At 40.9% G+C, this 208846-nt stretch overlaps 1 protein-coding gene and 1 long non-coding RNA gene across 4 annotated transcripts; one reads left to right on the top strand and one right to left on the bottom strand.

The window, feature by feature from the left end:
- Positions 1–49262: 49262 nt before the first annotated feature.
- TANK (TRAF family member associated NFKB activator) lies at positions 49263–85697 on the bottom strand. Of its 3 annotated transcripts, none has more exons than XM_005309427.5 (9): positions 85560–85697; positions 75253–75399; positions 71810–71918; positions 70479–70609; positions 62033–62212; positions 60844–60920; positions 58446–58564; positions 55504–56090; positions 49263–50870 (listed from the first exon to the last, which is right to left on the bottom strand). In XM_005309427.5, the coding sequence occupies exons 2-9, from the start codon at positions 75349–75351 to the stop codon at positions 50676–50678; spliced, it is 1497 nt and encodes a 498-aa protein (XP_005309484.1). In that variant the 5' UTR covers positions 75352–75399; positions 85560–85697; the 3' UTR covers positions 49263–50675. The 3 variants fall into 3 exon arrangements, with proteins under 3 accessions (XP_005309484.1, XP_023970509.1, XP_005309485.1); XM_024114741.3 differs by having other exon boundaries at positions 55558–56090; XM_005309428.5 differs by lacking the exon at positions 75253–75399 and having other exon boundaries at positions 85560–85684.
- Positions 85698–101077: 15380 nt separating this feature from the next.
- On the top strand, positions 101078–158857 carry LOC135974333 (uncharacterized). Its single transcript, XR_010591571.1, has 4 exons — positions 101078–102991; positions 134950–135101; positions 154771–154899; positions 157272–158857. It is a non-coding gene; the product is annotated as an uncharacterized LOC135974333 (long non-coding RNA).
- The last annotated feature ends 49989 nt before the right edge of the window (positions 158858–208846 follow it).

Here is a 208846-nt window from a genome sequence, read left to right as displayed (position 1 = left end):
CATTAAAAGTGAAATTCCATGTCAATCTATGAAAAGTGATGCATAGTGGAGGGAAAAATTTAAACTACTCAAACACTTTGTGGTGTTCTAAATAAATTTACTGTATCAGCACAAGAGAGGGGTGTGGGCATTACTGTATACAATTCAATGAAAACAGCTGCTTAATATGTAGCTGCAGGTAAAAAAACCTAACAAGATGTTCGGAAGCATAAGGGGATGGTAAATAATACAAAGAATATTTTAATGCTTTTATATAAATCAATGGTGCAGGTTCATCTGAAATACTGTGTACAGTACTGGTCATTTCATCTCAGAAAGAATATTGCAGAACTGGCAAGGGTTCAGAGAAGAGCATGGAAATGATAAAATGCTTGGGAAAACTCTCATATGAAGAGATAATGAAGAGATGAAGATTGTTTACCTTTAAAAGGAGACAAATAAGAGGGGACATGATAAATTATATAAAATAATGAATAGTCTAGAGAAGGTAAATTGGCAACTTCTGTTCTCCTTATCTCATAACACAAGAACAAGGGGACATTCATTGATATTAAAAGGTGGGAAATTCAGAACTGATAAAAGGATTTTTTTCACACAACATCTAATTAACCTGGAACTTGCTGCAACAGGAAGCTGTTGAGGCCAAGAACTTAACGAGATTCAAAAAGGCATTGGATATTTACAGAGATATCAAGAATATCTGGAGTTATAATTAATTACAACAAATTTTGAAAGAGATATTAAACCTTACACCTTCCTCTGAAGCATCTGGTACTGGCCAGTGACAGAGACTGGATACGGGACTAGACAGATTTTGAGCCTGATCCAGTATGGCAATTTCTATTTTCCTACAGGTGTCCCTGAGATCGCTGCAGTGGTTACATACAAGGCTAGTATTATGATTTGTGGAGTCCCAGGCTATCTTAGAGCCTGAAACAACAGTAGTTGAGGATGCTCAGCAACTCACAAGATGGAAAATTAAAGGGAAGCAGGAGAAGAGGAGTCATGCTATAAACTGTACTTAAGTAGCCTCAGCAACACACATTCTGATTCTCTCCTTTTAAGGCCTGTAACAACCTTATCTGAAATCTTATACTGCCATGTGGACACAGTAGGGTGACCAGATCACCCAAGACAAATATCGGGACGCGCGGGGGGGGGAGGGTGATGCGGGGGGGGGGGGACGTCTGGTCACCCTAGGACACAGTAGCTCTGATACTAAGTGCTCAAAGTATGGCGATGAGCATGGTATAAATGAACAGAGACATGAATTAGCTAGACACATGCTAATTAGTGAGATAATCATTATTTTAAAGCAATCTTATAGTTTTCCACTCCATGCTTGTCCAGATCTTTCCCACTCCAAAGGATTTCAGTGAGTTAAAATGTGTCCTTATTTCTTCCAAATGTCCTCATATATAGAGTTCAAATGTTGGTTCACATCCTGAAGTGATCATAGAATCATAGAAGATTAGGGTTGGAAGAGACCTCAGGAGGTCATCTAGTCCAACCCCCTGCTCAAAGCAGGACTGACCCCAACTAAATCATCCCATCCAGGGCTTTATCAAGTTGGGCCTTTAAAACCTCTAAGGATGGAGATTCCACCACCTCCCTAGGTAACTCATTCCAGTGCTTCACCACCATCTTAGTGAAATAGTTTATCCTAAAATCCAACATAGACCTTCCCCACTGCAACTTGAGACCATTACTCCATGTTCTGTCATCTGCCACCACTGAGGCCTGGTCCACACTAACCCCCCACTTCGGATTAAGGTACGCAAATTCAGCTACGTTAATAACGTAGCTGAATTCGAAGTACCTTAGTCCGAACTTACCGCGGGTCCAGACGCAGCAGGCAGGCTCCCCCGTCGATGCCGCGTACTCCTCTCGCTGAGCTGGAGTACCGGCGTTGACGGCAAGCACTTCCGGGATCGATCCCAGAAGATCGATCTCTTACAATCCGGACCAGGAAGTAAGTATAGACGTACCCTGAGAACAGCCTTGCTCCATCCTCTATGGAACCTCTCCCACACCCCCCTTCAGGTACTTGAAGGCTGCTATCAAATCCCCTCTCACTCTTCTCTTCTCCAGACTAAATAAGCCCAGTTCCCTCAGCCTCTCCTCATAAGTCATGTGCCCCAGCCCCCTAATCATATTCGTTGCCCTCTGCTGGACTCTCTCCAATTTGTCCACATCTTTTCTGTTGGAGGCGGGGAGGAAACTGGATGCAATACTCCAGATGTGGCCTCACCAGTGTGCTGAATAGAGGGGAATAATCACTTCCCTCGATCTGCTGGTAATGCTCCTACTAATGCAGCCCAATTTGCTGTTAGCCTTCTTGGCAACAAGGGCACAAGGTTGACTCATATCCAGCTTCTCATACACTGTAATTCCCAGGTCCTTTTCTGCAGAACTGTTGCTTAGCCAGTCAGTCCCCAGCCTGTAGCAGTGCATGGGATTCTTCCATCCCAAATGCATGACTCTGTACTTGTCCTTGTCAAACCTCATCAGATTTCTTTTGGCCCAATCCTCCAATTTGTCTAGGTCACTCTAGACCCTATGTGTATCCTCCAGCGTATCTGCCTCTCCCCCCCCCCCCCCCCCCCAGCTTAGTGTCATCTGTGAACTTGCTGAGGATGCAGTCCATCCCATCATCCAGATCATTAATGAAGATGTTGAACAAGATCGGCCCCAGGACCAACCCCTGGGGCACTCTACTTGATACTGGCTGCCAACTAGACATCGAGCCATTGATCACTACCCGTTGAGCCCAACGATCTAGCCTGCTGTCTGTCCACCTTGTAGTCCATTCATCCAATCCATACTTCTTTAACTTGCTGGCAAGAATACTGTGGGAGACCGTATCAAAAGCTTTGCTAAAGTCAAGGTATATCACGTCCACTGCTTTCCCCATATCCACAGAGCCAGTTATCTCATCATAGAAGGCAATCAGGTTGGTCAAGCATGACTTGCCCTTGGTGAATCCATGTTGACTGTTCCTGATCACCTTCCTCCCCTCCACTTGCTTCAAAATGGATTCCTTGAGGACCTGTTCCATGATTTTTCCGGGGACTGAGTGATTTTCACTTATTTTTCTTGTGTCTAAGGCCAGTTCTATTAATTTATCACTGTAAACAAGCACAATGAAGTTGGGGGGAGGGACAGTTTTAAAGCTGAAGTAGCTATTTTAACAAAAAGGAGGAAGTGTGCTTGTAATATTCTACTGAACTTCAAGCTAGAGCTATTCAAGTCTCACTGCACTTTAAGACTTCAAGGTTGCTTTTAGTTTTATCTCTCACAGTTCCTTATCTTCAGACAAACAGGAGAAGGAGCATCAAATAAACATCCTAAACCTCCGATGATTCTTTAAGAAACTGGACTGGTTTCATTTGGGTCAGAAATGTTGCAAAACTAGTTTTTCACATTTGCTTGGTATTTCCACTGCCAAACCCAGCCAAATTCAGGAAGCACAGAGATATGAAAAAAATACTTTAAAAAATGATTTTTGCCAAACTCTAGAAAGAGATTGATTTGAATTTTGAGCAAAAGTTGAAATAATTTGTTACTTAATCGGAACTAGTTCTCTCATGCTATTTTAGGTTTTCTCAAGTAGTTTCTAAATGACTACAGCATCCATACTTTCAATCTCCCAGGTGCTTTAAAATATAGAACTAGCCCCCAAAATAAGGGCACACCCAAAGTTAGAAGCATCACGAGGGAATTTAACATGCTATACAGATATATATGACCTTCCTCTATAACGTTCAGCATTTCTGATGTCAATTTGCACTAATAAACAGCCAGATAACAGCAGGTGCATGTGACAGAGGTAAATTTGTACCTAATATGAGTATCTTGTCTCTTCAGAAATCTCCATTAAAATGCATTGTCTCCACCCTGCAGGTTTTTACAGGACTTGCATGACATTTTAACACATTTTAGCTGTCTTCACTGTATCTCATAATGAGATATATTTCAGAGGTATGTCTAAGTATCACATTCAGACAATAAGAGAATTTGTACCATGTTTCAATTAGACTATTAAAATCTCACTCATTTAACCTGGCAAAGCTTGGTCACTATGCTCCTGCCATGAGAATCTTGAGAATCTTCCAAGTTTTGACATGGTCAAAAGCCCATTTAAATAAAAGATAAAAGGTTTATTTTTTGCCTATAAAATTACAAGAGTCAGGTATGCTTTGAATTAGAGAAACTGGAATCTTATATACTTTTTCTTGATTTTTATTGAGCTCTTGATATTAACTCTTATATCTCCATGAGTCTATTTAAATTCAAGCATCGTACATCCCTAACAAGCCATGAATGTCATATGTAAACTCTCACTTCTCTTCAACTCATATCTCAAAGGAATATCAAATTTTTGGAGAAAGACCTGTGAAACTCTGCATTTCATGAAAGGAAAGAGGCCATCAGAGTTAATGGGTATAGCTGTTTTTTTAAAGGGAAAAGTAACCTGCTGGGTTATATCCTTAGTTGATGTAAATCCATATAAATCCACTGATGCCCATGGAGCTGTGCCAATTTATGCCAGCTCAGGATTTGGCCCTTCATCTTTAAAATACAAAGTGAAAACAGACTTTCATTGTTATTCTTAATTACATTTCAAGACATAGTGTTGACTTTTTTAGATATACATTTATTGAAATTTTATAAATAAATATAGATACAGAACAAGAAAAAAGAGAAAATAGGAGAAATATTTACATTAGAAAGTACAGTGAATTAATTGGCTATATAAAGCCAATATCATAGTTGTTACTTATGACAGATGGTATTTTATATTTTGATATACAAAAGATATATTCTTAATCATATATGTCAAGGAGAAGAGACCATATGTTGTTAAACACTTCCAAATTGTCATTTAATATGAAGGGCACTCTCTGTAGTGCCACCAAATCCCTCACTGTTGTGGTCCAACTAGCTAAGTACATAGGAGAAGATTTCCATCATAATATACCTATTGTTTAGGCTTTCACTGCAGCTTGGAGTAAAAATGCTCAAAATAATGTTCCTAATATGAATTTTACCTCTGATGAAATGTTAATCAGCAGGTTGTACAATGTGGTTGATTATATAAACTTTTCTGGAGGGGCCTGCTAGATTCCCTAGTTTTCCTCCAGACTTAAACATCCCCAGCTCTTTCAGACCCTTCTTTGCAGTAATTCATCTTCTAACTGAAGAGAGGTGTGGCCTGTACTAAAGGAATGACAAACAAGTGCTGGTCGTTGTTTCCTGGAATCACTGAATACTGTCTCCTGCTAGGTCACTGGGTATAATTTTTTTTACTCCTTACCCATGTCATTTGACTGGGGCTAGGAAATAAAGACCTGACTGGATGGTTACCAGCATTTGATGTGTTATGAGGGTATTTTTACATAAGGTCTGAAAATGGCAAAAATTGAGCCATTGAAGCCAACTAAATGAATATGGAAAGGAACCTATCCAAAAACTGGAGAGGAATGTGGAATCGGAGAGGACAAAGTCCTCCACACTGCAGGACCAAAGGCACTGGTGATATACATACATTCCAAGAGAAGGACTGCAAACTGCTAGATGAAGCCATTCAAAACTTTTAAGACTATTTTGATCCACACAAGAATGTCACTTGTGGGAAAGGCACATTTTTACAATAAACCAGCTGCAAGAGGAGCCCATTGACCATTGTTACAGATCTTCAGAAATAAAGCCAAATCATGTGAATTTGACCAGTTAACAGATGGACAAATTATTTGAGATATAAGTGATAACCAAGTCAAAACAAGGTTATAATGAGAAAAGAACAGTGGATATTTGCAGAACTAATGAAAACTGCTTCCCAACTGAAAGTGTTAGACTTCAGTTCTTTCACTGCTTGCTATCTAATTAAAAATGCATACCAAGGCATAAAGATAAAATACAAGAGTAAACAAATGGCAGAGACTAGATTTGTTTTCAATAAGCATAGATGCAATCACCCATGGCAAAAAGGTCCAACACAAGGAGCACAATGTTATGTGCACAATAAAAGCAACCATTCCGCAGAAGTGTGTTGGCTCTGTTCTCAGCACAAATTGAAAAGATATACAAAAGCATAATATATTCATGAACATACTGAAAGACAAAGCAATGATGATGAAAATGACGAAATGATGCAGAGAAAGAGGTTCTTGCCGAGTCTCATAATAAATTTACAAAATAAGGTTCTACAACGGATTAGTTGTGACTTCAAAAATAAATGAATCAACATTCCATTTCAAAATAGAAACTGGAGCTAACCTGCAATAAAATTCAGTCAGCTTATACAAAAAAATTAATGACTGCCTAGTGTTAAAACCAAAAGCTAAGGTTCTTTCATGTAGTGAGCACAAAATGAAACTAATGGGCAAAGCCACAGTAGCATACCTGCGTAAGCACAGATATCACAGTAGAGTTGCATTACCCCATGAGAATAGTTAAGGAGCATATGTCTATACTCCAAAACTATTTTCAGTTTTGACAAGGGTTATGTCAATTCTGATTTGATTCAAATAATATGTTTAATCAACTTATCTTCAGTATGGCTTCAGTACCTGATGTATAACAATCAGATCATTTGAGGATCTTTGAGGGTCTAGATGGAATAGAAGTTGATGAACTGCTGATTTGGAGTAAAAATGATCAACAACACAATGAGAGACTGATTAATGTTCTGAAGTGTATCTGAAGCTCTGTCTACACTACCACTTATGTAGGTAAAACTTATGTCGCTCAGGGGTACAAAAAACCAACCACTTACACTGATATAAGTGCCAATATGGACAACACTATGTCAGCGGTAGAGCTTCTCCTGCCCACATAGCTACTGCCACTTGTTGGGGGTGGTTTAATTATGTCAATGGGAGAGCTCTTTCCCATCGGCAGTGCCGCGGTAAGCTCTCTAGTAGACACAAAACAACTCTAAATAGAACAGAAACAATTTTGCCAGATTTGGCTGAATGAGATTGCTTATGTAGTATATATAATCAGTGACAAAGGAGTTTTGGTGGACCCAAGAAAGGTAAAAAGCAATTGTACAAATCAAAAGACTGCAAAACAAGGTTTACAGAGATTCATGAGCATGTTAACATATCTAAACAAATGAATCCCTAAAATTTTTCACAATTAAATGCTCCACTCAGAATGATACTTGAGGATAGTACAGGAAGACACTGGCAAGAGAAAAGCTTTGGGGAATTTAAAGAATTTGTCACAGAAATGCCTATAATGAACTATTTTGAGATTAAGCAAGGGCTTAAGATCTGAATTGATTCAAGGTTGTGTGTCACAGTTCAATATGCAATGATTCAAATAGGTTCTGTTACAGGGTCCCTCACAGAACTTGTCAGCACCATTCAGAAAGCCAATTGCAGAGAGGTTGAATGTGATGCTACTGACCCTGTCCAACCTCTGCAATTCCATGAAGCTAGTGGGTGAGCTTGGCATCTGAAGTTTGATCCCTATGTGCTTCTGACATCTTTTGCTTCTATTAAATTGCTAGGCTAGATCAGAGAGGCAGTGCAGTTAGGGTGACCAGACAGCAAATGTGAAAAATCGGGACGGAGGGTGGGGGGTAATAAGAGCCTATATAAGAAAAAGACCCAAAAATCGGGACTGTCCCTATAAAATCGGGACATCTGGTCACCCTAAGTGCAGTCCAGTGGATAATGATCCTCTTCCTGGCTCTGCTCCTGACTGCTGTGTGACTTTGGACAAGTCAATTAATCTCTCCATCCCTCTGTTTCAGATCCTTAGTGGTTTATATATTTAAATTGTAAACTCTCTGAAGAAGGGAGAGTCTCTTAACTATGTATTTGTACAGTCCTCGCATGAGGGAACCTTGGTTGGGCTCTCTAGGTGCTAACATAGTACAAATAGTGAACAGTTTGCTAGATAAAGGTAGACATTTCTTTTCCTCAAGATCCCAACTAGGGAGGTCCACTGTCTTTGAAACTAGCTATTTAACATAGTAATATAAACAAATACTTTGTACTTTAATAAAGTCAGTTGTGAACTGAGACCCCTAGAAGAAATACGCAAGTAAAATGTGCCTGCCTGTAAATAAAAAAAAAAAATGTGTTTCTTAATGAGACACATTTTACTTACATATAGCTATACCAGTTTGTATAATTGTTGTCTGACATATTTGGTTTCATTTTTCTATGTTGATCACAATAAAAGCTGTAGTAAATGTTTAAAACACGATTATTTCATTTTCTTGATTACACCCACAAGATTTTTCTCATAAAAACTTTCTTAAAATATAATTTTGATGCTTCAGGAGTGGGTTCTCACTATACAAATAATTAACCTATTAATGTTAATGGGAAATATTGGGCGTGTAGGTAGAGAGCACTGGTCAAGTGAGGTTATTTTAATAATATTGGCTATCTGCCATAAATAAAGACAGCAGCAATTTATCCCATCTCACAAGTTAGCTTGATTTGCTTGATTAATTCTTGCAAACGGATTTTAATTATATGTAGTAACAGTTGGTATTTGGAGACCTAAATATTTGGGACCATGTGGTGACAGTTTGAAGCTCCATTGTATGAAAGATCTAAAGAAACCCTCTTAACATTAGCGAGATTTCTAATTTCAACCAATTTTATAAATTGATATGCCTCCAAATTTCTCTCTGCATTTAAGGAGCTCTCTTTTTGTGTGTGTGTGTTACTGTCTAAGTACATTAATTTATGGTCACACTTCCACGGGGTCCAAGGTGTGGCCCATGGACTAAGTGAAGTGGCTCAGGAAGGCCATTCTCTCTCTGTAACTGCAGGCTGTCAGAAATTTGATCAGCTACAGATTTTTATTGCTAGGATAATCAAATAACAAAACATGTTTATTAATCTTCCTGGAATGTAGATGCAAATATTATGTTTGTGTAAATTTATTTTTGATCAAAGATTTGCAAATTTAGTTTGCTCATGGGGAGCCTCATGATGTGATAATATAACCTTCGTTGTCATATAGTTTAAGTACCATTACTCTATTTCTTGCATAATTTGTGTTAAAAGTACATTTTATTTTATTATTGTGACATATTCAATTATACTAACCAATGGAGAAAGAATGGGCTCCCTTGTTTAGTCCTTTTGCATAAATGAAACATATTGAAGATTAGTGAGTGGTCACAGCATCTTCTAAACTATTATACAGAACCTGGTTCCATTTACAAAACTGAGGGCTAAATCCAGATGAGTTAAGTATCATTTACTTAATTGAAAGTAAATGTAAAAAGCTTTCTCAGCTTCAAAGGAAAATGCTGAAACCAAGTAATTTTAAATGTACATGATTAGGTTTATAGTCATATTACTGGTGCCTAATTTGTGTGTGTGATGAACCTAATAAACAAAACACCTTTACAATCTAGGCTACAACAAAACCAACTAACATGATTGTAAAGATGTTCAATTATGTCTACAGGGATGTGTGAGGGTTTTTTCCAATAATGTTAGCTCACATGATTACGCTAACCTGACTGAAGAAAGCACCTTTTATTTGCTATCTAGACAGGCCCTTGGAGAAATTTTGATTTGCAGACTCCCCGTGCCTTTTGTCAGAGGCCAGCCTGCAGCAAAGCCATCCCCTGGCAATCCAGTGAGCACAGCTTACCCTGACAGAAGCTCTCTGGTTGACTGTACCACCTGATTGGCTGCAGGAGTCTCCGGGCTGATGCTTAGGCTTAGCAGCAGCAGCAGTCCAGTAGTGGCTCAATGCATTCCTAGCCTTGATCCTATCCCTGCCTCCGCTGTCTCTAGCCCTGCCCCTACCTGTCCCTGCTTCAGCCCCCAGCTCCTTCCTGACCTCTGATTCCCTCCTCTGCTACGCCTTCTCACTACAACTCCAGCTAATCCGTTGGTTTAGGCTATGGTCTCTGACTCTTGGCTTCACTCCTTGACCTGCCCCATATGGATTCAGCGCTAACTAGTAGGCCAGACTCTTGCTTCAGCCACTAGGCCAGGCCACCCACCGTTTGGTTGCTGACAGTTAGAGCAGCTGAAAAGATTGAACAAGCATGGGTAAGTGGCTGGACAGCCCTTCAGATGATTCTTCAGAGGCAGCCATGCCCCTGCCAGACACTGTGGGCTCTATAAACCCAAATTATGGCCTTGCGAGCACAAACTGCAGTCCTATAGGCACAAGCCATCCCACGCATAGCTGCTAGCCCAGCTTCTAAGGAGCCGGAGAGTCAAATGCCTGACAAGTTTGATGGGGATGGTAACAAGTTCCATGGTTTCATGACCCAGTGCCAACTCCTGTTCATGCTTCAGCACCTACTTGTTCTCCACTGACCAGACTCAAGTAGGACTTATTATTAGTCTGCTAACTTGGGAGGACCTCACCTGGGAAACTCCCCATCTGGAGACTTCTAGCCCCTTGTTGGGGGCAAAGAGTTTGTACAAGCTATGGCCATTGTATTTGATCCGAATTGCACACAATCTGCTGAGAACGTGCTTCAGGAGCTGCAACAGGGAAACAGGTTGGTCGCCAAGTTTGCCACAGAGTTCTGACATCTGGCAGCAGACACTAAATAGAACAAGGTGGTGCAGCACTACCATATCCAGCATGCCCTAAGCGAGGAAATCAAGAACAAGCTGGCATTGGTGGAGCTGCTGCCTGACCATGGCATCTTGGTCAAGTTGTATATTAGTATTGATGATCATCCTGACTGAATGCTGCCTGGAGAGAGAGTTGAATTCCCAATCCCCTTCCACATTCTCATCACAAGGGCCTACACAGATCAGCCGAGTTCAGCCTTGCCTCTCTGATGCAGAGAAGGGCGGGTGTCATGTTTTGGGCCTATGCTGTATTGTGGGGAATTTGGATACTACGCTGTAGTGACTACAGTGTGGGATGCCCTGCTAAGAATCAAGCTGTGTCTTGACCAGAAAGATGCCTCATCTCAGCCCCAAAAAGGGCGTCTAGGCTGAGCCTGTGTCCCCCACTTCACTCCAGGACCTTGCACCCCTTCTTGTCAACCAGTACTTTAGCTATGAATGGACACTGTGCCAGCACTATCCAACTCGCCCTCTGTCTACAACATCCCCCCCATATCAGAGGTCAAGCTGAGGGCACTCATGGGCCTCTGACAATTTCATGGATTTAGTCTTTGCCTGGAGTCACAACATTCCAACTCAGCAAAGGAGCATTCCCGATTTGATGGAGTCTATTGATGGATCCCTCCTCTCCTCCAGCTCAGTTACTCATCAAACGGTACCCTGGATGCTTACCACTCTCCAGGGTCACTGGGAGGTTCAACAGTTTGGTATGATCCTTGCACCTCACTTCCCTGTCATCCTCAGCATTCCCTTTCTCATCACCCATGATCTGCTCATCTGCTGGGGGCCAGGCACAGTACACTTTACATCAAGACTCTGCCATCAATTTTGCCTCCCAAAAACATGTTCTTGTGTGATCTTTGCCACCTACTGAGAATTCAGAAACCTAAGGAGGTACACTGAAGTTGACTTCCCCCATCCCTGTGATCCCAGCTTCAGGAATCCCAGTGAAATATCAGGATTACCCTGATGTTTTCAATAAAAAGAGGGCAGCTACTTAGTCACCCATCACATTTATGATTGTCCAGTTCACCTGCAATCTGGAGCCGAGTTCCCCTTTGGCCACAATAGTCCCTCTTGGAACCTGAACTCCAAATGCTCCAGGAGTACCTCTGCGAGAACCTGGAGAAGGAGTTCATTTGTGCCATCTACTTCTCTGGCAGGGACTTCAATCTTCTTTGTGGCAAAGAAAGATGGCTCCTTCCGCCCTTGTGTTGACTGTCGAGTTCTGAACAAACTGATGGTCTGAAACCCATACTCCCTGCCACTTATTAATGAACTCTTTGAGAGACTCCACTCAGCCAAGATTTTTACTATGTTGGATCTTCATTGGGCCTATAATGTGGTCCAAATTAGGGGAGGCGATGAATGGAAGACTGTTTTGCACCCAATATGGACATTTTTAATATTTAGTTATGCCTTTTGAGTTATGTAACTCGCCAGTGGTGTTTTAGCATTTTGTCAATAATATCTTCCAGAACATATTGGACTAGTTTGTGAGTTTGTTTTTTTGATGTTCTTCTTGGTTTTTCTGAAAATCAGACACTGCACGAGGAATATGTGTGCCACATTCTCAACAGACTCTGCCAAAACCATCTTTACACCAAACTGAAGTAATGTGAGTTTATAAAAACACAATTGCGCTCCTCGCCAAAGAGCTAACAATGGACTCATGGAAGGTATCTGCCATCTCTGGGTGGAAGGCTCTGAAGGATATAAGAGTCATACAGCAGTTTCTCAGGTTTGCCAATTTCTACAGGCATTTTATTAAAGGATTCTCTCCCCTATTTGCTCCCATACCTGTGCTTCTTTGAAAGGGAGTCCATTTCATCTGGTCACCAGGGACATAGTTTGCATTTGATCAGCTCAAAAGATCCTTTACCTCAGGTCCCATTCTTGTGCTTCTAGATCCTGCCAAGCTCTTCATCATAGAGGCAGATGCTTTGAACTTTGCCATTAGAGCTGTTCTGTCACAACATACTGGCTCTCATAACCAACTCCAGCCCTGTGCCTTTTATTCATAAAAACTACCCCCTCGCTGAGAAGAATTATTATATCTGGGACAAATTGATACTTGTGATAAAGACAGCTTTTGAAGGATGGTGACACCTAGAAGGAGGTCAGGTCAGGGGCACCAGAACAGCAGGGATCAGGGGGTCATGTGGCCCCATCACTTTAAAAAGACCTCCCACTTTTTACCAGCTGTAAGGGTGAGTGACTTGGGGAGGGGGCAGAGAGGAACAACTGAGGGGCAGGGCCTTGGGGGAAGAGGAGGTGTGGAGGTGGGACCTTGGGGGAAGGAGCGGTGTGAGGAAAGGGACTTGGGGGGAATGGGCAGCACGGGGGTGGGGCCACAGTTTGGGTGCTGGTGGCCCCCCACTTTTAGGGACTTTTCATTGCCCTGACTCAGGTCCCAATCCAGGTCCATACTGATCATAAGAATCTGGAGTATCTTTGAACTGCTCATAACCTTAAATAGCAACAGATCCTCTGGTCACAAGTGAACCAGGTCCTTGAGCAATACAGTAACTCCTCACTTAATGTTGTAGTTATGTTCCTGAAAAATGCGACTTTAAGCAAAACAATATTAAGTGAATCCAATTTCCCCACAAGAATTAATGTAAATGTGGGGGTTAGGTTCCAGGGAATTTTTTTTCACCAGACAAAAAACTATATATTATATAGATATACACACAGTATACGTTTTAAACAAACAATGTAATACTGTTCACAGCTATGATGATGGTGAAGCTTGGTTGAGGTGGTGAAGTTAAAGGAAGAGGGAGGGATATCTCCCAGGGAATACCTTACTGCTAAATGATGAACTAGCACTCGGCTGAGCCCTCAAGGGTTAACACATTGTTGTTAATGTAGCCTCTCACACAAGGCAGCATAAACACGAGGGAGGGGAGACAGCATAGCAGACAGAGACAGACACACACCTTGTTTGTGGGAGAGAGAGAGAGAGATGCACACTGCCCCTTTAAGTAAGCTGACCCACTCTTTAGTGCATTGTCTTTTTAAGTGGATCAGGAAGTTGAGACAGCAGCTGCTGCCCCAAGCTCTCTCTAGCTCTCTCCGTCCATGTCCTCTGCCTGCGCTTTATGGAGAAGGGGTACACGGGGTGCAGGAGCAGGGGGGAGGGGGAAAACCTGACATTACCCTCTCCTTCCCCCCTGCATAGCAAGCAGGAGTCTCCCCCTATCATCTCCGTCCCAGAGGCTAGCACAGATAAGGAGGCAAAAAAAACCGCACTTGCGATGAAATGTTCTCTGAGCTGATGCAGTCCTCCCGCACTGAAAGAGCCCAGCAGAATGTGTAGAGGCAGACAATGTCAGAGTCCAAGAAAGCACAAAATGAATGCAAGGACAGGAGGGATGCGCGAAAGGATAGATGGCTGGAGCAAGAGGAGCAGTGGCAGCAGTGTGATGAGAGGAGGCAGGATGCAATGCTGAGACTACTGGAGGATCAAACTGATATGCTCCGGTGTATGGTTGAGGTGCAGGAAAGGCAACAGGAGCACAGAGCGCTGCTGCAGCCCCTGTGTAACCAATCGCCCTCCTCCCCAAGTTCCATAGCCTCCTCACCCAGACGCCCAAGAACTCCGGGCGCCCAACCACTCCACCCCAGAGGACTGCCCAAGCAACAGAAGGCTGGCAGTCAATAAGTTTTGAAGTGCAGTGTGGCCTTGTCCTTCCCTCCTCCACCACCCATCCTGGGCTACCTTGGCAGTTATCCCCCTATTTCTGTGACTAATTAATAAAGAATGCATGAATTTGAAACAACAATGACTTTATTGCCTCTGCAAGCAGTGATCGAAGTGGGGAGGGGAGGGCGGTTGGCTTACAGGGAAGTAGAGTGAACCAAGGGGGCGGGTTTTCATCAAGGAGAAACAAACAGAACTTTCACACTGTAGCCTGGCCAGTCATGAAACTGGTTTTCAAAGCTTCTCTGATGCAGTAATAACAATGGGAATACTGGTTTTGCTGAGGCATGGTTTCGCTGAGGTCTAACCGAGTCAGTAAACTGCGCCAGCGCGCTTTTAAATGTCCAAATGCACATTCTACTACCATTCTTCACTTGCTCAGCCTATAGTTGAACAGCTCCTGACTACTGTCCAGGGTGCCTGTGTATTGCTTAATGAGCCATGGCATTAAGGGGTAGGCTGTGTCCCTGAGGATAACTATGGGCATTTCAACATCCCCAATGGTTATTTTCTGGTCTGGAAAGTAAGTTCCTTGCTGCAGCCGTTCAGACAGACCAGAGTTCCTGAAGATGCGAGTGTCATGTACCTTTCCCGGCCATCCCACATTGATGTTGGTGAAACATCCCTTGTGAGCCGCGAGTGCTTGCAGCACCATTGAAAAGTACCCCTTTTGGTTTATGTAGTGGTGCCTTGGTGATCTGACCGGGCTCCATGTTTGCCATGGTATGGCGTCTGCAGGAGAGCAGGAGAGCAGAGTGGCAACGGAAGCGTGATGATGGTTTGCAGCCCTACTTTACCGTCTGCTGCCAGAGCAGGAGAGCAGAGTGGTAGTGGAAGCATGACGATGGTTTGCAGCCCTATTGCACCGTCTGCTGCCAGAGCAGGAGAGCAGAGTGACAGCGGAAGCGTGACGATAGTTTGCAGCCCTACTGCACCATCTGCTGCCAGCAGCACCCGGGACACAACAGTGGCGGCTGAGCTGAGCAGGCTGCACGCTTGCCGTGGTATGACATCTGCGTGGAAAAAAAGGCACGAAACGATTGTCTGCCGTTGCTCTCACGGAGGGAGGGGCGACTGACGACATGTACCGAAAACCACCTGCGACAATATTTTTGCCCCATCAGGCAGTGGGGGCTCAATCCAGAATTCCAATGGGTGGCAGAGACTGCGGGAACTGTGGGATAGCTACCCACAGTGCAACGCTCTGAAAGTCGACGCTAGCCTTGGTACTGTGGACGCACACAATCAACTGTATAAAATCGTTTCCTAAAAAATTGACTTCTATAAATTCGACCTAATTTTGTAGTGTAGACATACCCTTAATTGCTTATGGATTAACTTCTAAAAGATAAAGTATGATATGGGGTACTAGTTGGTGTATGCTATAGATTATAAAGTATATAGAGAACAGGATCACCAACTCCTCAAACACCTAACCATAATGTGTAGAGAAAAAAGCTGTGTTATCATGGAGAGTTTCAATCGTGTGACAAATACTGAAGATCTCATGCTGCCAGTAGTAAAATATCCTTGGAATTTCTAAAAATTATAAATGACAATTTTCTAACTATTACCGAAGAACCTCTGGATGCCAACTGGCAGAGGACACTGTGGAATATAGAAGTACAGGTGAGGTCTCTAATGAAAGCCTGTATCACATTGGTCATCATAACCATTGTGAGATGTATGTATGGAGAACGTGTGGGGAGTTAAATAAACATATACACACATACACATACATGAAAAATCAGGTTCTCTAGGTATGTAGCTAAAAATCGGTCACTCAAAGGTAGTATGTCTTAAGACAAACACCTCCAGACAAGGGGTTGGAGACACTTATCACCAGAGTTTTATAATTGAACTCAAGTGTTGTGCATATTACAGGACTGGAGGTCTAAGGTAAAACTAATAAATTGTGGTATACTGTTCCTTTGGGAACAGAGGAATTGGGATTTCCATGAATGAATACTTAACCACCTTTGAAATAATCTGTAGCATACATAATATCCTGATGACTGAAGAATGACTGTTTTGCTCTCCAGACACTCTGACAGATCTTTGCAAGTGTTTAATATGGATGTAAATAAAGCTATGAGGTATGATATTTTAAAGGATCTCCTCTCTGTTAACATGGTTTCAAATTACATCAGTCACATTGTCTCAAATTCAGAAACCTCAAGACAGTTGATAAATTAAATCATTGGTAATATATGCATAAAATGGTAGATTATTTGAGAAAAATGGATAAAGATTAAAGGGGCAGGCACCCATGACAAGTTGGTAGATCTGCTGTAACTCAACGTCTCACTATCATGGCAGTTAAGTACTAAAACAGGCTTCCAAGAGAGTTTGTGGAATCCCCATCACTGGAGGTTTTTACAAGCAGGTTGGACAACCCCCTGTCAGCGATGGTTTAGGTTTACCTATTCCTGCCTCAGTGCAAGGCACTGCACTTCCTGACTTCTCGAGGTCCCTTCCAGTCCTACATTTCTATGAGTCTATGAGCTCCTGGTGCAATTCTGTGGCCAAAAGGGCTAAACTGTAATCCTTGGATGTGCAAACAGGGGAATACTGAGTAGGAATAGAGAAATTCGATTACTTCTATATTCTAGTCACTGAATGTGTCTGCTACTGAAATACTGTGTCAGGTTCTGGTGTTCCCACTTCAAAAAGGCTGTTGACAAATTGGAGAGGGTTCACTGAAGAACCATAGGATTGATTAAAGAATTGGATAACATGCTTTATAGTGATAGATTTGAGGAACTCAATCTATTCAGCATAGCAAAGAGAAGGCTAAGGGATGATTTGATCACAGTCTATAAGTACCTGCTTGGGGAACAGAAATTTGATAGGCGGCAAAAAATTTACAAAAACCCAGGGCTGGAAGTTGAAGCTAGATAAATTCAGACTTGAAACAAGGTGCACATTTTTAAAAGTGAGGGTAATTAATCATTAGAACAAATTATCAAGGATTGTAGTGGATTCTCCATCACTGGAAATTTTAAAATCAATGTTTTGCTAAAAGATATGCTCTAGTTCTAGCACAGCTATTGGACTCGAATCAAGGATTTATTCAGGGTAGTCTTGTGGCCTGCGTTATGCAGGAGGTCAGAGTAGCTGGTCATAGTGGTCCCTTCTGGCCTTAAAAATCTATGAAAACCAAAGAGGCTGGGTAGTATAGAACCAGAACTACTTAGTTGTTCATTGCCAGGATCTCTTTCTTTCCATGAGTATACTCACTAGGGGCTGCCTTAGGCCATCAGAGCCTTGTAGCATCACTCTTCTCTTTTTCAGTGACCTTGTATTCATTTATGTTTATATCTTTAAAAACTTCCCTATACTCTTGCCCCATTTAAAGAAATTGTATAGTAAGTTTTAACAGGTTTACAAAATATTGCCATATGTATATCAGAGACAAAACAATAATCATGACAACAGTGAGCTTTTGTTTGGAGAAATTATGCAGTAATTTAATCATCAAATCTCTCTATTTAACAAGGTGCTGCCATATAAAAGAGTGTCTTTACACTATTCCATGACATGTAAATTCTCGTAATTATTAAATTGAGTGACATCTCAGATTACACATTTAACAAAGCAAACTATCAAATGTTAATATTCAAAAAAATTGGACAGGTAGCTTGTGTTTTTGCAGGTGAATGCACTTAGTCTGAATATTGAATAATGGTCCCCATAGAGTTAAGCTTCTATTTGTACTCTGTCGATTTTACTGGGTATGTAATTAGTATGTTAAATTTTCCATAACAATCTTCCTTTTCTTTTTCTTTCTTTTTTTTTTTTTTTAAACTTCAGCCTTTTTAAAAATATCCTTTTTATCATCACTTATCCTACTAAGCTAATATACTTCCTTGGCCATTTGCATTTTGTTATATATTTATTAATTGGAAAAAAAAATCTTGTGCAGCCTTCTTGTCCACGAGACTTGAATACAGTAGTAGATTATTTTCCATATTTACAATTTATTTGAAAATTATGTGTGACCAAGATTGCTAACCTTGCCTAACAATTATATTTTGTATTCAATATTTTCTAATTATTGTCTTGACCAATTGCAGGTAGTCCCTAACCAAATAAATCTCCAGTTCTGCAGTCCGTTGTTGCATGTTTCTTTGTTGCTACAGATGCTTATGATTCTTAATGCCTGGTTGTAAAGAACATTATTGTTAACTGTAAATGTGCTGACGTAGAACTACTTGCTCACCTTACCTCCTTACCTCATCTTTCCGGTAATTTAAGATGCTAATCCAGGTCAAATGTTCACTTTCTGAATTCATTATCTACTCAGCAAAATTGCTTCTATTATGGCTGTTTCTGTAAAAACATGAAAACTTTAGGAATCTTTTTAAAGGTCAAATTCTGTACTCAGCTGCACCCATTTAATTTATTTGCACTCAGTAATGGATCTATGTTTTTGCAGTGGTAGCAATATGAAAATAATATTATACAAATGAGTGTTCAGTAAACTAGCTATGTGGTTTCGTTTGGCTTTGTGAAATACAGTGAATTGTAGAATAAGTTTTACACAAGAAATAATCTAGACCACAATGCCTAAGAAATCAAGTTTTCTACTTTAGTAAAATTTTGTACTTTAGTAAAAGTTATTTAGTAAAAGTAACCAGGGTGCTACATCTGGAGAAAAATTCAAATGGTAGCCAACTTGCATCTATACTTCTTCCTTTTGCACTACATGACTCAAGAATTATTGCCTTATACACACAAAAACTGCCTTGAAAGATAGTAGGACCAATTTTAGAAGTAAGATTGAAGCCTCTTTGAAAATATAAAACTATATAATTTTTGTCTTGCAACACAGAACACATTGCTTACTATTTGATATAGACATAGTATTCTGATTACACCTCTACCCCAATATAATGCTGTTCCCGGGAGCCAAAAAATCTTACTGTGTTATAGGTGAAACCACGTTATATCGAACTTGCTTTAATCCGCCAGAGCACACAGCCCCACCCCCACCGGAGCGCTGCTTTACCGCGTTATATCTGAATTCATGTTATATCAGGTCGCGTTATATCGGGGTAGAGGTGTATTTTGAATGTTCCTTGGATAAAATTTAGATTTCTAATGTATCGGCTGTTTATCTACATAGTAAACTTGACACTATTTAGACCTTTTCATATATCATTTATTTCAATTCCTCCTTTATATTCATTTGAGGATCATTTGTTACATTTTATTCACACTTTTTTCTACTGAAGAGTTTACCTAGCTTTGATACTTCCATGGCTACTTTCAAATTAGTTAAGATAATACTTCAGATGTAATATTACTTTTGAAAATGAAGTAGAATAGGTTTTTACTTATTTATACTTTGTTAGAATAATAATGTATATGTATAATTTGTTCTTTGACTTTACCTTTGTGAATTGCTACACCATGAGAAGAAAATCTGAATAAGAAGTCGTCTTTTATTTGGCCAAGAGACCAGGCAATCTTTATGTATTTTGAATGAAGAAATAAGGGTAAAGAAGTTGCTCTATTTGATGTTAGGCATGCAGAAATTCTCATGTTTGGAAGTCTCTGGCATTTTAACCAGTGTAACAAGCAGTTCTTTGTATGAATGCTAAGGATCCCACTAGGTACAAGAGTATTCAAAAGGTTCATTGAAGAATGCTGTTTTTAATTTGTTTTTACATTGATTGATGCTAGAAAAAAAGGGAAGGCATTATCAGCACTGGTATTGCATACAAATGTATTTAATCTGTCCTTGTGTATACATTAATTATCTTCCTGTTTATGGCCAAGACAAGTCTTCAAGAGCAAATTAATGGCATAGGTGGTATTGTCCTTTCATTGTAAGGAAGAATGGGCATTATAGCTTCTTTTTATAAACTTGAAGCCATCCCATAATAAATTGTGATCTTGCCAAAATGCACAAAGGAGTTTGTGCAAACTGGTACTTTAAGTGAATAAGCCCAAGAGTTCCAGAGTGACACTGCTGCATCAGTAGATAGCCCTTTTTCTTTTGCACAGAACCAATTGCCCAATATGTTTGTCTTTAAGGTAAGACATTAAAACAGAGGTTCTGATTTGACATGGTCATCAAAGTTCCTACAACTCTCTAAAAGTAGGAGTGCTAGTCCCAGTATCTTGGCCAAATTCTGTCTACCTATGTTCCCCATCTAGGTCCAGATTTTGCACCATAGAAGTCAATGGGAGTTTTTTGCCACTAATTTCAATGGGAGAAGAATCAGGTCGGTAGTTTGAATGGAATACAATATACTTCTCCTTCTCTTGTGCTAAACTACTGTGTAGAGTGGCTGTTGAACAGTTAGTTGCACTTCAATGGTAGTCAAAATGATCCCATATAATCTGTATTATTAATAGAGTTTGCAAAGCATATAAAGCTCTGCTCTTTGGAATCCATCTGGATGAAAAGCTCTTTACAGTTAAAAGATCATTACCATTTATTGATATTAAATATCTGTGCAAGTTGCATGCATTTGTTCTGAAAATGGTGGTGGAAAATAAGGCCATGCATATTCCTACAACAAAGCTGTTCATTGTATAATTTAGTTTTCAGCTGAGTGAACTTACTGCAGGTGAAAATAAGATGATCCAGATCTGTCAGCACTGATATACATGTAGGTGGTTCCATTATTATAATTTGTGAAATGCTCACAAGCTGTCTTTGTGAGGATTCTTATATAGAATAATGTATTAAAAAGAAGCAAGATGTTCTACCTTATGATGGCAGTTGCAGTTGTGCAGTTTGTATAAAGTGATCAAACGTGTCTCAAATACATAAGGAAAGTTTTTGACCTGAAAGAGAGAATGTTGTTATTGTGTGATATATTTTTTGTGTAAGATATTCAATGTTTTAAGAAAAAAATGTCCTTCTATTTGTAGGATGGATTCCCTTCAATCAAAAGTGACTGATAATATTTGTAAACCACCTGCTCTTTTCATGATCAGGGGGTTATTACAATAATTATAGCACAACTGTTTTCTACTATTAACGACAATTCTTACCGTAGAGCTCTCCATATCTCTTGAATATGTCAAGTGGTTGTGTTAATACCTTTAGATTAGCTGGGGTTGTTACTGCTTTGAGAAGATCACTTTGTTTTTGTCAGATGTTTCTTTAGATTCTAAAGGCAACTATTGCCTAAATTAAGTTTTATGGGGAGACTGGAGCTTCAGTAGGTGGTAGAACCAAGTCGTAACTTCTGTTTAAAAAACAACAACTTGATTTGACAAATGATAATGCTCACTTTTACTTTGAAGACTGTTATTGGATTTCAGCAGTAGGCCTGCTTGTGAAAAAAAGTTTGTTTCCTATATGTAATATGACAACATAACCTGATGTGATCCTGCACATAGAACACTGTATTTCAATTTAATTCTTTTACTTTTTTTCTCCAACAGTGTTCAGAAAAGTGGAGCCATCTCCAGTAAAAAAATAGAGAGGAAAAACTTGGTCTAAAACATGCACCAGTTTAATTTCACAATCATTCAATTGTATCCCCATAGGCAGGCTCCTGCCACTTTGGACCTCTGCTCAGTGGGCAGGAGTTGATTCAAGAGAACATAAAAGAGAATCCAAAACAAGCAGAAGAGCCAGTTCCATGGAACAATAGGTTAGATATGTGTTATGAAGACAATTAATTCTCACTAGTGGTCTAATCCTGCAAACCCTTAAACACATGAACAATCGTATTCACACGAGTAAGGTCCCAATAGCCTTATTATTCTTCTGCTTAAGTGATTGCCGGATGTGGGCCTAGATGAGCATGGTGCTTGCAAACATGAAACAAAAAGCAAAATATTCATGTTCTATACTTGAAAACAAAACTTGCATTAAAGTGAACTAAGTAAAACTAAATGGTTGAAGGGCAGGTCTCAATTGGGTAGGGTGACTTTAGATCTACCTGAAGTATGTATGTGGGAATTACAGGACCCACTAAAGTTCCATGCTGACAGCAGCAGCACTGTTTTTTGCCTTTTGTTCTGGCCAGTGTGCCCATTTTTGAAGTATTCAAACAAAGAACCACAAACCGCTAGTCACACCATAATACCAGCTTGTGTTTATATTTTCAGCTCTCCAGATCATGAACCTTTTGAGTGCACGTAGAGCGAGTGCTCATGTGCACGCGCCCATACGCCATCAGGAGAAATGAAACTGTAAACACAAGCTGGTATTTTGGTGGGAGCACACTAATATGGCGGTTGGTGGGGTCAGAGGGTGGAAGGTGAATTATGGATTCAGAATTTCCTTGCTTTTTACAGTTTAAGTCAGGCTGCTTACACAGTAGCTGCTTTTCAAACTGAAAAATTAATCTGCTTTAAAGCAATAGGGCCTAGATTAGATTTTAGATTGGAGATCTAGACTTCCAAGAAAATTGATGGAAGCCTCACCACTTAAATTTTAAAGCTAGCCTTTCACAAAGTAATGTAGAATATACGATGGGGAACTATTCTGCACTGGGAGAGGGATGGACTGGATGACCTCACAGGGCTTTTCCATTTCTAGCTTCTATGATAGACCAACTGCCTGACAAATTTAATTGTTCAAAATTAAGGGAAATATAATAAAAGCATTAAAAATTATGATTTTGGAGAAAGGGATTGTCACAGTTAAAACTCTGAGAAAACTATTTAAATCTAGGCTAAGATTTGTACGCAAATGTAAACTATCAAGGTATAAACCTCTTGGTTGGTAAACTGAAGAGCTGAGAAATATTTAACTATAGTTGCATTACCCAGGCATGCGTAAGAAGCTTTCTAATTGTTTTTCCCCCTCCATTTAATTAATATTGTAATAGAATAGCATTATTCACTCAGAAGTGATCAGGCATACTTTAACCTACTAATGAGAAGAACAATTAAGGAGTAGCAAAATCATGAGTAATGGTAATGTTTCCTATCAGATGAGCTAAATATATGTCACTGCAGCATACATCTTATACATGGGTACATAAAAACAAAATGCTGTAATACAAAAACTGTAGGTTTAGATCTAAGGACCCATTGGGGCAATATTTTCGCAATGGTGCATGAAGAGTATGTATATAAATCTCATTGTCTCTCCTCTATCATATAATATAATATAAGGCCATGTCTACACTACCACTTATGTCGGCAAAACTTATGTCACTCAGAGGTGTGAAATGACACAGCCCTGAGCAACATAAATTTTGCCAGCATAAGTGGCAATGTGCACAGCGCTATGTCGGCAGGAGCGCTTCTTCCGCCGACATAGCTACCACCACTCGTTGGGGGTGGTTTAATTATGTCAACAGCAGAGCTATTTCCCATCAGCATAGAGCGGCTACATGAAAGATCTTACAGCGGCGCAGCTGCATCAGTACAGCTGTGCCACTATAAGCTCTCTAGTGTAGACATAGCCCAAGCCTTTGAAATGCTCTCAGAAGAGCTACTTATTTGTGATGGTATCTAAGGACTCCTTTCCATACCAGTGTTTTTCCAAATTCTGTAAGGAGTAATTTCTGCTAAATAAAAGTAGCAGTACGTGTCAACATTACTGAAACCCTGAATTCTGAAATGAAAGGAAAACAAAAAGTTATCTTATTCACACATGAAATATTGTTATTTTAAGTTTATATTAAATACATTTTAAAAAGAGATTAACAGAGGATGGTGCATGCACTGCACAGGGCTAAATTTTATCTAAAGAAAGCAAAAATTTGACAGCCTCTGTAAGAAACATCTCTTGCTACTGATTTGTATGCAAAACTGATCCTGCACAACAAAGCCCATTTTCCCGCCATTTCAAGATGACGGGATCTTATGCAGAGGCCATTGGTGGCCTATTTCCCTTTACTTCTCAAAAGCAAAATATTGCAGGTGACCTATTCCTCCTTTCAGAGAGAGCAGTGATGTGATGCAGAAATAGGCTCAGGGTCCTAAAAAACAAGAATAAAGATGTATGTCAAGAAGAGGAATGCCAGAATCCCCCAGAATCTATGTTATGAACTCTGTGTGGCCTAGAGCTAGTCATATAACATCCTGTAGCTCTGTATACTCATTTTTAGGAGTTTAATATTTGCCTGTCTCACAGGAGTTATGAAGCTTAATACATTAATGTTTCTTTGGGATCATTGGGTGAAAGATACTATGTGTTGAAAGCGCCACATACTATTGCTTATTCTTATTATCAGTTCTGGAATTGTAATAGAGTTCAAAAGAATCTGTTTCTGTAAGTAAACCTGAGACAGTATTGCCAAACCAAGCAATATAATATAATAGTATAATGAGTCAGGTCCCCAAAATCATGAAATTAATTTAAAAGTCATGGGATTTTAAAAATAATGAAATTTATGGGGCTCTTTGCTTTCTGGGTTTTGAGCCTTTAGATTCATGTTTTAAAGCTTTTCTCTGCAAATATGCGGCCAAAAACTTACTTTTGAAAAAAATGAAAGCTGAGTTACTCATGTAATCCCATCACTCCAGGAGCAGGGGCTTTAAGAACAAATCAGTGTTGTGAGATTCTCAATAAAATCATGAAAGTTGTAAACACTGCTAAAAGCTCGACGTACAAGAATACTAGTGGGGTGTGCTGGCATGAAAATCCCATTCCCAATTCTCATTCCAATCAGGAGTTGTGGTTGCCAGTCTTTGGTTTGTGTCCTGCCTCTTTCCCAGTCCTCTCTGTGCCTAAGCTCCCCTCTTCTCCCACTGTGGCAAGCAGCACAAGGTCCCTCAATGGGGGTAGGATGCGGAGACCTGCTCTTTCTAGGCCTGCTGCCTGGCTTTGTGGGCCTCTCCTCCTCATTCAGTACTCCCTGTTCATGTTCCAGGGTATAGAAAAAGAAACCCACAAAGGGGCAAAAAGAGTGGGAGAAACTGAGGGAATTCCCTAGCCCCAGAGATAAGACAACTTCTGAAGAGGGGGAGTGATAGGAGGGCAGCAGACAGCCACCCCAAAATCCCTCACTTCTAGTCAGGGAAGTGGCTGTGGGGAAGAGGAGGAACTGAGACCTACTCAACAATCCTCCCTGATCCAGTCAGAAAAGCAGCTAACAGGAGCTGGGAGAGAGTGGAGAACTACTCAACAGCCTCTAGCTTCACAACAGATGGTGAGTTCTGGTTATATTTCTCCCATTTTCATATTATTATTAGCAGTAGTGATGGTGCTGTGTTGTTTTATTATTTGATGTTTCCATGAGTTCTTCTATTATCCACTGGAACCCATAAACCTCTGTTTAGTGACATCACTGCGGTGGACATGATTGTGATATCAACAGAGGATTATGACTTCAGGCTAAGAATAAGCAGTAAAAATAAGATCAATCCATAAAAAGCACAGATCCCAGTTTTATGGGAATGTCCTTACTAATAAAAAGCCAAAAATCAGAAAATATTAGATAGTGTGGTGGAATCCTTTCTAAATAAACTATTATCCATTGTAGTGGTTTAGAGTAGTTCTGCCCTGTCAGCCTCAGAGGGAGGCCACTCCACCTTGCTATGCCACCTAGCAGCTGATAGCCAATTGATAGGGGATTAGCACAGTAAATGTCAGCAAAGAGTCTAGGACCCTGGCCCCTTAGGTCGGGGCAGGGCGACTGGCAGTCTATATCAGCTCTCTGGCTGGGGCAGACAGCAAACAGTCAGGCCATCCGGCCTAAGGTGGGTAGGCTGCCAACTCAGGGGTGGGATTGGCAGTAGGGGTTGTTTCTACAACGCAAAACTCTGATGTGGTGTTTGTAAGCGTTGAAGCAACAGATGAGCACCTTTTAAAATGCAAACCATTACATTTACAATTAGATTTTTAAACCTTTTTCCAATACAAGATTGTATGTTCCACATCTTATACTGATTTAGGACCCAATCTAACCCCCATTGAAGTCAATGAAAAGACCCACCATTACACATAGAGTATGTCAAGTGGCTACAGACATGTTTGGTGAAATACATTACTATTAGTGACACTGTAATGACTGTAATTGATTTGTTTGGTTCCTCTTGGTTTTGTGCCTATTTTTCCTTTAGAGATAGGTCTTATTTACAGTGAATCTTAGGCAGTGAACTTGAGTTATTTTGTGCTCTTCATTTGTTAGAACAAGTTTTTATAATTTAAAATTATGTCAGCTTGATACATGTGATTTGTAAAATAAAGTGATATCAATGTGTGTTTAAAAACAAATACTGTTGTAATGGGTTAAGTAACTAATCTGAATACTGTTGTAAAATGGGACACTAGAACAGTTTGTAATAAGTTAGACAATAGTAAGGAAAAAAAAGGTATTATTAATTATTAAATATTGTTATAATATAACACTTAGGGCCCTGCTCATGTTCCCACTGAAGTCCATGAAGAGAAGCAGGATTAGACACATTCTCTAATTTCTCAGGAGTCTCACATGCCAGCACCTTATCAGAGATTGATCACTCAACTCTCTATGCAGAATTTAAGTAAACTTTAGCAGATTTTAGAGATTTAGGTCTATAACAGGGGTAGGCAACCTATGGCACGTGTGCTGACGGCGGCACGCAAGCTGATTTTCAGTTGCATTCACACTGCCCGGGTCCTGGCCACTAGTCCGGGAGGCTCTGCATTTTAATTTAATTTTAAATGAAGCTTCTTAAACATTTTTAAAACCTTATTTACTTTACATACAACAATAATTTGGTTATATATTATAGACTTATAGAAAAAGACCTTCTACAAACGTTAAAATGTATTACTGGCACGCAAAACCTTAAATCAGAGTGAATAAATGAAGACTCGGCACACCACTTCTGAAAGGTTGCAGACCCCGGGTCTATAAAGTATATCAGGTTCTCGTCAATGCAAGTAGACCTTGCTAGGGCATTCATTGTTTCAAGATCTCTAACATTTCAGAAATAGCATACAATACATTGGGAATATAATAGCTAGTTTTACAAAATTATTTGCAAAAGCAAAACAATCTCAGCTTACATTAAATATATGCTAACAGTGTTCACATCATCTTAACATGCTCAAGGAAGGTTCAAAATGAAGAGCTGTTTCTCAGAATTATTAACTGAGGTCAGTGGGACTCTGCATAAGTGTAAGGGTCTTCCAAGAAGGATTCCTTGGTATGGTCAGGGACTTACCTGGTACCATGATACAAATGAGTCTGTCTATCTGTAAGAAGGTGGGTTTACAATCCCATTGCTAGAGCTGGTCAAATAATTGATCATGATTAATTCACCTCTTTCTTTCCAGGAACTGTTTGTGAACAGAATGTGATTTTCTCAAATGGATTCATTATTTATAATTATTCACCAAATAATTACTGTGAATAATTATTGGCCTCAGTTTGTTCATGAACAGTATACTGTGAATATCTGTTATTCAAAGGTGTTCTGTCTTAACCAGACACGGAAATACAATAACGATACACACAACACAGTAGTTCTCTCATCCGCAGAAGCTTCTTCCTTGATGATGACCAACTCCCCCTAAGTAGTTCCTTATAAGGACTATTTTCCCAGCATGCCATCCTGGGAACTGGCCCTTTAAATCTGGCAGAGACAGCCGGTCGTAATGCTAAAATGGTTCTTTTACAGCTGGCTGCTGCCTTTCCCTCTCTTTCAGCTGGTAAATACTGTGAACTCCTGTTATGTTTTCCCCTAATTTTCCTTTTGTTATTCCTGAGGAGATGGGACATTCCCACAGATAAAAAGACCATGTGTTATGTTTCTATTCCTTGATAGGATGGATCAGGTTGCCAGTGTGAATACTCAAGATTACACATTCAGAATTCTCTTTCAGTGAATATTCTGCAATATTTGCTTAAAATGTGCTGCATCAGTGAATATTCCTTCAAGCTAACCCAAAAGGAGTGTGAACAGAGCTAGAGCAAATTAATTTAAAATGCCAAATTAATATGCAAGGGAAGTTTTTGTAGCAGTATTTGGATAGCACTAACCAGTACATTTGGCCACATTGTTTCCTCCAAGATGCAGACATAGAAGGTTCCTCCACATGTGATCTCTCCACCTTTGGCATGGAAGTGGTGGCTAAACCACCTCTGTGAGACCATTAGTTCCCTCCACCCTACCCCAACAACACCCTCTCCATGCAGTCTGGTGTTCACAATGGACGAAGAGGAGGAAGATTGGGTGGGACAGAGGCAGAGGGGATGCACATTTGTACATCCTCTGGCCCTGCAGACCTTCCCTGAAAAAGTTAATTAATTCCCCTCTGGTTACCTTGTTTTGGCCCTCTGACCCTTACTCCTGTCCTAGTTTGTTCATTTGTTGTCCCCAATAATCAGTTGCTAATAAGCTTCAGTGGCTCCTCCCCCCTTAATTAAGGGGGTGAGTCTTTAGTTTTGGGTAGATTTAGCACCACTTATCCCAATATCTGCAATAGGGAACCTAAGAGGGCACAATCTGGACCACAGAATGGAGCATACTCAAATCTCCTGATATCTGAATGGTCTCATAATAGAATGGACAATATGATTTAAAACCCCAACCCATTCATGGCAGGTGGATAGGAACACCAATACTATACTCCTCATCCACAAAAATTATGAAATACCCTACAGACAATGAAAGGAGGGAGAGGAAAAGTCTGTTTTTGTTCTCTTTTCCTTTTCCTCAAAATGGAAGGGGATGGAAATAAGCTTTTCAGTTATGGTGTTCAGAGACCATGACTTTTCTCTAGTTACTATGCTATTTAACTGTGAGTTAGTATTCCTTGTCTTCCCCAATCTTACTGATTACAAATACACTTTCTTTCAAGCTAGGAGAATGGGGATAATGATTCTAACAGTGAATTCTACTTTCTAACTTGTCTGCCCCAAATGTATTGAGACAGAAATTGGGAGAATTCCTTGCTTGACGGCTAAAGACCATAATTTCCCTCTGACAACTTTAGTTCTTAGCTGTTGGCCAATTACAAGGAGGAGGGGGGAAATTGTTCTTCTTAACCTCTGAGGATAGGACACGAAGCAATGGGCTTAAATTGCAGCAAGAGAGATTTAGGGTGGACATTAAGAAAAAATTCCTAACTGTCAGGGTGGTTAAGCACTGGTATAAATTGTCTAGAGAGGTTGTGGAGTTTCCATCATTGGAGATTTTTAAGAGCAGGTTAGACAAACACCTGTCAGGAATGGTCTAGATAATACTTAGTCCTGCCTTGAGTGCAGGGGACCGGACTAGATGACCTCTTGAGGTCCCTTCCAGTCCTATGATTCTATGATACTTAGTCAAATATGTAAAATAAACAGTCTAGCATCAGGTGATCCAAAAGTAAAAAAAGATCAAAAAATTATTCCTGTTTCTTAGAAGCAAAATGTATTTTGCAAAGTTGATTTAAAATGTCTTTGGTTAGATTATGTCATCTAGCATTTTTTAAAATGGGATATTTATACCATTGGCAAAAGTACATTCAAACATATGTATGTCACAAAAGTTAACATCACTGTATATATCACAATTAGAAGAAAGCTACAGCTAAAGGTCACAAGCACATTCTGTCCTTGGTCCCTAGGTACTTCAGTACTCTCCAAACAATGAATGCAATGAGGCATGGAACCAAGGGTGAAAGTAACTTAAAGGACTTACCGGTATGCCAGAGTCCTGAGCAGGGGGCAGGGCCTCAACTGAAAGGGGGTGGGGCCTCAACTGGGAGAGGCAGGGCCTTTAAATCCCCAGGCCCTTTAAACCTTTAAAGCTCCGGCTGCGGTACTGGCGGCTGGGAGCCCCGGGCCCTTTAAATCACCGCCGGAGCCTCATGGTAGCAGTAGCTGCAGTGGTGGCCGGGAGCCCTGGTCTCCGCTACAGTAGCGGCAGCCAGAGTCCCAGGCCCTTTAAATCGCCGCCTGAGCCCCAGGGCTCCCGGCTGCCGCCGCTACACCCAGGCTCTGGCAGCAATTTAAAGGGCCCGGGCAGGGTCATCCCTAGCAATTGTGGGGCCCTACACAGCCCCCCCATGGGGGGGGCCAGGCCTCCGCGGGGGGGGGAGTGGGCTTGGGGGACAGGGGGGAACCAGGGGCGGCTCTATGTATTTTGCCGCCCCAAGCACAGCAGTCAGGCGGCTTTCGGCGGCGTGCCTGCGGGAGGTCCTCTGGTAACGCGGATTCGGTGGCATGCCTGAGGGAGGTCCGCTGGTCCTGCGGCTTCGGCGTACCCGCCACCGAATTGCCACGGGACCGGCGTACCTCCCCCAGGCATGCCGCCAAAGGCTGTCTGACTGCCGCCTTCACAGCGACCGGCAGGCTGCCCCCGCGGCTTGCCGCCCCAGGCACGCGCTTGCTGCGCTGGTGCTTGGAGCCGCCCCTGGGGGGAACCACCCCCCAGCACCGTCTGCACTTCCCGCCGCCGGGAGTGCAGGCCAGGCCATGCTGGCTCCTGCAGTGCTCAGGGGAGTGGGGGACGGGGCTGGGTAGGGGCAGGAAGAGGCAGGGCTGGGGCGGGAAAGGAGCAGGGCGGGGCAGAGCAAGGGTGGGGGCAGTGGGGAAGAGCCGCAGCAGGGGTTGGAGCAGCACACAGCTGCACTGGCCACCAAGAAATTTGGTGCCCCACGCAGCTGCATACTTTGCATATGGGTAAGGACGGCCCTGGGCCCGGGGCTCCGGCCGCTGCTGGGAGGCCCGGGCCCTTTAAATTGCCGGTATGGGTAAGCTGCCCCCGCTGGTACAGTTGGCTGTGTACCAGCTCTAGCCAGTACGCCGTACCACACCTTACCGGCTTACTTTCACCTCTGCATGTGACAGAGTGCAGGGAGTGAACATATGAGCCTGCACTCTGATCACACCAAGATCCATTAGTTCCCATTCCCTTCACTTCCTCCTCCTCCTACCCCAAGAGCTGATTGAGTCATCAGATAATCAGGCTGGCTGGTTGGGTGAGATAAATAGCCAATTAGCCCATCAGCCCAGAAGGATGAAGATACACAGGAAGGAAGTGCCAGTGGAGGAAGGGAGAGAGGGAAAAGACAAGAAAAGATGGGCAGCCCAGCCCAGCCAGCTAGCTGTCTGAGCCCAGTCTCACAGAGGCCTCAGAGACGGGAGACCTCAGGTCCTGAGGAGAAGGCCTAAAGTATAGGGGATATTTACTGTTCCGCATTTTCTGTTTTTACCCATTTTTCTGATAAATTACCAGGTTTTTTTATTAAAGGAGTTCCGTTTTTACTGATTTACACCTGCTTACCAATCCACTCAGTATTTTGTCTGTACTTATTTTTGTTAAACACTAAAGCTTTATGCAATTGTTGTGTCCTGCACCTTTGAGACTGAAGCAGTTCTACAGTGCAAAACACAGAACACACACACGGTGGAGGTCAGAAAATCAAAAACGTTAATATCTCGCTATGATTGGCTCACAAGGAGACGCTGCCTGCCTATTTCTTTGCATCCGTGTAGTGTGGCATTGAATTTAAGCAATCAGTCCTCCACAGCTAAATATATGTAATGCCACCTATCCACCTGGTTACCTCCTTTAGTGCCAGTCTTCTTACAGGTTTGAATGGACTGGCCTGGGTTCTTCTGGATCCCCACATAGCCAGTCCTGCCTTTTTTATGGCTAGCTCCATGCCACCCCCCAAAATGGCTTCTCCCTCTTCCAGGGCTCCTAGGGGAGGGCATCTCACTCCCTATTGATCAGGCTAGCTCTTCTTCCCAGGCTTTCCCTTGTAATCATTTTACTCTGCACCTCCCTTTGAGCAGGCACGCCTGCAATTCTTCCCAAAACCAGTGGGGCCCCTGTTGTTCTACATAGTGTCTCTCTCTCTCTCTCTCTCTCTCTCTCTCTCTCGCTCTCACTCTCTGGGTTACCTAGCAGACTGAGTCTGCCCTTGGCTCCCGCTTCCTACCAGGGACAGTGTGCTTCTCCCTGAACTACTAGCACACAGAGCCCCAGGAAGCTAGGTAAACTCCTTGGGGTTACATATAGATAAGGTAAAAAGTAAACATGGGGCAAAAATGCAAATGTGTGCCTGAATGCCAACAAGAAAATCAGTGCTTAGAAATTTTCAAGAAAAGTGAAGACAGGAGTTAAGAGGATACATTGCGCTGCAAGTACTGCAGCATTGAGGTCAGTGCTCACGCTGACAGAATAAAGGAGCATATTGAAAGCAAGTGACACAAAAAGCTTAAAAAAGACAGTGAGCTTTGGGATTAACAGTCAATATCAGAAGCTTTCACCAGGACTTTAATGAAAGAGAGGACACAGCACGATTGTGTCAATGAATTTGTGCATCATGCTCTTTTGTTTTCCCGGACAAACACTATTAATAGTAGAAGGGCCTACTGGTGACTGTGCGACAGTACTGTCCAGCAGCAAAAACCCCTTCCTAATGCAGACAACCTCACTCGTAAGTATCTGGAAGAAAATGACAATGCTTTAGTATCTAAACTGATGGAACAAATTGATGAAAATGTGATGTCTCATCTGATTTTTGATGAGTCTTCTGATGCATTGGACCATCTGATTCTTGGCCTTTTATTTTCGGGGTTATTTTTATTTCAAAGCAAATAAACCCACATTGTTTTGTGCTGATGTGACATTCATATCCTCTGCTGACAGCTGTTTTGTCGACGCATCAATAACTGACATGTTTGAGATGTACCAACTAACTTGGGAAAACATTGGTCACAACTAACAGATTCTATTTCCTACATGGCTACGTTTACACAGGAGATTAAACTCAATCAGAAACCGGAGCTGCTATGTATTATCTGTCCTGCTCATCTGATTAACGTTGCACTGTCAGAAGCTACTGCTATAGAAAAAATGAAAAATGAAATCTTGCATCACTGGATTCGGTGGCCATTTTCAAGCATGCAAACAAGTTGAAGGCTTTGTTTTACACAGTGCAAGACAAGTGCAGGGCCAACTGCTGATTACCTACCTCTGTTGTGCCACATTGGTAATGAGCTTGTATTTCGCTGTAAATAATGAGTGGACGGTGCTAATATGTCTCTTGATCATCCTCAGTTTGTTGGTTCTGAAGGAGAAACTCTGAAGAGACTGGCAAATAACCAAAATGACCACCAGATTCTGTGCAGTTAGGTAATGTTCATTGTTGGAAACTTGGAATCACTGTGTGACACACAGAAAATACTGGAGTTTTCTCCAACTACTGCCAACACATTTGCCAGTACAGATGTTTACCAGATCCTGACAACCAAAATCTCAGCTGAATTGAGCACAAAAGTCACAGGAGAAACATACAGCCAACCTCCCCTCCCCCCAGCTGTTTATGGAAATTCTTCTCACCCCGGAACACGAGAGAACCAAAAAACATTCAAAACCTTCAACACAATGCTCAGCGAGAAATGGGAGATGACCGTTGTCCATAATCTGAACCCCAAAGTGTTCTTTTTGAAATGTCATCCAAGTTATGCAGCCATTCCTCAAGGGGAATTTTGCAGCAGACTGTGACTGTTATGCCAGAGCGTTTCAACCATTTGCCACTAAAAATGAAATTTCAAATCTGAAAGGGGAATTTACTACTTACATGAACTTGCCTAACCCTGACAATGTGAAACTAGATGTCTTGGTTTTTTGGAACAGTCATCAAGACATATTTCCCAACTTCAGCAAAGTGGTACTGTGAGCTTTGAGTGTAGCCACTAGATCGATTGATTCGGATTGCATATTTTCAAAATTGGACTACCTCCAAGACAGCAAGAGGCTCAACATGAGTGAGGATACTTTGAAGAAAATTATGTGAGCATACACACACCAGAATTTCTGGAAAAACTACTGGTTCTGAAAGAGACAAAATATAACTTTGTACATTAAAAAAAGTTTCAATTATACTAAATTAAAATGGGTATATTACAAAAGGGTTTTTTTTGTTTTTTCTTTTTCCCTGATTTTTTTTAATTTTTAACCCAAATTCATCCCAGTTTTAATGTCTGAAAAATAAACACTGAAAAATTCCTGGATTTTTTTTACAAGTAAAAACTGAAAACATGGAACACTGGGGATATTATAAACAGACTGTTGAATGGGGACTGTAGTAGTATTGGTGGAGGGAACTTAAATAAATGGTACTGTGAATGCACCTCCTGTAGAGTCTGTGCTGTTTCTGTGGGGCAAGAAAACAGGACTAGATGTGGGGTATTGTCCAGGATCATGATTTTCCCCATCTGTGGTGACAGAAGACCAGAAGTGGGAAGCTGGTGCAAGGAGTTGGTGTTCGGGCAATGGAACAGACTCTACAATGGTTGGTAGAACAACAATAAAAGATGCACAAGACCATGCATTTGTTCCAGCAGTCCCACTGGATGGAATGCCAGTCCCTCCTTGCCTGGCAGACTGAGCAGCAAATGAGCCTGCAAGAGTTCATAAAGGAATTGGCACAGGTGCAACATCAACAGATACAGAGTGTAGTGAGTCCCACAGTGGGGAAAAGCAGTAAGACACAGGGTTATCCTGTGTAGAATGGGCTCAGCATTTGACCTTGATGCATTTTTACCAACTTTTGAGGGGGTAGCAATGGAAGCCATATAGGATAAGAGATCATGGGCTCTCAGAGTGGCACCCTATTTGTCAGAGGAAGCCCAGCTGGCTTATATGACCCTGAGTAAAGAACATGCCTGGGACTGGGACTACTATGGCGTAATGGAGGCCATTCTGAACAGGGTAGGCCTCTCCACTGAAAAATACAGACAGAAATTTCACACTGCTAGATGGACTGGAGGTGGACAGCCCAGGGCATTTGCATAAAAATTAACAGACTGGGCAACTCACTGGCTAAGGCCAGACACCCAAAGTGAAGGGGAAATAATAGACACAATAATATTGGAGCAATTTTTCCAGAGCCTCCCTGAAAGCACCTGCATCTGGGTCTGGAGGCAGCAGCCAACAGCCATAAAGGAAGCAGTGAAGCTTGCAAAAGAGTTTGTGGACATGGACTTTCCCAAGAAGGAATTATAGCTGTTTCAGGGACCAAATTCAGGGAAGAAGGGGGGCAATTTTTCTTCACCAATGACAATCAAGAAGAAAAAGGAGGTGATGAGGAGACCTCTTTCAGGAAACTGGGGCATGGTTTGCTACCAATATGGATGCCCAGGGCATATAAAGTGGTTATGGAATGTGGGCTCACAGAGTTTTGTGGGTGGACTGTGGCTAGCAGAGACAGGCAGAAAAGAAAAACTCATAGCATCCTTGTAAAGATGGGGAGGAGGTATCAGAGGGGACTGGTGGACACTGTTTCAGGATGTTCACTGTTCCAAAGAGATTTATTGAAGCCCCCTTGGATGCTGTCAGGTGAGAGCTTAAAACTAGAATGCATCCATTTTAGGTGAGAGGAGACTCTGTCTAATGTTAGAGATATCTCTAGAGGTCAAGAGGGCATTTAAGTGGAAGCAGGTAGGGGTGAGAGATAAACTGCTCATACAGTTGTTACAGGGAAAGACTGGATTCCCTTCCCTTATAAGAGAAAAATGGAAATCTGGAGTCCCCTGTGACAAGAAGCGGGGCTAATCAGAAACTGGGCAAAGGAGCTTGACATACTAAAATCAAAAAACCCTAGACCTAAAGACACAAGCCAGGAGGAAAATAGGACATCCCTGGCAGGCTGGGTAAGATAAAGAGCCAATTAGCCCATCAGCATGGAAGGATAAAGAGACACAGAAAGGAAGTGCTGGGGAGATCAGAGCTAGGGCTAGCTGAGCCCAGTCTCATAAGGTATGTCCACACTACAATTAAAAACCTGTGGCTGGCCTGCACCAGCTGACTTGGGCTTGTGGGACTTGGGCTTAAGGGCTGTTTAATTGCAGTGTAGACATTTGGGCTCCTGCTGAAACCCAAGTTCTAAGACCCTCTGAACATCTACATTGCACTTAAACAGCGGCTTAGCCTGAGCCCCGCCAGTCAAATTCAGGGCGTGGGCCAGCCATGGCTGTCTAATTGCTGTGTAGACATACTCATAAAGACTTCAGGGAAAGGTAACCTCTGCTCTTTTCAGTTCCTGAGGAGAGGACCAAAAGCACAAAGGGTATTGTAAATAGACTGTTGCATGGGGACTGTAGTGTTGGTGGAGGGAACTCAAACAAATGGTGCGATGAATACACAATGAGTAAGGCTATGTTTTAGTCACGGATATTTTTAGTAAAAGTTATGGACAGGTCATGGGTAATAAACAAAAATTCACAGCCCCATGACCTGTAGGCACTGCTGGTGCTGGGGGGACCACTGGGGCTGCTGGTGCGGACCTGGGGTCAGTCACACTTGCAGGCTGCAGAAGTCACGGAGGTCCTGGAAAGTCACAGAATCTATTACTTCCGTGACTTCCATGACAGACTTGCTGCCTTAACAATGAGTAATCTGTGCAATTTCTGCAGGGCAAGAAGAGAGGCGGGAAGGCATTCCCTGTTATAGAACGTGCAATATGTTCTGCAAAATCATCACATACTGGAGTGAATTAATGACAGAGGACCAAATTCTGCTCCCCTTAATCAGGCATTTGGTCCCATAACTTCACTCTTAATTTCTTTGGTTGGTTAAAGATGAATCCTAAACATTCTTCAAGCTTTTTTTTTTTTTTTGTAGAGTTAGGTTTTAGTTTTTTTTTTAAATAGTATTATTAACATGCTTTTCTGGAAGTGTGTTGACTAAAGAGACTGAAATGGCTCCTTTGCTCTTACTGTCTGGTATTAATATGAATTGAAATACATAAGGGTATATATTTATTAGGTAGATCCAGTCCTGCTCCATCCAACAGAAGTCAATGACAAAACCTTCAACTGGACAGTTATCAGGCCCTTTAATAGATGAATCCTTAAGAGCACTTAGCCTATAAAACTGTCAGGGTTTTAATATGGACAAAAACAGACTATTCTTCACACGTTAGTAATTTTAGCCTTTCTAATGTTTTTATGTAATGTCTCTCATATTCCACAACATTTCATTTTTTGGTATAGAGCGGGGGTTCTCAAACTTCACTGCACCGCAACCCCCTTCTGACAATAAAAATTACTACACAACCCCAGGAGAAGGGACCAAAGCCTGAGCCCGCTTGAGCCCCACTGACCCTGGCAAGAGGGGGGTGGCACAAAGCTGAAGCCCAAGGGCTTCAGCCCCAGGCAGGGTGTCCTGTAACCTGAGTCCCAACACACAGGGCTGAAGCTCTCAGGTTTTGGCCTCGGGTGGTGGGGCTCAGGTTTCAGCCCTGGGTCCCAGCAAGTCCAAGCCAGCCCTGGCAACCCCATTAAAATGGAATCACGACCCACAGTTTGGTATAGAGTACAAAAATGCAGCCTAAACTACTTCACTTATTTACAGTTTTATTTTTTCACTTCTTAATCAGACTCTTAAATAACTTTTACAAAAAATGTACAAAAATATTGAGATGGAGACTTTGTAATACAGGCTTAAAAAATTCTTTGGGCTAAGAGGTGGTGTACGCACACTTGGAAAATTAGGTTTGTAATGGAAATGCAGACAGAAGACTATTAACTGTAGTGGCACTAGCAAGCAGTGGTTTAATAATAGATTTTTCATGTAGGAGACAAAGCCATTAAATCCACCTTGTGTATGTGTGTGTATGTACATTGGATGGACACCCCAGTAAGACTCATAACTTTATGGAGAATTGGCAGCCATCGTCAATACACAGGCAGGCACAGAGGTGACAAACTCATCTGTGTGGAATTATTGTTTATTGAATTTTCGCTGTATGGATTTCTGTATGTGTCCCTGGTTAAATTAATATTTAAAGAAGTCAAACCAAGCTGGTATTTTCCGTTTAGATAAGAATTCCACAATTCACACTCTGGAAGCTCAAATGTGTCATTAATTGTTACAATTCCCCAAAGAACTTATTGTTTTAAGGAGCTGATTAGTGGAAGCCAAATGAGTGCATATTCCAAATGAAAATCAAAATGTATGACTCACGTTCTTTACATTAATATTTTCTTTACTTGGTGTAACGGGGCTTCCACCTATCCTTTGGGGGCTATTGGGAAAAGACTCTTTAAAAAAGTATGCAGCAATGGATAGTTATTCCTTCTAACTTTATTTTTCTTCTCTGAGTCTAGTTAGCTGTCTGGAAGTCTGAAGCTCTGAAGGGAAAGCCCTGTTTTGAAGACAAATGGGAAGTTACTTTGGGCGCTTGGGTGAGCGTTGGAGGGGGATTTGATGTTATTAGAAAGCGTGGATGGTTTGTAAAGCCTTCCCTCTATTGGGCATGAAGTTTCTCTTTACAGATCTGCTTGTACATTGGTGATAGATTAAATAGACTTCTTGATGGTGACATCTCATCTGCATCACGTTCCCAAATTGTCTCAGCTTGCAAGTCAGGTATCCTTGGGGTGTAAGAACAGGAAGGGTTTTCAACTAAAGACATAGTTAATTAGCAATGCAATGGCAATTAATAAGTGTGGGAGCGTAGATGCCACAGGGAAAAGAAAGCAGAAATGGCGATTTTCTGATCTGCATTCACGCTGCAGCATTTTATAATCTGCCTTTTCCTCCCAATTCCAGAGACGCTGAGCGCTTTAGACGTGAAAATATGACTATTACGAATTCACAGATTATGGAAAACATTAGCTAATCACCCCATCCCCGTGCTGGAAAAGAGAGGCGTTGGGAAAGCACTGGGGACAGTCTGGTGTGAAATGCAGTAGTCCTGCGAAGGGCTTTCCAGATTCATACCCCTAGCACAAGAAAAGGATCAAGTGAGAATGCTGAGAAATGCAACGCGCTGAATAAAACAATCAGGCTTCATCAATTGGGAGCCAATTCGCTTGGCTATGTGAATTTAGCCTGGATTGCTGAGGCAGGGTGGGTGACATTTGTAAACCATATCCTTGTCTATTGCTTTAGCATTGGAAAAGTCGCCCTAAGGAGCTGGTATGAAGGCTGTAACGGCACAATCCCAAACATTTCATCTGCTTTGTAGAAAGATGGTAAGCAGTTATTTCCGAAAAACAAAGGACAAGATCACCGGTAGCAGCGATTCCCCTACTCGCTGGAAGCGAGGCGCCTTGGGTATTTTTCCCGTGGGGTATCCTATTGTTATCTTTCATGATACAGGCAAACTCGGCAGGACAACAAAGATTTGATCTTTGTGTGAGAAAGGAAGGTAATAGAGTGAAAGTCCTCTCCAGAGAGTAATTAATTCCTGACCATTCAGAATAGAAGCCCCCGTTCACTGTTAAGGCTAATGTTCAGGTAGCTCCGCTCTATTTTTCTTTTTTCAAAAATCTTTTTTTTTTTAGCAGAATGTTATACTATTAATTGCCAATTTGCATATGTGTGCAGCTGCTGTTTTGGCTCCGATCTCCCATCCGATAAGCTTGCTGGAGGTATCACAGAGCACTTGGCAGCTTTCCTATTTGAAAAGAAAGCCTTCCTAACTACAGAACAGCTGATAGTCTATCAGTGATAGACCCTGATGGCGTGAATTACAATTACACTACTTTTCACACTAAATCTGGGTGATAGCTACTTGGAAAGAAGTTTCATCATTTTTTACCACAAACTGGAAAAAGAATTACATGGTCATGCTGTGCTTTTAAAGGCAGTTTGGTTCACTTTTGTCTATTTAACACCTAATTCGGAGGAGTCCATAGGCATCTGGAGATCTGAACGCCGCGTAATGAATTCACTGTTTAGATGGGAAATTTTTTAAAACTACCTCAAATTACATTTATTAACAAGGCGACCAGGAAGTGTTATAGTTGTTAGACGCTTCATTTATTAAATAATTTGTGGGTATTTTCAGTTGTCATATCCAGAGTCATGGGGGTTTACTTATTTTTAATTAGCAATTCCAAAACAATGCTACTGCAATTTAACAATTCATCGCATAATCTGGGGCTCTTCGGTTCAGCTGCTAATGTTAGATCATTCAGATTGTTATTTTGATCTATTTATAAATCATTTTGCTGTGGTAAGGGAACTGCTGCCTTGAAATTAATAGTCAGGATCCTCGTACTTTGCTAGAACCTACCAGCCAGCAGTGTCTACCTTTGGGTGACCATTTAAAAAAAAAAAGGGTTGGTATGTGTCAGAGGAATAGTAATTTTAAAAACTCACTTATTTTTTCTCTCACTTTATGATTGGTCCCTATTTCCTGTTGGGTTCCTTTGAAAATCAGCTGTGAGAAGGAGAGAGTGGGGGGGAATGGAAGTGTCAAAGCAAATTTAATTGTAAGACTAAGTCACCCGCATTGCTTCTGAGGTCACAGTCTAAACTTTCCTTTTTATGCAAGGAAGTGAATTCAGCAAGATGCCTTATATATATATATAAAGTATAATCTGAATTTAATATTGAAATGCCCTCTGGAAAGCACGAGGCCTGACGTAGCTAACCTAACAGAAAATAGACTGTTTTCCTTTTTTAGTTGCTTGCTTTATTAGATTTCTCACTCTCACAGATTATCCAAAAACGACCCATTGATTGATCGCCCGTAGAGCTGCATTTGGTGTAAAGAAAAACTTCACAGCTTTATTGGCTCCCAGGAGACAAAACAAACAGAACAAGATATTCTTATTAATACAAACAATGCAACAAATGAGAAAATCATCACATTTAAATAAGATAGTAAAGTCAGTCCACTGTACATCCCAGCCGCCAATATACCAGGGATGACAGCTAAGATAACGACCAGCTCTCTGAGGGACAAGTTCCCCTGAGAATTGCAATATTGCTCACAGCATCTCATCATAGGGAACACAGTTAAGCTAAGAAAATGCCACCGAAGTCAACTATAAGAAAGTAGACTAGCCTGCCTTTCCCACCCTCTTACAAGGGTGTTCCAATACGAAACTGCAACTCTGGATGTAAAAGGCAAAATGAGTTTATTCTTCCGAAAGCGTTTTGAAATCCTTCATGGCATGGGAGATTTATGTAGACTGTGATCTGAATGCAGCTGGTCAGAGTTTTGGGGCCCTGTACGAATAATCGCAACCACTATATTTACCTGTGTGAGAGATCAGATCCAAACATCCTGTCACGTCTTCCGCAAGAATAGAAAGATCGTTCCTTACTCTTTAATTAAGACTCCCACGTTACAAATCAGTCTCCACTCAACTTTCCACGTGATTATTTAAAGTGGGACAAATGTCCTCCACTTTTTAAAGGAAGCCAACAATCGATTAACTTCCTTTGGGGGAAAAGTCGGACTGATATTTGTTTGGAAAAATAAAACAAAGTGAACCATTTTCAAGCTCAACGACCCAGTAAGTCAACCACGTGCCCGCTTTATTTGCTGCTAACCCATTAGAGGAAGGGTGTACCCAGCCTCTTGGTTAGTAACATCTCCTCAACTTTACATGGGAAAGCCAGGGAGGCACAGTGAGGAATATGGACTTTTTTGAAATGTTGTGGAAGTCTTAACAGCCTTCTAGTCCCGTTACACTCGGGTAAAGAGTCGGGGGATTGCAGTTCTACCATTCCAGCAATCTCTTCTCTCCTAACAGACAGCCTAAAATCAAGTTAAAGAAACATTTGTCCGAAGTTTGTGTGCTTTTGCTAAACACAGAATGTCCCCCTGTCTGGGTGGCGGCCACCTGACTTCTATGAAGCCCATGGGAGTTTTGGAAAAACTGCACCTGTGCCGCGGCCTTTACTCTTCTAGATCTGCAAAGAAAAGCTGAAAGGATTGGCTCTTATTGTGTGTTTGCAGAGGGCCGGGCCCAGCGGAGTGCCATCGTGGTTGCTGCCTCTAGACCCTATTGGGATACAAATAACATAAATAATAACGAGAATAATTAATAAACGCCTACTCCACTCAAACCCGTTGACTTGCGTTTGGGCCTGTGCGCTTGAGAAAGGGCTGCCGGCTCTTTTTAAGTATCAGCTGAAGAACACCAGCGTTCTTTATGCACCGCCAGCTCCCAGGGATAATAAACAGGATCGAGGCCATTCATTCCAGTGGGTATGTTGGGTGCACAAGGGATGCAGAATGGGGCCAGGTGAGCATATATACACACGTGGCCCTGTGTGTGTAACGTGTATGCCCCCTTACACGCTTAGTGGCCAGCTGACTTCCATGACATCAACGAGAGTTTTGCCAAGGCTTCTCTAGAAACGGTATATACATATTTAAAGAGTAAAACAATTATGTTTTTACAGTCCAAATGGAATTGCTTTACCTTTAAAAGAAATGTCACCATTGATTGAATTTGGGCCACACTACTCTTGGTTGGGGCAGTGATTACATAAATGAGTTTCTATGATTAATAAATAAATTATTGCAATGAAATTATAATACCTGACATTTGTGATTTTTTTAAAGTTGTAATCAAACAAGTTCCATTAAAATGCTCGATCCTTAAAATCTTAATATATTATTGTAGGCTATTTCAGGCCAAAATAGAAGCAATTTTCATATTACTTTCCCATCACGTTTTCTTTTTACATTAATTTTGATTGAAAGAATATTAGTAAAACATTAATCGGAACCCCCTCGGAAAACATGTTGATATTAGTGTGTTGGGTAAGATTTGCACGAAGGAATGCAAAGCCACTTTGATTATTAAGAAAACTTGCTGTGCATATTCCTGGGGCTGTAAAATGACTAGACCTGGCAGACTAAGCTATCAAGAATGTTTGCCATTTCTTGGATGCCTATGGGCACTATCTTCCATGAGCAAGAAAGCCAGATTAAGTAAATTAGGGATGACATTCCTTTTGCCACAGTCTCTTTTGTTGTCACTTGAAACAATTGCGAATCTATAAGTAACAAGTGTGCTTGGTAGACTCTATACAAACTGAAGTTAAATGGACACATGGTTGAGAACTTTATTAGAAATTCATTTTCTGTGGTTTTGGCTGCTGAGTCTCCGTGGGCTTTCACATCTTGAATGGCATGGAGCCCGAGGTTTCTTTTCAGTGCTCCTATTGAGCTTGGACGTGGCTTTTTACGCCCCCACCCTTATGTCCACAGTTATGTACAGTATTTCCACATACTGAAAATGTTGTCTACACTGCTGAGACTGACAAGGCTAACAAAGGCTCTTGGGGCGCATACACACCAGATCTATTTGTGCTCTGGAACACAGCTCTCAAAAACAGCTAGTTCGACTGATCTAGTGCTGGACTGGTTGACAGTATGCATAAAACCGGGATTATATTTTTCTGCTCCTTTATCATTATATACCGCCTATGACTAGGGTAATTCCCAAAGGAAGACGTGGATATTGGCGTTTCCTTTAACCCACCACAAATAACCTGCTGTTCACAAGTTGATGGTTCGGATGCCCTTTCAACTGGTTGCCACCTCTGAAACAAGTGCTAATGCACTACATTTCTAGATTGGATTCCCATCCTACCTACGGTTCAGTTTATGCTATGGAGGCACTGTATTGTCACTCACAGACTCGACTTCTCACACGCAATCTGCATGTGCATTCCTGTTGAACGTGTATTGACCCTAGAAATAGCTTTAAATGGTTTTTAGGGCACCTGCTGTAAACACAACATATTTTACAGACAGCTTCTAAGTCCAGGATCTCAACGTCTTGTTTAATTCCACTCTCCAATTAGTAATTGTTTTAAATAGACGATGTACATGCGCCTAGTGGTGGCGACAAGGGCATTTGATCAGTTACAAAATAACTACAACATTATTTGTCGTACCAATGTTCACGCTCAAATATAAAAAAGATGCTTCTATTGATGCTGTCCGAAGGGTAGCAGTGCAGCAGCACAGGCTGCCCTGGTGCATCCATCTCTTCCAGTTTGTGGGCAGGTACCGAATCACGTCCCAGCTGGCAGGCAAACGGAGTTAGCAGGAGAAGAGGCTCTTTTTGCGTATCTTCTGTGAATCCTCAGGGAACACAATAGCGTTCCTGATCTCTAGTGCTTGTAATTAAGAGGATGGCATCTTGGGCTGGAGTGTACGGGAGAAAATCACTTTCACAGCACCTGGAGAGTTTGGTGTGGTGCTTGCTGACAAATAGGGAGCCTTTATGAAGGTTCCATAACCTTTTGCCCTAACAGACTGTACATTCGACACAGCAGAATGGCATAATATAGATGTTTGTGTATAGGTGATAGTGCGGGGATTTAAAAAAACCGAGAGGTTTATTAAAGTATTTTAATGAATAATGAAACCCTAACAAAGCGTCCGCGTCCCTGGTAATTTGCTAGCCACCTACTGTTTTGCTTAGGGAGATTTTTGTATTGCAATCAGATATAGAGAAAAAGCTAGCAGGTGAGATTCACATTCAACGTTTTCAGCTCTTGACCTCAGAAATGTCACGCCACTTTTCTTCTATACATTCCCCTTTACCTATGGAGCTTTATAAAGAAAGTGGTAAAACAAACAAAACAAACAAAAAGACTTCATTCGCATTCGGCGTCTGCCTTCTGTCTCACACATATTAAATTTCACAAAACAGAAAGAAACAATAGAGCTTATTAAGAAAAACTTGTTCGGAATGGCAAATTAAGCATAACGGAAACACACACGTTTTTACAAGTACGTGGTTCTTTTCACCAATTGAACATTTATAACAATTATGAAAGTATATACTTGTCTCTGCAAAATGTTTCCGTTTTAGTTCACTTTCACCATATCACCCTGTTACATACATCTGTAATTCGGTCAGTTTTCAGAATCCTTTCTAAATCAGAGCACTCTTCGCCTTTATTTTCTGGGCAGATATTAACCAAACAAGTGTAATCACTGCTCGTTGATTTTCTTTCCCAGTGAAATAGCGGGGGAGATGCAATGCACTTCTGTAGGTACAGGTTAGTCCCCACTGAACATTCTTATGGAAGAAGTGATTAATATGATAGCCAGGGTGGAACCCACAGTCTCAGCATTCCTCCTCACGGCCAATATGTGTATCATATGATGATATATATGTTAAACAATCTTGGAAAATTATGTCAAAGGAAGCAACAGCCCAATAAGCCATATGTTCAGGGAACTTAACCGGTTTCCACTAGGGATCAAATATCAGTTCATCTTTGTCTCCTTATGTGCAAATATTTAAAAAAAATCTCAGGTAGATAAAATATAAAGAGAGCCGAGATTGCATCCCCCATCGCTAGATTAAGAAGCAGAGATGAACAATCTCCTACTTAGCAAAGGGCACAAAGGTTAACATGAATGTCTCCCCCTATTTGTGTATCCAAGAGATCAGTATTATTTACATATACAAAATTGTGCACCTAGAGTTTTTAATATTTCTAAAAATGTAAAGAAATGTAATGCTGAGCATCGCGAGGTAATAGACTTCTCCGCACCCTGGGTATTGTAGCGATCTGGGGAATTGTTTTTTGCAGCCTGGGATGTCAGAAAGCCACAGACGCATGAAAATCTCACCATCTGTATGCTCATGGAAATTCTCATCAAATAGTCTGAAATACAGGCTTAGCATAATTTAAAAAAAAATAACTAGCGATATGCATATTTGAAAACAATTAAAAAGCTATCGAAAGTAGTGTTCAACCTGGATTAGCAGGGTCTTCATCGCAGGCCTAAAACTAGCACTTTTCTTTGTTTGCTTAACCTCCAAATCCACACCAAAATGATTTTAAATATCGCTTATAAACAAGGGGTTTAAACTAAACCGAGATGTGTGGCTAGTGGATTTCGGTAAACCACCCTAGGTTTAGGAAAGGGGTGGTGGGCTGACTTTGGGATTAACTAGTATTCTGAACAAAATCCTGCTGTACGTATTTCTCCTGTCTATTCCAGAGCACAAGGGGTGTGTATTATTAGGAACCACCTTCTCCCTCTTAATGCAGAAATTACATTGTTCATATAAACTCCTGCAAGTAATACAGCATCAATATGTTATTCCCTTAACATAAAAACACCCAGTTTGTGTAAATCTGTAATAAATAATATTTTAATGTTAAGGAGAAGTGTATAGTAATCAAAATCTTTAGGGGCAGGATGGAATAGAAACTGAGAAACATTTGACAGTAAACAATCCAACGCTCATTCTTCTGCCTCACACTAGGAATATGGCGCACTTAGCTGTATTAGTGCTGCAGATGCTATCGCACTAGGAGCTGCCTTAGTGAACTCCAGGGGTGTTGGAAGTGGGGGGCAGTGAGCAAGGGCCGAGCAGGGCCTGGGCAGACAGCGAGTCTTCCCTCCCCGCCTGGAGTAGGGTGGGCTGCTCTCCGCGCAGGGACGCGGTGCGCGCATGTAAAGCAATGTAGAAGCGAGCACCTTCTACAGCACCTTTTCTCCCACTCGAAGGCCAGCTCCCTTTGGGCCTCCTCGCAGCCAGCACGCTGGACTAGCATGTGCCGCGCTTCAGGCTTGCAAGGCCAAGCGGTCTGCAAGGCATGAGGCTGGGCTCAAGGAGAGCCGGGGCAGGCTGCTGATCTGCCAAAGCCTACCAGCGAGACAGCAGGGACCCCCCGGGTAGGGAGCTGCAGAGGCTGGAGCCCTAGTAACAGGGCGCAGCCCTGCGCTTCTCCCGCCTGGGCGCCCTCACGGTGGGTACCTCTTCTCTGATTCCTCGGCCCGCTACACTGCCAGGAACTAAGGAGTCCAGCCTATCCCGGGGCTGGGAGGGGAGCGGGCATTGCCGTGTGAGGAACCCCCAGGGTTTGTGCACGTTGCCCGGGGCCCCCGCCCGGGGACTGCCCGATGGAGGCCGGGCCAGCGGGAGCTGGGTGCCCCCCGGGGTCGGGCCGGGTTCCAGCCTATACACAGGGTGCGCTGTGTGGTTGCGGAGGGCCCTGGGCTTGCCATGCGGCGGGCGGGAAGGAGGGATCGCGGCAGGCGGGCGGAGGGAGGAAGGAGGCCGGGCTGATTAGCATGCAGAAGCGCTCGCAAGCCCGGCTCCATTGTTTTAACACCTCCCCTCTCCTCCGCGCCAATCTGTCACCGTTCAGCAGGCGAACGCTGCTGCCTCGAATGCTGCTCTTCTCAAATGAGACGGATAATTAGCTGCCCCGCACGAATGGCGCACTCTTCTCACCCCTGATTGCTATCACCTTCTTGCTCCTGGCAGTTTTGACACCTCGTAATCAGCCTGCTGCTTTTTCTCTTTTCTTTCCCTATTTCTGATTTTTTTCTCTCCCCCTTCTTTCAGTTTTTTTAATGCAATCCCAGTTGCCATTTGGATTGAAACTCCTCTGCTGAGTTAACCTTGTGCGGTTGCGGGGGAAAGGAGGATGTTCGGCAGGGAGGGAAAGAGACAGAGCTTCCTCTGAGCCCCAGCTGCTGAGCTCACCAGGGGTGGGAGAGAGGAATAGCTTCGTTTGAGCCTCCAGTGCCCTTTTCTACTGAGGGAAGAGCTTCCCCCAGCCTCCTCTCAATTCACCGTATTGTGTGTGTGTGTGGCGGGGGGTACTTGGAGTGCCACCGGCTCAATTAAGGGAGGGGGGAAATTGCATTGCTGCAGTTTTCTTACGCTTGGGGTATGGGAAGGGGAGTTTAAAAGTCCAATGGCCATTTGGAGACTCTCTTCTGCTGGGAGGGGGAAAGAGTTTAGCTTCATCTGAGACTCCTCGAATGAGGTGACATATATCCAGGGGGGGACAGCTCCCACTGGAGTATGGCAGAGGGGACTGATTCCAGAGAGGTAAGAGACCTCAATTAATATCCTGACTCTCTCTTAGCCATCACACAGAGGAGGACTCGTAGGATCTGTCACAGGAGTGTTTTCCTCTCCTCTAACGAGCACTGACATGACAGGCGAATTACTGGAGCTACACGCAGCTGTCGAGGTAGCAGCCAGACAGAGGAGCTACATGTGTGCTACCGGGCCGCCAGCACCAGGCATTAGGATGAGCCAGTGAAGATCTTAGTGGATCTGACCCCCAACCAGGCGGAGTGTTTCCTCTGCTGATGCCGAGAGGTCTCCCCTACACCAACGCTACCCCCAGGGGAGACCTCTCGGCATCAGCAGAGAAAACACTCTGCGTGGTTGGGGGTCAGATCCACTAAGATCTTCACTGGCTGCTGGCTCTGAGCATGTGTGTTCGTTGCCACCTACTGCCCTCACTGGGGACAGAGGACTGCAAGTGAGGCAGCAGTGGAGGCTTGTAAACCTCTGCAGCGCAGGGCTGGCGGGGACTCGGCTAACGCCACTAGCCCGAGAGAAGAAGGGGGAGGATGGGAGGGAGTAGATAGAGGGAGGAAAGCAGCCGAATACCTTGGCACGAACCTGCTGCTCCTGCCCTAATTCTGCTTCCTTCCTCCCACCCGTGATGGGTTCTTAATGCACTTCCCATGCGGACTCAGCCTCCGCTGCTGCGTTAAGCTTGTGTAGGGGAGGGGGGGAGGAGAAATCGCTGCAACTGAACCTGCTCTGGTGATGAGCGTAGTAAAGCAGATGTCCGTGAGCCGCAGCACAGCCGCCGCCTCCTCCTCCAGGAGAGCAGCAGGAGAGCGGCGCCCTCACCTCCCACTGCTCCAAGCAGCTCACAGCTGGCCAGGGGGTGCTTTGGGGGGTGGGGTTTTAAATAGATTCTTACACCCCTTGCTGGGGTCCGGGCACAGCTAACTGCCCTGGACGTGGCGCCCCCTCAGGCGCTCACCAGGCCGGAGTGTTTGCAATGCACAGACTTAACTCTCTTCGGCGTCATGTCCCTGGGGCTGATGGGCAAAGTGGATTTGGACTCCCCATCTTTGGCTTCTTCCTCTCCCCCCCCCGTGCTCCCGGGGAAGGGAGGGGGCGTTTCTAGGTCTGCCACCCCTGTTGTGCAAAGAGGAGAGCTCTGGCCCCTGGGCGGACACTCTTCGGCTCGGAGCAGGAGAGCCGGAGGGGGAAAAACGCAGGCACGCGCAAAAAAGGTGGCAGGGATAAAAAAGGTAAATCGCGGTTTGCTCAGCTCTTGCCAATGTGAGCTGCGGGTCTTGCTTTTTACGGGTTAGAGGACAAGGCAGTTGTGTGGCGGCTCTTTTGGAGTGCGATTCCCTATCCCCCTTCCCATTTCCCCCCCACACCAAGTACCACCCTCAGCAGTGCTCACCTCCCAGCGATAACTGGGAAGGGAACTTCACACACCCCATTGCGCCCAAAGACGTGCCTGCCTCAGACCTTTCCACCCACGGAGCGATGTAGGAAAAGGGGTTTTAACGCTATTATAGTAACAAACGCACTCTCCAGGTCACATTAACAGACAAGCACTGTACCCTGCACTTTATTACAGTACATTATCAGCCAACAGCTAGTCACATACACAGCAGGCACTTAAAACTACAGTAAACAGTTGTAGAAAAATGTTTAGTGTAGGAGTATTCTCCAGTTGACTTAAAATCCATTTCTGAAAATGATGCAAGATTTATATTTTCCTTTAGCTTTGTAAAATGGTTACCATCACCCAATAAATCTTTGAACAGAGAGAAGTTAGCGCCATGCTTACCTGTAGCTACAGAAAATATATTAATGCTAATTACGACTTAGGTCTGGACTGGAACTGTCCAAAGTGCAGAAGGCTCTCCTGGAGGAGATCATTGCACATCAACTGTTTAAAAACAAAATGCAAGCTAGCTGATCTAACATTCATAAAATACACACACAGCCATCAAAATTTAAATTGTAGTTTAAAAGTGATTTCTAGTTTAAAAGAGAGACCTGTATTTTGGTCTGAAGACTTGTGTTCATTAAAAAAAAAAAATCCCTAGAGTTTGAGTAACATCCAGTAGGGAACCACAAGAAATGCTAAATTATCTTTTGAACTTGTAGTTTTAGGGGGAAGTGTAACCTGGTTCATCTCATCTTCTCTGTATGTAAAAGCACGTATCCGCTCCCACAGAGGAATAAGTATTTTCCATGAATTATGAATGCTAACAATATACATTAACAATTTAATAGTGCACCTCTGCCAAAGATACATAGCGTTGCAATCTTCATTTTAGCCAGAGTGAGTATTGTTTTGTATCTGAGACAAATCTGTTTACTAAAACAGTTTTACAGTGGATTACACTGATCTCTGCCAATGATGTAAGAAACAAAAGACATAAATGTATCTTAAGTATGACGTACCTGTTACTTGGTTGCTCTAGTGATTTTACAAGAACCTTATCTACAATATAAATACAACACTGAACCTGTCTTAAGTAAAATTTGGAGATTCCTCCCTAGCCCTTCAAATGTTCTGAGGACCTATTCTTGCTCCTATTTACAATAATGAGTAAATAGGAGGAAAATTGATAGGACTGCTCACACTTTATCTCCTCAAATTAAAGGCCCAGTTCTGCAAACATTTACTCATGCAAGTAGTCCTTACTCACACAAGTAGTCATTAATTATTGTGGGACTACTCAGGTGAAGATAACTTGTGTAAGAAAAGGTTTGTAGGATCAGGCCTAAAGCTCATATTGCAACATGACATACTGAAGTGAAACTGAATTACAGTCTTCTACTGGGTAATTTAAATGTGTAAAATTTGAAATGAACTTAACTGAAAAACAGTTTCAGTAACATCATTATGAACATAGTCTTAATTCTGAAGTTAACATACACACTTGAATTAAAAATGAAATATACACAAAAGCGCAACCCAGTATCTCTACAAAGCCTTATTCAGCTTGCTTCCGGATACATTGATTGTTCTTTAAAGTGTGAATTAAGATGCCTGAGAAAATCCCCCCTGGATGTAGTAGATGGTGGGAAAACTTTTTGACAGAATTCACATATTCCAGACTGCTTCAGTTCTGAGTCTGTATAACCTTGTGCCAGTAAGTTATTATCTTGAGTTTGAGATGGCTTCCAGAAGGGCTGAAAAAGGCAAAAAAAAATTATTATGACTTGTGCTTAAAATGAATACAGTTCTAAATATAAAAGTTACCAGCATTTGTTTTGCACTAGTTAGAGTTTGTATATACTTGATATATCAACAACAAAAATGGCATTTCTGGTTCTCATTACATTAAAATCAAGAAAATACTTCACATTTTAGAAAAGTAAAAGAATCTGAAGGAAACTAAACATTTATATCTGCAAACACGTTGTCAAATACAAGAATATAAGTCAGATTTTAAAACACTCTTGATAATCAACTAAAGCTTCCTTTGTCAACAATGTCAGTGTAATAAATACTAAGGCTTTTTATGGACTCTTCAAATATTTCACTGTAGGAAAACTAAACCGTGGCATTTGTAGTCTCTGTTCTGAGATACTGTATAAACATTCCTGCACAGATAATATTGCCCTTTTTAGAAAATAAGCAATATACATTTTACATTCCCCCTATTGGTACATATCTAGTTTTCAATTTAATCAGAAAGCAATCTCCCTGGCAATATAGGGTAGCTTATAATTTTACCTCTATTATCTGTTGCTAATATTACAGTAATGAATTTAAATTAATCCTTAACCTTCCTTTGCAATCCTGATTTCTTCATTACAAAGACTGTGTGTGGCCTGGGGTGTCAGTCTCTGCTTCTTTTTCCTACTTGGCATCAAGTTATAAGCCAAAGTGCACTCAAACTGAATGGCAGCAAGTAAGTGACAGGAGGGGACACAGCACAGGAGAGATCTCTACAGTCTTTTTGCAGCAGACCTTTTCACTATAATCTCACGTATGCACAGAAGGGAAAGAGTATCTTGGCAGTAGAAAGGCAAGCAGTTTCTCTTGAAGTTAAGTCTCTTGCTGTCCATCCCCATAAAAGAGCTTCAATTCTCATGTTCCCAAACTTTGCCAGGCTAAAAAGCAGGTGCTTAATCCTCCAGTGGCAACAAACTGTGCTACCAACCTGGCTTTCACATGGTTAATTCTTATTTGTAAACCAGATGCAGTTTCTTTTAGGAGTTAATTCACTTCCTAAACAATGTTTAGCATTTCAGGGGGCTGTTGTTCATTAGTAATTAAGTGTAATTAAATCACTTCCTTCTGCAATACAATCTACTGCTTGTAGATAGTGGGCAGTTGATGTAAATTGCATATGAAATCTGTCTAGACACTAACATACTTTTAAATATTCCTACGAAGTGTGTTTGTGGTTACTGACTTGCAACCACCTTGAATAAACTGGCATTTTTAATAACCATATAAAGAGGCCTGATATTTAAAGAGACCAAAAAAGTTCTTGTAAAATTTGCTGAAATGTATTGGGGACAAAGTAAGGTTCTAATCTTACAAACTGTAACTACTAGACTTAGGTACCAATACCTCAAAACACTTAAATACCACAGACTTCTTGGGGACTTAAGTATGTGCTTAAGTGCTTCCCTGAATAGGGATAGAATTAAGCAGACACTTAAGCATTGTGCTGAATTGGAACCTTAAGCATCTATTTAACTATCTTCAAGCAATAGTAATCCCATTAGAGTCAATGGACTATTCATGTGCTTAAAGTTATACATTTTAAATGGTTTTCTGAATTGTGGCCTCGCTAGGGTTGGCAGTCCCACTAAATAAAGTACTGCATCAATAATTAATATTTTCAGAATCAGACCTTAAAGTTGTAAATATGCACACATATGTATAGTTAACTATAAATCAGTAAAGTCTTAGGTCCAGTAAGATGCATGTTTATTTTAATCTGCTACATGTTTCAATCACATTGTTTTCAAAGAGGTACTAGATCCTAACAGGGCCACCCAGATGGAGCAAGGAGAGGAGAGGAAAAGGGGCTGTTTGCAGTGAGCCCCTAAACTGAGTGGCATTGTGACCAGGTGCATGGGGTTGCAGTGCCATTCAGGTTTGGCACTGTGACCCTGTGTAGCAGCTCACAATGCCCAGAGTGGGTAGCGTGGCCCAGCCCCGCAGGACAGGAGCCACTTCTATGCAGTAAGTGTGGGGTAGGCTCACTCTCCACACCCAACCCTTGCAGCCTCCCCTCGGTGTTTTTGCACCCCTTTTTTTGGGTGGGGGGATTACTCTGTTTCAGATTTTGTCCCAGGCCTCCAAAAAATCTCTGTGCCACCCTGTATTCTAAGGAAACAGCACTGAGTTTTCCATTTAATAACCATAAAGCTGGAAAGAGCTACATTTACCACAAACTGAGAGCAGCAGCTCCAAAGGTTCATTGTTGCCAAATATGTTGTATTTTAAGGGGCTGTTCCATCTATAAGTTAACATATGTAGTAAATATGATAAAGTCCTAGTCTACACTAGGGAAAAAAAAATCCATCATGTAATTCATCACTGTTGGAGCTCCACCAGTAGCAGCTATAGATAGGGCGCGGGAATGGGCAACGACAGGGAATAAGTATCGATAGGTCTTGGATGTTTATTACTAGTCCCTATCTGACAAGGTGCTAAAAGAGCTCTGGGCACGGTCTAAACTAGAGCACAACTGCTGCAGCTGCACCCAGTGGAGAGAATTACATGTCCAAGTTTTGCCAATGTGCATACAGGGTAAAGGAGTTGTATTCATCTAACTGGATGATACTGCAGCACTTGAACTCAGCTAAGAGAAAATCTTTGACCCTATAATCAGTAAAAAGACAACCGATCAATTCAATTCACCCAAAACAGAATGCATGGAAACATTTTGGAAGCAGTTAAATAAAGGTGATGTATATTACGTAAATATATACAGATGTATATTTAATGGATCTTAAAGTAATATTGGCTTCTGTCAAAAACTTCTGGATAAGATGCAACATTTTAAATACTGTCCTTATGTTCTATTTTGCTACATAAATATAAATTATAAATATTGAAAATAGTTTCTATTGCCAGTTCTCTTTTGAAATGAGACATTCAATATTAAAATCTCCCCATAGAGCTGTAGTACTGGTCATTCACATTCTAAAATGATACCCTCAAACTAAAGTAATTTCCTTATTTTGCACAAATATCAATTATCTAACCCTATGCTCTTGTCCACCAACTCTCCTGTACTTTTTAAGCTGCATACTTCCCTATCAACTTGTAATCACATACCAGCTGTTTCACTTGCTGTAATATACAATGCAGGGTGCCATCTATTGAAAAATGAATTCACACACTGGCTAGTAAAAGAACAAGCAGGAGAGATAATGGAGAAAAAGGGGAAAAAAAAGTAACAAGTAATAGAATGGATGCTTCATAGATCCACAGGAATTCTACTTGTAATAAAATAAGTTGTTTAATTTCTTTTACTCAGTCACAACTATAACTGAGAATCTGGGAAAAATAAAGCACAATAAAAAGAGTACGTAATTAATAATTCAGGATAAAATTAAAATCTACCACAGCACAAACAATATCTAAAATATAACAATGAATCTATGGTAATTTAAAAAAATTAAATTATGTAAAGCAGACTACAAATCTCAGATTCTCTGCCAAAAATGGTCAGAAAATTAAATTTAAGACTAAGGTAGACAGTAGAACTAGGCTGGGTCAGTTTTAATAATAATACATTTATAGCTCTAGAGATCCTCAGATACAAAGGTAAATGTTATTTTAGCCCCATAGCTCCTCTTTTCCTTATTTAAAGGCAAAGCTGAGGCACAGAGCAGTTAAGGCAATTTGCCCAAAGTCTAAGAGAGTAACTGGAAGAGCGGAGAAGAAAATACAAAAATCCTAAATATCAATATCTGCTCTAGCCTTTGGATAATGCTCCCTCCAATTAGAAAGACAAAAAAGTGAAATCCTGGCCCTATCAAAGTCAATGGAAGTTTTGCCATTGACTTCAATGGGGCCAGGATATTACCCAAAGGCTCCGATTCAGCAGAGCACTCAATGGCACTTACGCACATAATTGTTCTGCTGAATTTGGCCAAAGGGCCTTATTTTCAGAGATACTGAGCATCTACAGCTCACGCTGACTTCAGCTCGAGTTCTGGATGTTCACACCTCTGAAAATCAAACCAAACGTCTACTTAAAAAGTAGATATACATTTACCTGTATTTCTTTAGGTTTCTATTTATGACTATTTGTGGAAATACGTATTTTCCTATTCTACAAGTACTTCTAAAATATTTTACCCCTTTTAAATTGTTCTGTGTTTGTCCCTTATTAGATCTAAAGATAGATTTTTTTTCCCCCCCAGAAGGAAGTACACGGAATTATATGGTATTTTTTAAAATAGCACATATGCCCACATGTTCAGTTGTACATTTTTAAAAAGTATAGTGATGCACACTATATTTGATTCTATGGAATAAATACTTGGGTAAAGATAATTTTGCAAATCACTTTTGCAATGGATACACAAACAGTTACTTAATATCTTCCTGAAGTGAAATTTGTGCAAGCATCTATATTCTTAAATCTAATTTAAATCCCTCCATTATTTCACTGAAAATGTTGTTAATGTACACAAATTCAGTGTCAGAAAGCAGATCTACATAAAATCAAATGTTCAGCATAAAAATGGTGTGATTCATATAGGTTTCGTTCCTGCCTGAAAGACATTTACATAGCACCTGTTTAAATGAAATATTAACCTTTAAAATATATGAATATAAAGATACCTGCTGAGGTCCTCTGACAGCCCTCCTAGTGGCCTCTGAAGAGGGAAAATTTACCTCAGTAGCATCTTGATTTGTATACGGATGTACAAGTTTGGTACCAATGTCTGCTGTTTTCAAATATGGTGTTTTGTCCTGAGTATTCTGTTTGAGCATGGCTGTATGGCTTGGGGGTTTTGTTTTGTCAAGTGTAGTTAGGTTTTGCATAGCTGAGCTTATGTGGTCAACTCCACGAGTTTCAAAGGTGTTACATTCCAATTTACTCAGGTTCATAGCATGGTCTTCATGATCCATGTTAAAATGATGATCTTGAAGCACATTTTCAGCTATTGCAGTACAAGGAACTGTTGGTTTATCTGGAGTGCTCTGTAAGAAAGTAGAGTCATTGTCTGTAGGTGGAAACTTGACACTAAATTTAGAAAGTGATTCTACAGAGTTGTCTTCCTCATCTTGGCCCACTCCTCTTGGTGTGATAGATGTTATGCATGATACACCTCTATTTATATCTGTTTTAACCCGAGGTTTTAAAAGTTCTTCTGCTTGTTCATCAGTTTTATCAGTACACTGAATAGGCATGGAAAATGGAATTTCTGTAAAGGGGGGAAAAAGGAAGTTGTCAGACGCCATCTATGGAAACAATAGTTCAAAGTAATTGTTAAAGCACAAATGTATGGATCAGTTATTTTTCTTGATTCTTTTTCTTAGAGTATTTTCCTGAAGTCAGTAATTTGAGGGATGCTCCCCCCATTCAAGAATGATAGCCCCAGTGCAAAAAACCAGAATGTGAAATAACAGAGCTTGATTAATTTATTCTAACAATTCTCTCTCTCTCAGGTTTTGTTAAAACGTATGTTGCCCCATATTAACACACACACACACACACACACACACACACACACACACACACACTTACTAAAGTGTTCTGGCACAAATAGAAGCTGCAACTCAAGATATTATTTTATGGCATGCCAACGGTGTGCTAGGCACTGTAGTCCCAAAGCATTTGAAGTGAATAGACCTTCACCACAGGGATTGTCTTCCTCTGTGTTTGAGAGCTCTCAATATTATTTGTAGTTCTCAAAATGCAATCTACATATTACTTCTAATTAAATTGGGGAATAGTTTTACTATATATTTCACGTATGCAAAGTCCTCCTGAAATCACTCCAATCTCATGGTGATAGACGCCATATAAATTCACAGGCAGAAAGTGGCGTGGTAAGTCTACTGCTTTCTATGCTACAGATATATATTTTTAAAATTATAGGGTGAATTTGCCCCTTCTAAGCTAGTTGTAGTCATGTTGGTCCCAGGATATGAGAGAGACAAGGTGGGGGAGGTAATATCTTTTTATTGAGCCAACTTCTGCTTTTCAGCTCCCCAGAGCTCTTCTTCAGGTCTGGGGAAGAGCTCGGTGTGGTCAAAAGCTTGTCTCTCTCACCAACAGAAGTTGGTCCAATAAAAGATATTACCTCACCCATCTTGTCTCTTCCTGAATGAGGCAGAAAATCTTTTCATGTGAAAAAAGGACATCATATTGTTTGTATAGAATAAACAATACACAATAATAATGTAGTGTAAAAAAAACCCCACAGAAATCAATTTTACAGGCACCTATTAATTAACTGGAAGCAGCTTGACAGATACCCAGAACTTTGGAATATCAGGTCCCTTATTTATGTCTTAAAATATGGACTTAGGAGCGTAACTTTAGACTCATTCAGTATTTTCTTTTCAGCATTTGATATCCAGGTTTAGCTGAACTAAGTAGATACTTGTACATATTGATTTCAGCTGAGTACAGCCATAAGTGGGTACCATTAAAATTTTATCTTTTCAATTGTTATTCATGGGAAATTATCACAAATATGGTTACCGTTTAACAGTTAGTGAATACAAGTTTTAAGGGAGCCCAGTGTACATCTTATTAGGACTACAAGTCATGTTATTAATAAATATATCACAGTCATGATCAGCAAGCACTTCATTGCACTTGCCTCCAGAAAAGACAAATCAACAATTTAGGAATAAACTTGCTGAGTGCCCCAAATCAGAGATAAGAGGGGCACATAATAAAAGATCAACTTTCATCTACCCTTTTTTCCCCTTTAATCACTTGAAGTCATGGACCACTAGCTCTTATTTCATGTAAAGTTGTAACATATAGTTTGCCAATATGTACTGGAGACATCTGCAGGGAGCTGGAAAGGTAAGGTAAATATTTTTTTTTTTTGTGAGGGTTTGAAAAGTGGTCTGTAAAGCCATATCAGGACCTGATCCTGCTGTCTTACTAGCATGTAAAAGCTAATGAAACTACTTCTAGTATTATGCACTATGTCCAGTATAAGTGTTAGCAGGATCAGGCTCGTAGGACTTAGTCCAGTTCTCGCTGAAGTCAGTTTTTCCATTGATTTTGGTGAGTTGGACCTTTAGTCTGTATAATAATAATAATAATAATAATAATAAAAAAAAGTGTTTTAAGTCTGCACAAGGCACTTTGTTTTAAAGTCCTCTACCTCTCCACATGCCAGCTCCACAATCCGGCAGCCTTCTGTGACAAATGTGAGGCTAGAAATATTCATAATGGGCATTTTTATAAACAGAGCTGAATTAAAAAAAACAAAAAGTGCTGTCACTTAGAGCATGCTGGGGCATCAGACTGAGTGAGAGCCAATGATCTACTTCAAGGGATAAAAAAGAACCCTGAAAGTCAGTTACATGGTGACTGCCTCTTACCCATGTAATTTGGAATGTTCCTCATACAATTCCAAAACTTGTGGTGCATTTTCTTAGTGAACTGCAGAGCACCATGCAAGCAGACTTGAAAGAAGCAGATGGTAAACAGTAGAAGTACTTTCAATGTATGTGTAATTTACAGTATTTTCAAATATAAAGCAAAGCTTTCAAACAGTTGAATCACAATAAGAGCTAAAGTAAGATGTTACCATTTACAGGTTCTCTCTTTATGTTAAGTTTACTGAGTTGGTCTGTTTGCTTTCTTGCTAATGTGCATATTCGATGACATTCTTCCTTCATCTCCTGGAAAACCATCTCTAGATCTTCCCTAAAAGTTCAATATTTTAAATCAAAGTGTCAGTGAGTTCAGCTCTTTCATGACCTCGAATTAAAAAATAATATTCCACAACTGTAAGCCAGAGATAGTGTTAACAGCTAAATTTTACTGGTAGCCTTCTACTTAAGGCGTGCACACATACATTCTCCTTTGCAAAAGCAAATGGAAGGGAAGAAAGTAGTCAAACATGATGAAATATGTAGCTGTTTGGTCATATAGCACATGCATAGGCCCCCTGCATGAAAATGATGGAATGGAGCAATAAACCTTTATAGGCCAGGGATTCAAAGGAAACCTGAACCACAGACCTTTCATGTTTCACTGAGTTCCCTCCAGCATTGGCAGTACAACATAACCTTGGCAATTATAGTGCTCCTGTGTTCATGTGATGGCCAGTCCAGAGAAATTAGCTAAGGCTGTTGTGAACATACATTATTTCCCATTTTTTGCTGTGGACTTTAGTCCATGCAGGAAAGGAAATATGCTATGCAAAAGCAGCTGTTCCCTTGAAAAAACAAAAGTTTAGCCGGCGACAAGCACCAGTTTGAACAACGTGTTGTCGGCAGGAGCACTCTCCTGCTGACAACTCAAACACTGCTTGTTGGAGACCCGACCAACAGCGGCTACACAGCGCAACTTTTAGCGGCATGGCTGTAGCGACGCAGCCATGCTGCTAAAAGCTGTGTAGCTTAGCCATATCCTGGTATTCTGTTCTGCACAACCCAAATCCTAGTTTTTTTTCCTCTTGCTTTGTTTCCCTACAGACCTTTCACAGGTTCCTAAATGGCTGTCAAATACTTAGTAAATCACACTAAGAATGGGAAACATAGCTCTTCATACAAGTGCAGATTTTGGCTTCTTGAAAAACATGTACACTACATTATTCTGCTTACTTATGCATCACAAATACTTTAATTGAGACACATTAGACCACACAGACTAATAAAGCATAAGTTCTTAGATCTTGCAAAAACGACTTTTAGTTAAAGGTGAACTGATGATTTGGGGTGGGGTAGGGGAGAGAGACACAGGGCTCATGCCTTATTTTGCTCCTTTATGCCACAGGGTTGTGTTGTTGCTTTTATAAAAATGTTTTTTTTCCCCTGTGTTTTTATTCACCCTGTAACAGTTTGGTCTATTAAGTGCTGCCTTCCTCCTTTTGCTGAAGGTGTCCTTTGGAGGACCCAGAGATGTGGATTAGGAACTCACTCAGAAGAATGAGGACAGCTGGTGAGAGTGGTTTTAGTATTTGTTCCAACTGTTTCTCAGGTGTTTCAGTTTGTTAGTAGTTAAAAACACCAAAACCCCACTCAAAAGCTTTAAATATTTTGCATTGATATTTTATTCAATTAGATTTCACTTGCTTCTCTCTAATGCCATGTCATAATCCTGCAAGTTCTCCAGTCACGCATAGCCTTGCAAGAAGAACTGGGCATACAAGAGCTGAATTTTAATGTAAAAAACATGCGGAGGGTAGGGAAGAGGGGGAATAATTTTTAAAAAGGCACTTCAAATAAGCTTTAGGAAAAAATAAAGTAGCAAAAAAAAAAAAAAAAAGCACAATCCCATTTTTTTTCACCCCATGTGACACCTTTAAGAATATCCCTCTAAATGATCATTCAGCAAAGATTAGTAAAAACCTGGCTTAAGTCTGCACTTTTCACAGGAGAATACTACTAAGGCTCTGGTCAAGCCCCTTCACCATAAAACATGCAGAAGGGCAATACTCGCTCATTAAATACAGCGAGGTTCAGTGTCATACACCTCTGTGATGCCCTTCTCTTGATTATACAGGGATCACAAGGCCTCCTCTGCATGGTGGGCAGAGGTGCCATAGCTAAACCTGGCCCTGAACACTCCGATTTGGAACCATAAAATTGAAGGATTAGTCCCTTGTGCAATCTGTTGAGCCCTCTCCTGGCAACACTGCCCTCCTGTACTGCCACTAGTTATTCCAGCATGACTGCACATTCCCCCAAAAGGAGTTAGTGCTGGTTATTGTATGAGCTTTAACATCCATAGCTATTTCCCATGGAGCTTAAACTCCTGCTGCATCAAGTGGCTGTTTTTTCTTCCTTCTGATAGATCCCTGAATACCCACAGAACACCAGCTATATGTCCACATGCCACACTGGCTCTGCTCCCCTCCCTACGCCGGCTTCTGGGCCCTTTTCTGTATTATGAAAAGGGAGGGAAGCAGCTGGCCTTATTACTTTTTAGTAAATGTGAACATTAAAAATTGTTTACAAAAATGCTGCAAAATTATTTACCTTTCATGCACAGTTAAAATACCAGGGATCCCTGGAGATAAATCCTGTCTAGCTGGAGCAATCTTCGTATGTTTAATCTTAAAGTAAAACATGGGATTAGGGAGCTTGTTTTGCTGTACTAATTTCAATTCTTACATTTACATGGATTTAACACAAAGGTAGATTAACAAATATCTCAACATTCTTCAACATCAGCAGAACCAACTAATCTTGCTTGTACTCCAAGAAGCCATTTAGAAAACAAATGTACAAGAAATCTCATTCTTCATTCTTTGATTTAAAATCCCTTCTAGTACAAATTTGGTAATTCCACTATTTTTCCCTTATACAAAGGTTTTCATTTGAGACTCTCACAGGACTTTAATATGTGGGTAAATGTTATCCTCCTCCTTATAGGTAGGGAAGCTAATGCACATAAGTTGTATTGTATTATAATTCAGTTTTAATCATGTATTAGATCATAGGCTCATTTCTAAGGAACTGACGTATTTTAGTTCCAAAAATCAATTGTCCCTAAAATTTTCAACAAGCAGATTAAAAGCTGATAAGCATTCTATCATGCTTTTAAACAAGTTGTTACCTTTGACTACCACCTTGTGGATTAGACTCGTATTACATGGACTGTAAATTGTTCACTAAATATAGGCTACCCAGTAGTTTTCAACCTTTTTTCAGTTGCGGACTCCTAAAATATTGCAAATGGAGGTGCAGACGCCTTTGGAAATCTTAGACATAGTCTGCCGTCCAGTAGGGATCCGTGGATCACAGGTTGAAAACCACTGCTCTACCCTGGATGTTTTTCCTGGTAAGTGAAATACCCAATCTGACCAAAAGAGTGGGATAAAAATGGAAGATTGAAGCTAGGGATAATATTCAATCTGAGTCTGAATTGTAAAGACCAGCTACAATACAGCTATGTCATTTTTCTCCATCAATATTATATTTAATTTTATAACAACTTAAAATAAAAATAAGATGAATAGTTAAATTGCACAAAATAAGATTCAAGTATTATGGCTTAACTGAAGGAACATTACAGTTAGTGTTACTGTACATATTTTAACAATTTTCTTAGCAACTTACATACAGTTGTAATCTAAAATCTGTTAAGCAGAATAATTTGTATAAACAAAATCTAAAATAAGCATAATTATTTGCAAAGGTGTGGTGTCTCATTTTATTTACTTACCTCCATTTCATACATTGGCATATGTATGCAATCCTGTGCTTCACTTTTTTCTTTTAATCTGTTTTTTAGAAACCTTATTTCTTCTTCTTTAACGGCAATAATAGATACAAGTTTATTTTCCTTTAGAATGTTTTCTTCCTCAGTTTCCTTCAATTTAATGCTCTCTGTTTCCAACTGGTCCTAAAAATAGCACAATTGGTTAATATTTCCAGAACAGGAAGATTATTATGATGCAACAGCCTGGGATAGACTAAATTAAGTCTTGGCAACCTAAATGAAATGAGTCTTATCTACTCAGTAACATCAGTTTGCATTGACATAATTAAAGACCATTTAGTACTATCTACAGATATGTCTGATCATGGACAATTACTCAAAACAAGTGTGTGCTGTTTTGAGTTTATAAAAGCGAACCCAGCAGATGTTCACCTTAGTGTTTTAAAAAAGTGGAAGACATTGTCTTACTTCATTTATATACACTGTGTGCAGTAACATTTAATTAGTTTCATAGCATGCTAAAATCAAGTTACAGCAATTTTAAAGAAGGTGACAAAGTCTTCAGAGTTAATTTCTGGAGCAGTTAGAAATGTAGCTCTTTATCACTTAGGTGATTTAGATTTCCAAAGACCCAAGGTGCATGCAATGCTGAAAAGATAAGGAATCAGACATTTTAAGTGTAAGCCCTACCCCAAATATTCAACCAGACTTTTGTAGAAATTATATAAGGAGAAAATCTAGCAGGTCACCAAAGGAAAACTTAGTTTTTTTTTTTTTTTTTTTTTTTTTATGTATAAGAGGGCAATCCTTGGATTATTTTTGAGTAAAAGAATATATGGCTAGAGGCATAGACAAGCAGTTACAACAGCTAACAAGTAGTCTTTCCTTGAAAGCTGTGGAAATGTCTATAGCCAAAGTTTCTATACTAATAGAAGCATAGGATTTCTAGAAAGTTTGCAGAGGACAGTAGAAGCAGTAGTGACAATTATCCAGTTACATATATAAACACATTTAAGAAGGGGGAAATAAGAGAGGGAATTTTGGCAGTTATTTTTGGAGGGATTCAGGAAGCACTGTGGCAGTCAAATAAGAAAAGGCAAATTATGGAAGAGAACTATTTGAATATGGATGACTGAATTGTATTTTTAAAATGCCACAATGCGAATAGGAGACATTCACTTGATTCAAATTAGTTTTATTATATTTGTCCAGAAGCAACCAAATACACCAGAAATATTCTGCTCTTATAATTTTGAAATTGGGTACAAAAGTCTCTCTCTGAAACATTTCTAATTGCTTTGCAAGTCATCCAAATAACAGAGTAATTCAGGTGTTTCATTCCCAAGACATTTTCCCACTAAAATTAAATGTTTGTTTATAAGTGTATTGATCTAACTGATCAAAATGGTTAAATAGAAACACTGTGACTTTGACCTAGGGCTGCAAAAGTCGCATGCAATGTCAAGATAAATAATGTGCCAAAATGCAAGTCACACCATCTGGAAAAATAATTAGTTTAAAAACAAGGTCAGTGGAAAGACAGATAAAGAATGCTCAAGGGATGAGCCACATTAAGTCAGGTACCCGGCTCCAACAGGATAAAACTTAAGTAACCGAATAGAGAATTAGGCCCAAGGTATATCCTGTTCAACACCCCCCTCCCAAATGTTTGTATTTGCATGTACAGGCTTCATAAATGTACTAGAAGTACAATGTGTACATGGGATGGGGGCAGATGGAGAAGGATCCAGCCCCAGGTGTGGTGATACAAGGAGGGGAGTGTATTCAGATAACCCATTAGCAGAGCCCCAAAGAGGCTGCTGTAAGAGTCAAAATATAGATGCATTCTGGGATGAAGTTTAGAGAAGACGTTTCTATATTTAAATTTCACAATTTAAGCCAGTTAACCAAGAGTCAGTGCTCCAGGTCAGCTCACCCTGCCCCCCAAATTACCTAGTCCATAGTAGGCCTTCCCTTTTCTCAAGGAGTAACAGTCAGCTTCCTCCACTCACTGAGTGGTCAAAACAGTCTTTAAAATGGGTTCTCTTCACCACAGGGAAACCCCATATCTCACTGGCTGGCTGAAGTCCTAGCAAACCCAGTTCCCCTGATGCTCTCAATTGGCAGGACAACCCATTTCTAAAGCCATCCCCCTACACCTAGATATGCTATTACCTTCCTGATTACTTCCTACAGCTGGAGGACCCTACTTTCAGGTTTGATGCTTCTGGCAGGTACTGTGGGACAGATTTCAGTACCTGTTTGCAGGACAGGCCATTAACCCTTTTCTGTCCTTGTCCAGGTTAGGATCTATACACCCCATTACGTGGAGTAGAAAGAAGTCTAGAGTCCAAGGAATGGGATGAAGAGAAAAGATGCAGCAAGAGAAGGATTAGTCTTGATGGGACACAAAGACTAGGCAGGAAGAGATGGTTGTATTCAGTTCTGAAATGGATTGGAAGTCTGTGAAGATTTTAGGCTAAAGGTCATGTGTTCCCAACTTCCAGAGGGGTCTGAGATTTTTCAAAATATGACATGTAAATTTGACTGAGGGACTTAGGGAAAGCAAAGGAAATCACAAAAGTGAGATGAGAAGAGGCATAAAAAGTTTCTGTAGTCAAGGTAATATTTTATGTGGATCAGGTTAGGAGGGGATAAACATTTACTGAGTTGGGAAGCAAGTAAGAACTTTGCTGAAGTTTAATACACAGGTTCATGACCATTTGGGTGAATGCAAGATGGAGGTGGTGGTGTTTTTGGATTAAGGTATTCTTACCAGTTTTGAATGTGCTGAAGTTGAAGGAAGTTATGGTGGAGCCAGGAGTTGGATAAGGTTGAAGTACTTAAAGAGTGAGGAAAGGGCTGTAAGAGTAAAGGTTATAAAGCATAAGGAGGTCTGAAAAACATTACACAGTAACGTTAAGAATAAAAATGTAACAATTGCAAAGCAGGGTTAAGCATGAAATGTATCAAGTACATACATTAGAAACAGGCAAATGTGCAACAACACTTAGCTCATGGCTCCTTCAGTCCCTGCACACAGCTCTTGCAGAGTCTAAATAGGATTGTGCTCTTTTTTCTTTGGCCAAAAGTCAGACAAAGCAAGAGGAGCACAGATTACAGGAGAGCCTCCTGAAACACAAGGCAAACACCAGAAGCAGTGTGGGAGTCGCTATGCCCTTCCTCTGGTAGGGGAATAAAGGCAATGGGGCACAACGAAGGCAGAGAGAAGAGAAATTCAGTGGGAGAGTCACTACATACCAGCACAACAGCCTGTCTGTGTACTAAAACGAGCATCATGTTGTTGTGAAGAAGCTATTTCATCACATACTGATGAAAGTCAGCATCACTTTGCGCTGTCATGACATCATTATATTGCCTTTCCCATATCTTACAGACACTAACAGTGACAATTCAACCTCTAAGAACCAGAGTCACCAAGACTGATTGGGTCTGAGTGGCTTCAACATCAATATGATAACTCTCCTAGATTAGTTTATGAACTCATGATATATTTTATATATCTTGTATCTCATGATCCCATGACAGCTATGAGACTGTCTAGTGGTATCTAGCTCAATTAACATATCTGGCCATGTTCTGAATCTTATGTATTGGAATTGGCAGCAGGGATAGAAATTACACCTGTGTCATGGAGCTCTCCATTATGACATATCTTTCCTGTCAGGGTGTGACAACCTATTTTAATGGTCTGTCCTAGGAAGCTAATGGAACAGGTAAAATTTCAGATGGCTCTACGGAAGAATGCTGTTCAGCTGACAAACTTCCACCAATGGCCTTATGGAACACTAACCATCTTTTGTGTGACTACTGATAAGTTTACCAATAAGTGTCCCATTCAGCTTCAGAGGTCACCTGGCTAATTCTGCTTTTATTCACTCCAGTGGTGCACAAAGAAAGCTTAAAACTGTTTCAGACAGGCAGGTGCAGGAGGGTCCACAGCTGGTATAAATCCAGCGTATCAGCTTTCCATTACCTGCTCCCTCATCTCAGAGGTAGGTGGTATGGAGGAGGCATACTGGGGTGGGAGGGGCTGGAACACACAGCACTCCAGAGGACTGCCCCAGCTAGCATTTCTTAGAGTAGCCTGTCTGACTGCTTTAAGTTATATGGGGGGGCATTTCAGCCCCAGGATCAGGGGCACAGGAAGGTGATTTATAGCACAATCCTCACCACTCTGCTTATGCTCTGAACAGCTCAGAACCTAGACCACTAAGTAACTTATTGCAGCATAAATCGTTTTTGAGATCTGATGCCCTGGCTGTGCCGGAGATGTAGAAGCATTTCTTTCCCTCTGCTATAGCATCTAAAGTCCTGGAATATTTCTGGGGAGGAGTGTGAACAGCATGGTAAATATGGGTGTTTTGTCTTGGGTGTGGAGTCAAGTATTCATGCTTCACAGATAAATTTACACTGATTCACATGGCACTGTTTGCCTTTGTGGGGAGAGCTGTGTTTAGGGGAGAGAAATGCAAGGTCTTCTTTGCTTGGGTTTCATGTAGTTTTGCCTGCAAAGGTCATGGCTATGGTGGGGACATTTGGGCTGTGACATGAAAACTGGACCCACGTCCTTCCTAGTTGGGAAGTATTCAAGACCATTCCTGGAACAGAATGGGATGTTGACCCCTTGGTCTCCTAAAGGGAAGCATTGACAAATAACTCTCTCTTAGTCCCTTTGGTCATTCTTTACTGTCTCTGGGTCCTCACAATTATGCCAGTTATCAACCTCTCTAATCTCCTTTTCTGAGGGAAGATTGTTGAGAAGGCTGTGGTGAGACAGTTCTGGATATAAAGGAGTCCACAGATTTCCATGATTTCATTCTGGTTTGAGCCTGGGTATGGTACAGAGACTGCACTAGTCTCTTTGATCAATTCCCTGTTGGGACGTATGAAGATCATATCCGTGATAGTTCTTTTAGACCTAGCAACTAAAAAATACAAGTACTTAATGGTAGAAGGCTGACTATGAGGTATAGCTCAGACACCTGCAGAGAAGACAAAGTTTCTCTTGAGAGGCTATGGTTTTTCCTCTGCAAGAGGATCCAGAGGGATATGTTGAGCAATGCTCATATGTCCCAAGGGCACTCATGTATGGCTGTATAGGAATTATTCTGTCACCCCTCTTGATCAATGTGTAAGAATACCAATCTGGGAAATGTGTTTGGGTTACAATGTCAACAGTATGCAGATGAAATAGAGCAGTGGTTCTCAACCAAGGGTACATGTACCCGTAGGGGTACACAGAGGTCTTCCAGGGGGTACATTAACTCATTCAGATATTGGACTAGTCTTACAACAGGCTACAGAAAAAGCACTAGCTAAGTCAGTACAAATTAAAATTTCATACGGATAATGACTTGTTTATACTACTCTAAATGCTATATACTGAAATGTAAGTACAATATTTATATGCCAATTGATTTATTTTATAATGATATAAAATATATATAATTATAAGACAGATCTGGCTTCAAGACTAAGCTTGATAAGTTTATGGAGGGGATGGTATGATGGGATAGCCTAATTTTGGAAATTAATTGATATTCGACTATTAGCGGTAAATATGCCCAATGGCCTGTGATGGGATGTTAGATGGGGTGGGATCTGAGTTACTACAGAGAATTCTTTCCTGGGTGTCTGGCTGGTGAGTCTTGCCCACGGTTTAGCTGATCACCATATTTGGGGTCGGGAAGGAATTTTCCTCCAGGGCAGATTGGCAGAGGCCCTATGGGGTTTTCGCCTTCCTCTGCAACGTGGGGCAAGGGTCACTTGCTGGAGTAGTCTCTGCACCTTGAAGTTTTTAAGCCATGATTTGAGGACTTCAATAGCTCAGACATAGGTTAGGGGTTTGTTACAGGAATGGGTGGGTGAGATTCTGTGGCCTGAGTTGTGCAGGAGGTCAGACTAGACAATCATAATGGTCCCTTCTGACCTTGAAGTCTATGAGTCTATATGGTAAAAGTGAGAAAGTAAGCAATTTTTCAATAACTGTGTGCTGTGACACTTTTGTATTTGTATGTCTGATTGTATAAGCAAATACACCTCATTTAAAAGCTAACTTGGAGCTACGTGAGACAAATCAGACTTCTGAAAGGGATACAGGCAATTATACAATTGGGGAATGTTCTAAACCAGAGGTTCTCAAACTTCATTGCACCGCGACCCTCTTCTGACAACAAAAATTATGACAGGACCGCAGGAGGGGGACCAAAGCCTGAGCCTGCCTAAGCCCCGTCACCCTGGGGAAAAGGGGGTGGCAAAGCCAAGCCCTCCCCCCCCCCAGGCCGGGGGGCCAAAGCCCTTGAGCTCAGCCCCAGGCATGGGGCCTGTAACCTGAGCCCTACCGCCCAGGGCTGAAGCTTTTGGGTTTGGGCTTTGGCCCTGGGCCCAAGCAAGTCTAAGTCAGCCCTGGTGACCCCATTAAAAACAGGATTGTGACCCACTTTGGGGTGCTGACCCACAATTTCAGAACCACTGTAAATCTAAACACTAACCAGAGACAAAATGAGGGGACACAAACTATTTTAATTTAAATCCCACCACCATGGATTTACACGTACTGAATTTATACAGCTAGTGAATGAGACAGTTTTGCTAGGGATGTAGCAGAAAGGAGTTCATGTGGTGGAGGACAATGGCTGTGGATATAGTTTACCTGGTTTAGGAAAAAAAATTTGATAGAGCATTTCCCTTCCCCGCCCCCCGCACAATAGTAAGCGAACTACCACATTTGGGTTGATAAAGAACCGACTCTTCTACTGAAGACAGCGTTTACAAGAGAAAGCTATTTAGATTGGACAGGGTGGCAAATGAAATACTAGGAGGATCAAGATATGTTCAATATATACCAAAGATCCATATTAAGTAAGTGATTAAATTTACAACTGATACATCTCTTACTCATGCACATCATTTTGTAAATCAGAGAGATACCTGAATAGTCTAGAAGCAGGTACCGATAGGTAGTTTGTGCCTCGAAAAGACAGTCTTGTGGTTAAGACACTGGACTAGAACTCAGAAGATCAAAGTTCATTTCCCAGCTCTGTCATAGACTTCCCATGACAATGTAAGCACATCATAATCTCTGTGTCTCAGGTCCTTATCTGTAAGATTGGGATAATTCAGCTTCCTTTCTCACACTCCTTTTCTGTCTTATTTAGATAGATTGTAAGCTCCTCAAGGTAGGGGCTGTCTCTTAATATTTGTTTGTACAATACAGATTACAATGAGACCCCCAATCATGGCTGGACCTCTAGGCTCTACTGGAATACACATAATAATAATAATAATAATGAAATTCAATACAGAGAAATGGAAAGACCTGCAAAGATGTTTTGACAAGGAATTAACTCTTCAACAAAATTCTACTCTCATTTTCTAATTAAACGCAAAAAACTACCATGGAAATTATATTGTGGGGTTACAAGTGCTAACCCAGAAGCGGAGACTATATGAGGATGAGATTCTTGTATCATCCTTTCATTCTAAAATGGCCTTAGTAACAATAAACTGAAAATGCTTATTTAAAAAAAAAAAGTTTCAAATTAGATTCCTACAAGATAATTAGCAACTGTCACTAATCCGATAAAATGATTTTCAAATTAACACCTCTGATTAAAATGTGCTTAGTTCACCGAAATGCAGGATCACTTTGTCCATGGCTCAGATTTAGCAAACAAATCCCCAAATTAACTTTTTTAGTCTGAGCTTTTGGTTTCACAAGGTTTATTAAGACAATACTGTGGGGTCATGCTCAGACTGACAATTCAGCCTTATGGGATGTGCAAGCCCCAGAAGACTCAGCAGGCCGAGCAATTCAGAGAAAGGATCAGCTTGGTGCACAAGGTCTGCTCTGGGTGTGGGAGCCTCATGTAAATCACTTCTTCCCTCCTGACCACTGCTGCTCTATTCTCATCCCTGCCAACCTCAGTAGGTCTATGATGAAAACACTGGTGTGACTTCAGCCAGCTGCGGATGGGGGAAAGGAATATATCCAGCCAGTTTAGGAAGTCACTTCTCACCCCAATCACTTGCCGCCGCGCAGACTTGCCAAGTCCCCATCCCCACCCCGACAACTGTATTGTGACAGATTCTCATTACAGAAAAGGGGAGCTCCTTCTTGACTGTCACATATGTGAGCAGACAGGGTCTCCCCCCCCTTCTTTTTCTGAGTCAATATTATTCCCATGATCCACGCTGCCAAACAGCAACAGAGCTGGGAAGAGTCAGAGCCTTATCCTCAACTGGTGGAAATCAGCACAGCTCAACCAACTTTGGTGCAGCTATGCTAATTGACATCAGCTGAGGATCAAGCCCATAAGACCCTGGAAAGGGAGCAGTTCAGGGCATCTCTGAAAGTTCATTTCTCCATTTAGAACCTAAAAGCATAAATATAATAATCATGTTAAAGACAATCAGGCTACTGTACCTTTAAAAGTTTCTCTCTTTGCATTGCTAGTTTCAGTTTTTCATGGAGCTGATCAAAAGTTAGATTAGGGGAGGTGTCATTTCTCCAGGTTTCACTATCTTCGGGCACCAGAACATGGCCATGTGCACTACCTGTAAAATAAAAACAGCTCTCTGAGCATCACTGCATGTCCCCCCCCGCCACGTTAAGATTAAAAAAAAAAAAATGCATCGTATGAATTTGGTATTTTCACTGGGCCAAGTATCACTGTAAATACATATTAAGTTTATTTTAGTTTCCTTTATTGGACCTAGTATTAATCCAACAGAGGCCCAATTCTGCCCTCTAATACTCAGACAGATGGGCAAATCCAGCAATAAACACATTGTTGAAAATAAAGTCATCAGCTTTGCTGGCATTTGTGAAAAGGAAAAGCATTAGACTAGTATGAATAAATAAATATTCACAAGAGTGCTTTTACTGAAAGAGTTTTAATGGCCATTTTGAAAAGTTCATTTCTATCCTGTGTAGAATTGATTCAGTTAATTAAGAATGTTCACTGACAATTTGAACAGAAAGAGAAACTCCTGTTTCTAAAGCTTAAGTAACCCAATAAGTTAACAAAAAAGAGTGCCATGTAACTTAGCTGACCACTCACACAACATAGTAAGTCACACCTATTTACTCAGTTCTCGACCAGACTATAGGCTAAAACTTGTTCACACTAATTAGTCAAACAATTGTGATCAATATTCATAAAAATAAGTCATATCATGGAGTCTGGTGGCACCTTAAAGACTAACAGATTTATTTGGGCATAAGCTTTCGTGAGTAAAAACCTCACTTCTTCGGATGCATCCGAAGAAGTGAGGTTTTTACTCACGAAAGCTTATGCCCAAATAAATCTGTTAGTCTTTAAGGTGCCACCAGACTCCTTGTTGTTTTTGTAGATACAGACTAACACGGCTACCCCCTGATACTTGAAGTCATATCATGTTCGCAGATAATTTGTTACTACAATTAACAACTCTACTCAACTGAAGTCCATTGACTTCAATGTGAGCAAGCTGTATATTTTTTTTAAAAATCCTCACTGTTTCTTCTCGAAGAAGATACAAAAAGGTTTCCAAGATTTTTCATTTTATAAACAAAATTTGAAAAATACAAAAGTATGTTAAATCTTTCTGTTCACAAATAGTCTTATTACCATTAAATATAGCATTACCTCAGAGTCCTTTTGGGGATACACATTGTAGAATCTGAAGCAATAAAGAAGTCAAAACTAAACTATTCTGCAGTATAATACATGATAAAAGGAAAGACATATAAAGCACACAAATTAGAATACATACCTCTGTTAGCATTCACAGGAGCCAACTGTGATTTAAGTTTTGTAATCATACTTTTTTGAAACTCTATCTGTTCCTGCTGTTCACATATTTGCTGCGTATAGCTTTCTGTCTGAAAATACAATAATTTAATTAGCATTAGTCTTATTTTGTTTTGATTAAGGGCTTCAGTTTTAGCAGATACAGTTTATCAGCTCTCTTTTTAGGATGCCTGCGGCTACAATTTGTGCACAGAAACTTGACAGTTGTCACCTGTGACAGGTCTAATTTTAAGTCTGTACTGATTGGAAAAAGGTAAACTACTAGATAAAACAAGATTGCTGTAAGTCTTGGTTAACAGTGATGGTAGTAAATGTCAGGATAACGTTTATACGAGAGGCAATTTTCAGTCGTAACCACAAATTAAATTATTTGTGTTTTAAAGTTAGGATTTGGGTATTTATTTATTTTTTCACAGAGTCGGTTAGTTACCCCAGTTATAGCTATATAAGGTCACTATCAATTTAACTTTTCAGGAAATAAATCTAAATGTCTAAGTAAAGATATTAATTAGTTTTTTCAAATTTAATTTGAAACAATATTATAGTTCCACTCCCCATACCTGTTTGTTGTTTAACTAAAAAATAGGAATAAATATACATGTCTATATTTAATACCATCACAAGGCTACCTTTACCTTCCAAGACTCCTGGAAGAGGATGGGGGGAGAGCCCAACTAGCAAAGAAAAGAATAGCTGATCAGTGTTACTCTTCATCTAACTTTGCCTGATCTCCTCCCCTAGGTTGACCTGCCCTGTTAGAACCTAGAAGAGCACTGAGCTACTCTAGGGTAGATGAATATTAGTCAGCCAGTTAACTGAACAACAATCAGGGACCATTCAGGTAGCTGAATAACAGGATTAAAAAAATATATATATACACATGATTCCACTAGCCCATTCCTGATGGTACAACACTAATAGTGCTGAAGTTATGGGAGAAAACTTGTGAAATTCTAACAAGAAAGTTTTAGGAGGATTATTTGAATTTTTTCTGAAATTACTGCACAGAAAGAGTGGGGGCAAGATTAGTGTGTTTAAATGAGTTACTTCACTGTTATTGTATCTGTATTGTAAGCCTCACTAAAGTTAAAAAGACTTTTTATTGAAAAGATGCACTTGTCCGTACAACATGCAAGAATAAACCTACAATCTGACTAAAGGTTACTCTGAAAGGCTGAGTAATTGTTGCACTATGAGAGCATTTAAAAAAAAAAAAAGTGATCATAGAGCAGTACACTCCAGCAGCTATAAAAGACCTCAGAAAGCAGAAAAATCACTGAAAACCAAATTGAAAATGTACAACAGCAATGTCTTGTCAACACTTCTGTACAGAGCACAGACATGACAGCTAAAACAGACAGAAGAGAAGATGCTTTTGACAGCCAGTGTGCACAAATTATTCTTTGAGTCAGATGGCAGCAACAAGTTACCAACTAGAAGATCTGCATGACAACCAACTATCCATCTGTATCAAACACCATCTGGCCAAGATGACTCTGGCTTCTGTGTGTTTGACATGGCTCCCAACTCTAGAGACTGGCAAAACAAGTGGCCTACCAGTAACTTTAGTAAACTGTTAACAACAGAATGCTGGACAAGCCAACAAAGTGCTAAGGCCATGGAGCGAACAGAGGAAAAGGAAGGAAACATTAGAGCAAGCAACATATGTAGGTCATCCAAAAAAAAAAATCTCATGTTTGGTAAAAACCTGCAGTTTCTAAAGGTTGACTTCCCTTAGGAAATACTTTTACCTTTAATGGTTCTTTTCTGCAGTCAGAGAATCTGATTGCTGAAGGTTGATTAGGGCAAAGACAAGCTATTATGAACACTTTATGGAAGATCTGTGTATTGCTTGTCTCTAAACAAAACAAACAAAAAAAATGCACAACAAAATCCCATAGAAATTTGTTTCCGTCACTGTAGAATACACACATTCTCACCCATTTGTTCCTTATGTTCTAATTTTCCACTGAGCTTTAGAAAGGCTGTTCCATAAGCATGTATTTATTTTCTTGTTTTGAGTGCAGCATATGTATCCAAAGAGGACAAAATTAAGTTTATAATTTGGCAATTAATTTCAAAGAACACAGAGTTAGAGTTTAGGAACTTCTCAGTGGTGTTGAGAGAGTGAGAGCCCCAAGCCAGAATAGCAAATAGCTTGCGGGTAAGGCACTCAGCTAGGATATGGGTGACCCAGGGTCAAGCGTCTGGCCTTTGACTCAGGCAGAGAGTGCATTTGAACTGAGGTCTCCCACATCCAAATAAGTGCCCTGAGCACCAGGCTATTCTGCAGTGGGTCTTTTTTGGGGGAGGCAGGGTTACTGGATTTCAGAATAAAGTGTGCTCTCTGGCAGACATTTCCTTACCCCCAACTCCATTACTTCCTCTCTCTGAACTGTAAGATAGTTTAGGGCCCATGTTCCTCCAGACAGACCCCACCATAGCCACATCCACTGAACTGTGTGTGAACTGATGAAGAATGAGAGATTCCATTGAAGAGCAGGATTTGAAATGCTCTAGAGACCACTGTGTGCTAGGCAGTATCACAAAACCACAAACTGCTGTTTTTGCAGAGTATTGGACTGTATGTGCGACTAGTAGCTTCAGACAACTCATGGAAATGTTGTTGTGTCCAACATGGTCGCAATCTATCCTTGTAAATGCTTGTTCGCATCAGTCCAAAAACCCAAAGGGCTCCAAATTGTTAAGAATCTTCCTTGAACCGCCCTCTTCACTGCTCATTGTTGGATAAAAGGATATAAGTATACCGTTTGACTCCTGTATTTTAAGAAGTGTTAATATTGAAACAGCTTGTAATTTAGGTAAGTTAATTAAAAATACTTATGACAGAAACTGTATCTTTCGATGTGCTTGTACAGCATCTAGCACAGTGCCTAAAGACCCCAATATAACTAATTATTAATAACTTATAAGGCACATTTTTGGGTCAGGTAAGTAACAATATAAATAACTGTCTGAAAGAGCTTCAGATTTCCCTATCAATTTGCTGTAAAATAAGAAAAAGATAATTAGATTTAATATTTTCCATGAAAGATGGATACTTTATAGACAGCAAAGATACATTTACATTTTTAAAGAGCTCCCTGATTATCCTCCATAGACAACACCTTTCCCCCACCTAAAACCACTTCAAAATTACAAATGAATAAAAGATTAAAGACTGCCAGATGATACACATGCATATTGGGTGTTCCCCCCCGCCCCCACGCACACACCATAATATGCTATTCTTTGATTGAGTAGTTTGCTTTTTAATTGCAATTTCTATCTTTAACAAGATGCACTGAAACTTCAGTTGCTGAAGTAAAGCAAAACTGAAGTCTCCACATTTACTATGATTCTCAACAGAAGGGATAGCTTTAAAAAACAAAAACCAACACATACTTTTTGCTGCAGTTCTTTCACAGCATGGTCTCTATCCATGCATGCCTGTCGAAAGGCTTCATAAGCTTTATTAAGCTGCTCTCCAATATTTTTATCCATACTTCCCAGCACTGTCTCATCACTGAAAAGATGGACAAATTAACAGACCTGAAAAGTGATCAGAAAGAAAAGGATAGTTAATTACCAAAGGTAAATTTGAGAGACAAGGTGGGTGAGGGTAATATCTTTTATTGGATCAACTTCTGTTGGTAAAAGAGACAAGCTGTCGAGCTACACAGAGCTGTTTTTCAGACCTAGAAAAGGTACTGTCACAGCTAAAGACAAGGTGGAACAGATTGTTTAACATAGGTAGTTAGCACATATTCCAAAAAGGGACCATGCAAGGTGGAGTGTCCCGTTAACACCTCTGCAGTGATACAACCTCTGCAGTGATTACACTAATTACAGATTAGTGTAATAAACCATAAATCCAGTGTCTCTGTTCAGTCCACAATTTTTAGTGCCTAGCAGAGTTATGAATTTAAACTCCCAGGCTCGTCTTTTGAAAGTGTTGTGCAGGTTTGAGGATGAGGACTGATAGATCACTTTATATCTGACTTCTTTGTGAAAAGTGTTCACCCACAGGTGATGGGGTGTTTGTCACACAGAAAAACGATAAAAGACACAATCACTACGCTCTCAAATGAACTCACACAGAAAAGTGAAAAAAAAGACATCACTTGTGGGTGAACACTTTTCACAAAGCCATCACTCTGTATCTGACCTATCAGTCCTCATCCCCAAACGAAACCTGCACAACATGTTCAAAAGACAAGCCTGGGAACTTAAATTCCTAACTCTGCTAGGTACTAACAAAGACACTGGATTTATGGTTTATTAGACTAATCTGTAACCAACTAACCCCCCCTTCCCCCATTTTGTCCCACACTGCACAGGTGTTAACAGCACATATTCAAGGTGGAGAGTGGTCCAACTACGGATGCTAATCAATCTGTTCCACCTTGTATTATTAAACTGTGACACTCATAGTACCTTTCCCAGACCTGAAGAAAAGCTCTGTGTAGCTTGAAAGCTTGTCTCTCTCATGCACAGAAGTTGGTGCAATAAAAGTTATTACCCCACTCACCTTATCCCTCTAATATCCTGGGACCAACACTGCATACAAAGGTAAATTTGTAGTTTTATCATGTCACGTAACAACGTGCATCAATATCAGACACTTAAAACAATCAAGTACATGGGACAAATTATCAAAATCACCCAGTGTTATGTACTATGGTCCTGCCCATGCAAACACTTAGGACCTGAAATGTGGGCCTGAATCAAGGCTTAATGAAGTCAGTTTGGCTTTGGTTCAAGCTATATATGCACATGCATAGTTCCACTGTGTTATGCATGTTTAAGTGTTTGCAAGACTGAGTCTGATTGTTGTATATCATCAGCTTTCTGATCTGAACACACAAGTGTTGAGCTTAATGATTATTCGACTGTCCGAAACACCAGAAAGTTTTCTATTATGGAACAGAAAATAAATAAATAAATAAACATCACCAAGTAAACAATGGACACATCCCTTTCCTGTCATATCTAAGAATGCCAATATAAGAAACACTACAATGAATTTCAGAACACCTTTTATCAACAGGTTAACAATACCAAGCAGTGAAAACTAGCAAAAACCTAGGACCTGCTGTATTAATTTAGATGGAATAAGTGGGTCAGAGGTGTTAACATTCAATGGTGTTAAACGAGGGCCGGGGTTGGGTGTACAGAGATCTGTCTGCTTAATACCATGACAAAAATATTGACTTTTTAAAACCATTTATTAAAGATACAGAAAAGTAAAAACAGTTAAAGCATTTGAAGTGTAAAATATTAAGTAAGGCTTTTATTTTAACAACATTCTTGTTCCCTTTAGCTGGAGAGAGCGTTAGAAGAAAAGAGTCCCTTGTTTGACAGTCTTTTAGAAGGTATTAAATATTGTACTAATTGTCTTTTTGGGTAAAAGGGAAGTTAGTTGGCATAAGCTGGAGCTGTTGCTGCTGCTGCTAAAATCCAATCCAGTTTCATTCCAGGTGATGTTTGGGATTCAGCTGGAGCTGGTCATGACATCCCTCAGGATTACGATAAAGAAGATCTGGGGTCCCAGGTAATGGGGGGTGGGGAGAAGGGAAGGGAGCAGCAGCTGACACAATGGGGAAACTTGTTCTAGTAGCCTCCACTTGTTCCTTGCCCCATTTTATTTAAGGGCTTAAAAAGGGTGTGATGGGTGGAATAGCCCATCTCCTCATTATATGTCAACCATTTAGGTCTAATATGACACAGCAGTTTTGACTTATTAAATTTCCAGACTTGTATTTCCTTGCTTACTAAATCTGACTTAACAGTCTGACTTTAGTATTAAGCTTTGTTGTTTGCACTAATCTAGTTTTTACTGTTGGTCTTCTTGCACCTGTTTTTAATCAACATTCTTTATTGAAAATAACCATCTACTTTCCATGGTAAATTCCTAAGCAGGCAAAAGATAGACCAATTGTCACAACAGACCTTTTTCCATATGTTGGGATGTGTAACAGGAAGGGCTGGAGGGCCAAGGGTTAGACAACTCTGATTACTTTAAAGAGGCACACCTGAGAGGAATCAAGTGATCTCCCCTACAAACAGTAGCTGGAGGCTGCAGTTTGTTCAGGGATGAGAGACTGCTAGGAGTGAGCAGGTGTAAACAGCAGATTGGGACTAAGACTCCAGGTAGGGCTTCATAGTGGCCTACCAAGCCAGGAAAGGCCTGGGAGGAGTAACAGAAACATATGTTTGGTAGAGTTTGAGTTTTATTTTGAGTTAATCTTCTAACCCAGACCCCCAGGAGGAGTATTTTGACCATAAAAGAAGTGTATGTAATGGACCCTGAAGAGGGGACAACAGAGGCAGGATACTACAGAGTGACCTCTGGCCGTAAGGGGGTACTCTGGAGGCACCCAATTCTGTTACAGGATTTATGTTTATGTATTGTATGTAATGAATATCTCCAATTCCAATTCTTAGAGCCGGAAATCAGTGACCCCTCCTCCCGCAAACACAACAGTCCCCAGGACACAACTATGACAGACTTCTATTTCAAACAGAATGAACAAAATGCCATAAATCTTTTGCTTGGACATCATCAAAGGAAAACATGTTCCTGAAGCTTATGGCGGAATCTGGATGTAGTCCTAGAGAGGGTGAGCCAGGAAAAGGGGAACAGGGATGTGCATCTTCCCACTGCTGGACAGTTGGTGGGAATCCACCAAAAACTGCAACTTGAAGTGGTGTTAGTGTTTTTTTGGGGTTCCTTTTGTGGTATGCCCTCCATGCAGTGGAACCTCAGTAAGGGGGTGGTGGTTTTGGAGGCAGTGGTGGAATCTTTGCCGTGAGACTCCATTTGAGCAGCACAGTAGGCCTCTACACGGATGCTCCTGGCTAGGGGAGATCCTCAAAACCATAGGATCTGATTGTTAGGCCAGTTGTGTCTGTCACTAAATTCATGTTTAATGAGGTGGCTGGAACGACAGCTATTGCTATGGGAATTATGACATGAAAATTAAAACTTAGCTTCAAATGAATTAGAAATCAGAAGATGCACCTGAGTCACTGTTTCTCTCTAAAGACAGTTTATAATCAGAATAGCCACATTCAGCACGACCACGATTTAACAGTGTTTCTGCCACTACAGCACTTTTCTAACATTCTTTTTAGGTGTTAAAGAGTGAGCTTAGGCAAACTTTAAATGAAACTTCAGTTCAGTAACGCAGAAGCGAAAATATTATTATAGATCACAATCCCTGCTACATCAAAGCAATTATGCTCCTGGTAAGCTTCAAAGCAAGAAGATTCATGGGGAGATAAGGCAGAATACACAAGGTAATTTTTCATACTAGAAATGTTTCAAACACAATTTATGCTTTTATATAAGGCTTTTATTAGGGAAAAATAATCAAGTTCCTGATCTTCCTAATAGAAGAATAGAAAACACTCTGCCTTTACAGATGTGAAACTAGTAAGATAAGAGGAAGGTGTCAGTATGGGAATTTTTAGTGACGTATGACTTCAGGTCCATATTTAAAGCTATGCTACCAGGGAAAGAAAACAGTATATTTAAATAAATGGAATGTGATACTAGTTTAAAACTGTACGAGTTAGCAGGCTGAAAAGGAGACATGCTTTGGCCATCTATATTCTTGTGTTATATATATTCTTGTGTATATAAAGACCTGAACAGGGAGGCAGAAAACGGAGGCTGCAACATGCATGCGACTGTGATTATTCGTTGGTAAGCTACTAGCAACAAAGTGGACAGTTTAATTAGTGCTGTAGTCCTTTATGGGGGAATGCTAGTAGACTTATCAGGAAAGGAATTAAGTACAAGGAGATGTACTTAACGGGACCAAATTTTCCAAAAGGGCTCAGCGCACACAAGTGGGTCAGATTTTCAAAGAAAAGCTCAGCTCCCAGTTAGACAACTAAGTAAAGTGGCCAAACTTTCAAAAGCAATCAGCCAGTCTCCTTGTTCTTAATAAGACGTGCTGGGTTTTGAATGCTTTAAGTCTGGCACAATGTGGGTGCTGAGCCCTTCTGAAAATTCTGGCCATATAAGCGAAGGCCTCAGTTGGTGTAAACTGGCATAGCTCCCTTAACTTAAGAAGAACCACAGTGATTTACACCAGCCAAAGAACTTGGCTCAGCATTTTTAAGACAGTTATATTTGTGAGAGTCACTCTAACAACGTATGTAAATAACATTTCATTATAAATATGCTAACAGGTACAAAACTGTGTGTGTGTGTGTGTTTGTATCAGAGAAAGGAAATACACATTACATAGCATTTATGATAGCTCTCTCTTCACATTACAATATGACCTATGGTTGTGGTTGCTTCAGCTACCATAAGGTCAAGGTAGGTCAGTACTTACATAGAAGATAGGAAACACCCAGGTGCTCCAGGAAATGGTGTTGGTGATTCAGAAGGTGACACTACTGCTTCTGAGTCAGTAAATTAACCATTCCCCCAGTATGGTAGTCGGATGTTACACAATTTTTGTATTGATACAATTACTTAATTCAGGGGTGTGATCTTTTGCTGAAATAGTTCTCAGTGCAATCCCTCCTGTCGACGTAGGTATGCAAGTATAAAGGTGCCTTATACTAGTATAGCTCTTTCCCCTTCCCATATGGGGAATAAAATACTTTTACACTGATATAGTTGTGTTCACACCAGGGGTGGGTGGGTGTCTAACTGGTACAGTTAAGCACAGTGTGTGTGTGTGTGTGTGTGTGTGTGTGTGTATAGACAAGCCCTCAAACTGCTTCAAGGGTATCTTTCAGCTAAATTGTAAACCAGAAGCCTTAACTGTTGGGTATGTGTCTTGTATCTGTTCTACGTTGTTTTATTTGAACTGTTCTTTTAAATGGAGAGAAGATCTCTTCTCTGCTGTAGAGGCTGTAGTTATTTTGTGATCAAATGCAGCATACCAAAGAGGAGAGACTCACTGGGTGCTCCCCTGCTGGGACCTCACTCTTATTTTCTAGATATAAAATATAGTTTATTGTGTCTGTAAAGGTATTCGAAGAAACAACACTCTGATCATTAAATCTCAAAGATATTTTTCACAAAAATGAAGGGTGACCGCACCAGTGACTGTGCCACATTGCGGTGTGTGTAATTACATTCTGCCTACCTAAACTTCCCACTGTACATGCAGTTGAATAATGTAACTCTTCACTCACTGTTGTGGAGTACTTCCGAGTGCTGTTGAACTGGATGAATTTCAGCCCACAAGTGACTGCACTTTTGTAGCAGGTGAAGCTATTTCTATATACTAGGTTCTGAAGTACTTGGGGATATTTAGGAATAAAAGGCACCACGTGGATGTAAGATTATTACAATATAAGTAGCTAGGTGTGATTGTGGGCTATGAGCGCATAATTTTCCTCCACCAATGCAATGTAAGGGCAATGCATACTGCCTCAAGGCATCTTGTATAATGTACACTATTTCTTCCTCTTCCCAAAGATTAGCAGTCTTCCTCTAAATGGAATATTCCTCACTGTAGTCTATAGATAGGCAGGAAATTAGCTGCCTAACTTATAGGAAGTAAAAAAGGAAAAGCATTGTTAAAAATCAGAATTACTTAAAGCGTGCTCTTATGTTCCTGAAATGCTGGCACAGGACAATGAAACTGATTTTATACCTTTTTGTAACTTCCCTCAAGTCACCCGACAGGTTATTAGGCAAACTGGTGTGAGTTATGTCTTATACAAACAAAAATGAAGTTTGCAAGATTTCTTCTGTTCACAATTCTAAGTACAGGAAGATATGGTTTTTAGCTTTAGATGACCCACATTCTGTACAAAAATGAAGACCCTTTAGCTTGTTTCCAAAATACCTTTCGGCTAGTCTCTTGCACTTGGACAGTGTAGTTCCTCTGATTCTCTATGAGGCAGTCACACAATGACTAGAGATGTTAAGTACTGAGACCTACCACTCAAGACAAAGTACTGAAGGTAGGGGGCCAGATCAGCCACTGATGTAAATCAATCTAACACCATTGAAGTCAAGAGAGCTACAGTGATTTACACCAGCTGAAATCAGGCTCCTTATGTACTGTTTAATATTTAACTAATCACTCAGGTCAGAGGACTAGACAGCATTTAATGAACCCTAGAAAAAACCTCATCACCTCAGAAATCCAGGCCTTTTGAGGCATCACTTTACCAACACAGATACCTGCTGCTGGGGGAGGACTGAGAAATCTCCCTTGAAGGCTCATTCTGGTCTCAAAGCAAGAAGGGAAAGGCTACCAAGTAGAGCTAGGCAGGACACAGTTTATGTCCCATCCATATTTTTGAGAGAAGATTTCTCATCCTGAATCCGGACAAAAAGTCATACTCAAATTTTCCTTTAAAAAAATTTTTTTAAGTCTAATTGACTTAGATTTCTAAATAAAAAGCTGTTTTGAACTGGAAAACTGGAAACTTTCATTCTGAAAATGTCAAAACAAAACATTGACAACATTTACACATTTCAAAAAGCTTGAGTCAGGAGACTGGTCAGTTTCAACAAATTGGCATTTTTTCAACAACAACAAAAATTGTAAAAAAAAATCCCAGACCAACTTTACTATCAACCCTTCCCCCAGATAGTGTTAACGGGAGGTGTCAGAGGAGATGACACAAGGAGAACAAGTCATGAACAGGGCCCTCAAAGATTTAGAACAAGCATGCACAGTTCTGGATACTTGTCTGACCCTCCAAACTTTGAGTTTGTGCCCCCTCCCTAATTACAATATAATCACAGCACAGAGGGAGCAATACAAAATGCTACATACACCATATACATCTACTGTTATATTGCATTTGCCAAACAGTATCATCAAACAGTGTTAAGTAGCACTTTTACATCCCCGTACAAAAGCTGTGATTATGTAATTAAATATTTATTGAAATGCGTACTCAGAAGAGGGGGGGGGGGAGTTACGGTCTACGTGACATCCATACGGCCCAATCTTTGCAAGTAAACTGCTGCACCTACATGGAGTCTCCGTTGGGCCTTAGTAAGTCTTTCTTGTTTAAATACACAGCCATGTTTATGTAGGTCTGATGACACTGCTCTGCTACAGGATGGTACAATATCATGCAAAATGTATTACAATAAGAAATGGCTACATGTATCAGGACTAGTTTTAACAAAACACTGGATGGTGCTCAGATACCATGGTGACAGGCACAAAACCAGACATTATACACAAGAGAGGAAACAAAAGATACAAGAGCCTATGGCCATCTGCACACATGAGACGCCGACTGATTTCAGTTGTTGAAAGCAGCATGTTCCTTAATGCTGTGCTATGCTGTTCCATTAATAGTACCACTACACAGACAACCATTCGGCATATTGTAAAGAAGTAGAACAACTTAGTTTGTCACTACAGGTCTGTCTCATCTTATGCTGGGGTTACGTTCCGCAGTCAGCACGTAAAGCGAAAACCGTGTATAGTCAAAATGACCCTTGAAAATCCCTTAAATCACCCATAAGCTTGTTCTGGAAGATAGCCCCTTTCCTCTAGGATTTTCTTTAATTGTTCAGGGTAGGCTTTTGCTGCCTCCTCATTGGCAGATGCAGCTTCACCAGTAGTCTGCATGTTTTTGAGGTTGAATTGGTTCCTAAAACTGTTAAGCCAACCTTGGCTGGCTTTGAATTCCTTCTTATCAGAAGGCTGTCCCTCTTCGGTGGGAGGTTTGAACAGCGCATAGATGCTAAGAGCCTTTTCTCGCAACATGTTGCCATTGATAGGCACACATTTATGGTTCATGTCTTCTAGCCATAAGTATAATGCCTTTTCAGTCTTCATGAAAGTCTTATCGCGCACTTGGCTTGTCACCTTAGCAGTTACTGGAGTACTTGATGCCACGGCTTGACGAATTTCTGTCTCTTGAATCTTGATGGCATAGATGCTAGATTCGTTGAGGCCGTATTTATGCGCCACGTTGGCAATGGACATACAGTCTCTCAATAAGTCCAACACAGCCAGTTTTTCCTCCAGCATTGGAACACATCGCTGTTTCTTCGGTTGACCACCAGATGAAGTAGGTGCCTTGCGTTTAGGGGCCATGTTATACAGTACGAAAAATATGTATTGTCTCTTTAAACAGTACAGGCACAGTAGAATCTCACTCAGCACGGCGAGATGCGCACAATATGAGAGGCACAGGGGGACTGAGTACTGTAGTGGGAACAGCAGATTCGCTCTCCCATCTCACACTCACTCCGGGGCAGACACACTATTTCAACTTTTTTTTTTTTTTTGCCAACCCTCCAGGGTTATTATAGGGGAGAACTTTATCACAGGCCTAAAGACATGCTGTTGCTGTCAAGTCCCCCCCAAAAATATTTTAGAGGAACAGCAGATTCACATCTCACGTTGGTGGAATCACCGTGTTCCCCCCCTCCCCAACCCCGCAAAGCTGAAATCGCGCATGTTAAATGCGCGTAAGATGCGACAGACCTGTTTTTTTTTAATTATATATATAAAAACTTAATACTCCACCATACTGATAATGAAGATGTACACCATGAGTGTCCTTGTCAGCAACTCCTCGAAAGCCTTCTTACGTGTTTAAAAACAATTGTATCAAATTGAGTGTGTGTGTATATATATACACCCCCCCTTAATGCTAAAAGGTTCACATGAGAATATTGGTGCCGTTCCAGCACTAAGCACTTCTCTACATTTCGTCTGCTTTTCTATGCAGTTTTCTTCCATGGGAATATTTTTTAAAAATTACTTTGCCACAGCCAGACCATCACTGAGAACTGGTGAAGCAGCTGAAGTCATTATTCATAAAAAGTTGAGGGGTTGTCACTATAGTTGCACTCTTTTCTCCAAAAGTACCCAACAATGCCTGATTTTACACCACTGCCAGTGAGAGCAGAATCATACCCAAAGCCTCTAGTGCCATGACTCTCCCTTGTTGTGAAACAAGGGTGAGGACCTCTGTTCTCAGGCTTTATAAACACAGATTGTTACTGTCGATTCACTTTATGGTAGGTTCTTTTAAGAGCTGAAAAATCTCCCATTCATTCATCCTGTCCCAGCCACCTGTGCTCAGCCCCTGCAGAATAAAACCTTCTTTGGAAGCCACCGGAGAGGGGGATCATTTTCTCGCATGACTGACCCACCCTGGCTCACAGAGCAGTGAACAAAAACCCTCTATGCCCTGGGACCGCTGCAGCTGCCTCTAAACGCAGCCCCCGCCTGTCAGCCCCCACAGAACAACTCCCTCTCCTGTCCCAAACAAGCCAAGCAGCCCGCACTTAGTTCTCCCTGCCCCTTGCAAACTCAAAACAGGGCCCTGGCGTGACTCACTAGCACCCCAAGTCCCCATCCCCCCTTTTCCTCCTCCCCAGGCAGGCGCTTCACTTCCGTCTTTCTGGCAGGATCTGCACGGTGACTGCGGAGCTCATCCTGTGCCGCCTGCGAGTCCCCTGCCCTGGTTACGTGTGTACGAGCTACTGAGCACGGGGCGGGGGGGCAGGAGTTGCCCCAAAACCTGAGGGGGGGAGGGCTGAAGGAGAAGCAAGCTGCCTGTAAATGCAAGACTAAAACTCAGAGGGGCGCCCGACCGAGGAGCAGCTCGCTGAGTGGTTCGAGGGGCATGTGGCTAGTCCGCTAAGATCTGAGCAATAACTTCAGCTGCGACATTAAGGCCGCTCAGGCCCCGGCCGCTCTGCCCAGCAGGGGAAAGACAACGGTTTAAAAGTGAGTTAAACTTACGAACTCTTCCGGGCTCAGACAGCACCTCTCCCTGGAGCTGATTGCTCTTCTCCAGCCTCACTCTCCTTAACCCAGGAACCAGCATTTACTTCCTGTTGTGTCCCACATCCGCCCCAGCCCATGTGACAGTGTACCGGAGAGCATCACAGCGCTGCCCTTTCCCCCAGGGTTAGAGGTTACCAGCTCCTGGATGGTTAAACGAAACATAACTTAAATGTTAATAACTGTAGGAAACACACACTTTGTATTGCAACATGGACGTTAAAAGATCTCCAGTAGCACTTTCCTTAAGAACAGGAGAAAGATTGTTTCAATGCCTTTGGCCATCTCTCCTCCATTCACTTTTGTGCGGTATTATGTGCTAATTTTCTGCCTGTTTGTTACTCCCCACCCCTCTCCCCACCAAAGTGGCTGCACTTTCATGCCCAATGGAGTGATTCCTCTGTCCATGCCATTTGTAACGTTGCATATGTGTGATAAATGTAGGAGATACATTGCAGTTCCAGAGAGCACCTTTCATCCAAGGATTTGAAAGTTTCGTTTGATCCTGTATATTGGTTTAGAGTGATACTAAACTTGTCCACACAATTAATTTGGGCAAATAATTCTGTTTCTCTAAGCTGCACTGCACTGTCTCTTTTTGAAAATAACATTAGAAAATAAGCTAATCAATCATTTCATATACATGTTTATTATGGGTGAACAGTAATCACTCCAGAGCCAAGGTTGCAACTAAGTTCTCATTATAACCTTGTATTGTCTCTGCCCCATACACTGCTTTCTCCAGCTCTAGTAGATCTCTTTTAGGACCTTGGGGGAGGGAGGCGGGAGGAGACTAGAGCTGGGAGAAGATCTGGGTCATCCCCCATTCTCCTTCCTCTGGCCCTCCTGATGTCAGCAGGAGGGGAGGATACCTGCTGGTATCCTGAGGGTAAGCCTCAGTAAGGTCATTGGGGCCCATACATATTCCTCCTGGGAAGCTAAGGCTTATCGTGGGGTAGCTACCCGGTGAGGTGTATCAAGGGCCACTCTGACTCACACCATCCCCTGCCCCTCTGAGCCTTGGGAGGCTCATTGAGGCCTACCATTAGTCTCCCACTTCGGACTAAGGTACGCAAATTCAGAATTCGAAGTACCTTAGTCCGAACTTACCGCGGGTCCAGACGCGGCAGGAAGGCTCCCCCGTTGATGCCGCGTACTCCTCTCGGTGAGCTGGAGTACCGGCGTCGACGGCGAGCACTTCCGGGATCGATCCGGGATCAATTTATCGCGTCTTAACCAGACGCGATAAATCGATCCCAGAACATCGATTGCCTGCTGCCGGACCCTCCGGTAAGTGAAGACGTACGTTAGTCCCTGATAAAACGATTTTTACTGATAAGAGGCTGACAACTCTGTTTTGGCCCATTTAGTGCTGAGTAGTCTACTATGGCTGTGAAGACAGCCACAAGGAACCTAATTAGTCTTTGAGTCTTCCCCAGGTGAGGCCCTCATGAGCCTCCTAAAGCTTGCTAAAGGTTCTCTCCTGTTATAGACCCCTGGACATCTACAAGAAAGGGGGAACTAGGCCCTCAATTTCCTCCATTGGGGCTTTAACCATCAGCAGACATAGAAGGCTCAAATTCTCAAGCAATTTAAAAAAAATTGTTTTGGCATATAAAGCTTTTTATGGTTTTTTTGTTTGTTTTTCTACTTTACAAGATTTTTTTTTGTACTGATCCAGTCTTGCCACCTACATCTGTACTTCAGCATTCTGTTCTTCAACTCCAATTTGTCTGCTCATGAAGATGACCCCCAATAAGTAGCTGAAATAACAAGAGAACTCCTGAGCTGCTCTATTCAATTCAAGCTATATTAAATTTAGTACAATTTAAGCCACATTAAAAACAGGCTAAGTGTATCATAAATCAAATAATGTTATGTGACAACAGTGAAGATAGTCTGGTATGTATTCAACTGGTGTAAATTGTCATAGCGCTATAGATGTCAGTGGAGCTATGACAATTTATACCAGATGAATAGCTTCCTCAGGGTATGTGCTGATGGTTTTACAAGAAACAGAAGTTCTCTGATCAAACTCTAATACACTCAGTACCAGTTCCATATTAACTTATTAAAGCTGCCAGACCAAAAAATGACAGCCATTTAGAATTTTTTTCAATTCATAAGAACATAAGAACAGCCATACTGGGACAGACCAAAGGTCCATCTAGCCCAGTATCCTGTCTTCCGACAGTAGTCAATGCCAGGTGCCCCAGAGGGAATGAACAGAACAGGTAATCATCAAGTGATCCATCCCTTGTTGCCCATTCCCAGTTTCTGGCAAACAGAGGCTTGGGACATGTACATTATTCTTCTGTTTAGCACCTTGTCAGTAATATAATTTGTTGATATGCTACAAGGAAAGCTAGTCTTTCCACCTTGATCAATATTTAGCATTATTTTTCTCTTTCCCCAGGTATGATTTGATATATAAGGTGGTACATGCTGTACAAAGGCCTATCCTAATTTTCCTCAGAATCTCCAACTTCTTACATAAAAATCTAGTTCTATAGCCTTTCTAAAAAGAAAAGTAACTCTCTAAAATCACAGTGTAAAATCTACACACTCTAACAGGATTACTGGAAACCAGGGGTGTGAAAATATTTTGGTGGAGAAGGCCAAGTTCTATTTTTCATTATGGTCCATAGGCTGGGATATAAAAGTAGAACCTGGCCTTTTGGGAATTAAGATTGAGGCTCCAGGCAGGAAGGGCTGGGAGGAAAAAGAGAAACATTTATGTGGACTTTTGGATGGGCTTGAAAACTTTAGTTTGAATGTTTGTTAATTTAATAAAGTTAAACAACCTGAGAAGGGATGGGAATGGATTGTTTGAGTTTCTTGAAAAGTCCAGGATGGGATACTGAGGCAGGCTGCCTGTACTGTGACCTAGAACATACATTTCCCCATCTCACATTCTCTTTTTCTCTTCTTCTTCACGGTATTTGTGTCTCCTCTCCTCTTCCCTCTGTACATCCTTCCCTGCAGCAACTCCCACTAACTGTGGGCTTCATTCCCACATCAGTTTTTGACACTACCATTAATGATATTCAAGCAGCATCATTTTAGCAGTAACATCACAATGAGATTAGTGGGTGGAGGAGTTCACATTTCTGAAGTGTTATTCCAGGCTGCCTGCAGACATATTGGTTATACTTGGTCTATGTTTGGAAGTTGTTCTTTGTGACTCACATTCTGCACAAACTGAATAGGTCAGACAGGCCACATAACTACTTCAAGTGGGCTGCAGCTGGCCTCAGCCTGGGTGTTTGACACCCCTGCCATAAGGACAGTTTAACAAAAGATACAAATACTTTACTCTGGGGTCAATATACAAAACATATTATTGTAGATAACATCAGTCAGACTACTGCCATTATAAATCAAGTAGCAATAATGTGTGGGGTAGAACTTACTACACATATGTTTGCAATGCAATATAGCTTCAGGAAGACTACATCTAACTTTTAGTTTAAGGATGATCCTTCATGATGTTTTATTGCTCATATATGAATTGGCCTCTACAAATCGGCCTCTACAAATCAACTTTCAGAAGCTGAAAGGTTAAAATGTTTCTCCAAGCTTCTTTATGTATCCACATTTTCAAACACTAGGTGGCCCACGTCAGATGTTTAATTTTTTTCCCCAGGACTATTAACTTTTACAGGGAAAGCATAGTACATTGTGAGGCACAGACACAGCTTTTAGCATTATATGAATTGAGAAGTTGGTGTTACTCGGGATACTCACAGAAAGGTAAATTATCAGACTAAGAGAGGAGACCGAATCTAAAGTTTGGTCACAGAATTAACATGTCAGAATTAGAGAGAGGATCTACACTATGTTGATGCAGATGGAAGGTATCACCTCTGGGTTGGAGAAGGAGAAAGAATTGTGGAGCAATGTAAATAAATCTGTAGTGGAGACTAACTTTTTTTTCTGAGAAAGTAGTAATCTGTAAACTTTAGCTGTATGTAACATAAATTTGGTTTGGTTTTTGCATGGAATATTTTCATAGTAGACAGAAATGCACAGAAAGCTTGAGTTCCAGAGACTAGCTAAACAATTATCTTTAAATGCGGTTTAAAAAAAATAACTTGGTGTAATCTATAATAATGTTAAGGCAAACATGACTACAATTACAGTATTTACATCTCCTCTTGCAACCTTACTATAGCAATACAGTAAGGTGATAAAGATAGGAGAAAATCATAATCTGACATTGTTTTAATTATTTCAGTTTGACTGCATGCAATCTTTTGCCTAGAAGCTATAGCAGCTAAAGTTTTTGATTACCTTGTAAGTAATCTCTTTAGAATATTTTTCTTCAGTCACTTTCTTCAGTAACAAGATAGGCAATTTTTATGTAGTCTGGAAGCTTTATCAACAGGATTTTGAAATGCAGCTCAGTCAGTCTCCTATATTGGTTATGACTGACAATAGCAGGGAACTTCCACTGAGAAATCCCCCACTTAAGAACTTCCTTGTATGCAGCTGCAAACAACCAATCATTATGAGATAATGTTGGCAACAGAGACTTTTAGCAGAAGACAATCTGTAAACCAGCTATGGGCCTGATCCTGCAGTCCTTAGTCTGAGTAGTTCCAATTATTTTAATGGTACCACTTGCATGAGTAAATGCTACTCTGTATGAGTAAGGGTTGCTGAATCAGGCCCTATTCATTTAAATGGCTGCTTCTTCAGAGCTCATGTAACTATTCCATTTGCAACTAGTTTTTTACGTCTCGATGGGGGGGGAAATCTAATATTTTGCTAAACCTTGGTCCCAAAATTCACATGAAGTCTGTGTCACTGACAATGCTGATAGTAAATAGCAACAACTTTGTATATACCTAGATAAAATATATAGAGATTAGATGTATATGGTACGTAAACACAGGGTGTAATTCATCACTCTGCAGAGAGCCTGAGCAAAACCTAGGCACCACTTAAGTCTCATTTAAGCTCTAAAGCAGTGGTTCTCAAACTGGGGTTCGTGAAATGTTACAGAGGGTTCTCGGGGAAAAGAATTCCCTAATGGCGACAGAGCTGTCCCTAGGAACTCCGGGCAGCACAGGGCCCTGGACTTCCAAGGGCTAAGCAGATCAAAACAAGCATATCTATCACAATGAAGAGATTTAAACTTCAAGACTCCTTATAAGAAATGGAAAAATGCTGTTTTTAAAATTAAATAGGCAACTAGTATTGTTTTTAAAATTATTATGAAGAACAAGTTTAAGCTTTGTTGTAACGTGCGTTGTTTGCCTGGACTGCTCAAGACCTGAATGCTTGTGTAGGAGGAACTCTTTGAGTTGGCGTCTTAAATACCTTCATGCTGTTTCACATCTGATACTCCTTGATGAAACATAGGAGCCTTGTCTTATAACAAGCTTATTCAAAGTGATACAAACTTATAACAGGCTTATTCAAAGTGATACAAGCTACGAAAGTGAGATTTTGGCAGAGTGTTGCCATTTTCATAATGTAATAAAAATACTGTAATGATAAATAATAATTAATAATAAACAGTGTGTAATAAGTATGTCATAAAAACAAATTTTATATTTCCAAGATCATTGCTTTTATAATTTGTACTCAGGTAAACAAGAAAATCCCTGGAAATATTCATTTTTAGGAGGGGGTTTGCGAGACTTGACATTTTAGTGAAAGGGGGTCACAGGTTGTTAAAATTTGGGAACCACTGCTTTAAAGGGACTTAAGTGGTGCAGACCTTGGGCTTGGGTGAATTTTATCTCTAGTGAAAATTCTTTTCCCCACCAAAAAAAATGTATAGTGAAATTTATCAACTGAGTTTTGATGTTAGAATATGGAGGAGAGCATCTGTCTGGGAAAAACTCCTCTTCTTCCCTCCTGGAGGAGCAGCAGCATATTCTCTTCTCACATCCTTCTGATGCAGGGTACTCTTAGTGATGTCATATTGATGCAGACTTCCAGGAATTTCCCTACATATGATAACCTCCTGTAGAAGCCGTGTGATGTTGGAGGAGTAGGGGCAGGTAGCAGTGCAGTCTCCAACTCTTTAGGATATCTGTGAGTTTAGAAAAGCAAACTTTCTGCCCAATTAATGGAAGGAGATTGGAAAGTTGTAACCATGGTTTCTGAAATGATGCTGAACAGTTTGTCCTTTGTTACACCTGCAATTACACTATGGTCAGCACTGACTCAGCTGTACCTTTGTTGGCTACTGTTGGCATAAGAGAGACCAATTTATCAGCACAGCTTCAGTTAAACTCAGATCTCTTTCTAGCAAAAGTGACAGTGCAAGGAACCATAAAGAAACAGCAATGTGACTTACATGCTAGCAGCATAGGAGAGTTTTTAATAAATGTAGGAACTTCTCAGTCAGGAAGTTCTCTAATTACTGCTTGAAGGATGACTTTTCATGTTTATGTCATGCTTCAGCACCCATTGTCAACAACAGGTAGATTCCATAGTGTAGACAAGGCTTAAAAAGTGGGTTACAATAAATCAATTGTGTGGGTGAAATTCACCCCATGCAAAGGGCCTGCACAAGGCCTATGCACCATTTACAATTTCACAATCGGGTGTGAGAAGGTAAAGATGCTTCAGTCTGTAAAGATTACGAAGTCCCAGCTGGATTCCTGGCCACTAGGATGAATCAAAGGGGAAGGGGGAGGTCTTTGGGGAAATTATTGCCTTGTGTTTTTTCACCTGATTTGCTTTTGTGATTGTTTGGTGGATAATAATCAAGCCTTGAGGAAAAGACCTTACAATAGTGAGGGGGCTGGAGCTTTATTTCCATTCCTTGACTGATAAAACCACACAGCAGATTAAATGGGATTTACCTGGTGCAAAGGCTTTGGAGTGGCCTGCTGCCAGGAGGTGAATGTCACCCCGGTAGCACTTTAAATTGCTTCAGTTAGGAATCCAAACCATTTTCCATTGTCACCCATGTTTTTTCATATACTTGTGAGTGTATGAAAAATGCTGTCGTTTTCCAGGGTTGGTTTCTTCCCAAAAGTAAATTATTTGGGAAAACTTTAAAACAACAACACCAACAAAAAACAAATAAACAAAAAAACCCTTCAGCCATTTGATTCAGAGGAGAATTTAAAAAGAAAAAACAAATACTGCCCGCCCCTTCTCTAAACAGTCTTCTTTAGAGCAACCCAAAAGAAATATCAGCTGAAAATATTTGTACACAGTAGGGCTGTCGATTAATCGCAGTTAACTCACACAATGAACTCAAAAAAATTAACTGCAATTTAAAAAATTAATCGCGATTAATCGCACTGTTAAACAATAGAATATCAATTGAAATGTATTAAATATTTTTGGATGTTTTTCTCCATTTTCAAATATATTGATTTCTATTACAACACAGAATAAAAAGTGTACAGTGCTCACTTCATATTAATATTTTTTATTACAAATATTTGCACTGTAAAAATGATAAAAGAAATAGTATTTTTCAATTCACCGCATACAAGTACTGTAGTGCAATCTCTATCGTGAAAGTGTAACTTACAAATGTAGATTTTTTTTGTTACATAACTGCATTCAAAAACAAAACAATGTAAAACTTTGGAGCCTACAAATCCACTCAGTCCTACTTCTTGTTCAGCCAATCGCTAAGACAAACAAGTTTGTTTACATTTAGGGGAAATAATGCTGCCTGCTTCTTATTTACAATGTCACCTGAAAGTGAGAACAGGCATTCTCATGGCACTTTTGTAGCCAACATTGCAAGGTATTCACATGCCAGATATGCTAAACATTCGTATGCCCCTTCATACTTCAGTCACCATTTCCGAGGACGTGCTTCCATGCTGATGATGTTTGTTAAAAAAAATAGTGCATTAATTAAATTTGTGACTGAACTCCTTGGGAGAGACTTGTATGTCCCCTGCTCTGTTTTACCCGCATTCTGCCATATATTTCATGTTATAGCAGTCTCAGATGATGACCCAGCACATATTGTTTGATTTACGAACACTGCAGATCTGACAAAATGCAAAGAAGGTACCAATGTGAGATTTCTAAAAATAGCTACAGCACTCGACCCAAGGTTTAAGAATCTGAAGTGCTGTCCAAAATCTGAGAGGGATGAGGTGTGGAGCATGCTTTCAGAAGACTTAAAAGAGCAACACTGAGATGCAGAAACTACAGAACCCGAACCACCAAAAAAGAAAATCAACCTTCTACTTGTGGCGTCTGACTCAGACATAGGCGCTGACTCCATGGGTGCTCTGGGGCTGGACCACCCATGGGGAAAATTTGGTGGGTGCTCTGCACCCACCAGCAGCCAAGCTCCCCGCCCTGCCCCAGCTCACCTCCATTCCACCTCCTCCCCTGAGCAGGCCGCGTCCCCGCTTCTCCTCCCAGCGCTTGCCGCTGCAAAACAGCTGTTTCACGGCATAACAAGCTTTGGGAGGAAGGGGGGAGGAGCGGGAACGTGGCACACTCAGGGGAGGAGGCAGGGGCGGGGATTTGAGGAAGGGGTTGGAATGGGGGCGGGGCAGGAGTGAAGTTGAGGTGAGGCCAGGGGAGGCGGGGGTCGAGCACCCATCGGCACCAGGAGAAGTTGGCGCCCAGGGACTCAGATGATGAAAATGAACATGCATCAGTCTGCTCTGCTGTGGATTGTTATTGAGCAGAACCCGTCATCAGCATGGATGCATATCCTCTGGAATGGTGGTTGACGCATGAAGTGACATATGAATCTTTAGCGCATCTGGCACATAAATATCTTGCGACGCTGGTTACAACAGTGCCATGAGAACGCCTGTTCTCACTTTCAGGTGACATTGTAAACAAGAAGCAGGCAGCATTATCTCCTGCAAATGTAAACAAACTTGTTTGTCTGAGCGATTGGCTGAAGTAGGACTGAGTGGACTTGTAGGCTCTAAAGTTTTACATTATTTTATTTTTGAATGCAGTTATTTTTTTACATAAGTCGATATTTGTAAATTCAACTTTCATGATAAAGAGATTGCACTACAGTACTTACATTAGATGAATTGAAAATACTATTTCTTTTGTTTTTTTACAGTGCAAATATTTGTAATAAAAAATAAAGTGAGCAGTGTATACTTTGTATTCTGTGTTGTAATTAAAATCAATATATTTGAAAATATAGAAAACATCCACAAATATTTAAATAAATGGTATTCTTTTAGTGTTTAACAGTGCGATTAATCACATGATTAATCACAATTAATTTTTAATTGCGCGATTAATCATGATTAATTTTTTTAAATTGCTTAACAGCCCTAGTACGTACACTTCCTGATTTCATTGATTTGGCTATACTTTCCTGGGGGTTATTAGACTAAACATTTATAGTGATCTCTGAAAGTCAGATAATGCTACTTCTCTACATACTGAGTGTTAGTATCTCTTCTTTTGAATAATTCATTTCCTCAGTCCTTTTTAAAACTGTCTTAACATGAAAAATCTATTTCTTTACAATCTGAGTGCTTACTGCTTTTTTTCTGTATTATTTGACTGCAACCAAGACATCAAGCTTACTGGCAATTGTTTATGTTGGCAGATGGTCAAAAAGAAATCTGTATTATTTTGAAAATGCAGGGTCTGGAAACTTGAGTCACAGCACAGCGCTTTTCAGGATTGTTCTCGAAGGACTGGTGGTTTCCATCCTTAACTTTTCCTCTGTAAGGCTTGTATTGGTGAAAATGGTGAAATAACTTTCATGGCTCCTTAGCTGATGATAGTATTTATAAAAGCAATCAGCCGCTGTATATGGTTGGTCTCTTATACAACCTTTTGTAAGACTCAAGTGTTTGGCTTTAGTTCTTATTATCTTCTCTAAGGAGTCTAATGAGAGGGGGAGTTCCCCTACAAAGTACTTTTACCACTTTTCTGATTTTCTTTTAATTACACTCAGTTGTCCCATTTTAAGGGCACTAGAACTTTCTTTCTGAATATTGTGATACAGTACTAGGCTTTTTAGTGCTAGCGACTTCCCCTGACTCCAGCTGATTTTGAGGAGTGGCTCTCACACAGCCTCCCTCTGTAGGCAGGAGAAGCAATGGCTCTTAGCCCTGGTCTACACTATGAGTTTAGGTTGAATTTAGCAGCGTTAGATCGATTTAACCCTGCACCCGCCCACACGACAAAGCCATTTTTGTCAACTTAAAGGGCTCTTAAAATCGATTTTTGTACTTCTCCCCGACAAGAGGATTAGCGCTGAAATCGACCTTGCTGGGTCAAATTTGGGGTAGTGTGGACGCAATTTGACGGTATTGGCCCCCGGGAGCTATCCCACAGTGCTCCATTGTGACCGCTCTGGACAGCACTCTCAACTCATATGCACTGGCCAGGTAGACAGGAAAAGCCCCACGAATTTTTTAATTTCATTTCCTGTTTGGCCAGCATGGCAAGCTCAGAGGTGACCGTGCAGATCTCATCAGCAGAGGTGACCATGGAGTCCCAGAATTGCAAAAGAGCTCCAGCATAGACTGAACGGGAGGTACTGGATCTGATCACTGTATGGAGAGAGGAATCCGTGCTATCAGAACTCCACTCCACCCCAGAGGACTGCCCAAGCAACAGAAAGCTGGCATTCAATAAGTTTTGAAGTGCAGTGTGGCCTTGTCCTTCCCTCCTCCACCACCCAACCTGGTGCTTCCCTCCTCCCCTTCCCCCTCCCAGGCTACCTTGGCAGTTATCCCCCCATCTGTGTGATGAATTAATAAAGAATGCATGAATTTGAAACAACAATGACTTTATTGCCTCTGCAAGCGGTGATCAAAGGGGGGCGGGGCGGGCGGTTGGCTTACAGGGAAGTAGAATGAACCAAGGGGGCAGGTTTTCATCAAGGAGAAACAAACAGAACTTTCACACCGTAGCCTGGCCAGTCATGAAACTGGTTTTCAAAGCTTCTCTGATGTGCAGCGCACCCTGTGTGCTCTTCTAACTGCCCTGGTGTCTGACTGCATGTAATCAGCTGCCAGGCGATTTGCCTTAACCTCCCACCCTGCCATAAACATCTCCCCCTTACTCTCACAGATATTGTGGAGCACACAGCAAGCAGTAATAATGATGGGAATATTGGTTTCGCTGAGGTCTAACCGAGTCAGTAAACAGCGCCAGGGAGCTTTTAAATGGCAAAAAGCACATTCGACCACCATTCTGCACTTGCTCAGCCTATAGTTGAACTGCTCCTTACTACTGTTCAGACTTCATGAGCCATGGGAGTAAGGGGAAGGCTGGGGTAAGTGCGACCCCATATTTGGGGTCGGGAAGGAATTTTCCTCCAGGGTAGATTGGCTGAGGCCCTGGAGGTTTTTCGCCTTCCTCCGCAGCATGGGGCAGGGATCGCTAGCAGGAGGGTTCTCTGCCAATTGAAGTCACCAAGACACAGGATTTGGGGACTTCATCAGCAGAGTCAAAGGAAGGGTAGGGACGGTTTTGTGGCCTGCAGCATGCAGGGGGTCAGACCAGATGATCATAATGGTCCCTTCTGACCTTAAAGTCTATGAGTCTATGAGTGCTGCCGGCTGGGAGAGCAGCCTCCAGCTCGCATGACATTCCAGGCAGGACTGAATCTCCATGAGATGAAACTTAAAAAAGAGAATGACCTGGAGTCACTCCCATTTATGCCCAGGCGCCCCTGACCGACCTCACCGAGGTCTGCCAGGAGCACCCATGAGACGACGACGATGACGGCTAGCAGTTGTACTGCACCATCTGCTGCCACGAAGGCAAGGAGCTGTTGCTGTGTAGTAATGCAGTACCGCATCTGCCAGCAGCACCAAGAGACGTACGGTGATGGTGAGCTGAGCGGGCTCCATGCTTGCCGTGGTATGTCGTCTGCACGGGTAACCCAGGAAAAAAGGCGAGAAACGATTGTTTGCCGTTCCTTTCACGGAGAGAGTGAGGGAGGGGGGCCTTGACAACATGTACCCAAAACCACCTGCGACAATGTTTTTGCCCCATCAGGCATTAGGAGCTCAACCCAGAATTCCAATGGGCGGCGGAGACTGCAGGAACTGTTGGATTGCTACCCACAGTGCAACGCTCCGAAAGTTGACGCTAGCCTCGGTACTGTGGACGCACTCCACCGACTTAATGTGTTTAGTGGGGACACACACAATCGACTGTATAAAATCAATTTCTAAAAAAATCAACTTCTATAAATCGACCTAATTTCGTAGTGTAGCATACCCTTACTGAATGTTTGGCTGCTAGATTAATCAGCTGCAGTAGAATGATGGTTCTTCCTCACTTTTTCAGCAGTAGGGTCTGCAAGGGAAGGAATTCTTCCTACTGATTGTAATAATCTGCATAGTTCCTCCTGACCTCAGCCTGCTAACTCTAGCTTCTCCTCCTTTCTCATTAGGGCATAGGAAGGCCCAATAGAAAACACCTCATGGCTTCCAGAGAATTGATGGGTTCCGGAAATCCTGCCCCCAGCCCCTATGCAGGGAAACCATACTGTATCAACTGCATCCAGGCGTCCGTCAGCCCAAGGAGGGCGAGCAGAATTTACCCCAGTATCTATAGATACTGTCCGTAGTAAGATCAGAATTTGACCTGTATATTGAATACATGCAACTGCCAGTGGAGTTACATATGTGAGACAGACACTTTGACTACATTTTAATTAATACAGGGAAAACTCTATAACTGACAAATTGCTAATTGTGTGGACAGATTCCTTTGTATCCCAAATTCAAAAAGCAAAAACATGTTCTGTCTTGGCTGTAACTGCTATAAAGCCTTTATATTCTTATTTTAGCATTTATTTGAAACACTTTCAATTCAATGTTACCAAACAAGTCAATGGGCCAGTTCATGAATTATATTAAGGCCCTTTTATTCTATTCTGACAGGGTAAAGTGGATGGAAATAGCTCCCTCTGTAAAACTAATTACTGGAGCTCTACATCAACCCTCTTCTGTCATCACTGGCGTAGGCAATGGATTTGGGGTGTTGCTAGAGTAGACTACAGAATGGCTATTCTCTGCTTCCCAGGACCATGAAAACAGAATGAATTACAGCAGTCCTGAGGCTGCTCTAAATTACCCAGAGAACTAGGTAGGGCCCCGCATGGCCCCAGAATACAAGGAGAATAAAGATGACTTAAAGCTACCTTAGGCCCAGCCTCCCTTCCCTACCTCAATCACAGGAGTGGAATAGCTGGGAATCAAGCCCAACATATCTAAGGTTGTTCAGTACTTGACATTTAACAGGGAAACACAGAGACATGGGAACCTCATTCAGACAGTACTGTTGCTCTCTATGCCAGTAATTTCAGACATTATTGAGCCACATATCAGTTTACAACCAGTGGCTACAAAAGTCAAAAGGAACCTTCTGAACTCAAATCCCATGTCAACACAAGGCCAATTGACAGCCTTGGCTTTCCTGAGTGGGAGCCAAATCTGAGTAGAAGGCCAGGTTTAATGGCAAATCATGTGTGTTTTTAATTAACTATTAGTTAGTTCACTTCATCTCTTCCCCTCATCTACCAGATAAAGTTAAGTCTAGATTGTAGCACTAATGATGTAAGAGATGAATGATAACATAAAGAGGTACCACAGGGGGGAGCAATTATTTGGGAAGTTAGCTAGTCATAAACAAAACATGTCTAATCATGTCCTGTGTTCCTAATTATTGTACTCTCCGGGTTACAATAATCATGTCATGTCCCATAATCATGACGGTTCTGTCATGATAATGGGACAACAGGTCAGTTTAAAATGAGTAAAATTAAGCTAAGCTTGCAACCCATGTAAATCTGCAGCAGTAACCTAGGGTATATCTTACAAATTGCCTCACTTCTTTGCCACATGGTTCATTGCACTTTTACATGTGTCATTACTTATAGGGGAAAGATGATCTGAATGACAGCTCCACGCCCCTTTGACTTCTTCTGGTCTTTTAAGTCATCTAGTGTTTTTATTATTGTTCCTTGCTATACAACAAATTGGGGGAGACAGGTACCTAAGAAAGGGACCCACAAAAGCAAGCACACTAGACAGGCAGCCACCTAATATAGCCACTGGGAAATGCCAACAAGAAGGGTGTATCCTAAATCCTGTCCCTATCATGGAATTAGACACCTAAGCCCGGGCTTAAGGGAGGCACCTATCTCTGCTTGCAGTCTACAGCTGGGGGAATCACCTCTTGTACAGTCAGGTGGCTTAGGTGCTGAAGTCGTTTCTTGTGAGAATGAATTAGGCATCTACCTCACTCCACACAAAATGGCTGGAGGAGGAGGTAGCCACCTTAGAGCTATTAACCCAGTGGCTAGCACAGTTACCTGGGAGGTAGGAGACCCAGGTTCAATTTCCCCCACTGTCTCAGGGAGAGAAAGGAGACCTCTGTGCAAACCCTACCTCTCAGGAGGGTGCTTTAACCACTGAGCTATGGGATATTCTGACATAGGGGTTTCCTCAGTCTCATCCCCACTGAATATCCCCTAGAGTGATAGTTTGTCTCTGGGAGCCTTGAGTAAAGCTGCAGTGCTCTTCACCACAGGGGCAGAAACTAATGCACACGGTGGAAAAATTAGAGGCATCTACAGCGGTGGACCACAGCTAAGCAGGAGTTTTGTGGATCACAGTGGGCTTAGAACTGGAGTTTAAGTGCCTAAGTCTGAGGTTTAGGTGCCTACGTACTTTTGGGAAGCTGGGTCTTTACTTTTTCATGCCTCAGTTTCATCTAGCTGTAAAATGGAGGTAATTTACCAACCTCAATGAATATTGAGAAGGCTTAGCTGTAAAGTGAAATGAGATGCTCAGATAAAAGACACGGTAGAGGGGCAAAATATTGATTAATTTAGCTTACCTAGACACACATGCAGAGCTTCATGAAACTTCTGTAACAAAGCTCAAAGCCAGGTGAAAGTCACTTGTTTTCAGCAAAAGCCTGTACCTCTGCCCAGGTTTGCCTTAATGTTTGCTGAGGTCCATGTACTTTCAAAAGAAGTTTCAGGTGAAAGAAGCTGAATTTTGAACAACCATGGGATGAATTTAGGGCTGATCTCCTTCCTCCCCCAAGGTATAGAGAATTATCAGTTGTGTTTGAAGCTATATGCTAGTTGGTGATTTTGTTTTGACATTTTGTGTTCAGTTGAATCCAAACCTCTGTAAGAACTAAGCCAGCTGAAACAATACAGACTAACCCCTTGCAAACCAAAGCCACTGTCTTTCCATAGCTGTATTTGCAAGTGTTAAAAAGAATGGCAAAATTATTCATTAGGCTGGTTTCCCAGCTCTTATTCACACAAGTTATTGGTAATAATTTTAACTTCCTGAAAGAATTGTCACACAACTTGTATTTATTCTTTAGATGAAGAAGGAAGAGAACAATATGATCAATGGAGTTAGAGATTTCGCATAATTAGTTTGGGGGGGGGGAAACAAGCACAAAAAACATGCACAAGCTTCGTCTGGCACAACTTCAGTCTTCTTATTCACCAGCTGCTAAGTCATTTTCATATCCCTTGCTGCTTTCTCCAAGTGAAAACACACCTGTTCCTTCAGTATTGTACCCATTTATTGTTGGCTCTCTGTAAGCAAGAAATGTAAGAGCATTTTGACTTGCATCACAGAGCTGTCATGATAGAGCTATTTAATGGGGCTGTAGCCATATTAACTGCTGATTCCCTTTAGCTGTGTCCACAGCTATAGCTCATTCAATGTGTGAGTATATTATATGCGCTGACTGGCATTTATTCTAGTGATAGCATGCTGAGACCATTAGAAAATACAGTCCAGTTTATCCTGGTTTGGCCAGTATTGCTGCACACTTCCCAATAGCCCTCTACCTACACAGCAGTTATAAACTCCATGTCCATCAAATCTGCTGGTCTGAGAAGAGCAGGCAGAGCTGTAGAAGTGGAGCCCAGGAACAGAGACTTACTGAATTGCAGCCTATGTTGCAGGTGGAAGAGCAGGTCAAAGGAGCCTAGATGAAAGCGATATATCAGAGTAGGGATAATGGTAGGAAAGACCAAAAGAATAGTAGTAAGGAAGTAGAGTGATGGTGCCTAATAGAAAACACAGGATGACTATGAGGTGAAAAGTGCTATAGGATGAGAGAAAAGTAGCAAGTCATGACTTTGTGCCTGATCATACCCTACTGTAGGAAAATTCAAAGAGGAGACTAAAGAGGAGGAAACTATCAATTGGTTCCTCTCATTGAGAAATTCTCATTCTTTCCATTGGAGGCCAGGGATTTACACACATGGCTGTGGGCCTTGCTTGCAAGCTCTGGTAGATCCCCGAGCCTACGCACATCCTGCAGGATCAGTGGGAAGGTGGGGCTATCTGCATGGAAACTCTGGGTCTCTGGTGCTCCTCCCATTCCACATGCACACCTTGCAGTGAAGCCACACTGAAAAAGCTTCTGTAGCATATCAGCATTACAAGGAACAGACCAATGGTTAGCTGCAATCAATGACTGGAAACTTTTCAGGAAAGGAAACAATTTGCCTGATTGTTGCCTGCTACCAACACTAGTCTGCTACAGTCAGTCATAAAAGAGGCATTATCATCTAAGTACTGATTAATAATACTTTGTAGCCCTTATATAGCACTTCACAGACATTAGTTAATTCTCAGAATACCTGACCAAGCTAAGAATTCCCACTTTACAAATAAGAAATTGAAGCACAGAGGCTGAGTAGTTTGTCAAAGGCCACACTGCAAGTCTTGGTAGAGCTGGAATTGGAGCACAGGAGTTTCTAGCTCTCAATTCTATGCTTACACCAATGGTATATGGTTTCTCTTATTTACCATGTGACATCAGCACTTTTATTTGGTTACTATCCAGCATCCATAGGTTTCTTTTATTCTAGCAAATTGCCTTTTTTACCAGTGTCTCTCAAGTGGCTACATACTCTTCACCATCCTTGACAGGATTTTTCTACATTGTTTTGTTTTTTGTTTTTTTAATTCCAGTATGTATTCTTCCCATCTGGCTAGTCCATCACTCTTCTTAATTAGTAAAATGCCATCCTGTTAGATTCTCTCCTGCCGGGAAGTCATTCGGCTACCAAATCATTTCTTCACCTCCATCATATATTTTAACATTTTAAAACTGCAAAACTATAACATTCTTCTTTAACAGGAAAAAGTGAAATCAACTACAGCAACACTAATTAGCATTAGCATTAGCTAGTTTAGCATTAGCTTGAATTTAAAACAGTCCTCATGAGATTTCCGAGCATGTACCCAAAGTATCATAAAATATGTAGCCACACTCCTTTTCAATTAACATTCATTTATTTGGGAACAAGAAAAAGAAGCAACAAACAGGCACAACCTGTTCCTCGCTCCTTTTCTCTCTAGTATTTATCTTCTGCCCAGCAACACCAGACTGCTTTCTCTGCTTGCATTCCAAAAAAGAGCTCCTTCTTGTGTCTGGGGAATACCAAGGTAGTTACAGCATCATTATATTTCCCTTTCTTGAGCCTTAAACATGTTTTTTCCTTTATAAAGCCATTTAAAGACAAAATATTGGCTATTAAATTGTAAGTCTTATGTTGAATGTATCAGTTGTATTGTATTACAAAAATGTCATTATTTTGCTTCTACCTAACAATTACACCAAGTGAAATGCCAACCATTTCTGATTACGGAATGGCTTAACTTTATTTATTGATATGGTGAAGAAAGAAAACTTAAGACAGTCACATACTACCATAATGATGTCTTTTTAAATGTAAAATTAATTCTTTATTTTTATAATAATATAAGCATAATATAGCAATCATATGGAGACATATTCCACCGGTTTGTAAACAGTCAGAAAACAGAGGAAGGAGGGGGGAACTTAAACTACAAACTTGTATGAGAAAGTCACATTTAATAAATAAGGATTGATTCAATCGGAAATTAATCTAGAGATTTATAGAAATGAAGAGATAATTTCCATTTGTCAAGAATTTTTTTTAGCTGTCCAAGCAGAGATGTAGGTTTTTTTATAGCAGAGATGTAGTTCTACTAAATTCTATATGACTCTTTTATAAGGAAATACTTTAAAATAAAATAAAATACAATATAATGAAACATTGTTAAGTGTATAAATATATACAGGTATAGTGATACATACTATTTTAAGACTATGTAAATGTTCTAATATAAACATAAGCTCACTGAAGTAAACAAGTTGTGTGGAGTAGACGGAAGCAAATTTTTGTTAATCACAAAAAGGCCGATTCTGCCACACTTGTTTGGAAGGAGTGTTACTTTACTCCCCACGCAGTCTCATTGAAGCCCTGAGACCAACTGCCTGAATACAATACCACTCACTCTCTTTAACAGACAGATTTAGGCTATGGCATTGGGAGACATGTAGAGAGCAAAGACCACTATGCTCCCTTCCTTGCTATGGAGCTTCTGGGGAGTCCATAGCAATGTGTCAATAATGTGTGAACAGAATTCTGTGTGAATTGAAGGACATAGCCCAGCAGAAAAGGAGTTAGAACTAGGGAACAGACAATCTACATGCAAAATGTCATGACAGGTTCAGCATTAACTCACCTTCTTCATTTTAACCCCCACTGGAGGAGTCAGAAGTGCCACGTGCCTCTTGGGGAGCTGTAGCATTGTGGTAAAAGAGCAAAACTCTGCTTCTAGTACTGTGGCCTTACAGAGAGGCCCAGCACTTTCCATAGGCTAAGACCTGTGGGGCTTCATTCAGCAGTGTCCTGCAGCAATCTAGCTTACATAACATTGTGACTGTTCTTTCAGACTTAGAGCCAGATCCATTCCTTATACATGAGTACAGCATGACCAATATTTTAGTACATGGGAGCAATAGTATGAATAGATCGATGCATGTAGCTAGTCTCTGTTCATCACTGTCACTTTGGATAGCATGTTGCCTCCTCAAATGTTTGTCAGACTGGTGGCCCAGGGCATGCATGCCTGGAAAATATACTCTTATTTGGGCATTTTGAATAACACGGCACATCTCATTAGTAATAAGTAACTTCTTTTGACAGAACAACATAAGACTTATTAAGCACAACTCCGCTGGGTTTACTCAATGTCTAAACAGGAGCATGTATCAAATCCCTATTTGTAGGCTGTAACAGACATACAGTAAATTGCCTTAGGCAGTATCTCAGTGGCTCATAGGAATAATGATCATAAACAGTGATAATAAATCACATGGCCCCTTTAATATAAAAGAAATGAGAGCACCATCTTCAGTGTTGCAGAAAGGAAAACAATGGTTAACAAAATATTGAGTAAAAAGCAACAGAGGGTCCTGTGGCACCTTTGAGACTAACAGAAGTATTGGGAGCATAAGCTTTCGTGGGTAAGAACCTCACTTCTTCAGATGCATGGACTTGCATCTGAAGAAGTGAGGTTCTTACCCACGAAAGCTTATGCTCCCAATACTTCTGTTAGTCTCAAAGGTGCCACAGGACCCTCTGTTGCTTTTTACAGATTCAGACTAACACGGCTACCCCTCTGATACTCAAAATATTGAGTGGTGTTCAGGATAATAAAAAAGGTTACTTCACCCATAATAGTGGTGGTATCTTGGCTCTCTCCATAAGTAAGTCCAATTTTGACCCCTCCCCCTATCTTTGCCAAACTAACTGTAATACATGAAATTTCTCAGGCATAATGATATGCAGTTGAGTGATTTTTGCCCAGAAAGTTGAGGGTCACTTCATGAGGCTCCCAGAAGCAAAACTTCCCTTCTTTCACCCAGACAGTCTTTGTTTCTGTCTTTCAGGTTAAATTGTCCTTCCTGATTGTGCTGCTTCTCCCAGAATCCTCTATTGTCTTTCCAGTTCCCTCTGGCTTTGTATCTGCAACCTTCCCCAAAGTCCTCAGTCTCAGTTGCCTTTGCCCAGACCTACCATCTCCTTCTCACTCATCTGTTCTTCGTCAGTCTTTGCCTCCAACTCACCAGAGCTCCCCACCTTCAAGTCCCACACCAGCCTCTGCTCCCCAACACCTCCCATCCAGGGCCGGCTCCAGGCACCAGCTTCTCAAGCAGGTGCTTGGGGCGGCAGCTCCGGAAAGGGGCGGCACGTCCAGGTATTCGGTGGCAATTCGGCGGACAGTCCCTCACTCCGCCTGGGAGTGAAGGACCTCCCGCCGAATTGCCGCCGCAGATCACGATCGCAGCTTTTTTGTTTTGTTTTGTTTTGGCTGCTTGGGGCGGCCAAAACCCTGGAGCCGGCCCTGCTCCCATCCCTAGACTCTCCCTTCTCAGCAAACCTGTCTCTTCATGCTGCCTTGTGTAAGATATGTATCCCAGTTGGATGTGTACTTTATAAACACCTCATCAGCACCATGCACAAGAGGCTGGCAATACAGCAAAACCTCCCACAATGCTTCAGGTGAGAAGGGGGAATATTTCTCTTTTCCTTGCACCAACATTTCAGTAGGGAAATGTGAGGCAGTCACAGGCCTGGGCGGCGTGTGACTCCTGCACTGGGGAGGCTAGGCATGAGCACCGGAAGCTCCCTAGAAGTGGGAGGGACTATCAATGCCTGGACTGCAGCCCTGCCCCCTTCTCCACCCGAGGCCCGCCCCTGCCCACCACTCATGCCTCTTCGCCGCTTCCCCATAGGCCCCCGCATCTGCCGCTCATCGGCAGATTGGAGGGGGCTCAGGGGAAGGGGCGGAGAGGTACGAATTGCAGGTGGGGGGGATCCTGGGGAAGAAGAGGTGGAGCAAGGGCAGGACCTCAGGGGGAATAGGTGGAGTGGGGACAGGAAAAGGAGCAGTGCAGGTGGGGCCACGGGGCAAAAGGATTAGTGGGAGCGAGGCTTTGTGATTGAGTGCAGGTGGGGCTATGGCCCAGATGCTCTTTTGGTGGCAACACCCCAAAGGCAGTGAGCTGGCATGGTGCTGCTGTATCCTGGCCTCCTCTACCCACTTCCTATGGTCAGAGGCATAGAGAAGGGGGATTTATGAAGTTAAGGAGGTGTCCAGAAGGGAGCACAATAGGTTCAGGCATAGGGGGTGGGAGACATTCCTGAGGAGAGGGAAGCACAGATGCACAATGAGATCATCCTGAAGCATGATGCATGTGGTTATGTCACTGTAAGACTTAAGTAGATGGATGTGCAGAAGATATTGACCTTGGGTCCATTGTTTTAAATGAATGGTTTATGGAAGATTGTGTTCTACTCCATGGAGAAGGGTTACCACTGCTTCTCCCTGAACTAAAAACAGTGGGTGGTGATGAAGGCAAATCAGCCAGATTGTAACCCCCCTCACTTGCAAGAGGTACCACTTCCTGGGGAAGCTCAAATAGACTAGTTCAAACTGGATTCTCCAGAGGCCAGGCAAAGAAAGGGTTGGTTAAATAGCCTGAGTTTAAACTGACTCAGGCCCTTCTTTCTGATCCAGCAAATGGACAGGACCGTCTGTCCAAGGGGAAGCCCCAATCCTGGCTGAAATTTGAAAAGGTTTGACCAACAAGGGCCATACAGAGATTTATGGGTGATCTCTGGTAAGCTTTTAGAATGTGTATAGGAACTTTTTTGTTTTCTGTAATGCTGTTAACTGAAGAATAAATGTGCTTGCTTAGGAGGAGCTGTGTGGTGACTTGTAACCAGGCAATTCACTGGTCATAGACTTCAAGAAAGAAAAAAATAGCACAAGCACTGGCCTGTTTAGGCAGTCTGGCTTGCTGGGTATATCACAGTAGGGAGCTTTGCAGCCTTAAATCCCCTGGTCAGAAGTGAGTGATTTGCAGATCTTTACCTAAGAGATGTGATGGCTGGGAGCCAGAAATCTTTAACAGTGTGCCCTTGAACCATGGAGAGGGAATGTAAGTGCAGATACCCTGAAACAGTAACAAGATGAATCTAATTTTCTGTGTAATACAGCTTTAAATGGAAGGAGTTTTGCTGGTCCCTGGTTCAATGGGGGTGAGGGGCTTGCTTTGAGGTAGTTCATGTCAGCTGCTGCTTGTGCAGACTTTACTTTTGTTCTTTCTTGTTTTACTTAATTAAAAATTAAAAGTAATTCAGGCTGAAAATACAGGTTTTCTCATAGTGTATAAGAAACATAACTGAAGACACTGGTCTTTGGAAAGTGAAGAGGGAAGGCTGGTGAAGCAATCTTTATGACAGATGGAAGAAGTGAAAGGGAGGACAGCAGTGGTTCTAATCCGTGCTAGTCCTACTTCTCTCTTGAGCAACCTCAGGATTCTATATTCCCATCTGCCTATTCAACCACTCCAGCTCATCCCCTCCCCAAATCTCACATTGGGGGCCTTCAATTAATTTTCCCATTGACCCTTATTTATAAATCCACTCAGCCACCAGAGAATGTATTAAATGGGGCTTGTTGTTCTTGTTATTTAAACCCATGTCTTTTCAAAGGCAACTGAATTAAAAACTAACATTTTTCTAGCTCCATGCTTGTGATACAAAAACATCCTCAAAACACCAGGTTGGCAGAGTGGAGACCATATATACACACACATTAGTGGACTTGTTTCTTTCATCAGACTTTTTTTTTCCTCTTTCCCCTCTGTTCCTTTTTGGCATTTGTGTGAGTTTGGCATTAGGCAAAATGAAGATGACTTGGCTGAGGATGAGGGAACTGCTTCCGAGAAAACAAGAACTGACTTGAACATTTTTTTTTAATTAAATGAGATTCTTACTTTAGCTTTTCAAGACCATCCATGCAGCACATACCAACCCCCTCCCCATTATTAATTTTTTCCTTTTCTATTTGTTAACCCTTGAAGATGAGAATGTATATATTTGCTAGGTAGCATCTCTCAGGATGGTAATAGCTTCAATAATACAAAGAAGAAAAATAAGTTACTGGAGAGTAAAAAAAGCACTGGGAAGATTTGAAGTGCTGTCAAATACAAAAGGTATTTTGGGACATCTGTTCAAAATTCTGGCTTCTCATATCCTTCAATTTCATATTCCTTTTTATATGTGGGCAATAAAATTGCATGATTCATTAAATACATATTTTGGCATCTGCGTTTACTGTGTATTTTTGAATACTGGAAGTCAGAATGGAGAACTTCCTTCTCAGCATTTTTTTAATGGTACACTTGAGCAGAACATTACAGATGGTGTTCCCTGATTGCTCATAAAATTTCAGGTTTAGGCTATAGTTCCCTGATAATTCTCCAAAGTAGCTTGAAGGAATGCAGGACTGTATAACTGAGTTTTGATCACATTTGGACTTTACAGGTGAGCAGAACAAACTCAGGAATATTTAAAGGCCAATTTGTTGTTAAGCCATATATGGGATATACAGAAGGCTAGGTGCAAGCATTTTCAGCTTTCATAGCTCAGATCACATCTTAATACAGCAATTGTTTCACGGATACCTCCCTCTCCATTCACACTCATGTAAAGTACTACCCTTCCCAGGCACAATCACATAATATCCCTGTGGCAACTACATTTGCTTACATGCATTTTTAATATTGAGGAAATATTTCATGTATATTCATTTTTTAAAAAAAGTGATTTAGCATCTGGAAACAAGGAAAAGAGTTAGCCGTATCTGACCAGTCAAGTCTCTACAAATCACTCATTGCCCATGACCACAGCTTAAGAACTGTTAGCTAAGCATCAGGTTTGATATAACTTGAGTAGAGCCAATCAAAATTTTTTGTGCAAAACTTTTTTTTTTTAAACTGAAAAATGAAGATTGGGGTCAACCAAAACAATTAGCAGATTTCAGTCAATTTTGTCAAATTGTGCCAATAAAAAAAAAACGGGGGGGAAAAAAGTCCTGAAAAAATTGAAATGTTTCATTTCAACATTTTCAAAATGAAAGGTTTTGATCTAAAACAAGCTTTCATTTTGAATTTTATTGATTCTTCAAAAAAAAAAAAAGCTTAAAAATATCCTGAAAACTAAATGAAACTTTTAGTTTGGGTCATATTCAATTTCCTGCTCTCCTCCCCTGTTTGGTTTTTGGTTCAGCCTCTCAAACAAAACAAAACAAAAAAGTTATTCACACAACTCTAAACTTGAGTTTTTGAAACTAAAAGTGTATTGATATTGTTTACTCAGTGTTTTGTTAAGGTAGATAAAAAATCATGGAGTTTAATGCATGTGCATTATTTGCATACGACTTGAAAAGCTGTGATAAAAATTTACAAATTTGAGCATTCTGACAAAGACACCACTTACTCCTCATGGTCCTCATGCCTCATTTTCCCCAGCAGGGCAGCCTCCCTGTGGCTTTCAGAGATTTTTAGCCCTCTCTCCAAAAAAGTCCTTTCCCTCTGTGATAAGAAAAGTCCAACAGAACCAAAACCACTCCTTCATCCCTTGATTGGATCCTCCCATAAGCCACAGCTCTCTCTCTAGGTCCACACAACTTTCACCCTTTGGTCACAGAGGTTCACAAAAATCCCTTTACTACTTGGTCCCAGGTATGTTGTACAGATCTGTTGCATCTTACGTGAATTTAACATGCACAATTTCAGCTTTACATGGTCAGCAAAAACAAAAAACAAACAAAAAAATTTTAATACTGTACCTGTAGTGCGGGTGATTCCGGCCGCCATTACACTCAATGTAATTTTGACTATACGCTATTTTCGCTTTATGTGCTGACTGCGGAACGTAACCCCAGTGTAAGATGCGACAGACCTGTATTTGCCCTAGACAGTTTGGCCTGCCCCAGGACAGAGCAAATGTGAATAAGCCCCAGGCACAAATTCAAAGTGGTTTTCCCCTAAAAAGTTTTCATGACTCATTTCTCATGCTCATCTCCCCACCCCCACAGAAAACACAAACATAGGCCCTTTTCCCTGACGGCTACCTCTTCATCCACCTCCTCCTCTATTACCACCACCAAAACTCACCCCTTCCCTTGGTGGCTGCTTCCTACGACACCTGCCACTATCCTGTCTCCCTTTTTTCCATTGGCTTCTATCTCCTCCACCCCCACGCTTGTCTCCTTCTCTTAGTGGCTGTTCCCTTTGAAAGCTCCACTTAACTGTTCTAATGGTGGCTTAGTGGAGCTGACGAGCATGCCTAGGTGAATGGCCCTGCCCCAAATCTGCTTAACTGTGGAGAGAGCGCATGTGTGTTCTCAGGTGTGTTGCTTCCATGGCTGGCTCCAAAAGGGGCACAGTGGAAGCAGGAGTGAAGGGGCTAGAGGATTGGTACTGGTCACTGTTGGTAGACAGGATACTGGACTGGATGGACCTTTGGTCTGACTCAGTATGGCCATCCTTATGTTCTTATGTATGTTAGGATAGTAGAGTTCAAAGGAACTGACAACTAGTTCCTTCCCCGCTCCCCGCCATGTAGCAATAGCACTCTGATTCCCTATCCCCTTTTCCTGGGTTCTTCTTCTCCTCACCTAGCCAGTCACAGACAGTAAGTGAAAGAGAAGCAGGAGCTTCAGTTTGGTTCTTCTTTCTATGGCAGTTCTTTGTGTGGTCCTTCTACAGCCCCAAAGCAGCTTGGGGGCAGCTGAGGTGGGAGTTGTACTTCTTAGTGAGCCCATCCATCTTTTTATTTTTAGCTGATTGCCTCTCAAGTACATGTGTGATTTCTACCTTCCTGATTCCCCTCAGAATGACACACATATCAATAATATTGTTGCTCGTTGGAGCCTTACCTGGTTGTACCATTAGGAGGAGAAATTGATCTGAGTCAGGTATTTTGTTGTGCAATTCTGTTTATTTACAAAGAATGTGCACAAACTTCTGTTTCCCTGAACACAGTAGGAACAAACAGCAGGCAGTTTCCTTACTTAGAATTTCCAAGCTGCGTTTCTAGTCAGTCCTGTGCCCCACAGATAGGGTGACCAGACAGCAAATGTGAAAAATCAGGAGGGTGAGGGGTAATAGGAGCCTATATAAGAAAAAGACCCAAAAATCGGGACTGTCCCTATAAAATCAGGACATCTGGTCACCTGACTCACAGAGCTCTATCTCTGCTCCCTCATAGGGCCCCACTTATGACTGCATCAATGTCCATTAGCCAGGATGGGCAGGGATGGCGTCCCTAGCTTCTGTTTGTCAGAAGCTGGGAATGGGCGACAGGGGCTGGATCATTTGATGATTACCTGTTCTGTTCATGCCCTCTGGGGCAGCTGGATTGGCCACTGTCGGAAGACAGGATACTGGGCTAGATAGACCATTGGTCTGACCCAGTAGGCCGTTCTTATGTTTTTATGTTCTGGCTTTCTGCCTCTGACACACACAGTTCCAATCAGCCAATGCCCTAGCCCAGGCACAACAAATGTTTTGGTGACTGCAGAGTGCAGCCACCAACTCTTGCTGGTGGCCGCTCTGACAATTTTTCCTAAAATACTTATTAACTTTAGGAAAAACAAATAAATATGAACATACACATGTCCAAATCATTGTAATTTATTTATGTAGGGTTTTTTTCTGACTCAGTAATAAAAATAATGTACAATTGTCTCTATTCTTTATTGGACCAAAACAGAATAGAAACACAGATAAGGTGCTTTGCACGTTCTTGTCTTTTTTGTTATTGTTTCTTTTGCTTTTTTTTTTTGCCTTTTTTAAGATTTGCTGGCTAGTAAGTCTGCTGCTGTGAAAAGTGATACTTGTATGTTGATATCACTTTTCACAGCCTCCCAGCTAGCTACTACGTCTGCTGTGAAAAGTGATATTAACAAACATACAAATATCACTTTTCACAGCAGATTTACTTGGCCCCGGTAAGCCTGGGGACAAATTAAGCCCTGGATGGGGAGAGGGGTGGTGAGGCAGTGGGGGCCAGGGATGATGGAGGGAGGTGAGCCCGGGGAGGGAGCCCAGTGCCCTGCAGCTGGGGGATGGAGACCTGCTGCTGGAGACTGCTGCCCGCCATCCCAGGGCTGAAGTCTGATCCCACTGCCTCTGGTAAGGTGGGAAATTCAGTGACTACCTGCTCCTCAGCGTTTGTGTCTCCAGAGGAGGGTAGGGCTGAACTCCTTGTGGCGGTCCTGGGGGAGGGGCCACTGCTTTGCCCCCCCAATCACTGCCCAGGAGGCTGTGGCTGCAAGAAAAGCCCCTGGTGGCTACATGGGCTATGGTGGCCACATTTGAGAAATGCACCAGGGAAACCTCTTGGCTCTACATACAGCCTAGTGCCTTGGGTGGTGGCTTTCTTTCTCTCCAGCTATTTTACTCCATAAAGGAACTTAATTGCTTCTTCGCTTTAGCCTGAATGAAGGGTGGCTAGCATGCCCATCTGCTCTAATAAGGGCTGTGATTTCCCATAGATCAAATACACTCCTGATGGCAGCCACTAACACCTTCCAATATAACAATATCCTGATCTTTTGTAGTGCATTAAAATTATTTTTCCTCATCTCTCCTCATAATTGACACAACACTGTCTCATCCCTTTTTCTTCCCCTCTGTACCTTTTCCTATTCTTAGTATTTTTGTAATGCAAAGCCAAACTGTGCACAGTTAAAATCCTTCTGGATTCCCTCTTCGGACAGGGTCCTAATAATCTCCGCTTTGTACTATATCCTGCTATGTATCTCAGTGTTTGCTTTGCTTTTCTTGCTGCAGCCAAATATTCTATAATGTGATGCATTTAATAAAAAATTGTTTTAAATATTGTCTGGATATAGTTGGGAGAGAGGAAGGATTTTCTACTGTTCAGCCTCAAAACAGGAACTCAGGAAATTTCACTTTTCTATTCCCAGCTTTGCTATTGCCTTCCAGCCTTGTCTAAACTAGGGAGTTTTTACCCCAAACTCCCACCATTGCTCTCACTAGTTGAGCTGCATCATTGTTAGCAATATTGGGAGGACGAGTGCAGCCATTTTCAGCTTTGTGTCAGTGAAACTTGGTGAGAACAAGTCTAATCGGCAAGGTGGTGAAAACAGCTGCCAAAGTCAAGAGGTGTGTCTTCACACCAGGACAGCTGATAGCAAGGTTGGGAGTTTCTGGGGGGTGGGGGGGAGAATCCCTAATGCAGTCAACCTTTTGGTGATCTGGGTTAATCATTTAGGCACTTTGAAACTGTAACCCCTGTTTTCCCTCACCTTCAGGGTTGCTGGAAGTAGGGTTGCTGTGAGTGCATCAGCACCCCCGGCTTGGACTACTAATAGCAACTGAATGTATGGCTTCCATCATAGACAGGATTTACAGTTTTTTTCAATGGCTTTCTGCGCCCGCACTATAAAAATTGTTCCAGTGTCCCCTCAGACTCCTCCTATGTTAAATGAGAATTGTAATACTTACCTCAAAGTTATTGCAAAGATTGATGTTTGAGAAACAATTTGAAATCCTTAGATAGCAGGCATAACAGGAATGCAGGGCATATAAAATTTGATTTAGATGTTTGAGAGACTCTTTTTTTCTTACTTTCTTTGGTACTGGAGAATATCTTTCCAAACAGATCATAAGAAGGGCTGTTTAATGATTATTCATTATATCACCTCGGATGTTGCTGCTATGTACTCTTTTAGAGAGACTAGTAATTGAAAAAAGACACTGGTGGTGGCATTAATGAAGATATGAAGAGGGCCAGATGTACTAAAGGGCTGTATCCTGTGAGCCTTACTTAGGTGAGTTATTAGTATTCTTGTGAGAGTCCTATAGGAGAAAAGATATAACATTTAAAAAGCTATGAACAATACATAAATGTATAGTCCTGTAATAAAAAGTTAGCAGAGAAAAGAATGTGGAACATATAACATATGGCATTCTCTCACACCTCATCTGGCATTTGCCATATTCTGCTTGTAACTTTCTAAATTTTGTATATTTTTTTCCTCCGTTTCAGTGAATTGGATTTTTTGGGGCGTCCCATATATTATAATGTCAGCAGGAGATGATTTACAATCACATTTGCATGATCTGAATCGGGGGGGGGGGGGGGGGGGTTAATTTAGACCACATCTTAGTAGAGACCACCAATCTCATTAGCAATTGTTCAGCTCATATAAATCTGCTCCTGTTTCTGATTACTGCCAGGATGTACAATCTTTCACATAAAAAGAAATATTAGAGAAGTGATGAATGTATTTTAGCTAGCTTCTCATGTGACTGACAGCTGGAAATAAACAGAAGCAACGCCATGTGACCAACCTGCTCACGACAGATCACAGTTTGGGAAACTCTGATCTAAATGATTAATTTATTTTTATTGGTCATAAGACTGAAAGCACTGGGGGGTTTTAGAGGCAGTGGTTGCAGATCTGAATTTAGTAAATGTGACAGATTGACTTTATTTGTCAATAATTCATGTCCGATACAGAGTAGAAATACAGGTAAGGAAAGATACCAAACATCAAATCAAATATCAGGCAGACCGTGAATTATCGTCAAGATTAAAACCTTTAGTCAGTGCCAGTAAACATTTGAACGGATGTTTAATTAGCATCTCAAAAGGACCTTTTTCAGCACCAATTATGTGGAAGGTAGATGAATACAACTGTGTGCTGGGAGTCAGTGGCTTTGTGGATACACCTTTGAAGGAACATTTGGAGAAATAAGTGTAACAGAAAGAAAAACAGGAACCCAAACGTCTTTACGCAAAGATTGATTAATTAAAATAGGGAGTAACTTCAAAATATACAGTGGATTTTCATAGGAAACTGTCCTATTCCCTCAGAAAGGGCATGTATATAAATACTTTTGCTTACATGCTGGGACTAGGAATACAGGCTAAGATCTTGAGCATCAAAAGGATCATCGTCTGTAACTGCGGTGGAAGGGGAGCAAGACTCTTAAGAGTGGAAGACGATCCAAGACACCAGAAGAGACTGGTGTGTGTGTGCGTGTGAGAGAGATGCTGCCTGACAAAGAGAGTGGTAGGGAATAAAGAATACATGCTCTACTAGGCTGTAACATACTGCTTGTTCTCCTGTAATGGCATGAAGGGGACCTGTCTAGAATAGCTTTTGCAGAGTTTCATACTAGGCATGCTATGAATATCACTTTCTTTTTAACCCAGGTTTTTCTCTCTCCCTAACAAATATTCTTTTGAGACCATCTGAGTCTTAGATTGTTTTGAAGTAAAGTCCCTTCAGTGCATCCCTGAAGAGGAGAAGACTGCCTTCTGTTCTGACCTCTTGTGAGAGGCAGCTGAGAACACAATACCTGTCCCATAGCACTCATCTGAGGCAACCCTCAAAGAAATGCTCCCCAATAGTGATTGTGGTCAGTAGATGGATAGGAAAGCTGGCTGCCCATGCAGAGTGGCAGGAATAGGGGAGTGAGAGTTATAGTAATTATTTACACAAGGGCTCCGATGGCCATTAATCAACATAGATTTAAAGTTCCAGTCACTTTCTGTAGGTTTTCCGTTAGTTCTTGTAAACTTAGTTCCTCTCTGTGACTCTTTCCACTGATGATCATCCAAGAAGTAGTTTAGAAGCCTGTTATTCTTTCCAGAACATATGTATCTTACAGAATGAACAATATTAGTTCTCCCAAAGTATTCATATTCTCCCAAGACTGCAGAAATCTGGATAGAATTTATTACAGACATGAAGCTGCTCACCTCTGATATTTAGTACCATGAAGCTAACATGTAATATCAGATTTCAAATCCTTAATTATGTTCCCTGTTTAGAGACTGTTAAATTTCAGAATGTTAGATGGTTCCCTGTTCAGTCTTGCTTACAATTATAAGAAGTGATCAATAATACAACAATCAATAACACGTTTCTGTAACTTGTCAGTGAAATATAGTAGCTTTTGAAATAGCAGTATCTGCTGATCTGATTTGTTCATTTACATCTTTACAGTCCATAGATGTCCTTGACCTCTTTATTTTACTTGCCAGATGGCAGTAGCAACTAATTCCCCCCACACACACACTTTTCTGTATTCATGCATTTCAGAATGTTTTTTTTAATGATCTCATGGCCTCGATTAGTAATTTATCATTTAACACATTTACAAAACTTACATCAAAATGTTCTTTTCTTTTCCTTTCCCTCTTCAAAACAAATGGAAATATTTTTCTCCTGCTAAAACCCACTCCCACAACTCATACGTTTCTTATGGATATGTCCTGCACAGTACTGCAGTAACAGAATTTGCAGGGAATTATCAGCCTCACATCAAATCTTCTGTGGGTCATGGAAATTGGATCAGGGAATAAAAATAACAGCTCCTGCACTCAGATACATATTGTCTCTGCAGGCAGAAGGGATAAAACAGATGAATCTGGCCAGAAGAGTGAGGAATGGCCATGTAAGGGGAGGGGAGTGCTATCTCTATAGCATTGTACCTATGACTTCTTGGAGCCCATCCATGAGTGTTCACTGGGGTTCAGGCTCTGCAGCTTTGGAGGGGCTGGGACAGAGCCAGAGGGAACAGTTACTCACAACAGTATTGCCTCCACCCCCACTTCCACGCCTACAAGACTTGTGTGAGGAAGTTAATGCTTATTCTACCATAATCTCTGTCCCTCCTCTTTACTGTAAAGCTTTCTTTGGCAGCCAGGAGATGAGCCCCTGACTACAAAGGACCGTGGAGGGATGAGTAACTAATACAGATGGTTTTAGCCAGAATCTGCTGGTTTGCGGGAGAGAAACCTCTGGCCACTTCCCCAGGGAGAAGGGGAAGCCCCTGAACTTCAATGCAAGACTGCATCAGAAATTCCACCAGTGCAGATGTTGTTATTTCCTATATGGAAATAACCTGGGCACAGGATGGCATGGCCCTATGTTATCTAGCACGATAATCCAATACAGAGTCACTGTAGATTGGTGTCTATCAGCAGTGAGAGATCCGTTATGATGTCATCATTGGGCTTCCAGCATAAAATCAACAGAACTTAGGACAGTGGCAAGAAGGTAGATAGAACTGTTCTTTTAAATGCTGTTTCTACGCTTTTTGTAAGGGTAGGGTTTCTGCTCCCATGCTGTACTGCAGTAGGTTACTGTCCTCCTTTTTGGAAGTAGTTGCTTTGCAGGGTACTGTATGTACATACCTTCTAAAGTGCTTTCGGAGCCAGGATTAGACATGTTAAAGGAAATATTAGCAGTATAATATTTTAAAGCAGATTTTCTAGAGTGGATGGGGGAATGGGGAAGGTAAAAAACTGAAGGCCAAAAAACTCTGGTGGCAGAAGTGGAACAGTCTGATTATTAAACTGATTGTGTAATAAACAGTTAAGAGAGCTACTATGATGATCGATGGAAATAAACACTTCTGGCAACAACCATAAACTTTCAGCCTGAATGACTTTCAGAGAAATAACGAATCTAAAGTAAAACACAGAACAAAAGTATCCCTCAGAGAGCCCCAGCACACGCCTCCTCTGTAACATGCTGCATTAACTTTCTCTCACCCAATGGCAGCTGTTCTGGAACTCCACCACAGACATTTAGAAATGGAAAAATGCAGTACCCAGAGAACAATCATAACTACTACATACATCATAATAATACTTAAGACATAACAGTTGAAGCAAAAAAAAAATGTACACAAAACATCAATCAACTAATCCTATATATTTCCTTCCCAAGAAGTCAGTTGTACAGACAATGCCAGAAACAGAAATATATTTTCAAGGGAAATTATGACCACCTCAAAACAAAGGCCTGATTCTGCAGCCCTTATACACACAAGCACAGAAATCCCGTTATGGTATGTGTAACCTACATGCTTTAATATGAAATCCTCAATGAGTCAGGGTTTCCCTAGATGTTTAGGAAATGTAAGATAGTGAAAGACTGAAAATCTTCTCCAACCAGAGAGTGAGTCGTATAAATTACCAAAGGGAAGCCTCAGATAGGAATTGGAGGGGGGGGGGAATATTGGGTGAACAGCTATCTGAAGAGAGGAGAAAACTAATCCATTAAAGCCTTTCCTTCCTCCTAAAATTCCTTCCTCAAAACCCACTTCTGTGTTGGTTACAAGCCAGCAACCAACCAATAAGTGCAAGTCTGAGCATCAGCTGGGGATATGTGATCTATATAATTTGCTTTAAAAAATATTCAGGAGCTTTTGAACCATGAAGTTGTACAACAGCTAACCTAGATAAACACATCCTTGTCCGTCTCTTCTCTCACTGCAAATTTCAAGTTAAATTGCAGAGGCCATGTCTTCCTATGTGTTTATACAGCATGTGGCACAATGAGCCCTGGAACCAACTGGGGCATCTGTATGCTCCCACAATAGAAATACACCTCTACCCCGATATAACGCTGTCCTTGGGAGCCAAAAAATCTTACCGTGTTATAGGTGAAACTGCATTATATCCAACTTGCTTTGATCCGCCGGAGCGCTGCTTTATCACGTTATATCCGAATTTGTGTTATATTGGGTCGCGTTCTATCCGGGTAGAGGTGTAATAGTAATCAGTCATAATAGCAAGACTGAGTCTATAATCCTTAAATAGGTAAAACTCCCACTGATTTCAAGGTGAGTTTTGCCTAACTGAGAACTTCAGGATTAGACCCCTGATGCTTAGCACGATCTTGTTCTGCCTCTGAACTTCCTACTGTTCCAGGTAGTAGGACATTATTTGTTGCCTATCTTGATTAGATTATAAACTCTTTGGGGAGCAGGAACTATTATATTTTGTGCTGTGTACAGCACCAAGCACATTCTTTGACCTTAATAAATAGCAAATTAAAAAAATGTAGAACTATAGAACTCAGTTATCAGGAACATCTTCTGATCTTGTCCTTATTGTTAGTTATTTAAACCCTAATTTGTTGCTGTTTGTTTGTTTCTGAGTTTAGAGTTTAAGCATCTGAAGAGATTTTAGTTTCTGGACTAAGAAGAGTTATTCCCATAGCACAGAAAGTAGACAGCTCATTTGTTCAATGGATCTGAAGCAGTTCTGTGTCTTTACTCAGTAATTAGCATGTTTTTCTTTAGTATAGCATATGGCATGCTTACTTGTAAACATACCCTGAAAAACCCTTTCCATGTTGCTGGAGTTCTGAACTAAACTGTAATTTCATCCACACATGCTTGTGGAAATAAAATGGCAGTTCTGAAAGCATTGATATTTTAACAAATTCTATGTGACATGCCCGTAACCTGAATTTCCTCTGCAAGTTTCATCATGAGAATTGGATTACACCTTGCATTCACAGTAGGCCTGGTTCTCAGTTATGCTAAGGCCACTTTACACTGTTTTGACAGCATAAAAGGTCTTCAAAGTGGGCATAGACAGTCCCCTAAGAACGTCACCTATGTGAGGGCCTCTGTGGTCAGTGAACAGCCTGGCTCTATGCTGGCCCTGATGCCAGCCTCCAGTTTAGGGTCTGTGGGAGAGGGGGGGCATTTCAGAGGGGTGGCTAATGTGCAGTGGTCTATGGAAAGCCAAGTGTAAGTTCGAGCAGATCTGGGAAACATGCAGGTGGCTTAAATTCCCCGCTGTCCCAAATACAATAGTGTATTAAAGGAGAATCAGGTCCCATATGTGTAGTTTAACCTCAGTGGAACTCATTTATAGGGTAAAATTTACCACTGTACCAAGGGGTACCGCGGCTTCAGCGGTAATTCGGTGTCGGGGACGCTGATGGCGCAGCACCGGTGGACCTCCCGCAGCCCTGCCGCCGAATCCGCGTGACCAGCAGACCGCCCGCAGGCGTGCCGCTGAAAGCCACCTGACTGCCATGCTTGGGCCGGCAAAAACCATAGAGCCACCCCTGCCAACACATGGTGCAGACGCCCTTGACTCTGACACAAACTGATCTCTTGAGCCACAGATTTAGCAACATGTTCATATGCTACAATGCTAAGGTTTCAAATTAGGGCTGTCAAGCGATTAAAAAAATTATTTGCAATTAATTGTGCTGTGAAACAATAACAGAATACCACTTAGATAAATATTTTTGGTTGTTTTCCACATTTTCCAATATATTGATTTCAATTACAATGCAGAATACAAAAAATACAGTGCTCACTTTATATTTTTAATACAAATATTTGCGCTGTAAATATAAAAGAAATAGTATTTTTCAATTCACTTAATACAAGTGTAGCACCCCCTCTCCACTGGATTACCTTCTTTAATGCCAGTCTGCTTACAGGTTTTGATGGACAGGTGTGGGTTCTTCTGGATCCCACCACCCACTCAGCAGGGTGTATCTTCTTTATTTTTTCCTATGAATTTATTTGGCCGTGCCTCCACACACCCCTCGCTCCTTCCTGACAGGGTCACTAGGGCAGCTTGGGAGGAAAATTCTAACCACAGGGTAATTCCCACTTACTTGCCAGATAGTTGGAGACTTCCAAGAAATAACACAAACACATACAATATAGTCAACAAAATAATTATATTAAACAGGAGACAAATATAACATAACAGGATAAAACACTATTTTTACATTCACCGGTGCCCACGCTGCTAATATCTGTGACTTTCCCCAGTCATGTGACTTGATGTAGCAAATGTAAGATTAGTGTCCCATTGGTACGCGTACTTTGTTGGGGCCCTTGATGACCTATGACCACAAAATTCTTCTCTGCAGTGGTTTAGCAGTGTGGCTGACTGGGTTCAGTACAGCCCAAGGGACTCACAAGTGGGAGAACGTGGTAAATCCCTCCACAGGTTTAATATCTGTTCAATATCTCTGCTCTGTTCAATATCTTCATCAACGACTTAGATATTGGCATAGAAAGTACGCTTATTAAGTTTGCGGATGATACCAAACTGGGAGGGATTGCAACTGCTTTGGAGGACAGGGTCATAATTCAAAATGATCTGGACAAATTGGAGAAATGGTCTGAGTTAAACAGGATGAAGTTTAACAAAGACAAATGCAAAGTGCTCCACTTAGGAAGAAAAAATCAGTTTCACACATACAGAATGGGAAGAGACTGTCTAGGAAGGAGTACGGCAGAAAGGGATCTAGGGGTTATAGTGGACCACAAGCTAAATATGAGTAAACAGTGTGATGCTGTTGCAAAAAAAGCAAACATGATTCTGGGATGTATTAATAGGTGTGTTGTGAGCAAGACACGAGAAGTCATTCTTCCGCTCTACTCTGCTTTGGTTAGGCCTCAGCTGGAGTATTGTGTCCAGTTCTGGGCACCGCATTTTAAAAAAGATGCAGAGAAATTGGAAAGGGTCCAGAGAAGAGCAACAAGAATGATTAAAGGTCTTGAGAACATGACCTATGAAGGAAGGCTGAAAGAATTGGGTTTGTTTAGTTTGGAAAAGAGAAGACTGAGAGGGGACATGATAGCAGTTTTCAGGTATTTAAAAGGGTGTCATAAAGAGGAGGGAGAAAACTTGTTCACCTTAGCCTCTAAGGATAGAACAAGAAGCAATGGGTTTAAACTGCAGCAAGGGAGGTCTAGGTTGGACATTAGGAAAAAGTTCCTAGCTGTCAGGGTGGTTAAACACTGGAATAAATTGCCTAGGGAGGTTGTGGAATCTCCATCTCTGGAGATATTTAAGAGTAGGTTAGATAAATGTCTATCAGGGATGGTCTAGACAGTATTTGGTCCTGCCATGCGGGCAGGGGACTGGACTCGATGACCTCTCTAGGTCCCTTCCAGTCCTAGAATCTATGAGTCTATGAATATGCAGCAGGTTATAACATCCCCAAACCCTCACTCCCTGGCTTGAGGACACAGTTCAGAGTAGGGGGTTCACAAAACAAATTCCCTGACTAACTAAAAGACGGTGCACTCACAAACTCCATGAATGATCCTCAGGTTCAGAGATGACTCTGGACTCCTCAGTCACTGCAGAGGGGCTGATCTCTGCTGGCAGGGATCCTCTTTAAGCAGGAATCAGGCTGCTTCAGTCCCAGGATTTCCCCTCACCACAAAGGGGTGCAGGGATCAAGGTGCAGATTACACAACTGTATTAAAATCCAAACTGTACTTTCCTAGCCCAGCATCCAGACACACATACACACAGCAGGCAGCAGCCCTGAACTAGCAGACAGAGCAGAGCTGACCATGTGGTGACTGGTCTCAGCTAGGGAGCTGGAGGGCTAACTCAGCCTGGCTGGGGAAGTTTCCCAGCAAAACTCTACAAACTGGGAATCATCAGTGGAGAAGGAAAAGCCCAGCAGAGAGATCTTGCTTTCAGGTCCCTAGAGGCCAGTTTTCAGGGGGAACCCTGCATGCAGGCCTGGGACTCACCAGCTCCCCACACAGCCAGTCCTGCCCTTGTCCTGGCTAGCTCCAGACTGACTCAAAAATGGCTTCTCCCCTTTCCTGGACTCTGTGGGAAGAGCATCTCACTCCCTATTGGTTGCCGGGCAGACTCTGAGTTTGCCTTGGCTCCCCCTCCCTACCAGGGACAGTATGCCTCTCCCTGAGCTGCCAGCAGACAGAGCCTCAGGAATCTAGGTAATCTCCTTGTGGGTTACACAAGTACTGTAGTGCAATCTCTTTATCATGAAAGTTAAACTTACAAATGTATTATGTATTACAAATGAATTATGTACAAAAAATAATTGCATTCAAAAATAAAACAATGTAATACTTTAGAGCCTACACGTCCACTCAGACTTACTTCTTGTTCACCAATCGCTCAGACAAACAAGCTTGTTTACATTTGCAGGCGATAATGCTGCTTGCTTCTTGTTTACAATGTCACCAGAAAGTAAGAACAGGCATTCGCATGGCACTGTTGTAGCCGGTGTTGCAAGATATTTACGTGCCAGATGCTCTAAAGAGTTATATGTCCCTTCATGCTTTAACCATCATTCCAGAGGACATGCATCCATGCTGATGATGGGTTCTGCTTGATAACAATCCAAAGCAGTGCAGACCAACACATGTTCATTTTCATCATCATGAGTTAGATACCACCAACAGAAGGTTGATTTTCTTTTTTGATGGTTCGGATTCTGTAGTTTCCGCATCAGAATGTCACTCTTTGAAGAGTTCTGAAAGCATGCTCCACACCTGTAGCTATCTTTAGAAATCTCACATTGATACCTTCTTTGCATTTTGTCAAATCTGCAGTGAAATTGTTCTTAAAATAAACAACATGCTGGGTCATCATCCAAGACTGCTATAATATGAAATAAATGGCAGAATGCTGGTAAAACACAGAGCAGGAGACATACAATTCTCCCACAAGGAGTTTAGACACAAGTTTAATTAATGAATTATTTTTTTAACAAGCATCATCAGCATGGAAGCATGTCTTCTGGAATGGTGGCCAAAGCATGAAAGGGCCTACGGATGTTTAGCATATCTGGCACATAAATACCTTGCAATGTTGGCTACAAAAGAGCCATGTGACTGTCTGTTCTCACTTTCACGTGACATTGTAAATAGGAAGTAGGCAGCATTATCTCCTGAAAATGTAAACAAACTTGTTTCTCTTAGCGACTGACTGAACAAGAAGTAGGACTGAGTGGACTTGTAGGCTCTAAAGTTTTACATTGTTTTGTTTTTGAGTGCAGTTATGTAACAAAAAAAATCTACATTTGTAAGTTGCGCTTTCACGATAAAGAGATTGCACTATGATACTCGTATGAGGTGAATTGAAAAATACTATTTCTTTTGTTTATCATTTTTACAGTGCAAATATTTGTAATAAAAATAATATAAAGTGAGCACTGTACACTTTCAATTACAACACAGAATACAAATATATTTGAAAATGTAGAAAAACAGGCAAAATATTTAATAAATTTCAATTGTTATTCTATTGTTTAACAGTGCAATTAAAACTGTGATGAATTGCAATTAATTTTTTTAACCGTGATTAATTTTTTTTAGTTAATCGCATGAGTTAACTGCTATTAATCAACAGCCCTACTCCAAATGCTATCTACTCCATTAGATGTAACTACATAGCAAATTTGCAATTAAGCTATTTTCAAATATAGTCTATATGACTGTAATGAACCTTTTGTGTTTGAAGCATTGCTATGATGCACCCTTTCCACTTCCAAAATGCTCCATATCACCACTTTGCTGGTTTTGATTCACACAGTGTGAAGGGAGGTACCCAGGTGCTGTGCAACTCAATATATCACATGGAGAAGCCATTGTCATCCTGCATAGTCTGCCTCTACACTGGAAGTGTTGTGCAAGCAGGCAATTGCCAATACATACTATAGAATGATGCAGGATCTGGCCCTTAATTACAACCATTCTCATCTCATTGTGCAAGGATTTGGATTTAGGAATTTAACTAGTACTAATTCTAATGTTTCACCTAATGAAGTACCAGTACTGGCCAGATCAATTATAAGAGGCTTTAATACTCACATACTAAGATACAGAAGGAATATGTTCAGAAGGGGCAAGGATTTGTGTATGAAATATCTACTTATTCTGACAAATGAATAATTTTTCTAAAGACCTTCTCAAGTCACATTATAATTACAGTACAATTGTTTTAGGGCATCTCAAAAAGCACATGACAAAACATTAGCCATTTCAAGCAAATAACACTTCTAAAACTGTGACCCAAACTTTGTGAAGATGGAGTAAACTTTATTTCAAAGGATGATGTATATTTTTCGATGGGGGTAAAATATACTGTTCAATTAATCAAATGTTCAACTAACTCATCCTTCCTTCTAACAATGATATACCTTTTGCTGTTATAAATGCTAATTTGCCTATATCACATGCAACATATTACATTTTAGAAAATTTGAACTGGATGATTATATAAAAATATATGCAGTGTTGTACCTGGGGTCAAATTGTATTCATTTATGTCTCGTATAAGTTCTGCACTTAATGGAATATTTCTGACTGTCATTAATTATACAATGAAGTCCCTTTGACAGAATGTAGATTTTAGAAGACTAAAACCTCTCAAGTATGCAATATCCTGCCCCCACTGATTAAGTAGCATCAACAGCTGCATTGAAGTACAGAGCTATTCTGCTGATTGACCAGGCAAATCAGACAATGTGAGTCTCACTAGTTCCCACTCAGAAGAGATAAAAAGCTGAAAGTTGCTTGAAAAAATAGAAGGTGGGGTCAGGGGGTCTTGAAAGTGAAAACTGTGAATAGTCAGTTCAAGAGGAAAACTGGGCCAAGTTTGTTGGCCTATTTTCAAATAGAGCACTGCTTCAGGACTCTGTTGCTTGACTAAACTCACTGAGGAAGTTGAATAAAAGAAACCATTAGAAATATGGTAGGTTTTAACAGCCAGTATTTCTAAGTGTGGTATTTTTATGAGGACCGTGCCCTCCTACTTACAGGCCCTGTCTTTACAGTGACAGCTCTCATTAACAGTAATGGGAGATCTGCTTGCATGAGGTCCGACTGAGCTAGAATGATTATTTTCTCCAAAAACGTTAGGCTTCTTTAGCAAGCGCACTTTTGTAGCCTAGATTTATAGAAGAGCTGGCCCATCCCATCAACAGGATGCCATGAGCATCTGACTCATCTTCAGTGCACATGTTTAATTCCATTCTTATAAAAACCTATTATAGGTGAGATTGGTAGTGCCTCCTATTATTAAGGCTGACCACTACTTCCCATCAGGGCCGGCTCTAGCTTTTTTGCTGCCCCAAGCAGCAAAAAAAAGCGCCACCCCCCGCCGAGCGCCGGGCCGCGCCGCCCCATCCCAGCTGAGCGCCGCGCCACCCCCCCGCCGAGCGCCGCCGGAACCCCCCCCAGAGCGCTGCCCCCCCGAGCCGCCCCCCCGCCAAGCGCCGCGCGCCGGAGCCCACCTCCCCCCCGCGCTGAGCGCTGCCGGAACCCACCCCCCGAGCATCGAGCCCCGCGACGCCCCCCGCCGCCGGAGCCCGCCCCCGCCTTCTGCCAAGCGCCGCCGGAACCCCCCCTCCAGCGCCGCGCCCGCACCGCACCCCCCCCCCCGAGCGCCGAGCCCCGCGCTGCCCCCCAGCGCCAAGCCCCACGCTGCCGGAGCCCGCCCCCGCCCCCCGCCGAGCGCCGCCGGAACCCCCTTCCAGCGCTGCGCCCGCGCCGCCCCCTCGCCGAGCCCCGCACAACCGGAGCCCGCCCCCCCCCAGCGCCACACCGCGCCGCTGGAGCGCCCCCCCCGCGGAATGCCGCGCCGCGCTCCCCCCGCCGCCCCTTACCAGGTGCCGCCCCAAGCATGTGCTTGGGTGCCTGGTGCCTATAGCCGGCCCTGCTTCCCATTATAAAACTGTTTTAATTGCTTTGAACTTTCTGAAATTGTCTGTGCTTTCTCCTTTGTTTGTTTGTTTGTTTGTTTTTGTTAATCTTAGCCAAAAAGGTTCAACCATTTCTGAGACCAAGGCTAGGGGAAAATGTCATTTTACATACGTTAAAAATTTCCGCTGACCTTTTGTCTGAAATGCTCTAGTGTCCTCATGTTCTGGAGAAGGCACCTGAAATGGGCCAGGGAGTGGTCTTCGTGTCAGGGATGTATTTTTAGCCATCCCTGTGAAAACCCATGCAAAGTTGGCCACATTGTAAGTTTGCAAAAAAAACACATGTACACACTCAGATTTCTTTGATTTTTAGCAGTTTAAATCTCTGAAGGTTCTCATTCTCATGTACTCATTAAGCATATTCAAGCCATTCACAGCTCCTATGGTGACTGAACTGTGTCATCTCCACAGAGCAACTAAGCATTTCCAAGCCATGGCTACAAGGGATCTGGACTTTAATGGCTGCTCCAGGACCACGTAGAGCTGGGCATCAGAAGGGAGAGCAGGGATCCTGTTTCACCTGTGCTGGCAATCAATAACCCCTCCTGCTGGTACCCAGGCAGCATAAAAGAGGGAGCTGCCTGGTTTGAATGCACAGGGCACAAAAGTTTGATTGGAGGGGAAGGAAAGGAGTAGATTCTCACAAGTCTGGTGAGACTGGGAGTTTGGGACTGGCTGGCCAAGGAGCTAGAGTGGGCTAGGCTGGCTGGAACTGGTTGGCAAGGAGACTGTGACTGGAAGTAAGGGGGGCATGGGAACTGTTGAGGGAAACAGAGCAAGTGGGAGCCAGTTGGCTGGGGCAGATGCCGAGATTGGATGAAGAGCTAGAGGAAGAGGAGGAGGCTGGGGCTGTGTCTTGATAAAAAGACTAGGACTAGGAACTAGTGTGGGAGGAAACAAGGGGCAGGGAGATCAGATGTGGAGCTGGGAGAGGAATGAAGACCGGGACTAGAATGAGAAGCATGAGGAATTGAGACTGGTGGGGCAAGGAGCTAGTATGGGATAGGCTGGGATTGGGAAGAGAGGTAGGCATAGATAGTAGAACTGAGACAAGGACCCAAGGGTGGGAAAGAGACAGGATTGGGACTGGGACAGAGACATACTGAAGGGGATGGGGCGAAAGCAATCAGACTTGTGGGAAATGGGCAGAGCAATCTGTTCCCATTAGAGCATACCCTTCTCCAGAGCCTTGAATGCAACCCAGATTCCTGAGTGTCACCATCTGCTGTCAGCAAATACCTGTGAACCCACTGACAAAAGTGTCCCATCCCTTCCTGATGCTGATCCACATATTATTGCTAGTAGTTACTTCATTCACTCAAGTGACAGGCAAGGTTGCACTGGCAACCTTAATTCTGACATTTTCTAACTTCTGAGTGTTTGACTTTGCAGCTTTAATAATGTCCTTTTAACATAGTTTCTGTGTGTGTAATATTAAAATAATTTTAAACATATAAATCTAGGTTTGAATATAATGTTTATTGATAATGGAAAATACTATGGCTTTATTTGAAAAAGGATAGGTTAATTTGATGAGTCCTAATAATATTTGTAGCTATGCAAGCTTGCTGTAACAATAATATTCAATTTAAACAAATCTCACACTTCAGGGTTCAAAAACCGTAGAGGTCAGGAAGCATTGCACTCGCTCGCCAAAATACACACAATATTACACACTGGCTATGTTACATAGTGTTTTTCACTTTCTTCTGAAGCTTTAATGAGGAAGGGTACTGGGCCAATGGTCTAATCTGATATAGAAAAACCTATGTTAGTCTGTTTTTATTTTATTTTATTTCTTTATTTATTAGGTAGTGTACATCTTAAAGAAGAAAGACCTATTTGTGTAAGTCACTTCAGTGGATTTTGTTATTCCTGCTTTTTAAAAGCATTTATAGATGTATTATTCAAAGAGTAGAATGCTATGGCTAAACTGGCCCATCCAGACTGATCACTGAAAGCCAAGCTAATCACTTTAACATAGAGCTGGTACACACCAGACTTTATTAATTGTTGAGGCTTAAACAGTTGGGATTTTGAAGACAGAGCATCCACCCTGTCCAAGTTTCGTAGGGAACCAGGTTGGCTCTAAATCTGCAATTTATAGTATGTGCTCTAGTGCTCTACGGAAGCAGAGTGCTCTGCTTCCGTAGAGCACCATTGACTTCAAGGGGGGGGATTCTGTACAGGTGCTGCTTTACACCCACATATTGTAAATTGCAGGATCAAGGCCTAGTCATCAAATATTAATGCCATGTGAATTGTTAAGCCATTGGAGAAATTCAAAGTGGACTAATACTTAATACAAGTTTTTTCCCTTTTCTGGTTATTAAAATCACTCAACCCCTACAAAATTCCATAGTGACAGGATTAGAAGGATGAGCTACTTTGCTGGAATATCAAGGTAAAGGTGGACTGAAATGCTATTCAGACTTATAATACAATACAAATCTGTTTAAGACCCTAAATCATTAGTGGAATACTTGTAGCTTCAAAGTTAAAGAAATATATTAAAAAAACAAAATATTTTAAAATCATTTCCATGTTTATATATCTGCCAGAATCTCATGTCTCATTGTTTCTGTCTATCTACTTGTTGTCTCTTGTCTTCTACTTATATTGTAAGTTCTTTGGGGCAGGTACTGTCTTTTCATTCAGCTTTTGTACAGCGTCTAGCACAATGGGGTCCTGTCCAGGGCTGGGGCTCCTAGGCTTATAACAAACGGGTTTAAAACAAACAAAAGGAAGCATTTCTTCACACACAACACAGTCAACCTGTGAAACTCTTTGCCAGAGGATGTTGTGGAGGCCAAGATTATAACAGGGTTTAAAAAAAAAAAACTAGATACGTTTATGGAGGATAGTTCCATCAATGGCTGTTAGCCAGGATGGGCAGGAATAGTGTCCCTAGTTTCTATTTGCCTGAAGCTGGGAATGGGTGACAGGGGATGGATCACTTGATGATTACCTGTTCTGTTCATTCCCTCTGTTTATTGGCTACTGTCAGAAGACAAGTACTGGGCTAGATTAGTGTGGCTGTTCTTATGTTTTTATGATATAAAAATGCCTATATCAAACTGTCTAGAGTGGCTCATGACCATGAATGCCAACCTCAGGGCAGACTGTTATAAACCAGGGCACAAATCCCAAACTGGTTGTATGTTCTATAATTAGATTTCACCAACCAAGGATCAAGTGTGAATTCCTCAAGTACTATACCAATGTTAACATGGAGTCACAGACACTCTTCTTGGGCACTCCAGTCTATTTTGCCACCTGAGAAGCCTGCTTTTGTGATAGATGGTCCCTTATACCAAAAATCACAACAATATTCCGGTTGCTCCCACACCCAAAGGACCAGTCACTTACCCCAAGTCAAGCGTACCCGAGATCTCTCACCAACGAAACGCTTGTTGCCAATCCTTGTTAAATAAACTAAAGGTTTATTAATTACAAAAAATAAATAAGTTACTTACAAGGTTAAAGCTGGTAAATATACGCACGCAAATGAGTTGCAGGGTTAGGTTTCAAAAAGTAATAGAAGCTGCTATAACGTGCAAGTTCTATACTTTATGTCCTTTAAGCTAAGCAGATCGGGGATCCCTTGCTTATGCTTAGAAATATTGCCCTCTCCATATTGCAAGCAGTATAGTGATAACAATTTCTTCTTGACAGGGATTTTTATTCCTTTTCCCCAGAGCTCAAGCTGAATGGATGAGTGTTTGTGCACATCTCTTCCTGGGTGTGGAGGGATCCACTGATATTCTGCAATTGCTTGTCTGATATTTATAGGCCTTGTTTTGCTGGGCAGGAGATGACATCTCTTGTGGTAAACTGATATTTCAGACTTGGTAATTCTTCTCTCCTGACTGTGGAGGTTTCCAGTTTCATAGCAAACACTATTATAGTTAAAGAGCAAAACACTTAAATATTACCTTATAACACGGGGTACGGATATTATAAATGAGATTTAATGCATGCAGCAACTCACAAGCATTGTATTCAGATTTAATTGCTATACGGTTCCAAAAGGCAGAGGGACTTTACCGCATATATTCAAGTATAGTGCCCATCTCTTCCTTTGCCAGCAGTTCGACCAGCAATCTCAAATGTGTTCTGCTACATGTCTCTGTAATTCAACAAGAGTAATTGTAATTAATATTTCTTCTACCATTACAGTAGAATAATATTTTATTGTTATCCTAGTAAAAGCTAATTTTTTTTTAAGTGATGATCTTTTTGAAAATAAAAAAACATTTTTCATGGCTGTCAAGAGTGTATAACCAGTATGAAGACCAGTCCCATTCAGCTTTAGAGACTTGATAGCTCAGATAATTATGCAGAACTAATTAATTCAAAATCTGTTTATCAACAGTAGTCTGTAGCTGCAGCATTTCATCCCAGAGGCATTAACAAAGGCTTATCACCTGCTTTCTTGTTGCTTTTTATCTCAAAGACAAATCAATACGCAGAGTACGGAAAAAATGTTATTCCCACAACTAACACTTTCCATAACTTGCAAGAATTTTTAGTATCTGATACCAATTAGTTTTCCTAGGTTACATTTTCAACAGTTGTACTTGGAGATGAGAAGTGTTAAATACCAAAGTTTCCAATACATAAAGTCTGTTTGAGGAAAAAAATGAAATACAAATAAATATTTAGAAAATTTAAATCTTTGTTTAACCCTCCCCAACACCTAGATTATTATTCATAATCATTTTCACTATGTATTTATTTTACTGTTCGAATGAGCTAAATCACCTGCTCACAACTGGTTAAAAATTGTGTATATCCTCTGTTTGATAGTTTGTCTTCCCTGTTCCCCGTTCCAACCCACTTTTTTTTTTTCTCATTCACCTGTCATGCCTTTTTAGATTATATGCTCTTTGAGGCAGGGACTGTCATTCACTATATATTTGTATAGCAACATAAATGTGTGACATTAACAGAGTATACAGACGTTCCCACAGTGAGTCAGCATTTTTCTGCATGGTCCTAACACCTGCTAACATGGTGGATCAGCAGAGGTGCTCTAGCACCCAGAATGTGCTAGGCCCCATCCACTTAGATAGGAACACGCAGTTGCTGCCTCCAAAGGCTTACATTTCCATTTCTAGAGTGTACCTATCACTAAATTACAGGTACGTGAATACATTTATAATTGAAACTGCTTTTCAAAAATAAATCAAACCCCAATACCAAGCAAACCCCACTTTACCAAGTCAGAAGATGGACCTGAAGATCTCTCCACTCAACCACACCTGTACATTTAAAGTCTGGGTAACTAGGACAGGCTTAGTAACTTATTCTGAAAACCATCACATCTGTGCTTTTGGCATTATGAGAAGTGAATTTCAGAGCTGCTGTGAATAACCCTGTTTACAATTCCAGATGAACAAATCTAGGGATCTGTCATTTTTGGTCACTTCATCTGAAACCAGCAAGCATAGTATGCCACAAAATTACACGCAAATCATAAAGCATAAAAGTAACAACATTACTTGTACTCAGGAACAAATTGTTTTTTAAGTAAAGCCCTTTGTAGATTGCACTGCATTAATCCAGGCTGGAGATGGCAAAGCCATGGATGTCTGTCAAAGAGATCTACATCAGGGGGGAGAGGTCTCAACCTCTTGGCCAGATGCTGATGGGGAAAAAAGCACTCATGTGCATTGCTGCCAATTGGAGATTATTTTACCAAGGGATATGGTGGATTCTCCATCACTTGAAATCTATATCAGGATCAGACGTCTTTCTAAAAGATTGCTCCCTGTTGAACTACAGTATATGGCCTGTGTTATGCAAGAGATTGGGGGAGATGATCATAATGGCTCTTTCTGGCCTTAAAATCTATGGGTGGAAATCCTGGCCTCATTTAAATGAATGGCAAAATTCCCATTTACTGTAATGTGGCCAGGATTTCATCGTGGGAATCTATAATAGCCCTCAGTGGTCCTAGTCTAGCAGATTTATTTACTTAATGGGTCCAAATGTGTAAACGTATCTATATGCATAAGTGTTTGCAGGACTGGGGCAATTGTCAGTGAGTTATTCATGATATTCAGCCTAAATATTTTTCTGTCCTTTAATTACACTTGCTTATACTCTCTTGTAACATTTTTAATAATTCATTCCCTTCCTGGCGTTTATTTTCTTCCAAGGAGATCAGTACTTATACACATTTATTAATAAAAACATTCACTGAGACATTTCTCTGTATGCTGCAAAATCATAGAATTTGTTGAACAAAGTGTTTTTTTGTTTGTTTGTTTTTTGAGGGAGGGAGGGAGAAAGGATAATTGTTTCATGTCGCTTTATTTCTTTTTATAGCTTTGTAGCACAAAAATGGGAATAGCTCAAGGATACAAAGTACAAGCTAGCTAGAAATCTAAAACCCATTCCTTTCTTCAGATAAACTATTCTGTATGCATGAAATATCTACTGACTATACTAGCTACAGCTCTAAAATCTCTGGAATAAAATGCAGGGTGGTTTATGCCTCCCGCTCAGCATTGTAAATACTGGATATAATGGCTTCAGCAACAAAGAAACAAAATGGTCCCAGGGTTATACATTGTATGTATACTCTGCCTGCTCACAGGAAACTATAGGTATAGCAATAAGAAGTGACACTGCAAGGGTTAAATCACTAAATTTTCTGACTTATTTCTTATCATTTATGAGATTGTTAAATGTCAAAAAGTGGATTTTTTTTTACTATCAGTATAAAACTGAACATACTGTGAGACATAAGGTAGCAGGTGTCTTGGCGCTAAACTATCAAGTCTGTGGGCATTCTGTTATAACAGGTGCTCCAAAAATTTGAACAGATTTTAACAAGAGCTATATGGGCTTTTTAATTAGCCTGGTTACTCAGCATGTGTAGAAAGTACTAGGTATATGCTTAAAACATCATAATGTCTTGCAAACAAATGCTTCACATACCCATAGTCATTCTTTGTGGTTGTTAACTTTAAGATTCCTTTCTTTCTCACATTAGGATTTGATCCGTATATTCACCCCTTTATTATCTGTCCTGTTGAAAAGAACAGTCTTACTAAAAGAATGATGAATAGTAGAAATTCATCCCAGCTGTCAGGGAGTGTTTAAAAATGTGGATTTACCTGATTTTACCTGGTAATTGTGCTCTGCATTAAAGAACTAAAGGATCATATAAACCAGAAAAAAATATTTGCTTTGATTCTCTCTCAAACTGAACAACAAGGTGCCACTTTTCTTCATTTCCAATTGTGCTTATTGCATTGTCATGAAACACATCAGAAGAATTATTTAAAAAAGGAAAATATATTAATTTGTAAAAGATTTTAGACTAAAATCAAAATACCTAATTATTCCTTTGGAAATAACATCTCTGTATTACAGAATCTCATGCAATGTATGATCTATATAGTACCTGACAAGACAGCTCATGCTGTTTCAAATTAGTTTGTACACAATAAGGTTAAAAAAAAAAAGCCCTCTAAAGAATAAGCCATATTACATTGAAAAAGTATAGCCGGGATAATATAGCTGAGGCTTCTACTTGAATTGTTCTATAGCAAAATTTGAGATTTGATTTATGGACTGTTTTTCTAGTCAAATAAAAGATGACATTTCTAGTTAATTGTTCAGTGAATTTAATGCAGGTATCCATCCCACAATTTTGCTCTTGTATTTGCCAGTATTTATGTATATATGACTAGATACATTTGATCTGTAATGCTATTTTATATAAAGTTTAATCGGACATAGCTTAACTAAGGGATCCAGTTGCTTTAACCTAGTACATGAAGAACAAATTGTTGAAATTTAATATGGGTTTTCATTTCCTAGATGTTTCTTGTACCTTAAATCCCTTGGTCCAAGAGAGAAAACGATCAATCTTTGTACATGAACGTTCAAAAAACCTATTCGGTTACAAAACTGTTCAAAGCTATTTATTTATTTTGGAGGCGAAAAAACTAATGTTTCACAATCCTTTTTCTTTCTTTCTATTGTTATTTATTTGCTAAACATGAACAATATGCTCAACACTGTAAAAAAAAACATGTAAGGACAGTTTCATAACCCTATATCTTTGTAGGCTAAAATAATACTACTTAGCACTTAGCGTTTTTAATCTATGTATCTCAAAGCACTTTCAAAGTTACATAAGCAATATTATCTTCACTTTACATTACGGTGGGGAATTGTGATACAGAAAAATAAATGACTTGACCAAGGTCATGCTGCAAGTCAATGGCAGAGCTAAGAACAAATATATGGACCATGCAATGACATACACAGATGATAAGAATCACACTGGGAAACACTGTGGTGGTGTTAGCTTATGGTGATTTTATTTTTTCTTTAAATAATAACAGGATCCTTGCTCTCTGCAGACTTTCAAGTTCTGGAGAATAGTGAGCAGAGAGTATGCTACAGCAGTGCAGGCTTCATGGATCATCCTCATAGCTACATTATATACCTGCAAATTCCTCCAAAATAGCATTTATGCTGTTCATAACATGCACAACTGAGCAACCTGGAAGCTGTAAGTATCACTGCTGCAGGAGCATAGTTTGCACAAATAAGGTACAGTATGTCAGGGTCAATTGTTTGTAATGATAAAGATTTTTCTTAATTCCAATCAACTATAATTTCAGGCAAGACACTAGGTGAAATTCCTGGTTCCATTGAAGTTAATAACAAAACTCCTTTTTCACCCACTGAGTTTATGCTCTCCAACTCCCCTTTGGCAATAAAACAGCTGCTTTGGAAATATTGCCAGGATTGTCTCTTTATGTAAATATCACTTTTAATAATAATAATATCTTACCAACTTCACAGTAAAGGATACAGAGGGCTTATACAAACTGTGGACAAAATTCTCCCTGATGATCTGTGTCTCGGATCTCTTCTCCAAGTGGGTAGAGAGTGAGCTGGGGAGAGTTTGCTACGGCTGATGGGATATCATTCTTTCCCCCCCTCTATTAAGCAGTATCTTTTAAATATTAGTACTGTGTCCAGTACATTTGATGGGCACTTCGACAAAAACAAACCTAAAACTAAACACATGCATGAACCACACCAGGCACCATTGATAGGCAATTACCTCTGAGAGGGGAGAGGTCAGCACTATAGCACAGCTTAAGATAGTTGTTCGTGAAGTATACAGCACATGAGACTACCAGAGGAGTTCTGATAACCAGAAGTTAGGAATCACTGTTGCAATATTAGGAGATACTGAGTGGCATGGGCTATGACTAAGGGGAGTGGGTTGTCACAGTAAATCCAAGAGATATTTTTGTCTTTTTTATGACAGCCAACCCTATACAATCGCAGCAACCTACTGCTAAGACTGGTAAGGTTAGTAAATTAATGTACAATACCAGCAAGAGCCGCTCTTTTCAGATTTGGGGCTATAAACAAAAAGCATCTGCATTGAAAGTTAACACTGTTCTAGGTGATAATTCCCACAGATGTGATATTTCACTTGCGAATGTGAAGGCTCTGAATGGATCTTGCAATGCAGAAAACTGCTCCCCATACTGGGATACTCCACACAAGCAACAGAGCAAAAGCACCATTCTCTTGTTCACATAAAAGAACATCAAAAATAAAGGGGATTGTAACACTACTGTATAAGTGTCAGATCAATCATACTGTATCCAGGGTGAGATTAATACAGGGATTCAGTTATACTAATAAAACCTTTGAAGCCAGGATTAGGGATTTCAAATATACAGCAAGATTTCAAAGGAACATCATCTTGGTTTGGTTATGCAAACAGAATTTGTGTGTGCCATTCAGGTATGAACAGATCTAGCTAACTTCTCTTTGTCCGCAAATCCTGTGTGTGAATGAAAATTCTATTTTGCAGCACACAAACTGATTGTGCCTGTAAAACTGTAAGTGCAAATTTAGGCCCCGATCCTGCAAATACTGCCAAACCCACACTCAAAACTTGAAGCATATGCGTAGTCGCATTGTGGTCAATGGGACTAGTCACATTCCTAAAATTAAGCAGTCTTTCAGGCAGTCTTTGAAATTTTCATTTAAAATAAGCTGGACAGGAAAAAAAAGTGTCACTTTCAAAACAGAGTGAATTCTGAAGCCCTAGAAGGAACCTTGAATGATGTGCTTAATATTCATCACTATTTTATTTCCTATTGAATGTCACTATGGTGCTTACCTCCAGAAATACATACTATATATTTCAAGAGACTCATTACATGGTGCCCAACTTTTAAAAATTCAGCCTTAAAACAACTTTAAAAGAAGATGTTGCAATTATGAATAATAGCAGGGAAATATGAAATGGAAAATTAGGAGTTTAAGCACTAATTACAGTTTGTTTATTTTTCCAGTTGGTTTGGCAGTTCTGACTATCTTTCACTGTACAGTGTCTGAGGTCAATTAGGATTCAGCTGATCTTGGAGTCAGTTGACACTGATGATTATAATTAGATGGAGTAAAGGAAAGAGGTTGATGTTTTCTCTTTCTCCCTCATTAGGGCTAGCTGTCTGAGCTAGTTTTATTGCGATCTTAAAGGCAGTAAAAAAAGGTCATGTGACCGTTTCCTAAATGAATTGTTTGCAAAATGCTGTTGTCTTTTTATGGACACTTCCATCTCTGGGACGTATAAACAGTTATTATTAAAATTAGAAGTGTGGGATTCGTCTTTGTTAGCAATCAAATTGGCCATTTATTTAGTTGAATCCCATCCATCCGGTTCTTGAACTGTGAGGATTCAGATAAAATAGGTCCCTGCTCATAACTACTGAGTCTAATTTTGCAGAAACCTGGACTGCAAGGGTTGGAAAGATCAAAAACAAACTCAATTTCCTCCCTCTTACCTTTACTTAATCGTCATTGCCCTAAACTAATACCGTCTCTCGGAATTTCCCCACATCAGACCTTAGGAACCACAACTTGAAGCATTCCAGCTTGGTGTCAATTTTGCAAAACCAAACCACAGCCAATAAGACTGTGTGAAACTGCAACTGCTTGAAGTTTTGTGTTTAGCTGACAAGAATGCAAGTGTCTGTCGAATGATTCATTACTGCATTAAGCGAAAGGCACACAGCTCAAAGAAAAGCAATTAGACAGTCACACTGACCCCAGTTTCAGAAACTTAAAATGCCACTTCAATTCGTTTGTCTCTATGTCATCTCTGTAAGAAGCTAACCCTGTTTTGTAAGTAATTTGTAATCCATTTAGTGATAGTTTTATAAAGATTGCAGTGTTTTGCTTCTTTATAACTGTACCACTGATTCTATGTTCACATTCAATAAGAAAGGAGATGCACGTTATTTTTTTGGGGTGTTTGGTTACGCCACATATTTACAGTTTTACAATATAATAACCTTTTACTTTGTGAATGGTACTGGAATAGTAAACAAACTTAAGAAATAACACACGCTAGTCCTATTAGAAAAGAAAAGCAGTCTCTCCAGTTATACAACTTGAAATTAATACCAACTGACACTTGGGCCCTCATGAGGGAAGTAAGAAAACAACAAAATAAGAGAAAGAGACGTTTCATCAGATTTCATGCAGCTGTAACATCAGAACTCAAGCATTCCATACATGCAAATGTTCATCATTCTTGCATGAATACGTAATGGGAAAAAGATCACCACTTTTAATTATTGTCTTCAATTTATCCTCAATGACATATATTATTCTCTCATAAGAAATAATTTCTTCTATTATTTTTATCCAAGTCAGTGGCAGCAAGTGGTTTTGCAGAGCCAGGTTTATAAAAATTACACAGAATAGCAGTATTTACATTAAATCTGCCTGCAGCTAAAATTTGTTTATTAAAGTAGCTTCCAGCAGTCCCTGCTAGTAATATATTATCCAGCATTTTTTAGATACGTTGCCTTCCTTCAACACATACAAGACAATGCAGAAATCTGAAGATGGTAAATAACTAATTAACTATGTGGAAAAATAAAATGCATATTTTCTTTAGAATTTTATTTCATTTGAAGAGAACAAAAAGCCAACACTTCCTTGGCAAAGTAGCAGATGAGGCCAACCTTGTATAGCTATTTATTTTTTTCTGTGGCTTTAGAAAAGAGATAATCCTTTATTATTATAATTCAACACCAGCAGAAGGCAGCAATAACATTTTGGTCTGTTGACGTTTAGAATTTTAGCAAAACCAACTCAATGGACAATGTTAACCTTTTAATCATCATCATGCTTAAAACTGAGGCTTGCAAAGCTCTCAAACAATATTTAGGGGTTCACCAAACTAGTTTATGGACCCGGTTTTCCATTTAAACCATGTCCCCTATTACTAGGCAGATTCTTTTTAAAAATACAAACATGTTTACAAACTAAGAAAAGACCACTGTGTCTTGGGTCCAGAAGAAAACCAAGAAGCCTGTCTGATACAGTTCAATGCCTGCACACAGTATATTTATTTGGCTTTCTTCTTTCTCTGTTCCTCTTTCTTCCACAGGCCCCTTCTAAGCAAAACACAAACCTGATCATGTTCAATAAGTGTTAGAGTGGGTTTGAGGTTAGGCAAAATGGATTTTCCCCATCCCAGTTTAAAATACATGTAAGTAGCCTGGGCTTTTCAATATTCCTTTTGCCCTTTAAATGGAAATTAATATTACTACTGCACTAGCCAATGCCTTACTATTTGCTCAACAACCATCAAACGATATTTTAGAATTTGCAGTGTTCAACCCTGGAAAGGGCAGAAACTCTGCTGAACTGTGGGGCACACAGCAGTCTAAAAAAACCCCCAAAAACTAGTGCCTGGTTCTGAAGTCATACAATTTTTAAATGCCTGTGACGGGGTATAAATGACATTCTGGCTCTGAAAGGGTTAATTTGGGCCTGAGAGGCCAATTAACCTCATCTAGCTGCAGCTGGAGGATGGTTCAGGTTTAATTAAAGATGAAGCCGAGATGGGGAAGGAGCTGGATGGTGACCATAAAAAAAGAGAAGCACAGATTAGAAAGAGGCTGCAAGGAGAAACTTTGTAATCATTCTCAGGGACTAGTGAGATGAGGAGGGTCAAGGAGGAAACCCAGGGCGAGAGTTGGCCCTGTGATCCTCTCCTAAGTAGAGACATATGGCAGAGATGAAAGATTAAGCCTGTGGAGGGCAGAAGGTGGGTTAAGTAGTACTTTTTGTTTGAGGTTTTATTGGGGGATTCTAGAGGAGAGACTTGAGAGCCAGCCAGCGCAGAAAGAAGGATGAACTTAGACTGTGGAAGAAGCCTGCTGACAGACTGTGACAGGAAGAAGTCCAGGGAGGCAACTACAAGGAGTCTGAAGGAACAGACCTTGGCTGCTGGTCATAGGGTTGCTGGACTGGCCCAGAGTTGGGGCCAAAAACCTTTTGTAAGGACCTTAGACTGTTTGTTGGACTTCTTGTTACCCTGGAAGGGGTCAGACTACAATGTGACTTTGCCGGAGGGCTGAGTCACAAGAAGAGGCAGGCTACCACAGGCCTAGAGTGACCATTGATGGAGAGGAGAGAGCCTGCAATGATGTGCCTAGTCACAAGGGGGTGCTCCAGCAGTAATTCGACTATTCCACGGTGCTTAGTGAAAATCACTGGTATCTAAGGACTTAAGTCACCTAGATGCAGATAAAAATTTTATCTGAAGTCTATGCTCTGACTAAATGCCTGTCATGGGAAGGAAGGATGGTCTTATGGTTAAGTTGTTAAAGTGGGATGCAGATCTGGAATTCAATCCCTGATTCTGCCACATTGGGCAAGTCATTTAATCTGTGCCTCAGTTCCCCTTCTGTAAAATGGAGGTGATGATACAATATAACAAGGATGTTGTGAGGATAAACCCTGAAATATATTAGAGCTGTTGCAATGTAGACTGTAAGTGCCTAGACAAAGAGAGAACTCTTGGATAATGGGGTTTCTGTGTACTACGGTAATTTAAATAACAAATTATAGGACCTGCCGGTGGCAGAAGATAGGTATGTGCTTCAAGATGAGTTGTAATGAGGAAGGACACAAAGGATGGTAAATAAATTGTCCAGGGTTAGCTCAGCATTCAGCAGCAGTGAGGGATCAACATTGTAGAGTTATCACATAAAACACTTGTACAAGTACTTCTGCTGGACCACACCTGCATATCTCGCACATCCAAAATCTGTTGATTTCTATGAGCAAGCAATATAGGTTCAGACCCAGTATTTTCCATTAAGTTTCCTGCATGTTAACCTCACAATAATAACCAATATCTTTGGGATAACTGAATGTATCTGTTCCTTCAAACCAAACCCATTCCCATAACCCCAATGCACTAAAGTGCCTATCAAAAATCCATATCACTGCTGCTGAAAAATAATGCAGCTCAGCTGAGGAGTCCTCATTGCATTGTATAGAAAGTACTGAATCTAGTGAAAAGATAAAACTCACTGAAGCATCAAAACACTGAAGCTAGAGCCAGTTGGCTGCCCTGTTTAGTGTGACCAAATGCCAGTACAACCCAAATCCTCACTAGTTATAAAGACCTCATGCTGAATGAGAAGCTGTTGCTGAGATAAAGGAAGCTACTCTTTGCACAAGTTGTCATCTTTTCTTCCTTGGATTCTCCAGCAGAGAAGATAGTTTAGACAACAAGGAACGTCTGTCTCATCAATTTCTAATAAATTAAAAATTTTCATACCTTGAAGAGTGGAAGCTGATGGAACCAAAGCACTGAAGAACAACTCTGCAAATATGCAACAATGGAGAAGCTTGTCCCCGAGAGAGATGCTTATGTGACTGAAAACTATGAAGGCACTTCCTGTTGCAGAAAATAATATGAAATGACTCTGTATTTGATAAGCTATATGATTTGGAGATGTTGGCTCTGCAGAAAATGATTGATGAGGCTGTCATTTCTAAACCTTGATGGATAACACTTCCCTAAAACTTCCAAAGCAAGCATTTTTCCACATAATCCTTAACGCCTTCACTGAATACATACTGTGCATATGTGTTGGCCGTAGTCTATAGGAAGGTTCCACTTTATAAAACGGGACTCAGTTATTAGATCTGGACAACAAAAATAAAAAATTGTTAGTCATTCATGTAAATTGCAACAAAACCTCTTGTTACATGCATTTATTGACTTCAGTAGCAATGTAAATAAAGCTGTACCTTTCTCTACAATAAATTTCTTAGTACTTTTCTTTTATTGCATTCCCAACAGTATCATAAAATATAGTGCCATATATATATATAAATTATTCCCAAGAGTCTAACAAGAAGGATTCACACATTTAAATGAATTCAAAAAAAGCTGAACAGTTTCCAAATTCTTCTATCCAAGCATCACTTAAGAAACTGTTTGTTCAGTTCAGTTTCATCTCTGCAGCTGCCAAACCACTTCAGTTCTGCCAGCTCTGATCTTTGATTGCAAAATAAAGGGTGGTCACTTCACAGTGTATGTAAGAAATATTACTATTTTGTGAAAAGTATGACATTTAAGAAGTTTTTTCAATGGTAAATTGCTAGGCTACCCCGTTAAGTCTATTTAAGCAAAAATGAAGTGGGCTTTGTTCAGTTCTCCCTGTCTTGCTGTTAAATTAGTGAACATGGTATACAGGGTTTGCGTTCTCTAAGACTGATGCACTTTGCTGCAGCTTACATTCATAAATATTTCTGTAGTATAATAGACTGTCAAAACAAATCTGTTTTCCTTGTGTGTGAATGTCAGGGTGTCTTTACTGCTGCTTGTCCATCTCGAATGAAAACAAAAGGAATTTTATTTTGCACAATCTAGCAACGCTCATCTCAGTTTTTATAAGAGTCACCAAAAAGCCCAGTAGGGGCAAGAATAAAGTAAATAGCTACTTAACATATGAAAAGTGTTTGTGCATAAGTGCATTAGCCATTCAAAATCTCCCTGAATTTCTGCTATCTATCCGGTGGGTATACTGCATGCAGCAGTGCAGACAAAGACAGTCTGTGCATTAGAGATCTGCTAGGTCTAACAGGTAAATAAGAAAAGCCCACTTTACACAAACATTTGCCACACAGGTTTTTGTTAAGGGTATAACCTGCATAAACTCATTGTCTCGCTGGTGCCCAACAGATACCTAGTGTACAATGCAACACAATGTAACAATAAACATCTCACATGTTTTTTTTTTCTCAATATTTTTCCCTCCCTAAAGTAAAAGAGAAGGAAATGTTAAGCTGGTTATTGGGCAGCTCTTCTAGTTTCCAAAGATTTTTCTTTTTTTAAGGGAAGGGATTATTCCTCTTATACGAAGAAGAAGTTAAAAGCAGTGCTTGATTTGTGCCAGGGCTTGCCAGGGCTGAGCCCTGGCACCTCTAGCTATTCATAGCCCCAGCACCTCTGGCTTGCCATGTCAGTTTTAAAAGTAAAAAAATTACTTGAGCCCTGGCATCTCTTTCATTACAAATTAAGCACTAGTTAAAAGGGTAACATTTATAAATGGAAAAAGAAACTGAATATAATAGGGCTTAAGTTAGTTAACCATAGAAATATTTGACCATCTCTGCTAATCTAAAAGTTGTTTGGCAAAGACCACTAGATACTCGATGTTGCCATCCACTGAAGCCATATGGAATTTTATCAGTGACTTCAGAGGGTGTAGGATTAGGTTGTAGATATGAACACATCTGCAGCAGGATTCTGTTTTCCCATGCAACTGGAATCTTGTATTGTTCAGAGTGCTATTAACTTAGGGTCAGATTCTGTTGCTTTTCAGAATATTGAGAAGTACCTTGCTCCACAAGCAGTCCCACTGATTTCAGAGAGACTGCTTGCAGGGTAAGGAACTACTCAATGGTGCTAGTTCTCCATTGCTTTGCACCTTGTGTCATCATATATGCTAGTGCAGAAAGAGTAAAAACTGGGGATAAAACACTACCCAATCAGAATGTTAGTATTTTGCACACACAACAACTTCTGTGAATGACAACACAAAATGCAAACAGTGGAGACCTGGGTCCAATGTGAGTAATGAGGGCAGAATCTGGGCATCGTTTAGTTTTTTTTCCATTTAGAAATGTAATAAAAAATCAGCCCTATAGTCAGTATTTAGTATAAGCATTGACTAATTCTGACACGCTTCACTCATCTGTATCATATCACATGAGCACTAAGGTGGGGGGCATGGATCAGCATTACTTGAGCCCTGGGCTGGAGAAGCTAATGATCCAACCAGTGGACCAAATTTGGTGATGAATCCTGGTCGTGTGCCACCTGAGATACATTGCACATACACTAAGAAGAAGCACTAAGGTCCCTGGGCCCAATTCTGCCCTCACAGAGGTGCATGGAAACCCACTGATGTAATGGGCATTGTATATGGTATCCAAGGGCCCATGCTGTATTAAATTGTGAACCCAAGAGAAATATTCTTTGCAGCACAGCTATGCCCAAATGCCACTGCAGCTAACACTACCATGGCAGTGGCATGATGAGTTTATCATTATTGATTCGGCTTAACTTCTGGACCCGGAAAGATAATGGAGCAAATAATTAAGCAATCAATTTGCAAACACCTAGAAGATAATAAGGTGATAAGTAACAGTCAGCATGGATTTGTCAAGAACAAATCATAGCAAAACAACCTGATAGCTTTCCGTGACAGCGTAACAAGCCTTGTGGATGGGGGAAAGCGGTAGATATGGTATATCTTGACTTTAGTGAGGCTTTAGATACTGTCTTGCATGACCTTCTCATAAACAAACTAAAGAAATACAACCTAGATGGAGCTACTATAAGGTTGGTGCATAACTGGTTGGAAAACCATTCCCAGAGAGTAGTTATCAGTGGTTCACAGTCATGCTGGAAGGGCATAATGAGTGGGGTCCCGCAGGGATCAGTTCTGGGTCTGGTTCTGTTCAATATCTTCATCAATGATTTAGATAATGGCATAGAGAGTACACTTATACAGTTTCCGGATGATACCAAGCTGGGAGAGGTTGCAAGTGCTTTGGAGGATAGGATTATAATTCAAAATGATCTGGACAAACTGGAGAAATGGTCTGAAGTAAATAGGATGAAATTCAATAAAGACAAATGCAAAGTACTCCACTTAGGAAGGAACAATCAGTTGCATACATACAAAATGGGAAATGACTGCCTAGGAAGAAGTACTGCGGAAAGGGATCTGGTGGTCATAGTGGACTAGGGTGACCAGACAGCAAATGTGAAAAATCGGGACAGAGGGTGGGGGGTAATAGGAACCTATACAAGAAAAAGATCCAAAAATCGGGACTGTCCCTATTAAATCAGGACATCTGGTCACCCTATAGTGAACCACAAGCTAAATATGAGTGTAACGCTGTTGCAAAAAAAGTGAAAATCATTCTGGGATGTATTAGCAGGAGTGTTGTAAGCAAGACACGAAAAGTAATTCTTCCACTCTACTCTGCGCTGATTAGGCCTCAACTGGAGTATTGTGTGCAGTTCTGGGTGCCACATTTAAGGAAATATGTGGACAAATTGGAGAAAGTCCAGAGAAGAGCAACAAATGATTAAAGGTCTAGAAAACATGACGTATAAGGGAAGATTGAGAAAATTGGGTTTGTTCAGTCTGGAAAAGAGAAGACTGAGGGGGGATATGATAACAGTTTTCAAGTACATAAAGGTTGTTACAAGGAGGAGGGAGTAAAATTGTTCTTCTTAACCTCTGAGGATAGGACAAAAAGCACTGGACTATATTGCAGCAAGGGTGGTCTAGGTTGGACATTAGGAAAAACTTCCTAACTGTCAGGGTGGTTAAGCACTGGAATAAATTGCCTAAGGAGATTGTGGAATCTCCATCCTTGGAGATTTTTAAGAGCAGGGTAGACAAACACTTGTCAGGCATGGTCTAGATAATACTTAGTCCTGCCATGACTGCAGGGGAGTAGACTAGACCACTTGAGGTCCCTTTCAGTCCTGTAATCCTGTGATTCTTATGATAAAGCACTATACTTAAGGGGATAGTATATTGATATAAGACATCTCTAAAATGCACCAAATTTCCACATTATCTTTAATGCTAAAAATATATGCTGTGGGAGTGGAGTGATAAGGGCCATACCCCACCCCCACAAACAGTTTCTTTATCACCCCATCTGCCACCCCAAATGTTAAGTCTCAGGAACACCACTGCTTTGCAGTATGTTTTCTTATTCAAGTCTTGGTGGAAGGAGAGCCACACACAGTGTGGTAACTGCAGGGCTAGAGAAACAGAGGGCCAAGCTTAGATCCAGGTAAGTAGTTCAGCTCCACTCAGGCCAGGGTAGTTGTACATGCTTCCAATGGGTCTGAATTTGCCCTACCCAGCGTAAGATAAGAGCAAAAACTGCTAAAAATCAGCTTGAATGTTGCAAATAAGGCAGAGCGAAGATGTAAGCATATTTATCAAAGAATTAATAAAGAGGCTAAAGGTATTTATGTAGGCAGGAACATATGGAAGAGGGAGAAGGCAGACTTGCTGAAGAAATTATTTTGTTTCATTTAAAAAAGGGATGAGAATGGAAAATAAAGTTTAGACTGTAGCACTCATCAACATTTGACACTTATCGAGCTGCATTTCAACTGCTTGATCCAAACCAATAGGAGTCATCCCATAGACTTTTATGAGCTATAGCTCAGGCCCCAAGTACCTAATTCCCATTGTATCTATTGAGTAGCTTCATAAGAAGCACTGAAACACTTATTGGCTCTCTATACTATTGGCTGATGCCAAAAACATGTCCGTTATTGTTACCAGTGTTTTGAGCTCTAATAGTGGCTTCCAACATTTTTTGTCACTGTGTCCTCTAATCTTGCTCAGAGCACATTTAGTAGTTAAAAGTACTATTGCCCCTTTTAGCCTGAGCAGTTAGACAATTTTGGGGGCCTTGCTGGGAGAAGGATGATAGTCAAGTATTTCTGTGGTGCAATACTGTTTATTTACAATGTACACAAAGTCTTGTTTCTCTGAACAGAAACAAACAATATGAGGAAAGAAACCATCTCCTAATTCCAAACTTGCTTTTTCAGACAGAACTCTGTCCAAAAGAAGCCCTCTCTCTTGCGCTCTGTTGGTTTGCTCTCCAGGCCATGCTACCAGTGCTGCTTTGGCTTTCTCCTGGCTTTTTTGGCTGCTTTCTGTTTGACTGGATTATAGCTGTGTGTCAATGTCCCAGCCCTTGCCTTGGCAATCAGTTCCCAGGGAAATCCTTTTTATTCTACCTGAGTTAGTTCTGGTTCGGGCCTTCCATGTGGCAAGTAATTTGGGTGGTGGCTTCTGTTGTTTCATCTATATTACTCCATAAAGGAGCTTAATTGCATGTTCCATTTAGCCAGACCTATGAGTGGCCAGCATGCCCATCAACATCCATGAAATCTGTGATTGCCGATAGCTCAAAGCCATGCTTGCTGGCAGCTACCAATACGGTCCAGCATAACTATACTGATACATGTAGTAGGAATCTGATCATGTACCTTTATTTCAAGTTAAATACTATTTTACCTGATTTTGCTAGCCAGGGTGAATAGGGACAAATTGCTTTAAAACAAACAAAAGACATGACTAAACCACTGGGAATGCTGTCACTTAGATTTGCCCCAGTGTTTTGGTTTTGCAAAATCAAACTCTTCTAAAACCTGAAACCAACAGAAAAGTTCAACAGTTACCAGAAAGAGTAAAAAGTAAATGTGGATGTTAAAACCCTCTCTAGTGTTAATAACACAAGGTGGTGTTGGTAAGAAAAGGTGTTTATTTACAAAGGGCCTGATTGTGCATAGTATACAGATTACAACACAAAGTGGACTTAAACTGGCCAGAAACAGCCAGTGGAGAATTCATGCTGTGCAGGCAATTTCACCACTGAGGAGCTGGTTCCTGAATAGGATGTTCTCTGAACTACCATGTAAGGGAAGGAGGGGGTGTATTAGGGTATGCCAGGGGAGCTCTGCATGCCCCACTCTCCAGAGGTGTAAGTTTTCTGCCAAGCAAGTCTAATTTATGCCAGTGTTGTGCAAAAGGGGCCACAAATGACTTTCTGATGGTCTGTCCCTCCCAACTGCATGCAAACAAAGTTCAGGTGGGGCAGAGAATCTGGCCAATTGACTTCAGTGGGACTGTATATGGAGTAAGATACTCTTACTCATGCTGAATTGTATCAGACTCTGGCCCAATATCATTAAACTGACTGTGTCCTGTTCATATAAATGAAGCTATAGGGCCCTTAAGATTCCTTGGAACCACAGATTCAAATCCTAGCATAACTGGCGCAGCCCTTCATCCAAAAAACAGTAAAGGGAATGCACTGTGTAGCGGTCATTTGTGAGACACTTCCAGGCTGATTCCCTTTTGCTCCGTGCAGCCAGTAGAGATCCCATGGCACTTTTCTCAAGAAAACTTCTATTCTCCTCCACTGGTGGAAAGTGTCCTACAAGTTTTGTTGGCTGCCTCTCTGTGCTCCAAAGGTATTTTGTTGGTGTGATAGGTACATTACATAGTTTGCAAAGCATTCTGAGATGAAAAATACTATAATATGAAAGTTTCTATATTGTGTACATGCATTTGAGTAGGGGGGAAAATAGATATTCCCCATCCTGCATGCTAATGATTAATATAATCAACCTGTGTGGACAAAGGTTTTTGATGAATAGTAGAGAGGAAAAGACAACACTGCCAACTAACAGGACTCAATATATCAATGGGGTTGCAGTATTTTGGTTCTATAGAAGGGAAATTTGGCTATATGGAAGAGAAATCTGAGTTCTCACAGCTTTGAAGCTAAGAGAACTATTAGCACATAATCTAAGACTTAGGGTTTAGGCGTTAATCATACTGGACAGTTTTACATGATCATTTTTATGTGTTTCAGAAATCTGTTTTTACAAAATAATTTGTTCAGCACAGTCAGAGCTACATTTGCTGAGAATGGATGGGACCAAAGCCACATTGGTTACCTGGAATACTTAAGCTTGACATTCCCAACACAGTAGGGAGGGACTGGGACTCAAATTGTCTTCTATCTAATTGTCTTTTGGCTCAGTTTGGGAAATGCAAATAGGCCTCGGCTGCAAAAATTAGTTCAAGAAACCCTAACAAGATATCAAGTACTAGGCAGTACAGAGCAGATGGTAAAAGATTTTTAAAAAGCAATCTTCATGAAGTTTACAATAGACGAGTGAGTAGGAAAATAGTTCCCTTTCCACCTGCTATCACTTTATGAGTTGTCAGTTTTCTTTTCAGCAGCAATGAAACTGCTCCTGAAATCAGTAGAAAGGAAGTAGAGACACACTACGGTTGGGAATGATGTGCCACAAGTGGGAGGTGACAAAAATGTAACTATTACTACAAAAATTACAAAGGAGGATGATTGTCTAATAACTTATAATATATATCCTAATTTTAAAATTAAATTCATACCATGAAATCTAGGACCTTGGTATTTCTGACAAAGAAACACAAACAGCAAATCAAGAGAGAGAGAATTCCTGGGTTATATAGGCTGTCCAGTTAAATGTTAAGGAACATACATAGCAACTGAGGTTATTATCATCAATGTCTTGCAAACATAGGACACATAATGCATGCCCCAATGTGCCTACAATCTACAGTTCAGAAATATGATTTATAGGATGGAATTCTAAATTTGAAGCAGTGAAGAACTGGGAATGTGGGTAACACATATCTATGGTAGAACAAATACACTATCAGCAGGACTTAGAAAATAAAAATAAATTACTGTGGTCAAACAGATACAAAATGAAGCAGAAGATGGTGTATGAAATTCCAGTCTTTAATATCAAAGAAATGGAAAGAAATATTGAAATGTAATTATCGTGGTGAGTCTGCATCTACAGAATCTGAAACACCACCAGCAAAGAGATGTGAATTTCACCATTCATCTTAATGAAGCATTACCTGCTAAGCCTAATTATGACCAGATAATTGCTAATGGTATTAACTGTTCGTTTTCTGAACTGTGTACCAGATATAGCCACTATTCACTAATCCAGCATGGTTGGGCTTTCCTGGTACAAACTAAGGTTTCATTCATCTGAATGAAAATTTAGGAAGCTGCTGCTGAAGTCCATTAATCTTCCAAAATCAGCCAACATGCCAGCCACAAAGATAATTCAGGAGAGTCCATTATAATGAAGTAGTTTTCAAATCTTATTTCTATTCTTAATCAACTCATCTATCTCAAATAGCGTTTACTTGTGACAAAGTTTGTCTCTCTCTGCAGAAGACTTAGTCATATAGCTTCAGATGCCCTTTTCTTTCTCTGTCCCCTTGGAAAACAGGTCTCTTTAGATGCTTATTTCAGTGTCTTGAATGACAGATGTGTAGAAGACACTGTCAAAGTTGGAGCATGAATAAGGTAGAAAGCCACAGTACTCCAGCCTGGAGAGAGAAGAGTTAAGGGACAGAGGTCAAAAACAGCTGAGGCTTGTTAATGCCCTAAAAACCGAGCATGGAGCTACTCATAGAGAGAGAGAGGTAGGAAGCTACTGGGAGTGAATTAGCAGCTAAACTACACACATAGAGGGGGAAGAGTTTCTCTGTGTCTTCAGTCTATTAGCAGCACCTACACTGCGCCGGGGATTGGCTAAGTAACTGATTCCCCCACTCTATACAGGAGCTGGCCTCGGGGGACAGGGGCTGGAAATGTAAAGGAATTTCATTTACAAGGAGTGCCGCATAGGGGAGATTCCTGTAAATCAACAGTGTGAAAGAGTGAGCTCTGAATGATCATGAAGCAGGCCCTTGCACTCAGGGTGTTGTGCTTGGCTAGAAATTAAACTAGCAGAAAAATCCCACCCCACATTTTTCTGCCTGCCCTCTTCCCACTGGAAGAGGGGAATGCTGCTCCCAAAGAGTTGCTCAGTCCTGCCCAAGTGGAGACCAGAATCTGGCTACAGACAGTTGGTTGGTGCAGGGGAAGGGCTGCCTGGAGGCCACATGGTGGGCAGAGAGTGCATGTTGCTGCAGATGCTGTTGCAGGGCCAAATGCTGTTTGAACCCAGGCCTGCTGGCTGCCTAGCCATAGCCAGCCTGGCAGAGAGCACCAAGCATGGCAGAAGAAGCCCTGAGCAGCTTACTGATTACAGGAACAGACCCTCCACTCTGAGCTCACACCACAGCCAAGCCAAGCATCAGTGACCAGGGCAAAGGAAAGAGAGACCCTATTTAGGGACTGAGGTGTGGGGCAGTTTAGACTATTTGTGAGTTAATAATCTGTTGTGTAAATGGGGGCTCAGTTCACTATTATTGTTGGGGTTATACATGTGACTTCTCAGGGGAGACCCTTAATGGTTCCTTTTAATGATTGTAGTTTTTTCTCTTCCTGCTAGGGATCAGATAGTCATTTCTGTATCACTCAGTGCAGCATTTATTTCTCGGTAAATCTCTGAACATAAGAACAGTCATACTGGGTCAGACCAATGATCTATCTAACCAATATCCAACCAATCCAACCATCTATCTAACCAATATTCAACAGTGATTGGTGCCAGAAGCTTTAGAAGGAGTGAACAGAACAGGGCAATTATTGAGTGATCCATCCCCTGCCATCCAGTCTCAGCTTCTGGTAGGCAGATATTGAGGGACACCCAGAGCACGAGATTGCATCCCTGACCATCTTGGCCAATAGCCCTTGGTGGACCCATCCTCCAGAAAATTCCCTGGCAACAAGTTCCACAGGTTGACTGTGCCTTGTGTGAAGTAGAACTTCCTTATGTTTTTGTTTTAATATTTATGTTTGTTGTTGGCCTATTAATTTCATTAGGTGACCCCTGGTTACCATTCATGATTTTATCGATCTCTATCATATCCCCCATCAATTGTCTTTTTTCCAAGCTCAGCAGTCCCAGTCTTTTTACTCTCTCTTCAGATGGAAACTGTTCCAGACCCCTAATCATTTTTGTTGCTCATCTCTGTTCTAATTCTAATATATCTTTTTTGAGATGGGGCTGACCAGACCTGCACACAGTATTCAAAGTGTGGCCATACAGGAGATTTATGCAGAGGCATTATGATATTTTCTGTCTTATTATCTATCCCTTTCTTAATAGTTCCTAACATTGTTAGTTTTTTTGACTGCCGCTGCACATTGAGCGGATGGTTTTTCAGAGAACTATCCACAATGACTCCAAGATCTCTTTCTTGAGTGGTAACCGCTAATTTAGACCCCATCATTTTGTATGTATAGCTGGGATTATGTTTTCTAATGTGCATTACTTTGCATATATCAACATTGAATTTCATCTGCCATTTTGTTGCCCACTCACCAAGTTTTGTGAGATCCTTTTGTAACTCTTCTCAGTCTGCTTTGGACTTAACTATCCTGAGTAATTTAGTATTATCTGCAAACTTTGCTGCCTCACTGTTTGCCCCTTTTTCCAGATCATGTATGAATACATTGAACAGCACAGCTCTCAGGGGGACCCTGTTATTTACCTCTCTCCATTCTGAAAACTGACCATTTATTCCTACCCTTTGTTTCCTGTCTTTTTACCAGTTACTGATCCAGGAGTGGACCTTCCCTCTTTTCCCATGACTGCTTACTTTGCTTAAGAGCCTTTGCCTCTGCTTCTCCAGAGGTTGTGGAAGAGAACCAAGAGGCTTAGGCCTAGTGAGAGGCAAGTGGCATTCTCCACCCCAAGGCATTTGGGTTGGAAATTGGGGACAGTTTGGAGAACTAGGGTGCCCCCACCACATAGCAAAGAGTACCAAATGTCATGGAACCCACACCTCCATCTCAGGCTTTCCTTCTGGCATTCCTCCCTACACCCTTCAGCCAGTGATACCAGTGTACATACTCCATTTGTCACCTCCTTCCACAGGGTTTTCATGTCATCTTTCTTGCTGCCTTTTATGACTGGAATGTAGTTTCCAAATGTATCCCAAAGCTATCACCCTTTCCTCATCTATGTCCTGCCTAAAAAAGATACTTTTATATCATCACTTATCAAAAAAAAAGTGAATCTGCACACAAATAGTGCCAAAGCCACAAATATGAACCATTAAAATGAATCAAAAGGGTTTCCATACAGTCTTTTTATAATCCAAAATCATCCTTTCCCTTCTTCAATCCTGTGTATATATGATATCCATTTGTCCATGTAGTTCATCACTTAACTCCCAATCTGCAAAATCAGTGGGACTACTCACAACACATATATTTAAATCTTTGCAGGATTAGACCCTTGGATTGTAAGGTCCTCAGGGAAGAGACCCATTTGCTGCATGTACACGTTTGTATGTGCTATTAAACATTTCTACAACACTCTCAAGAAATAAAGCACAAGATAGGTGTTAAACTTTACTACTATATGAACCAAACCTTTGGAGGCTCACCCACTGCAAACTGTGAGATCTTTGAAAATATATTTAAGAATCCTATTGAATCATACAGTATGTAGCATAATGTAATCAATACAAGATGCTGCATATAAATAAACTGTTTGGATTCTCACACATTTTAAGATGAGAGAGGGCACCATTCCCAGCAGTATGCCCCCTCCCTCAGAATTCACACCTTTTTTGGGGAGGGGGAATGATTGCAAAGTATTAATTTAAGCCAATAACCAAAGCTTATGTTATTCATTTCTCGGTGATATACATAGTGCTCTTTTCGTATACTATTAGCCATGGACATATGTTTTTCATTTGACTATGTTACTTACACACACACACAATTCTTTTTAAAAAATATGTAAAATATAACAGCTGCTACAAAAAATATATTTTTAGATCACTGAAGTGCCTAACGAGCTGTAATGCACAACAAAAAAAGTATCTGATCTATATATCATGTCTATGACCAAAAAAAAGCTAATGCAGATAGTCATCTACTAGACTCTCTGTTTCAAAAGATAATGAAATAGCCTCTTTGTTGTGCTCAAATTGTTCAATATGGAGTATATTCCCTGGCTATAATGGCAAGGTCTTTATAATTAAATACATTATAGAAATGACACAGTGGGCAAGCCAACTTCAAAAACAGCAGTCCAAAAGCAATTGTGTAGCCACCAATTGTATCTTTGCAGTTGAGCTGTGCTTTGACATTGGAGCTTTTTGATGGTTAAAATATATTTGCTTCCTGTCTGTATCAATGAGAGAGATTAAGGGGTAATATAGAAAACCTAGTTTGCTTTGGATGTGAGCTTTTTTTCTTCATGAATGATTGAATACATCAAATAACCTACTAATAATACTTCTCAGCAGAGTGTGATGATTGCTATTTCCAAAAAATCTGTCATGAGCAAATGTTGGTAAGGGTGAAGCATTATAATTCCAAGCCTGCAGATGATTAAGGATAAGAAGACGTGCAGGATTCACAGCTAGCACTTCAGTATAAATGGCAGTGGTGAAATTCAACCTAAACCATAGATTACTAAAGTGGTAAAGTGGAATTTGTGTGGTTCCTCTGCACAGTAGTGAATATCATGCTTGGAGAATACATAGATGAAATTTCTTTCACTGCACCTTTTTTGGCTGCTACTATATGAGGGAATCTGAAGCATCAACAGCAGCCAAAGCTGAATGTCTGTTCCATCTCCCTTCCAGCTGATGGAGTCAGGAGAGGTAAAATGTGTTCTTGAAATCAGTAATGTGGTTTTTCAAGGGAAGGATGAAAAACCAAAATTTGCAGCTTCCTGACTAAGGCCCCAAGCCTACAATGCACTCTATACAGTGACTTCAAGTGGAGCTAAATTCAGGATCAGGGTCTAAAAATGGAGCAGTGCTTTAAGAATAGTTGGCTTATGTATATAGTACTTCAGACTAATGCAACGCAACTTCATTGTCTATAGTCTTTTATACAAAATGTATTTAGGGTTTCCACCTGCCCAGGTTTTCCCAGGATCGTCCCTTTTTTTGAGGTAGCTATCCTGAGAAATTTGTGAGCATGATCAGTACTCACTGCCAACTATTCAGTTTTGTGGTCTTAGAATCATCCTGAATTTCCTGGTTTTTTAATACCTCAGAGGTGGCAACCCTAACTTTATTCTAAAATGCTTTACTGATGGTACAGTTGTACTGTAATACAATTACAGAGATGAGCAAAGGCAGAGGGATTAAGAGGTTTAGCTAAGGTAGTAGTGTCACATCTGAGTTTGGAAATGAGATGGAGAATAAATGCTGCTTCTCTTATGTGCTATGAATGCTGTTTATTGCATTCATCTCACTGTTACCTTGTATTCCCCCATCTATTGTACCATCCATTGTCTCTTGTCTTAAAATTGGACTGTATGCTTTTCTGGGCAGGGTCTGTCGTGTGTGTGTATGTACGTGTACAGTACCGGACAATTCTTCAAGGGAGATGGGGAGTTGAAATTGCCCATCAGCTACATTCAACAGTAAGTTTGGAGTGGAACTTGCAGAACAAAGTGAAGGGTAAGTTCCACTAAAGTTTGGGAAGGAGGATTTTGCCATATGTTGTTGGTCCAAATGTAAATGGAAGGCATTCCTAAGATGCAAGAGAAAAATCAATGAAGTAAGAAGCACCCTGCACATCTGTCACCTCCAGGAAAGCGAGCCCTCGAGTTACCAATGGCTCCCCAATGCAGCCTGCTAGTAATAATTAAAATGCTATTTGTAGAATGCCATTGATGTGCATCTTAAAAAGAGAATTTTGATCCCTGCCCCGTGGCATTAACAGGGCAGGGAACTTGTCTTAAAGTAACAGAAAGGAGTGGTAGTGTGTTTTCTTGCATGGTTTTCAAAAAAGTTAGACACAAATGCCATTTGTCCTCACAGATACTTGCAATGCAATCCCGTTAATGCATGTGCAAATGAGCGTGTAGCAACATTTTGGTTGTTAACATCTAATGAGTGAGAAAAATATTGAGCTCAACAGGAGTTTTGCCACAGCAAAGACTGCAGGATTGGTCCTATTGATTTTTATCTTGACATGGACCATTCATGGAAATAAAATAAGACTCCAAATAATGTCAGTTGACATAACCTGTTCCCATAGCACTACCTATCAGTCTCAAATTATGACAGAGTTTCAGGAACAATATGGAATGCTATCCTGCTCATTGAGAACTGCATATAGTGTGATTTTTACCATGGTATAGCAATCAGATTTTTTTGAATTAATATTAGAATTATGCATAATTTAAAGTCTAGCATACTTTGGGCATGCTGTAAATGACTCTGGGTCAGATTTTGATCTCCCACCTGTTTCCCACTGATGAAACCTCAGTTCATTTACTGAAGTCATTTCTAATTTACACTGGTATTAGTGAGAAGAGAGCCAGATTTCCTGGCCCTGTCCAGGAGAACAAGTGTTGCATTTTTGTCCTCTTGTGTCTCGTCATTTTTCAAAGGAGCTAGTGGTGAAGAGGAGAATCAGGGTTACAGTGACAGGATCATGAGTTTGCTTTGATGGCTTGTTATGATTTTATTTTTAATATGACAAATGATTTTAACTTTTTAAGCTTGATGAGTTAGAAATGGGGGAGAGTGGATGGGGAAAATACTCGGGTTTGCAGTTGAAATCAAAGAGTTGAGACATCCCCTATGTTATGTGGGGTGTCTTGCAATTCTTTTGGAAGAATGTAACATGTTTATGGTCAGACAGTGAAAAGAAACTTGGAATGAATAACTCTAAGCAAACAGAGAAAATTAATTGAATTCTGAGCTACTTCAGAAGATATCTGGTAAAGGGAGCTTTAATGACTGAGTCTGAGGACTCATATTGTGGGGAAAGAATTTACACTAGGGGGCAGCCTATAACTGATCTGTTAGATTATAAATTCTGTATCTGATTTCAGTAAGAAGCTGTGGCCCAGCAGACTCATATTCTGCACAGCTTTTAAGTGAAAATTTATGCATATAGAAACTGTTGAATCAGCACTGTCTCACGGTGTGACGTAAAGGTCTTGCACAACATTAGAAGCCTAGCACAAAAGGGATGGTTAACGATGACATTGCTCTATGCCATGAAAATGAAATCCTCTCTCATTCTAAGCAATAGAACTTGTTCTGACTTCAGGTTTTCCCAAGGCAGTTGAATTTTTAAACAATGTCGTTGGTTTTGTTTTTGTTTTTTCAAGCTCAGCCATCTTTACAGAGGGTTTTTTTTTTTTTTTTTTTTGGTGGGGTGAGTTGGGAGAATTTCCTCCCTAATCAAAATGACCCGAGTAAATCACAGTTCCCAATCCAAACTGAAGGCAATTCTTTAGCTATGAAACATTTGTATATATTAAATCTCTTCTTTAACCTGAAATAATACTTAAAAATAGACATTGCTCAATTTTCCCTTTTTAAGCAATACTTGTTAGTCAAATGACACCTCTAAAAATGTAAGGTGAATTTATTCACCTGTTCAGTAAAGTACTTAAATCCATCCCTGTTCAGCAGAGGATTTAAGTATGTGCTTAAGTGCATTCCTGAACTGAGACCTAAGTGCTGCTTCACAGTAAGTAGTAGTAGTGCATATTCCAAATAAAGTCTCACCATTGCTCTTCAGCTTACCAAGACCCACCACCACTATGGATGAGGTCATGGCTCCACATTTGTTACTTATTAGTCTCTCTGCTGAGGTACTAACAAGTGTGTCAGTTAGGGCCATTTGTGGTGGCTGCAAAGAACTGTAGGGACTTTTGATGTGGCAAGACACCATAGTTCCTCCTGGGTCGGAAAAAGTTGAGAAATGCTGCTTTGCTATACTTGATATATACATTGCACTTACATAATGACATTCGTGTGAGGATCTCAAAAACATCTTACAAATATGTGTATTGCTTCCCCATTTACAGATGAAGGAAACTGAGACACAGAGAGTTGAAGTGATGAGCCCAGGGCGAAGCAGTGGTAGAGCCGGAAATAGAACAAATCTTAACTTCCAATCCTCTCTTCCAATATCTAGACTATGCTGGTAATGAATTGTCCTGTTGCTGCAGTTCTTTTCTTATTGCTTCTTTGTTAAAGTTCTTGTGAATGTATGCTAACGTGCAGTGATGAAGAAGGGTGGTACTGTCCAGCTCTTTTCTCCTCTGCATTTGAGGTTAAGCATACTCCTCTTCTTTGTTGCCTGTGCACCAGCAGGGGAGGTCATTGACTGCACAAGAGAAAATCTCCCTGCTCTCTGCTCGGGTGCCTGCCAGGAGCTGCAATTTCAGGGGAAGTCCTGCTGAGCCCGTGTAGCCTTGGGCTCAGTTGCTCCAGGGGGTAGTACATGCACAGTCCAGTCACTTGCTGGGGCTGGAGCATGCTCAATGCAGATAGAAACTTCTGCGATTTTACCTGCAGTGCTCTAACAAGTCTCTACTGAGCATGTGTGAATTGAGATTTTTTTCAAAGGCTTATAACTTGGCCAACTTTGGGGCAAATTTTCACTGGAATACCAAAAGGCACATCCCTCACACAAAGGTCCCTTGCCAAGTTTCAAGTCCCTGCTCCAAAACATGGGGACACTAAAGCTTTTCAACAAAATGGTTCAAGATTTTATTTGAACAACATATTTTCCCCTGACCTGGTTACCTCATTCTCGGAAATGGTGAAAATTGGCTGAAATTTAAATAAATAAATCAGCCTGAGGCAGGCATTTGGTATGGGAAACTTCAACCCAAATGGTTAAAATTTGCCAAAGTTATAAGCAATTGAAAACAAGGGTTTATAATGGGAAATATTGGGCAATCTTAATAGGTGGCACTGCCAGCTCAGCCGATCACAGTTACAAAGAAGGCCCACATATGGGGCTGTCTTGATTCAGCTAGCTGAAAAGCCCTCTTGTACAGCACAAGTGAGGAGTGAATAGAGCCCAGAGGATTAAAACAAGGGTAGCCTTGTTTACTCATGGGCAGGGACAATCTGACCCCAGTATGGGTGCATGAGGGATGGTGGAAAGTGCACAAGGAAGCTTCCCTTCCCTCTCCTCTCCCCTCATACACTCTGCACAAGGACCAGGGACAAACTTACACTCTGCACTCTGGCCAGCGTAGTGTGCTTTCTTCGGGAGCCCCCAGGATTGCAAATCACCTGAAGGGCCTGGGGTGGGACAATGGTCTGCCCTCTTTCGCCTTCACTGGCCTGCAGAGCTGGCTGGAGTGGCTGCTGCACCCAGGGAGTGCACTGTGTGCCCTGTGGTGTGCCAAGCAGCCATTTCAGCTCCTGATTTCTCTCTGATGTCTCACGCTCCTCCTCAGGCTCCCAGCATTAATCCCAGCTTTCTAAATGAAGCTGTTCATTGATTTATTACGTTCTGTCTGCGTCAGCAAATCAATAAACTAGAAAGCAGTTTGTCAGATGACCCATAGAATTCTGGGCAATTACCTTCCCTTTTTGTCTGAACACTAATGTGTCTTGCTGAAGAAATGAATAAAAACAAGAGGTTTGCTCACAACTTCCCTGCTTCTCTTTTGTTGTAGAAGGCTGGTTTGGTTAGGAGACTGCCTGCATGATATGTTATCCCCTGTATTCTATAGGGAGCTAACTTATTTAACATATTTAACTCCCTAGAGTTAGCCTAAATTCAATGCTACATTTTCCCCTAAGGCCACTAGAAGGCCATTTATTTCAGTGCTTATTCTCCCCAAGCTCAATAATAATAGTAGCCTATCTTGGTGATCCTATTTTGTTTCCTTCTTGGTATGCAGTTTTATTTATCATTTTCTAAGTTAATCAAAACTCAGGCTGCTTTGTGACATTTCCTGCTGCTTCTCAGAAACATTGATCTAACCCCAGGTGACCATTCAACATGTACTAGAGCTGTACACTGTGAAATTGGGCTGTGGAGTCAAGCTCCTCAGGAACCCATATAAAGTCCAAAATAGCAGTACTCTGGTTCAGTTGAATAAGCCCAATACCTAGTGTCTGTGTTGTTCTTTCACCCACTTTTTAAAAGCCTCCAGGAGTTACTATAGGGCCAGATAATGCAAAATCCAGATGTTTCTACCATTCAGGAACAGTTATACTGCAAGAAGACCTGAACTTGTGTGTGTTTGTACAGTGCCTAGTCCTGGGGCTCCTACACACTACCACAATACAAGCAATAAATCTTGGTCCCATGCATGACTCCCCGTTAAACCTGTGCTGTATGACTTGCACTCGTTATCAGTTTCCAGGCTGATCTTAAGGTGGTTTTGACCTATAAAGTCATCAATGGCCTGGGACCTGCCTCTGTCCCTGACACACTGCCACAGTTGTGATCAGTGGAGGCACCTGAGCTGGATTCTCTGTGCTAATAGAAGGGGTGGCTGGAGGGTGTTTCCCATTGCGGCCCTGCAGATTTGGAACTTGCACCCCGCACACACACCCCTGGGAGTTTATTTTCCTTCAGGGTGTTCTGCAGGGCTTATCTTTTCTCCTTAGGCCCTAGGGAGAGAGTTGATGGATAAGACTGAGTACACTGCTCTACAGCCAAAATGCTTCTGAAATAAATGTAGTCAAACTTTACTAATTCTGGGTCATTGAGAACGAAAATGATGCTTAAAATTGTTGATTGGCTCTAGTTTTCAAGATATGCTATTGGGTCAGTATATACAACCCTTGACTTGGGAACGGCGGAGGATAAGTGAGTTATAAAGGGAAGGGATCTCAATTTAAACCAGAAATGACTAAAATACATCTTTGACTGGATCTATGAATAAATCTATGACTGGGTTTGGACAGTACTTGCTTTTTAGGCAAAACAAGGAATGATGGAATCAGAAGCTGGTATTGTGTCATACATGATATGAATTGCATCATGTTATTCCTAGAAGTCATGGATGATGCAATCATAACAAAGCTTACATCACTCTGCTGAACAAATTGCCCTATATCAGTTCTAGAAATCATACAGTGTTGTGCTCTCTTATTTGTCAGTGTTTGATTTTTGCAAAGGGACACATTTCTGTTTAGCCAAAGTGAGCAGAGATGCCTCGTACTTGTGTGAACAGTGCAGATAACTTCTGCTATGTTTGTGGTGAAGTGACTTTTGCATCACAAAAGCGCAGTATAACCACTCTGGTTAAGAAAGCCTATCACCTTTATTTTGGCTGCAAAATTGGAGATCAGGACAAGAGGTGGGCCCCACACATATGCTGCAACACTTGTGCAACAAATCTTCGCCAGTGGTTGAACAGGAAAAGGAAATCTATGCCTTTTGCAGTGCCAATGATTTGGAGAGAGCCAAGAGATCATACCAGCAATTGTTACTTCTGCATGGTGCCTCCAGTTGGGAAAGGTGTGTCAAAGAAGAAAAAGTGGACTGTGCATTATCCAAACATTCCATCAGCTATACGCCCAGTACCCCACGGAGAAGGACTGCCGGTTCCTGATGCACCAGAATCATTCTCACTTGAGTCAGACGAGGAAGAGGAAGAGGATGAAACATCAATGTCACAGGACCCACATTTTCTCCCATCCTCCTCCTCTGAACCACACCTCATAACACAAGGTGAACTGAATGACCTTGTCAGGGATTTAGAACTACCCAAGAGTAAGGCAGAGCTGTTGGGCTCCAGACTAAAGCAGTGGAATCTCCTGGCAGGAAATGTTAGGGTTTCCATGTTCCGTGACCGTCAAAAGGATCTTGTCCCATTCTTCTTCATGGAAGGTGATCTTGTAGCCTGCAACAACATCGATGGTGTGATGGCAGCCCTCAACATCGTTCACAATCCAGATGAGTAGAGACTGTTCACTGATTCATCGAAGACGAGTCTTAAAGCTGTTTTACTGCATAATGGCAATGTTTTGCCATCAATTCCAGTTGGTCATGCAGTCCATGGAGGAAACCTATGACAACATGAAACAACTTTTGAGGTGCATATACTATGACCAACATCGGTGGCAGCTTTGTGGCGATTTGAAGGTTGTTGCTCTCTTGCTTGGTCTGCAGACTGGATACACAAAGTACTGCTGTTTTCTCTGCAAATGGGATAGTTGTGCAAGAGATTCCCACTACATCAAGAAAGATTGGCCACTCCGACAGTCATTGGAGCCTGGGAGGAAAAGTGTTCAGCATCCACCACTTGTTGAATCAAGGAAGATTTTGTTACCACCCTTACACATCAAGCTGGGTCTGATGAAGAACTTTGTCAAGGCCATTGACAAAACACAAGCAGCTTTCAAGTACCTCCATGGAAAATTTCCAAGCTTAAGTGAAGCTAAGATAAAGGAAGGTGTCTTTGTTGGTCCTCAGATTCGTGAACTTCTTCAAGATAATGCATTTGACCATGCACTGCGTGGCAAGGAAAAGACGGCATGGAAAGCCTTCCAGTTAGTGGCAATAAATTTTCTCGGAAACAAGAAGGCAAACAACTACAGGTTGTTGGTGGAAAACCTCCTCAAGGCATACAAAAGCCTTGGTTGCAACATGTCACTAAAGATACATTTTTTGCACTCTCATCTAGATTTTTTTCACCGAACTGCGGAGCAGTGAGCGACGAGCACGGCGAGCGATTTCACCGGGACATTGCAACAATGGAGAAACGCTATCAGGGCAAATGGAGCCCATCAATGCTTGCAGACTATTGCTGGACAGTGACAAGAGATGCTCCATTTAATGAATACAAGAGACAAGCCAAGAAGCGCCGAGTAGACACTGAATAGGACTAAACTATGTACAGAATAGTTTTTTGCCTTTTGTTTCTATATAAATTTTATTTATATAACCCTTTTGCTGATTTTTAAAGTGTTACATAAACAGGAGAGGTGAAATATTATCATGTAAAGCAACCATAAACATATGAAAAGCCCTAGGTTTACAATTTATGATTAAAACTCTACTATCTACACAATATACATAGACATAAAATGTAAAAACTTAAATATCTTAGAAAGAGTAGCCAATCAGTTGTTTTAATTGTCATATTTGAATTCAGCACATCAAAATACATAATAAATAGCACATTTTATCTCTGAAGCAGACGACTTCCCAAAAATTGTAGACCAGTGGTATTGGTGGGATGAGGCTCTGGGGAGTCAGCAGCATTAACATAGATAACGCAGCAACAACTGCATTTTTTGCTTTACCTGATCATGGGGGTGGTTGATGGGTCAGTTTATTTATTGATTAATGTATTTTAAAAAGGGCACTTGGTGCTCTGGTTGGCTGCTTTTTTGTTGCAGAGTAGTAAGAGGCTATACTGAAATAAAAAAGCCAGCAGGAAATATTGCCTGCACAACCTTTGAGAAATTCTTAGCACTATTTAGCAATAATTGCTTTACCACCATTAGCCCCATTCTGGCACGAACTCTGTTTCCCTAAACAATGTAATCAATGTCTAACCATGCCATAAAACCATTTTACAAACCAGCAAGCCACTCCATCTCCTTTGCACACTGTTTTCAGATTCCCTTCTTGGTGATTCTATCCATGTTACTCAACTTTTGGATAAGGGCCTAGATTATGAATTTTGTTAAATTATTATTTTGAAGGGCCGAAGAGCCCTAGTCATGGACCCCATTGTGCTAGACATTGTACAGACACAGAACAACAGGACAGTCCCTACCTCAAATAGCTTATAAACTAAGAGTAAAATAAAAGACAGATGAGACAGGCAGGGGAGCACAAGGAAATGAGACAATATGGGTCAGCATGATCAACAGGCAAATAATTCTCTCTTCCTTTCAATATGCTGTGGTAACTTGGGAGAAGACTGAGGGTGGGAGCAGGATTATTTCTAGCATAACTTCTAAATTTTGGTTGGTGTTGGTTATCAACAGCACTATTAAACAGATATCAGCACACGCTGCGGCTGTGCTCCAAGTAGCGTATTTGAAGTTACACACAGCTGAGACCATTCAGAGCCAGCTGTGATGGCTGGGTTAATGTTTAAATAACCTCCAAAGATCTTGCCTGTGGCTTCTTCTGTTTTAACAATGGTAGTAATATACAGGGCCGCTGAGAGCGGGTTTGGGCCCCGGTGAAAAAAAAATGTTGGGCCCCCCAGCAAGGGCGGACCGGCTAAACGGGGCTGACGGGGTGGGGGGAGAAGCCGGGCCCCGGGTCCCCTTCCGGACCGACGGGCCCCAATAAGGTGACGAGAGGGGAAGGGAAGCTGGGTCCCGGGGTCCCTTCCGGACCGCCAGGTCCCGGTAATTTGTACCGGCTTCCCCCCCCCTCATCGGCCCTGGTAATATAACAGGGATTCTGGTCTTGCTCGTGTCCAGTGCTTCACCCATTCTTAGTTTGGAGTTGGTTTGTCCATGGGTAGCAGGTGAGGACTGTGGTACACAAGTTTACACTCATTTTAATCTCTCATTGAAAGTCTGAGTGTCTAATTCAGAAAATTGAAAACCCATTCAAGGTAAAGCAAAAAAAAAGTCTACCTGGTGCATGCCTGAATGCATTCTTGATCAGAAAGTAGAACTCACTGCACACCTTGAGAGGATATTCCTCATTCTCCTTATTTAACTATTCCAAAATAAACCCTCTCTCTCTCTGTCTCTCTCTCTTATTTCCATCAAAATAATAAGTAAATTTTAAAATGGAGCTAATTCACCAATCCACTTCTTAGCATATGTGCAGTGTGCCTCAGGTGGCACATGACCAGGATACATCACCGAATTTGTATCATTAGCTTCCCCATCTTGAGCTGGGTACTGGCAGGGAGTGCAATGTGAACACTGATCCATGCCCTCCACCAATCCACTTGTTTGACGAAAATACCTGCAAATAGGCAGATTCCAGAAAACCTGAGCCAGACCCTGCCTCATACATTGGTGTTTGCTGTTCTCCGCTGAAAAACTTGCAGCACGGGGTGGAGTAAACTACACAGACCTTCTTTCAGCCATTTGCTTCTGGGACAGATCTTTTGGCTAATATTACAGACACAAATGATGAGGACTGGCTGTTCAAACTGATGAAGCAGAGAGTTTTAAATGAATCACCTTTACTTTTTTCCACCTGAGCACATACAATAGTATTCACATGATCAGAACTGGAAACAAAGTCAGACACTGTAAATATAAATGGTGGTGCTCTTACAAATATCTCTGGGATTATGCTTGCACTCCGCTGCCAATGATTGTAGTAAATATTAGAACAACTGAACAAATTTATTCTCCGTGAGTTTAACTCAGTCTAGCCCCTCTTTCTGCTCATGGAATGCTACTTGCTGGTTATGATTTCCTCAGATCTATTTGTGATCTGGATTGTCAACAGTTCACTGTTACAATTTGGTACTAGATCTTCTCGATTATTGTTGGGATTAGCTACACAAATCACATGGAATTCTCTGTTCACTGAGTAGATGAATGTAAATTATTTAATCAAAGAAGGTGGTTTGAAGAAGCTCCTGGGGGGGGGGTTGAATCTCTCATGGAGAAGTAGTACTTTAAGAGGAAGCAGCAGATCAGCATGCTTAAGGGAATTTAGAAAGTTTTAACCTTTTCTTTTTGGAGCCAGATAGTCTTGCTCAAGTCATCATTCCTGGGGAGAAAATAGGCTGCTCTAAGATTTACTGACTGGATGGTTTAAAGTTTCCCACCATATACTCACTCAGTTGTATTTTCATGCATAGTTTAGATTCAGAGTGTACCATCTAATCTTTGTCTGCCTTGTTTAATTGTGCCAGGACTCTGCTAAGGGTTTTGGGGAAATATAGAATCACAGAATCTTGGGACTGGAAGGGACCTGGAGAGGTCATCTAGTCCTGTCACTAAGATCATCACTTGGCTCTGTATGGTCCCAAACTTTTCTGTCTGGATCTACATAGCCTACTCTTTTATTATCTCCCTTCTGTTCTTAATCTTTTGTAAAGCTTTTAATCTTTTTTTTTTAATTGCAAGGTTGCACACTTTGCTTCTGTATAAAATCATAGAATTGTAGGACTGGAAGGGACCTCGAGACGTCATCTTGTCCAGTCCCCTGCACTCATGGCAGGACTAAGTATTTTCTAGACCATCCCTGGCAGGTGTTTATCCAACCTGCTCTTAAAAATCTCCAGTGATGGAGATTCCACAAGCTCTCTAGGCAATTTATTCCAGTTCTTAACCACCTTGACAGGAAGTTTTTCTTAATGTATAATCTACACCTCCCTTGCTGCAATTTAAGCCCATTGTTTCTTGTCCTATCCTCAGAGGTTAAAGAGAACAATTTTTCTCCCTCCTCCTTGTAACAACCTTTTATGTACTTGAAAACTGTTATCATGTCCCCTCTCAGTCTTCTCTTCTCCAGACTAAACAAACCCAATTTTTTTTCCAATCTCCCCTCATAGGTCATGTTTTCTAGACATTTAATCATATTTGTTGCTTTTCTCTGGACTTTCTCCAATTTGTCCACATCTTTCCTGAAATGTGGCACCCAGAACTGCACATATTACTCCAGTTGAGGCCTAATCAGTGTGGAGTAGAGCGGAAGAACCACTTCTTGTGTCTTGCTTACAACATTCCTGCTAATACATCCCAGAATGATGTTTGCTTTTTTGTTACAGTGTTACACTGTTGACTCATATTTAGTTTGTGATCCACTATGAATCCTGTCCCTGTGCTGTGTCATACAATGTCCCATCTATATAAATGTTGCATTCACTAGTCTGTAATTTTGTCACCAATATGGTAATTGACACAATGTAATTGCAAGTCTGTGAAGCACCTTAGCTCTAAAGGATGAGTCAGATCCTTATCTGGCTCAGCTAATTGCATCTTTTCCAAGGCACTTCCAAGCATTTTGTGAACCCTGTCCTTCTACCCTTAAAAGAGAATATACCACTTCTATTGTGAATATCTGAATATGCTAGCGTAAAATGCCATTTGTGTGATCAGTTGGGTGAATCCCTTATAATAGTCCCAAAAAGTGAATGCATAAGAGGTATGTGCAACCATGGCTGAAATAAATTTACTGTTACATTTGAGTAAATACAGAACATTTCCCCAGCATTCAGCCATTTCTAGTGGATGGTAAGTTATCAGAAACCAACACTGGCATGTTTGGTATACTGGAATTAAAAGAAAATCACTTGGCAAAAACTTGGAGCTATGACAGCTAAATATCTTTGCTGCCTGCCTTCCACTATCTATTTGGAATGACTTTGTATCTCTGAAGTGGACAAAAAACCCAAAGCTGAACATGTAGAAGAATGGACTTAAAAATATCTTTGAACATTTGTACTAGAGTTATGATGACAGGCTTTCTGATCCTGAGGAGAACTAATTCAGTCCCCACGTCTCTCCTCCTGTGTAGTGCTGCTAGCTCCTTTTTTCTTTTTCTTAAACAAATGTTTTTATTTTATAATAATTGGTCAGGAAAGAAAACTCAGATACACCATCTGTACAACTCACTGCTAACAAAAATAATAGGCCAGAACCTCCCTCAGTATCCCTCTCACCAAATCCTGGGCCTGGGCCTAAGCATTGCTCCACTTTACACCAATCACCAGCCAAGACTTGTTGGGACTTAAGAGAGGCCTGAGCTTGGCCCCTTCTCCTATGCCTACCTCCTGCTGGGAGAGGGGGTAATGATGCCACCTAAGGATTTCCCTACACAGAGAGAACCCTCCAGCGACTGTCTGGGCTGGCTTTAGGGCTTTTGTCCTGACAGAATAGGTCAAAGCAGCCCTTACACAGCAGAAATAAGACCTGTTATGCACAACTGTACTTCTAGTATGGTATGTATTGATCAGAACTGGAACAGATCTGAAGTTCTTTTTCAAGGCAATGTAATCTCCTCCATAACTGCTTGGAGGTTATATTCCGCCAGCTCTTTATTTCAGATGTTGTTATTTGGTCAGCATGCATGACAACCAATGCACTAGTTTGGTTGGTCCAATGAAAAATTAAAATTCAGAGGATTAGAAGAATGCATCTAAGAGCAGTATCTGACCATTATATTTCCAGAAAATGCACTCTTCCCTGGCTGCTAATTGCTTCCCCTACAAATGTTTATAGCCCTACAGTAAATATATAGACTTTCAAATCATAAATGAATGAAAAGTACTTTTTGGGGAATAAAGTGATATGTTTTTACTGTATTTGTTTACTTTTATGTAAGCTCTTGAGATGGCTAACATGCTAGTTGTTAATCACACCATCTGTTCAAACAGTACTGACTAAATGCTTCAATTCATACTTCTCTTCTTAAAGCAGCTTTTTACAGAACAATATGGTTGTGTCTATTACCCCATCATTTGGCAGTGTAATATGAGATTTTAATTTTCCTATTTATTGTGCATGGGTTTTCAATCTCCAAATATTTTTTAAAAATATGCATACACCACAGAAAAGCTGTGTTATTGATTTCTCTAACATTGCAAACAGTGGAAAAATCTGTTCCATTCTGCTGTCAGATTTTAACCATTTGATTATATTTAAATGAGTTAGTTCAATGCGTTTCAGCTGAATGACCCTCTTAAAAATATTCATGTCTTGCACTGAAGATGGCGGTGGTGTACAACCTAGCAGCAGTGTCTACACTGTTGAATTTTCCTTGTTTCAGATTCCAGCTACACGAAGCTGCAAATTAAGAGCCAAATTCTGCTTGCACTTACACCAAGGCAACTTCATTACTCTTGATGCCGTTGTACTGATGTAACTCCAAGAAGCATTTGACAATAAATATGGAAAGAACAAGTTGGAAGAAATAAAAATCAAACTAAACCTTCTCCTAAAATATAAAATCAACCACTTCCGAAATTCAGAAAAGTTTAGTTAACTAGTTTGTTTGTTAGAGTTTTCTTTGTGTTCCTCTGGACTTCCTGGCTTCTGCTGAAACTGGAATCACAAATACCAGGAGGAAGGCTGCTCTACAGTACTCTCATTGCAGCCAAAACCCAGGCAGATTTGAAACCTCTCAAGAAAGCCACATTCCTCTGAAACTTCCAGCCTGATTTTTAGACCAGAGGTTCAGTTCAGATAAGCTTGGATCAGCTCTTGACTTGCTAGTGTTTATCTGAACTGAACATTTTGAAATTCACCCCTTTTTACTACTATACAGTAAAAGGAGGAAAATTTGAGTTGAACACCAGAAAAAGATCCTGACAAAGATATCATAGTGAGGGGGATTGTTTCCCAGTGGAAATGATAGAAAACCCATTGCTAGGGATAATTGAAAAATTGGACAGATTACACTGTTAGGAACATTACTGCCCTAGTAGCAAGATTGACGTGGTGACTTCATAGAGCTTTTTCATCTTTAATTTCTGTGATCATACAATAAAACACACCAGGATATTCTAATGCAATCATTGTTAGCCATGGCTACTATAGATCGGATTCTGCTTGCTTGATCCATCTTTGAACCAGTAAATGCTACATCTTGGATCCTGTCATTCAAGGCAACAATTCCATCAGTGTCCCAAGAGTCCAGTCTGTTTTAGCCAGTGGTACTTTTGGGAGATATGTGAATAGATTGGGTCCCACTTCAGGCGCACTCTCTCAGGCAGAATTCCTGTCACGGTAATATCAAAGAGCTAATTATAGTTATTAAGAATTTTACTGAGATGCTCTTAATGGATTTATCATCTCCCCTAGGTTTGGCTGCTTATGCTGACTGCAGTATTTGGGGGGGGGGGTTGTTTGTTTGTTCTCCACCTTCAGTTACTGAAGTAGGGCTTGAGTTGCATTCACAGTCCAGGGATGGCTTTAAAACTGAAGTTTTATTAAACTTAATATAAAAACCCAAACAAATGCAGCCTGCATAAGTCCCACACCAGCTCAGGTTCACTGGGACACCAAAACAACCCCCCCTGGGACTATACCTTGCTTCCCTACTGTGTTACCTTTTTCCCTTCAACAGTGCTCCAAATAAGTTAACCCCGACATTCCCTTGAGAGCTACACTCCTCCCTTGTAAATGTAATGTCATCCTGACATTTGTATTAACAACATATATGTAACATTCAGTCCACTAATTTGACTTATTAGCAGTTGCTCATGAGTTCCACATGCTTATAAACAGGTTTTTTTTTTTAACACCGAAAATGTATGGTACGCATAGTTCCATTATTCAACAAAATAGCCCATTTTGACAATTTAGTCATCTGTGTGGGTTGCTGGTTGTGTAATTTGGTATGCATTTGCAGACTAGGGATCTCTCCCATGTCTCCAACTCTGGAGAAAGCCTTGGACTTCTTTTTTAGCATCTGCTGGGCCATTTTTCTTTGCATTTCTGACAAATGGTTCAGGTTCATTGCTGGTTCAAAAAGATCTTGATTATTCTTTCTGCTTAGAGGCTGTTTGGTGGTGGTGGGTGTTTTTGTTTTGTTTTGTTTTGCATTTATGTTACATGAGATGGTTTTATCAGCTGAGTATTTACTAGAGTTTTAGATTTAATTTGCTGTAAACTTCCCAGCACAGTTTAATGTTGTGTCATGTTTTGATGGGTTACTTACAGGGATATGTACCCAGCAAGATGATCCTTTAGGCATTTTAACTAATGTATCCAGCATCTGGCTCAAATATTGCTGTTAAACTTCAGTGTCCAGGCCTATGTGAGCCCAATATGTATTACATTATCCCCATAGAAAAAATGACTAATTACACCCCTTTCCTCCCACTTTAAGTATACACAAGTTGTCAGAATTGTTATTTCTGACAAACTTTACAAGCACTTTCACTTTTGCCATGCCCACATGAGGAAATATTCATTTTATATTGTTAACTAGGCTAGGCGCTAGGGCCTTATTAGATGAAATGGCACCAGTGTGTTTAACTAGCTCCTCAATCACATTGTAGCCAGTGATCAAGTTCTCTGTTTTTTTGAGGACTGACCAGCCCATGAACAGTCAGGGATGGTCTAGAACAGAGGTTCTCAAACTGGGGGTCATGACCCCTCAGGGGGTCACAAGGTTATTACATGGGGGTTGCGAGCTGTCAGCCTCCACCCCAAAACCGCTTTGCCTCCCACATTTATAATAGTGTTAAATATTTAAAAAGTGTTTTTAATTTATAAAGGGGGGTCACACTCAGAGGCTTGCTGTGTGAAAGGGGTCACCAGTATGAAAGTTTGAGAACCACTGGCCTAGATAATACTTAGACCTGCCATGAGTGCAGGGGACTGCACTTGCTGACCTCTCGAGGTCCCTTACAGTCCTAGGATTCTATGATTCTATAAAATATCATCTTTGCTTAATTGGAAGTGGACTTCAGCCCATCCTTTGTAAGGGTTTTGAGTTACTTTAGCAGCTTTAAGATCAAGCCCATCTTCTATTTGTAATAACTTTTAAGCTTTCTGAGGTGTGTTCTTGGGACTCAAGACTATATACATCTATGCCCCAGTGTCCCATAACACTTATGTTTTTACTTTATTGAGGAAATACCACACCATATATCTCTTTCCACTTGGGTTTGCTGCATGGGGGTCAGGTATCAGATATAGATCACTCCTGGTAAATCAGATGCAGGGCTTTCAGTTTTGTCTCCGCTGTCTTGTGATTTTCCTGCCTGATACTGAAACTGTGTTTGGGACTCTGAAGTTCTGCCAGTCACTCACAGTCTTATAGGGATGACCCTCTGCCATTTCCCCAATGGCCAATTTCTCAAGCGATTCTCTGTCAATAACATCCTTACTGGTCGTGTTCTCTGCTCCCACATCTGAAACAGGTGGTAACAAGTACTGCCTTTGCCAGATTGTCTGCAGCTAACGTATCCTCTTCTCTGTCTTTGCCTGTCTGAAGGCTTCCTCCTCTCATTATCACAGCTTTTGTCATGTGTCTGGACAGCTTGCTTTAGGATGTTAATTTTGGCTTTCACATCTTCAATTTAATAAAAAATGCCTTTAGTTCCCTTAGATCATTCATCAATGGGTTACCTTTGGAGATTTGTCTTTCCTTGCAAGGAGGTGCTGCTTCATTTTGTGGTTTCTGCTCTGTATACAGTGGTTTTTATATGGAGGTATGCTTTACTGCCATAGCATGGGCTTCACTCCCCATCTTCTGGTTTTTGTGGGGTGGGGGGGGGGATTCTGTTTTCACTTTATCAGTTGCAGCAGTGTTAAGCTTCTCAAATAAGTTGTCATCTGTAACCTATCTTTTAAATAAGGTTGCATCACTATTCGAATATTGTTATTCTGTAATCCTGTCAGGACTGAATGGAGGAACATGCTTTGTTCAAGGACAGGATCATACCTTAGGTCAGAGTCAGCTTCTTGTGATGTAAATAAAGCTTTCTGTCTTAGATCAAGAGTTCTGAATGGGAAATCCTGAGGTGACTCTTCTTGCTCTTGAGCTGCTGGTAAAATTCAGCTGCATCTTTTTCCTGGTAATAAGACCTGAACATGTGCCTTACTTTCGACAGGCTCAGATCAGTTTTCCCCTCCAAGTAGCTCTTGAGGTTATATCCATGGGCAACCTGCTTTGATTATAGCTTCCCTGATCTCTTGCTCAGTGTATCCCTTTCAAATTCCACCTTCAATCCAATGAGCCAAACTAGTATCACATAACCTGTCCTTTTGGGGGGAGAAGGCAGGTGGTTGCCAATTTGTCCTGTTATTTTCCAAAAAAAAATTGAGATTGGTTCTATTTTCTGGAATGGGATGACTTTTACAGAGGTTTGGGTTTTCATTTCCTTCATGCTTTTCTGAAACTGTATTTTAAGCAACTTTAATTTTTCAGCATACTGTTTTTTGAATTCTCTACTTTAGGGGTGTCAGTCTTCTCGATTTTTGCTGTAGCAATGAGTTGTAAGATCTTATATCTTAACACTAGTGATTCACTGTGTAAGTGGCTTGTATGTTTGTTTAAAACCAAATGGCTTTTTGATGCACTCTTACTGCAATCTGCCCTAGAAATGCCCAGAGTCACAGACTTTTCTTAAAGGTTCACCTTTTAGCTGGTATAAGAGCCCTCCGACCTCCATGAGAATCTCCTCTAACTCTTTCTCAGCCATAGTGCTCGCAAAATATTCCATTTTCCCCTCTGCTTCCAGCAAAAACTTTCTTTATGCAAAATCACTTTTCTGTTTTCATTACCTTCAGGCAGCTTTTCCTGGAATGGTCTGCTATAGCTTCTATAGGTTTGTCTCTCAGAGAGGTCAGATCACTGCAGTTCTGTGTCTCTTGCCTGGCTTGCCAAATGTTACACTCCCAGTCTAGGGTTGGTTTTAAAACTGAGGTTTTATTAAACTTAATGTATATAAAAACAACAAAACCCTCAGCCTGCATAAGCCCTGCACCAGCTCAGCTTCACTGAGACACAACCACCACCTCCCTGGGACCACACCTTGCTTTCCTCACTCTGTTTTCCCTTTTTCCATTCAGCGGAGTTCAAACCTTAAAGGGACAGGGCACAGGTAAATTATCACTGACATTCCCTTTTGAGTGCTACACTTGGACAAGTGTGAGTCGTGTGTGCTCTGAAAATGTTTGGCCCTGGCACTGTTAGTTACATCATCCCAGAGAAGCACAGTTGTCTTGTTGGATCACAAACAGAGGTGATCACTGAGTCAAGTAGGCACCAATCAATTGAGTGTTTTAAAAATTAAGTCTAGCGCCTTAAATTGGCTCTAAATGTGAACTGGGAGCCAGTGAAGTGTGTACTGCATAGGTGTGATGTGTTCTCAACTCTTTCTTTAGGAAGATGGGCTCTTGAATTCTGTATACAAACTGGAGTTTCCATGTTTCTTCCATTTTAATTCCTGGACAGTGTTACAGTAGTCTAATCTGGAAGTTTTGACTGCATGAGTAAGAGTGGTCCTCCTCTAAAAAAAGGGGACATGGTTCAGTCTTGCTTGGGTTCAGTTTGAGTCAGCTGCTCTTCAGACAGATCCTGATTGTATTCAGGCATTTGAGCACTTATTGATGGCATTGATTATATCTGCTGAAGAGGTATAAAAGCTGGGTGTCATCAGAATGTTGTTGACAAAATGCCTGTGGTATTTCTCCACCACTCCCAGAGGTTCTTGTATAGATATTGAATAGTAAAAGAAACATTATTGATCCCAATGACCATCCACATGTTAAGACTCTGGAGATGAGGAATAGTGGCTCATCTCAATTATTATGCTAAAGTGAAGTGATTGAAGCCACCGTAATGCTGTACAGTCTACTCCAAATAGACAGGTCCATAGCAACTTGTCAATGGTACTGAGGTCTGCACAGAGGTCAAAATTAGCCCTGAGCTTTGGTCTCTTATCTATAGCCATAGGGAAGTCATTCAGTGCTACTGAGATAAGCCTCCATGCCATGTCCTGGTGTGAAGCCTGATTCATTGTCCTCTTGAAATTTATTTAAGCTATATTGGGGCACTTTCATTTCAGCTTTCTGGGCAGGAAGTTTAGACCAACTTGTCCATCTTGCTTTTTATTTACTTAATTTTCAAAACACAATCTTATCTCTTTACATGGAGGAAAGAGATTGAAATTGAGTGACATGTTGCTAGAATATGGTGTTGCTTTTGACAGTAATTTTTAAACCGTGGGTATCAAGTAAAATTGGCAATTCATTTGTCACGTCTATTCCCTGAGACACCTTGATATAGCTGTTATGTCACTATGAAGCTGTTCTTGGTACTGCTTATCTGTTAATGTTAATTAAATAGGATATCTATTGGGTTTACTTCAACTTGAATAATAGTGTCCATGCCTACTACAACGCCCCATGAAATTCCAATACACAACATTGCCATGTTGAAATCAGTGGCACATTAGCCACGTGCCCAACGAGGCCCGGGCACAGGGGCCCCAGCCAATTGGAGGACCCCAGAAAAATGGGTGCCCCTGTGCCTCGACCAGCTCTGTTCTGCCTACCTGGTGCTCCTGCTGGGAAGTGGGGAAGCCCCCATGTCCTGATCCTGCTCCCTGCCAGGAACTCTGGGTAGGTGGGGCAGGGCAAGCCCTCGCGCCCCAACCCCACTCCCTGGCAGGAGCGATGGGAGGGTGGGGTGAGGTGGGGCAGTGTAGGGCAAGCCCCCTTGCCCCAACTCCATTTCTCTGGCAGGAGTGCCAGAGGGGGAGGGGGAGGGTGGGGAACAGGGATGGGAATGCAGGCAGAAGGAGTGGGAAGAGGCTCCCACTTGCTCTGGCCCAGGGCCCCACAAACCCCTAAACCCCTCTGGTTGAAATCTTAGACTTTATTGAGAAAGTAACTCTTAAAATTCAGATTTTGTACTATTTTGTTCCTTTATAAGAGTGACTCTAGAGGCATAGGAAACTACATGTTACCTTCTATGTGCTACTAATTTGACAAGCTGCTTTTCTTTAGTATTCACACCTTGTGTACCATTCTGTTGATTGGAAGAAGTAGTCCTTCCTTCATATTTCAAGATGTTTTTAAAATGGTTTTCGATTATGGTAGATTTTTATAATAATCTTCAGTCTTTAAAATGTAAAATTTTGTGATTTTAAATGTTTACTTTTGAAAGCTAATTTAATTATTGATTTTACATTAACTCATTGAGAGCCAAATTGTGCAACCCTTACTCACCATGGTGATCATTATCCATACAGTAGTACAGTGACTTCAGTGGAGTTACTTGTGTAAGTGTTCACCAGTGTAAGGGTTCCACCATCAGGTCCTCAGTACAAAAGGTTAATATTATAGATTGTTGAAATTTTGAGCAAAAACTTTTTGGAACCAAAAATTATCTTTTTCAGAAAACAAACTTTTACTGAAAAATTGTCATCTAAACTTTCAATTTTCTTGCAAAGTTTTTAATTTTTATAAAAATAGCTTTTGAAATCATTGACACTGATCATTTACCAAAAATCCTGGGTTTTGGTAAATGAAAAATGGCTAACTATTTTGATTATTTTTAAAAGGAAAGCAATACAAATTATCAGAGGTGAAAATAAGCCAGTACGCCGTACCGAGGTGGGTCGGCTTCCCCTGGTGGCAACTTAAAGGGCCTGGGGCTCTCAGCAGCGGTTGGAGCCCTGGGCCCTTTAAACTGCCTCCAGAGCCCTGCTGCCAGAGCTCTGGGGAAGCGGCGGCAGGGCTCGGGCGGCGATTTAAAGGGCCCGGGGCCCCTGCTGCAGCTACCGTCCCGGGCTCTTTAAATCGTCCCCGGAGCCCTGGGGTAGTGGCGGCGGGGCTCCGGCAGCTATTTAAAGGGTCCGGTGCTGCGGCAGCTGCTACCACCCCAGCCTTTAAATAGCCACCGGAGCCCTGCCGCCACTTCCCCAGGGCTCCGGCACCAAGGCTCCGGGGACGATTTAAAGGGTCTGGGGCTCCAGTAGCTGCTACCGCCCCGGGCGCTTTAAATTATCCCCAGAGCCTGCCGGAGCCCTGGGGTAGCGGTGGCAGGGCTCAGGCGGCAATTTAAAGGGCCAGGGGCTCGGCCACCGCTACTGCCCCGGCCCTTAAAATAGCCGCCAGAGCACCACCGCCGCTAGCCCAGGGGTGGTAGCAGCAGCCGGAGCCCTGGGCCCTTTAAATCACCGCCCGAGCCCCCAGCTGCCGCTGCTATCCCGGGGCTCCGGCAGCGCGGCTCGGGTGGTGATTTAATGGGCTCGAGGCTCCCACTGCCGCTACCCTCCGGGGCCCTTTAAATCGCCACCCGAGCCCTGCTGCTGGAGCCCTGGGGTAGCAGCGGCGGGGCTCTGACAGTGATTTAAAGCACCAGGGATTTAAAGGCCCTGCCTCTTCCGGTAGAGGCCACGCCTCCTTCGGTTGAGGCCCCTCCCCCTCCTAAGGACTCCGGAGTACCGGTAAGTCCTTTAAGTTACTTTCACCTCCATGAAATATATCATGGAGAAACAAATGAGGTCCGTTCTGAAGGCTTCAAAATAGAAACAACTTTGAAAGTTTGAAAACTTTCACAAACTAGTTTTTCTGGTTTTTGAGCAGCTCTAATTAATTTCAAGTTATGGAAAATAAAGTTAGTCTGATTACAAATTTAGCAATAATATACATTTAGCAATAATATAGGGCCAGTAGCATAGTTAGTTGTCATCAGTCTCTAGGTGATTATCAGAGTCTATAATTTGTGTGTGTGTTATATATGTAGTAAAAACGTCGTAGTGGCTGAATAGTCAGTGGAATCAGAAGGGAAAATACAGGCCAATTTCTCCCTCCCAGGGAGAACCAATCAGAAATGAGACTCCTTAGCCCTGGGACTGAAGCTTGGAGAAGTAAACATTTTATGAAAATCCTTTTCTGTAACCTCTTCCCAAAGCTGATGGCCTTTGATTTAAGAGTTTAGCATTTCTAGCTAACCATCAAAAGCTCTTTCTTTATCTGTCATGGGACAAAGTGTGAGGGGAAACTCTTGCTTTAGAGAACTAAATAAGATTGATGAAGTACCTAAAGTTGGAGAAAGAATGTCATAGAGCTAGTCTACTCTGGTTAAATATAAGTTTCTCCATGATATTTTGGTCTTCCAGGCTTTAGAACAGTGTTAAGTCTTTTATTTCTGTACAGATGAGGGATAGGTCTCTATCAAACCATGAAGACCCAGAATTTTTTGGTCTTGGATAGCAGGCTATTGTTAGTTTGCACTCTGGATGTGACAGTTTCTGAGCATGTTTAGTAATGTAGTAAGCCAAAACAGCAGAAATGATTCTGTAGAAACCAGCAGAAAATCTACTTGGGCAAAGATTCCAACTAAATAAACAGAACAACAGGCTAACGGAAGAGGATACAACATACAAGTACCTTGGAGTCTGACCATGCTTGGGGCAATATTTATTATCATATTTATTACACCAGTGCCTAAGGACCAACCAAGATTGGGGCCCCATTGTGCTAGGCACTGTACAAACATAGTGAGCAGTCCCTGCCCCAGTAATCTTACAAACTAAATAGACAAAGTGTAGGGGAAAGGGATATAATATACAAGAAGAGCAATCAGTGTGATGATGGCAAATGTCAGGTTTATTCCATGGGATTTTCCATGGGAATCAATGGGTCTATTTGTGGAGTAAGGTACTACAGAAGATAATAGATTAGATAATATATTGTTCCCTACCAGTAGGGGCCTGATTCTCCTCTTGGTTACTCAGTGTAAAATCACAGAAGTCCCATCAACCTTATCAATGTTAGTTACCTAGTTTCTGGTAAAAGTTGTGATTGATAATACAGAAAGCTTCTAAATTCTTTCTATGTCATAAGTTTTTCATATATGCCTCTGCATGTTTGGTTGATTGTGCTAATGTGACCTATTGGTCTTCTTTCATCACCCTGGTCTAACTCAACCTCAAGCATGTATTCCCTGGGAGCAAATATCCACCTGTCCTCTACCAGATGAGCTCCCTTAAGATGCACATTCTTCTGTCCTCTATCCACATACTGAGTTCTGTTGTTTCTGTTACATTGGTTTGAAAGAAAATATTAAGTCTTTACCACAGAACAAAACTTATTTCCCACACTGTAGTCATACTAAATTGGATCTGTCTTCTAATCTTTACTGAAACTCCTCAACGATTTATTTTCTGTAGACATGGCTATCTAATTCTGTTTCCCACTGAAGCCCATTTTCTGCTTGAATTTTCCATTTCCATATATCCAGTGAATTTATTGAACAACCGTATCTCTGTCTCTTGGGTTTGACCCAGATCTTCCATATCGGACCGGTATCACATCTCTCTTATAAATCTATTCCTTTCCTGTTTCTTTCTTTCTCGTCACATCTCTCTCTGGAGCCTTGGCTCCCAGTCCTTCTCATGCTCCCTCTTGGCCAAATTTGCCTCAAACCTTTCCTTTCCACCTCTGTTCCCCCTTTCTTCTCTTTTTCAAATCCCACCTCCCACTCATGAAAGTGATACAGAACCATTCATAGGAGTGAGCTGAAGAAATTTCAAAATAGAAGGCTAATTTCCCCCTTTTACATGGGTATACTCTCACTGGATTCAGTTGTTCAGTAGGTTGTCTTCAGTGGGATTGCACTAGTATCAACAGGAGAAAAATATACCTCAAGGAGTCAAAACAGAGAAACTACATTGCAATTTTGCTATATATTGTTTCTTTTAAGAAGTGTGCTTATGTCCATATTGTAGGCTGGCTCTGTGCCCAGTTAAAAGCTCATATGCAAATGTCCAGTGGACCTTGATGTCAGCTACACACTAGACTAAAACTCAAATTGACAGCTTGGCCTATATCCTCATCCTGGCTCCAGTTGCTTAGTGGCACAAAGGACCTGGAATCTGCCCCAAAGGGATAGGTGAGGATTCCTCTTGCCAGAGAGCAATCATCTGGAGCAGCTGCAACTGGCATACACTTCACCTGGGGGTGGATACAGTTCAGCTAGTATACTTAGCAATTTCTTGTAATTTATCTGTTTTCTCGAGATCTTGAACAGAGTGCTCAGTGTATTCATTTTTATTTAACAATAGAAAATATCACAAAAGCAAACAGTTCCTTTCAAATCTCATTTAAAATATATCAAGATCAGGCATTCTAAGATGTTCAAAGAGCAAAGCTGTGTACATTGTATTGTCTCATGTTTCTCAATTTCCTGACCGTTACTATTTTTATTTTATACTTCAGTTTCTTCTTCTGTTTTTAAATAGCGGGACAGAAACTTTTAAAAAGTTTTATTTTTTTGTAAAAGAAAAGAAAAGAAAGTTCTCAGGACTAGATAGAGCCCTTAAGCACAGGGGCTTATGGGGCAGACAGGGTTGTGCTGCCCAAGGAGTTGTTAGTCACAGTTTCTCCCCTGTTCCCCTCTTGCTCCAGGGCCAGTAATAATTTACTGCAGCACTAAGAGAGGTGTAGCTTATTTTTCTTCATGTGCCAGCTCAGCTGTCCAAAGAACTGGGGTTGTGAAATTAAGGAACTGCCCAGTACACACTCCTCTCTGTCCTCTTCCAGCCCACCTGGTTGGAAGGGAGCACCAGGCATGCAGTCCCTGCCCTCAACAACATCATGTGGTCATCCAGTGGGATAGCTGGGGGTCCTAGTCCCCTGCATAGTTGCATTAGGGCGAGTCCCAGTCTGGCCCTTAATGTTCTGGATCTGGAACAAATTGCTTTGTTTGTATAAATCAGAGTCCTGCAGTTCATTATTTCATCTTGTACTCAAAGTTTCCCATGTCTGTAGGAATGTTGCCCTAAAATATTGTGCAGCATGTTTCTCTGAAAAGCAGTAACAGAATTTGTGATAGTTATGCTGCTAGCACCTGTTAGTGCAAGGTGGAACTACATGCATCAGAAGTCCTGAAGCTATGGATCCTAAAATGCGTTGGCTGCTTTGTCCCAAATACTGGTTTAATGCAACAGTTGGTTTAATATAGTCAGTGAAATTCACACACAGCTCAAGGTCCAAGTATGAGGTTTTTGTGGAAGAACTACATGAGAGTTTACGGTATGGGACCCACACATATCCCCCAAATTGTGGGCCGGGCACAAGACAGTCCATTTGCCCCTCCACAGCATCAGTACTGTATCCTTGGTGCTAAAAGTTTCACCTTCTAGAGCCATGTAATTTCTGATTTGATGGTTAGGCGCAGGCCTCTCCTTCACATTCTGCCTTCCCCCTGACCTACATGGAGATCATGCTGAGCCCAGCTCACTAGGCGTATGGAGATCCATGCACATCTATTCCACAACCTACTTTCACCCTGCTCCCCATTGACTGCATGGTGTGCGGATTTGTCTCATACTGAGGTAATTCTTTAAGTGGTGACATTTTGCTTAGGAGTGGAAGGGGTTCAATAAAAAGGAAATTATAATTACTACCTTCTGTCCTTTTGAACTCACTTGCACATCCATCATTTCTCCCCTTAAACTATTTTCATGACATAAGGAACCAAAACAGTAACTCCACCCAAGGTGGGAGACTTATTTTCAAGAACTGCATTGTGAGTGTTTTCAAATAGAAGCTAATTCCTACATGAATTTATATGTAAACTTTTCCTTCTAACTTGTTTGTCAGCATTGTAAAGTAAAGGACTGTTTTCTTAGCACCTCCACATCCACCCCTCCTCCTGATATTATTATTTATCATCATTAATAATAATTAATAATAAGCAGTACTCACCTACATTTGCCAGGGATATTTCTTGCTGCTTTTTGCAGCACTCAGTCACTTCCAGTCTTATTGTACAGAGATGAAACAATAAGGGACATCCCTTGTAATAAGGAACTGTTGCCAACCCAACTTCTAACTAGCTACTATACAGTGATTTCATTCACAGAACACACCTAAAAAGACCAAAAGAATCTAATCTTACACAATTCACTAAAACATAACATCAATCTTAGTTTTTTTAACGTGTTCTATTTGCTGTGTCAGTGAAAGACATCTCAAACTAGATTGGGAGAATAAAATGAAACGTTAGCCCTGGAAAACTTTTTAAAAAGGGGTCAGAGATAAGACATGGACCCATGTTTTTTGTCTATTTAGTATTTACATAGTATAGGCAAAAAAAAATCTGAAGAATTTAAGAATGCTGTAAAATTGCTGAAGTGATAAAGTATTTCAGTTTTATTAGAATCTCAAGCCTTTTTATTGCACTTCCCCTGTCTCCTTAACCTCTTACTTCACTTGTAAACTCAGAAATTAAAAATCAGAACTAGGCACCAGTAGCATAAAGAACTTGCAGACCACATGCAAGCAGATTCCAAACACTAGAATACCTATGGTTCAAGAGGTAGAATAATGAGACTCTTGCAGAGTGGGTCAAATGGTAAGGCCTCTAATGCATCCAACTTTAGGGAAGGGCAAATACAAGAAAAAATAAAGAAGCAGCATAGCACATGGTTGATGGAATCTGAAAAGCAGCCATTGTAGTAGACTCAAGTAGTTGGTTTTTCCCCTTGTGGCTGCTGTTGTACCATTTAATTGGACAAGAGAAAACAGCAACTGTGTTGGCATTTGTTGCCATCTCTCACAGGAGAATATCAAAGCTGTTTTTAGTCTGCACAAAATTATAGTGGTGCTGGAATTGCTGCTATATCTAGGTTTGTTGTTTTTTCCTTTATTATAATGCTTGTTGTTCTCAGAATATAATACTTCCTCTATCTCAGACTGCACTGAGCTGAACCACTGTATACAATGGAATCCACAACGGGTTAAATTGCTTTTTTCCCACACCAACCCTGAGTAATGCCTTTATGTAGGGAACCAAGTGGGGGACAGAACTTCTGTTTTGACCTACAGGAAGGCTGTAAGCTGAAACCAGCCACTCAAACCTAGAAGAGGCTGCCTGTGCCTTAGTTTCTCCACTGGAAAGATTTTCTCCACTGACTCTGTTTAGCTGCAGATGAAGTGGCACCTCTGATTTAGATGATCTTTTTCTGTTTCCTCCCAACCCCAAACACATAGTTTTACCATGGGATTTAAGCGGTGTGGAGAATCTTGTGCTCTACATAATTAGATTTATTATTTGAGTATTGCCCTGTATGCTATGTGTTTTACACAGGTGTTAAGATAGGCCCTGCCGCAAAAGGCTGGGCTACAAACCACTAGTCAATGGTATCACTCACAGTGCATAAGGCTGAGCATGTGGAGAAGTCTTTGAAGGATTGGGGTTTAAGAATAGTTGCCAATATTGCATTCAAGACAGTTAAGCAAAGGAAGGAATCAAGCACAACAAGAAAAGTCTCATTCTTGCAAAGACACTTGACGCTCCCTGAAGCATCCACACCCAAAAAAATCAGTCCACACCTGAAAAACAGACCAATTTAACGATGTTCTAGAATGAGATGTACAAATATTTGTAGTATTAAGTAACTGTACGTACAGCTAATGAAAGGAGTTGAATCTAACTTTAATATTGGAAGTGCCTTTAGTTACTATCACTGATTAGAAACTGACAGCATACGAAGCTCTGAAATACCTTTTGCTTCACTGAAGAATAATATGTACAAATTTACATTTAACAATTATTTGGTAAATCTTCAAGTTGTGTTTTCATTTTCATTTCAGACTTGTGTACAATGTTCTTAGCCCATATTTTATAACAAGTTCTGTATAAATTCATTCTGTTGTTTTACAGCTAAAGTGTGCCTGTTCCAAACAGTGGTGGCAGCTGTGTTAAGGAAATAGATGTAAAGTCATAGAATGCTACCCTACTGAAGAGGTGTTCATACACTATACCACACTCATATCTGGAAGAAAAACAATTCACTCTCCAGCTGAGACTGTGTGTACCAAGGCTCTTTCTGGAGAGTTATAACCACATGAAATTGGGATTTATAGTGGACTCACTGACAGTCTTTAATGAGTTCTACACTATCACTACAAACTAACCACTACAAAATGTCCCTTGTATTGGTAGGACATTCCACAAGTACCGTTTAGGACTTTGAACCTTTGGAGGAATTGTGTTAGATGTTATGGCCAGTCTCTCCCCCAGGAACCCATGCATATATTTTGAATGTTCCAAATATTTATTTCCCATTAAATTCTATTTTCTCCAATGCATAACATTGTGGAGTGTTTTGAGACAGATCAGGGGAATGGAAGTCAGAACCTCTTGGGTTTTGTTTCCTGTTCTTCAGCTGTGTCTCCTGGAGCAAGCTAGTCTCTTGGTGCCTGAGTTGAGCCATCTGCAAAATTAGTTTATTACTTACAGGTACCTCTTAAAGATGTGATGAGGCTTGCTTAATGGCTTGTAAGTGCTTTGAGGTTCTTGGATGATAGTTACAGTACTATAAGTGCAAAGTACTTTTTTTACAGTACCTCAGCTAAGAGACTATGTGAAAGCCAATTTTAAAGCGCTGCTTCTGTTTTTATTTTAAAAATGCAGTGTAAGAGCTGTTGTATTTTATCCATGCAATATGAACCAGATATTTTCACCATTCTTCCACTTAGATTTGTCTTTTAATACGTGCTTTCACATTCAGCATTATGTTCTCATTTGATTCTTTCCTCTCCTATTGCCTGCCAATTATCTGTGACAAGGGGACTCTCATATTCTTGGAGAAGTGACAAAGAGTTTATCTAGGCAGACAGAATCAGGACAAAGTTGCTATGTACTATATCCATCTTGTAAAATTCTACTCTCATGCCTGTCTGTGGCCAGTAACTATAGCTACAGAGCCAAGTACTCTCACCCATATTTGCCTCTCTTGGGGTATGTGGGCAAAAGTCTAAGAACAAAATAGTTTCAATAACATTTAAGAAATGTCCTTGCTACATTTATAACATGTCCACTGTGTGGGAGAAGTTGGTGGCACCAGACCCTACATGCTTTTCTATGTAAAACCACATTTCCCTACCGTATTTAGAAATCTATGGTCTCATTTCAGGGAAGAGCCGGTGCTAGGCATAAGCAAACTAAGCGATTGCTTAGGGCCCCAAGCTGCTCAAGGGGGCCTCCTATTTGCTTTTTTTTTTAGTATATTTTGTGGGGGGGCGCCCCTCCCACCCCAATATTCCTGCGTAGGCCTCCAATAGGCTAGACCCGCCTCTGTTTCAGGGTAAAAGTGGATAATTGTTTTAAAAAATCTTTGTCGGGCATGTGGCCCACTATGTTTATCTTGCCTAGAGCAGAAGACTTACGGAGAGGTGAGCTCATCCATTCCAGCATCTATAACTAGTAGGAAGATAAAATGAATGAATGTTGATATATTTAAAAACAAACAAACTACACACACACACACACCCCAGGTTAAAATCACATAGTAGTAAGCTTTATCGTACGGTAATGCTTACCTGAAAAGTGGTCTTCATGCAGTTTATGGGTAACGTTTGCATAGCTTAGTGGTAATATATAGTCCCCTACTAGATACACTTTAATTAATCTTGGTTTTAAAGTTCTGTGTACCTGGAAGAACAATGAATCTGCTCTGCATAAGAGATAGGCCTGTGAATGTTCCTACAGCAAATGTCAGCTCAATAGTAGTAAAAGGAGAGCCTGTTAATTTGTACATAGTGCATTGAATTTACTAGAACAACAACAATATTGACATGGTTGGCTGCAAGAGCCATTTGCTCAGGGGAAAAACAAACGAATTCATCATTACAGTCCTGCAGAATGGTTCTTTGAAAGAGAGGTTTGATTTCCAGGGAGGTTCAGATTTTATGCTCTCACTTACCTCGCTTATCTGATAAAACAGTGACTATTTCACAATTGTCCCAAGACTGAACACTGGGGCTTCAAAGAACTTTCTGGCAAGAGTGGGGTATAGAATTCAGATCCTCTCCCTCCAAAAACACAGACCACTTGAGCTAAAGGAGAATCTCTGTTAGATTTGAAAACCTATGAGACATTCCTGATCAGTAGAACTGCTAGTGAAGTGGAAAATACTACTTGTGAAAAACAATTTTTGAGTCATTTTCATCTCACAGGTTTCACTCAGGAATGCTTTTTTTGTTTTGTTTTGAGAACTCTTAAAATATTGAAAATTTTTGGTTTCAAAAATTTTAATTTTAATTTTAATTTTTTTTGTTCCTTTTAAGAGGTTTTCCTTTTCCTGGAATTGCTGGCCCACTTTTTGCTTTTCTATTTTGCCACTGTAAATAGAGGATGAACAACCAACTCAATTTTAGTTGTATTCCAAGTTTTGAATGAAATTGAATGAAAGCTTTTTGCTGTTGTTTTGTTTTAAGTCAACCAATTCTATTAAGTGGTTTGTTTCCAGCCAGTAGCAGTGCACATACAAGTCAATCGTGGTTTATTCTTTTTTTGCCCCTCCTCATGAGGATGAAGTGGTGATCAGGGGATCCTTCTCTTTCTGCTACCCCACTATTTTCCCTATTCCCACCCTTCAATTGAATATGAGAATGTGTCTTGATCACTTTTAGCTCTATATATAATCTGAAAAATTCCAGGAACTGCAAATTGTCTGCTCACAAGATGTGATTTTTGGCCTCTCTGGAAAACACAGACAACTATAGTAGGGTCTTTTTGAGGCTTTTCTGGTTGGTTGGTTCTCTTTCAGGGATGTCCCAAAGAGCAAGATGAAGGAGGCCAGGCCACACAGAATTGACACTAGTGTCAGGTATTTTAAAGCAGTACAGTGATTATGGGTAACTTGACATTCTCTATTCTTCCCTGCCTATTCTCTATCATTCCTCCCATTTATGCTTGTAAAATCTCCAATAGAATTGTTTAAAAGTGTTTTTTAGTGGAACCACATTTGTGCTTCAATTACATGTTGTCTCCATGACTCATGTGGAGAGGGAAAATAGTTATACATTCAAAACAAAACAACCTGCAAGTAAAACTAGTATTTAAAATTGTATTGCTTCATAATTATCCTGTTTACAATCTTTCTTACATCTTTTCTCACAGAAAAATGTGGATTTGGATTCTAAGTGTAACTAAAATGCCAGAAAGTTTTGGCAAGGGTCTTGCTGCTGCATACTGAAGGATATTGTATGAAGAAAAGACATGTGTTTGCAATTAGTAATAAACAGACCAGTTCTGTTTACATCTGAGAAAAGCCAAAAAGAGTAGCTTTCCAAAGATCTGAGTCTGTTAACCTACGGCTACATCTATGCTGCAACTGGGATCATGCTTCCCCGTTTGGGTAGACCGACTTGTGCTTGTTCTGCTCGAGCTAACATGCTAAAAATAGCAGATGGCTAGTGGTAGCACAGGCAGCACCACAGATTAGTCACCAGAGTACAAACCCACCTGGACCCCGGTTCATACTCAGGTGGCTAGCTTCAGCCGCCACCTGTGTTACCTCTTCTATTTTTAGCATGCTAGCTAGAATGTCTGTCTACCCAAGCTGGGAAGTACACACCCAACTGCAGTGTAGACATACCCTGAATGGATTCAAAACTCAGCTTAGGATAGAGAATGGTTAAAGGAAATAAACGGGGGCCTCCCAAAGACTACTTAATGAGGCATGCTATTTCCCACTCTCTTTTGTTTTACCCATCTCTGAACTTATGCTTGGTTAAAATAATCATTTGATGTTCTCTAGGGTTCAAAAAGTTTAAGTGCATTTTCCTCTCAAAACATACAGCATGAACAAAAAGCCTGAAACAATGCCCATTCTTGAAATTAATGGGAATCTTTCTCTTAGCTTCAGTGGGGCACCAGACCTGACCCAAGGAGAGAAATTAACATTTATTAAAACTATTCAAATGCAATTTGATTTCAAAGAAGACAAGCAAAACTTAAATCGCAAGTGAAGACTCACTCACAACAGAAATTTGTACTGTATTTAACTGCCTGAGATTTGACTCCCAGCATTCCAGGGATTCATGACAAGGATCTTTTGATACCTCTTTTGAACCACTCAGCTTAACAAGTTAGTGCTGAGCCATTAACCTTGGAGACCTGTGCTTTCACAGCAGCCCAGTAAGTTACAGGTGCCGAACCGGTAAACTCAGAGGCTTGTGCCCTGATGTCACCAAAGTAACTTAGACTTGTTGAACCAATGACCCCACAGAAACCTCTACCTTGAAATCAGCACAGCAAGCTGCAGCTGCCGAATGAGCAACGTTAGAGAAGCCAGCAGGTTAGAGATGTGGATCTTGAGCTTGCACAGATGCCTGTGTATTTATCAGCTCAGGAAACTAAAGCTTCTGAACTGGGGTCCTGACAGCATCTTTTCCCTTGACAATGTATCAGCAAACCATTTCTACAATGCTGTTCTACTCTCAAGCCACAGAGTTAATCCTCTGTCCCAGGGCAAAACCAAGTTGGGAGTTCCCATTCCCTCCCAACTGACTTAATGTATGCTATTCATAGATTCATAGATTCTAGGACTGGAAGGGACCTCGAGAGGTCATCGAGTCCAGTCCCCTGTCCGCATGGCAGGACCAAATACTGTCTAGACCATCCCTGATAGACATTTATCTAACCTACTCTTAAATATCTCCAGAGATGGAGATTCCACAACCTCCCTAGGCAGTTTATTCCAGTGTTTAACCACCCTGACAGTTAGGAACTTTTTCCTAATGTCCAACCTAAACCTCCCTTGCTGCAGTTTAAGCCCATTGCTTCTTGTTCTATCCTTAGAAGCTAAGGTGAACAAGTTTTCTCCCTCTTCCTTATGACACCCTTTTAGATACCTGAAAACTGCTATCATGTCCCCTCTCAGTCTTCTCTTTTCCAAACTAAACAAACCCAATTCTTTCAGCCTTCCTTCATAGGTCATGTTCTCAAGATCTTTAATCATTCTTGTTGCTTTTCTCTGGACCCTCCCCAATTTCTCCACATCTTTCTTTGAAATGCAATGCCCATAACTGGACACAATACTCCAGCTGAGGCCTAACCAGAGCAGAGTAGAGCGGAAGAATGACTTCTCGTGTCTTGCTCACAACACACCTGTTAACACATCCCAGAATCATGTTTGCTTTTTTTGCAACAGCATCACACTGTTGACTCATATTTAGCCTGTGGTCCACTATAACCCCTAGATCCCTTTCTGCCGTACTCCTTCCTAGACAGTCTCTTCCCATTCTGTATGTGTGAAACTGATTTTTCCTTCCTAAGTGGAGCACTTTGTGTTTGTCTTTGTTAAACTTCATCCTGTTTACCTCAGACCATTTCTCCAATTTGTCCAGATCATTTTGAATTATGACCCTGTCCTCCAAAGCAGTTGCAATCCCTCCCAGTTTGGTATCATCCGCAAACGCAATAAGCGTACTTTCTATGCCAATATCTAAGTCGTTAATGAAGATATTGAACAGAGCCGGTCCTAAAACAGACCCCTGAAGAACCCCACTTGTTATGCCTTTCCAGAAGGATTGGGAACCATTAATAACAACTCTCTGAGTATGGTTATCCAGCCAGTTATGCACCCACCTTATAGTAGCGCTATCTAAATTGTATTTGCTTAGTTTATCGATAAGAATATCATGCGAGACCGTGTCAAATGCCTTACTAAAGTCTAGGTATACCAAATCCACAGCCTCTCCCTTACCCACAAGACTCATTATCCTATCAAAGAAAGCTATCAGATTGGTTTGACACAATTTGTTCTTTACAAATCCATGCTGGCTATTCCCTATCACCTTACCACCTTCCAAGTGTTTGCAGTTGATTTCCTTAATTACTTGCTCCATTATCTTCCCTGGCACAGAAGTTAAACTAACTGGTCTGTAGTTTCCTGGGTTGTTTTTATTTCCCTTTTTATAGATGGGCACTATATTTGCCCTTTTCCAGTCTTCTGGAATCTCTCCCGTCTCCCATGATTTTCCAAAAATAATAGCTAGAGACTCAGATACCTCCTCTATTAGCTCCTTGAGTATTCTAGGATGCATTTCATCAGGCCCTGGTGACTTGCAGGCATCTAACTTTTCTAAGTGATTTTTAACTTTTTCTTTTTTTATTTTATCTGCTAAACCTACCCCCTTCCCATTAGCATTCACTATGTTAGGCATTCCTTCAGACTTCTCGGTGAAGACCGAAACAAAGAAGTCATTAAGCATCTCTGCCATTTCCAAGTTTCCTGTTACTGTTTCTCCCTCTTCACTGAACAGTGGGCCTACCCTGTCTTTGGTCTTCCTCTTGCTTCTAATGTATTGATAAAAAGTCTTCTTGTTTCCCTTTATTCCCGTAGCTAGTTTGAGCTCATTTCGTGCCTTTGCCTTTCTAATCTTGCCCCTCCATTCCTGTGTTTTTTGCCTATATTCAGCCTTTGTAATCCGTCCTAATTTCCATTTTTTATATGACTCCTTTTTATTTTTTAGATCATGCAAGATCTCATGGTTAAGCCAAGGCGGTCTTTTGCCACATTTTCTATCTTTCCTAACCAGCGGAATAGCTTGCTTTTGGGCCCTTAATAGTGTCCCTTTGAAAAACTGCCAATTCCTCAGTTGTTTTTCCCCTCAGTCTTGATTCCCATGGGACCTTACCTATCAGCTCTCTGAGCTTACCAAAATCCGCCTTCCTGAAATCCATTGTCTCTATTTTGCTGTTCTCCCTTCTACTCTTCCTTAGAATAGCAAACTCTATGATTTCATGATCACTTTCACCCAAGCTGCCTTCTACTTTCAAATTCTCAACGAGTTCCTCCCTATTTGTTAAAATCAAGTCTAGAACAGCTTCCCCCCCAGTAGCTTTTTCAACCTTCTGAAATAAAAAGTTGTCTGCAATGCAGTCCAAGAATTTGTTGGATAGTCTGTGCCCCACTGTGTTATTTTCCCAACATATATTTGGATAGTTGAAGTCCCCCATCACCACCAAATCTTGGGCTTTGGATGATTTTGTTAGTTGTTTAAAAAAAGCCTCATCCACCTCTTCCACCTGGTTAGGTGGCCTGTAGTAGACTCCTAGCATGACATCACCCTTGTTTTTTTACCCCTTTTAGCCTAACCCAGAGACTCTCAACACTTCCGTCTCCTATGTCCATCTCCACCTCAGTCCAAGTGTGCACATTTTTAATATATAAGGCAACACCTCCTCCCTTTCCCCCCTGTCTATCCTTCCTGAGCAAGCTGTACCCCTCCACACCAACATTCCAATCGTGTATTATCCCACCAAGTTTCAGTGATGTCAACAATGTCATAGTTGTGTTTATTTATTAGCACTTCCAGTTCTTCCTGTTTATTACCCATACTTCTCGCATTTGTATATAGGCATCTAAGATACTGGTTTGATCTTGCCTCCCAGTTTTGTCCTGACCCTCCTTTCTCTCTGCCAATATAGCCCACACTCCCTCTTGTTTCCGACCCATCTCCCAGGTCTCCATGTTCCCCACTTACCTGTGGGCTTTGCTCACCTGTCCCCGTCAAACCTAGTTTAAAGCCCTCCTTACTAGGTTAGCCAGTCTGTGTCCAAATAGGGCCTTTCCCCTCCTCAAAAGGTGAACACAATCTCTGCCTAGCAGTCCTTCCTCGAATAGCATCCCGTGGTCGAGGAAGTCAAAGCCCTCCTGGCGACACCATCTTCGCAACCAGGCTTTCACCTCCATGATGCATCTGTCTCTGCCCAGGCCCCTACCTTTGACAGAAAGAATCGAATAGAATACCACCTGCGCTCCAAACTCCTTCACCCGTACTCCCAGAGCCCTGTAGTCACTCTTGATATGCTCAGTGTCACGCCTCGTAGTATCATTTGTGCCCACATGGATGAGCAGCATGGGGTAGTAGTCAGAGGGCTGGATAATCCTCAACAATGCCTCCATAACATTTCGGCTCCGGGCTCCGGGCAGGCAGCATACCTCCCGAGATGAACTGTCAAGGCGACAGATGGGCGCCTCCGTCCCCCTCAGCAGAGAGTCTCCGACCACCACTACCCTATGTTTCTTATTCGCAGTGATGGCAGCAGACCTCCCAGCCTTAGGGGTACGAGGCTTCTCCTCCTTTATTGTAGTGGGTGATTCCTTCTCTCCTGTATCAAGAAGAGCATAACGGTTACCTATTACCACGGCGGGAGGGTTCGGAGCAGGGGTGGAGCACTTCCTGCTGCCAGAAGTAACCAGCTGCCAGTGTCCCCCTGAGCCATCTCCTCCTCCACCAGTGGTGTATCAGCAGTCCTGTGTACTGGGACAGCTACCTCATCTGTCTCCACATGGACACTGTCCAGGAATTGCTCATGGATTCGGATGCTCCTCAACCTAACAACCTCCTCCTGTAGCTCTCCCACCTGCTGCCTGAGAGATTCCACCAGCAGGCACCTTTCACATTGGATGGTCCCCCGAGCCTGGATATCAGTAAGTGGAAATTGCAAGTTACAGTCTCTGCAAAACCACCCCAGGATCTGGGTAGAAGCATCCATGCTCAGGCGCTCTGTCTGGCTACAGGCGCAGGTGGAGGAGACAGAAGCAGTGCTGGCACAGGTGTTGCGGGTCTTCCTAACCATCGTAAGCCTCCCTCTGTCAAACTCCCTCTCAAACTCCCCAGTCTGCAGCCCCCGTCCGCTGAAAGGGTTATTTAAGCAAAAAGTTTTGAATGTAGTTGGTTTATAGATTTTAAGGGGAATAAAGGGAAAAATAGATAGAACTGGAAAGGGACCCTCCCCCCTTCCCACTCCCCTTGCGAAACTCCCTGTTAGCAGCCCCTGTTCGCAAAAGCTCCCTGGTCGCTTGTGCGCTGCTTTATAAAGTCCTGGCCTGTATGAATGTCCCACCCACTGATTAAGGCTCGGCCACTTACCAGAGGCTTCTAGCTTTCAAACCTTCCTTTGAAGCTCACAGCTTCCAACTGCCAGCCACAGCACAAGGTCCCCAAAAGAATGCTGTATTGTTCCTCCTTCTCCTGGAGAACTCCCTTGCGAAACTCCCTGATAGCAGCCCCTGTTCGCTAGATCCTCAAGAATAATTATAGAATTTAGAAACTTAAGTAGAACCTGCCCATGTAGTGCCTCTGAGATCAATGTCTGTACACACTCAGAGTTGAAGCACCATATCTATTAGTGCATCTAGAAGAGAAAGAGAATAGATTTGGGTCCTCACACTCACCTTTGAATGGGGATGCCTGTGTCACCTGGGAGAAAGGGAGGCCCAGGAAAAAATCAGCTCACAGTGTTTTTGGTACAAACAGTTTGCAGTGAAAATACTTCATCTTATAAACAGTGCTAAGTGGATAAGTCTTTAGGGCCTGAACTTAATTCAGCACATACAGATTAGTTAGAACATAAGAACGGACATACTGGGTCAGACCAAAGGTCCATCTAGCCCAGTATCCTGTCTTCCAACAGTTGCCAATGCCAGGTGCCCCAGAGGAAATGAACAGAACAGGTAATCATCAAGTGATCCATTCCCTGTTGCTCATTCCCAGCTTCTGGCAAACAGAGGCTAGGGACACCATCCCTGCCCATCCTGGCTAATAGCCATTGATGGACCTATCTTCCATGAACTTATCTAGTTCTTTTTTTAACCCTGTTATAGTCTTGGCCTTCACAACACCTTCTGGTAAAGAGTTCCACAGGTTGACTGTGCATTGTGCAAAGAAATACTTCCTTTTGTTTGTTTTAAATCTGATGCCTATTAATTTAATTTGGTGACCTCTAGTTCTTGTGTTATGAGAAGGAGTAAATAACACTTCCTTATTTATTTTCTCAACACCAGTCATGACTTTATAGACCTCAATCATATCCCCTTTCAACTGTCTCTTTTCCAAGCTGAAAAGTCCCAGTCTTATTAATCTCTCCTCATATGGCAGCTGTTCCATACCCCTAATCATTTTTGTTGCCCTTTTCTGAACTTTTTGAATTCCAATATATCTTTTTTGAGATGGGGTGACCACATCTGCATGCAGTATTCAAGATCTGGGCATACCATGGATTTATATAGAGGTAATGTGATATTTTCTTTCTTATTATCTATCCCTCTCTTAATGATTCCCAACATTCTGTTCGCTTTTTTTGACTGCCTCTGAACATTGAGTGGATGTTTTCAGAGAACTATCCACAATGACTCCAAGATCTCTTTCTTGAGTGGTAACAGCTAATTTAGACCCCATCATTTGATATGTATAGTTGGGATTACATTTTCCAATGTGCATCACTTTGCATTTATCAACATTGAATTTCATCTGCCATTTTATTGCCCAGTCACTCAGTTTTGAGAGATCCTTTTGTAGCTCTTCGCAGTCTTCCTGAGACGTAACTATCTTGAGTAGTTTTATATCATCTGCAAATTTTGCCACCTCACTGTTTACCCCTTTTTCCAAATCATTTATGAATATGTTGAATAGGACTGGTCCCAGTACAGACTCCTGGGGGACACACTCCTGGGGGACACACCTCTCTACATTATGAAAACTGACCATTTATTCCTACCCTTTGTGTCCGATCTTTTAAACAGTTGCCAATCCATGAGAGAACCTTCCCTCTTATCCCATGACAATTTACTTTGCTTAAGAGCCTTTGGTGAGGGACCTTGTCAAAAGCTTTCTGAAAATCGAAGTACACTATATCCACTGCATCACCCTTGTCCACATGCTTGTTGACCCCCTTAAAGAATTCTAGTAGATTGGTAAGGCATGATTTCCCTTTACAAAAACCATGTTGATTCTTCTCCAACAAATTATGTTCATCTATGTGTCTTACAATTTTGTTCTTTACTATAGTTTCAACCAGTTTGCCCAGTAATGAAGTCAGGTTTACTGGTCTGTAATTGCCAGGATCACCTCTAGAGCCCTTTTTAAAAATTGGCATCACATTAGCTATCCTCCAGTCATTTGGTACAGAAGCTGATTTAAATGATAGGTTACAGACTACACTTAGTAGTTCTGAAATTTCACATTTGAGTTCCTTCAGAACTCTTGGGCAATAACATCTGGTCCTGGTGACTTATTACTGTTTAGTTTATCAGCTTGTTCCCAAACCTCTATTGACACCTCAATCTGGGACAATTCCTCAGATTTGTCATCTAAAAAGAATGGCTCAGGTTTGGGAATCTCCCTCACATCCTCAGCCATGAAGACTGATGCAAAGAATTCATTTAATTTCTCCACAATGGCCTCATCGTCCATGAGTGCTCCTTTAGCGTCTCGATCATCCAGTGGCCCCACTGGTTGTTTAACTGGCATCCTGCTTCTGATATACTTAATTTTTTTGCTATTGCTTTTTGAGTCTTTGGCTAGCTGTTCTGTATTAGCCCTCCTAATTATATTTAGTTCTGGCTACATCATTCTGTATGATGAAAATTCTACAGCACAGACTCTTCTGCCTAGAAGAATTATTGTTTGAATTCATAAAATGAATGGTGCCCATTCCCCTTTCCCTTGCAACTGCCACTGACTTTTCCAGCTACTCTAATATTAAAGATGTTGGGTTTGCTCCTCATACCAAGTACTATAGCTAAAGAGCTTCCCAATGCCAAACATCCCATTTGGAATGGGAGTGCAAAAAGAAACCCTGCATTACTTTGTCTGGGAAGAGGAGATTGGTAGCCAGTAGAGAAATGGGACCTTCCAATAAAATAATTCTATGTATTGCAATCAGTGCTTTCAAAACTCCATGCAGATCTTATAAGGTCTGCAGGAGCCTAACTGATGTTCTTAACACCCTTTCTTTCTTTATATAAAAACCACAAGAAAATTCTCTTTGTGAGAGTAGGAAAAGTGAGGCCATATCCTCAGTTGGTGGAAGCTGTGTAGCTCCACTGAAGTCAAGGTAACGTATATTCCTAGCCATGGATAGGTGTCTCACAGTGCTGTCTCCACTCTTCTGGGGAGTGGTGCACTTATGCACCATACCATACTCAGGACTGTACCCAAAGCGACAATCTAGCCTGAAGTATCTAGCCTGAAGACCAAACACCAGTTATGCATATCTTTTACACACATACTTCACACGTGTGAGTAGTTCCTTTAAAGTTAAGCATTTAAGTATTTGCAGAGCTGGGATCAAACACTAGCTAATATTAAACATATAGTGCCTGATCCTCAGCTGGTATACTTTGGAAGAGGTTCACTGAAATAAGGTGTGGTGCATGGGTGCACCGTCCCAAAGATAAACACAAGAAGCCATTGCCATTGTGCCTCCTACACATCTCTCTGAGGTACGTTCCTTTCAGGGCTTCCCTCTGGCACCAGAACATTAGTGTGCAGCAGGCTTCTCACTGCACACCGAGCAAGTACTGCTGGTTGACATGTTATAAGAGGAGTTATGGGGTAGGGTATCTGCAGAATAGCCTCTGCACTCCCCTGAGTGTTAGGAGCCACAGTGGATTTCAGGGGAACAGAGTGTGTTGGAGAATGTGTGAATTGTAAAATGCTCTTTGATTCTTGAAGGAATACTGTCAACTTGAAAATCACCCTTATGAATGAGATGCCTTACCTGCTATGGTTACAAATAACACCTCTGATGATATGTACTGTAAGAGATTGGAGAAACAAATCATCTTCTTTTCAGTTTGCTTTGAGACTTGGACAGCATTTTGTGTATGTACTGATATCTTCCTGTGGCTGTGTAAAAGAATACCACAAACAAAAGAGAGAAATATTTTTTAAAATAGAAAAAATATGGTTGTACAACTCAAATTGGCAGGGGGGGAATCAGGATCAGGTATATTCTTTGAACATGCTTTTAGGATTTTTTTTAAATTGATTACCTGTTATATTGACAGAGCCCCTATTAACTAATATACTTTCCCTTAATTTACTCTTCTGTAAACTTTTAATTTTAGGGTATTTCAACTGTAATATTATTGTTATGTTTTACTAATGTTTGTTATATTCTGTAGTAATCTTAATTTTAGTTAATGAAGTTTCTTCTCTGAGGTACAAGAAAGAATAATTGGTATAATCATCTTTTAACAAGGCTATGGTTACTCTCAAGAAAATACTGTGAAGCATTTTTCTGGAAGCAATTAGAGGAATATTGAGGTTTATCCTTTGAGTTATCAATCCCTCCACCCTTCTATGTCTTGTGTCTTGACTGTCCCCAGTGGTTTCTGGCCTTGCCTATTTGTTTTACCTCCAAAAATCAAATCTCATCTATCCTTCATATCTTTGTTTGTAGGAATGTTTTGACATACATTCAGAATTTGTTTAAACTACAGACCTTCCCCTTTTCTGAGTCTTTTTTAAAGTCTTCTGATGATTAAACATTAATACATTTACATTAATTGCATTACACTTCAGAAACCTCTTTAAATTCAGTTAAAATATGTTCTTCCATCACCAATCCCTAGTCTTGCACAGATTTAAACTATATATTGGATCCCTAAATCTCAGATTTGTTAAAATTTGGATCAGTGTAAGGCCCAGATTTTAATCTCAGCTGCACAATGAGCAACATCATTTAGGTTAAAATCACTCTGCTCTTGTGCATACTGTGCATAATTTAATGCATCTCCATCTAGTTTGGGAGATTGATGAGGACATTTTGAATTTCAATTGTTCGCATTGAAAATTGTTCAGATAACTAGAGTCCAGTTTGCTCTTCCAATAGCAGGGTGTTTTTTTTTTCTCTCAACATATATATCGTATTTTATAGTCAGCTTATATTAATTTGGCACATTACAAGATCAAAATGGTCACATCTGGGGCCTGACCTTGCTATCTTTATTTAGGCAAAACTAAACTCCCAGTGATTTTAATGGTACTTTGTCTGAACATAAGTTTGAAGTATCAGGTGCTTTATTTATTTAATTAGAATGCATACATAATTTTAGTTTTTAAGTTTTACTAGTTTTTAAGTTTTAGTTTTACTAAATGCTGCTTTTCTCATTTGCAGAAAGATTTTGTTGATGCAGTGAGAATTCAGAAGTGCACCAAGTTGAAGGACACTACATTATTGAATTCCTGAATGTTTCTTGAATGTTATTAAATCAATGCAAGCAATAAAATAGGAACACTGCCTGTAAATATTTCTCCCTGACAGTTTTCAGGGGCTGATTAAATATTTGCATGGTTCAGTTGCAGACCTATACAATCAGGCACAAAGCTCAGGAATTCATTAAAGTGTAACTCAACACCATACCTTGGTGAACTTTCATTCTAATTTCATTTGTATGTAAAAAGGTATTGAATGTTGTGTACTGAAGTACTAGCTTGTTGAATACAGATATATCATTCCATAAATGACTGTTTAATATATCTTTTAAAGTGGAAGTACTATTATAAAAAAATCCAGACTTTTGTCTTTTCACGTTTTCCCCTCTGAATATAAAATATAGAAATTGTATGCATTCAATTTCCCATATGCAGCACTCTGAACACATATGACTTATTCTTTACAAGATGAGTGGGTGCAAAATAGATGAAGTAATACAAATAAATTTAACTCCGAAATCTCAAGAAAATCTGCAATGTTTTATAATTTTCATTGAGCACCTACCATTGGAAAAGCATTCTACCCAACTTCACCATCTTTGCTGGGTAAACTACAAGTTTGTGCTACTGCTGTCTGCAGTCCCTGCTTCCTTTCTTCTTCATCTGCTACTTCCTGGTCTTCACTCCATAATTAAGGCACTTAGCATATAAAAAGACACAGTCACTGTAAAGAGACAAGATGACCTTGTGGTGAAAGCATTGCACTATGATACAAAATCTGGGCCTATTTCTTGTCTCTGTTACAGATTCACTGTGTGACATAAGAACATAAGAACATAAGAAAGGCTGTACCGGGTCAGACCAAAGGTCCATCTAGCCCAGTATCCTGTCTACCGACAGTGGCCAATGCCAGGTGCCCCAGAGGGAGTGAACCTAACAGGCAATGATCAAGTGATCTCTCTCCTGCCATCCATCTCCATCCTCTGACAGACAGAGGCTAGGGACACCATTCCTTACCCGTCCTGGCTAATAGCCATTAATGGACTTAACCTCCGTGAATTTATCCAGTTCTCTTTTAAACGCTGTTATAGTCCTAGCCTTCACAACCTCCTCAGGTAAGGAGTTCCACAAGTTGACTGTGCGCTGCATGAAGAAGAACTTCCTTGTATTTGTTTTAAACCTGCTGCCTATTAATTTCATTTGGTGACCCCTAGTTCTTGTATTATGGGAATAAGTAAATAACTTTTCCTTATCCACTTTCTCCACATCACTCATGATTTTATATACCTCTATCATATCCCCCCTTAGTCTCCTCTTTTCAAAGCTGAAGAGTCCTAGCCTCTTTAATTTCTCCTCATTGGTACCCGTTCCAAACCCTTAATCATTTTAGTTGCCCTTTTCTGAACCTTTTCTAGTGCCAGTATATCTTTTTTGAGATGAGGAGACCACATCTGTACGCAGTATTCAAGATGAGGGCGTACCATTGATTTATATAAGGGCAATAATATATTCTCAGTCTTATTCTCTATCCCCTTTTTAATGATTCCTAACATCCTGTTTGCTTTTTTGACCGCCTCTGCACACTGCGTGGACATTTTCAGAGAACTATCCACGATGACTCCAAGATCTTTTTCCTGACTTGTTGTAGCTAAATTAGCCCCCATCATATTGTATGACCTTGGGCAAATGACTGAATCTTGTGACTCAGTTCCCCCATCATCTATAAAATGGAAATAATGCATCCTTTCTTCCATTTTTGTCTTTTTTGTTCAGATTGAAAGCACTCTGCCTGGAGTAGGACTTTCTCTTGCTTTGTTTGTGCTCACTCCTGATCTCACTTGAGACCCCATGGCACTAACCATAATACCAGTAATAAAAAGGGAAATATGTTGTTCTTTAAAAAATCTGGCAATAAGGAAAGTTTGTATGGATTGTCATCTTATATTTGTAAGCTTTTTGGGGTAGGAAGTGTGTTCTGTGTGGGTGGACTGAATACAAATAACTCAAGCTGCCCTTGGCCTACCTTTTTAAAATAGCAACCCTTTATCTGCCCTACTCCATGCTAACCATAGCAGTAATCTTTAGTGAAGCACTCATAAAGCAGAGTGTTTAGGACAAGGCACAACACTCATCAGGGCTTGTCTAAACCAGTGGAACCTTCTGTGTATAACTAAAGATGTGATATTAATTAAAGTTTGCAAGCTAAACTGCTATAAGCCAGATTTGAACCCATATAAGAATGCCTGAGCACAAAATTGCACCAGTTGAACTGACTTGGTTTAACAAGGAACAGTAAGATCAGACTGCTCATGCTTCTGGAGCTATCTAGATCATTCTGGGTATGCACACATGCTTATACACAACTCAGACTAGATGATCACAATGGTCTCTTCTGACCTTAAAGTCTATGAGTCAGAGTCTAAGGCAAGTATTGGCATAGATACTTTCTTACAAACATTATATTTTATTAGTATAGCATTCTCCTACTTGTAGCTTGATATCTTACCTTACATGCCTCATATGTAATTGATGTTATTTCCATTTACACTGCAACGTGTATCTAGTACAATGTAAAACGTGATGGTTTTGCTTACAGGAGTCTATGCAAATATTTGATTTAATTTGTATTCATGTCAGTTTGCACCCATCCAAGATTTGCTTTGACTTAAGAGTTTCTATGAACTCCAAACTCAAGGGTGAAATTACATGCAAGTGTGTTGGTTTCAAATTTTGCATGATTTTGACCTAGTGCAAAAAATTAGGCTCAGTTCACTTGAAACTGGGTTTATAGTTGCCTGGAAATTGTTTGACCTTTTTAACCCATAATTTAAAATGAAGCTTTCTAAAAATATTTCTCTGGCTTAATCCACCTCTCTGCCCTCCCACACACCTTCCAGGTCACACATTGCAATTACCATCCTTTCATAAAGTCCTCCAGGTCTGAGATCCTCTTCAGAGCCTGTCAATCTGCACAGGGCTGTGAGGAACTTCCTCCTCTAAGATTAAATGTGTTTGGCTCCAACACTCTCCATTCTTCCTTATGAAAGTGTAATCTCAAAATAACACATTGGGGGGAGGCATTATTTTAAAATAAATATGTATACTTGATTTTTGGGAAAGGCATGCATTGCAAAGGCAAACAGCAGATGAAATACTTGTGAATGAGCTGTAATCATTTCTTTAGCCATGAGGACCCTGCTTTGGAAATGGAACAAAGAGGCAAAATCAAATATAGGATTAACACATGTAATAAATAAGAGCTTGTGTAAATTCTGATTAATCTGCATAAAGTAAAAAGGGACCTTTGTCTAGGCCCATGGTGGATTGTTGTATGCCTCTGTGCACTACCATAAAGAAATAGTCATGCCGCTGTACAAACACATATAGACTCTTACCACACATTTATACCTGAGTGAGGCACACTTTGTGCTGCCTAACTCCTTTGTAAGATGGGCACATGATTCTTCTGTGGCACTTGCATAAGGAACCCTATAGAATACAATCCTTTATCGTTCTAGATTGCTTCTTAACAGGTTATGACTTACCCTATAGCGTCTGGTTTAAAGCAAGAAGCAGATCTTTAGCACAACTACATTTGCACATAAATATTTAAGATTTTATATACTGAAATGTGACTCTACAAGTTAGATATCACTGCCTGGTATTGAGCCTTTTATATTTAATTTTATTTAGGCAGATATAAAATATCACACAGGAGCTAGTGAATGTCACAGCGCAGTTTTTGAGACGATAGGTCCTAGTATATCTTTTTGGAATACTACAAACAATAAGAAACAATTCTGTTTTGATTTTGTATTTTTGAAATTGACAAACTTTTTTTTTTGTTTATGGAAAGTTATTTCTGACAACAGTGGGCCCAATCCTGCTCAGTAGTTAACCTGCTCTGCTCCTTTATTGATTTAGATTGGTATAGATTTCAGTTATTTACTTGTGCTGTAGTAGCAACCAAAAGACCCCAGTTTAGACGAGGGCCTCATTTCACTGGATACTGCTCAAACACCTAGGAAGACACTGTCCCTTCACCGAAGACTAACAAGTTTGAAGACATGATATCTGAAGGATGGGGGAGGGGAAGGGTTACAGCATATAATCAAAGTGATCCAACTGGTGACTAGCAGAGTTTTTACTAGTTTCATGGTTTATGTTTTGTATTTTGACGTAAAGTCTCCTCAGCTGCTCATCCATATAGCCATTGTTAGTTCCAATTTTTGCTTAAGTGTATAAACTATGGCCATCTGCTATTCTAGTTACCCTTCTGTCTCCAGCTGGTCTATTCCCAATAAGCAACCTAGGTTGTTTCCACGCCTTTTGTTTCCTACCTTGCTGCTTCCCCAGGCCCTTTTGCCTTACTTAGGACTTTGGGCTGAGGGAGATGGTGGAGGAGAACACCCATCTACAGTCAACTGGAAAATCTCCAAAATTTTCTAGATTGCAAAGTCTCTACACAGGCATACCTAGCATACATGTAGAGCCTTTCTCTGGAGACAGAGTTGCCAGTGGGCAATGTGTAAAGTGCAGTTAAGCAGAACATGGTCTGATATCTGCTGTTGAGAAACCCTGAATCGCACCAAGGGTATATCTACACTTCAGTAATATATTCCCAGCTGCCAGCTGGCCTGTGTCCACTGGCTTGGGCTCAGGCCGCAGTGCTATAAAATTGCAGTGTAGATGTTTAGGCTCAGACTGGAGTTTGGGCTCTGGGATCCTCTCCACCTCCTGCAGCCCGGGCCCTGCAAGCCTGAGTCAGCTGACAGGGGCTAGCTGCAGTTTTTATTGCAGTGTAGACATATCCTCAGAGAGTAGTCCTACCTGGAGGTGCTGTTCTGGCTTAACCCACATGGACTGGGGAGGCAGTTGGGGCCATGTACCCAGGAACAGGTAGGTTAGATTCCATCAATCCTTGTCCCCACACTGGGCCAGGTCTGGGGAGGGAGTGGTGGTAAAGGGAGGACCTTACTAGGCTACACCATCCCAGCCAATGGAACTTCTAATCACAGTGAGAGAACTCCTGCCTGGTGCCTGGAGGGCAGGGGGGCTGTTACTGAGAGCAGGACTGAGCCCAGTAAAAGATACAAAGGGTATTTAACTATTATTTTCTAAAATTTCCTTTGCGCTGATTTTAGAGTAGAGACTCGCTTATACATACAGTAGGGCATGCATGTTCCCAGCTCAGTACACTGATACCATAAAAAGTGGAGAGAGACGTTAATGCAGATTTATAAAATACTATTGCCTGTATCATGCCAGTGACTTTTAATCAGAACTCTGCACTGAATTCACTGTGCAGTTTTGCTTAGAACATGATGGCCCCATACTGAACTGTTAGTGTTATTTTAAACTATGGGAAGCAGTTATGAATATCTGTAGAAACTTTAATTTTTGACCACTGACTTGTTTTTCTGTTTAGAAAAATCCAGTATTTGTTAACTTGATTCTACTAGATTTGATTTCTATGGAGTGGCACAGTTTTGATCTATAGAATTAGATATTGAAAATAAGGAGCAAGTTCCATGGAGGTAAAATTGTTCCATTTTAAACAGTAAGTGGAATGTTTTCCTGACGTGAGCCCAGTCCTCTGATCCTTACTCCAGCCAACCTCCCACTAAAGTCAGAGATGATCTGTTAAGCTTACCTGTCATGAGAGATCAACGGCTGGAGAAGTAAATCATTAAGTAAAATATTTTACAATCAGGCTTTTTTTTTTTTGTTTTATATAGGGAAGGGGCACCCGAGTCACAATCAATAAAAAGTACATATAAGATGGATGAAAAGGCAAAGAGACAGAGTCACAGAATTAATTGTTTTATATCTTTCCACTAAACTTTAGTAGTTTTTCAGCTTGAACAGTGGCTCCATTTTGCTCCACACTGATCAGATGATAAGGATTAATTTGCTGTGACCTATTTGTTTTAACCTTTTAGTGACCTTTAAGCTTTTTTATCCCTTTCCCTTACACTGTCTGTCATCTACCTTGCGCAGCCAAGTATAACTTCAAAGCAATGTTCTCTAGGATACTTAGTTTTACAGCATAGTCATTTATTCCAGCACATAAAACACCATTTGCCCATAAACATTGTGCCTGAAAATAGGGGTAAAGAGGGTCAATTTTAAACTCCCCATGTCATGCCTCAGGGTAAATGTGCAAAAAATGCATTACATACTCTTTCAACTATTTACACTTCACATATCATTTAGCTCCTGTGTAAACTTTACATATAGAACCTCTTTAAATATAATATGCCATATACATGGGGGGTATATTTTCAAATCAGTTTGGGGCTTATACCACACACTTTCTACTCCCGTTTCTAGCAGATTCATGGCTAAATTCCCATGTAGCCATTTGAATGTTTACCCATCTGTGATTACTACAGATGAGCCTGAGCCATAACATTCTGATCTAGATTTCAAACCCTGCAAAGTTTCACATCTGCCTTCATCACATCAGGTTTTTGAGGCTAGTTTGGACTTACCAGATTTTGCTTTGCTCCACCTCCAGTGGGAGGGGGGGGTGTACGTACACCACACAATTACACAGAGTGATGTTATTTGCCATGCAAATAGTTTCTCTTGATTCTTTGATTATCTCACCTGCACTCATTCATTTTCATTAATCCATTTCAACCAGGGCTGAACACCACATTTAAAAAAAAAAAAAAAAAGTCTTTTCATGAATACTACCATGACAGGTAATATTCAATCTTTACAAGTGTAAAGTTTTAGGCCCAAAATCTTCCCACACTACGGGTCTAGAAATGAGAACTTTGTACTACTGTAGGGGAGAATCCTAGCTTTCCAATGAAATACAACATTCACTTGTAGCCATGGAAGGTCCCAAGGTATTGACATTAGAGCTGTTACACTTTTACTGATAGAAGTGCTATAACGCAAGAGCCTTTAAAGTTGTATTAATTACCGTTGGTCTCATATTACTAATGGAGCCTGGCCTTACAAGTAGAGGGATATAAAAAAATATTCCCAATACCATTTTTAAATTCTAAAACATTTCTAAAATAGTTGTTCTGTAAAAACGTGTGGCCTATACAGAAACCATGATGTGATGTAATAAAAACTTTAGTGGCAGTTATTTAGGATGACTCGTTACTTGTGAATAATACAACTATCCCAGATAAAACATTTTTATCACGTCTGTAAAATAAGCACATGCCCTCTACTATGATCCCTTACATATTCCTCTGAATTTCCCTTTCTAGGAAATCTCGTTTTGTTCATCTGTATATACAGAAGCTTTCTTTTACATTACGTGTGCTCCTAAACCTCGTGTTTTCTTCACAGGGAGTCTTTTGGCATGAAAGGAATACAGGAACAAGCTCTTAGGCCCCAATTCAACAAAGTACTTAAGCATATGCAGAGCTTTACGCACATGTTTAAATTCCATTGAAATAAAAGTCAAAGCATGTGCCAGAGAATACTGTAAGTGCAAACAGTTTGCTTGGTTTTGGAGAGGTATGTTGAATAACTCCCCCCCCCCCCCCCTCTGGAAATGCCATATAAACACAGCTAGACTAAGTTTTGGGCACGGATAATCAGAACAATCTGCAACGGTTTCCCGTCTGTGGCTAATGGGATGTTTCTCCAAGCTTTGTCACCATGGCAAATACTTTTTAATACATAAACATTTGCTGCGTTGAAAATCCACCCACTCTTGTTGAAAGATGGCCAGGTTTTGTAAAATTACATTCCAGCTACCCTGCTGATTTTTAAGATAAGCCCTTTCAGTTAACATTCCATGTGTCTAACAAAAGAGGTGTGAAAAGTACAGTTTATAAGAACATACATGGAATTTCACAATTTTCATGAGAAAGCTAAATTAAAGAAATATTTCTCTCTCACTCACACTTTTCCTTCACTAGTTTTTTTTCTTCTTCTTCTTCTTTCCCTCTTTATAGGGACAAGCCAGTAACTCCATGCCAAGTTTCCATCTCATCTCTGCTTTCTAGCTCTGGCAGGAGTTCTGTGACCATCCCATGTATTAATGAGGTTTCTTAGCCTTTATCGAGAAGAATAAGTGTGCTGGATAGTCAGGTATCTGCTTCATTAAAAAAAAAAAGTCCTATTACGACTATTTTTTTCTCAAAATAATTAAAATATTTAATACATGACTAAAACCCCACAGTACTGTAAAGCTAAACAAAAATGAAACAAAAACCAGACATCACCCTGAGGTAACAAGCAGGATGACCTGTCCAGCTTTAATTTTAAATCCCATGCGGGTGTTTGATGCCAGAGGGGACAGCAGTCCAAGCATTAATGTGGGGCAGTTATATACAAGAAAAGACTTCAGAGAATATTTGAGAGAAGATGCGAGTTACAGCAGCCTCAATGGAACAATAACTTGCATGCTGGCAACTTGTGTGGTGTTTTACAAACCTTTCAACTCTGGCCATCAAAAAAAGCCAATTTACATCTGCTACATCAAATGGCATTTTCACTAACTCAGAGCTACAAACCACAGATGCACATGATGTTTTCTTTCAGTAATTCATGAACACTTACCAAAACCACAAGCAGTTTTTTATTATATATCTTTTTCCCCTTGCCCTTTTATAAAATGGGAATTTGGTAGAGGTCTGTCTAGAAGCCAAGCCTCCCCCAACTTTAGCATGCTAACATACATGAAAGAACTTGGTAAAACCCTGTTCTTTCATACACAAGCACTGCTAGGACATCACGGAGAGGTGAAAGAGCTGTCTAGGTACTGATCGGCAAACTAGCAGATCTAGTCTCTTTCTTGGTGCACTGCTTCAGATTTCCACATAACTACACTTTTATAAAATCTGTCAAGATTCTGTAGTAGATGTCCTGTATGCGCAAACATCAACCACATACAATCCCTGCGAGGAAGTGGTGATGGTATTACTGGAAACATCTTGCAGAGAGAGCTTTGAGCTAGTCCAGGAGATGGGAATAGAACACAGAAGTCCTAACTCACAGTCCCCCGCACTAATTTAGTTCCTATTTGTATAGAATGTGTGTAATATCTTTGGGGATCTGTCTTCTAAAGTATGTCATATTTCATGTTTGAACCAGTTTTATGGTTTAAGACCCACTGGTTTTAGAGTCAAATTCATTGAAAAAGAATGAAAACAAAGCTTCCCTCAAAAAAGGGGATGTCTTGCAAATGCCATCATGATCTCAAACTCTCATTCAAAATGCAAGCAGAAGATGATCCTGGAAAATTTCCTCTTTTGGGTGGCAGAGCTATATGAAGTGTTCCTAGTCAACTTTGAATGCACTTGAGGCTTCCTACATTTTGAAAATATGGGAGGAATTTTCTGCTCTGATTAAACATCTTTAGTTCAAATGCTAGTTTAACTCTCTCTTCCACACAAGACAGTAGGATTCCTACCTACTTTTGCTATAGTCCTGTTGGCCTATACATCACCACCTACCCCATTACCACCATTACCTCCATGCAGGTGCCTCATACATCTCCAGAAGATGTTGACTGGTTGCTGCTCATAGACTTATAGACTTTAAGGTCAGAAGAGACCATCATGATCATCTAGTCTGACCTCCCGCACTTTGCAGGCCACAGAATCTCACCCACCCACTCCTATAAGAGACCCCTAACCTCTGTTGCTTTCGAGAGTGAGAAAAGAGTAGAGCTGAGGCAATGGTAGGAAGTTTTAAGCAAGAGAAGAAAAGACTAATATAAAAAAGCTCTAGTCTCCAGCTACCAAAGAGCCCATAGGGCCTAACCCAAACTCCCATTGATTTCAATGGGCTTTGGATCAGAATCTAAATGCATTAGGAAAAGGTTCTTCTAATTTGTGACATGCACCAAAATTAATTGGGGGTGGGAATAGAATCCTAGAGATTCAACTTTAGCCAAAATTTCACTGGCACAAAAACATTATAATGAAACACTGCCTATTTGTGGGAGAAGCTGAGTCTCAAATATAGGCTAATTTTGAGTTCTCTGAAGATATTACAATTCTTTCAACTCAATTCATACTCAAGCCAATACCAGATTTCTCAAGATGGATTCAAAATGCACTGCTCATCTGCAGTTAGACTCTGGCACAGTAAATGCTATGGCTAAATCTTGTATTAAAGCTTGTGGGAAGTTTACTTTCGACTGCAGGATGAAGGTTTCTTCCAAGAACAAGACTATTAATGTAAACAGGAAGTAATTAACTAGAATATTTAAGTCTATTTAAATAACACCAGAACTGTACTAAAATATTCATTCCCTAATTGTGCACATGAAATCTGGGAATTCCCTATGTCTTCCAATAAATCAAAAGCATACTAAATCTGGCTTTCATACAAGAAACATCTGGTTATTTAAGTTTCCTCCTTTAATACTAATTTTAACAACTCCCAAACGTGGATAGAAATACTACCTTATACTTTGTTTAAAGTTCATTTCCTGTCCCTAGGACATTCACTGACCTTTCAACGCTGGCCATTTTGCTCTCCACTTTCTTATCCCCGTTCTCATTGTCTTCATTCCATTCTTGACCTCTCTTCCCCTCAAGAAAATTAAATACAGCCCAAAACATGTTGGACACCAATTTAGTTTTATAGCTCTTCTTACCTCCCCTCATACTGCATTCTTTAGTCCATTGAGTCCACCCCACCTTTATACTTTCAATCTCCACAAAAACCTTACACCCTCACTGCAACATGAACTCTGTTCCATGAAGTTAAAACCTCCCAGGTTTTTTTCTGCTGACTATAATCAACTGAAAACAAATACCAGAAATAGGGGAGAAATATGACTTCCTTTCCAGCTTTGATTTCTGCATACAATTTTATTTCTTTAGTTCTTCTTTTATTATTTCTGTGAGGTGTGGCAGATGTATATGGAATTCTACAACAATAATTCTGCACATAACAAAACAAGATAACACGTATTAATTAAAATAAAATATCCCCTCCACTTACTGTGGCATCTTTTTAATTAGAAAGCTATGTTAGGAAAGGGAGAAACATCTTTCTATTTCCTAGTATGTATGTAATACAGGAAAAAACAAATTTCGTTTTTAAAAAATATATTAAAGAACAGGAAAGTACAAATGTAGGTCCTGATCCTACTGCTATTAAGTAAATGGAACAGATCTTGCTCTGTTGTGCTGGTTTAAATGTGGCGTTTCAATGTAGCTAATACTGCGATCTGTTCCAATAAGTGTTTTGCTATTGGCACATGCCCTGGTTCAGCAAGATACTTAAACACATGCCTTACTTCAAACACATAAGTACCTACAAGATCTCTACCAAGCATTCTTAAAACTACAATACCCACCTGCTGAAGTGAAAAAACAGATTGATAGAGCCAGACGAGTACCCAGAAGTCACCTCCTACAAGACAGGCCCAACAAAGAAAATAACAGAACACCACTAGCTGTCACCTTCAGCCCCCAACTAAAACCTCTCCAGCGCATCATCAGAGATCTACAACCTATCCTGAAAGATGATCCTTTACTCTCACAGATCTTGGGAGACAGACCTGTCCTCGCTTACAGACAACCCCCCAACCTAAAGCAAATACTCACCAGCAACCACACATCACTGAACAAAACCACTAACCCAGGAACCTATCCTTGTAACAAACCCCGATGCCAACTCTGTCCACATATCTATTCAAGTGACATCATCATAGGACCTAATCACATCAGCCATACCATCAGGGGCTCGTTCACCTGCACATCTACCAATGTGATATATGCCATCATGTGCCAGCAATGCCCCTCTGCCATGTACATTGGCCAAACCGGACAGTCTCTACGCAAAAGAATTAATGGACACAAATCTGACATCAGGAATCAAAATACTCAAAAATCAGTGGGAGAACACTTTAACCTGTCTGGTCATTCAGTGACAGACCTGCGGGTGGCTATATTACAACAGAAAAACTTCAAAAACAGACTCCAATGAGAGACTGCTGAGCTGGAATTGATATGCAAACTAGACACAATCAACTCCGGTTTGAATAAGGACTGGGAATGGCTGAGCCATTACAAACATTGAATCTATCTCCCCTTGTAAGTATGCTCACACTTCTTATCAAACTGTCTGTACTGGGCTAGCTTGATTATCACTTCAAAAGTTTTTTTCTCTTAATTAATTGGCCTCTCAGAGTTGGTAAGACAACTCCCACCCGTTTATGCTCTCTGTATGTGTGTATATATATCTCCTCAATATATGTTCCATTCTATATGCATCCGAAGAAGTGGGCTGTAGTCCACGAAAGCTTATGCTCTAATAAATTTGTTAGTCTCTAAGGTGCCACAAGTACTCCTGTTCTTCTTTTTTCAAACACATAGATATGTAAGAGGGAACAACCTCTCTTTTGGCTATTAACATATGTTCCAAACTTCAAGTTAGGCATGTGCTAAGTTAAGCACCTTTCTGAATTAAATTCTTAAATGGAAGCAAGATTAGTTACAATCTTTATGAAGATATTGGGCCAGATTCTACAACATCTACTTCGACAACCTCTCACTGCCACTCCCCAACCCCGCTGAATTCTCTG

The sequence above is a fragment of the Chrysemys picta genome, chromosome 11 (genome assembly GCF_011386835.1).
Source record: "Chrysemys picta bellii isolate R12L10 chromosome 11, ASM1138683v2, whole genome shotgun sequence".
Lineage (NCBI taxonomy): Eukaryota > Metazoa > Chordata > Testudines > Emydidae > Chrysemys > Chrysemys picta.
This window is presented reverse-complemented; position numbering and strand designations above follow the sequence as displayed.

Bases quoted from the DNA above. Each gene is read 5' to 3' on its own strand.
- TANK (XM_005309427.5), bottom strand. From the start codon at position 75,351: ATGGATAAAAATATTGGAGAGCAGCTTAATAAAGCTTATGAAGCCTTT. The intron at 70,610-71,809 runs GTATGTATTCTA...TTTATTTTACAG, and splicing joins TCCTGTGAATGCTAACAGAG to GTAGTGCACATGGCCATGTT. The intron at 58,565-60,843 runs GTAAATAATTTT...TTGAACTTTTAG, and splicing joins ATTTTAACTGTGCATGAAAG to GGAAGATCTAGAGATGGTTT.